The 269,281-nt window shown below is 41.5% G+C and overlaps 30 protein-coding genes and 1 long non-coding RNA gene across 54 annotated transcripts; 16 read left to right on the forward strand and 15 right to left on the reverse strand.

The window, feature by feature from the left end:
• Positions 1 to 10,429: 10,429 nt before the first annotated feature.
• Positions 10,430 to 12,657, forward strand: mettl5 (methyltransferase 5, N6-adenosine). Its single transcript, XM_086220698.1, has 7 exons — positions 10,430 to 10,703; positions 10,778 to 10,892; positions 10,978 to 11,162; positions 11,837 to 11,919; positions 12,040 to 12,091; positions 12,160 to 12,209; positions 12,551 to 12,657. Exons 1-7 carry the CDS (start codon positions 10,604 to 10,606, stop codon positions 12,590 to 12,592), a joined length of 627 nt encoding a protein of 208 aa, XP_086076824.1. The 5' UTR covers positions 10,430 to 10,603; the 3' UTR covers positions 12,593 to 12,657.
• Positions 12,270 to 28,647, reverse strand: ssb (small RNA binding exonuclease protection factor La). Of its 2 annotated transcripts, XM_086220696.1 has the most exons (12): positions 28,486 to 28,647; positions 27,392 to 27,470; positions 27,203 to 27,306; positions 25,147 to 25,321; positions 16,358 to 16,465; positions 16,172 to 16,275; positions 15,426 to 15,497; positions 15,287 to 15,329; positions 15,072 to 15,212; positions 14,792 to 14,978; positions 14,582 to 14,707; positions 12,273 to 12,753 (listed from the first exon to the last, which is right to left on the reverse strand). In XM_086220696.1, the coding sequence occupies exons 2-12, from the start codon at positions 27,449 to 27,451 to the stop codon at positions 12,674 to 12,676; spliced, it is 1,200 nt and encodes a 399-aa protein (XP_086076822.1). In that variant the 5' UTR covers positions 27,452 to 27,470; positions 28,486 to 28,647; the 3' UTR covers positions 12,273 to 12,673. The 2 variants fall into 2 exon arrangements, with proteins under 2 accessions (XP_086076823.1, XP_086076822.1); XM_086220697.1 differs by lacking the exons at positions 27,203 to 27,306; positions 27,392 to 27,470; positions 28,486 to 28,647 and adding an exon at positions 26,653 to 26,870 and having other exon boundaries at positions 12,270 to 12,753.
• Positions 28,648 to 29,992: 1,345 nt separating this feature from the next.
• klhl23 (kelch-like family member 23) lies at positions 29,993 to 34,454 on the reverse strand. Of its 2 annotated transcripts, XM_086221304.1 has the most exons (4): positions 34,045 to 34,454; positions 32,713 to 33,936; positions 31,513 to 31,665; positions 29,993 to 31,434 (listed from the first exon to the last, which is right to left on the reverse strand). In XM_086221304.1, the coding sequence occupies exons 2-4, from the start codon at positions 33,929 to 33,931 to the stop codon at positions 31,124 to 31,126; spliced, it is 1,683 nt and encodes a 560-aa protein (XP_086077430.1). In that variant the 5' UTR covers positions 33,932 to 33,936; positions 34,045 to 34,454; the 3' UTR covers positions 29,993 to 31,123. The 2 variants fall into 2 exon arrangements, with proteins under 2 accessions (XP_086077430.1, XP_086077429.1); XM_086221303.1 differs by having other exon boundaries at positions 32,713 to 34,454.
• Positions 34,455 to 35,901: 1,447 nt separating this feature from the next.
• On the reverse strand, positions 35,902 to 45,123 carry phgdh (phosphoglycerate dehydrogenase). The gene is made up of 12 exons (XM_086221305.1): positions 44,876 to 45,123; positions 43,527 to 43,678; positions 43,385 to 43,450; positions 43,239 to 43,293; positions 42,946 to 43,044; positions 42,734 to 42,866; positions 42,110 to 42,258; positions 41,173 to 41,325; positions 38,086 to 38,227; positions 37,500 to 37,627; positions 37,196 to 37,418; positions 35,902 to 36,312 (listed from the first exon to the last, which is right to left on the reverse strand). The coding sequence occupies exons 1-12, from the start codon at positions 45,014 to 45,016 to the stop codon at positions 36,158 to 36,160; spliced, it is 1,596 nt and encodes a 531-aa protein (XP_086077431.1). The 5' UTR covers positions 45,017 to 45,123; the 3' UTR covers positions 35,902 to 36,157.
• A 1,333-nt stretch (positions 45,124 to 46,456) lies between these two features.
• On the forward strand, positions 46,457 to 51,440 carry cfap210 (cilia and flagella associated protein 210). The gene is made up of 9 exons (XM_086220707.1): positions 46,457 to 46,616; positions 47,326 to 47,534; positions 47,614 to 47,787; positions 48,353 to 48,558; positions 49,338 to 49,494; positions 49,566 to 49,705; positions 49,779 to 49,971; positions 50,050 to 50,214; positions 50,297 to 51,440. The coding sequence occupies exons 1-9, from the start codon at positions 46,568 to 46,570 to the stop codon at positions 50,648 to 50,650; spliced, it is 1,647 nt and encodes a 548-aa protein (XP_086076833.1). The 5' UTR covers positions 46,457 to 46,567; the 3' UTR covers positions 50,651 to 51,440.
• Positions 51,441 to 51,639: 199 nt separating this feature from the next.
• On the reverse strand, positions 51,640 to 59,106 carry ppig (peptidylprolyl isomerase G (cyclophilin G)). Of its 2 annotated transcripts, none has more exons than XM_086220705.1 (13): positions 58,451 to 58,534; positions 58,251 to 58,334; positions 57,190 to 57,264; positions 56,997 to 57,104; positions 56,792 to 56,836; positions 56,615 to 56,702; positions 56,477 to 56,506; positions 56,238 to 56,377; positions 55,953 to 56,121; positions 55,687 to 55,872; positions 55,492 to 55,579; positions 55,265 to 55,404; positions 51,640 to 53,441 (listed from the first exon to the last, which is right to left on the reverse strand). In XM_086220705.1, the coding sequence occupies exons 2-13, from the start codon at positions 58,309 to 58,311 to the stop codon at positions 52,469 to 52,471; spliced, it is 2,103 nt and encodes a 700-aa protein (XP_086076831.1). In that variant the 5' UTR covers positions 58,312 to 58,334; positions 58,451 to 58,534; the 3' UTR covers positions 51,640 to 52,468. The 2 variants fall into 2 exon arrangements, with proteins under 2 accessions (XP_086076831.1, XP_086076830.1); XM_086220704.1 differs by lacking the exon at positions 58,451 to 58,534 and adding an exon at positions 58,947 to 59,106 and having other exon boundaries at positions 51,641 to 53,441.
• On the forward strand, positions 58,575 to 68,232 carry fastkd1 (FAST kinase domains 1). Of its 4 annotated transcripts, none has more exons than XM_086220699.1 (16): positions 58,575 to 58,634; positions 59,259 to 59,381; positions 59,718 to 60,145; positions 60,227 to 60,295; positions 61,089 to 61,214; positions 61,312 to 61,710; positions 61,797 to 61,907; positions 62,931 to 63,062; positions 63,141 to 63,627; positions 64,741 to 64,855; positions 64,927 to 65,055; positions 65,133 to 65,264; positions 65,369 to 65,482; positions 66,256 to 66,400; positions 66,486 to 66,600; positions 66,709 to 68,230. In XM_086220699.1, exons 3-16 carry the CDS (start codon positions 59,811 to 59,813, stop codon positions 66,802 to 66,804), a joined length of 2,505 nt encoding a protein of 834 aa, XP_086076825.1. In that variant the 5' UTR covers positions 58,575 to 58,634; positions 59,259 to 59,381; positions 59,718 to 59,810; the 3' UTR covers positions 66,805 to 68,230. The 4 variants fall into 4 exon arrangements, with proteins under 4 accessions (XP_086076825.1, XP_086076827.1, XP_086076826.1 ...); XM_086220701.1 differs by lacking the exon at positions 58,575 to 58,634 and adding an exon at positions 58,763 to 58,781; XM_086220700.1 differs by lacking the exon at positions 58,575 to 58,634 and adding an exon at positions 58,799 to 58,954.
• klhl41a (kelch-like family member 41a) lies at positions 67,134 to 71,058 on the reverse strand. Of its 2 annotated transcripts, none has more exons than XR_015118755.1 (6): positions 69,716 to 71,058; positions 69,471 to 69,628; positions 69,284 to 69,391; positions 68,905 to 69,196; positions 67,925 to 68,071; positions 67,134 to 67,668 (listed from the first exon to the last, which is right to left on the reverse strand). XR_015118755.1 is itself a non-coding variant. In XM_086220706.1 (6 exons), the coding sequence occupies exons 1-6, from the start codon at positions 70,799 to 70,801 to the stop codon at positions 67,557 to 67,559; spliced, it is 1,797 nt and encodes a 598-aa protein (XP_086076832.1). In that variant the 5' UTR covers positions 70,802 to 71,058; the 3' UTR covers positions 67,134 to 67,556. The 2 variants fall into 2 exon arrangements, 1 of the variants encoding a protein (XP_086076832.1); XM_086220706.1 differs by having other exon boundaries at positions 69,011 to 69,196.
• Positions 71,059 to 71,149: 91 nt separating this feature from the next.
• On the reverse strand, positions 71,150 to 75,667 carry bbs5 (Bardet-Biedl syndrome 5). Its single transcript, XM_086221306.1, has 12 exons — positions 75,520 to 75,667; positions 75,145 to 75,227; positions 74,999 to 75,064; positions 74,625 to 74,674; positions 74,202 to 74,329; positions 73,978 to 74,113; positions 73,752 to 73,847; positions 73,267 to 73,329; positions 73,036 to 73,170; positions 72,366 to 72,449; positions 72,111 to 72,134; positions 71,150 to 72,001 (listed from the first exon to the last, which is right to left on the reverse strand). The coding sequence occupies exons 1-12, from the start codon at positions 75,579 to 75,581 to the stop codon at positions 71,900 to 71,902; spliced, it is 1,029 nt and encodes a 342-aa protein (XP_086077432.1). The 5' UTR covers positions 75,582 to 75,667; the 3' UTR covers positions 71,150 to 71,899.
• A 4,989-nt stretch (positions 75,668 to 80,656) lies between these two features.
• Positions 80,657 to 96,236, forward strand: sf3b1 (splicing factor 3b, subunit 1). 3 transcript variants are annotated; one of them, XM_086220708.1, is made up of 24 exons: positions 80,657 to 80,761; positions 81,323 to 81,495; positions 81,719 to 81,820; positions 83,288 to 83,402; positions 85,762 to 85,841; positions 85,949 to 86,134; positions 87,410 to 87,872; positions 88,015 to 88,136; positions 88,225 to 88,422; positions 88,516 to 88,617; positions 89,190 to 89,369; positions 89,447 to 89,533; positions 89,921 to 90,191; positions 90,439 to 90,584; positions 91,155 to 91,301; positions 91,615 to 91,740; positions 92,389 to 92,610; positions 92,696 to 92,878; positions 92,973 to 93,084; positions 93,229 to 93,349; positions 94,079 to 94,210; positions 94,332 to 94,604; positions 94,779 to 94,995; positions 95,662 to 96,236. In XM_086220708.1, the coding sequence occupies exons 1-24, from the start codon at positions 80,734 to 80,736 to the stop codon at positions 95,818 to 95,820; spliced, it is 3,945 nt and encodes a 1,314-aa protein (XP_086076834.1). In that variant the 5' UTR covers positions 80,657 to 80,733; the 3' UTR covers positions 95,821 to 96,236. The 3 variants fall into 3 exon arrangements, with proteins under 3 accessions (XP_086076834.1, XP_086076835.1, XP_086076836.1); XM_086220709.1 differs by lacking the exons at positions 80,657 to 80,761; positions 81,323 to 81,495 and having other exon boundaries at positions 81,779 to 81,820; positions 83,288 to 85,429; positions 95,662 to 96,235; XM_086220710.1 differs by lacking the exons at positions 80,657 to 80,761; positions 81,323 to 81,495; positions 81,719 to 81,820 and adding an exon at positions 85,375 to 85,429 and having other exon boundaries at positions 83,388 to 83,402; positions 95,662 to 96,235.
• A 3,826-nt stretch (positions 96,237 to 100,062) lies between these two features.
• On the forward strand, positions 100,063 to 132,538 carry ankrd44 (ankyrin repeat domain 44). 5 transcript variants are annotated; one of them, XM_086220716.1, is made up of 28 exons: positions 100,063 to 100,549; positions 109,973 to 110,056; positions 111,277 to 111,355; positions 112,503 to 112,573; positions 114,116 to 114,316; positions 114,727 to 114,814; positions 115,562 to 115,704; positions 115,808 to 116,020; positions 116,709 to 116,787; positions 116,863 to 116,977; positions 117,064 to 117,146; positions 119,918 to 120,026; positions 120,274 to 120,342; positions 122,168 to 122,308; positions 122,630 to 122,695; positions 123,736 to 123,847; positions 124,201 to 124,272; positions 124,571 to 124,772; positions 124,920 to 125,007; positions 125,103 to 125,220; positions 125,347 to 125,569; positions 125,892 to 125,979; positions 126,324 to 126,407; positions 126,527 to 126,672; positions 126,930 to 127,012; positions 127,219 to 127,301; positions 127,387 to 127,478; positions 128,507 to 132,538. In XM_086220716.1, exons 1-28 carry the CDS (start codon positions 100,523 to 100,525, stop codon positions 128,764 to 128,766), a joined length of 3,219 nt encoding a protein of 1,072 aa, XP_086076842.1. In that variant the 5' UTR covers positions 100,063 to 100,522; the 3' UTR covers positions 128,767 to 132,538. The 5 variants fall into 5 exon arrangements, with proteins under 5 accessions (XP_086076842.1, XP_086076843.1, XP_086076846.1 ...); XM_086220717.1 differs by having other exon boundaries at positions 119,963 to 120,026; positions 128,507 to 132,537; XM_086220720.1 differs by having other exon boundaries at positions 128,604 to 128,779.
• A 74-nt stretch (positions 132,539 to 132,612) lies between these two features.
• Positions 132,613 to 159,932, reverse strand: pikfyve (phosphoinositide kinase, FYVE finger containing). Of its 5 annotated transcripts, none has more exons than XM_086220712.1 (43): positions 159,850 to 159,932; positions 156,323 to 156,522; positions 154,845 to 155,012; positions 153,108 to 153,217; positions 152,827 to 152,998; positions 152,205 to 152,412; positions 151,009 to 151,035; positions 150,701 to 150,790; positions 149,446 to 149,602; positions 149,151 to 149,308; positions 148,537 to 148,648; positions 148,170 to 148,317; positions 147,881 to 148,045; positions 147,656 to 147,718; positions 147,430 to 147,559; positions 145,571 to 145,751; positions 145,375 to 145,449; positions 144,900 to 145,007; positions 144,675 to 144,815; positions 143,838 to 143,964; positions 142,899 to 143,758; positions 142,411 to 142,815; positions 142,029 to 142,129; positions 141,876 to 141,947; positions 141,601 to 141,772; positions 141,039 to 141,217; positions 140,700 to 140,813; positions 140,419 to 140,527; positions 140,193 to 140,347; positions 140,019 to 140,115; positions 139,646 to 139,703; positions 139,436 to 139,561; positions 139,233 to 139,353; positions 138,092 to 138,187; positions 137,916 to 137,996; positions 137,625 to 137,719; positions 137,454 to 137,513; positions 137,172 to 137,348; positions 136,757 to 136,860; positions 136,538 to 136,666; positions 134,135 to 134,396; positions 133,975 to 134,049; positions 132,613 to 133,105 (listed from the first exon to the last, which is right to left on the reverse strand). In XM_086220712.1, the coding sequence occupies exons 2-43, from the start codon at positions 156,504 to 156,506 to the stop codon at positions 132,990 to 132,992; spliced, it is 6,288 nt and encodes a 2,095-aa protein (XP_086076838.1). In that variant the 5' UTR covers positions 156,507 to 156,522; positions 159,850 to 159,932; the 3' UTR covers positions 132,613 to 132,989. The 5 variants fall into 5 exon arrangements, with proteins under 5 accessions (XP_086076838.1, XP_086076839.1, XP_086076837.1 ...); XM_086220713.1 differs by lacking the exon at positions 159,850 to 159,932 and adding an exon at positions 158,183 to 158,339 and having other exon boundaries at positions 142,899 to 143,755; XM_086220711.1 differs by lacking the exon at positions 159,850 to 159,932 and adding an exon at positions 158,183 to 158,339.
• On the forward strand, positions 159,487 to 164,979 carry sgo2 (shugoshin 2). The gene is made up of 9 exons (XM_086220721.1): positions 159,487 to 159,649; positions 160,006 to 160,131; positions 160,277 to 160,452; positions 160,543 to 160,617; positions 161,095 to 161,168; positions 161,270 to 161,418; positions 161,539 to 163,548; positions 164,437 to 164,551; positions 164,634 to 164,979. The coding sequence occupies exons 2-9, from the start codon at positions 160,053 to 160,055 to the stop codon at positions 164,743 to 164,745; spliced, it is 2,790 nt and encodes a 929-aa protein (XP_086076847.1). The 5' UTR covers positions 159,487 to 159,649; positions 160,006 to 160,052; the 3' UTR covers positions 164,746 to 164,979.
• Positions 164,950 to 168,802, forward strand: c9h2orf80 (chromosome 9 C2orf80 homolog). 2 transcript variants are annotated; one of them, XM_086220722.1, is made up of 9 exons: positions 164,950 to 165,097; positions 165,383 to 165,465; positions 165,548 to 165,629; positions 165,772 to 165,854; positions 166,680 to 166,770; positions 167,186 to 167,263; positions 167,387 to 167,474; positions 168,294 to 168,403; positions 168,570 to 168,802. In XM_086220722.1, exons 2-9 carry the CDS (start codon positions 165,425 to 165,427, stop codon positions 168,636 to 168,638), a joined length of 642 nt encoding a protein of 213 aa, XP_086076848.1. In that variant the 5' UTR covers positions 164,950 to 165,097; positions 165,383 to 165,424; the 3' UTR covers positions 168,639 to 168,802. The 2 variants fall into 2 exon arrangements, with proteins under 2 accessions (XP_086076848.1, XP_086076849.1); XM_086220723.1 differs by having other exon boundaries at positions 165,074 to 165,097; positions 165,400 to 165,465.
• Positions 168,803 to 170,528: 1,726 nt separating this feature from the next.
• LOC147252408 (gamma-crystallin M2-like) lies at positions 170,529 to 171,908 on the forward strand. Its single transcript, XM_086220729.1, has 3 exons — positions 170,529 to 170,620; positions 170,909 to 171,151; positions 171,305 to 171,908. Exons 1-3 carry the CDS (start codon positions 170,609 to 170,611, stop codon positions 171,578 to 171,580), a joined length of 531 nt encoding a protein of 176 aa, XP_086076855.1. The 5' UTR covers positions 170,529 to 170,608; the 3' UTR covers positions 171,581 to 171,908.
• Positions 171,909 to 172,761: 853 nt separating this feature from the next.
• LOC147252409 (gamma-crystallin M2-like) lies at positions 172,762 to 173,934 on the forward strand. Its single transcript, XM_086220730.1, has 2 exons — positions 172,762 to 173,022; positions 173,548 to 173,934. Exons 1-2 carry the CDS (start codon positions 172,762 to 172,764, stop codon positions 173,818 to 173,820), a joined length of 534 nt encoding a protein of 177 aa, XP_086076856.1. The 3' UTR covers positions 173,821 to 173,934.
• A 1,319-nt stretch (positions 173,935 to 175,253) lies between these two features.
• Positions 175,254 to 178,055, forward strand: LOC147252410 (gamma-crystallin M2-like). Of its 3 annotated transcripts, none has more exons than XM_086220725.1 (3): positions 175,254 to 175,262; positions 176,081 to 176,323; positions 177,741 to 178,055. In XM_086220725.1, exons 1-3 carry the CDS (start codon positions 175,254 to 175,256, stop codon positions 178,011 to 178,013), a joined length of 525 nt encoding a protein of 174 aa, XP_086076851.1. In that variant the 3' UTR covers positions 178,014 to 178,055. The 3 variants fall into 3 exon arrangements, with proteins under 3 accessions (XP_086076851.1, XP_086076852.1, XP_086076850.1); XM_086220726.1 differs by having other exon boundaries at positions 177,744 to 178,055; XM_086220724.1 differs by lacking the exon at positions 175,254 to 175,262 and having other exon boundaries at positions 176,011 to 176,323.
• Positions 178,056 to 178,771: 716 nt separating this feature from the next.
• LOC147252411 (gamma-crystallin M2-like) lies at positions 178,772 to 179,678 on the forward strand. The gene is made up of 3 exons (XM_086220727.1): positions 178,772 to 178,803; positions 178,922 to 179,164; positions 179,342 to 179,678. The coding sequence occupies exons 1-3, from the start codon at positions 178,795 to 178,797 to the stop codon at positions 179,615 to 179,617; spliced, it is 528 nt and encodes a 175-aa protein (XP_086076853.1). The 5' UTR covers positions 178,772 to 178,794; the 3' UTR covers positions 179,618 to 179,678.
• Positions 179,679 to 181,414: 1,736 nt separating this feature from the next.
• On the forward strand, positions 181,415 to 182,275 carry LOC147252412 (gamma-crystallin M2). Of its 2 annotated transcripts, none has more exons than XM_086220732.1 (3): positions 181,415 to 181,435; positions 181,612 to 181,854; positions 182,003 to 182,275. In XM_086220732.1, exons 1-3 carry the CDS (start codon positions 181,427 to 181,429, stop codon positions 182,273 to 182,275), a joined length of 525 nt encoding a protein of 174 aa, XP_086076858.1. In that variant the 5' UTR covers positions 181,415 to 181,426. The 2 variants fall into 2 exon arrangements, with proteins under 2 accessions (XP_086076858.1, XP_086076857.1); XM_086220731.1 differs by having other exon boundaries at positions 181,427 to 181,435; positions 181,612 to 181,861; positions 182,010 to 182,275.
• A 1,354-nt stretch (positions 182,276 to 183,629) lies between these two features.
• LOC147252413 (gamma-crystallin M1) lies at positions 183,630 to 184,965 on the forward strand. Its single transcript, XM_086220728.1, has 3 exons — positions 183,630 to 184,230; positions 184,354 to 184,605; positions 184,690 to 184,965. Exons 1-3 carry the CDS (start codon positions 184,222 to 184,224, stop codon positions 184,963 to 184,965), a joined length of 537 nt encoding a protein of 178 aa, XP_086076854.1. The 5' UTR covers positions 183,630 to 184,221.
• Positions 184,966 to 186,732: 1,767 nt separating this feature from the next.
• Positions 186,733 to 187,564, reverse strand: LOC147252414 (gamma-crystallin M3-like). 2 transcript variants are annotated; one of them, XM_086220734.1, is made up of 3 exons: positions 187,516 to 187,564; positions 187,160 to 187,399; positions 186,733 to 187,045 (listed from the first exon to the last, which is right to left on the reverse strand). In XM_086220734.1, exons 1-3 carry the CDS (start codon positions 187,528 to 187,530, stop codon positions 186,767 to 186,769), a joined length of 534 nt encoding a protein of 177 aa, XP_086076860.1. In that variant the 5' UTR covers positions 187,531 to 187,564; the 3' UTR covers positions 186,733 to 186,766. The 2 variants fall into 2 exon arrangements, with proteins under 2 accessions (XP_086076860.1, XP_086076859.1); XM_086220733.1 differs by lacking the exon at positions 187,516 to 187,564 and having other exon boundaries at positions 187,160 to 187,417.
• Positions 187,565 to 193,184: 5,620 nt separating this feature from the next.
• On the reverse strand, positions 193,185 to 195,274 carry LOC147252415 (gamma-crystallin M3-like). The gene is made up of 3 exons (XM_086220735.1): positions 195,251 to 195,274; positions 194,803 to 195,045; positions 193,185 to 193,647 (listed from the first exon to the last, which is right to left on the reverse strand). Exons 1-3 carry the CDS (start codon positions 195,260 to 195,262, stop codon positions 193,372 to 193,374), a joined length of 531 nt encoding a protein of 176 aa, XP_086076861.1. The 5' UTR covers positions 195,263 to 195,274; the 3' UTR covers positions 193,185 to 193,371.
• A 1,623-nt stretch (positions 195,275 to 196,897) lies between these two features.
• Positions 196,898 to 197,637, reverse strand: LOC147252416 (gamma-crystallin M3-like). The gene is made up of 3 exons (XM_086220736.1): positions 197,608 to 197,637; positions 197,271 to 197,513; positions 196,898 to 197,189 (listed from the first exon to the last, which is right to left on the reverse strand). Exons 1-3 carry the CDS (start codon positions 197,635 to 197,637, stop codon positions 196,914 to 196,916), a joined length of 549 nt encoding a protein of 182 aa, XP_086076862.1. The 3' UTR covers positions 196,898 to 196,913.
• A 3,206-nt stretch (positions 197,638 to 200,843) lies between these two features.
• Positions 200,844 to 201,560, reverse strand: LOC147252417 (gamma-crystallin M3-like). The gene is made up of 3 exons (XM_086220737.1): positions 201,528 to 201,560; positions 201,206 to 201,448; positions 200,844 to 201,119 (listed from the first exon to the last, which is right to left on the reverse strand). The coding sequence occupies exons 1-3, from the start codon at positions 201,558 to 201,560 to the stop codon at positions 200,844 to 200,846; spliced, it is 552 nt and encodes a 183-aa protein (XP_086076863.1).
• Positions 201,561 to 208,005: 6,445 nt separating this feature from the next.
• On the reverse strand, positions 208,006 to 208,767 carry LOC147252418 (gamma-crystallin M3-like). Its single transcript, XM_086220740.1, has 3 exons — positions 208,720 to 208,767; positions 208,367 to 208,609; positions 208,006 to 208,278 (listed from the first exon to the last, which is right to left on the reverse strand). Exons 1-3 carry the CDS (start codon positions 208,732 to 208,734, stop codon positions 208,006 to 208,008), a joined length of 531 nt encoding a protein of 176 aa, XP_086076866.1. The 5' UTR covers positions 208,735 to 208,767.
• An 8,284-nt stretch (positions 208,768 to 217,051) lies between these two features.
• Positions 217,052 to 218,095, forward strand: LOC147252419 (uncharacterized). Its single transcript, XR_015118756.1, has 3 exons — positions 217,052 to 217,109; positions 217,466 to 217,499; positions 218,012 to 218,095. It is a non-coding gene; the product is annotated as an uncharacterized LOC147252419 (long non-coding RNA).
• Positions 218,096 to 218,506: 411 nt separating this feature from the next.
• On the reverse strand, positions 218,507 to 220,927 carry LOC147252420 (gamma-crystallin M3-like). 2 transcript variants are annotated; one of them, XM_086220738.1, is made up of 3 exons: positions 220,877 to 220,927; positions 218,864 to 219,106; positions 218,507 to 218,782 (listed from the first exon to the last, which is right to left on the reverse strand). In XM_086220738.1, the coding sequence occupies exons 1-3, from the start codon at positions 220,898 to 220,900 to the stop codon at positions 218,507 to 218,509; spliced, it is 543 nt and encodes a 180-aa protein (XP_086076864.1). In that variant the 5' UTR covers positions 220,901 to 220,927. The 2 variants fall into 2 exon arrangements, with proteins under 2 accessions (XP_086076864.1, XP_086076865.1); XM_086220739.1 differs by lacking the exon at positions 220,877 to 220,927 and adding an exon at positions 219,207 to 219,224.
• A 4,875-nt stretch (positions 220,928 to 225,802) lies between these two features.
• Positions 225,803 to 226,595, reverse strand: LOC147252421 (gamma-crystallin M3-like). The gene is made up of 3 exons (XM_086220741.1): positions 226,570 to 226,595; positions 226,212 to 226,460; positions 225,803 to 226,125 (listed from the first exon to the last, which is right to left on the reverse strand). The coding sequence occupies exons 1-3, from the start codon at positions 226,576 to 226,578 to the stop codon at positions 225,844 to 225,846; spliced, it is 540 nt and encodes a 179-aa protein (XP_086076867.1). The 5' UTR covers positions 226,579 to 226,595; the 3' UTR covers positions 225,803 to 225,843.
• A 3,051-nt stretch (positions 226,596 to 229,646) lies between these two features.
• On the reverse strand, positions 229,647 to 230,748 carry LOC147252422 (gamma-crystallin M3-like). The gene is made up of 3 exons (XM_086220744.1): positions 230,723 to 230,748; positions 230,313 to 230,552; positions 229,647 to 229,968 (listed from the first exon to the last, which is right to left on the reverse strand). The coding sequence occupies exons 1-3, from the start codon at positions 230,729 to 230,731 to the stop codon at positions 229,693 to 229,695; spliced, it is 525 nt and encodes a 174-aa protein (XP_086076870.1). The 5' UTR covers positions 230,732 to 230,748; the 3' UTR covers positions 229,647 to 229,692.
• A 1,945-nt stretch (positions 230,749 to 232,693) lies between these two features.
• On the forward strand, positions 232,694 to 234,582 carry LOC147252423 (gamma-crystallin M2-like). The gene is made up of 3 exons (XM_086220743.1): positions 232,694 to 232,714; positions 232,890 to 233,132; positions 233,596 to 234,582. Exons 1-3 carry the CDS (start codon positions 232,706 to 232,708, stop codon positions 233,869 to 233,871), a joined length of 528 nt encoding a protein of 175 aa, XP_086076869.1. The 5' UTR covers positions 232,694 to 232,705; the 3' UTR covers positions 233,872 to 234,582.
• Positions 234,583 to 237,105: 2,523 nt separating this feature from the next.
• On the forward strand, positions 237,106 to 238,986 carry LOC147252424 (gamma-crystallin B-like). The gene is made up of 3 exons (XM_086220742.1): positions 237,106 to 237,176; positions 237,694 to 237,936; positions 238,680 to 238,986. Exons 1-3 carry the CDS (start codon positions 237,159 to 237,161, stop codon positions 238,950 to 238,952), a joined length of 534 nt encoding a protein of 177 aa, XP_086076868.1. The 5' UTR covers positions 237,106 to 237,158; the 3' UTR covers positions 238,953 to 238,986.
• Positions 238,987 to 269,281: the final 30,295 nt, after the last annotated feature.

Here is a 269,281-nt window from a genome sequence, read left to right on the forward strand (position 1 = left end):
ACGCTGCTTGCAGCTTTAATTGTTTCTTTCTTCTCCCGCCACTTTGAGGCTTAATTTGACCCCCTGAACATGCATGAAATTCGCTGAAATTTTGCACACACGTCCGGTCTGGCGAAAAATTTTATATTTTAAAAAAAATTTTCGCAAAAACTCAATAGCGCCACCTAGGGAGCCAAAAAACTCGCAAAAAATTTGGAGCGCTATAACTGCTTGTACGAATGTCCCACAGACACGGGACCAACACCGTTGCACTCGTCTCATCAAGACAAAAATTTCATACGCTCTGACCTCTCGCCTATCTACAACACAATGTCCACAAATTGGACAAAACTGTCAAAAAGAGGACTTTTGCTCCTCCCCGAACAAAATCTATCTCCTCCTAAACCGTAAATGGCACAGCTTCCAGACTTTCACACATTACTCTCCCAACACTGCTCTTCAAAAATCTTTAAAGGCTAATATACTACGCGCTCGGTTTGGATTTTATAAGCCGTCAAAGTCGGGGAGACACGTTTCACGCTCACAATGGAAGTCAATGGGGTGCCCGTGTCCTCTCATGGTACAAACTCTCGAACAAATGCTTCTCACGTCTAAACTACAACTCTCACAGCTTCACAAAACACACCAGTCGATTCCTCAGAAAAATCTCTACAAAAATATGGAATTATATTCCACTTCCAAGCTACAAATGCAGAGTTATTTGCTTTTCACACACTAAAAATGTTCATTTTTGTGCTGCTCTCCACTCAGGCACAGATGGCAGAGATTTGTTTACTGTAGTCATGGAAACCAAAATTGGAGCTTCTCTGCCCTCATGTACATACTCTCAAACAAACACTTGTAGCTTCTAAACTAAAACACTCACACCTTCAGAAAACACACCATTGAATTCCTGACAAAAAACTCTACGCACTGATGTCTTTACTTTCAACTTTTGACCAACATATGCTGAGTTATGACTGTGTTTCACAGTTAAACTGCCAAATCCTCCTCTGCTCTCCACTCTGACACAGACGGCAGAGAGCGAGCAGAGAAGGGAGGGGCTCTTAAATGGCCGGCTCTCAGCTCTGCAGTCACACTGTGCAGCGCACTGAGGCTCGTATCTCCTAAACTACAAGGCCTAGGGATTTGCCGATTACACCGTTGGATTGGGGCCGGTGTCAAGGACGCGGCCGTAGGCCGCGCGGGGGCTCAGGCCCTAACAACGCTGCTTGCAGCTTTAATTAGGGCCTGAGCCAGAAGGTACTTCTGGCGAAGACCCTATTATGTTTGCTCGGCAGAGCAACACATTAGCAGCACTAAAAACACTAAAAACACACACTAAACAGTGTCCCAGGCCCCCCCAACACCCATGAGGCAACTGGGTCAGACGGCCCGGAGCCAGTTTTCACATACACACCCATTCAAAACCTGGTATTATACTGTTCTTGCTCTCAATGAGTGCGCGCTATATGCGCATAATGCGCATAACGCGCATAATCTAATTTGACCCCCTGAACATGCATGAAATTCGCTGAAATTTGGCACAATGGTTCGGTATGTCTCAACATTCACTAATCAAAAACAAAAACGCCACTAAAGTCTATAGCGCCACCTAGGGAGCCACACAAAAAAAAGATAATTTTTTTTAATTTCGCGCGCTATAACTCCTCACACAAAACTCCCACAGACATGGGACCAACACCGTTGGACTCGTCTCATCAAGACGAACAATTCTTACACTCTGACCCCTCACCTATCTCCAACAGAATGTCCACAAATTGGACAAAACTGTCAAAATCAGGACTTTTTTTACTCCCCGAAAAAAATCTATCTCCTCCTAAACCGTAAATGCCAGGGCTTCCAAACTTTCACACATTACTCTCCCAACTGTGCTCTTCAAAAATCTTTAAAGGCTAATATACTACGCGCTCGGTTTGGATTTTATAAGCCCTCAAAGTGGGGGAGACACGTTTTACGCTTACAATGGAAGTCAATGGGGAGGCCGTGTCCTCTCATGGTACATACTCTCGAACAAATGCTTCTCACGTCTATACCATACATCGCACAGCTTTTAAAAACATATCACTGTATTCCTGACAAAAATCCCTACAAAAATATGGTATTTTGTGTTACTTTCCACCAACGTAGGCCGAGTTATTCAGCTTTTACACACTACATTTCTCTTAATCCTCCACTCTCTCCACTCTAGCACAGATCAAAGAAAGTGCAGCGGGGGAGGGGTTCTTAATGAGCCAGCTGGCAGCTCTGCTCTCAGCTCTGACAGAGATGGCAGAGATTTGTTTACTGTAGTCATGGAAACCACAATTGGCACTTCTCTGCCCTCATGTACATACTCTCAAACAAACACTTGTCGCTTCTAAATTAAAACACTCACACCTTCAGAAAACACACCATTGAATTCCTGAGAAAAAACTCTACGAACTGATGTCTTTACATTACACTTTTGACCAACATATGCAGAGTTATGACTGTGTTTGTCAGTAAAACTGCCAAATCCTCCTCTGCTCTCCACTCTGACAGAGATGGCAGAGAGCGAGCAGAGAAGGGAGGGGCTCTTAAAGGGCCGGCTCTCAGCTCTGCACTCACACTGTGCAGCGCACTGAGGCTCGTATCTCCTAAACTACAAGGCCTAGGGATTTGCCGATTACACCGTTGGATTCGGGCCAGTGTCAAGGACGCGGCCGTAGGCCGCGTGGGGGCTCAGGCCCTAACAACGCTGCTTGCAGCTTTAATTCTTTCTTTCTTCTCCCGCCACTTTGACGCTTAATTTGACCCCCTGAACATGCATGAAATTCGCTGAATTTTTGCACGCAGGTCCGGTCTGGCGAAAAATTTTATATTTAAAAAAAAAATTTCGCAAAAACTCAATAGCGCCACCTAGGGAGCAAAAAAACCAATTCCAAAAAATTGGACCACTATAACTTCTTGCACGAATGTCCCACGGACATGGGACCAACACTGTTGGAATCGTCTCATTAAGACAAACAATTCATACACTCTGACCTCTCACCTATCTACAACAGAATGTCCACAAATTGGACAAAACTGTCAAAATGAGGACTTTTGCTCCTCCCCGAACAAAATCTATCTCCTCCTAAACCGTAAATGGCACCGCTTCCAGACTTTCACACACTACTCTCCCAACACTGCTCTTCAAAAATCTTTAAAGGCTAATATACTACGCGCTCGGTTCCCATTTTATAAGCCGTCAAAGTCGGGGAGACACGTTTCACGCTTACAATGGAAGTCAATGGGGTGGCCGTGTCCTCTCATGGTACAAACTCTCGAACAAACGCTTCTCACGTCTAAACTAAAACTCTCACAGCTTCACAAAACATACCAGTCGATTCCTCAGAAAAATCTCTACAAAAATATGGCATTATATTCCACTTCCAAGCAACATATGCAGAGTTATTTGCTTTTCACACACTAAAAATGTACACTTTTCAGCTGCTCTCCACTCTAGCACAGATGGCAGAGATTTGTTTACTGTAGTCATGGAAACCACAATTGGAGGGTCTCTGCCCTCATGTACATACTCTCAAACAAACACTTGTAGCTTCTAAACTAAAACACTCACACCTTCAGAAAACACACCATTGAATTCCTGACAAAAAACTCTACGCACTGATGTCTTTACTTTCAACTTTTGACCCACATATGCTGAGTTATGACTGGTTTTCACAGTAAAACTGCCAAATCCTCCTCTGCTCTCAGCTCTGACACAGATGGCAGAGAGCGAGCAGAGAAGGGAGGGGCTCTTAAAGGGCCGGCTCTCAGCTCTGCACTCGCACTGTGCAGCGAACTGAGGCTCGTATCTCCTAAACTACAAGGCCTAGGGATTTGCCGATTACACCGTTGGATTCGGGCCGGCGATCCGGCCGCGGTTAGGCGGGGGCTCAGGCCCTAACAACGCTGCTTGCAGCTTTAATTAGGGCCTGAGCCAGAAGGTACTTCTGGGCGAAGACCCTATTATGTTTCGAAGTCAGAGAGACACGAAGTCAGCGCTAAAAGCATTAAAAACACACACTTAGGAGGATCACAGGCCTCTAAAAACATCACAGGGGGGTCCGGGGGGGGAGAGGGGGGTGAGGTCCCCCATTGAAACCAATGGTGGCAAAAATTATATCTGAAATTGCTGCGTTTTTTGGGGTATTATTAGGGCCTGAGCCAGTCCCTGGCGAAGACCCTATTATGTTTTGAAGTCACACTCGCCACTTCAAAAGTAAATTTGACCCCCTAAACATGCATGAAAACTCACCAAATTTGGTAAGCACATCGGGTGCGGCAAAAAATTCGATAATTAAAAAAAAAAGAGGCGCTCTACTCAATAGCGCCACCTACATACACAAAAAACCACGCCACAGACTGTAGGAATGTCCTACAGACATGAGACAAACACCATTGAACTCGTCTCATCAAGACGGATAAATCATCCACTCACACCCCTGACCTAACTGTAACAGGATGTCCACAATTTGGACACGAATGTCTAATTTTGGACAATTTTGCGCCCCGAACAAAATCTATCTCCTCCTAAACCGTAAATGCCAGGGCTTCCAAACTTTCACACATTACTCTCCCAACTGTGCTCTTCAAAAATCTTTAAAGGCTAATATACTACGCGCTCGGTTTGGATTTTATGAGCCGTCAAAGTGGGGGAGACACTTTTCGCCTTACAATGGAAGTCTATGGGGAGAGCGTGTCCTCTCAGGGTACATACTCTCAAACAAATGCTTCTCACATCTACACCATACATTCCACAGCTTTTAAAAACACACCACTGTATTCCTGACAAAAATCCCTACAAAAATATGGTATTTTGTGTGACTTTTGACCAACGTATGCCGACTTATTCACCTTTTACACACTTCATTAGGGCCTGAGCCAGAAGGTACTTCTGGCGAAGACCCTATTATGTTTGCTCGGCAGAGCAACACATTAGCAGCACTAAAAACACTAAAAACACACACTAAACAGTGTCCCAGGCCCCCCCAACACCCATGAGGCAACTGGGCCAGACGGCCCGGAGCCAGTTTTCACATACACACCCATTCAAAACCTGGTATTATACTGTTCTTGCTCTCAATGAGTGCGCGCTATATGCGCATAATGCGCATAACGCGCATAATTAGGGCCTGAGCCAGTCCCTGGCGAAGACCCTATTATGTTTCGAAGTCACACTCGCCACTTCAAAAGTAAATTTGACCCCCTAAACATGCATGAAAACTCACCAAATTTGGTAAGCACATCGGGTGCGGCGAAAAATTCGATAATTAAAAAAAAAAGAGGCGCTCTACTCAATAGCGCCACCTACATACACAAAAAACCACGCCACAGACTGTAGGAATGTCCTACAGACATGGGACAAACACCATTGAACTCGTCTCATCAAGACGGATAAATCATACACTCACACCCCTGACCTAACTGTAACAGGATGTCCACAATTTGGACACGAATGTCTAATTTTGGACAATTTTGCGCCCCGAACAAAATCTATCTCCTCCTAAACCGTAAATGCCAGGGCTTCCAAACTTTCACACATTACTCTCCCAACTGTGCTGATTGAAAGTTGTTCAAGGTTAATATACTACGCGCTTGGTTTGGATTTTATGAGCCGTCAAAGTGGGGGAGACACTTTTCGCCTTACAATGGAAGTCTATGGGGAGAGCGTGTCCTCTCAGGGTACATACTCTCGAACAAATGCTTCTCACGTCTATACCATACATCGCACAGCTTTTAAAAACACACCACTGTATTCCTGACAAAAATCCCTACAAAAATATGGTATTTTGTGTGACTTTTGACCAACGTATGCCGACTTATTCAGCTTTTACACACTACATTTCTCTGAATCCTCCACTCTCTCCACTCCAGCACAGATCAGACACAGTGCAGCGGGGGAGGGGTTCTTAAAGGGCCAGCTGGCAGCTCTGCTCTCAGCTCTGCTCTCCACTCTGACACAGATGGCAGAGAGCGAGCAGAGAAGGGAGGGGCTCTTAAATGGCCGGCTCTCAGCTCTGCTCTCACACTGTGCAGCGCACTGAGGCTCGTATCTCCTAAACTACAAGGCCTAGGGATTTGCCGATTACACCGTTGGATTCGGGCCGGTGTCAAGGACGCGGCCATAGGCCGCGCGGGGGCTCAGGCCCTAACAACGCTGCTTGCAGCTTTAATTAGGGCCTGAGCCAGAAGGTACTTCTGGGCGAAGACCCTATTATGTTTCGAAGTCAGAGAGACACGAAGTCAGCGCTAAAAGCAGTAAAAAAACACACTTAGGAGCATCACAGGCCTCTAAAAACATCACAGGGGGGTCCGGGGGGGGACAGGGGGGTGAGGTCCCCCATTGAAACCTATGGTGGCAAAAATTTTATCTGAAATTGTAAAATTTCTTGACTTATTATTGTTTCTTTCTTCTCCCGCCACTTTGAGGCTTAATTTGACCCCCTGAACATGCATGAAATTCGCTGAAATTTTGCACACACGTCCGGTCTGGCGAAAAATTTTATATTTAAAAAAAAAATTTCGCAAAAACTCAATAGCGCCACCTAGGGAGCCAAAAAACTCGCAAAAAATTTGGAGCGCTATAACTGCTTGTACGAATGTCCCACAGACATGGGACCAACACCGTTGCACTCGTCTCATCAAGACGAAAATTTCATACGCTCTGACCTCTCACCTATCTACAACACAATGTCCACAAATTGGACAAAACTGTCAAAATGAGGACTTTTGCTCCTCCCCGAACAAAATCTATCTCCTCCTAAACCGTAAATGGCACCGCTTCCAGACTTTCACACATTACTCTCCCAACACTGCTCTTCAAAAATCTTTAAAGGCTAATATACTACGCGTTCGGTTTGGATTTTATAAGCCGTCAAAGTTGGGGAGACACGTTTCACGCTTACAATGGAAGTCAATGGGGTGGCCGTGTCCTCTCATGGTACAAACTCTCGAACAAATGCTTCTCACGTCTAAACTAAAACTCTCACAGCTTCACAAAACACACCACTGGATTCCTCAGAAAAATCTCTACAAAAATATGGTATTATATTCCACTTCCAAGCAACATATGCAGAGTTATTTGATTTTCACACACTAAAAATGTACACTTTTCGGCTGCTCTCCACTCCTGCACAGATGGCAGAGATTTGTTTACTGTAGTCATGGAAACCACAATTGGAGGGTCTCTGCCCTCATGTACATACTCTCAAACAAACACTTGTAGCTTCTAAACTAAAAGACTCACACCTTCAAAAAACACACCATTGAATTCCTGACAAAAAACTCTACGCACTGATGTCTTTACATTCCACTTTTGACCAACATATGCTGAGTTATGACTGTGTTTCACAGTTAAACTGCCAAATCCTCCTCTGCTCTCAGCTCTGACAGAGATGGCAGAGAGCGAGCAGAGAAGGGAGGGGCTCTAAAATGGCCGGCTCTCAGCTCTGCAGTCACGCTGTGCAGCACACTGAGGCTCGTATCTCCTAAACTACAAGGCCTAGGGATTTGCCGATTGCACCGTTGGATTGGGGCCGGCGATCCGGCCGCGGTTAGGCGGGGGCTCAGGCCCTAACAACGCTGCTTGCAGCTTTAATATTCTTTCTTTCTTCTCCCGCCACTTTGACGCTTAATTTGACCCCCTGAACATGCATGAAATTCGCTGAATTTTTGCACGCAGGTCCGGTCTGGCGAAAAATTTTATATTTAAAAAAAAAATTTCGCAAAAACTCAATAGCGCCACCTAGGGAGCAAAAAAACCAATTCCAAGAAATTGGACCACTATAACTTCTTGCACGAATGTCCCACGGACATGGGACCAACACTGTTGGAATCGTCTCATTAAGACGAACAATTCATACACTCTGACCTCTCACCTATCTACAACAGAATGTCCACAAATTGGACAAAACTGTCAAAATGAGGACTTTTGCTCCTCCCCGAACAAAATCTATCTCCTCCTAAACCGTAAATGGCACCGCTTCCAGACTTTCACACACTACTCTCCCAACACTGCTCTTCAAAAATCTTTAAAGGCTAATATACTACGCGCTCGGTTCCCATTTTATAAGCCGTCAAAGTCGGGGAGACACGTTTCACGCTTACAATGGAAGTCAATGGGGAGGCCGTGTCCTCTCATGGTACAAACTCTCGAACAAACGCTTCTCACGTCTAAACTAAAACTCTCACAGCTTCACAAAACATACCAGTCGATTCCTCAGAAAAATCTCTACAAAAATATGGCATTATATTCCACTTCCAAGCAACATATGCAGAGTTATTTGCTTTTCACACACTAAAAATGTACACTTTTCAGCTGCTCTCCACTCTAGCACAGATGGCAGAGATTTGTTTACTGTAGTCATGGAAACCACAATTGGAGGGTCTCTGCCCTCATGTACATACTCTCAAACAAACACTTGTAGCTTCTAAACTAAAACACTCACACCTTCAGAAAACACAACATTGAATTCCTGAGAAAAAACTCTACGAACTGATGTCTTTACATTACACTTTTGACCAACATATGCAGAGTTATGACTGTGTTTGTCAGTAAAACTGCCAAATCCTCCTCTGCTCTCCACTCTGACACAGATGGCAGAGAGCGAGCAGAGAAGGGAGGGGCTCTTAAATGGCCAGCTCTCAACTCTGCACTCGCACTGTGCAGCGAACTGAGGCTCGTATCTCCTAAACTACAAGGCCTAGGGATTTGCCGATTACACCGTTGGATTGGGGCCGGCGATCCGGCCGCGGTTAGGCGGGGGCTCAGGCCCTAACAACGCTGCTTGCAGCTTTAATTATTATTATAATTATACATATATAATATTATATATATATATAATTAGGGCCTGAGCCAGAAGGTACTTCTGGGCGAAGACCCTATTATGTTTCGAAGTCAGAGAGACACGAAGTCAGCGCTAAAAGCAGTAAAAACACACACTTAGGAACATCACAGGCCTCTAAAAACATCACAGGGGGGTCCGGGGGGGGAGAGGGGGGTGAGGTCTCCCATTGAAACCTATGGTGGCAAAAATTATATCTGAAATTGCTGCGTTTTTTGGGGTATTATTCTTTCTTTCTTCTCCCGCCACTTTGACGCTTAATTTGACCCCCTGAACATGCATGAAATTCGCTGAATTTTTGCACACACGTCCGGTCCGGCGAAAAATTTTATATTTAAAAAAAAAATTTCGCAAAAACTCAATAGCGCCACCTAGGGAGGCAAAAAACTCGAAAAAAATTTGGAGCGCTATAACTTCTTGTACGAATGTCCGACAAACACGGGACCAACACCGTTGCACTCGTCTCATCAAGACGAAAATTTCATACGCTCTGACCTCTCACCTATCTACAACACAATGTCCACAAATTGGACAAAACTGTCAAAATGAAGACTTTTGCTCCTCCCCGAACAAAATCTATCTCCTCCTAAACCGTAAATGGCATCGCTTCCAGACTTTCACACATTACTCTCCCAACACTGCTCTTCAAAAATCTTTAAAGGCTAATATACTACGCGCTCGGTTCCCATTTTATAAGCCCTCAAAGTCGGGGAGACACGTTTTACGTTACAATGGAAGTCAATGGGGTGGCCGTGTCCTCTCATGGTACATACTCTCAAACAAATGCTTCTCACGTCTACACTGAAACTCTCACGGCTTCACAAAACACACCACTGGATTCCTCAGAAAAATCCCTACAAAAATATGGGGTTACATTGCACTTTGAAGCAACATATGCAGAGTTATTTGACTTTCACACACTGAAAATGTTGATTTTTCAGCTGCTCTCCGCTCTAGCACAGATGGCAGAGATTTGTTTACTGTAGTCATGGAAACCACAATTGGAGCTTCTCTGCCCTCATGTACATACTCTCAAACAAATACTTGTAGCTTCTAAACTAAAACACTCACACCTTCAGAAAACACACCATTGAATTCCTGAGAAAAAACTCTACGCACTGATGTCTTTACTTTCAACTTTTGACCCACATATGCTGAGTTATGACTGGTTTTCACAGTAAAACTGCCAAATCCTCCTCTGCTCTCCACTCTGACACAGATGGCAGAGAGCGAGCAGAGAAGGGAGGGGCTCTTAAAGGGCCGGCTCTCAACTCTGCAGTCACGCTGTGCAGCGAACTGAGGCTCGTATCTCCTCAACTACAAGGCCTAGGGATTTGCCGATTACACCGTTGGATTCGGGCCGGCGATCCGGCCGCGGTTAGGCGGGGGCTCAGGCCCTAACAACGCTGCTTGCAGCTTTAATTGTAATTATAATTATAATACTTTTTTATCATTCTTTTATTCATCAAAATGTCTATCATTAAATCACAGTTTGATTGTGCCAATTTATAAGTTGCCAATTTTGTATTCGTTTTTGGAAACAGGAAAGGAAAGTTCATGGATCAGAGTCATGTTGGAGGGAGGAACTACGCCGACCCGAGCCCGGTCCTCGTCGGATTGTTTTGGTAGATGTACCATTGCGGAAGTCGTGCTTAACTATGCATCTCGATTGCGTGTAACGTGAGAACAGCCTTTTAAAGGACGCTGCAGGGCGGTTTTAGCAACATATTTCGACTTAACGGTCATAAGAAATGAAACTCAAAGAATTAGAGAGTTGCCTACAACAAGTGGACGCATTTGAAGAGCCGAAAATTCTTCTGGAGCAATATCCCACCAGTCCACACATTGCTGGTGAGACGTCAACACGGGAGCATTGGAGAGTTTGCGAAAACTTTACACTCATACACTTTGTCGTATTTCCGCAGCTTGTATGCTTTACACAATCCAGAACACATTTGATGACATCGAGGGGAAACTAGTGGCAGATCTGGGATGCGGCTGCGGAGTCCTCAGCATCGGGGCGGCGATGCTCGATGCTGGGTGAGAGCAGCTACCGTCGTTCATACAGTGTTTTCATGGTGACTGAAGTTGTTTTATTAATCATTCGCTTCTGCTTCCTCTTCAGTCTGTGTGTCGGGTTCGACATTGACGACGACGCGCTGGAGATATTCAGGAGAAACGCGGAGGAGTTCGATGTTTCGAACCTTGATCTGGTCCAGTGTGACATGAGTTCGCTGCAGACTGAGGCTTATGCGAACAAATTTGACACCGTAATCATGAACCCACCTTTTGGAACAAAACACAACCAAGGTAAATACGTAGTCAAGAGTCTTCTTTGGGTGCTTTCTCAAAATTTTATAAGATTTTGAAAAGAAAGGTAAACATATCACAAATATGCGGAAAGACGGTGCAAGTTGCATCAACCGTTTCTTACAACTCAGTCAACCCATGCTGTCTGACTCCCCCATGTAAAGATATCGTTTAACAAAGATGCCCATGTTCACCAGAGATTCCCCTTGTGATAGGTTCGTGTTGGACAGCTGCAGAATTTGACCTAAAAAAGTGACCCCTCACTGCAAATGTGGCGTTTCCAGGATGCGCGATTTTGATTTTCTTCCAATATTTACAGATGTCAGAATTATCCCTAACAATACTGGTGTGTAATCTTTTGGGACATTTGGGGGAACCACACAGCAGAGACCTGCTCACTGGACTAATGGCTGCATTATAATACATTCCCATTTTAATTTGCCTCAGTTGCTTGACTGAAGCAAGGAATTCATCTTAGGTGAAGAGCAGCAAGACAGTCTAAACTTCCTGAAATACCTGGGTTATAAATCCATGCACTTATGACTTCAGTGTTTGAAAGAAGTGTACGCAGCATTAGAAAGACGCGTAGTTACATCAGCTACTTTTGATGAGCGAACTGCTGTAGAGCTCCGTTGTTTCACTGTAAATTTTTAACTTTAATTTTCCTCAAAAAGGTATGGACATGAAATTCCTGAGGGCAGCTTTAACCATGGCAGAGACAGCTGTGTATTCACTTCATAAAACATCAACCAGAGAGGTAAATTCACTTCAGGATCCAAACCAAATACCACCAGATGTCTTTCAAGTGTTGCTTTCATCTTGAGCTCAGATCCATGTTCCACCAAGAAACAACTAAAAATTCTCAACCCCGTTACAGCACATACAGAAAAAAGCGAATGACTGGGGAGTGAAGATGGAAGTGATAGCAGGTAAATATGCAGTACATCATATCGACCACTAAAATACTTTAAAAACTGATTTAATACTCTCTTCACAGAACTGAGGTATGACTTGCCTGCGTCTTTTAAGTTCCACAAAAAGAAATCGGTAAGTTGATGAACACCAGGCTCAGCTAACACGCTGTGAATCAACAGTCAAACTGAACTGATTTTTTTTATGAAGGATTTATTTGCTATTCACATATGCAAACTTAAAAATAGCAAAGCAGATGTTCTCATGAGTTAAAATAAGAAATCTACGAGGAAAAACAAAGTATGATGTCAGACAGATTCAAGATGTCACACAGGTCTTACAAAACCAACTAAAATTTTCTAGCAAAATTAAATTATCTTCAAAACAGATTGTTGTATTGGATAAAATCAAAACCTAAAGAAGACGAGAGAAAGTTGAACATTTGCCTTTTGAAGCTTTGCACTTTTGCTCTCTAGGTGGACATCCAGGTGGACTTCCTACGATTCTCCAGGGCCTGAAGCTCATGTGGAATGAATTTATGTTGCATTTACATGATTTATAATAAATGTTTTCACGAAAGAAATATTCAGACCTCGTCACTAAGATCCATTTTCAGTTTTGGCAACTTTTGCTGCAGGACCGTCAGCGTCGTCTCGTTCTCTCTTGGGGGCTACAGGTGCTGAAGGAAATAAAAGATATCGTGGTTATTGTCACCAAACCTCTAAGGTCTCATTTCCACAAAGACTTGCCTACCACCTGTAATTCCCCTTTATGCCCTCTCGTGCTGATTGCAAGGAAAAAGGAAAGCAGAATTTGAATGGGGCTTAATGTATCGATACTCTCTGGGGACAAAAAATATTGATAGATATATAGATATAGATATAGATATAGATAGATAGAGATAGAGATAGACAGAGATAGATAGAGATAGACAGAGATAGAGATAGATAGAGATAGACAGATATATAGATAGATATATAGATATATATATCTATATATAGATATAGATATATATATCTCGCAGAATCAATAAAATTGCTCAGCCCTAATCATCCCTGCTTTTGACCATACTCAGAATTGGGGGGCGCAACCTTGGTAGCCGAAAAAAAGTTTCACTGAAGTTGAAACTTTGGCCAGTAATCATCATACCCACACAAATCTTAATATTTATCAATATAAAAGTGAGCGGAGGTTATGATCCGATTCCTCTAATGTGCGCTGGCTTCTCCGCTGGATTGATAAATGACAGCCATTGTGTGTATTCTTTAAAACTCATGTATGATCACTTATGATAAGGAATTTTTTCTTATATCCTCTTTTCGAACTTCCTTGGGCCTCACCCTCATAATTACCGCATAAGGATAAAAGCTGATCTGACCCCGGGCCTTGACCTGAGGCTGGGGTGAACCTGTGGCGTCTTCCATAAGTTCAATGTTAGAATACTACTGACAGTACAGATGACACTTAGGACACCAGCGTTATCCTGATGCGTAGCTGTGTTTAGACTCCACCAAGGTCACATTGTGCTGGATGCTCCTACCAGGTGTTAGGTGTTCGGTGCAGTGCCCAACATTACTAGTGTGACTGTTTACAAGGGGTTGAACTCAGATGTTCGACTCAACCTCATCTCACAGCAAACCTTGTACGTCTGTTATGGACGTACATTTAAGTGTCCGGTGTGAGCAGTCTCTGAGTCCCCAGCCTGTTTCTTATATTGGATGAATTCCTTCATCTGGCAGGCGATACAGGAGCCTGCGCTCAGCCACCAGGGTCGGGTACACCTTCTTTCCAGAGGCTCTAACACTGCTGAACAAAAACTCGTCTCCTCTCTAGCACTGAACTTTACATTTACACTTCTGTACTGCTGACCTGTTTACATTTAGTCCTGTAATGTTTCATCAATGCCCTTGAACTGTTATCACACAAACTGCTGTGCGCACGTGAGTGAGTGAGTATATATACTTCTCATCTGCCACTGTGGACATACAGTATCATCAGGAAAACCTGTATTTATACAACTTTATCTCGACTGTCTCCATAACTGCACAGACTACTGCACTCAACCTGCACTTTGCTATTCATGCTTCTTTTGCACTTCCGGTTGGATGTCAACTGCATGTCATAGGCTCTGTACCTGAACTCTGCGAGGTTAATCTAATCTGGTCTAATCTAAAATTCCTCTACAGCTTACATGTACTTATACATGTATATACACTGACTTTTAATCAGTCTGAAGGGACTGCCCTATACAATTTGTGTACAACATAGACATCCTCTTCATCATATAATTTACGTGCTGTGGACTGACACTTTTTTCTCTCTCATCTCATGAAATCAGCATTCGTTAACTCACTATGATTCCTAGATTCTTGCTGGACTTGTAGCACGCAGTGGAGGAATACTGGGTATGAGGACGAGCCTGAAGTGCTAACGTCACAACAAAGCAGGAAAACGGGAGCTCTTTGGTGTGCCTGAATGATTACAGATCTCCGAGAGACTGAACTCACCATCCTCATGTTCGTCGTCACTATCAAACTTCGTCTTTTTGCCCTGATACTGGGTTCTGCCTTGATCTCTGCCACCTCTTCCCCTTCGGCCTCCTCTTCCTCGGCCTCCTGATCTTCCTCTACCACCTTTTAAGGAAATGTAGAAAACAAAAATGACTTTTTCTTAGGAGAGGTTTATCATTTGATCCTTAGAACAGCAGCCGTGTTTACCTCGGCCTTTGGATCTGTTGTAAGACTCCTGTTGAGCTTCAATGATCTTCTTTAGCATCTCTTTCTCCTCGTCTCCCTCCAGCAGCTGCCACGTGACACTGTTCTCCTTGATTTTAAGGTCCCCATCATTTGCAGCTTTAGCTTTTTCAAAAGCCTCCTTCGCATTGCCATCAAAGAGGAGGGTGCCCTTCATCGGGTTAAGAAAGCGGAAAAAAACAAACTGTAACCTAAAGACGCCTCTCTATGAGTAGGATGTGAGAGCGCTGTGGAGTTCACGTACCTCTTTGGCTCCCCTCGTGAAATCCACCCACTTGATCTTTCCGTGTCCAGAGAACAATTCATGAAAATCTTCTCTTGAAACATCCTCAAGTTCTCCAGAGAACTTCAGTAAGCAGCCCGTCTGTTCATCCAGGAGCAGACCCTGCAGCACAAACCCACCGTTAGCGTGTTCTGGTATCCTGTCCTTCCAGGAGAACAGAACTCGTGGCGACGTACCATTTCTTTCTCTTCAGCATGTTTCTGCTGCTGCTCTTTGTCCCTGAACGACATTTTCAGGGGGAGATGAGGGTGAGACGAGCGTCATTTTAAGCAGCAAAACCACTTTAGGACACAGTTGCTTTCGTTGTGTACTCACTGTCGTGCTTTTGCTTTTGTGTCGGCTTTGAACTGTTTTCGCTCCTCAGCCTTCTTGGCGTGGTAGTCTTCTCTGACAGCAGGAAAAGAAAAAAAAAAAACACATGATGGTTAACTTAATATCTTAACATCTGAGAATGAATTTCTGAGAAGATCACCAAAATAAAATGGATTAAAAAAGGAGTATACGTCAAAGACTTGAGGCAAAATCTTTCAAGTCATCTTGGTTTGAAATTTGTTTGCATGTATTTTAGCATCATTACAATAATTTTTTAGGGGGATTGAAGATGACAGCTGCTGTCAGCTATAAAAAAGGGGCAAATTGAATCGAAGATTCCATCCAGAATAATAATAAAAAAAAGAATACACACAGAATTACCTTCAACCCACCGTAACACAACCCCCTTTGTGTGATTATTCTATTGAAGAAAGCTCAACAAACTCTTACAGCAGGTTATGAACTAGTGCGATGACAGGAAGATGCTACTTAACGTTGCTGTGCTGCTTGGCAAAGTTTACTTCTCCAATTTCTAAGAAAAGCTGGTTATTGTTGCTTTTTGTTAAAAAAAAACAAAAAAACGTTAATCTAAAAATGTCTCAAATGTCTGGAAAAGATGTCTTCCTCACGTCCTCCCCCTAACAAGTTAGTTTTTACCAATCCATTTTCTCATTTTAATGTGAGTTACTCAATGTCATGTTTAATCCTACACTGTAAATCAGTCTCGTACATGACGTGACACAACATACCTTGATAACACCAGCATTTCATTGTCTTTGTATGATTTGATGTCAGAACGTTCTAGGAACTGCTTGGAGGATTCTTCCGTGTCAAAGCAGATAAACACAGATCCCTGTAAAGACGGAGAGAAGCCGTAAATCACAGCACACCGCCGAGAATTCGACTGGCATTTCTACCAGCAGCAGTGAATATACCTTGAACTGCTTTTGTAGGTTCTTCCTCATCTGAATGTTTTCAATGGCTCCTTTCCCTGTCAGCCAGTCCTGGATCTCGTCAAGGGTGGTTTCCAGGGGGAACCCTTTCTGGAGGAGGGAGGAGGAAAAAAAAATGTAACCTGACTCATCAGGAGAAAATAGTAAGGTGTCAAACATAATCTGTATACCTGAAACACAGGTACACAGGTACATCATGAAGGCATACAGAGTTATGGTATTGACATGGAAATATTTGGAGAAAACCTACAAAACTGTTGAGATTTTAAAAATCTAATTTAAAACAAAATCAATTATTAATTAAAGCTGCAAGCAGCGTTGTTAGGGCCTGAGCCCCCGCGCGGCCTACGGCCGCGTCCTTGACACCGGCCCCAATCCAACGGTGTAATCGGCAAATCCCTAGGCCTTGTAGTTTAGGAGATACGAGCCTCAGTGCGCTGCACAGTGTGACTGCAGAGCTGAGAGCCGGCCATTTAAGAGCCCCTCCCTTCTCTGCTCGCTCTCTGCCGTCTGTGTCAGAGTGGAGAGCAGAGGAGGATTTGGCAGTTTAACTGTGAAACACAGTCATAACTCAGCATATGTTGGTCAAAAGTTGAAAGTAAAGACATCAGTGCGTAGAGTTTTTTGTCAGGAATTCAATGGTGTGTTTTCTGAAGGTGTGAGTGTTTTAGTTTAGAAGCTACAAGTGTTTGTTTGAGAGTATGTACATGAGGGCAGAGAAGCTCCAATTTTGGTTTCCATGACTACAGTAAACAAATCTCTGCCATCTGTGCCTGAGTGGAGAGCAGCACAAAAATGAACATTTTTAGTGTGTGAAAAGCAAATAACTCTGCATTTGTAGCTTGGAAGTGGAATATAATTCCATATTTTTGTAGAGATTTTTCTGAGGAATCGACTGGTGTGTTTTGTGAAGCTGTGAGAGTTGTAGTTTAGACGTGAGAAGCATTTGTTCGAGAGTTTGTACCATGAGAGGACACGGGCACCCCATTGACTTCCATTGTGAGCGTGAAACGTGTCTCCCCGACTTTGACGGCTTATAAAATCCAAACCGAGCGCGTAGTATATTAGCCTTTAAAGATTTTTGAAGAGCAGTGTTGGGAGAGTAATGTGTGAAAGTCTGGAAGCTGTGCCATTTACGGTTTAGGAGGAGATAGATTTTGTTCGGGGAGGAGCAAAAGTCCTCTTTTTGACAGTTTTGTCCAATTTGTGGACATTGTGTTGTAGATAGGCGAGAGGTCAGAGCGTATGAAATTTTTGTCTTGATGAGACGAGTGCAACGGTGTTGGTCCCGTGTCTGTGGGACATTCGTACAAGCAGTTATAGCGCTCCAAATTTTTTGCGAGTTTTTTGGCTCCCTAGGTGGCGCTATTGAGTTTTTGCGAAAATTTTTTTTAAAATATAAAATTTTTCGCCAGACCGGACGTGTGTGCAAAATTTCAGCGAATTTCATGCATGTTCAGGGGGTCAAATTAAGCCTCAAAGTGGCGGGAGAAGAAAGAAACAATTAAAGCTGCAAGCAGCGTTGTTAGGGCCTGAGCCCCCACGCGGCCTACGGCCGCGTCCTTGACACTGGCCCGAATCCAACGGTGTAATCGGCAAATCCCTAGGCCTTGTAGTTTAGGAGATACGAGCCTCAGTGCGCTGCACAGTGTGAGTGCAGAGCTGAGAGCCGGCCCTTTAAGAGCCCCTCCCTTCTCTGCTCGCTCTCTGCCATCTCTGTCAGAGTGGAGAGCAGAGGAGGATTTGGCAGTTTTACTGACAAACACAGTCATAACTCTGCATATGTTGGTCAAAAGTGTAATGTAAAGACATCAGTTCGTAGAGTTTTTTCTCAGGAATTCAATGGTGTGTTTTCTGAAGGTGTGAGTGTTTTAATTTAGAAGCGACAAGTGTTTGTTTGAGAGTATGTACATGAGGGCAGAGAAGTGCCAATTGTGGTTTCCATGACTACAGTAAACAAATCTCTGCCATCTCTGTCAGAGCTGAGAGCAGAGCTGCCAGCTGGCTCATTAAGAACCCCTCCCCCGCTGCACTTTCTTTGATCTGTGCTAGAGTGGAGAGAGTGGAGGATTAAGAGAAATGTAGTGTGTAAAAGCTGAATAACTCGGCCTACGTTGGTGGAAAGTAACACAAAATACCATATTTTTGTAGGGATTTTTGTCAGGAATACAGTGATATGTTTTTAAAAGCTGTGCGATGTATGGTATAGACGTGAGAAGCATTTGTTCGAGAGTATGTACCATGAGAGGACACGGCCTCCCCATTGACTTCCATTGTAAGCGTAAAACGTGTCTCCCCCACTTTGAGGGCTTATAAAATCCAAACCGAGCGCGTAGTATATTAGCCTTTAAAGATTTTTGAAGAGCACAGTTGGGAGAGTAATGTGTGAAAGTTTGGAAGCCCTGGCATTTACGGTTTAGGAGGAGATAGATTTTTTTCGGGGAGTAAAAAAAGTCCTGATTTTGACAGTTTTGTCCAATTTGTGGACATTCTGTTGGAGATAGGTGAGGGGTCAGAGTGTAAGAATTGTTCGTCTTGATGAGACGAGTCCAACGGTGTTGGTCCCATGTCTGTGGGAGTTTTGTGTGAGGAGTTATAGCGCGCGAAATTAAAAAAAATTATCTTTTTTTTGTGTGGCTCCCTAGGTGGCGCTATAGACTTTAGTGGCGTTTTTGTTTTTGATTAGTGAATGTTGAGACATACCGAACCATTGTGCCAAATTTCAGCGAATTTCATGCATGTTCAGGGGGTCAAATTAGATTATGCGCGTTATGCGCATTATGCGCATATAGCGCGCACTCATTGAGAGCAAGAACAGTATAATACCAGGTTTTGAATGGGTGTGTATGTGAAAACTGGCTCCGGGCCGTCTGACCCAGTTGCCTCATGGGTGTTGGGGGGGCCTGGGACACTGTTTAGTGTGTGTTTTTAGTGTTTTTAGTGCTGCTAATGTGTTGCTCTGCCGAGCAAACATAATAGGGTCTTCGCCAGAAGTACCTTCTGGCTCAGGCCCTAATTAAAGCTGCAAGCAGCGTTGTTAGGGCCTGAGCCCCCGCGCGGCCTACGGCCGCGTCCTTGACACCGGCCCCAATCCAACGGTGTAATCGGCAAATCCCTAGGCCTTGTAGTTTAGGAGATACGAGCCTCAGTTCGCTGCACAGCGTGACTGCAGAGCTGAGAGCCGGCCATTTAAGAGCCCCTCCCTTCTCTGCTCGCTCTCTGCTGTCTGTGTCAGAGTGGAGAGCAGAGGAGGATTTGGCAGTTTAACTGTGAAACACAGTCATAACTCTGCATATATGGGTCAAAAGTGGAATGTAAAGACATCAGTGCGTAGAGTTTTTTCTCAGGAATTCAATGGTGTGCTTTTTGAATGTGTGAGTGTTTTAATTTAGAAGCGACAAGTGTTTGTTTGAGAGTATGTACATGAGGGCAGAGAAGCTCCAATTCTGGTTTCCATGACTGCAGTAAACAAATCTCTGCCATGTCTGTCAGAGCTGAGAGCAGAGCTGAGAGCAGAGCTGCCAGCTGGCTCATTAAAAACCCCTCCCCCGCTGCACTTTCTTTGATCTGTGCTAGAGTGGAGAGAGTGGAGGATTAAGAGAAATGTAGTGTGTAAAAGCTGAATAACTCGGCCTACGTTGGTCAAAAGTAACACAAAATACCATATTTTTGTAGGGATTTTTGTCAGGAATACAGTGATATGTTTTTAAAAGCTGTGCGATGTATGGTATAGACGTGAGAAGCATTTGTTTGAGAGTATGTACCCTGAGAGGACACGCTCCCCCCATAGACTTCCATTGTAAGCGTGAAACGTGTCTCCCCCACTTTGAGAGCTTATAAAATCCAAACCGAGCGCGTAGTATATTATTCTTACTGAACTTTTAATCAGCACAGTTGGGAGAGTAATGTGTGAAAGTTTGGAAGCCCTGGCATTTACGGTTTAGGAGGAGATAGATTTTGTTCGGGGAGTAAAAAAAGTCCTGATTTTGACAGTTTTGTCCAATTTGTGGACATTCTGTTGGAGATAGGTGAGGGGTCAGAGTGTAAGAATTGTTCGTCTTGATGAGACGAGTCCAACGGTGTTGGTCCCATGTCTGTGGGAGTTTTGTGTGAGGAGTTATAGCGCGCGAAATTAAAAAAAATTATCTTTTTTTTGTGTGGCTCCCTAGGTGGCGCTATAGACTTTAGTGGCGTTTTTGTTTTTGATTAGTGAATGTTGAGACATACCGAACGATTGTGCCAAATTTCAGCGAATTTCATGCATGTTCAGGGGGTCAAATTAGATTATGCGCGTTATGCGCATTATGCGCATATAGCGCGCACTCATTGAGAGCAAGAACAGTATAATACCAGGTTTTGAATGGGTGTGTATGTGAAAACTGGCTCCGGGCCGTCTGGCCCAGTTGCCTCATGGGTGTTGGGGGGGCCTGGGACACTGTTTAGTGTGTGTTTTTAGTGTTTTTAGTGCTGCTAATGTGTTGCTCTGCCGAGCAAACATAATAGGGTCTTCGCCAGAAGTACCTTCTGGCTCAGGCCCTAATTAAAGCTGCAAGCAGCGTTGTTAGGGCCTGAGCCCCCGCGCGGCCTACGGCCGCGTCCTTGACACCGGCCCCAATCCAACGGTGTAATCGGCAAATCCCTAGGCCTTGTAGTTTAGGAGATACGAGCCTCAGTTCGCTGCACAGCGTGACTGCAGAGCTGAGAGCCGGCCCTTTAAGAACCCCTCCCTTCTCTGCTCGCTCTCTGCCATCTGTGTCAGAGTGGAGAGCAGAGGAGGATTTGGCAGTTTTACTGTGAAACACAGTCATAACTCTGCATATGTTGGTCAAAAGTGTAATGTAAAGACGTCAGTTCGTAGAGTTTTTTCTCAGGAATTCAATGGTGTGTTTTCTGAAGGTGTGAGTGTTTTAATTTAGAAGCGACAAGTGTTTGTTTGAGAGTATGTACATGAGGGCAGAGAAGTGCCAATTGTGGTTTCCATGACTACAGTAAACAAATCTCTGCCATGTCTGTCAGAGCTGAGAGCAGAGCTGAGAGCAGAGCTGCCAGCTGGCCCATTAAGAACCCCTCCCCCGCTGCACTTTCTTTGATCTGTGCTAGAGTGGAGAGAGTGGAGGATTAAGAGAAATGTAGTGTGTAAAAGCTGAATAACTCGGCCTACGTTGGTGGAAAGTAACACAAAATACCATATTTTTGTAGGGATTTTTGTCAGGAATACAGTGATATGTTTTTAAAAGCTGTGCGATGTATGGTATAGACGTGAGAAGCATTTGTTCGAGAGTATGTACCATGAGAGGACACGGCCTCCCCATTGACTTCCATTGTAAGCGTAAAACGTGTCTCCCCCACTTTGAGGGCTTATAAAATCCAAACCGAGCGCGTAGTATATTAGCCTTTAAAGATTTTTGAAGAGCACAGTTGGGAGAGTAATGTGTGAAAGTTTGGAAGCCCTGGCATTTACGGTTTAGGAGGAGATAGATTTTGTTCGGGGAGTAAAAAAAGTCCTGATTTTGACAGTTTTGTCCAATTTGTGGACATTCTGTTGGAGATAGGTGAGGGGTCAGAGTGTAAGAATTGTTCGTGTTGATGAGACGAGTCCAACGGTGTTGGTCCCATGTCTGTGGGAGTTTTGTGTGAGGAGTTATAGCGCGCGAAATTAAAAAAAATTATCTTTTTTTTGTGTGGCTCCCTAGGTGGCGCTATAGACTTTAGTGGCGTTTTTGTTTTTGATTAGTGAATGTTGAGACATACCGAACGATTGTGCCAAATTTCAGCGAATTTCATGCATGTTCAGGGGGTCAAATTAGATTATGCGCGTTATGCGCATTATGCGCATATAGCGCGCACTCATTGAGAGCAAGAACAGTATAATACCAGGTTTTGAATGGGTGTGTATGTGAAAACTGGCTCCGGGCCGTCTGACCCAGTTGCCTCATGGGTGTTGGGGGGGCCTGGGACACTGTTTAGTGTGTGTTTTTAGTGTTTTTAGTGCTGCTAATGTGTTGCTCTGCCGAGCAAACATAATAGGGTCTTCGCCAGAAGTACCTTCTGGCTCAGGCCCTAATTAAAGCTGCAAGCAGCGTTGTTAGGGCCTGAGCCCCCGCGCGGCCTACGGCCGCGTCCTTGACACCGGCCCCAATCCAACGGTGTAATCGGCAAATCCCTAGGCCTTGTAGTTGAGGAGATATGAGCCTCAGTGCGCTGCACAGTGTGAGTGCAGAGCTGAGAGCCGGCCCTTTAAGAGCCCCTCCCTTCTCTGCTCGCTCTCTGCCATCTCTGTCAGAGCTGAGAGCAGAGCTGAGAGCAGAGCTGCCAGCTGTTCCTTTAAGAACCCCTCCCCCGCTGCACTGTGTCTGATCTGTGCTGGAGTGGAGAGAGTGGAGGATTAAGAGAAATATAGTGTGTAAAAGCTGAATAAGTCGTCATACGTTGGTCAAAAGTCACACAAAATACCATATTTTTGTAGGGATTTTTGTCAGGAATACAGTGTTGTGTTTTTAAAAGCTGTGGAATGTATGGTGTAGATGTGAGAAGCATTTGTTTGAGAGTATGTACCCTGAGAGGACACGCTCTCCCCATATACTTCCATTGTAAGGCGAAAAGTGTCTCCCCCACTTTGACGGCTCATAAAATCCAAACCGAGCGCGTAGTATATTAGCCTTTAAAGATTTTTGAAGAGCACAGTTGGGAGAGTAATGTGTGAAAGTTTGGAAGCCCTGGCATTTACGGTTCAGGAGGAGATAGATTTTGTTCGGGGCGCAAAATTGTCCAAAATTAGACATTCGTGTCCAAATTGTGGACATCCTGTTACAGTTAGGTCAGGGGTGTGAGTGTATGATTTATCCGTCTTGATGAGACGAGTTCAATGGTGTTTGTCCCATGTCTGAAGGACATTCCTACAGTCTGTGGCGTGGTTTTTTGTGTATGTAGGTGGCGCTATTGAGTAGAGCGCCTCTTTTTTTTTTAATTATCGAATTTTTCGCCGCACCTGATGTGCTTACCAAATTTGGTGAGTTTTCATGCATGTTTAGGGGGTCAAATTTACTTTTGAAGTGGCGAGTGTGACTTCGAAACATAATAGGGTCTTCGCCAGGGACTGGCTCAGGCCCTAATTAAAGCTGCAAGCAGCGTTGTTAGGGCCTGAGCCCCCGCGCGGCCTACGGCCGCGTCCTTGACACCGGCCCCAATCCAACGGTGTAATCGGCAAATCCCTAGGCCTTGTAGTTTAGGAGATACGAGCCTCAGTTCGCTGCACAGCGTGACTGCAGAGCTGAGAGCCGGCCATTTAAGAGCCCCTCCCTTCTCTGCTCGCTCTCTGCTGTCTGTGTCAGAGTGGAGAGCAGAGGAGGATTTGGCAGTTTAACTGTGAAACACAGTCATAACTCTGCATATATGGGTCAAAAGTGGAATGTAAAGACATCAGTGCGTAGAGTTTTTTCTCAGGAATTCAATGGTGTGCTTTTTGAATGTGTGAGTGTTTTAATTTAGAAGCGACAAGTGTTTGTTTGAGAGTATGTACATGAGGGCAGAGAAGCTCCAATTCTGGTTTCCATGACTGCAGTAAACAAATCTCTGCCATGTCTGTCAGAGCTGAGAGCAGAGCTGAGAGCAGAGCTGCCAGCTGGCTCATTAAAAACCCCTCCCCCGCTGCACTTTCTTTGATCTGTGCTAGAGTGGAGAGAGTGGAGGATTAAGAGAAATGTAGTGTGTAAAAGCTGAATAACTCGGCCTACGTTGGTCAAAAGTAACACAAAATACCATATTTTTGTAGGGATTTTTGTCAGGAATACAGTGATATGTTTTTAAAAGCTGTGCGATGTATGGTATAGACGTGAGAAGCATTTGTTTGAGAGTATGTACCCTGAGAGGACACGCTCCCCCCATAGACTTCCATTGTAAGCGTGAAACGTGTCTCCCCCACTTTGAGAGCTTATAAAATCCAAACCGAGCGCGTAGTATATTATTCTTACTGAACTTTTAATCAGCACAGTTGGGAGAGTAATGTGTGAAAGTTTGGAAGCCCTGGCATTTACGGTTTAGGAGGAGATAGATTTTGTTCGGGGAGTAAAAAAAGTCCTGATTTTGACAGTTTTGTCCAATTTGTGGACATTCTGTTGGAGATAGGTGAGGGGTCAGAGTGTAAGAATTGTTCGTCTTGATGAGACGAGTCCAACGGTGTTGGTCCCATGTCTGTGGGAGTTTTGTGTGAGGAGTTATAGCGCGCGAAATTAAAAAAAATTATCTTTTTTTTGTGTGGCTCCCTAGGTGGCGCTATAGACTTTAGTGGCGTTTTTGTTTTTGATTAGTGAATGTTGAGACATACCGAACGATTGTGCCAAATTTCAGCGAATTTCATGCATGTTCAGGGGGTCAAATTAGATTATGCGCGTTATGCGCATTATGCGCATATAGCGCGCACTCATTGAGAGCAAGAACAGTATAATACCAGGTTTTGAATGGGTGTGTATGTGAAAACTGGCTCCGGGCCGTCTGGCCCAGTTGCCTCATGGGTGTTGGGGGGGCCTGGGACACTGTTTAGTGTGTGTTTTTAGTGTTTTTAGTGCTGCTAATGTGTTGCTCTGCCGAGCAAACATAATAGGGTCTTCGCCAGAAGTACCTTCTGGCTCAGGCCCTAATTACTGCCACCTAAGGGCCTCCCAGGTTCTTCTACATGTTTGGTGGCAGTCTGCAATATGGCCACTAGATGGCACTAAATACCACACTAGTGCTGTAATGATTCAATTCCACATTAAGAGTTTTTAAAAACTTACAATGTACACAGATTTGTGTTTGACAGCATCTTTGTATTCCTCATTGAGTTCCGGCAAAGGTTTGTTTGGAGACCGTCTGATTTTGGTTTTGTCTTCACTGATTTCCAAGAGGCCTGTCTTTGATTTCTGGAGTGCTGAAACAATGACGCTGCTCTCTGAGGTTAGGGACTTCAGTCTGCCAAAACACACACACACACACACACAGCTATAAGGGAGAGTAATGTCCACTGGTACAGAACTCGGACATTTACACAGTAAAACCTCCATTCTGAACTCGTTTACAAAGACGCCGTATGTAATTTAAAAACTTCCTTTTTCCCCTCCGATATTTACTCAGACTGAGTCAACTGAGAGCAACAATGTCTTCACCAGCAACGACCTGATCACAGCAACACCTCAAACCCACCCATCCATCCATCTTCAACCACTTATCCTGTTAAGGGTCACGGGGGGGGGGGGGGGGGGGCTATCCCAGCTGACTCCAGGTGAGAGGCGGGGTTCACCCCGGACAGGTCACCAGTCCATCTCAGGACCAACACATAGAGACAAACAACCATTCACACTCACAGTCACACCTACGGTCAATTTAGAGTATCAATCAGCCTCGTCCCCTCTTGATGTCTTTGGACTGTGGGAGGAAGCTGGAGTACCATAGAGAACCCACACAGGAACGGAGAGAACATGGAGACTCCACACAGAAAGATCCTGTGCTGGAGCCAGGACTTGAACCTGGAACCTTCTTGCTGTGAGGCGACAGTGCTGACCACTGCACCACCGTGCAGCCCGACACCTTCAACAATGAACAACCTGCAACACTTAACCACAGTCTGATGCCACTGGAGTTTTAAAGTTAAAGGCCTTGCTCAAGGGCACCTCGAGGTGATAATGAGATGATGTAATCAGGATCTCAACGCTGTAATTTGACTGCAGGGTCAACTTTGGGGGTATTTTAGAAATCGAGAGCCCAGAAGGAACAAAATTATGTTACACTGCATCTTCAAGCAATTAGGCTTGATGAGCTCAAGACTGCTGACTCATGGTGACTTAAGACAACAATGTTCAAAATAAGCTCATCTGGCTGCTTTGATTTTGCTGACATATCAATATACTCAAGTCTACTCTTTAATAAAGCTTCTTATGAGCAAAAGTTTGATTTTTATATAAACAGGTTTTAATGTTATAGCTCAATGAGAGCGACTGGTAATAAGTGCTGACTGGCACAGTGAGGGTGAGTGTGCATTACCACAACTGATCCTCATTCTTCCTCATTTGCCTCTCACTTGAGCTTTGGTGGACATTGCTGCTTTTAGCAGATTTGCCACAGCTCATCCATCCAAAGTAGTTTTGGGGTAACACGACATTTTGTTGATGACCAGAACAAAACGTAAAACGTAGAAATATTTACACACACACTCCGAAGTTATAGCGAGAACAGCAGAGGGTTGCTAAGCACAATAATAGCAGTGTGACTGCATTTTAACTTCACTATTATCTACAGACACAGACCTGTTATTATTAGTGACTGATTCACATGCCTGCCTGAACATGCAAGAGACAGCTGCAACCTGTAGAGGGCAGTAAAACACAGGATCCCACTGGATATAAACTGGAAAGAAAGAAACAGGATAATTTTTTCTAAAGCTATCAAAAAAGAGAAATAGTGGCCTGAATCAGAACAACAACAACACAGGAGAGGGTTTCAGCCACACTACCAGTAACTTACTGGTCCTAAAAATACTAATATTTTCTATTAATCTTGATTAAATAAAATACTTAGGTAATCAATCATATTGTTCATTTCCAAATAATTTGTTTCAGCAAGAGAGAATTTGTTAATCTCCATCCAATAAGGTAAAAAACAACAACAATGTGATATTGTCAAAAAACAGAAATTAAAATAAACAAATCTATTTTGGAAGTGTTTCTTCTTTCACTTGTTTTAACAACAAATTAAAAATTGTAAAGTTCAAAATAGAAGATACCTACCGATAAGCAGAAATAAATGAATTGATAAACGTATAATATGTGAAATAAGAATAGGTTTTGTTTTGCTGACCTGTTAAATTTAAGCATCGTCTCCAAAGTCACCCAACCATCATCAAGCTGCAGTTGTTCTTTGAGAAACTTGTCCCTGAGAAGATTGTGATCCCCGAAGTAGTACTAGAGGCAAGAACCGCAGACTTGTTCAGGTGGAATATAACACATCATTACAAATTAAATTTAGTTTTATGAACATGTGAGATACCTCTACTTGACGCGCCACTTTCATCTCAACTGGAGACATTTCCTCTTTAATGTCTGCCATGACTGTTCTCTGTACAACACTGTAACACACAGAAGAGAATAAAAATCCATCACAATTGCTGGATGAGACACATTGCACATCCAAGTAACCATTACAAATATCTATTAAAATGCTCTAAACGTGACAAGTAAACATACACATGGCCCACTACTGAGAGTCTTACAGTCTTAAAGTTGTACACACATGAAAAAATAAAATGATCCGCGCTTGAACAATCTGGTTGTGGCTCAGCTTCAGGATCTTGCAGCCATCTACAAATATCTATTGAAGGTTTAAAAACTGCACATACTGGAGTGTGTGGAGTTTTCTGCAACTCCAACAGTACAATACACACATTTTTACAATTTTCCACTAAAGTTAACACTGGAGCCAGATACGGTGAGGGTTCGTCCATTAATTCCTGCTTCGGGTGATTTAGCGAGTGAACCTGTTCTTTCTGCATCCTACGCCGGCTGTGAATCCCCCGAAGCTAACAATAATTACTGCAGCTCCTGAGAACTGAGTCTAGCTAACACCAATTACTTTCTGATCATCGCAGCCAAATAATTGATATATTTCATGTTAAGAGTCGAGTCTAATATTTTGAATAGTTAACACACTACATTAAAACTATCACCAACACTGACACAAAATACAAAAATAAGCATAAAATTTGCATGACCGGTGCTCAGTCTTTATGGACGATGTCATGTAGCTTCAGCTAACATGCTAGCACACTTGCTAGCTTACATGTCGCAGTTGTACACCGGCCACTGCATGTTTGTACACTAAAATAGCAACTGACACAGCTTTGAACGTTTAATCGTTTAAACAATAATTATTTTTTCTGAATAATATTAGAAAATAATCCTTTAAATTACTGCTGCACAAGATGTTTAATTGACCAGTTTTCTGCGTAACCCCATTCTACCAAGAGCATATTGCTCCAACAAGCTAAATGAGCACGTTGTTTCTTTTACAAACGAATTAGATTTCTGGGGAGCGTAAAAAACTAAATGAGGGTATTTTACACAACATTGCGGAATTATACTTACGATACGCTGAATCACCACCTCCAGCAAGTTTAGCCGTTCAAACCAAAAACCACACTTTCTTTCTGCACATGTGGTACTGCGTGCTACGGATATTATCGAAGACCAAAAGAGACCAAATGCGCTGCGCCTCTGATGTGGTCTTAAAGCTATAGTGAGAATCCTGCAGGGGCGGTTTCGTAAGGTGCCAACAAGGGCCAGTATGGAGGCGTATAACGCCAACGTCTGTCTATCGTAATTTACATAAGAATTTTTACAATTTCTGCAAAAGGAAAAAAGAGATTTGTGCTTTTTTTTTATTCTACAACTTTTGTGAGAATATTAAGTTCTCTTTACTTCAATAAAAGTAGACTTATCAAGATAAAATAGTACTCTGGTAAAAGTAAAAGTCTCAATTCAAAATCCTACTTAATTGAAAGTACAGAAGTGTCAGGTAATAAGTTTACAAAAGGATAAAAGCAAAAGTACACGTTCTACTTTATGTTTGCGTATTACAGTGCTTGGGAGTATTCAATTCTTGAACCACTGACCTCTCCAGGCCCTGTAAAAGTGTTCTTCAGTCCAGTTGAACTACTCTGTCTTCTTGAAGCTGACAGGCTACAGTTTTGAAAGTACATATTCTTCTTCTGTTTTTGTTGATTTTTTTCGATGCAAAGTTTTTTTTTCTTCAAAGTAAGTAATACCTGATGGGTTTAGATACATCTAGTCAAAGTATACATTTTGCATTAAAATTTAGTGAAGTAGGAGTACAAAGCCCTCTCAAATAAAAATGCTTGGTATTGTAATTAAGTATTTTACAGTACAGATACTTAACTCCAGTATCATACTTAAGTACCTAAGTACTGTATTGAAGAACAGTATTGTACAAAACTGAACTTAGATACATTACTTGAGTGTATATAATTATTTACCCATCTCTGCTAGAAACCAAAATAACAGGATGTTTATAACCTCAAGGGTCAATGGAAGTGGAAAGATTTAGATATTACAGTTAGGCGCTCTTGGAAGAGTTCTGGTAACGGTGCTGACGGCGACCATGAGCCCTTATCATCACGTGATTTAAGTACATCATCATTTAGTCAGTAAATCTCTTTCCGTTGCATCTATCATAACCCAAACTTTTCCACTTTCTCAGAGCATCAAAACGTTTTCACGATACATAGATGATTATTATGTTTGTATTTATATATACGCATATCTATATATAATTTTCATTGGTTCCACTTTTTATGCACACTGAAAATGTGCATAAATAAAGCTAGCTGGAAATGTACATACTGTCCCTTTAACACTGAGGCCTGACCCTCCTGTGGCCCCCCAACTGTGCTCCCTCCCACCCACCATGCAGACCATCAAGTCTACAGGAATAATGGCCTTGATCGGTGACAAACAAAGGAGCTGAAAGGGCAACCTGGTGCAACACCCACCCCCAGCGATATTTATTTATTTTATTTTATTTTTGCATCTTTTGATTACATTTTGTTCATTATTATGGGTTTGCATTCTTCCAGACTCTAGGCAGCTGTCTGATAGTTACTGAGAAGTAAATGAAGCATTTGTTACAAGATGTAAACTGAATGGAATTGATGCATGAAATATACTTCTGGAGTATGATACATTATCATTTTACCTTTCTTATAGATAGTAGCCGGTGTATTTTCTCAAACTTGGTTATTTGCTTTCCACCAGCATCATCCGACCCTATGCATTACTTGTTCTGTGGATTTACTTTACTGTGTCTTGTAAAAGGGCTTCAGCTGTGGCTGCTGCGCAGGTTTGATATTTCTACTATTTCACTGAGCTGCACCTTTACTGTCACTCTTTCACTGAAACTTGGACTTTCTTCACACACCACAGGGCATAAACCAAAGCAAATTTGCACAAACAACTGGGGAGTGTTTGTGTAGATGGTGAGATAATAACCACATCATAAATTTGCTATTGTCTTAACATGAAAATCGTCATTACTGATGTGCTTACAGCACAACACGATTGCAACATTATTATTACCCATACTTCTTGTTTCCTCTGGATGTTTTGAGACCTACCACCCAAAGTTCTTTCAGGACCTGTACCCAACAAACACTCCCGATTTGGCCTCTTAAAACCAGTTCAAATGAAGTTCAAACAAAAGCAAAACAACAACAACAACAAAAAACCCTCTACCTTACAAGTGTGACATACTGTGAAAAATAAATAGTCACTGGTTTTGATTGAAATGAAATGAAATCTCCTAGATACCTTTTTTAAAAAAAACAACGATTGATTAGGTCATAAATTATGTATTGATTTTTTTAATGAACAAGCAGCCTGCAGGCACAGCTGTACCCGATCAAAAAGCTAGTGTGTACCAGCACTTCAACGATAGTGTGTTTTCATGCAGATTTAAATCAAGTCTTTGTCAAATATGAATTTAATCAAACAGAAATGTTAAAATACTACTTATAAAACTATAAATGCGAACTAAAAAGCCGCTGAGTTTTTGGTGGTATGCTTGTTCTTAATTACATTTACAGTGTCAAATGTGTAACTCTCTGAAGGTATTAATCCTGTGCAAAACAAAGGTTATCTTGTGTATCACACACCTCCACTATTACAGTAATTAATTTGATTTATTTGGCACAGAAAGACCATAACAGTCTTACACACTATAAACACAAACACATCCGTGTGATCTGGTTGGGCTGGGAAGAGTCCCCACAATCTCCCATGTGTCCAGTTCAGGGTCGTATTTCTCAATGCTCTGCAGGTAAGTCCCTTTGGAGTAGGAGTACCCCCCCGTTACATAAATACAACCATTTATTACGGCAGCCCCGCACTCCATCCTCCTCTCTTTCATCCCAGATATTGATCTCCATTCGTCTCTCTCTGGATCGTAGCAGTCTGCTATAGTGGTCTGTCCACCCACCAAATAAAGCTTGTTATTCAAAGACACAGAACACAGGCCGAACTCTGGAAACAAGAGGATTGCAAATTAGAAAACTGTTTTCAACGCATTTATGTTCCACTCCTTTCTTCTGTCTCTCATACCTGGATGAGGGCTTATTGTAATGATACTCCACTCATTAACATCCGGCCTGTAAACTTGGATTTTCTCATAGGTGGAGCTTCCTCTGTACCCGTAATGACCTCCAGTGACATAGATTTTATCTCCTGTCACACAGGCAGTGGCACTTCCTACACCTTCAGAGAAAACACAGGTAGTTAGTGTTTGCAAATTGCTTCATATGCCACAAAAAATAGAAATATATATCTATATCGATATATCTATATCTATAGATATATAGATATATACAGAGAGAGAGAGAGAGAGAAAGAGAGAGAAAGAGAGAGAGAGATTGTCCCTGCTTTCTAATAAAGGACTTTTTTTTATACCTACATCAGTGCCTCCTTTTTGACTTCAATAATTTTGAAAATGACAGTCATCCATCTTTCATCGTACTCCATATGCAGTTACATCAAATTTAGTTTCCCCAATAAAAAGCATGACCACATCAAGTCTGCAGGCAACGTGAACAAAAGTGAAGGTCGGTTTGATTTTGACGGAACAACAAATGTGTTAATAGCTACAGCAGATAGGTTAAAGTTATTAGCTTCTATTGTATGAGCAGGGATCAAGAATTTAACCACAGCATTGTGTCTTATAAGATTTACACAATTTGACAACTGATAAGAAAAAAATATCCAACTACAGAGCTCAGACCACCACAGCATTTTGGTGAAAGATAAGCGGAGGACGAATGACCTAAAACAAACCAGTTTTAATAAATTCAAATTTACACGATGTTAAACATCCCGCGACTTGTTCAGCGCGTACCCTGCCTGTTGCCCAATGTCAGCCGGGATAGGCTCAAGCCCCCCGTGACCCTTAACAGTTAAGTGGTATAGGAAATGGATGAATGTTAAACAGCTTTGCCCCAAAACGTAATGACTTCTGTCCTCTTTTCTGCCTGCTTACAGACACACAGACAGAACCAACTGCACCTTAGCTTAGAGCTTCTGGAAAACTCACACATGCAATACACAGCTTGACAAAATGACAATGAAGGAATTAATACTATCAGTTGTTTTCAATAAAATAGTGATATTTGGTGCCAGTGTATTGATAACATATTGCAAGACGCCCATGTCAAGTAATGAGGGGATGGAGGTGTGGAGGTGACAGGTGCATCATCATCATCGTCGTCACTCTGACATACTAATAAAGATCAAATCACTTCATTTGCATACCTTGAATCATTTTGGCCACTGGGTACCATTTCTTTTTCAATGGATCATAATATTCCGTCTCTTGCTCTGGTGCTCCTCCTCTGTAGCCTCCAATAGCATAAATGCAACCATTCAGAGCGACAGAGCAGTGGTAGTAGCGAGCTGTGATCATGGGGAGACCCTCGGTCCACTCATCATAGTCACAGTTGTAAATAAACACTGTGTCAAGAGCCTCAACAGTGTGAGTCTTGTAGCCTCCAGTCACATAGATATTAGCCCCGAGCAGACTGACACTGTAGCTCTCTCGTTCATGGTCAGGCATGTCTTTTCCCTGCACCCATGTGTCACTTAGAGGATCCCAGATGTGGACTTCACACAGAGGGTGCCAGTAGTATCCTCCAATGATGCACATGCCGGAAGACATCTTTCCACTTGTAGATATTTCCTTGCTGATGGGCCTTGAAGCCTGAACGATTATAGATTTAAATCTTCCGTCCATTCTCTGCAAACACTCTCTGTGCACATCCAATGTGGCCTTGAAATAAATCTCATCTAGGTCAAGGTGGATGGATTGCAGTAGGTCTGCAGCGTGATCGACACGATTCTCCAGGTCATGGGTCACCCATCTCACCACAGCATCTATCAACACTTCATCTCTCTGCACATCAAGGTTCTGAGCCATCAGAAAAGTCCTCATCTTATCAAGATCCAGCTCCAGGAACTCCTCTTGCTCAGTCACCTCTGAGAACCTGCTCAGAATTAGTCTCCGGGCCTCTCGCTCCAGACCAGGACACAGGTGCCGCTGAGCAAAGGCATGCATACCCAGGCAATTGTCCACATCCAGGAGGCGTATGAGGAACTGCTCGCAGGCTTGTTTGACAGAGATAAACTGCAGCAGGTCTGCAGCCTCCAGCAGGCTCTGCACGTTGCTCTCAGTGATGCTCACTTGAGCTGTGTACACAAAGTTGACCAGGGCAGCCAGAATCCCACAGTCCACCCCTGCCAGTGTGATGAGTCTGTTGGACCTCTCTCTCATGTCAGCTGTGAACATGACTTTGAAATAGGAGCTCCTGGCTGCCAGCAGCGCCTTGTGACAGTGAAAGACCTGACCTGACTCACCACATTGCAGGGAGACATCAGTGAAGAGGTCGCTGATGTAGAAATGCCTCAGAGCATCCAAGAGCTGGGCAGGATGCTCTCCATCACAGAACTCGTAGGTGTAGATCTGGTGATGTGACATGGTATCTGCATGGAAAACAGCCTGTCAGTGATGACACGACTCCACCTATAGGGTTAAATCCACTCGTTTCCCGCCCCTTGTGAGGTGCAAAGCTTTAAAATCTCCGCTCTCACCTTCTCTCCATGAATTACCCTCCAACAATGACACTCTGCTTCGTCTTCTCCACAGCACACCAGGCTCAATTTAGCGCGCTAGTACACTCACAGCTGCGCTTCTGTCCTATTTTGGTATTTGTGTGTATGAGGCGCCGCACAACGGCCATCCCCCTCCTCCCATACGCCACGCTCCCGTCTCCCCCAGCAGGTCCTTGAGAAAAACACTCATCGGGATCGCCCAGCACCGCTATTTTCTCCCAGAGCCTAAATATAACCTCCATCCAGTCCCGTGACCGTGCTGCGCTCGTTGAGGCGCATTAAGGTCCCCACCGAGCGAGGAGACATCCCCAGTGGAATACAAATCTAATTCAAATGACCATCGCCTTCAGTCCAGCCCAAAGAAGCTTTTCACCGCTCATGTTGTCCCTCATTCTTGTTGTTGCCATGGTATTTTGAACCCATTTCCAGTGTGGCTGAGGCTTTACCTAATCCTAACAGGGATTACAGCAGTGCACAAGATTCACTCCGCACAAGATACGAGATTCTATGCATGAGAGCCACAAATCAGAAATTTTACTGTGATTTATTAGAAATTTGAGAGTTCAAGATATCAGATCTGACTACAAGATATCAGAGATTTGACTGCATGTTTTCATAATTTCAGAAATACGACAGCATGTGCGCGAGATAGAGATCTGATTTCAAGATAGAGATTTGACCGTCTGCTGACAAGAAATCAGAATTCTGACTGCATGTATGCACGAAATCAGAGATTTGGCTGTTTTTTTTTTTGCCTAAATCAACTCGTTGTGATGTTTTGTCTCAAGGTTTTTTCTTATCTGAAAAACTTGAAAAATGACTTAGGTGATTAAAAATATTTTGCCTTATGTGGGCAAGATACCAGAGATTTGACGATGTATGCAAGAAATCAGATTTTTCTGCAAAATATTCCATACACCTATATTTACATACATACATATGAGTATGTAATATTTAATTCTCTGATATTTTACAGACAAATCTTATATATATATATATACACACACACACACAGTAAGTATGTATGTATGTATATATGTGCTACCACTCAAAAGTTTGGACACACCTTCTCAAACAGTATTTTTTTATTTTTACTACTTTCTATAATGGGGATGCACAGTGGTGCAGTGGTCAGCACTGTCGCCTCCCAGCAAGAAGGTTCCAGGTTCAAGCCCCGGCTCCAGCACGGGATCTTTCTGTGTGAGTCTGCATGTTCTCCTGTTCCTGTGTGGGTTCTCTCTGGTACTCCAGCTTCCTCCCACAGTCCAAAGACATCAAGAGGGGACGAGGCTGATTGATACTCTAAATTGACCATAGGTGTGGCTGTGAGTTTGAATGGTTGTCTGTCTCTATGTGTTGGCCCTGTGATGGACTGGTGACCCGTCCAGGGTGAACCCCGCCTCATGCCTGAAGGCTGCTGGGATAGAGGCTCCAGCCCCCTGTGACCCTTAACAGGATAAGCAGTAGAAAATGGATGGATGGAACTTTACCAATCAGCAGTTGACATCAAATTACCAAATTATGCATGCACACTTTGGTTTTCCCACTTCCTCCCTCACACCAAAAACATGCATGTCAGGTTAACTGGAAACTCTTGTCTGTCTTTATACGTGAGCCCTGTGATGGACTGGCAGCCTGTCCGGGGTGTGCCCCTTATCTTGCCTGACAGCTGGCTCCAGCCCACCCATTAACCTCAAAAGGATGAGAGGCTGATGATGGATGGACAGATGGATGTGTGCACAATTTAAATTATTAATGCTCATGGTATTGTATGGCTCTTGGTGTCCAACCCAAGTGTGATGTAATAACTCAAACAACAAACCTGACAAATGGTCTCAGAATACTGTTGTATGTTTATTTTACATATCCATTTATAATGGCCAAAGCTCAAAAAACTGAGGAACACGTGACATAGAAAATTTTAGCTTTACTCCTACAGCGCATGTAAACATCTTAACATTGGAATGTTGTCAAAAACTAAGTGTTAAACTCTTGAACTTCTTTACAAGTTAGTTGTAAGGCAAAGCGGGATCAATTAACCTATCGCCAACATTTCAGATATTGAATGTTGTCCCAGCACTGCTATCTTCCTTTAAGCAGTGAACTGTGCTGCTGCTTTAACCATCGGCTTCAGGACACCGAGGTCCGGCAGGGGGGACGACACCCCAACGCAGTACCACAGATCTCCAGTTCGGTCCGCAGGAGCACTGAATGATTCAATTTCCACTCCCTTTGAGGCCAGCAGTCCTAGAAGGAGACAAAAATAATCAATAAACACACAAGTCAATTAGTTTTCACTGCATTGTCCTATTAAACAGTGTTTTCTGTGTATCCAACACTTGATTTATCTTATTCATCCATGTCGTTGTCCTCAGCTGCTGTTGAAAAGCTGTTATATGTATACATGAATGAACTGCAACCAAATGGAGAACAGAGGTAAACCTCCAGAGACACTTGAAGTCTGTGAAACAATGATCCAAGATCTTCTCTCCTCTGTGCTGCCACATCATCATGTCACTTTGTACAAAACATGAGTTGATGCTTTGTAATTTCTTTCCACAAGACAACAAGCAAACGATTTTAAGAAGCTCATTTTCTGAATGTAGCTCAGAATTGACAGTCGGATGGATATGGAGTAACTGAAACCCTTTAATGTGTCAGGCCACATGTGTTTTTCTGGCTAAAATAACTGAAAGATTTTATATTAAAAAAAAAGGTCTTAAATTTGTATCTGTATAAAAATGTAAACTTTTAATTCCACTAGGATTAACAATTGTTTGTCTTGATTGTAAGTTCATTTTTAATACTTTTATATAGTTAGGATAGGTAAGGAGTTGGGCACAGGTCACCTTTTAATGTTTAGTGTTTTTTGTCTGAGAATGTGATTGTAACTGCTGCCATAGCAATGCAATTACCTGCTAAAGATCAATTAAGTATCCATTTATGTATCTTAACTGCATTTCTTGCCTTTTTTTCCTGAGCAAAAAGATGATTTGTATAATTTAAAGTGGCATGAATAATATGGTCGTAGAATAATATTCCCCAGAAACCTGGAGAGCTGCCCTCCATCTTGAGCGTGTCATAAGTGAAATGACTTGTCTGGATTTTTTTCTTATTTCCGTCCGCTCACCAGCCACTGAAGACAGGAGCTGAGGACTTGCAGAGGCCTTGAAGAAGAGCAGATTCCCAGTGAGAGACACGGGCTGTCTGAACACACAGTCGCTCAGCTCCAGCAGGACCGGAACGCCACCTTGAACTGAACCGCTAGCTTTGTAGCTGCAGCCATCAGCCTTGACCTCCACTTTACACACACCGCTGGCAGCACCGTCTGACACGCAGTGGCTTTGGTTTACCTGAGGAGTTGGTTGACACGCATGAGGAGATAACTGAGCTCATTACTATGTGGGATGTGTCAAATTAAGTGGACATTTTACCATGATTCCAGACTCCTTGGCGAGGCTCAATACGTTGATGAGGTTTGGGCAACATCCAGATTCACTGTTGAACAGTCCGACCAGAACAGCAGCCGTCATGTAACCAGTGGAGGACTTCATGATGTCGCCTGGTTTGAGGAAAAAAAACAAGAAAAGTGAGTTGCCAACTCTAGAAAATTCTAATAACAACAACTATTGTGACTAAACAGCCATCCATTCATTTTCTGCTGTTTATTTGTTAAGGGTCACAGGGGGGTGGAGCCTATCCCAGCAGCCTTCGGGCGAGAGGGGGGGTTCACCCTGGACAGGTCACCAGTCCATCACAGGGCCAACACATAGAGACAGACAACCATTAACACTCAGTCACACCTACAGTCAATTTAGAGTATCAATCAGCCTCGTCCCCTCTTGATGTCTTTGGACTGTGGGAGGAAGCTAGAGTACCAGAGAGAACCCATGCAGGCACAGGGGCTGTGAGGCGACAGCGCTCACCACTGCACCACCTGGCCGCCTGTGACTAAACAGATCCATTCAACTAGAGTGGTAGTTTCACATCCTACCAGCAGAGGGTAGTATCACTTCTTACCTTGAGTTGTGATTTGCACATGGCTCAGTGGTTTATTGGAGCCGCTGCTGCATGACTTCAGCACAGCACCGACAGCTTCTCCCAGTTTAATCAACTGATGAGACTCCTGGGAGAAAGTGCTGGCCAAAACTTGAGCATTGACCTACACACACACACACACACACACACACACACACACACACACACACACAATGTGATATTTGTTGTTCAATTCATCCCTACTCATGTCAAAAAAAGAATATATTTTAGCTGTTGTAAACTGTAAAATGTTGTATTTCAGTAGCCCACATAACAAATTAAAGATTTACTTAAGATGACAGATATTAACATTTCATCATACACATTAAAAAAAAAAAAAAAAATCTTTGCGCAATTCCATTTTCATGACTCATTAAAGTTCAGTGTTGACCTTGATGTTATTTGAGTGACCGGTCTTTGCAATTTTGGGAAAAGAGAGAGAGTTGTGAAAGTGGTACAGAGAAGCAACTCCGTCTTGAAACTCTTTCCCAACAACAGGTTTTCAATGATGTCCACAACAGGGGAGTCACCAGGGTGAGTAACAGGAATCTCAAGAGTCGAGTGGGACCTGGTGTGAATGAGCGGCTGTTGAGAAAGCTGCAAACTGCATTCATCGCTTCCTGAACCGGCACTATTTGAACGGCTACTCCGCCAGTGTGAGGTGAACTTACGAGACTCATTCCGCACGATCATTAAAATTTAGAAGATTAAGAAATCACCGAATACCAATCAGATGCTTTGGTTTTGTTCCCTTATCTTCAGTGCACCTTCTTGTTAGGAAGGGCACATAATTCTTGCTTCCAATGTTGAAAAATAATATTCAGCTGTTATTATCCAGCCTACGACTGCAATTTGAATTTGCACGATAATAAGTGATAATTCGTTTATTTAGAAAATAAATCCAATTGTTTATGGTGCTACTTGTAGGTTGTTCTACAAGCCGAGCTGCTGCTAATGGAAATTCAACACTTTCATTATAATCAAATGAATCTGGCTATCGTAAATGTGAGAGCAACGTCGAAGTGCCGAGTACGCAGAGAAAAAAACAAAAGGAAAGCTCATCTTTAGTTAAGCCTGTACGGTTTTCTAGATGCATTGCAGATGTAGTCGGTTGTTAAACTCCTTAATATACTTGTCCCAGGGTCAGACTGCTGTGCTTAAGACTCACTTTAGCCAAAGTGTCAACGTTACACTGTGGGTTAATTTTGAACATGTCACCATTTTTCCCAGAAAAAAATATTTCTGTAGGTGCAACTGACATGAAATTTTCACCAGATGTTGATAACAACCCATGCAACGCACAACAAAGTTGTGTTAAAAAAAAAAAAATGGAAGGACACTGGGAAAAAGTATTGAACACACAAAGAAATGGAGGCACGATAAGCCAAGCCATCAGCTGAGATCTATTAGTGATTAGAAAGCAATCCTGCCCCTTGTTAATGTAGTAACAGCTGGTTCAGTTCCAACTGACTGTGACACAAGAAACATCTCATGATGGGTAAAAGCAGAGAGCTCTCTTTTGTAACCTTACTGTTCAAAACATACTGATGGCATTGGTTACAGGAGGATTTCTAAACTTGTGACTGTTCCAGTGAGCACTCCTGGGGCCTTAATCCATAAGTGGAAACAACAATACTTCATCATAAACTGCTCCTCGCAAGATGTCTGACAGAGGCGTTAAAAGAATGATCAGAAGAGTTTACCAAGAGACAACGACCATTTGTGGGTAGCTTCAGCAAGAAGGTAGAATTGTTTCAAAGGAAACAATAAGTAACGCATTCAACAGCCAGGGCCTGTTTGCATGCTCACCATGCAAGACTTCTTTACTGAAGAAAAATCATGTTGAAGCTTGTTTAAAGTTTGGTGTGTGACACTTAGACAAGCCTGTGGAATACTGGGAGAATATAGTCTGGTCAGATGAGACCAAAATTGAACTCTGAATGAGATAAAACACCATGTTTGTTGGTCAAATGGCACTGCACATCACTCCAAAAACACCCTACCAACAGTGAAATTTGGAGGTGGGAACATCATAATGTGGGGCTGTTTTTCAGCATACAGAGCTGGCAAACTTCATATAATTGAAGGAAGGATGAATGGGACAATGTACCAAGACATTCTTGATTAAAAACCTGCTGCCATCTACCTGGGTGACGATGAAATGAGGGTGGACATTTCAGCAAGAATGACTCCAAACACACACCCAAGGAAACTTGGTTTCAGAGAAGGAAAAATAAAGCTGCTGGAATGGCCCGGGCAATCGCCTGACTTGAATCCGACAGAAAATCTATGGAAAGAACTAAAGATCAGAGTTCATAGAAGAGGCCCACAGAACCTTCAAGATTTGAAGACTTTTGTGGAAGCATGGGTCAAAATCACACCTGAGCATTGCAGCAACTAGTTTCTCCATATGGAGGGACCTTGAAGCTGCTATTAGTATTCAATAAATTGTGTGTTCAATACATTTTTCATCATTGCATTTTTAATGCATAATTTATAGACATCTAAGGTTTGATTCCTTTGCATGGGTTGTTACTGACACCTGGTTAAAACTTCAGTAGCACCTTTAGAGATACAGTATGTTTACTGAGAAAAATGGTGACCTGTTCAATACTTATTTTACCCACTGTATGTAATTCATAAGTGCTGTTATCGCACACGTTTGTTTTTAGAATTTTATGCTGCAATTATCTTTACTAAAAAAAAGACCCTCAAGAAATTTTACTCATGAAGATTAAACGAGCTGTCTGTGGGAATACTGAGCTTGTGAATAAGGTCTTTGGGGCTTCTGCTGAGTAATGATGGACAAAAACTAGGCAGACGTTACTTAGCGTGGCGAAACTCTATACAGTTCCTATGTGGGAAATGGATGAGGAAATACATTAAAAATTGGGAAATACTTTAGAAACGCTTGCTCTTCACTGCGCTGTCCCCTGTTTGACCTTGCTGTTTTACTCCACCTCCAAAGTGTCTCAGCTTTATGACGTTGCAAAACTCCAGACATTTTGGTATTGCACAAATGGGGCTGAAAAGCGATTTGTTAAACGAGGAAAGTCGATGAGAACGTACAGCTCCGACCAGGTTGTTGCCCTTCACCATGTCTACGATCTGCAGAGCAATGTCCTCCCCGCATCGCGCCTGAGCCTCCTTGGTGCTGGCTCCCAGGTGGGGACAGCTGATGACGTTAGGGTGGTTGACTAATGAGCGGTCCTGAGGGGGCTCCTGCACTCCAATAAAAAAAAAATAAAAAAGAAAAAGGTTAGTACCATTCGCATTTGAACCAACAATAAACCAGTGCGACCAGCTGATGCATTCAATTGAAATCTGTCTTGCCGAACCAGAGGGACGGCTTATGTCTAACTGAGGCGGTGCTGGCCTGACAGACAACAGCATCCCCATTAATTTTCAAATGCGATTATAAACGGAATTTAACTATAAAACAAATACTTTGATACAGATGTCATCATGACACACAAGACTTGTCATCAAGAGAACAGAAGGGAATATATATTTTGTAGAAATCCTGTACGTTAGCATAACCATGGATTCCCCTCCAACCAAAAACATTGGATTTTGGATGACTGGTGAAAATAAGCTAAGAAAGGACTACGAGATTAGCGTGTTTATTTCAGCAAGATTGTCTCAACAAATAAGTGATTTTTGAAGTGTCAATTGTTGAACAGTCGGAAGTGCAGAAGAGCTAACGTTATGCTAAAAAAGAACGATGCCACGGATGATGGCTTAAACGTCACGACAGCCAACATTTTGCTACAGTACGACCTCTGTAGCCTCATTTTGCCTCTTGTCAGAAACCACACATTTTTAAAAAGGCACAAATGCTTCAGAGTTATGGCATTTATGTTGTAGAAGAAGATAATAAAATACCTTCGGCTTGTGTTAACCGCAGACTTTATTTCCAGAATTTAACTAAAAATTCACATTTTTATTCCCGGGTTTTGGGACTCATTCCTGTGGCTGTGACATCTGTATGTTCTGATAAACTTGCCTCTACGAAGACATCAAGACCTGCTCCTCCACACTGACCAGACTCCAAAGCTCTGAGGAGAGCAGCTTCATCGATGATGCCTCCACGTGCGCAGTTCACCACCTTCACTCCTTTCTTGCATTTAGCAAATGTCTCATCATTTAGCAGGCCTACAGAGGACAGGAAATAAAGGCATTCCATAACAAAAGTGCCATTCACGACAGCTACACATGCTAATAACAGCTAATTGACCCGGTGTAGTATCTTGGGTTTATGTACAGTGTTTGATCACTACAGTAAAAGCAGCATGGAGGACAGAGACGGACTTTCTGATGCCTTTTTTTTTTAAGCTGCAGTTCATTTTTTTTCCAAACTCCCTGCCAGAGTGCCGCTGCTTGAACACAGAATTTCTGGCGAGGATGACAAAGTCACAGAAATCACAAGAGGAGATGACCAGCTCTTTCCTCCATGTATGTTTTTGATAGTGGAGCTCCAACCACACGTCATGTGCGCATTCGTCATTCTGAATGTGTGTTCCATCAGTAAATACCCGTTTCTGCTGCAGGGTCATTTCACCCAGGAGTGAATGCTGACTAAAGAAGGTGTAAACGGGCGTTGGTGGGTCTTTTGGCCCTTAACACTCACCAACAGTAGAGGGCATGAGGGGAGTGTGGACAGTAATGTAGTCACACTGGGGCCACAGCTGCTCCAGAGACATCTGCTCCACTCCCCAGCTGGCTGACACCTGGGGTGGGGTGATTGGATCATAGCCAATCGTCTGATAAGGAAAAGGGATCTTCAGTAAATATCACACCTCATCGGGAAGAAACGCACAGTCTGGTCATGTGATCACCCACCTTCATGCCAAATGACTGCATTCTTTGCGCCACTTCTTTCCCTATTCTCCCAAGTCCAACTATTCCCAGCACTTTGCCGTACAGCTCTGCACCCATGAACTGCAACATTAGACACCAATCACAATGAACTCGCCAGAAAAAACAACAAACCCAGAATCCAGAACCGCTCAGATCCTAGAGTCACATCTGATTACTGATGACGGACGCAACAATGGATCCCTCCATGCAGCAGTAAACGCTTTGTGTGCCGAGACCAAACACAGTCAGAGGACTGGCTGGAAATCTCTGCTCACCTTCTTGCGATCCCAGTTCCCAGCTTTCATCGACATCACAGCTTGAGGCACGTTTCTGATAGCAGTCACATGACAGTAGTTCAGACACATTTGACTGCACAGTGGCAAATAGAAAGAGTTCAAAAAGAAGAAGGGTATGGCTTTACCTTGAGAGGCTCATCAGGAGGGCACATGTCAGCTCTGCGGCACTGATGGTGTTTCCGCTCGGTGTGCTGGATCAAACGCTGGACAGTTATTATGTTGTCACTAGAAGAGTAAATCAAGACTGTGGTGAGCCTGCACACTCACTTCATGACTATAATGCCCTTTCTGGTGGCGGCGTCAACATCCACGTTGTCCACACCGGTCCCGGCTCTCCCGATGATTTTAAGGTTGCTGGCAGCATTGATGACATCAGCCGTCACCTTGGTAGCAGATCGAACCACCAGCCCGTCGTAGACCTAAGATGGACGACAAAATCAAATAAATTCTTCAAGGGTGTTTTGGATCCGTTTCATCCTTGCGGGGCAAAAACATTTTCGGCTCATACCATCATGGGCCAATCTTAAATCCTGACATTTTTAATGAGTTCAGAAAAAATGTGCTAAAATTCATCTTCCTGCAACAGATATTGTGGCTGTTTTTATTCAGTGGTGAAAATGCCAGTTTTCTCTTCGCTGTATGAAAGCCACATTTGAAGAGTTCGGCCTACCCGCACAATTTGTGACATCACAAACCGCTTGCAAGCCACACACGGTCCAATATTCATTATGACGTGGAAACATCTGGAGCACACGTACTGAGAGAGCCTGTATTCAGTAGTTCAACTTTAATTTGCAAAAAATAAATAAACAAAATAAAATACAACTGCATAACATTTTGAACCCCTTAATGCATGCCAGGAGATGGACTTTAATTGTGCCGACAGCTGCCAAACCTGAACTCAGAGAAAAGCTGATTGTTATACCTCTCCCATGGGATCCATTGATGGCATTTCTTTTACCCACAGATTAAATTGAAAAGATGAAGGTATCTAAATACCTGTAAATGATTTAATAATTATTCACTAAGGGAGAGATGTATAAAAAACATCTGAAACCAACCGTGCATATTTGTAATTTGGAGTTTATTCGTGTTAGTCTCCATTTGTCTCTGTATTTTTAAGTTCATCCGCGTAACAGTAGCAGAAAACTGTTGACTAACTTTGTTTGCTTGACAGATGTCTAATCAGGCGAGTTCACTTCGGACAAATACTCGTGTCGTATGCAAGTCATTTTGAATGAGAGCTGCTCAAATCTCCGGGGTCAGCAGCGGCCCCGCAGTCAGGAGAAAGTGATGGTGTGAGTTGCATCAGCTCGTCAGAGGGCGGTGCTACCGTCTCAAGTAAATCTCACACCTCAACCTGCCAATGTGTCAAATTCAATAGGAAAAGCTGGATTCACTTAATACCTCCATTCACCTTGCACCATCTTTCATTCCAACACGAGCTGCTACTTTGCGGTTTTAGCTTTGATCCGAAACATCTGCAGCTGGTAGAGGTGATGCAGGCTGCAACCGCTCAACTTTTTTTTCTTTTTAACGTGCACAAGACAAACAAATCCCCGTGTTTCGTAGAAAAGTGATACTTGCGGGGAGCTGTTATGCAACAAAAACCTCACCTTAATCTCTGCTATGAGTTCATCTTTCTTCATGTTGTGCTTCTCGGTGACCCGGATGCCGTGTTCCTCCAGGATGGTCCTGCAGCGGGGGTCCACGCTCTCGCTGATCAGCACCGTCTTGATGGAGATGATCGAGGCCATTTTAGCTCCTGAGCGTTGGGGGACTTGTGTCGGGTGGTTGCAAGCGGCTTCGCTGAAATGATGGTTACGGGAAGTTGTTAACTCGATCGGCTGGTTTTGAATGGTTATCCAGGATTTAAGACAGCCCCCTTTTAAAGTAAATCCCGCCCCCTTGATCGCGTCCTGTACCCTGCAGAGAAACTGGAGTCCGCCCTGAAAACTCGTTTGGTTTCATCCGTCAGCAGGTCAAGCATCCACACAATCAAAGTCCCAACCAATGCAATAAAATAAACATACACACATCATTTGCTGTCAAAAATAAAAACGTCTGCCGAGTCCAAGAGTTAGAGTTTAATTGTTCCGAACGATCGGTGAATTATAATTGATATATTTAATCTAAAAAGTAAAATAGCGTTTAAGTGTTGCCCGCTGGAGTAAAAATAGAAAATTGAGTTCGGAGCCCTGAAATGGTCACAGAGCCTTGTATTTTACTTACGTATTTATTTATCATTTATCCATATTTATTTTGGGCATGGAGGCAAAAATATTATTTTGATGTCACGAGATTAAACGTGACACGACCCACTTCCACGGAAGGAGCTGTTGGTAGAGGTGTTTTCTTGAAATGACGCAAGGACTATTTTAATTGCCTCACCTCCCTCGTACGAGAGCAGGGTTATCGGCCTTAATTCAGCAGACACTCTCCATCAGCTGACTCCTCGGGCTGCACATGACCTCGATTTCACTAATTTGACCACGTTTGTTATGCTTTGTTTTTATGTTTCTGTGCTTTTGAACTGGAGACAAAGTTGTTGTTTTTTTTTAACCCTTAACTGAAAACATATACGAACGTGAAGTTGTTCTACTACATAATAACGACTTTTGTCATGTCCCAGGTTTATCAACGCGCTGTCATGTTTTACAAAGTAGTGAACCAGGTTACATCCTGATATTATGTTGGAAAGATTTCATATTTCACAGATCTGTCCCTGAGTCGGGTTTTGTGTTTACCATGCTGCAACAACAACAATAAAATGAGTATGGAAACGCATGCTGTCCTCAATCGTATCTTGTAGAATATCTGGTTAGAACACACGTAAACCACATATGATAAAAAAGTTGAATCAGCTTAATTAAATGAGAATAAACTTACTAAAATCCAGTAATCATAATTAAAAGAACAGCTTTTATGATTTTTTTTTTTGCAAACAATTATTTTTTGTTTAATTTTCAGTGGAGTTCAGTAAAACAAATCTACCTCAACCTGCATATAAACAGCAAAATATTATTAAATTCAAACAATTTTCAGAGGAAAATTAAATGTGTCAGATAGTACAATAATGGTCAAGTGTGCGTGTTTGTGTGTCACAGATCGATAGAGCGATAGACATTTTGGCGCCATCTGTCGTCAGTGAGCGGGACGGCATCATGTTCTTCGGCTGTTGCTAGGATACACCACAACAAATGAAGACTGATTGAGTTGAGGAGACTTGACTACCAGGGTTGGAGAAAGATAAAGGTTTCATTGTGCAGTGTTTTATTTGGAAGAATCAGAACTAGAAACTACACCAGATGTCCTCGGTGGTTCAGTACGGCCGCCGGAGAGGCTCCAGTAAAAGTGGTGAGCGCTATTAATCCAGGTTTATCGATCTCAGGTTCGTTGAGGCTCATAGGAGTGTGTGTGCGTGTGAGTGTGTGTGTGAGTGTGTGTGTGAGTAGTACATGAACATCTAGCCACTTTCAAGACATAACTGTCACTATTTTATTGAAAAACAGTATTTTCTATGTTCATCTAAAATTATATATATTTATATACATTCCATACAATAATAATTATATATGTGCACACATACATTTGGTATATGTATGTATGTATGTATGTGGTATATATGTGTGTACATTATATATATGCATATACATATATATGTATACATATATAGAATAGAGTAGCCTTTATTGTCATTGTATAGCATACGATGAAATTGGATTGCAACTCCCTTAGGTGCAATTTTTCAAAAGACAAGTACATTTCAATAAATGAAAAGGCTCTGGGCATAAAAAAAACGAGATAAAATAGAAATATCTAAGAAGAATATGTACGTATGTGTGTGTATAAATATATACATATATTTGTGTGTACGTTTTCGTATTTAAATATATGTATATATGTGTACATACACACACACACACACACACACACACACATATATATATATATAGTCATATTCCAAAAATGACTTCATTACACAAACCACAAACTGAGCTCCATTCCTGATTCCTAATGAGCTTAAAGTTGATCTTTGTGGCTTCCTTCCCTCCCGCGTTTGAAGCGTCTCCGGCCGAGGAAGCCAGCGGGATGATTGAGCCACCAGACCTGAGACAAGTGACTGTGTTAACAAGGTCCGACTGGCTGAGGATTCAGGATGAACTGAACCAGGTGAACAGAGACCAGGAGAGCCAGAGAGAGGCCATGAAACAGAGAGAGGCGCTGCACCTGCAATCAAAAGATGTAGTCAAACAGTGGTCCAACACCATCGCTGTGAGTTCCCCGCAGAAGGTTGCACCATCACAACACACTACAAAGACACTAAAACCATGGATGTTCATATTTGTTCAAGGGTCAAAGACAGAAGAAGCTGGAGGCAAAGAAAATCCGGGAGCAGGTAGAGGAGGAGAGGAGGAAACTGACCGATTTAGAGGAGAAAAAATACAAGGAGGAAAAGCGTAGAGACGTCATTGAGAAAGCCAAGACTCAGCTGTATTACCAAACTGACCGAGTCAAAGGGTTACACGTGAGTATGACTGGAAACAGGAAACCAGTGGTTCTCCTGTGGCGGAAATGCTTTTGCGTTGATGCTCGCTTTTTTGCAAGGGATTTATTTTCTTTGTCAGATTTTCATTTTAAACAGGATAGAAATCATGTGTTTGAACCATTAAAAAGTTTCTGAAAATATTACAATAATATAATCCAATCAATTTAGCTGATCATTCATTTAAAAAAATCCCTCTTAAAGGGGTCAGTTTGGTTCACTAACCATCGCTTCTGGTTTCCTTTATCCAAAAAAAAAAAAAAAAAAATTGTTCCGACTACATTTAATATGGTTTTCTTAATGATGCAGAACCCAGAGTGAGAAGTCCAGCTCGATGTTCTCAAATGAGGCGCTGAAAGTCTTCAAAATGAAGCAGCATGTTGAGACAAAACATCAGACTCTAGCTGGATTTCATTGCAACTCTTCAAATTAGATGGGAATGATACAATTCGGGATGCTTTCCTTTGAACTGACCCATTTCAAATAGGAAAACCTGGGTCTTGAAGTAGAAAACGTCGGGACTGATTGATTTCGGCCGCTTTGACAGAGTGCACTCCTGCTGACGGAAGTGTTGAAGGAGAGAGAGGTGCAGATTCAGCTGAAGAAAAGAATAAAGAATGCCTTGAAAGATATGGACAAAGAAGACATTGAGGTGATGAAGACCAGGGAGGACGAAGCTTTGAGACGAGAACAGGAGAGGGTTTGCCAGAAGACGCATGAGAGACGGGATGTCGCTGAGGCCCTGAAGAACCAGTAGGTTTCCCATCACATCAGACGGAAATACGCTCACTTGTTGTCTTCTCCAGAGCCAAAGAGGCAGATAGATCCCCTCTCCTCTGTGCGTAGGGGAGCTGAGACCCACACAGACTAGCGAGTGAGATGAGCACAATGAATGGAAGTGGATGAGAGGAACATATTAGAAAATATATAAATACACTTTTCTCCATAATGGTCTTTGATTGCTCTTACATAACTAGGGTTGCGCATAACAAATGTAACAAACTAATATCGTCGCTGCCTTCAAAGAATCTCAAATAAAGTCTTTTTTTTTCAAGTTTTTCAGAAAACACAAAAAACTGGAGACAAAACATCATAAGGAGCTGTTTTAGGCAAAATTTTCAAAAAAAGAATTGTCAAAAAGACTTAGGCAATATTTTAAGAAAGTGACGATGTGAAAATAAGATATTTCAATTTTAATAAAAGCTTCCTTTTTGGATAAAAACGTGACTGTGATTTAATGCAGCACCGCATTGTAACTGACTGATTATTACTTCTGGTCAAACTAAGATATTGAACTTTATCCTTTGACTGAGGTGCGCTAACATTTTCCACCCACTACCATTCATTATGCTAAGCTAACAAGAGGTCTCCGTTGGTCTCAACTTGTTACTGCTCAGAGGAGGAGGCTCTCAATCTGGTTGTTGGACTCTGGGGAGGGCAGCAAACAAATATGTTTACCCAAAACTTAGCATGTTCCATTAAGCAATGCTGGTGCTTAAATGAAGCCTTATTCAAGTGCAACTGTTTCGCAGGATCAAAGAGAATCAGCTGTCGATGGAGAGAGAGAAGCTACTTGTCAAGGAGGAGGGAGAGAAAATCCAGCAACTTCAGGAGCTCCACCTGGTGGAGCAAAGACTGGAGGAGGAAGCTCAAGCAAAGCAGAAGAGAAACCTCATGCAAACTCACCTGGTGGGTCCAAGAAGCATGAGATATCAGTTTGTCTTATTTTATGATAATTGTTTGTTAATGAATATTCACAGGAACATCTCACTGATAGAGAAACAATGAAGGCAACAGAGGCACAAAAACAGGAACTGGAAGACGAACAAAGAAAACTCTTTCTCTCCGCAAAGCGAAAAATGATGAAGTTAAGGAAAGACAAAGAAAAAGAGTTGTTTAGGTAAGAATCAGCTCATGGTATCAGTGGGTTCAGCTCCAGCTTAGCAATAACAACTGGGAATTCTTGTGTTCAGAGAAGCGCAGATGTGCAGGGAGAACATCATGATGAAACTCACAGCCACTCAGCAAGAGCAGACGGAACGCGAGGAGCAGAGAATCGCTAAGGCTGTGGCTGAGCAGGATGCAAGACAAGCACAACAGCAGAGGGAAGAGGAGGAGAAGAGGGCAGCCATGTTGAAGTCCATTGCTGAACATAGAGAACGCATGGTATGCCATTCATGTTGGTTTGCTGTGGAGTTGGTGACATAATCCTTTGCCATGGTAACAAAATACGTGTTCCATCAGAGACAAGAGAAGGAGCAGAGGGACAAGATGAACCAAGTCAAGGAGCGAGACATGCTTCTGGCGAAGAGAGAGGCCGACCAAATATTTACAGAGAAACAACAACTGAAGGCTCAGAAAATGAGAGAAGATGCAAAGAAATTACAAGACTTCAATAGCAAACAAATGGTGATGTTTATACTGTCAAATGATCAAGTTTGAGTGAGCAGGTATTTTCTGACAGAAATCGACGACTATTTTTAACTTGCAGGATGAGAAACGCGCCAGGCAACATCAGCTGGTAAGACTGGAACACGAGTTTGAAGCAAAGAACACAGAAGCCATCGCCGAAGAGGAACAACAGTTTCAGCAGTATTCAAAGCGGATCTTCAGAGCAGCAGCAGAAGCTCAGAGAAATGTCTTTCCAATTTGCAAAGCCGCAAAAGAAGGGATAGGAGGGGGTCTTGGTCCTAGCTTTGGTGGAGTGAGGCCTAGTTACCTTGTTCAGGACCAAAGTGGAGCTCAGATGCCGAAATACATCACGGATACCACACGGGAAATTAAAAAGCTCCACGAGACTGTAGATATTCAAGAAGCCAAGAGAAGGCTTGGTTTTACATGGTGATTCATCACTCCCCTCTCACGAATTCATGAAAAAATTAGCTGAATAATTTGACTTCAATACTGATACTTTGGTGGTTCCCTCTGAAGGGAAGCGTGAACTGGAATTTCAGACAGGTTTCAATGAATCAACCCCCAAATTTTTGGGGGCTTCATAATGTTTCCCACCTGTGGGCCCTGGCAAAGTATTGTAAGTGGGGCCCTACACAATTTCCAAAATATTATAATTTTTGTGGGGGTTGGAAATGTAATCACATAAAAATATTCTGAATAATGTTTTAAGTGTTAAAACTCAGTGACGTTTAAAAAGATATAAAAATGATTAACTATTATTTTCATTATTTTGTTTTGTTTTGAGGACATTTTGTTATCATAGGACCACTTTGCAACAGGACCGTATTACGCTTGACTTATGTTTGATGCTGATGGCTGAAACTGGAGGGTGAGGATGGACAGCCAGCTGGCAACAGGGAGAACTCAAAGGAAAGAGAGACGGGAGACGGCTGGTGAATCAACAGTTGCGGAGGTGGGCCGTGAGAACTTTGAGACTTAAAAGGGAGTTGGAAAAGCCTGGGAACCACTGGTTTGCACAACGTCACAAAAAGACAAACAGCACGGATCATTCAGTATTTGGTGGTTTGACTGTTTTAAAATGCATTATTTTGCCACAAAATGGTTCCTCCAAAATCTCTGATATAAAGTGTAACTTGAATTTTTGTCACGCATGCAGGGCTCTGTAGGAACTCTTCTCTGGAGGCAATGTGAAGACAGCCAAAAATAAAAAGCTCCCATCCAGGAACCAATCGCCACGTTACTGAACCCATCACTAGGAAACTGAATTTACTGTAATAATCTCTCTATTGCTGTTTAATGCCGATCGGTTTGCCTAAAAAAATTGTAAGATTCACAGAATATTTAAGCAATTATTCAAATAACCAGTTCTTTCTACAATGCAGCTCCTAAAACAAACTTGCACAGAACACAATTGATACAAATTGTTTTTATGTTGTACTTGACAGCCTTACAATGACATTTTTCCCCATTCGAAACCAAACCAGAGGCATCATCTAAGACAACAAACAGGATTACAAAAACAGGTTAGAGGTGTTAGGACAATTTAAAAGAAATGGATTTTCATATTCAATCAACGGGGATAACCATGCAAGGACTTGGGTTTAACATCAAAAAACATCAGGGGAATTCCTCAAACTGAAAAAATGTCGCTCATGGCCAAATCTAACAGTGTTACATAAGATGAAAAACAACAGACTTGTGTTTTACATTAGTCTGAATTTTAAACAAGGATATTGTAAATCCAGAATTAAAAAAAATTACCAAAAAAAGAACAACAACAAAACAACACTTCAGACCTTTGCTGGTCATATAGAATTAAAAGCACACCGAACCGTTGTACTTTATTTCTTGTGACAAAGGCCAAAGTGGCCATACAGATTCAGTTCTCCGTCATGGTGACTCATCTCAATACCGTTCTCAAGCAGAAAATTCACAATTCATCCGGTTGTTGTTGCATGGTTTTATCAGAAGCAGACAGTCCTCTTACTGCTCTGCCTCTGTGGTCTTTTCCACTGTTGCACCTGTACTAAAATTCACCATGGTCTCATAGGAAGGCCAGACGATATGATCTTTGTGGTTTGGGGTGAACTGTGGAGCTCCTTATTTTGCAGCAAGCGAGGAATGCGAATATGCCCCGTGCTAGATGGAAGGTTGGAGCTGCATACTAAAATTGTACAAGATATAAAAAAGGGAAATTTAAACAGCAAAAAACAAAAAAACAAACAAACCCATTTTTGATATCACAGGGTTATTCGCCGTCAGAGCTTGAACTAGAGCTGGATTTATTCTTCTTGCTGTTGTTTCTGTCTTTGCCCTTTGTGGTATCTGGTCTTGGTCTAGCCGGGCTTCTTCTGTCTTTGGACCTGGACTTTGCCCGTCTCCGCTTGGTATCTGGGCTCTTGTGCCGCTTCCTCTTATCATCATCACTCTCAGAGCTGGAGCTGGAGCTGCTGCTGCTGCTACGCCTCCTCCTCTGGTTGACCGGTTCTCTGTCTTTCCTTTGGGAGGACCGATCTTTGCTGTGGTCCCTTCTTCTGCTCCTGCTCCTGCTCCTTGAGCGTCTGCTCCGGTGAGAGTCTCTGGTCTTACTTCTGTCTGGACTACTTTTCCCACGCTCCCTACTCCTGGAGGTTCTTCGTCTTTTATCCTCCTTTTCACTGTCATGCTGTCTTTGCTGACTCCTGCTGCGTTCCCTGGCTCGCTCTCTATCTTTTGATGTAGCTCGTCCACTCTTGTCCCTGCTTCTGCTGCTTGATCTGTTCCTATACTTGGAAGAAGTTCTTTCCTTGCTTTGAGACTTTGTCCCCTCACCATTCCTTCCTTTAGTATCCTCTTTCTGCTTTTTATCAGATTCATGACTCTTATTTTTATCTTTATGGTTATTCGATTCTGACTCCTTTTCTTTCTTATTTCGCTCTTTGCTTCTCGAACGATCTCTCTTTTCATCACTTTTGTGCTTGTGGCCCTTGTCACGACTTTTTGATCTTCTACCCTTTTCGCGGCTCTTACTGCGGCTCTTTGATTTGGCCCTTTTCTTCTCCTTTTGTTTGCTATGCTTCCCGTCCTTCTCTTCAGTGTCTTCTTCCTTGCTTTTGGATCTATGCGATCGGCTTTTCTTATCTTTTTTACCCTCATCGGTGTGTTCGTGCTTTGTGCTAGAGGTCCGTCGCTCTCTTCGCGGAGCTTTAGGTACCTCTTCTTTGCCCTCGTTCATGTCACCTCTGTTCGAAAAAAACAGAAAGATACATCTCACCACGGGAACATCAGCGGTTACCAAGCATATTCACGATGCTACCGGCAGTAACAGTCATATAACAAAAGCTTCAACGTTTTCAGTTACTTGCTTCTAAAATGCATCATAAGCCTGAATGACTTCAAACCAGAGACAGTATCCGTGACCGAACCCTATGAGCAAGTGTCTTCTACTTCACCTCCATGGATCAGTGTAATGTACCCCTGGTTTTCTGATTCTGAGGATGATGCATTGTTGCAATGTCTCAACTGGTCCGAGACCACGTCAGCTGGAACACAGCAGGGCAGTCACAGAACATTCTATATTTGAATTAGGACTGGCCGATACGGACTAAAAAATTAAATCTGATTTGTGAAGTTACATTCACATTAAAAGCTGCACCGTTTTCTTACATTAACAAGGAATTCTCTCATTACTGAATCTGGAGAAAAATACACAGCGATGACATTTTTCTTGCTTTAAATAATGCCACAACTTACAGGGCTACATGGCATGAACATGCATGCGGGTAAATGACTCCACCACAGTCAGCTGCTTTTTTAGAGGGAGTTTGTCAGTTATAGCGGCCTTGTTCCCCTCGCAAGGAGTGGCATTTCTCCCACTCGACTGGATGCCTCTGTTTTCGATGCTGAAATAAGTTTGTTGTGCTGCTGCCTTTTGTTGCAATGGGCTTCAGACAAACGTTGCAGCGTGAAGTCACTTGTTCAACGTCTGTCGCTGCAAACCCAAACCAATTCCAAACTACTGATGATACTACTACCTTTCGTAGAAACAAACTTCTCGCTCTCAAGAGTAAGAGCAAAAAGAGTAAAAACTCAAGTTTTTTGTTTTTAAAAATTGTCCACCACAAAAAGCTCGAATTAATCGCTAAAATCAATACATCGCCGAGGCCTAATTTGAATATATAAAATAAATCAATATTCTAGTACAAGCCTTTAAGCGTGAATATATTTGTCTAATTCTTAAAATGAAATAAAAACAAAAAATGTACATCGCAAGTCCTCACAAAACTTTGAGCCCCTTTCAAGCTTAACACCTGCAGCTGCTCACCCAGGATTAGAGTTCTGTTCTTGTGCCACAAGGCTGCCAGTTGGTGGCAGTGATGCACCCTTAAACTGGTTTGCTAGCAGACTGCCATTTAACCTTATAGAATTAAAAGCCACGTGTTAAAATGGCTGCAACTGGCAGCATGGAAGACGCAAACCTGGAGATACACCAGGTCGACCCCACTGTTTTAGCCAGTTACCAGAGACAAATGGAGACGCCTTGAGGAACAACCTTTGCTTGAACAAGCTGTAGTTGTTCTTTAGTGTCGGCTAGTATTGAACATGTTGCCGTGCCTCCAATTATTAAGACAGAAAAATTTGGCAAGATCAGGGAAGACAGCAGTGGTGGAGACAGCTGATAAGTAACGTGAGTTGAGGATTCAGGAGGTCAGACTTTTCATCGTGTTATCATTTGCCATTCCACGCATTTACCATTTTTCAAGGAAATGCAAAAATAAAGAAATTAAAGTCAAAGACCCCACACACATCTATTCAAATTGTCACCCCCTGATTTCAATAACTTGCCAAATGACTCAACAAAACTAAATAAACATGACGGATCACGTCGCCTCAACACTGAGTTGATCTCCTCTAGCATCACTGTCCGACCACCCATTTTCCCTCCCTGGAGGAGCGACAGGTACATCTAAGCCAGGGGTAGAATAAAGTCTCTCCCCAGCCCACAAAACTATCAACGAAGCATGCTGACAAGAAACAATGGCCCACGCTCACGTGAGTATCTTACCTGTCACCCTTGATCCAGCGCTCTCCTGTGACTGCCCTCATCCGCTGACGCTGCATCTCCTGACGCCAGTGTGGAGGAGTTTCACTGCGTCGAAAACGATCCCTGGATCTTGATCGAGAGCGGGACGGAGTTCTGTATCTCTAAATGGAAGGAATAACAAACAGTGAACATATCACTGGCCATGCAACCTCATCGTATTTACTCTCTTTTTCCAGCAGAGCACTTACCCTTGGACCCCTCCCTTTGATCTTCCTGCCTGATCGTGTCATTACCAGTCGTCTGTGATACGTTGACTGGGAATTGTATGCTAAGCCACTAATGGAGGAACAACGGCAAGTTTGAAAGCAAGAAAAAATTGACAAGTGAGTGCAACAAAGAAGAGTTAAGAATGTTGGGATATCTGTTTAAGGAAGGAGACCAACCTCTCTCTTGGCCTTTCTTCTTTACTTCGCTGATCCTTCTCCAGCTCCTCCTTTGGCCTCTGGACCGCCTGTGGGCTTCTCCTCATGAGAAATCGATTCTCGGGGATGGGTGGTATCTCTTCAGGACGTACAGTAGATGTGACCAACTCTTCTTGTTCCTTCTCTTCAGCACTTTCAGCCTCTGATCTGTGAAAACATTGAAACTCAGAATAAAACACACGCCAACTGCTGTGTCCGCTGAATAAAATGTACAGAAAAATAAATACCTTTTCTTTTCTTTCTTCTTCTGTTTCTTCTTCTGTTTTTTCTCCTTCTTTTTCTGCTTTTTCGATTCTTTTTCAGATTCAGAAGAAGACTCTGAGGAGCTCTCAGATGGGCTGGAGCTTCTGCTGGAACTGGAGGAGGCCCGCTCCTTCTTTTTGTCATTTTTCTTTGCTGCACACATTGAAGAATATGTTCTGAGCTTCGCTTTTTAAAATCCAAAACTACTCAACTACCCAGGCGACAGAATTTAAATTATTTTGAAAATAATTAATTTACTTAAAACAAACCTTTAGATTTAGGGACGAGCTCGCCACAGTTCATGACTTTCACCTCCGCATACGGTCTACTGTTATGATCCGTTTTCTGGTTCTCCATGGTTTGAACAACCTCTTGACCAGAAATCACATGACCAAAAACCACATGGACACTGAAAAACAAAACAGTAGCCATGGTATCATGTTAAGCGTTACAGTATGTTGTGTTATGTTCACAAACAGGATTTCAGATGCTATCAGACAGCACTTACCCATCTAGATGTGGTGAGGGTTTTGTCGTTCTTAAGTGTGGCAAAAGGTGTTCCGAGAAAGACAAGAAGAAACAGTTCAGGTTTAAGGAACTATTTATACATTGGATCAACTATTTATAGTAACTGATGGATGTTTACATGAAAAACTGTGATCCGTTTGTGTCTTTGCCCCTGTTGGCCATAGAGAGCAGGTACTCCTTATTGTGTTTAATAGCGAAGCTTTCATCTAGGAGGAAAGGAGAAGATTGTACTGCCATCTTGAAGCCACTATCAGTTTGGAAAACAACTGACAGCTCGTACAGGGGTCCTCTTTACCTTCAAAGAAGCCTCCATAGATCGATTCGCCTCCTCTTCCATTACCTAAATAAAAATGATATAACAAAACATTAGCAAAGCAGCAGCTACAGGAGAGATGTTATACAATTCTAGTGATGGAAAAACACAGTTTGGCTGCCTTTACTGAAGCTTGCATCATTTGAATGTCAGTTGCATCTAATAAATATGGATCGACTAAACTCACCTTCACTGAAGTCTCCGCCTTGAATCATAAAGTCTTTCACAATTCGATGGAACAGACATCCTTTGTAATGGAGAGGTTTCTGAGTTCCTTTACCAATGCCCTTCTCCCCTGGAGGAAAAGACTGTACCTATCAACATTTGGTTGAGCAAAGACGTTTCAGGACATTTTCCTCAGGAGAACATTCATTCCTTACCTGTGCAAAGGCATCTGAAGTTTTCACAAGTTTTGGGACAGATGTCGGAAAACAATTCAACTACAACTCTGCCAACTGTGAGAAGAGAGAGATGTGATGAATGATCAAGTTCTTTTCATTGTGATGAGACACCACACTTCGGGGTAGATGTGCTAACAAATTAGCATCCATATTCGGCGTAATTCTGTCACTACATCCACTTCTCTATGCACCCAGTTCTCTCCTCTCAGAGTCAATGACTTTTTTAAAATCTTGGTTTCATTGTGAGGCATAAATCAACAAAATATCATGTTCATTTCCGTGCATGTAACAAAATGATGTTTGCAAACAAGTAGCTGAACAAGACTACAGAGGTTGCCACAAACATCCTGCCAAAAACAGAGTAAGTGCAAAGCTAGTTGGCGTGACAATCAAGTCGCGCTTCCACGGTGTAGTTCATATCCTATGTAAGCCCTCTAACTGTGACAGCGTCTGTGGTATGGTAGAACAATGAGAGAGACGGGACTGGATTTCTGCTCTTTTAGTGGCAGCTCTCTGTGGTACATGTGAAAGACAGTCTATCATGGACGGACGAACTGTGTGTGGCAGGTACAGCATTTCTACATTCAAGGGAAATAAGGCACCCCCCCCACACACACATATATATACAGGATGGAGGTGAATATCAAAACAGAGTGAATATTTTGGTGAAATGCAGGAGGTGAATTAATGTGTCTTTCAATCTCTTTTAATTTGTTAATTTCACAATACACTATTCAATTTTCAAAATTCCAATTCAGTTTTGGTCAAGGGGCTTATTTCATTATAACCTCTATATCTGTATCAAAGGGGGGCTACTGACCATTAGAGGCATGCTTTAGCATCACAACTCATTTTAACAGCATAACAATCCTCAGCCATTTCGCTGAATCGTCCCTCAGATGAGTTTTCAGGAGCAGTAAATTCAGAGCTGCTGTTAACAAAATACGATTTACTGCCCGCTTCTATATGAGAGCCTTGATTTCATAAGACATGCCCGATGTCAACAAGCAGACAGTGTTTACCCTTCTATCTTAACTTACCAAGCACATTGCCTATTCCAATGTCAAGGAAGCATCGAGAGCGTTGAACCTTGATCCCCATGGTCACTTGTATTAATCAAATACCTGAGGACAAATGGAGATAACACAATTACCCACATGCTAGTTAGCCCTCACTGCTCATTACCTACTTAGTGCATTTGCTAGGTTAATTTATTGATGCGACCGTATGAGTCATGCACCTCCACAAGTGAAACATGCAATTCTCCAAGTTTTTCAAGGTCTTCTTGCGCACATCACCGCTGAGCACTGATACAGAATAAACGTTAATGATGCTACTACGGTATATTTGGTTGACATAGCAATGCAACTGTGGTTTTATGAAGAGTCAACTGAAGTCAACTTGCGCTCGTTTGTTTATTACTGGTAAGCTAACATTAACTAGTCGGCGCATTTTGAGCCTTCGTTCGTTCTATAGTCAGCGTGCGTACGGAAATAGAGAATTTAAATTTCACGCCTATTCCCGCACAAGTACTCTCACCATTCTCTCGTGCGGTGTTAATTTTTACAAAGGTCACCCATAACTAACTGTACAGCGTTTTGTCTGTTAGGCCTATTGTTAGCGTTAGCCTGCTTTAGCCAACATGGATTCGTGGACATAGTTAGCTCTAATGTTTCGACAAGTTACCAGTTTAAGCAAATTTGAAAGACGAATATAACGTCATTAACCCGCATCACCTGGAAAAGCAAGTATATCACTCCATACAGCGAGTAGTTCCCTCAAACGACATGTATGAAGTTTCATTCAGAGTCCTGCAGCTCGCTGATTTCTGAAGATGGCGCGGTGGGGACGTCAATGCATGTTGAGAATCGTGTGCCAGTTCTTTACGACATCCTGAGTGCTTTTCGACACATCGTCGGCTCCCGTAGTTTGATCTGCGATTATGTCATAGGGAAATCCTAAACAGATGGAAGCGTACAATTGCCTGTAGATATAATTGGAAAATATAACTATATTCACTCAATACATTTCTACTCTGTGCCCCATAGGATAAGAACTAATTATACACAATCAGACGTTTTTCTGCCGCCACTGCCTGAAAGACAAAACCCGGGGCTCAAATAGTAGTTACATCACTGGCTGTGTGAGTGAAGCGTTCTAGCACAGGCTAGGTGAGTTTGACTTTCCTTTCCAGCATTTTTAATAACTCTCTTTTATATCTCTTGATATATCTCGTTTAAATCCGTGTAACCCGGCCAGTTATCGCCAAATATATTGCTAAAATGTATGGAATGTAATGAGTTTGGAGTTGTCTGTTATTTTAGGGTGTTATTTGTACGTCCATGTGCATGACGTTACCCTGTTACTAAACAAACTTAAACTTAAGAATAGGGAACAGTTTGCTTGGGGTTGTTGTCTTTGTGTATTAACTGTAGCGTGTGGAACTGTGACTATGTGAGTTTATTCTATATGTGTTTATTCTTCATTTTAAACATTCTCCCTTCCAGACTGTAGCTTGGTGGTGTGATATTTACACATCAGTTTGAGATCGAGTTGGACACCATTTTGATTCATTGAACCCTAATTTGAGATCTGAGGTGATGCTTTGGCTCCGGGGTGTGAGCTCCTGCCCTTGGAGATCCCTACATAGGATTACAGTGTATCAAGACCAGGTCCTGGGGCAGCTGCAACTTTGCTCTGTTGAGGAACATGTGTTTGATGTGGTGGACAAGAACGAGGCCAGGCTCAATGTGAACCATGTCAGCTTGGCTGTAAAGAAACTTTTGCAGTTTCGGAATGAAAAACTCGATGAACACAGGAATTTTAAACCCATCACTCATCAACCACAGTTCCTGACCCTCCGGATTCTAGCGGAGAACCAAATACAGCAAATGAATGATGAAATGTTGATGGAGACACTGTACTATTTCCTCAGGTATATTGAACGACCATCAGTTTGAAGATGTTGTATTTGATGTAGAAACTAGCAACGACATCACTCTGTGTTATCTTCTAGGCTGAAAGTGCATCCGCATGACTCCCTCATCCAACAGTTGGTTTTAGAGGGTTGGCTAAGACTTGACAGGTAATGTTTGTTTGATCTGGACTATTTATGAAATCTTTAGAAGTAAAGTTCACCCAAAATTGAACATTCAGTCATTATCTACTCACATTCCAATGGAAGGTCAGGTGAAGTCACTGCTAGAGTTAAACAGGAAATTGTGTTGCAATTGACCTTCCATTGGGGTGGCACGGTGGTGCAGTGGTCAGCACTGTGGCCTCTCAGCAAGAAGGTTCCAGGTTCGAGCCCCGGCTCGAGCACGGGATCTTTCTGTGTGGAGTCTGCATGTTCTCTCTGTTCCTGCGTGGGTTCTCTCTGGTACTCCAGCTTCCTCCCACAGTCCAAAGACATCAAGAGGGGACGAGGCTGATGGATACTCTAAATTGACCGTAGGTGTGACTGTGATTGTGAGTTGGTCCTGTGATGGACTGGTGACCTGTCCAGGGTGAACCCCGCCTCTCGCCTGAACCCACCTGAACCCTTAACAGGATAAGCAGTGGCATGGTTTGAGATCCAGTAGATGATCCAGTTTGAAGTGGATGGATGGATGGATGGATGGACCTTCCATTGGAGTTTGAATGAGTAGTTAATGACTGAGCATTCAGTTTTGGGTGGACTATCCCTTTCAGAATGCATATTAGGATTTCCCAGAGACCAAAGGTGGTATCTTCACATTGTTATACTTCAAGAGTCCATATAGATTGAAATGACATGAGCATAAAATAGAAACTGATTAAAACTGGTGTTTGATTTCCTGTTGACAGATTGACTGAATGTTTCAAAACTAATGATTTTTTACAAATGTTTATTTTCACAGGCTTTCATTGGACTCCCTTTCCAAGTTTGCCATCTGTCTGAGGGATCAAAACCTTCAATGCAGTCCTCTGATGGGCCACATCACCAATATAGTCGATCAAAAATTGTCATCTATTAACAGTGCCAGGTCGGTCCTGAGACATATGTATCTTGAGAGTGTAACTAGGTCACGGATATTTAACTCAGCCCGGTTGTTTTTTGTGGTGTTTTTTTCTGCCCCCCAGGATTCTATCTTCATTAATGGTTTGCGTGTCATTTCTGGTGTCTCCACGGCTTCGAGATGCTCTCATTAGCAAGGCGGACCATCTCTTGGACAGTGAGGTTCCCTGCAAATACAAGGATGCTCAAAGGATTATGCAGTTTTTGTACAATACAAGGCACAACCACTGGCCTCTGTGGCAGAAGTGCAGCCAAATCCTGCAGAGGAACATTCCACAAATGGATGCAAGGATACTCAGGCTCAACATGGAAATATGGCACCGCCTGAATTTGATGAACTTTGACCTCAATCTGGCTGCCAAACAAAGGCTGACAGAATTGATAGATTCCAGCACCGACCCTGTCTCCTTCACTAACTTGTTCATCTCTCTAGCTCCTTTGACAAGCCCAGAAATCAGAGAGGGGTTTGTATTAGTAGAAGTGGAATTGTGAAATCGAAACACTTGAAAGCGCTGGCTGAGTCTCACAGGTGTGCTGTCGTTCTTCTCAGGTTGGAGAACACAGCCTTGGTGATGGCTGATGAGATCAATGCTTTCCAGGCGGTGGTCATAATTGAGACACTTGTGAAGATTCAGAGCAAAAACCTGATGTTGAAAAACAAGTAAGTTCAAATCTGTTGCTTCTGGATCTGTGAAACGATTGCCTCAGATTCGTTCAGGGCTGTTCTGAATGTACTGTATGAATACATTCAGAAAGTTTCTGGATGCTCTATCATTCTGTCACCCTCCACCACCTCTGTCCTCCCTGGTTCGTCCTCTCCGGGTTCAATCTCAGGTCACAACAGGAGACATTGTGTAGCTGTCGTCCAGAACGTCAGTCTTTTAGGAGAACTTGTGTTTCTCTGGACACTATTGATGCAGGTGGCTGCTTTCATGTTGACTGACTAGAAAACAAAACATGTTCAGCCAAGCAGGTAAAAAAAGGAGAAAAAAAAACAGCGTTGTGAGTAAGTTATTATCAGAATCTGTATAAATGAAGCCTCAGTTTGATGATTTTCAGGTGGGGTCTGAGCCGGGAATTAATGCGGTTATGGTGGGACGGATTGGCTTTCATAATGCCCCACACGTCACTGCTGGACGGTGCTTCCTTGTTCATCCACTGCTGAAAAATGTGCAGTGTTGGTGGTATTTCCTTGACTAAATAACCGTAATAAAGCTTCTTTTAATCACTTGTATATTATATTGATTCATTTGCCAGATGGTTCTGGCCAAAATTATGTAAAGAATTAAGCATCATCTCCAGTAGATGTAGAAGAGAGGAAGCGCCTCAACACCTTAAGCCGTCGATTCACCTCAAGGACTGCAGGTGGACTCACTTCAACCATTGATGGTTGATGGTTTTTTTGGGAACTACACCAGGTGTTTAAATGTGATCTCTCCTGCGTGATCACATTCACGTAACTGAATAAGTGAGCAGCGAATGGGGGTTTGGTGTGCGGAACAAGAACGTCTCTTTCTCTCTCTCTCTCTCTCCCTCTTTCTCTCTCTCTCTCTCTCTCTCTCTCTCTCTCTCTCTCTCGTTTAAACGACCTGCACATGATGTGTCTAACTGAACGTACAATACATGTGGTACATGATTATAGTAGTAAGTTAGACTTATATCCATCTCTACTCCTGTTTTCCAGAATTGCATCAGTAATCCAAAAGAACCTTCATTTCTACAAAACCAAATCGGTGTTCAGAATCACTAAAGCTCTTTTGCAGTTGCATGATCACAACCCCGAACTCTTCGCTGAGCTAAGAAACACTGTGGTCAAGTAAGAGTTTGTGTGAGTAAATCAGTAATTTTTCAACCATGTTGTCAAATAAGGACTGATAAAATCTTCATGTTGCAGACTTTTACAGGACAATATCTGCCCCTATGAAGTGGCCATGCTGATCAGTACTCTAGCCAAGATGCCTTACCCGAAACCAGAGTATGACGTGATCCAGCATGTAGATGCAGTAGTGACCCAGTGCAATCTCAGGGATCTCAGGACCATTTCTGGGGCCATCACCAAGTGGATTTCCATGGATCCCTCTCAGTACTACAACCCAGACACCAAGTATGTCAGCCTGCTCCAAACCGTGAATCGCTGCAGCCATGAGAGGCTTCAAAAAGCTGACCGACTCGAGTTGGTTCTGGCAGAGTTGAAGAGAATTTCGGGGGAGTGGTTGAACAAAATGCTGCGTGAAGAGATTATGGTCACCCTGAAGAGGATGATGGACCAGATAAACTGGACAAATGTGCCAAATTTGGCCTTATTCCTCTCCAAGATAAAGTACCTCTGCCCTCCTCTGATGGAACGTATCGCCAGTGTGGCTATTAAAGACATGGACAAGGTGCTTAAAGGAGCAGTGTGTAGGATTTAGTGAAATCTAGCAGTGAATGAAAGGGCAAAACGCAACCCGCTCAATTTCAGAACTTTTAGGCGAGAGTTTACTGTAGCCTTCAGGTGCAAGTTACTGCATCATAGCTCATGAAATCGAAGAACACGCCTGGCAAAAATTCATCCATTATTTGCAAAAGTAAAATGCAGATATTTGTGTGGAAAAAAACTTGCAAACAAAGATTCAATTTTCTCTGAAATGTACTCAAACTATAACTATAAAAGGTAGGCAGTGGAAGTACATTTCAACTGTTTCAATGCATTTAAACTACCAACAAGCCTGATTTGAAGATAAAGAGTTGCAATTACGGGCTGCACGGTGGTGCAGTGGTCAGCACTGTCACCTCACAGCAAGGAGGTTCCAGGTTTGAGTCCCGGCTCAGGCACAGGATCTTTCTGTGTGGAGTCTGCATGTTCTCCTGTTCCTGCATGGGTTCTCTCTGGTACTCCAGCTTCCTCCCACAGTCCAAAGACATCAAAGGGGGACGAGGCTGATTGATACTCTAAATTGACCGTAGGTGTGACTGTGAGTGTGAATGGTTGTTCGTCTGTGTGTGTTGGCCCTGTGATGGACTGGTGAACCTGTCCAGGGTGAACCCCGCCTCTCGCCCGTAGATGCTGGGATAGGCTCCACCCCCGCGACCCTTGCTAGTAAGGACTAAGCGGAAGATGACGATGGATGGAGTTGAAATTACAGATATTTCTGTTAAAATGTCAGAAAAATAGATGCTGGAGAAAAGAGAAGATACCTGGAAACTCATAGTTTTTTTTAAAAAGGCACTTTAATTTTATCCAACTTATGAATAGAAAATATCATCGCTAATACTAGCCATCACATGCTAATAAGATGGACTTTGCCCCTGCCCCTGTTCTTGACAGTGAAACAACCCCTTTTAATCTCTACTTAGTGCCCTGGAATGCAACCACTCATAAAATCATAGTGAGAAATTGTATCTTCCATTTCTGCTAGTAGCTCCCTGTAAACGGCCCCTGACAAAGATGTCACAACATTTGAAGCAAGCACTAATTTCTGTATTAACCATACTTTTTCTTTTCTATTTTGAAGATTCACTACACACTGACAACTTTCATCCTGGCTCCATTCAGTTCCATGAATTATGTACCGGAAAGAGCAGATGAGTTCTATGATGTTTGCATTTGGCACATCACTCCGCATTTCCGTAAGTGAATAGTCCTGGTTTTTAACTTTGTCTTTCAGAATTTACGCTTAGACCTCTCTGTGTATTTGCAGGCTCCTTGGAACCAGACAAGCTGGTGTCGCTGGTGCACACCCTGGGGATGGCTGGAATTTTTCCTGAGGAACTTATCAAAGAAGTCTTCAGCATAGATTTTCTCAGAAAGTTCGATTCCTATATGGAAAGTATGTCTGCACATTTTTCAGAATAAGTGTTTACACGGTTGTTCCAGAAAACTAATATAGCTGTTGCAACTCTGCAGTACTACCGCATAAGCTCGCTTTGCGGGCCCGGCTGCTCCTAATGCAGCTCAACCGCATCGTGTGTTTGGAGTGTCCTCAAATCCAGGTCCCATGGTTTCACAAGCACTTCTGCCAGAAGTTGCAAAAAAGGGGTAAAGACAAAGTGGTTTCATTTTGGGTTTTAAATTAAATTCTGCTCAAATTCTGAACGACATGGAGTTTAATTCCAATTGTTTTTGTTTTTTATGTTTTTCAGGGTATGATTCCGTCAGTAATTTGCGACAGCAATTCCAGGAATTGCTGGGAGAAGTCCTGGGCGGCGAAAACTATATCCGAGCAGCAGTCGTAACTCCATATTATTATACCATCGGTAAGTGGTGTTGGCTTATAGTGGTAACCTTTCGTCATTTCTTAAAATAGGTTGTCATCGTACTTCATCTTTATCAAGTTCTTGCATTTTTATCATCTGAGTAAATAAAGAGACCCCCTGTAATACGAGGATGACTCAAAAAGCTCAGCTTGTGTAAAGTGGGGGGAAATATGTCATTTTGCTTTAAGGACATAAAAAAGCTAACATTCACTGTCATACAGACATAAAATAAAAGAATGGGATCTCACCAGGTAACAAAGCAGGAAAAAACAGCCCTCACACAGTTAGAATAGAGGGAAAAAGATTTCAAACAGCTTGTGGTTTCAATTTTGTCACAACTCAAACTGAGCCATTTGAAGTCGGGCCAAAGCCTAAAATCTAGAACAGCATGTAGACAGCAAAAGTCAGCTGAACTACTACTACCTAGAGCCGTCCGAGTTTCAGTTTGTGCAAGTCAACACTAAAAAAAAAAGAATCTTCTGCACTAAAGAAAGATTTTACTTTGGCAAGCAAATGTAAAAAAAAAAAAAAAAAAAAAAGCTCTTGCATTGCTACACAGATGTGACCTTAAACCTCACGATTTCCTCCTCGGCCGATGCTAGAGTCCTCCATCAACCTTGGTAAATTTGGCTTCATACAGTAGTTCTTTCATAATCCTGTTGCGCTGCCACTGAACACCACCTCCCTGTAGGAGGATCGATTTGGCTGTAACAGTTTCTGTTTTTTGTTGTTTTTTTTGTTTTTTTTTTGGGTGGGGTGGGGTTTCACCTCAGGCTTTGTATGCATACTGGACAAGAACCGCCAGCCGTTGCCCTACAACAAACCAAACACATTAAAAGTCTCAGATGGACCAATGTTCCAGGGGGGGATGAGCTTGATTGAAGACATAAGGAATGAGCTTCCTCCTGGAGCGCAGTGGTAGGAACGCACTTTCAACAAAGAGGCTCTACAACATAAATGTATAGAAATATGTTGAAACCCTGGTTTTCTCTTGTCACACCAGTGTTGCTGTGGACTTCGTTAGTCGAAAACACTTCTGCAGAGACTCAAAGCACATGACAGGCCGAGCGGCGATGAAGAAACGACACCTTGAAATTCTGGGGTTTCGTGTTGTTCAGGTGAGAGAAACCTTTTGACGAGATTTTGGTTTTGTTTTGGAGTACAAATTGTGTTACATGTCAAAAGTAACTAAGATCATGGGCGCCTTTTTTCATCTTTTTAAATAGATCCCTCACTTTGAATGGAACTCAAAGGAACTTTCTACACCAGAGGCCCAGAGGGAATATCTAAGAAAGAATATACTCAGAGAGCTTTCTCCCTGAAGGCCTTATTAAATGAAAATGGAAGCAATATTAGTTTCCACACAAAGCTGAGCCTGATTTTAAAGAATGTCATGTTGCGAACAGTCAGTCGGTCAAGTGTCCATTACTGTTAATCATGAAGCCACAAGTTGACAAATCTACCTCCTACTGTTCTTTTCAATAAAAAGTTAAGTTGCTTTTTTTTTGTTCATTGTTTCTGTTTCATGCATTTCATCTCATAATCATTGTTGTTTAATGTGATTGAACTCATCTTGATGTAAGTAACATATTTTTTTGATGTACACGTATCGTAGTCTGTTTTAAATGAGACAATAATTGTGCCACAGAAGAAATCAACCTCATGTGACTTTTTTCCCTGAATCTGATTTTCAGGGACAAAATACGAGGAGAATATAATACGAGGTCATGCACAGGGCTTTAGGGTTATGACATTGCACGTCATGAGTAACTGACTGCTTCAGAACAAACACAGTGAGACCCAGTAAGTCTATGGGGAATAATATTTTAATGCTAAAGTGAAGAATACAAATTAAAAATGGCAACTGAATGAAAAAGGAACATTTAAAAAAAAAAACTATTCAAGTCGGTTACAATGACACACACTTAAAGAGGAAATATGGTGTCGGTTATAAGTCAATGACAAGTAAAATATATTTTAGATCTATTTGACAATACATGATCCATCAGCAGATCAATCAACATGTACATGTTATTCTGGTCTACAGCCGTGAGCTGAAGGTCCTTGACTGCTGTTACAATTTGGGCATTTTAGTTGTGTTCAGACGCATGGATGCACAGGAGGCTCCAGCAGCATAGCGCATCTCTCGGATCATCCCTGTCCACTGTTTCTTGTCCTCTTCATACCTGACACAAGTGAAAACATGTTTTTATGTAACATAGTTGAAAGTGATGTCATATACCACCATACATATATATGTGTGTGTACCTATTTTTTCAGTCACCTTAGATGCCATTTTTTAAAATCCATATTTTGTGTAATACCGACAAATTTATCTGTCAGCGATAAGCCTGTATGAACTTTTGTTCATTTATATGTAACATATTCATGATAGATTTAAATATATATAACGCAGGAAGGTCAAATAAAATCAGCACTTACAGCCAAATATCAATGACTTCGACAGGTGCACACTCTTTGTCCTCGTTCTCCACCATGGCGAAGCCTGCTACAGCGTACAACAACCCACCACAACTGACCAGGTTGACTGAACTCCTCTCCTGGGGAAACTCAGTGAATGGTGACCACCTGCAAAGGATTACCAGCATGATTGTGATCCTGATTTATTCTAGTTGTCTGATCACTAACACCAAAACCAAAGCAATCGCTGCAAACACTGATGTAATGTTTTGGTTTCCACCATTAGGGTCAGGACCCCACAAGAGGTTGTTTGATAATTAAAGGTACAGTTTGTGATTTTCAACAAGCTAACGGCTGTCCGTCTTGTCTTACAACTCTGCCATGCCACACGAAACGTCAGTTCAGCATTACAATACAGGACTGCACTGTGTCTGACACACGTTACATTTTAAGGAATAGATGCTCAGTGCCTCTTCATGCTGATGATGTTGGTTGAGCATAAAAATGTGGCAGTCTCAATACAAACAAAAAGGTACCTCGGAATGGCTTCAACAAAACGGCTTCGATGGACACAGGCCCTTTATGTAGCATTGTAAGGGGGGCGTTCAGACCAGCAGTCTCATGGAAGAAACTCATTTCAGCTCTGACGATCTCATTCTTTCAGTAACTAACCAAAGTTTGTGACTGTCAGTGATGGACTTTCAATCAAATGACAAATGGATAGTTTCTAATCAGCTTATGCTAAAGAAATTAGAATTTATTACAGTCATAGTGGACACCCCAATTTTCTGGTCTGTCCTGCCCCCTATTGATTTAGAGTGTACTAGCTTGTTGAGATTGCCTAAAATTGTAACTTTATCGATGCACCTTGCATATATTTTCATACTTTTAAGGTTTCATGTAAGATAATAGTTACTTTCACCTCACTGTGATTAAATAATCCTTCTATTGCATAAATGTAGGTTTTGTTACAATTTAAACAACAAAAATATAGACCTCACCTGCAAAACACAAAACCATATCCAGTCCAACTCGCTATTGCATAACTTGGAGTGGTCTGGAGGTGGTGGAGTGGCCTGTACAAATTGTAAAAACAATTGCACATACTTGTTGGTTGAAAAGTCGTAGGCCTCGCAGGTACCGGTGAGGCCGTCCTCATTAATTCCCCCAGCAACAATAATCTTCCCCTTGTGGATGACGGCCCCAAACATCGATCTTGGGGTCTTCATGGAAGCCACTTCCTTCCACTCAGCCCTCTTGTGGTTGTAGGCATACATCTTATTGGTGGTTTTACTTGAAGTGCACAAAAAAAAAAAGTCCAGCAGGGGTTAATGTAACAGGGAAAGCATGTTCTGGCTTAACTCTGAATGGCTGACTTACTTGTCCTCCGTTTTGCCTCCAATGCAATACACCAGCCCGTTCTCAGAGACCACGCTGTGACCGTGGATTTTCAAGGGCAACTTTTTAGTTTCAGTCCACCTCATTTTTCTGAAAGGGCAGATGAGTGTTTAAAACTGAATGTAAGCTTTCAATAAAGATCCAGCCACGTCTGATGTGCTAAACTCACTCAGTGTCGTAGCACAGAACAGTGTCATGAGACTCATTGGACTCCAAATCTTTTCCTGCTACAGCAAAGATTAGATTGTCAAACTCCCCCATAGCAAACAAACACCTGGGAGAGGGCATGGGAGGCAGCGCGATCCACTCAGCAGCAAGACTGTCCAGCTGAAAGACATTGAGTTAAGATTCTCTCAAAATAGGTGAAGGGGTTTTGTATGTGTGTGTGTGTGTGTGTGTGTCTTTTTCCTTTACCTGGTAGAAGTAACACTGCAGTGGGTTTTCTCTGTCGTCATCATCGACAAACAGTCCTCCCAGTACATATAGTTCATTCTTCTTTGACACCAGACTCACGTGGTTTCGGGGGATCTGCTCAGTCATTGCAGCAAGGAAACATTCATTTTCCTGACCATCGTAGGCCACGGCTGCCGTGTCATTGATCATCACCACCATGTCTTTGGCATACATGCCATATCTGCGGGTATCATTCAAATAGCCGGGTAACTTCCCTTCCTCTCCCTCCTCATTCTCTTGTCCCTTTTTCTTCTCGGGCAGCTTCCCTGCAAAGGCGTCTCTGATGGCTTTGAGTTTTTTGAGAATCTCGGGATCAGCCTTAATAAGATCATCCTTTTCCACCTTTTCCTTGAAGTACTTTTCTGGGAGTAAACGGAAACGAACTAAGTCAAAGGCTTCTACTAAGGTTTTCACACGTTTCTCCTTGTCTTTCCGGATCCACTTCATGAGGATCTCAAACACGACTTCTTCCTTTTCTACATTCAATGCATCTGCTCCGATAATAGCAAAGAGTTCATGTGAAGCCAACTCTAAGAAATCCTCGTCCTTGATCACGGTCTCAAAACGATCTGCGATGTAATCACGAGCTGCTATTGCCAGTCTGGGACAGTTCAGCATCAGTCCCAGTCTGTAGATGGCCAGGCAGTTTTTCTTTGAAAGCTTTTTCTGAAGAAAATTCACACAAACCGTGAACACCGAGGGGATCTGGAAGCGGTTAGCAACAGTCATAATGTCCTGCACATTGCTGTCGTTGATATCAATCTCTGCTGAGTACATGTAATTCACGATCGCCTCCATAACACCGGGCTCCAGGTTCTCCAGAACAACCTCCTTTTTGTCTGTTTCCTTGCCGTCCTCTGAGAAGTAGAGCTCCCGAAAATAAGGACTACATGCTGCCAGGATGAGACGGTGGCAGGGGATGCTTCTGTCTCCAACTTTAAGGATACAGTCAATCAACTTATTCTCATTCAGAAGCTCTTTCAGTCCATCCTGGAGCAAAGTGCTCTGAAACAGACGAAGATCCTCCCTCAAGCTTTGGGTGTCCATTCTTGTACAACAGGAAATGGATGGAAGTGCAGCAGAGCAGAACTGACTGTCTGAGCCGGTGAAGACCGAGAACTATAGGCAGTCAGGTCTGAGGCCACATCAATATAACTGAGCCCCTCTAAATATAGCCAACCACCCCATCCATGAAGAATTCAGGTTGGCCAAATAAGAGTAGTGACACAGCTGTCATAGAGTAAAAACAACTGAACCTTGTCACCGTGGTGATCAGCAACAGCATTGTTGGACAACATCACAGAAATAACCTGTGATCTTTACGTGAACTCAAGCCTGTGACTGAAGTTTTATTACAAAAATTGACAAAGCAGCAGCAGCACACCTGTTGGAAGTTGTGTTCCACTTTGTGCTCACATCTATTGTTGGCGATCACAGTCATCACATTTTTTTTAAAGGGACATTTAAATGTACAGTGAGTCACAAATCACTGACAGATTCGACCACTTCTCATCAGTGTGATTCAGTATCTGTGAGTGAGTAATTACTCATTCGGTAGACAGGGTCATTGAACAGCTGCAGTAACAGGAGGGGACACTTTGTCTAGGCTGAAAATACAACTGACCTGAGGTATTTTAACAATGTTTGAAGAGGACAATGTCTTCCTCTTACAGGAAAAAACAAAAATTCTCTTTAATATACAGTAAAAGCAATGACAATACACAAGTACTTTTTGAGATCTATTTAAATATATTCATCCAATTTATACATTACAAACTGCAATAGATTTCACGTGCCATTCACGATAAAATACAAGTCAACATGTCACAGTCTATTGCGTTGTCTACAAACACAAGGGTTGTTAGTTCAATACCCTGCTCTGCCTCTCGCTTTGCTGAGTCTGGTATGTTTCCTGATCACTGCACTAGCAACCCCTCTGGTGGGTCTCGGTGCCTGCCCGGATGGGTGGGGAGCTGAGAGGAACAGCGTAATCCTCGAATGCTCTACATCCTTCTGGCGAAACTCCTTGCCGGAAGGTGAAAAGATGCAGCGGACCACTCCACGTGCGATGGAGGAAACAATCTATTATCGTATTACTATGACAGTGTCGTAACAATATCAACATGGACGACGTTTTGTCTTATTTCAGCCCATGACTTCCCACAGTCCTTGAAGAGTGAAGCCCTCCTTCAGCTTCTCAATGGCAAGCCCCAGCTCCTCAGAAAACATCGGTTCACGGTCTTGTTGCTTTTTAAAACAGTAAACAAAATAAATATTTTGGGAGATCAGAGAGGACAGCATACTATTAAACATATTTAACAATTATCACGGGGGATTCAATTTGTTGAGAATTTACCTTGTTGCCATCAGCAAAGTAGGCCTGTGAGTAAGAAACACATAATAGATTCAATATATTCAATAAAAAAAGCCACAACATTCTGGGTGTAATTGTTGACGGACAGGCATTGGGCAATATAATCGTCAGCACTAGGCAACATTATTTCATGTTTGTTCTTCAAGTTGAGGGCCATTAGCTAGCAGCTATTCTGAGAGTCTGAAATTGAGACCGGTGACTCCCTGAGGAGTGACGAGTGTGGGCACGGTCACTCACAGTGAAGGCATCGGTCTGCTCATCGGGCTCTATTTCCACGTCATCTGGGGCCTGATCCACCGTCAGCTCTTCCAGCGGCTGTGGCTGCAATTATTATTCGGAAAAAAACAGCACTATGACAACTGAGCAGTGGAGTAGTGAACATATTTATGGTAACAGAGACAAAATCCCTGTTATTTACATTTTTTCAGTGATTTATTCATAGACATCTGAAGTACAGGATATTCAAAATTGGAATTGGAAATGACTATGGTCTCCCTACAAACACAAAAGCCCCTGATTTATTAACCCTAAACTTTATTTCCTCCACATGAGCTCAGATATGTTGGCGTATATCAGATACAGGAAATCCATTCCTCTTCTCTGTTCCTAAACAGTACAAAATAATGTTAATAATGTACATAAGGAAATGCTGACCTGCACGGTAACAAGGCAGTAGTTTGGACTGTCAAAGTACATGATTATACAAAAATCTACAGTTTCATTCTCGGTGTTGATGTTTGACATGTTGATGTTGATGTTTGACATCACATCCAAACAGCGGTTTTATATACACACACGCATACATATATGTGTGTGTGTGTGTGTGTATGTATATATATATATATATATATATATATATATATATATATACACATACACACACACACACACACACATACACACTTACCTTTTCTTCCATTTCAAAGTCCACTCCAAAGATGGGGTTGGCAGAGTAAACCTTGTGCAATGAGTTAATTTCTTTCAGTGCATCTTGAAGTTTATCCACCGGGTCAATCTTAAAGCCTAGCACATAGCCTCCACTCTGAAACCAAAGACCACCCATCAACACCATAGAAAACGTGGTAAAACTGTCATCATCAGGGTCGGTTAAAAGGGACTCCAAGTGCTGAGAGGTTACCTGACGGGAACTTTCGATCACCAAAGCCAAGCCAAACTTGGAGTCTCGTATTCTGATTGACCACTTTGGGGGAAAAAAGAGACAGACGTAACCACATATGTATCATTCTTAACTGGAGTAGACATAATACATGAATGTAAAAGAGAACTACGAGCATGACAAGTCCTGAATGTCACCTATCAAAGTGTGTATTGATGATACTGCTAAAAAGAGTGAGGATGTGCAGTGCTCCAATCTAAAGGTGGCATTTCTGCTTTGAATGGTGTGTGTGTGCAATGAATTTTGAGATTCTTATAGGGACGGTGTCTCATAAAAAGTAGTACGTGAGCACCCTATAGTGGTTTTATATTATTATGAACTCAAGGATGGAATTAAAATTACAAGCCCACATAATAAAGACAAATCATTTCAGTCAGCAAGATGACAGTCAGGCGTGGAGCGATAAGTGGATAGGTAGGTAATGTTCTTTCGCGTGTCATACATACAATCTGGAGGTAAGGAATGCTGACGTTGAAGCTCTCATTCATATTTGCATGCCAGACAATCCGGACATTGGTGATAAAGAAGGTTCCGAGGTTTCCCTAAATAATCATACAATTATCAAATTACCAATAATCAAATTTAAAGAGTACACTCCATCTATTCCCATGTAGCAAAAGAGGAAAATAATAACAGAAATAAATAATGACAAAAATTGAACAGACACAGTACCTGATCACTGGATAAATTCCAGACTCCGTTGATCTTATCATACACTTGCTCGCGGGGTAACAGTCGCAGCTGCTTATTTTGAATAAGGGCAGCTCGTAATTTCAGGTCTCTGTACATTTTTGAGGTTTCATAAGCCCTGTAAGAAAATACATGTTCAAATATTCAGCCCTGTTTTAATTGAACATATTATAGTGCTAGGCATTCCCTTGCTTTGGGGGTTTTACCTGTGTACAGCAATGACAGATGTGAAGAGCCGGGGACTTCCAGGAACCACATTTGTGAAAATAAACTCAAATCTTGTGTTGTTGGATTTTGTCAAGATGTAGAGGGCTTCAGTTTGGCCTCTCAGTTTCTGGAGAGGAGCATTAAATCAACCAATGAACACATATTTGTCTTTATTGTGTACATGATTGTTTTTTGCCTTAAATTTTAACATGACAAAACAATACTGTCATATTGACATAAATTGATTTTTTTTTTATACATACAACTCATTACATTTGACACAAACATGGAGAGAAGACCCGAGAGTAAACAGATATTGTGTGTGAGAAATAGATTTATTGTAGATAAATACTGTTGAGTTGAAATGATAATATAAGAATACAATAAGCAAGAGTCATGGAATAATACAAACATTTACTTACTGAGTTTGCTGTCCTTGTTGTGATGTTGATGATGGAGTTGTAACCCACAGCTGAAAAATAACTACAGTTTTAAATTTCGGTAGACCATTTTTAAGGTGGTTTATCTTGACTATCGTAATTATGAAATTATGCTTGCAATATTGCAATATGTAATGCCAATACACAAAATAAATCATATCATGAAACTACTTTCTCAATTGTCAAAATGCACACAAATCACCGATAATTTTCAAATATGTATTTCCCTTTAACTAACCTAGAACTTTATCATTGATAGAGCCATATTTGCATCATAGGGGGAGTGCTGTTTCAAATAATTAATGCATTTTTTGTGGTTATATAATTGCAAACAGACTTAGTTATTTTGTACTCACACAAATTGACTCTTGGCAGGGCCAAGGAATGCCAAATGATTCTCAGGTTTGTCACCAAGAGTCGTCCTACAGAATAATGGAATTATTAAGTTTTTTGACAATGTGAAAAGTTACACACACAAATAGTTTGACCTCCAGACAGCGACCTCGATCTCCGTTGTTTCCCTTCGTGTCCTCTATAGAGTCCAAGCAATCTATCAGGACCTCTCCTGGGCGAGTTTTCATCTGCCTGAGAGCAAAAGAGATTGGTACTGTATGTAATTATTGGTCATTTTAGCGATTGTTGTGAGATAGTGAACGCTGTTAATCTTCTTTGCACGAACAAACACATACACTTTATCATACCGTCAAATCATGTGAAAAACACCGCACTTACAATACTGTTATTCTCGTAGGTGTATATGTTTCTTTACTGTAATTCACCAGTGATTAGCTAATTAGCGTGGGGTAGATTTAGCAAGCGTAGCTAAGCTAAGCTAACTATGCACGAATTACTACACTATTTCATGTGGTTAACTTACTGTGCTGTTATATCGAATCTGACATCTCTGTCCTCCCAGAGAGCATCTAAAACCGATGCCATGGTTGTCCCTGTCTCACGGGTTCGTGGTTAACACGGGTACTAGCTAAATGTATAGCTGCAGATAGGCTTATCTCCCTTCTCTAGAATCATAATCATCACCATGGTAACAGACGGAGGCCAAGGGGGGACAAAAACAAAACTTTCTCATGATTTTTAGGAGCGTTGTCTTGTTTCTTGACACTATACCGCCGCTGTAAAATGTGTGGCAAGAAATTGGGGATGGTTCCAAAAAAAAAGGAAGAAAAAAGAAAGAACAGACATTGTGTCCAATGTTTCTTGTACCAATCACAAATAACGTCACAAAGGCAATCCAATATGTATGTATGTGTTTGTGTGTGTTTATATATATATATATATATATATATATATATATATATATATATATATATATATAGTGTGTGTTTGCAGTTTATTGTTCCAGACCTTCCCTTAGCTCTCTCTCTCTCTCTCTCTCTCTCTCTCTCTCTCTCTATATATATATATATATATATATATATAATATAATATAATATAACCCATATAATATAACCCAGGGCCAAAAATGTCTTATTATATGATGTAAAATTATTTATTTTAATTTAATTCATTAAATCTAACTACTTACTTAAGATCTTACTGTATAGGTTCAATATTTATAATATATATTTTAATATATATCCTAATGCCCTCACAACAGTCACAAATGGTCACATTCCTCCTCTCTTTGTCGATGATGTCACTCGCACCGACTGCCAAGCCACAGTGAATTTGAGCACTGATGATCAGCGTCTCCCAACGTCTCGCGAGATTTAGGGGAGACCTGACAAAAATCCAGAAATATGTGACGTGTGGAGGGTGTTTGAATCCAGGAGCAGAGAGCAGAGCAAGTTTTAGGTGACATTTATCGGTAATACAGGAAATAGTGAAACAACAACAATAGTGAATTGAGCTGGAATGACCAGCTTTTGAATTTTTTCAGTCAATTCTGGAACTGGCCATTTCTGCAAAGCATGGTTATAACTAGTAATGTAGCCTGGTAATAGCAAAATATTGAAACACAAAGTCAAACCATCAAGATTGATCAGAGAGAAAATGAAATACACCCTAGACAAAGGTAATCTAGCATATAATAGTAATAGGTACACACATGCACCATCGTGGAGGTGGGACTCTGTGGCTCCCTGTCCACATGTCGTCGCACAAACAAACAAACAAAATAGTAGCCAGTAGTTATTAATAATTCCTGGCAACATCTAGTGGAATGAGTGGCACTTGCCTCCAATGGGCAGGCCACATACATAATGCAGGATATGTTACTGTAAACATTGCCATCTGCTGGATGACTGTAATACTGACAAATATTTAGTCAACTAAATGTAATGGAAATTTTTATTTTTCTTGAAGTAAAACATCTATTCATAATATTGTAGTGTATTTATGTTAATTATTTGATTTTAATCATTCTGCATTGTACTTCCATCCATCCATTTTCTTCCACTTATCCTGTTAAGGGTCGTGGGGGGTGGTGCCTATCCCAGCAGCTTTTGGGCGAGAGGCGGGGTTCACCCTGGACGGGTCCCCAGTCCATCACAGGGCCAACACATATAGACAAACAACCATTCACACTCACAGCCACACCTACAGTCAATTTAGAGTATCAATCAGCCTTGTCCCCCCTTGATGTCTTTGGACTGTGGGAGGAAGCCGGAGTACCAGAGAGAACCCACACAGGAACAGGGAGAACATGGAGACTCCACACAGAAAGATCCTGTGCTGGAGCCGGGGCTCGAACCAAACCCAGAACCTTCTAGCTGTGAGTCCACAGTGCTGACCACTGCACCACTGTGCTGCCCTTTCTGTGAGATGACAGTGCTAATTGTACTTCATTTAATACAATAACCAAATACAGTACATATATGAAGCTAACAGTGCAAAATTTAGCATGATATTGCAGATTAATTTAAAAATCTAAACAACATGACATGATATATTTCAAATTCCTCTGATTCCTCTGTCAGTGACTGGGCCATTCAGGGTTCATACACATTTTTTATTGAATTTCCTTGAGATTTTCACACCTGTGAGGCTGAAGATGAAGTTTCTGATGGGTCAGTTTACACATGAAAAATAAACAGATGAATCGGTATCTTGACTTATGAGCCTTGATTAAATCTAAATAAGATTTTTGTTGTGCTTTGTGGTTCAATACAACTCAAAAATATATTACAGGAAATCAATATTAACCCACAAAAAATGTTTTTGTCAGAGCGTCATATACTCCAATATGCAGGTAGTGTGGAAGGAAATGTCCAAAATTTTTCCAGGTTATTGTTAATTTATATTTTGTTAACAGGCTTTAATAAATTGAACATCTGACAATGGACAACATGGGCTGGGAAAGAATTCACATGGTCAATTTGTTGTCTTCCTCTGACACCAAGGATTTGCTTAGCGCCTTTGATGTGCATCTCATAAATAATCTGGTCTCTGCTAGCCAGCACATATGCTAAATTAGCCTTCACCTGGATATGAGTCCTAATTGATAAACAAATTTGAATTTGTATAACTGAATAATGCAACAGAAATTTGTATGTTATGTGCTTTCAAGTTGGTTTGCATTTAACAAATTTAGATACAGGCGGTGCAGTGGTTAGCACTGTGGCCTCACAGCAAGAAGGTTCCATGTTCGAGTCCCAGCTTGGATATTTCTGTGTGGAGTCTGCATGTTCTCCCTGTACCTGCGTGGGTTTTCTGGCTTCTTCCCACCGTCTGAAGACATGCAATTGGAGATTAGGCTGATTGATACGCTAAATTGACTGTAGGTGTGAATGGTTGTTTGTCTCTATGTTGGCCCTGTGATGGACTGGTAACCTGTCCAGGGTGAACCCTGCCTCTTGCCCGTTGCCACTGGGATAGGCTCCAGCCCCCCCCGCGACCCTTAACAGGAATAAGCGGAAGACAATGGATGGATGTTTAGATACAATTATTTCTTTGGTTAGGGGTTGCCAAATGATTGTGTGAAAATAATAGGAACAGGAAACTTTTTTTTTTTTTTAACATTCTACAGCCTGTAACACTGATCCAATATGTCTTGCCAATAATTTTATTGGGAGTGCACTTTACATTATCCCCTGAAAGGCTACAAACATCTTTCTATTCTTGCTAATGTGTTTGTGTGTGTGTGTGTGTGAGTGTGTGCGTGTGTGATTGTCTGACTTGCGACAGAGCAGAGTCTCACCAGCTGCATCAAATCCTGCAATCAACTCAGCATACTTCATCACCACCTTCCACACTGCCAGATCTTAGCCACTGTTTAGAGCAGGGGTGGGCAACCATGTGCCATGGAGGGCCGTGTGTATGCAGGTTTTCCTTCCAACCAAACACTTTAACAGGTGATTCCACTGATTAACACTCTTCTGTTGCTGAAGGTGTGTTAATCACTGGAATCACCTGTTAGAATGTTTGGTTGGAAGGAAAACCTTCATACACACGGCCCTCCATGGCACATGGTTGCCCACCCCTGGTTTAGACAGTACCATCCAATGTTACGAAACATGACTTTTTTTAAAATCATAATTTCTGTCTGCCTTTCACCTTTTAAATCAGAATTGTGTTCTCCTCTGCTTCCCTTTTATGGACTTTTTCTGCTTCCCCTTCCCTGCTTTCCCCCAAAACCCACTGCAGTGACTGGAAATATTTTTTTCAATTTCAATCAACAGCATCCATGACACATTTACTCATAAGTTTTGCTTGAGTGACAAAGGGTGCCTCTGTAGGTGTTTCCCTCCACCTCCACACAATAAGTCAATGTGTGGTCATTAAAGTGTCCTTGAATTAAACTGTTTTTTGAGTCTCATCTCCGATTGTCAGCTCATCTGTTTCTGCACCTGGGTTGCTCCACTGAGTGGCAATGTACAGTATGAAAATAAAAATGTGTTTGCACTTGAAAACTACAGAAACTATACATTATGAACTTGAGAAACAATTAAATTTGATATAAAGCCTCTACAATTATGAGGCTAGTTTTATTTTACATGTTACCAGGACCAGTTATTTAAGTAATATGACTGTATTTCATTTAAGTGTTTTTGTCTTAGGCCTAAGTACCACCCTGGTCTCATGCCGTTCCTGTCTCTGTGCACAAAATGTGATCTATCGTTTCTTGTTCGGGATGCAAATACCTTTTATTTTTCATGTCACTCATCACAACTTTCAAAGTAATGAATTTCAGATGAGGATGAAATGTGGAACTTGTGAGCACAGGAAATTTAATGATACAGTTCACATAAAATGGCTGGATATTATTTAATCACAAGATATGCTCCTTAAATAACTCCTTAAGAAAGAAAACAACAAATGTGATGTACAGCATAATTTTTAAAATTATATTTGATATTACTTTTAATATGCAACGTGTCTTTATATTTACACCTTCCGGTAGACTAAATTGAAGCATACGGTGGACTGAATTTAACCTCTAGCATCTTTCCTCCCTGGCTTTGGCTGCAGTGTCAGTCAGCCTCTGCATATTTATATTCCTTATATTTGTTGAAGAAAGAGAGTCAGGAAAGGGAGTCAGGAGATTTTCTTCTTGAATGATGTGTTCAGCTCTTTACTATTCTTTTATTGTACATACATTTTTCCTTTATTTATTTTTACACAAAACTGAACCTTTTGGTAGGCCAGTTTTGTGTCACAGGGCCCCACTTTGGGCAGTCCTGCATTAGAGGATCAAATCAGGCACCAAGGTATTTAAGCTAAAAAACACAAGTTTCTGCCAAACAGGGATCTAACCTGACAGCTTCAGTAAATTTGTTGCTTTACTTATTCAAATAACTGTCAAAATATTTTCATTTATACATTGTAAAAAAAATAAAAAATTGTAAGACTTGACTAAAAATTTGGAGAACATTGCTTTTCTTAGTTTTGTTGCCTTTGTCTTTTTATTTTTATTTAATGCCATTAGAATGCCTCTTTGTGAGTGCATAATGCTACATTTCTCATTTCGTTATTTTGCTTTTTATAACTCTAAATAATTTTGAAATGTTGTTGTTTTTTTTTTGTTTTTTAATAGCAAGAAGAAAAAAAGGGTTGTCGTTTGTGAGCTGCCGTGCAGAAGCGGATATGTGGATTTAGAGACTTCCGGTTTCAGACGCGAACAACCACCACCAAAATGGCGAAGATCGCCAAAACACACGAAGGTGAAGTATTTATTTTAAACAATTAATTACCATCGTTTGTATATTACTTTTACTACTGTCATATGGAGGTAAATGTAGTGTCAATAATGTGGTATTTGTAGCACCCATAAGCAAAGGGATTTACCGTTTACAGTTGATCCGCGGCAGGCCAAGATGCAACGCAACGCGGACGCTTTAGATAATGGCGCTGGTTGCACTCTCGTTAGCCTGAGGTAGCTAGCCAACAGTTACCGTCACTGTGCAGTGCACAAGTGCTTGACTGATGATAAACATATTCTTTCGCTTTCTATATAATTAAAGTTCTCGTAACATTTTTAGCAGGTGCTTTGTTATATAGCCGTCGATAATTTTCGTCACATTCGCTTTCACTTCGATGCTAACATGCGTGTCGTGGCTAACAACGCAGTGATAATAATAGGTAGCTTTCACCTGAAACTGCACTCAGACGTATATGGTCTGTTTAAGCAAATTGAATAAGTTTTCTATCCCCTGTTTTATCGTGAAAGTGTAATTTTTGGGTAAGTGTTACTTATTGTGTTGATTTATCTAAATGCCCCGTAGATATTGAGGCCCAGATCCTGGAGATCCAGGGTATGAAGGCGTCCCTGGTGGAGGAAGGAGACCAGGGAGTGGGCCTGGACTCAACTGGCTTTTATGACCAAGAGATCTACGGAGGCAGCGACAGTCGCTTTGCGGGATATGTCACTTCCATCGCTGCCAACGAACAGGAAGATGTAAGTAGTTTCCAGCACAGTGCAGATATACATACATGTTTATTTTACCAATTTACTCTCCAGGTGGTTGCTGATGACTGATCCTCATTATTTAGTTTTATCATGCTCTAAACTCTTTATTTTTGGGAGATTGACTTCTCCCCTTTTTGTATCACAATTGTGCCAGTTGAGTCCTGCCACTTTGGCAATCTCTGACAGAACACCCATTTCTTTCTTTTTTTAGGATGATGAAGATGACACATCCACAAGTTTGTTGGGGCAAAAGAAGCCGGGATACCATGCGCCAGTGGCAATACTCAATGCCATTCCTCAATCGGATGAGCAAGTATGTTCTGAGTTGTTGGGCTTATTTTATTTTGCTGAGACATTCTACTAGTGTACTACTGGCAGAAGAAAACATGGTTTGTGTTAGAGATGCCCAAATCTCCACTTTTTCAGCTTCAATCCATTTGGGATGTAAATCTCAAGACACCAACACTGATTCCAATACTTATTTCTTGATTGTTATCAATACTGTTCCTCCAATCGGTGATTATATTTTTAACACAATATTGTCAGGCAGTGAAAAATATTGTTACCAAAGCTTGATATATACTCAAGTGCATTGAATTGAATGCATTCCAAATAGGGGTGTAACGCTTAATCGACTACATCAATTTTTATTCCTATGATCCAACTACATCGATTGGTGCTTGGCAGGTTGGCCTACCGGATGACATATATCAATTTAAAATTTAATCAATCGATACTAGGAAATAACACACTAGATTTAAGCACAGCAGAATTTGTATAAATATGTTTTTTAATACTTTTAATGGGAGACATGAACTGTTACTTGATTTGGTCTGCCTGTCGTTGAAGTCATCACCACGCAGCAGCGCATATTTCAGAACAACAAAACATAGCATTGCAGATGACAGAGGAGAAGCCAGCGACTGAGAAGTTATCAAACCACAATTGTGGTCAGTGTTGCGATGGTGGAGCTGTACAAAATAAGTCGCTTGCTGTTTGTCGGATATGTAAAAGTAAAAGTAGCAGGCAAACCTATTGTTAAATCAACCTAATGAGATGTTGGTTGCACTTAAAACTTAATTAAATATTGTACAATTTTTATGTTGTAAATTAAAAGCAGAAGTAGCACGTAAACCTACTGTTGAATCTTTGGCTCCACTGTACTTTAATTAAAAATGTATTTAATATTGAAAGTGAGAGCAGAAAAGGTAAACCTCTTGTTCATTCAACCTGAAGTGTCAGTTGCACTTCAGTCAAATAAAATGTGGATGCAGCTGCCATTAATTCTTATTTACTTGTTTTTTTATATCTGTAATTAATCTATGCCTGATTCCCTCACAAGAAACAACAGGAATCTGGGAAACTTCACCTGCACTGTTCAGTATCCAGGTTTTTATTTTATCGTGACGGAATAATTTCGGATCGCGTCCTTGAATCGTATCATGATACGAATCAAATCGTTGTTAAAACGAATCGTTACACCCCTAATTCCAAAGCAATTTAATTTAACTATGTATAGAACGGTAATGTATCTCAACCAATGGTAGACTCATTGACCACTACAGTATGTGGAGCAGCACGATCATTCTCATATCCAATCTGTGAATAATGTCACTGTCGCCGCCCTATTTGGATATTCCTGAACCAATATCTCCTCTCTAGATCGTGTGGTTTCTGACTGAAGTAGTACATAAAGTGGAGTTAACGTTAACCGTCGCATGTTTTGGAGCTTTTTGTCTTTGAAGCCTATTTTCATTTGCCACATTTCTTGGTTTTGCAGTATGACCCATTTGCAGAGCATCGTCCACAGAAGATTGCAGAGCGGGAGGATGAGTACAAAGCTCGGCGGATGCAGATGATCATCTCACCAGAGCGTCTCGACCCCTTTGCAGATGGTAAATTTTGTCCCTTTTTTTCTCGTTATTACATGCTCCCCCATCCCCCCTTTTCTGGTTCACTTTGTTATGACACCCATGACTACCTATGGTTTCTGCTGTTCAACCCTTCGACCACAATGCAGTTGCTTGCTTCCCAGACTTGATGCCTTTCCTGTGGTCAATCCTCTTGTGGTGCCAGTACATTTAGCGCTGTCTGCTCTCTTTTCCTCACATGAGCTACATTTGAAAGAATTAACAGCTCTGCAACAAACATCATTTTGGATTGTCTTGAGTATTTTGGTTTGGAGGAATTGTTTTATGACAAGATTGATATTCAAATGTATCAGTTTTCCCCAGTGTTAACAATAAAATGCAGTCAAATCCATTTTTGGATTACCATGGTTTTCAATAGGAGAGGTGGTTAGGTGTGGTTCCCCTAACAAACATGGGATGCAGATGGGTTGTGTGTGTGAGTCGAAGGGTTAACAATCCCATGTGACTGTAAAATTACAACGGGAAAGTGCAGTATCCTCTTCTCATTTAGCAAATGAGGGTTAGTTATTGTGTAACTGACCTGGCAAGGCACTGTGCTCACAACCAGTAACTACCTCATGCTTACAGACACAGAGCTTTAGATCCAAAGGCAGGAAGATGAGTGAAATATGCTGGTTTGTGTCAACACAATCTGCCTACGGTCATTGGCTTCATGCGAGAAAATAAAAGTCCTGAAATCAGTCAATAAATCAGGTCTCATTTATCCACACAATTTCTCTCGGCCTGTAGTTGAAGCACCTTGTGGTAGTTTACAACCGCTGTTGGTTTGTTAGGCTGAATAGGACTATTGGTCTCATTGTAGGACCATGCATGGCAAATGCTCTCCCAGTTTATGTTGCCGACCATCAATTTGCCATTTTCTATAATTGTTTTAAGATGATAATGCTATATGGGATTGTAAGCAACATACATACATTTAATGTGTAAATAAAACCATTATTTTATGTACAAGCCCACTAGCTTTAATTTTTTTTTTAGTATCCACTTCCCCTGACGACATGAAATTCAAATGGCCTGAATGTGTCAGGGTTGGTAAGGCTTATTAAAAAGCCTGCATGTAGAGAGAACTCTTTGTTCAAAGTTGTTGTGTAAATATATTTTTATTTTACAACTCTCTCTGTAAAATAGAAATATGTTATCAAGAAAATTGTTTACCACAATACCACAGGCCCATACTAACTGTCCTTAATTTCTCTCCTACAGCAGTACTGCTTTGCCAGTCCTGTACTGCACTCTGTTAAGGGTGCAGCAACTCATCCTGTGTAGGTTATGGGGAACACAGAGAACTGTTCACTTGTCAGTTTTTGGTCAGGGTCCACTCGCTGCTTGTTTCACTGCGTGGGGCCTGTGAGGGGAATCAGATGCAGCCCAGCAACAGCAAACCTCACCCCCCTTTTTAATTTCATTTCTGTGGCCAATTCTAGAAACTTAGATAAGTAATACCATTATTGCACCAAAAATCTGACTGTGTAGCCTTGGCTGATTTTGCTTGCTAGCTTGGAAAAAGAAGTCAAGATCCCACTTTCTGATGACTGAATATCAATTAGCATTGACAAGTCAAAATTCAGTCTCTGCCATGTAGAATTTCTGACAGATGGCCCTCATTTTATTTTTTGCCTCATTTTTATATTAAAAGCAAAGGTAGATTACTTCTCTGCTGTGGTAATGTCATTCTAGCTTCAAAATCTTGACTTCATTTTTTTTCCTCCAATATTACAAATAATTTTGGAATCTGGACCACAAAGTCTTTAATAGATTATTCTAGTTTGTGGTTTTGCCCCAAGAAGATAATGTATTCTGTTTTTTTATTATTATTATTCCTTTTTTTTTTTTTTTTTTGAGTGCCGTAAGTCTATGCAACACAGGTGGTATACTGTTGTGTGTGAGTTCAAACCCTTTTCCAAAGTGTTACTAATGGTAAAGAGAAATTTTCTAGGCTTCTTTTCTGCCGGTTGAAGTCTGACTGCAGAAGGACCCTTGGCACTGAAAGTGTACGTATTCTGAAGAGCACAGCCCAGGACCCCTGCATCAGTGATGGCTATAACTTCTTTATCCACTTAAAGAAAGCACCACAACCTCAGCTCTTCCATGTATCTGCTTGTTTTTCCATATGATGCTATGTCTTTGTAAGAGAGACAAATGTATATTTCAATGTAATTCAGTAGGACATTGTTTTTAAGAAAACAGGAACATTGTAAGTTAATCTGTTGGTAAAGAAAGTCAGGGTTAGCCGGCTGTGTTTGTGCTTGGTTTTATTGACAGCATGAGTCCCAGAGTGTGTACTGATGAGTGTCTTTTGTTCTGTTGGTGCTCTTTCGCGCAGGGGGCAAAACGCCGGACCCCAAGCTGCAGGTCAGGTCATATGTGGACGTCATGTTGGAGCAAAACCTGTCCAAAGAGGAGGTAAGAACTGTCTTTCTAGATGGCGTTCAGTTAGGCTCTTTTATGATAAGAATCCTGCTATTTGTATTGTTCTTTACTGACATTTTGTTTTGTTTTTTTGCGTGCAGAGAGAAATTCGTCAGCAGCTGGCAGAGAAGGCCAAGGCGGGGGAGCTGAAAGCAGTCAACGGGTCTGCTGCGACCCAAGCTGTCGCAAAACGGAAGCGTCGCTGGGACCAAACAGCTGATCAAACCCCCTCCAATGCTACACCCAAAAAGATGTCCAGCTGGGACCAGGCTGATGCCACTGCTGAGGTAAGTTACCCAGGTTTGAGCTTCCTACTGCTTGCTTTTCCCTCTAGTTAGGTTGATCATAAGATGAACCCTTTCCATGTACTTGGTATAATGTAACTAATCCCATTCATGGTTCCCGCGCAGTCTTAAAAAGTCTTAAAAGTCTAAAATTCAACAATCTGAAATTTAAGGTCCTTAAAAACTCATACATTTTGGTAGTAGGTCTGAAAAATGAGGCACCAAGTCTTAAATTGACATTACGTTAGATCTACTGTGTTTAAAAAAAAGTTCCCTCAGTAGTGTCTGACAATGAAATCAGTTTGACCACATAAACAAAAAATTATTCAAAGTGGAGCCAATAAAATGAGAAATCCCAACGCTGCTTATCACATTCATGTGGTCCAAGTTCTGTGTTGCACAGAAAGTCGAGCAGGTTACATGTGGTGGATGCACACAGTGAGTCTGATCAGGTATCTAAAATGGGCAAGTGCCGATTCAATGCTCTATGGCTGGACGAAAAAGAATTTAAATGCTGGCTGAAACGAGTTACTGGAAATCCGCACGAAGCCCAATGCACTTAGTGCAAAAAAATGTTCAACTGGGAACATTAGGGATAAAGGCTCTGGAGTCGCACGCAAAGTCCGGTAAACATGAGACACGAGTAAGAAGGCTGCATTGAGCCAGATATCTTACATCGTCTCCAGTGGACCCAGCACCTGCTGCTATGCCTCGACCTCCTCCAGTGACCCAGGTCTTTGCTACCACTGCCCAGGTTCCCGGTACTTCAATACAACATATGTCACTGATGTGCACACAAATTCTTAACACACTAATTTTTCACTTTTTAAAATTTATTATTATTGTTATTTTTTTTTATTTTTCAATTCACTCCCCTACTCCAATTGCATTCTCTGTAGGGAAGGAGTGTGGTAGTGTTCATTTTTCAATGCCAAAAGAAATGGTGAAATTGAGAATTCTGTATCTGTCTTTTTTCGAATTGGTCGGTGCTGCCATGCATCATTGGAGATTCTTTTTTTTCATGTATAGATCTACTTGGTTCAGCACCACATGAAGCATTTTGTGTGTTGGGAAGCACATCCCACCATTCCATTGATGACCAAAAGCTATCATATGGTGTCGCAAATAGGTCTAAAATTTTTATTCAAAAAGTCTTTAAAAAGGTCTTAAAAGGTCTTAAATTTGACTTGTTGAAACTTGTAGGAACCCTGCTATTATACAATTGGATGTGCTTTTAATGCTGCAGTTGTTTGTGTCATATTTTCTTTGTTTTTGTAGACTCCAGGACACACTCCTGCACACACACCTTCTAACAGCCGGTGGGATGAAACCCCTGGTCGGCCTAAAGGCAGTGAGACCCCAGGGGCCACACCCAGCACCCGAATGTGGGACCCGACCCCCAGCCACACACCTGCTGGTGCTGCCACCCCTGGCAGGGATACACCTGGTCATGCCACACCTGGCCACGGTGGAGCCACAGGAAGTGTGCGTAAGAACCGCTGGGACGAAACCCCCAAGACAGAACGAGAGACCCCTGGACACGGGAGTGGCTGGGCTGAAACCCCACGCACAGACAGAGGGGATGAGTCGGTGGGTGAGACACCAACCCCAGGGGCCAGTAAGAGAAAGTCTCGTTGGGATGAGACCCCTGCTAGTCAGATGGGATCTTCAACACCATTGCTGACACCTGGAAAGACCCCCATAGGAACCCCTGCCATGAACATGGCTACTCCAACACCAGGTAGATGATTCTTTTGTGTTTTGTAGTGTTCATGTCCAACTTGGTGCGGTTTGTCTGTGGTTTAAAGGAAGTTAATGGCTATTATGAGTGCTCAAGCCTGTTGAATAAGGGAGTTACAAGTCTGTGCTATTGCTTTCTCCAGGTCACCTGATGAGCATGACTCCAGAGCAACTGCAGGCGTGGAGGTGGGAGAGGGAGATTGATGAGAGGAACCGACCACTCACAGATGAGGAGCTTGATGCCATGTTTCCAGAGGGGTACAAGGTCTGAGCCCCTTTCTATTTTTTTTGTCATTCTGACACAACAAAACCATGAATAGGTAGTACTTACAGTTAATTTTTCCTCTCTGTAGGTCTTGCCTCCACCAGCTGGTTATGTGCCAATTCGCACCCCGGCCCGAAAGCTGTCAGCTACACCCACCCCTATTGGAGGTATGACAGGTTTCCACATGCAGGCAGAGGACCGCACCACAAAACAGATGAATGACCAGCCCTCAGGGAACCTCCCCTTCCTCAAACCTGATGACATCCAGTATTTTGACAAACTGCTGGTGAGCTCTTAAAACACACACAACACATAAAACACTACATGATGTTTGTTCCATCTGTGGTAAAACAAGTCTGACAGACTCTCTTCATGTCAGGTTGAGGTTGATGAGTCTACGTTGAGCCCTGAAGAACAAAAAGAAAGAAAGATAATGAAATTGCTGCTGAAGATTAAAAATGGAACACCACCCATGAGAAAGGTAGGTTGTTGTTAATTACTTTCTTAAAAGCCTTTTACGGTATCCTGAATCATCTTCAAACCTACTTTGCTGACATCAGCTCCCACTTTCCTAAACTCTGCATGTATTCATGTTAGTTTCCACTCATAATCTGATGAGAAAACTTGTAATGGCATGAAGTACAAGTTGCAAGATCAACACCCAGCACTAAGCCTGTGTGTGGCTGCAGTGTGAATATTTGCTTGCTAAATAATCTCCTGAGAGATACTGCTGCTGTTAGTAGAGGTCAAAGTGTTGACAACCATGCTCTGCTTTCAACAGCAGACAGAAATTGTCAACTGTTTACATTTAGAAAACTGTCTGTTTTGACAGAAAATTGTATTAGAGGAGGATCAGAACGCTCAGTTTACCACTAACAAACCTCACTTGAGCTAAAAATATAAAACAAAACATTCCAAAAATCTGGGGCTACTTTGTGCAGAGTGACACAGTGCATGTATGGGGGTTATTTCACGTCACTTGTTTAAAATATTAATTGCAGTGGGAGTAAAGGATGACACCCACTGTCTGATCCTCTTTCCCTCCTGTCCTAGGCGGCTCTGCGTCAGATCACAGATAAAGCTCGTGAGTTTGGAGCAGGCCCCCTGTTCAACCAGATTCTGCCGCTGCTCATGTCTCCAACCCTGGAGGACCAAGAGCGCCATCTGCTGGTGAAAGTCATTGACCGCATTCTCTATAAACTGGATGACCTGGTTAGACCATACGTACACAAGGTAAGCTCTTGTGAAAGATGTCTATATTTCAGTGGATTGAGCCTGAGACCCCAGCTGATCACTTTTTGTGTGTCCAGATCCTTGTGGTGATCGAGCCCCTTCTGATTGATGAGGACTACTATGCCAGAGTTGAAGGCAGAGAGATTATTTCCAACTTGGCAAAGGTAATGTGGAAAACCCCCCCTCCCCCCACTTAATCAGCAGCTCTTGCGAACCTTTCTCGCCTGTTCGATCAGTCCATGGTCAGATCAGGGCTAGTAGTTCGCTAGATTGACACCAACATGAGAGCTAGCAGACCTGACTGTCACGCCTTGTCTGTTCTCACCCTGCACCCGTTGGTTACAATCGGATGCTCCATTAACAGAATTTAGACTAGGTGTTGGGCTGTTAAAGGACATAAGCAATACAGTAGATGTCATTAAAAATCAATGTGCATGAACTACCAGTGCAAGGTTTTTGTAACAAATTCACTTTTGGTGCATGTTTTTTGCCACTGAAAGCAATAAACCATTGACATCACATATTTTAAAACTTCTGTCCTTCTGTCTTAGGCTGCTGGTTTGGCCACAATGATCTCTACTATGCGACCTGATATCGACAACATGGATGAGTATGTCAGAAACACCACAGCCAGAGCCTTTGCTGTGGTGGCCTCAGCCCTTGGCATTCCCTCTCTTTTACCATTCCTCAAAGCTGTCTGTAAAAGCAAGAAGTCCTGGCAAGCCCGACACACTGGCATTAAGATCGTCCAGCAGATCGCCATTCTCATGGGCTGTGCCATTCTGCCCCACCTCCGAAGCTTGGTCGAGATTATTGAACATGGTCAGTTGTGGTCACGTTTATGTGTTTGCAAGTTGTTGTAATATAAAAATTAACACTTTATTAAATCTTCGGGTACCAAACGTGCACAATATCTTAGCTTTTGGTTACATGTGCAGAACCATTTCTGCTGTAATTTCTTATTTTTGTTTTTGTTATTATTGTTGTTAAATTGGACTGATATTGAGATGTATACTTTAAGCTCATAATCATTGACTAACTGCATGTCTGCTTGACTCTGGAACTGCAGGTCTGGTGGATGAGCAGCAGAAGGTGAGAACCATCAGTGCCCTGGCTATTGCTGCTCTGGCTGAAGCTGCCACACCGTATGGTATTGAATCCTTTGACTCAGTGCTCAAGCCCCTCTGGAAGGGTATCAGACAGCACAGAGGAAAGGTAAGAATACCTTTAATTTGATTGAATTACTTTACCACAAAACCAGTTTATTCAAACCTGTGTTAAGTTTAAATAAAGATTTGGTGGGGGAAAAAAACTTGCTTTTCCAGGTCCTTTTGTCATCTTCCTCAGGCTGATGATGAAGGTCCTGTGCATTAATCCTTAAGCTCTTACAGTGTTTCAGTCAGCAAATGTATCTTTACTTGAAAATAAAAGAATAAACAAATGTTACAGCCTCAAATTGAGACCAGCCCTTAGTCAAAAGATGCAGCCAAACCTGGCCAACAAAAGGAACTAATGATTTTGATGCAGCTTTCATGAAGTCAAAGTTTCTGAACAGTAGAATACACAGTATTTGCAAGATCAACACCCAGCACTGAGCCTGCATGTGGCTCCAGTGTGAATATTTGCTTGCTATATCGTCTCCTTCCAGGGGCTGCTGTCATCAGTAGAGGTCACATCAGACCAATAATAACTCTACTGGAAGCATCAGACAAGACACACATAGCTGAAGTGAACAAATAAAAACTGAAAAGCCAAGGTTGAAATCATTTTCTTATGCCTCTCCAGGGTTTGGCTGCCTTCCTCAAAGCCATCGGCTACCTGATCCCTCTGATGGATGCTGAGTATGCAAACTACTACACCAGAGAGGTGATGTTGATCCTCATCAGAGAGTTCCAGTCCCCTGATGAGGAGATGAAAAAGATTGTTCTTAAGGTAAGTAAGGGTTCTGGTTCCTTCCCATCAACAGAAGCTCCTAAGATGTTCAGAAATTGTATTTAATGTTTAGTCAGTGTGACTCATTCTTGCTCGTTCAGCTGTTCCATGGTTGACACAGGGCTAGTAGTCTGCTTGATGAACTTCCAGCATGAGAGCTTGATGAGCTTACATTTGTGTCCCCTCTGTTCTTGCTCTGCACTGCACCTGTTAGACACATTTACAAAGTGAACCTGATCCCTCCCCTCAAGCTCTTGTCATAGGTGTTCATCTCTGACCTGTACCCCTTTGTTGTGTTTCACTTGTTCTGTAGGTGGTCAAGCAGTGCTGTGGCACTGATGGTGTGGAAGCTAACTACATTAAGACTGAGATCCTGCCCCCCTTCTTCAAGCACTTTTGGCAGCACAGGATGGCCCTGGATAGACGCAACTACAGACAGGTTGGCACATACACACTCGCACTCAAGCACTATGTCACACATACACACATGCACATTCTGGACTGCAAGAGTCGCTTATATCAGGTCAGTATAATCATCTGTGAAAACTTACATTTGGAATCAGAAGATGATGTTGAACCACCACTGTCAAAACAAAGTAAGAATGCTTGAATATGAATAGAAATAGTCACTTTAACACACCACCTCTTGATATTTGCATTCTCAGTAATCAGTCACATCATTTACCCAGTGATTACTTCCAGTATTGTTAAGGAAGGAACTGTTGTACAACCCTAGGAGGACTAGACAGTGTAACATGAGGGATGGGACTTAATTGATACCAAAGCCATTATCTTTTCCGTTATCAGTCTGACCCTTTATTGATTCCTGATCCTTAACTTTTTGTTTCCAAAAAAGGTAGGCCTGCAGAGGTTTTCAGCATCCCCACCACCGCTTTTTAATCATCTGGGAAGACTATGTAGAAATGGAACAGAAAAAAGTCTGTGAATGAGAGCTAGCTGAAGCAACAGTCTGCCATTTCTAAAACTGATTTTAAATGAAAGAACATTAGCCCAGCATTTGTTTGGTATGCGTTCTTCAAAGTAAGTTTAAGACCACATGGTGTTTTGTTCCCCCCTCTGCATACAGTTGGTGGACACCACGGTAGAGTTGGCTAACAAGGTTGGAGCAGCAGAAATAATTTCTCGCATTGTGGATGACCTGAAAGATGAGGCAGAACAGTACAGAAAGATGGTCATGGAGACCATTGAGAAAATCATGGGCAACCTGGGAGCAGCTGACATTGACCACAAGTTGGAGGAGCAACTAATTGACGGAATCCTGTACGCCTTCCAGGAACAAACCACAGAGGTGAGAGGAATGGTGCTGATAACCCAGTACACTGAGAGAATATTCTTTAACAGAATGCCAGTAATTTCCTGAATCCTCTCTCCAGGACTCTGTGATGCTGAATGGTTTTGGTACTGTGGTTAATGCCCTCGGGAAGCGTGTGAAGCCCTACTTGCCGCAGATCTGTGGTACAGTGCTGTGGCGTCTCAACAACAAGTCGGCCAAAGTGCGTCAACAGGCTGCTGACCTGATCTCCCGTACAGCTGTGGTCATGAAGACTTGCCAGGAGGTGCGTGAGAGATACACACACACACGGGCACACACACACACACGTCATGTAACGAAGAAAGCTAATGACATGGTGCTCTTTACCTTCACTGCAGGAGAAGCTGATGGGTCACTTGGGTGTGGTGCTGTATGAGTATCTGGGAGAAGAGTACCCTGAGGTGCTGGGCAGTATCTTGGGAGCCCTGAAGGCCATCGTTAATGTTATTGGTATGTGCCGTCACATGCTCAACATTTATTGTCTGCTTTTACAGTCAGACTTTTGCCTTTGAGTATCAGGAAGCCTCTTTTTCATGCTGGCCTGTTCAAGTTGCTGGAGTTTTGGGTGAAAATGTCTTCTCATTGTTTCTGTAGGAATGCACAAGATGACTCCACCGATCAAAGATCTGCTTCCTCGTTTGACTCCTATTTTGAAGAACAGACACGAGAAAGTGCAGGAGAATTGTATCGACTTAGTTGGCAGGATTGCTGACAGGTTTGAAAAAATCCCTCAAGTTAAAGGTGTACTGAGCCTTGTTGCATGGTTTCAGCGCGATTCATTTTTGTCTCAAATCGTAGGCGTCTCCCCTTGATCCACTAGCTGCCTGCCCCCAAATACACTATGAAAAAGTCTGGTCTCTGGAGACAACACAGGGCTCACAAATGGCAAACACTGAGTGCACAGGATTTGCACATAAACATAACAAACCACGTTGCGTCCGATAAGTGACAAAATGCATACATTGGGGAATAAGCAAAGTCAAGTGAGTAGGGTAGTGGCTATGGCACTTGCAAGCCATTTTTCAATGTAATAGTTTATTCCTAGCTTACTCTATTGGTCCTAGCTAGCACGAGCATCGATTCTAGGAAGGACAACGTCTACAAGAAGTGTCGCTTTTGCATAAGCTCATCAAATAATTTTCAATAAATCAGCTGTAACTCGTAACTTTAATATTGTGAAGATATTGTATAAAGACTCAGAATATAAATTTACACACCAAATAGTTGGAGTTTTGTCACTCATCTTAACAATGTAGTGCAGCACTTTCCATGTTGATGTGTGTCCATGACATTTATAGAAACGGGGGGCGAGCTTGCTCTGTTTGGTATTTACAACGAACATCAACAGAAGTGACGTCATGCAATGCTTAGTGCACCTCTAAATGGATCTAGTAGTGTCTCCACAACACCTTATCTGATCTTACTGTGTATTCTTTCTTTTCAGGGGTGCTGAATATGTGTCAGCCAGAGAGTGGATGAGGATTTGCTTTGAACTGCTGGAGCTGCTCAAGGCTCACAAGAAGGCCATCCGCAGAGCTACTGTCAACACCTTCGGTTACATCGCTAAGGCCATTGGGTGAGAGATTAGAGATCTTCAGCTGTCATCGTAATTTCACATGATGAAATACTCAGTGTGGGCTCAGACGTTCCTTGCTTGTAGATAAAACTTGTAAATATCACCCTCTCTCCCCCCACAGGCCCCATGATGTCTTGGCTACTCTGCTCAATAACCTTAAGGTCCAAGAGCGTCAGAACCGTGTCTGTACTACTGTCGCCATTGCTATTGTTGCTGAGACATGTTCACCCTTCACTGTCCTGCCGGCTCTCATGAACGAGTACCGTGTGCCCGAGCTCAACGTGCAGAACGGTGTGCTCAAGTCCCTGTCCTTCCTTTTTGAGTACATTGGAGAGATGGGCAAAGATTACATCTACGCTGTCACGCCACTGCTGGAGGACGCACTTATGGACAGGTAAGTTGATGCTTTACCCGCTAATCTTTGGTACCTAATTTAAGGAACAGGACTGATTTCGGTGTCTTAATTAAAAGCTGTGAAAATTTGATAAGCATGTCCTTTGTTGTAACATTCTTTGTGTAGGCTCAGTATCTGATTTGTCGTGACCCATGAACTTCTGTCATCCTGCAGAGACCTGGTCCACAGACAGACAGCTAGCGCAGTGGTCCAACACATGTCTCTAGGCGTCTACGGTTTTGGTTGTGAAGACTCCCTCAACCATTTGCTCAACTACGTTTGGCCCAATGTGTTTGAAACGTCACCTCATGTGATCCAGGCTGTGATGGGTGCGCTGGAGGGGCTGAGGGTTGCTATCGGGCCGTGCCGCATGCTTCAGTACTGCTTACAGGTGAGGCCAAACAGGATCTCAGTTTTACAAATTAATCATTGGAACACAGCTGTTTAATCCCCCTGTTTAAACCTATTTCCTGTAAATTATCTGTTCAAGAGCGGCTTTATAGATGTATTTGAACACCTTAATAATACAAAGTATGTTGATCAAAGAAGGGAAGTATCAAAGAAGGAAAGAAGTATCAAAAACACCCTTGTTGGCTTAAGGATTTATGTTTTTCATCTGTACAGGCTTATTTATAGTTCTGCACTAGTGTGGTTGTTTCTTGTTGCAAGTATATTAGAGGTACTACATGGTGCCAGTGCTGCTAGGGTACTGTAATGAGCTTCTCTGTATACTTCAAAATACTGTACAAATTTATGAAATGGATAATGGGACATTTTTGAGTGAAAAACAGTCGGTGTTGTCTTGTGGGGAAAAAAATAAACAGAGAAAAAAATCTTGTTCAAATGGTCTTTAACTGTACAAGTATTTCTTTGCTAATTATAAGCACTTATCAGCCTGCATATACATCAGTAATGTATTTACATTAAGCCAATATTGACAGACAAGCTGTTTTGTCAGCCTGATATGAGCTAGCCCTCAAAAAAAAATCAGAAAACATGTTTGTTACAAAGGTGTAACCTTGCTATTCATAATAATCTTTGTTGTTATTGTCTGCAGGGTTTGTTCCACCCAGCCAGAAAGGTGAGAGATGTCTACTGGAAGATTTACAACTCCATCTATATTGGCTCCCAAGACGCCCTCATTGCCCACTACCCACAGGTCTACAATGACGAGAAGAACATGTATGTCCGTTATGAGCTGGAATATGTCTTGTAAATACAAGTTGATGTGCCCATTTTTCCTCCCTACTCGTATCTACCTTGGTTAGGAATTGAGTCAGTTTTTATTCAGCAGCCTTTGTTGGTTCTTCCTCTGAATAAAATGATCCACTACAGGTGGACTTCAGCCTCTGCCGGATGCTGCAGATGGACCCTGTACCGAAAACGGGCATAAAATTAGGAGAAATCAAGCGAGGGCCATTGTTAGTCTGTATGCACCCACGCCCCCTCCATGTTCCCTGTCAGGAATGAGGAAGTCAGTGGAGCCTTGATTGAGGAATGCAGGGCAAGTGTCGAGATGTTTTACATAATTGGATATTTTTGTTTGTATTGATAGGCTCCTGTCATACACCCATGACTCATTTCACACCTATTCTGTTCATTTTAGATTGTTTTATTTAACCAAATAAAATGTTTGTGTATAAAGGCCTTCTGTTTATTTGAACACAATCATACTGATGTGAATGTCCGAGCTCTGAATTTTGGTGTTGCCTATCATTTTTGGGTAAGATGAGGAATAAACACAAACACCAGTACTCTTCACGCAAATTTAAATTACACAGAAAATTTTGGGGCTCTTCAGTTCTAGTGTGTTACAAATGCAAGTAAAACATCAAGCTCAAGCTGCTTTTCATTTTGCAAATGGATTTAAAAACTTTTGCTGTCAGTGAATAAGAGGATGAATGTTGAATGGAGTTCAAAGAAGCTCAAACAACGCTTTTCAACAGTGTTCGCCTTTTATCCTGGAGTCAGCAGTAGATGCCACATAACAGTGGTCTGATCTGAAAGCTGAGTTGAACCTGAAGATTGGCTTGAGCTGCAACACAGCACTGTCTGAGTTTCTGGAGAAGAGGGTTAGATGTAAGTCTCGACGCAAAATCAATTTGAATCGCCTGAGAATTGTTAGAAAATTGTTAATTGCTCCTAATTACCTCGTGAAGTCACCAAGACAAGAAATACCGTAGAAACATTCATGGTCTGATTTGATTCTCAGACGCTTGACATATGTGAAGTTTTTCAAAACAATAGCGCCAACATGCTTGAAAAGCCTGTGAATGCAGCTTGTGAGAGCGTACAAATTTGAGTTCAAGTTTAGGAACCGTGATAACGTTATCAATGTGCAAACCTTCAAGATTTCTTGGAAACAGAAAATGAACATGGTATCAAAATCCAGTTAGACGTGCTCTTCGCATTGCAGATTACTGATACAGAATGAGATCAAAGTGATTTCCTGAATCAGGCGTTCTTTTAGCAATTTAACATGGACTCGAGGAACTGGACTGGAATTTGACATTCTGACAATGGCCTAGAATACTCTTCACTTGTTCTTTTTCACTTGTTAATTACTTATTCTTGTAATCTTGCATATCTTTCCATCAAAACTTAAAAAAAAAAAACATAATTTTTGGGGATATCCTGCAGGAATATTCACTTTCCTGTTTTTCCAAACTGGGACGCATTGCACTGTTAAAAACAGTTCAGACATCCCCATCTAGCCGTCGATATTCTTGGGGAATAGTTGGGGCCTGATGTAACAAGGAGTGTGTTCAAGCTGCCGAGACACAACAACCAGATAAAGCAGGAGGAGAATGGGGGACGGCTGCAAGCGTGGAGGTCTGGGTGGCCTTATTTAGCATGAGCTCATCCCTCACATCATCTGGGTGAACTGAGTCTGACACGCTGGAGGCAACTACAAGTAGTAATGCAGCTTTCCAAATCCCTGGGTCCTTTAATGCAGAGTTCTTGACTCTTTCGGGGCTGGATGAAGAATGATGATGGGATTACGATGAGATCCTCCTTTACTTCATCTGATGCACTCTTTTAACGTCCCCTTAACTGTGTTGTTTGGGTTAAGGTCGTATCGCTGATGAGTGAGCTGAGAATTCAGAAAGCACAGGGATACAAACTCCTGCACACATGCATGAACGCTCATACCCATATAATGGAAAAACCTTCCCCCCACGCTTCTCTTCCCTTCAGTTCGCCACGGCTGCAGCCAGACCCAGGCGCTCTGACCCAGATTCCCCCAGCAGACGCCATCAGGCTCTGGGGCTGCTAATCTGAGGAGGAAGGCAGGAAGTCTTGTTTGTGTGTGTGTGTGTGTGTGTGTGTGTGTGTGTGTGTGTGTGTGTGTGTGTGTGTGTGTGTGTGCATGAGGCTGCGGTAAGAGGGATATTCCTTGAAAACCAGAGACAAATTTGGGCCTGGATTTATATAGCTAGCTGGGACTACTACTACAGGCCCTCTTGTAATGTTGGGTTAAATAAAGATTAGTATATATTGCAGTGGTTATTTGCCTTGAGGCTAATTTGTTGAAAGTTCCAGATATCTCCTGTTCCCGCGTAACCTCTGGTATGCATTTTCATGAGCATCCATGAAAAATGTATATCTGTGCCACTGCCGCTTACTTAAAGTGATACTTCACCCAAAACGTCTGTTTAGCTTTTCAATAGATTGTCCTGATCTCACAAAGACGTTTTAACCACAACATCACTTCTTTCTGAATCCAGAATGCTAGGTAGAGCCGGCCAGGTACACTTAGCTTGAAGCTAAAGACTACAAATATTAGCTACATACACTTTTTAAGTAAAGTATTGCTGTAAATAAGTAACTATCAAAGTCTGAGATGATGGGCTTAGACAAACCTTGGAATGAGTCGTTGCCCCCCCCCCCAAGCTTCCATACTTCTATACCTGTGTGTTTTTATGCAATATTTTTAACCTTTGACATTGTAAGAATGTTTGCCTATGAGGACAGTCTAAATATCATGATTCTCAGTGGTTGTAAATGCATGTTTTTTTTGTGTGTGCGCTCACATGTGAACACACAGTATGTTATGTCTCTGAATGAAATGAAGAAATTGAAATGTTTGCCTGAAAACGGTTATAAAAATGATGGCACTTACACACTGCATAACTGTACCAGGGTCACTCACTGTGGCTGACCATTCCAAAAAAATCCAGTGTAATGGATAATAAATGTAGAACAACACACTTGCAAGGAAAATGCATAAAAAGCCAGATGTATTGTGAAATGTGTGACTTGCCATTAAAAGCATAGTCTGCATTTAGATGTGGAGAAAGGGAACAAAATCAGAACATACATATAACTGCAACCTGATTTTGCTCTGTGTATAAAACACAGTGATAACTTCGTATGCCAGTGTGCTGGTGAAGGTTAATGTGATATCTCAGGAATGCTTTGAGAGAGTTCCTTCAAACATCCAATGGAAATCAAGGATGGACTGAAATAACTGTGTTGGTCAAAGGTCAAGGTGACTGTGACCTCAAATGTATGCAATATCTGTCCCTTTTTTGTTTATGCCACATCTCAGGGACCTCTTGAGAGAATTTCTTCAGATTTGCCTCAAACCTCCACAGGAATTTAAGGGATTAACTGAAAAAACTTGGGTGGTCAAAGGTCAATGGGACAGGCACATTTTATTGCAGTATTTATAGTTCTTTTTGTAGCAGTAGAATCCATCCATCCATCCATCCATCCATTTTCTTCCGCTTATTCCTGTTAAGGGTCACAGGGGGGCTGGAGCCTATCCCAGCGGCTATGGGTGAGAGGCGGGGTTCACCCTGGACAAGCTGCCAGTACATCGCAGGGCCAACATAGAGACAGACAACCATTCACACACTCACAGCCACACATACGGCCAATCAGCCTGGTCTCCAATTGCATGTCTTTGGATGGTGGGAAGAAGCCGGAGTCCGTGGAGAGAACCCACGCAGGCACAGGGAGAACATGCAAACTCAACACAGAAAGATCCTGCGCCTGAGCTGGGACTGGAACCCTGGAACCCTCTTCCTGTGAGGCCACAGTGCTAACCACTGCACCACTGTGCCGCCCTTAGCAGTAGAATGTTGGGGTAAAAGTGAATGAACCTTGGACTGATTGTACTGAAGGTAAATAATTTGAGACTAAAATGATTAGCCCACATGGATAAGATGTCTTAGAGGAGCACACCATTGATAGGAAGGGGTGCTGTAAAACAAGTCAGACACGATATGAGTCTTGAATTATTTTTTGAAGGAACCGAACAATTAAAACAGCAACGAAAGCTCTCTCTGTGCCTTCATCTCTAAATCATGAGTTTGAGTGCCTTTACTGCGTCTTGTTTTGTCAGTGGGATGATGATGATGATGATGATGATGATGATTTTGGTCACGTCTATCCAGTGGATGGCAGCAGCGAGGGGGTGATGGTGGGTGGGGGTGCTTGTTGTTGATGCTGAGGAAGTAACGCTTCTGCTGCACTTCTGCATCTGAGAGGAGGAGAGACGGCCAGCCAGTAACTTCCTGTGCGAGCACAGAGCTCTCTTCAGCTGACTTCAGCCTGGCTGCCTCTCCGGGAGGCTTGCAGCTCTGCACACCGGGGAGGAGCAAGGTTTATGGGTCGGAGAGACGCCTGCGACCTCCGTGCAGCAGCAGCAGCGACAGCGGCAGACATAAATGTGGATTATTCACACCGGTGGGTCCAGCCGTTCCTTCTTGCGGCCGCGGATAGCGTCAGAAGAGCGGCGCTGCTGGCCCCGGCGCTCGCCCCGGCCTTCACCATCATCCCAGTCTGCCGGAGAAGTCGTGCCGCTACATAGTCACCTGAAGTCCCGCGGGAAGAGCGGGTAGGGGGAGCCGGGCTTGGTCGCAGCATCGCCCTGTGGTGCTGCGGTGTCGGAGGGAGTGAATGATCCAGAGATGGCTGTTCTCAAACTGGCCGACCAGGTAGAGCTGCTAGCTGCTAGCTTAGCCTCACTCCAAATATACTCTCATTCACTCGCATCGTGTATGCAGCAGAAATGTCTTTTGTAACATTCCGTAACCTAAATTACAATTCATAACCTCTAGGCTATGGGCTCATGAAACCGTGTAAACCCAGAAATATGAATCTCCAGAATTTTAAATTAATTGTTCATTAATAGCTTAAAATTTGACGTTCCGTTAAAATTAGGACAGCGGACTTATCACTTCCGCTCTGGGTTCCTTCCGCGAGCATCCCTAGTGCACCAATAATTTTACCAATGATGAAATATGTCCTCAATTTCATCCCACTGAGGTAGAAAATGGTGAAAGTCATTCAAGTGCAAACCAGATAAATCAATGTTCCCGTTAGAATCAGCGGAGACCTTCAGTGTGTGAGCGGTTGGGGTCCGTTTAGGAAGCTCAGCTGGTGCTTTTCATTGTACCAGCTCATCCTCTTTAGCTGTTTCACCCTTGCATGTAATCTCAGTTAAGAACTAACCTCAGAGAAAGTTAAGTTCCTGACGTTACAGTGCTGAGAAGGTAGAAGCCGTAACCATTGCATATCTGCTGGCGAAGATGCCTAGTTGAAAGCTCCAGAACTGGTGCTGAGAGGTTTGAAGAGGACTTTTCAAGGCCAGGAATGAACTTTTAAGGTCAAAAAGATAATAAACTGCTGTGTAATTCTTTAAATTGTTTGTTGGGATAAAGCTTTGATAGATCTGGGAATCTTTTTTTCTGTATTTTACGCCCATTTTGAGACCATCCAGGTGAATCTGGATGAAGTGAGACAGAAAGTCTACTCTGTTTTGTAGTGGTAGAAATCCCTGATCTGACGCAGCATCGTATCAGATATCTGTCATTACTCTGGGAGGAGGGGAGGGAGGGAAGTGTGTGTGTGTGTGTGTGCGTGTGTGTGTGTTGTATTTTTTATGTAGCCTAGTACTGTGGGACTTCCTGTTATTTTCAGACAACATGCTGATGATGGCTGATAACAGGATGCCTCTGCTCAGCAGACAGCTCACAGGCTTGTACAGAGATTTTCTCCTTTTTTCCTCGCTGTCGTTATCATGTGCTTATCAAGAGTGGGTCACATGAGAGAGATATTTCTCAAACCCGATGAGCAGTTTGTGCTTTTGCTTTTTTACAAGTCAGGTAAGTGAGTGTTTGTAATGAGATCCAGAGGTCAAGGTTTAAGTCAATATATGATGCCGTTTGTCTGTTTGTCTCCTGCATTTGCATGTTTCCCATCAGTTTGTTTTGTTGTTAATCAGCAGAAACAAAGTCTCTGCTCCACAGATTATTGAGGAAGCACAGGAAATTGTTGACATGCGACTTCCCGCCCTGTGAGTTCTCATTCAAGTTTGCCTTTTGAGAGAGAATGTGTCAGTTTTCCTGTACTTTACAATCTAACTTCTAATACAGAGTTCCTCTATGGCTTCCTGTGTGAAAGCTGACAGTCTCTATGTAGCTTTAAAGCGCTCGGAGAGGGAGATGGAGGCAGCAATAAGCACAGAAGTGCATTTATCACGTCACTGGAACCAGGGCACCAGAAGTGTTTGCTTGACCCTGAGGGGAGGGAGACGAGCCAGTTGGGCCACCACCTCAGGCGTTAGAGAAAATGTGCATTTTCTCCTGTGAAGTGAGTGAACTATGGGGATGTGGCATATATGCTCTGCAGGTCATCCTGCCAGTGTTTACAGCCTGTTTATGTAATAAATACAGTAGTAATCTGATGGAGGAAGTTGGGGTTGGATAAGAGTGAGAGACAGGAAGATGGAGGAGGAAGTACATATGTTTGCTTAGATCAACAGGGTCGTGAATCTGTCCTTTAGAGACCAGCATTGTCTTGGCTAGATTATTTTCAGCAGACTGACGAGAGTTGGTCATTGGTTTCTCTGAGGCCTTGGTGACAATGGTAGGTTGATAACAAGGCTGAAGATGTACTGGCTCTTAAGCACGCGATTTTGACGTGTAGACAGCCAGTTCACGCTCAAGTATGTGAGCGTGCTTGCTCACATACTTGCCTCAGGAACGTTGTGTGTTACTGGAGGAATCTGCTCAAGGGCACACTGACTTAGAACTTATGGATTTTAATAATTGCAAAACCTTAAAGAAAGATGACAGAAGGGGAGGATTCTAAATATGGAGAACCATTTAAAATGGCGGACAACTAAATGTAAAGAACTTGATGTATTTTGTGGAAAATTGTTCTCAGTGGACTGGCGATTAATGAAATTGCTCAGCAAGTTCAGACTCTCGCTGACCGGAGACAAACTTTGCTTTCTGCACCTCTGCCACAAAACTTTTCTAGCCTTTTCCTGCATTTGCCACCATAAATGACGTAGCAGTCAACTTGTTTCCATTGAGTTTTCAACTTCAAAAATGAACCGTATTTCCCACTGGCTGTTCTCACAGGTATATTTGTCACTGTGTTGCAGCAGTGACGTGATATACAGATTGAGACAATTGCAGATTGGTTTGTTAACTTCTCTATGTAACTTCACTTTTGATGTGACTGATCTGAGCCCTGACCCTGTCACATCTCCACTGCCTTGACACTCCCCCTACCTTTCATGTGAGTACTGCATCTTGGGCATGTCTAGTGTTTATATATGAGTGTCGTAAATGTGTAGTAAAAAGCATGTGTATCTGTTGTCTAAGGCAAAAGCGAGCATTCATTAGTGCAACAACTCCTTATATTTGAAATCCTACAGGAGCTGCAGGGTTATCAGTCGAGCCCGATGACAACAAGATCAATTTTCAGCTTGCAATTTACATTTCCACCACCTACTCCCCGGGACATCATGCATCTAGTAGCTCCAGCAATGTATCTTTCTATAAGTTGCTGTCTAAACATGCAATAGTCCAGCATCTTATTAAAATTTTTGGCCGAGCAGAGCTAAAATAATTCATGTGGCATCCCCCAAGCACATAGCTTCTCTTTCTTAGATGATAATAACACAGAAAATTTCCAATAAGGCATTAGAGGCTGTCAGAGCACAGAAGATCAGAATCTGAAATGACTGACTGTTGTATTTGGACTGTGGTAAATGTGGCATTTTAATTCTTTTAAAGCTCAGTGCAGCTTTTAATACAGTTGATCATTGCATTCTGTCAAATGAAGAGGTTGTTTGACCTCCTTGATGGCATCTTCCTCTGTCAGGAGCGGGAGCTTCTCCTCCTTCTTGGAGTAACTGAAGGTTCCTTGCCAGAGGTTTACTTTGCTAAGTGAAGGCTTTGTGTTTTGCAGCACTTTGTCTTTCTTCGCTGTTACTCTGATGACACAAATGTATATTTTTGGTTGAATCGGGGAGAGTCCAACCACCAAGTCCCTTAATAACGATCTCCAGTTTCATGACAACCAGACAGATCGGGTTGTTTTTGACTCTCCAACATCATAGGGAGGACAGCTAGCTCTTGCTACTCAGTCCACCCTCTGTCTTCATGATCTGAAGACTGGTAACATTGCAGGTGTCTCCTCGAGGTTTGGGTTGGCATGAAGACTTTTAGGATGATGAAAACATTTGCAGTTACCATTTGATGTAGAGAGTTGATCCAAAACAAAATGCGTCACAAAATCTGAATGTTGATTTAGCCTTCACAGTGCCAACTAACAAAAATCATAAGGCAAGGAGAGGATATTCTCCTCTTGGACAAAGGATGTCCAAGCCTTTCTCTTCACAGGTTTTTGCTTGCCGACCTGGTTGGCTTAAAAAAATATGTTGCATATAAACTTTATTACCAAACCCCCCAAAATCAGCAAGGTCTCACTGATCCTGCTAGCTTTAGCGGGTTTTGTATCAGAGAAGCCAGTGAGCAAATATGATGAGAGAGTAATGAAAAGAAAGAGTACAGACACCAGGGTATTACTTGGAATGTTAACGTAGTATTGGTAAAAAAAAACAAACAAAAAAGAAATAGATGAGTAAACACATTTTATTGTAAATTTGCAGCATAGACCACAACCGAGAGATGAACTGTTAGCTTCGCTACATCAAGCTACTAGCAACAATTTACCAGCACAGTCACTTGGCTTTCTGTCAGAATAATGATAATAAAAAAAGGTTTGCTGCTTTTATTTTGAAGGCAGGATCTTGATGGAGAGGAATCAATTACTCACCCTGATCTCTAATAGCTGAATAAATAAACATTTGGCATGGGGGAGTGAATGGAATGATGACCAGACCAGGGTGCATTTCTCTTTCCATTGAATTATTTTGATGGTAACAAAGATAAACCACATTTACATTATTAGTATCATGAGAGGAGCTCGCACATCCACTCTGGTGATTGGGTGCAGGACACCTGGGAAGAGCATCAAACTTTCTAGCTCAGATTTTTATGCCGTGAGAAAACGCTGATAATATGGCAGGGTGTTATGGAGTGTTGACTAAATTGAGTTATTGTCAGACCATTGCCATCCATGTAAACACATCCATTGATGATAATTCAGATATGTTAGAGGTAAGACAAGATTTTTTCTTTTCTGATGCCATTGATAGAGTTTTTTTGTTAGGTTGTAAAATGGTAATAGCAGCCACAGTAATCCAGAATTTCCTAGATTGTAGTGTTGGTATGAGTTTGAGGTTCTTCCCGTTCATACCTCCAAGGACAACACACACTTTCTATCTCACTTATTCCCTAAATCTCCTTCCCTCTCATGTGCTAGCTCCAGATCCCCCACATCCCTGTGGTGATCACAGACAGCACCGTGACTGGGGATGCATGCCAGCTCAGTGTGTGTTTGAATGTGTAGGCTCACAGTTTGTGTGTGTGTGTGTGTTTGTGTGTGTGTGTGTGTGTGTGTGTGTGTGTGTGTGTGTGAGGAGCACTTACAAAGAAAGGCAAAGCTAAAGAGGCCATATGCTGCCAAGTGTTGGCTGCTTCCTTTAAGGCACAGCCCACCCTTTTTTTTTCTGGTTGGCATCTGGCTCACTAGCCTCTACCGAAAATGTGTTGTGCCTCTTCGTCTCTCTCTTATCGCTCTGCTCAAGTAAACACTGATTAAACCTAAATCACGATTGATGGCTAAGACCAGCTTTGAATTTGAAGGAAATTGTTCTGGCTGGCTGATCACCCAGAGGAAGATGGTTGCTTTCTTAGACAATTTCAGTTTCTTCCTCTGTTTCCCCTTAATTTTCCTAGCCGCATAATTTCTGTTTGGTTTGGTTTGCCTTGTTGGGGGATGTGAAAATATTGCCAGGTACAACAATCAATAGAGGAATGTAGGATGTGTTTGAATCAATGACCCATGTTCTTACTGTTTATCAGGTTGAGTTTGAACTACAGGGACAAGGTCAAATTGTGGCGGACAGATTCTCTAAACGTCCAAAAACTGACTCTGTCAACCACTGGGCCATGAAATAAATTTGAAACTGGACTTAAGCAGAACATTAGTCTCAAAATAGAATGGAAATTCTTTGTTTAAGCAATGTAAAGTGAATACAAAAAATTAAAATAAAATATTAGTAAATTGAAAAGTTTCTAAAATGAAAAAAACGACATGTTGTGTACCCCACAACCAAGCGCTAACACCTTCCGAGCAGAAGTGCCATCATGTTGTATTAGTATTTCCTCGCCAAAACCACATATGAACATTTTGACCAAGAGATGCTGTTCCATGTATTAATGTTAGCCTTGGAGGATTTGGACAGAGCTACACGAGCTGTTGGTCCTCCTGCCTTCAGTCTTAATGGTAAGCTAAGCTAATCACTTCCTCCATTGCTAATAAACTGGAATGGTGGTAAAACATAGATGCATTTTTGAGGCCTAATCAATAATTAAAATGAGAAAAATGTTGTTTTGCACAGAAAAACGCTTGTGTGTTACCGCAAGTTTTCTTTAAGTTCTTGTCAGAAAGCTACTAGCTAAGCTAAGCTGAATATTAAACTGTATCCAGTTTGGAAAACTCAAATGTTGCCCATTTATTTAAAAAAAAATCATTTTTAGACACTACCAGGGTATAAATTTACCCTTCAGAACCTTCACAGACAAAAAGTGGCAGTGATGTAAGGACACACTCTCTCTCTCTCTCTCTCTCTCTCTCTCTCTCTCTCTCTCTCTCTCTCTCTCTCTCTCTGCGTGTGTGTGGTTAGGCTGATGCAAAGTGGAAAATCCTCCGTGCACAAACATGGTCCTGCTCATTGTAGCCATGCTGCACTTAATACTGAGTTATTTACCTTTTACACAACAACTGCTGCGACATGGCAGCGCTGCACGATCCGTGCACGATCCGTCAGTTGCATCTGTGACTCAATGGGACCCTCGGATGTATCATGAGTTTAATATGAGCAGTGAAACTCGAGAGTGAGAGCAAGCAAAACACAGACACTCGGATCTCTTTATTTTGTCATTTTATATTTTGAGTGTTGCAACGTGTGTTGGCTGGGGAAAAAAAGGTTCCCGTCCTGCGCAGCTTGAATTTGTGTTTCAATTTGATTACATGCTGCTGGATTTGATTGTATTTAAGGGTACAAACAGTGAGACTGAGTAAACACGCACACTGAGATGCTGCGAACTAAGAAGAAGTTATTTTAGACTGACGATTTTAGAAGCAGTCTTATCAGTTCCTTCAACACTGTAACTGAAGAAGAGTTCCTGACTTAGAAACCTCCTCTGCTGCTGTATTTGGAGTTTGTGCAGCTTGGATTTATTATATTCAGTAAAAAGAAGGTTTTTCAAAGAGTTTTTTTTATTAATTTAGATCTACAAAAGGAATTTTCTTAAATTACCACTTTGCTGTATGAAATATGAAAATATGAAATGATGCAAGTGCCCTACATTCTCGGGAACGTTTGCAATGAAATTATTCAAAGAAGAATATACAGTAACTGATATTTTCAGTTGTGATTGTGAAATTTTAGGCAACAAGGCAGGCTGGGATGAAACGTTTATCTCCTGACTGCAATTATTTGGTGCTGTTTTGTTCTATATTATGATTTTTGATACGAGGCTACAAATTGAATCAAAGTCTGAATCAGTTCAGAGGACTTTTTCTCCAAATTATCATTAGTGTTTAGGACAGTTTAACCCCTAGGATGGGAGGTTATTTATTCATTATTTTATTAATTAATTGTTATTATGTTATGTTTTATATGTGTATATACATACATACATTTATATATACATATATGTGTGTGTGTGTGTGTGTGTGTGTGTGTGTGTGTGTGTGTGTGTGTGTGTGTGTGTGTATATATATATATATATATATATATATATACACACACACACACACACACACACACACACACACACACACACACACACACACACAATATATCTCAAATTGCATTCTAAGGAAGACAAAGGTCTGATTAGGAAGTGTTTTTTGTTCAAAGCAGAAGTGAAATGCTCCTCTTGTTCATGAAAAGGAGATACTGGCAACAGGAAGTGAGACAGGAAGTGAAGTGAGTGACGCTTGCTTCAGTTTGATTTTGTTCATCTGTAAAGCTTTTCAGCAGAGGCTCTAACTCTGATTGCTACTGTTTCTATCTTAAAAGGACCAGTCTGCAGGACTGTGTAGCATCAGGTGCTGTTTCAGATTGAATCCAACTCATCGGGGCCCTGTGTGGCATGTGACATGGAGGTAGTGAGAGTCGCTGCAGTCACTGCAGTCAGTTGGAGCGTCTACAATGAACACACAACGTGTGCATTTTCTTTCCTCATCTTGTGACTATGCAGCTGTCTAGGTTTTTAAAATGACAGAATCTCCATAGCTCTGTTTGTGCTCCGGGGCAGGCAGAACAAACAGAACCAGTGCAGCTCTTTAAAAACCTGCCCGTGCCACTGTCATAAAGCATGTAAATGAGCCAAAGGGAGACTCTAGAAAAATGGAGGGTTCATTTTGGAGGACCTGCTCCTTCCATAGATACAAAGTAGAGCTTTCAAAACTTTGATTATTCTCTTTAAAAAAGCAGATGGTTTTGAACGTGTTTGAGTATCAATTGTGATGCATTGCACTTCCATCACAGAGGCTTGTCCATTGTTATTTACAGTAACTGTCTACATAGTGCGAGGGTTAGGACTTGGACTTCTTTTATAGGTGTACAGAACGTATTTTATAAATACACAAACTACAAGAAAAAATGCCATATGCGTCATGAAACTTCATTTAAACCAGACGCTTGTGTATGTGTATATTTTCCTCAAAAACATCAGTCACAGTCCTTCAGGATCATGCCAACATTCATTGACGGGGCGATTCCCTTTTTAATCTCTGTAAACCTGAATCTCTGTCACTGTTTTGCTGATATTTGAAGCATCTTTGATGTTGACTGACGTGAGCTTGAAGCTTACGCCAACTTCCACCCGTCTGCTAACTGATCCTTGTCTGGACCCCTGGCAGCTGCCCGTCTCAGAGGATTGTGCTCAACATGTGTACATACGGAGGTCTAACCAGCAGGTTGCTGCTGCACGCCGGCAGCCCTCATGGTGACCAAAGAATGTTGCCCTGCAAGCATTGTTTGACTCAAACATCTGCGAGTGCAGAACTGATCCCCACCGATAACTGCATGTGTGGGACCGGTATTTACCACGTATCTGTCATGCAGGAAGGAAAATAAAGGCTTCTGAGAGACAACCTCTACACCTTGACCTTCACTGAACCATTTTTCTGCATAGATATTTTATTTTACGATCAATGTCTACAACACTTTGTATGAAACGAGATGACGTGTACGTCGTGTACAGTGTTGACAATCACAGAGTAACTAACAACACTTAGTTCTTTGTGTTAAGTACATTGTTCAGTCACAATAGTACTGCGGTTCTGTTTAAATTGTTTATTGCAAAACTAACCACCTATGATACATCAGGGTATGTGTAGCTTAAGCAGAAAATACAAACAGGAAGTAAATATTTTATACTGCGTTTTGGTAAGTTTTAAAAAGGCATTTGGTATAAACAGATACAGATTTTTTTTTCAGGGTGATACCAATTATTAGTAAGTCAAGGAGACTGATACATTACTGAGCATAAACAAACAACAACCCAATATCTAAGCTAAAGACGCACGTACAATTAACAACATGGTGAGACAAGATGGCAACAGGTGAACTCTGCAGTAAAAATACCAGTATGTAGTGCCAGTGTATTGCAATAGGAAGTATTCTGACATGTTTTAGTATCAATTATTTGTGCTCTCTGTAGTCCTGTATGAGCAGAGTGTGGCTGTTAGTAAAGAAGTTATTTGTATTCATCATATGGAGGGTGGTGGCATTTAAGTAGCTCTCTGCTTTAGTGTACACAGCAGCTGTAGGTCACAGAGCTGCTTCTGCATGCTCAGCACTTGTGTTCTGTACTGGTGGTTCTTCTCTTGTGTAGAATCCACAAAATATTCTGCATAACAACGTCTCTGGCCGCAAGTTTTCAAAGTGTGTTTCTGTCGTCTCTCCCCCCTCCCCCCAGCCTCCTCTCATCCAGGCGATCTTCAACAGAGACCCTGAGGAGATCCGTATGCTCATATACAAGTCTGAAGACATCAACGCTCTGGTGAGGGCACACAGGCACACACGCACACACACGCACACACACTGGTCTGTGGTACATGGCTGGTGAAGGGGAAACCTTCCAAACCCATTCTGCTTCATAAATTTCTTTTGAGTGAGCCAGTTTTTAGGCTCTGAAATTTAATAGTAAAAACAATTCATGGTTCTTAGAAAGATTTTTCACTTCCAGGAAGAAGTTTGCATTGGGTTCATTTTTCATTTTGTTTACCATTTCAAAATTGTTAATCTTTTAATGGATTCCAGATTGTACAAATCATATTTGGAAAAACTATGTGTGGAAGCACGTTGCACTCACTGTAGCTTCAATGAAGTGCCTCTACACTAACACTAGTCATTTTTGATTGATTTTTGATTGGATGCTAATTTAGTACAAAGATCTTTTACCAACAACTTGTTTTGTGTAAAACCTGGCCTTGTGGCCCCCATCTTCTCCTCTTACTTCCTGTATTTTCGAGCCACCATGTGCAGCAGTGAGGTCAAAGTTTTAACGTGTGTTCAGTGACATCAGCTCATGTAGCTCTAGAGAACATGCATCCGTGTTGAGGCAGCGGGGTATTCAGAGGATGGCTGCCTGTTCGAGGATTCCCACGTCACCATCATTGTCCATTTCAGATGTGTTTTTGTTGGATGTGTGAGGTCGATGATCATCAGGATGCTGTGTGTGTTTGTGTGCGTGTTTGTGTGTGTGTGAGCTCACTGAGGAGAACAATAGATGTGTTGATACTGATGGTGCTGTCACCGGGCTCAGCTCATCATTGCTGCACTGATATCACAGCCTCCTTGTCCTCTGTTCTGAGCTTGTAGACATGCTCATGATTCTACTCCTCATCCTGCGGCAGACGTAGGAATCATAAATAGTTTCATTTCATTGACACTGTCACAATAAAAGTCATGTCATGTTTTCAAACATTTTTAATGTGAATAGCAGTAGGAACTGTTTGGTCGCATTCGAACTAAATTAAGAGGGGATTTTCCTGTGAATTCTTCAGTTAATATTCATGAAGTGTCTCTTTACTCTGAAATCTTAAAATGCTAAAACAGTGTAGAGGAATTATAGCACTTAAAAGGTTTCCATCACTAAGTGTTGCAAACTGTTCTTTGCGAATATCAAATATATCTGTCTACCTTTTAGACGTGCACCCAGATCGCTCCTCTTATTAGATATGCCTAAACTTAAACTGAACTTAATTTACCCCCCCTCAGGATGCAGAGAAGCGCACGTCGCTCCACGCAGCAGCCTTCCTTGGCGATGCCGAGATCACTGAGCTCCTCATCCTCTCTGGTAAAATAGTTTCCTTTCCATCTTGTGTTGATGTATGTTTGTTTATTTACTTATTTATTGAAGCTTTTGAGTGTCTTTTTAACTTTTTTTTTTTGGAAAAAGCCTGAAAACATTTATATATTTTATTGTTAATTTTATCATAATGTAGAGTATATAGAATGCTTGCAAGTCCTGGAAATATCCCACGTGTAACTGACTGTTACTTGGCACTATTTCATATATTTCTTATTGTCAGTAAATCCCTTGAAAAGATAGCTTTGTTCAGTAAGGTTCTAAGTATTTAGTTCATTTTTTTTGTAATTTTATATTCATCAGGAAGGTCATGCATGTCCATCCAGGATTAGAAAATGGATAATTATACATTTTAGGACATAATTGATACAAAATTAGTTTTTATAACTGACAGCAATTTGCTTATTTGACTGTCTTTTTTGCGGCTCGGTCCGAGGTTTTAGACAGAGTGCAGCAAATTGGGGGTCAGTTTGGGCCTGGCAATATTCCTGGAAATCCAAGCTGTCAGTGTGCCGGCTCGGTGAGAGGTGGGCGGAGGTGTCGATGATGATGGAAACTCGTAAACATGATGCTCGCCAGTTCTCCTGCATCAAACACCTCCAAGAATGTCAGCCAATTGCTGTTTTGAAACTTACAGAATGTCACAGGGCTAAATATTCTTCCGACACATGTTGTACACTGTTTACGCGCAACTTTGTGCTGCACGTCACGTCACATGTTTACGCCCACGCAAGTGGTGGCTTTTTTGAAAAGAGTTAAGTTAAAACTGTGCATTCATGTGTATGTGTGTGTGCGTGCGTGCGTGTGTGCATGCGTGTGTGCGTGTGTGGATGAAGCTAACTCAAAGCTAACTAAGCTAACTCTGGTTCTGGTCTTCTTTCTGGATTGATTACAACTGTAAAATATTAGACATTTCATTTTGACAAAAAAGTTAAAAAAAAACCCATCTCAAATCTTGGATTGTGTTCTTTACTTGACTGTAAACGGGTGTATAATTAATTGACTTCAAAGTAGTCGGACCAGTTTTCCAGTGATGAAAATGGACATTCTCCATTTCTTTCACTCAATTTGGCGTTTCCAGTGACCCTCCGGTGTGGGAGGTACCATATTAATCTCTCCTCTTTCTTCTCTGCAGGAGCTCGGGTCAACGCCAAAGATAACATGTGGCTCACTCCTCTCCATCGCGCCGTGGCATCGGGGAGTGAGGTGAGCACACTCTCTTAACGACTGGGGTATTAGACAAAGGATTTAAATGCATGAGTCTGAGACATTCTGGATAAAGAAGAAAAAGCAGCAAAACCAGGAAGATGTAGGCAAAGGTGAGGTCCAGGGGAAAGCCAAACAGGAGGAAGAAGGCTGGAATGCTTTGGTATAAAAACACAAGAACAGGACAAAGAATAGGCAAAGCCGGTGAGGGCGGGGCAGGTAATGACACCGGCTGGATCACTGGTGTTTGACCTTGATTGATCATGAGGTCACGGAAAGATGTGATGGACAATTCAACAGGCTTGCTAAGAGCATCCAACTGCACTGGCACGCACACTTGATGGTGTCATGTGCTCTTCTTTGCCTTGTGCTGGTGTTCTTTTCATGATGATTTTGGACAATCTGGTGACAAATCTTTAACAAGGCAGGGACAGAGATAAAGCAGGAATATAGGCCTCCTGGGTCATTTCACTCGGGAAGTTAAAATAAATGATAACTGAGAAGGCAAGGGGGACATGAACCTCACGCACACACACACACACACACACACACACACACACACACACACACACACACACACACACACACAAATATCAACACACACCCACTGAGCCCAACTCTTTTTTCAAAACCCCCAGCAGGAGCGATCATCACTGGTTCACTCACTGTGTCGCAGGTGCTGACGACTTTAGCCCGCCCTCAGGTCTTCACCAGACACATCTGCATCGTCATTGGTTGCCTTCTCACATACTGTTCTCAGACAGGGCAGGACAACTTGAGCTGCACGTGGAGAATCTGGGTCAAAGCAATTAAACAGCCGCATCACTCATCAGCCTCCAAACAGGGAAATTAACATGGCTGAAATGCATGTAGCTCGATGCCAGTTTTAATTGACGCGTGGAGTGTTTCCAATGTGTCTGCAGTTTGACTCTTCAAAGAACTGTTAACATAAATGCAAGATCGGGTGTTTTGTAAAATGATGAAACTTATTTAAAATCGGACGTGTACAAGGGACAAAAACGTCTCTTTGCATCTGGCTCGGCCGTCTTGGACGTCCTCTCTTGTGCAATGCTATGTGGGTCCATCTGGTCTAGTCAAGTAGCGTGCATGCACAGGTGTGTGACGACCAGCTTCCCAGCCATATTAAAAAATGATCTGGGTTTAATTGCTTTGTTGCTAGGGATGTACACATATCTCTACGTGCACTAAATACAAATACTGGTCCTCTTTGTGATATATCAGTATGATTTTGTCTCTTCCTTGTTCTTCATCAGTGTTTTTCAGGACAAGATATGAATACCAGTTAAACGTATTTTTATATGTCAGTAAAATTTGGCAGCTGGCATTTATGTTAATAAATTTAATAAGTTATATGCCAAAAATCTATCCGTAATTGACACTTACTTGCTGTTAGAATTGGTTGTAAATTCAACTTAGCTTTTAACAGTCGTGATGGGGTTCTCTAACCCGCTGATTTATTGAGTTGTGTTCAGTGAGCTCTGTATCTCCACACATATTCACAAACTTTCTGGTTTTCCTCAGGATGCGGTGCGGGTTTTGATTCGCCACTCGGCTGATGTGAATGCACGGGACAAGAATTGGCAGACGCCGCTGCACGTCGCTGCTGCCAATAATGCTCTGCGATGTGCTGAGGTCATCATCCCACTGCTGAGTAGTGTCAATGTGTCGGACCGCGGTGGGCGTTCTGCCCTGCACCATGCTGCCCTCAATGGCCACACTGAGGTACTGCAGAAACTTACTGCTTTGTCCTGTTCTCTGTTCAGTCTTCAAGATTACTGCGGTAGCTCAGCAGTAGCCTAGCTGTGATAATGTAACCATCCTTTGTGCCGTTTTCATGAAAGCTCTGGTAAAGGAAGCAGGTGTGTGAGTGCAGCTCTATCTTGGGGTTGTCAAGTGGGCTGCGCGGTTTGATTCACAACTCACAAATACTGAGTCTAAAATTAACATGCGAGGCGAAGGATCGCTGCAGCTGAATGGACGCTTTCTCGGTTTCTGTGTACAGCAACCCACAAGTCAGGAGATGAGATACATTTACAGTGTGGTTATTTTAAGACCATGACACACAAACACTTATAGTCACACGTATTGTGGCCTCTATCTCTCATAGTGTCCATTATTTCTGTCTGTGTCAGATGGTCAACCTTCTCCTGGCTAAAGGGGCCAACATCAACGCTTTTGATAAGAAGGATGGCCGGGCGCTGCACTGGGCCGCATTCATGGGTAAGAGACAGGTTGTTCTGAACGTATTGCTCGCCACGTCTGTAATTTCTGGAGGAAGAGCTGGACTGATGATGAGTCACCTAGTACCAATTCAACAGCTGTGTTCGAAAAACAACAAATACCGACAATATGCCAGCTGATGATTACACAATACACCCGTTTATTGACAACAACAGAATATGACATGTACTATGTACTTTAAAAATGAGCACTAATGTGTTTGCGCTCACACAAGCTTTGGGGTAGAACCATGGGTGAGATGATATGATCTGATCTGAACATTTTCCTGGGGGCCAATCAGCAGTAGATTCAGTAACACTTGTGGTTATAAGTTTAATTGTACCAAAAGTGTACTGACTGATTGGGCCCGGAGCATCCAAGCTAGAGGTGTGCAAGTGCCTGCGAATTTTAGTTAATGGATTGTGTTTCAGGAGCTGTGCCGATTTTTAGAGCCGGGGAGCTGTAAACTGAGTTAACTTAAATCATTTTAAAGGTTGTTGCCAGCAGCCAATATTCTGCTTGCAAAGCTGTGAACAAAAAACAAATTTTCATGTAGCATGTTGAAAATTCACAGACCAAAAGACAGGATGATAAATAATTGTCATTTACAATGTTTTGTAAATGTGTGTACACTAATGCGTGTGTAGTACCAATTCAATCTCTCAATTTAAGATTCTTCCTCAGTAACTAATGGTGGAATCCTCTTATTGTCTGTTTGATTTGGCTCCTCTGGTGCGCCCCTTACAGGTCATTTGGATGTTGTGTGTCTGCTGGTGAGTCAGGGAGCGGAGATAAGCTGTAAGGACAAGCGAGGGTACACTCCCCTTCACACAGCGGCCTCCAGCGGACAAATAGCAGTGGTCAAACACTTGCTCAACCTGGCTGTGGAGGTTAGCATTTAACCCCCAACCCTCACTGTGTTCTTGTTCACCAACCCAACAGACGTGAACACAGTTGGTCATAATGGTCCGTATTTGTTCTGTGTGGTGACAGATTGATGAGTCCAATGCATTTGGAAACACGGCGCTCCACGTGGCCTGTTTTAATGGTCGGGACGCCGTTGTTAGTGAGCTGATCGACTATGGTGCCAATGTCATCCAGCCCAACAATAAAGGCTTCACCCCGCTGCACTTTGCTGCTGCCTCCACCCAAGGAGCGCTGTGTTTGGAGTTTCTGGTCAACAACGGTGCTGATGTCAACGTACAGGTACACTAAAGTACAAATCGTCTGATTGTCGAGAGAGCATGGATGGACGGAAGGATGTTAGGATCTTCCTCTTCTTTCTTTTCTGACTTGTACACTTGAGAATGTGGGCTGAGGTGTCTTGTAGAGCTTTAAGGTTTCTAATTTTTCCAATTCAGTCTAAATTACCATAGGGCTGGGGTGTTTAGAAATCCACCTAACTTCAAAGAAGGTGCTCTGTCATGGTTAAGACAAAATTTACTTGCAAAAAATAGAAAAAGGCATGATTTGCATGGCTACATTGTGCTTAAATGCTTAAAACGTAGGCAGCACTTGTTCATGTTAAAATGGAAATGGGGAGCGACCTACACCTCGCGACGCATTAGCTGTCTACATATTGGAGGGTTAAATTTGTGAAATTTAATGTAAGAGCCTTTGTCAGAATACAGGCTTTGCTATTTACAATTGGCATGTAATTTCTCCCATTTGCTGCTTGACGTATTATGTGTGTGTGAATGGATTTTCAGTTTGCACTTCGAGCACTGTTGTGATTAAAGGTTTGGATGAACTAAAGGAGGAGCTTCAGATTTTAAGATGTGCTCCAACTTTCTTTGAGCATAACTGAGTTCATAAACCTACATCCTCCACAAGTGTGCTTGTACAGTTTGTATCCTTTTTCCCTCAAAACCTGGAATCCGTGGTTGGATTTCAGAGTCGTGACGGGAAGAGTCCTCTTCACATTACAGCGGTTCATGGACGATTCACTCGCTCCCAGACTCTCATCCAGAATGGTGAGCCTCCGTTGTGCCTGCCTCTTTTCTTACACTTACCCTGGTTCCTCTTGATAAGTTGTTGTTTCATTTCAGGCGGGGAGATCGACAGTGTGGACAAGGACGGCAACACTCCTCTCCACATCGCTGCTCGCTATGGCCATGAACTCCTCATCAACACGCTCATCACCAGCGGAGCAGACTGCACAAGGTTTGGTTTTACCTGCTGAGAAATTAACATTAGACAATGAGAATGTATAATTAAAAACATACTGCACCTGTCTGTCACCTCCATAGGCGAGGAGTCCATGGCATGTTCCCTCTCCACCTGGCGGCCTTAAACGCTCACTCTGACTGCTGCCGGAAGCTGTTGTCCTCAGGTATATTAGCTATCCTCTCCTGAACCAGCCCCAAATACAGCACTGTATTAGGGAGCTGAGACCATCAGAGATATGCTGATTGCTTGTTAGCTTGGCATAAAGAACGGTGGTTGATGGTAAGTGTTAGAAACTCAGTCAAAGTCATCAAAGACCTTTTTTTCACAAATTTCCTGCATTAATGTAACAAGGTTTGTCCATGAATAATTCCACATTACAACATGTTTAATTTTAGAATCAGATACATTGCTGGAACTACTTTCCTGACTGGCTGCAGGAATTTGGCAGCACCTCTAAAGCCTCACTGTAGCTTTGGCCAACAAAGCAAAACATTTGTTGACTAGAAGAGCAGCTGCTGCAACTAATCATGGCCGACTTTTTTAGAGAGGATGAGGAGGATTACTTCTGAACAAACTAATATCCTGACCTTTATTTATTTGAGAGAGTTTGCTAACGTTTCCCATCCACTACCATTTATTACGCTAAGCTAATTAGCGGTCAGCTGATCTCTGTGGGTCTCAGCTCCTTAATGCATCAGTGATGAGAGAGGGATTTCTATCTTCTCTTTGTCTGGTTCTGGAGACAATGAATGAAAAATAAGCAAATACCGAAAAAAGTTGACGTGATTCTTTAATAAAAGAACCATTTTGATTCAGTGTATCAAAAGGTAATTGAAACCTACAAATAAGGTCATAAATATCTGCTGTAACTATCACGCCATGAATGCCCCGTCGCAACTCATGCAAGAGGAAAGGATGCAAGGATGAGTATTAAATCAGCTCAGATCTTCAGCCAGTTAGAGAACATAAAAAACTGTATCAGGACCGGATTCTTTGGAGTGCTGATTCAGAATCTGTTTTGTCTGAACATCGTCTGGTAGTGCAATTTTTCTAGGAAGTTTAGAGTGTTTTTCTTGCTCCCAGTGGTGAATTCTTTCTCAAGCACACTTATTCAGTCTGGGCCAAATTCAAGTCACAATGTTCCAGAAGCAGACAAGGCCTCTCTGAGTCTAATGACTCTGATAGGAGCGCTTTCCCCTCTGGACAATTGTGTATTCTCTTGAATTCACCTCGTAAAGAATATACACTGGAAGTAAGTTTCTTGGTTGCTTTTATTCAGTAAAACTATTTAATTGTATGCACTCATTCCATTTAGACAGAGAGAGGATTTTCCAGTCCAGAATGAAAGTGTAGAAATTAAAGACTAAGGTAAAGACTAACTTCTCACTCTGGATGACAGTTTTCCAAGGCCCAAGCTGAGCAGGGTGAAACTATTTGTTGAACAACAAAGAAGTTGTTTGGATGTGCTTGAGCTAGTAGCAGCTGCAGCGTTGTAGCGGGTCAGGACTGCTTTTTGAGAAATCACTGGCTAAATCAGGAGTGTTTTAGTCTGTATCTGAAGGACTCTGAAAATGAAGCGAATTTGAACAGGAGTGTAAAGAGCCACATAGAAAGACAATATCAGTGTTTTTCTCTTTCGTTTTCTACTTTGCTCTGTGGATACGTTCATCTGTCTGGAAGACCCACAAAAACCGCATCCAACCTCTGTAGAAACAACAGCTACATTTGACCTAAACAAATTCAGCTCGTGTGTGGTGTTTGCTTTTTTGTCCGTTAAAACACATGGGTCCAGGATAGAAAAAAAAAAAGTCATCATAGAGTGTGTCCATCCATTCTTTAGGGATGTTCTCCAACTGAGGAATTTGTTGTGACCACCCAGACGTGCACCAGCTGCACACGCACTGGAGAGTGCATTCATTAGTGAGTGAATGTACACAGTCTATTCTGAATGTGATCTAAACCCACAAGTATGTCAGTCACCAGAGAAGCTGCTGGGATTCCTGCCAGCAGGCTGCTCTTAAGACTTTTTATCCGCACACCTTTCAAATTATTGACAGAATCACTGCAGGAGTGGGGCAGCAACTATAGTCGATCGCAAAAGATTCATTTGGGCTTTGGGCAACTGTGCATGAAAATATGATATTGATATTTGGGATGAAAGCCTTTCAGATACTCTACCAGACTACATTGCTGGGTTGTGTAGACTTCACACCTAGAGGTAGGATCTGAGAACTGGGTGCCGATAACTGAAGTTATTCATCTGACTTCATTCAAGGATTCCGTACCATACCTTGCACTGGATCATGGCCTTGCTGCACCCTTTTTTTTATCACCGACATGTCGCAGCTGTGGTCCCTTTTACAGAGACTTTTCTGTGATTAGCCCAGAGGATTATTTAATTCTATATCCCTGCTGGTGTAAAAGGAGAGGAGAGACTCCAAGCACCAGGATCATCTGTCTCAAGACCAACCTTCTTCTTCAGCTACAGAACACCACCACATATTTGAATAATCCCAATATCACTAAGCTCTAGAATTATACTCTGAAAGTCAAATTGTATGAAGTGGCACACCTGCAGTTCTTGCAGGGGAAGTTCCTTGAATGCTTCCTGAAAAACAGGGTGACGTCTTAATGACTACGTTGTCGTCGACATGATGGATGTTTAGCCTGACCTGCTTGCTGCACCCTCTCTCACCTCCCAGTGCTGAGCTCTCCTACTGTTTAATGTCTCGAGACCTGATGGCATGTGCGCAGGTCTAGGTCATGTAACATGTTTGTGTCTTCCTGTTTATGCATGGCCAGCATCCTCCTCTGTTTCCTCTCACCTGTTGCACTAACACCTGTCTTTCTCTCCCCCTCCCTCTCTCTCTCTGTGGTGGCTGCTGCTGTGTGTTGTCTGGCCTTCATCGTGTCTCCCTGCGCTGCCCTCGTCAGGTCGGAGGTTTAGCATAATGTGTAACGACTCGGTCCTATCTGCAGGCTTCCAGATAGACACTCCCGACACTCTTGGGAGGACCTGCCTGCACGCTGCTGCTGCTGGAGGGTGAGCTCCAACATCTCGCTAAAAAAACAGCTGTTCAGTCCAATTTTTTGTTTATAAATTCAAGTTGTCTGCTCTTAAAGTTTATTTTTGAGAGTTCATCCACTATAATGGCAAAAAGAAAAAAATCACAAAAGATAGAGTGAGCATCATTTGTTGGTTTTATTTATTTTACCAGGTTACAAATGATATTTGATCACTTGGCTTGAACCCAGCATGAGAATATTTCTTTTCTGCTTATTGTGAGCAGTAATGTAGAGTGTGTCAAGTTGCTTCTGAGCAGCGGTGGAGATCACAACAGGAGGGACAACTGTGGGAGGTAAGACAAGTGTTTATAATAGTCTTACAGAAAATGAATCTGAAAAATACTCTAGCAGTTTTTAGAATCCAACAGTCAATGAAACCTTCTACCAAGCAACAAGTACTACCAATGGGCCTCATGCAAGAACATCTGTGTGTTCCAGCAACATTTTATCAAAATCATAGTATGGCCTGGTGCAGCATCCAAATCATAGGAGGTGCAACAATTCTCAAAGGCCAATTGTGTGTTAAAATACCATTCCAGATGAAGTGTTGTGGTGGTGCTGCAGAGATATCCCAGCATGCAAATGGTTTTCTACAGGCATAAGGAAAAATCTTCAGATTCATTTGAGTACTACTGTCAGTTCAATATCTTTCCAGTTGAGTTTTGGAATGATGCCACAAGAATGATGATGTCCGCTAACACTGTGATTCAAGTTTCACTTCACTTCACACATTCAGACCTAACACTTGTCATGTTTACTGCGGAATGAAATCATGTTGCGTCTAGATCTTCAAATGCAGTGTTCAAAGTAGAAAATATATCAGGCGCCAGTGGAGCTGCTGCCATGCAGGGCGCCGCCATGTTGCCAGGAACTCAGTTGTTAAGCGATGCAGAAGGAGCTATAGAGCAACATTGTGGTACTTGTATTGGGTTGGGTGCCATGATTTTAGTCTGGATTCCTGTGTGAATCGGTGTCCTCTTTAACTTCTGTGAGTCAAGCCTTCATTGACACGCTGGCGTGTCGGACTGAAGTTGATTTTTGTTGCATTTTTACAGCGTGCAACATTGTTAAACAGGTATGACGAGATATGAACAATAATCCGCAGAAGACTCTTAGTCACTGCAATTTTCTAAAATAACCTAAAAGAAAAGAATAGATTCTGATTAGCGCACAACACCCTCTTCTTTGTTCTGCAGCTTGCTGTGAAAGACACTGATGTGCTTTGAAGTTTGGCCATTTAATGACTATGTTATTGGCAGAAGGGTTACCGGGGTAACAGTTTCTGTTTTTACTCACCAAAGTACCTTGGTAGAGTACAGATATATGTTAAATCATTCAGTGCCAAGTATGAGTAAGTGGGTAAAGTATAGAGTCAATGTGGTGTCATCTAAATACAGGAATGCAAAGCTGGCCATGGAGGAATTTTCATGGGGATGTCCTTGAACAGAGGCATGACTTTGATCGGAGTGCTGTGTGGTGAAACAGTACACTGGTATCTCCGAATCTTGACCATCAACAGTCATTTTAATTTGGCACCTGATCCCTCATCATCTAAATCTCTAAAAATGATTGATGATGTCATGTGCACCTTCTGTACTTAAAAAGTGCACCTGCTGAGTTTCTCTACGTGACACGGGAGTACTGTTCATCTGTTTCCTGTCAGCAGAACACTGATCCACTCCTAATTTTTTTTATCAGCCAATAGGGATACATAAATCCTCACCTATTTTAATTTGATTTAATTTAAACATATAACTATGAATAAAGGCGATGGGGGTACTCCCTGTCAATATTTGATCACTTGCTGTACATTTGCTGGACATTTTTGTCAATACAGAGAAATTAAAATTCTAAAAAAGTACAGATGGGGAGTGCTGATACCATTATTGGTTCAAATATTATCGGTGTAGTCTAAACAGTACATCTTATGTGTTGGATTGACTGCTATTGATCTAAAGCTGATATGTGGCTTCAGCAGTTTTTAGCAAGCAAAGCTGCAGTGTTCATTTTCTCTTAATGTCTCCATCCCTTCACTGCATGTTGTTCACGTCCATTTTTGGTGTTGTTTTTGTATAAATGTAGGATCAGTTTGACTGACTCTCCCCATCCCTCCCATAGGACCCCCCTGCACTATGCAGCTGCCAGCCGCCACTATCAGTGTCTGGAGACTCTGGTAGCATGTGGCACCGCCATCAACGCCACTGATCAGTGGGGGCGATCTGCCCTGCATTACGCTGCTGCCTCAGATCTGGACAGAAGGTGAGGGACACACATGTAGGTGGGGGGGAGACAGAAATGAAAGGATGTGGAGGACTCTTCCTCTGTACACTGTTTCCCTGCTGTTGTACTGGAAAGCTGGGAAGCTGTTACTGGTCCTACATTTAGAAACCTGGCGGTACACACCTCTCTGTTTCCAAGGTAACAGGAGATGAAAAGGATGCAGCACATAGCCCAGCATACATTAGTTATCCACTTAGTCAGCATTAGTAGCTAAAACTATATGAAAGAGGCTGCTGATTGAGTGTGTACAGTGTGTGTATGGTGATCCTGTTTTATCCCCCCCACACCACTCACACACAGGCGTCGTGTTGCTCTGGAGCCTGAGAGTGAAGGAGTTCAGGCAGAGAGAGAGAAGGAGGCAGCATTGTGAGACCACCACACACACACACACACACAAGCACAGAATATCACAAGATTAGCTCATTGTTTTTACTGAAATAAATGGTAAATGGACTCAATTTTATATAGCGCTTTTCTACCTTAGCGGTACTCAAAGCGCTTTACAGTGTCATGTCATTCACCCATTCACACACTGATGGTGGAGCTACCATGCAAGGCGCCAACCTACTCATCAGGAGCAATTATGGGTTCAGTGTCTTGCTCAAGGACACTTTGACATGGTCACCGGGGTCGGGGATCGAACCAGCGACCCTTTGGTTGCTAGACGGCCACTCCACCCCTGAGCCATGCCGCCCACAATAATACGCTTCATTATTTTAAAGACATGAACCTCATCAGATTTTATTAAGTTTCAGAATAACAAAGCTAATGCATCAATTCAGAAAAGGTAAAAAAACATACAAACAAAAGTCATGCAATTTTGAAGTGCGCTATAAGTTATTACATTAAATCTCACTGGCGGGTTGTGAGTTCTTGACTCTAATTTTGCCATACAATCAATACTGCACAAATTAAAATATGTAATGACACTTTATGATATGCGAAAAGCCTGCACAAAATATTTCAGAGAAGTTGCAGGTATGTGTGTGGGATGTCAAAAAGAAATTTTTGCCCTCGATCACACAACTTAAATGCTCCGGTAGATGGTGAGAGACCAAGAGACGAGACTGCATAGTCAAAAATAAAGTTGTGGTGATCAGAAAATCGATAAACATGCTAATAATATGTCACAAAATGATGCACAAGGGGAATTCAGAATAGTTCTGCAGCGATAACAAACCAACTTACCGATGTAGCATGTGTGTGCAGGTAGAGAGGAGGGTGCTAAGACACAGACACACACACACACACACACACACACACACACACACAGGCACACGCACGAACACAAACACACATGTATACAGTCAGATCTACAGTGTTATTTACCCTGAAATCATATTAAGCCCCACCCCCACAGGTCTTGGTCATGGCTGTGTAATTTCATTCGCTGTCTTGTCTTCCAGATGTTTAGAGTTCCTGCTTCAGAGCGGAGCGACGGCCTCGCTGAAAGACAAACAGGGTTACAGTCCTGTCCATTATGCTGCAGCCTACGGACACAGGCACTGCCTGGAGCTGGTCAGCACACACGGACACACACACACACACACACACACACACACACACAGACACAGACACACACACACACACACACACACACACACACATACTCACACACGCACGCACTGAGGTATTTGAGATCCTCAGGCCACATGGAGGAAATTGTTATATTGTTGGGTAGTGACTGCAGGCATTTTCTCCATCTGCTGCCTGATCATATTTCCACTGCCCATCACGCAACGACATTCCAGCTCTCTGGTGTCTTGACCTCAAATTTGTCCCAAAAATTTCTAAACAAAACTACAAAAAGAGTCAGGTCAAATCCAGGAAAAGTAGTGCTTCATGTTGGTTTGTGTTATTGTGTCTTGCAGCTGCTGGACCGAGACGACAGTCACCAAGATGACCCTGAATCTCCGAAAGCCAGGAGCCCCCTGCACCTTGCTGTGAGACACAAACGTACACACTCACATGCAGATATAGCCAAAAATATACAATAAAAACACATTCGATAATAAAATAGCACATTTCTAAAAATATAAGATGAAAACAAGAAATCCTCCAGGGTGTGATGGTAACACAACAACAAGGAAACAAGATAAAAAGTTGTTCAGTTTTGAGATGAATCCAAATGTGGGACCTCAACTTTATTAACCTGAGCTTTTCTTTAACTGCTGGTATTTTATGTTTGTATGCTGATGCAGTGGAGTGTGTGATGGCTGATGAGTGCATGTGTTCCTGCAGGCGTACCATGGCCACGCTCAGGCCCTGGAGGTGCTGCTGCAGGGTGAGAGGGAAGTGGACCAGGGAGATGAGGCAGGCAGGACCCCGCTGGCCCTGGCTGCCCTGCGGGGCCACACTGAGTGTGTTCACACCCTCCTCAGCCAAGGGGCATCACCGCGTACCACTGACACTCAATATGGGCGAACCCCAGTACACCTGGCAGGTGGGTTCAGGTTTAGGTTCAGTTTTGTTCTTGCTTTTCTGTTTGCAGGTGACATCATTCATAGTCACTCAATCTCACTTCTGTGCTAGTTGTCTTACTTCCTGCTACATCTCATTGAACTGAGGCATCTGATTTCTGTCCCTCCAGTGATGAACGGTCACACTACTTGTGTGCACCTCCTGCTAGATGAATCCGACAGTGCAGACCTAGTAGACGCCGCTGACTCTCAGGGACAGTGAGTGACTTCTTGGTTCTGTCTTGCTCTTGTCAATGTTTTTTTTCTGATGCTTGTCCTTCCTGATCTGTCTGTTTCTCCTGAATGATGTGCAGGACTCCTCTGATGCTTGCTGTGGCAGGAGGTCACGTTGATGCCGTGTCATTGCTGCTGCAGAGGGAGGTCACTGTCAATGTTGCCGATAACCATGGCCTGACTGCGCTGCACCTTGGGGTGAGCCTCAGTTTTTTTAGTTTGTTTGAGATGAAAGCCTTTTAGTCCGCCTTCACTGACAGTAGATAGTTTACTTATTCAGTTTCTATATTTGAAGGTGTAGCGGATGTGTTGTCTCTCTTCCAGCTGCTGTGCGGTCAAGAGGAGTGTATTCAGTGTCTGTTAGAGCAGGAAGCTTCAGTCCTGCTCGGTGACTCGCGGGGTCGCACCGCCATCCACCTGGCTGCAGCTCGAGGCCACGCCTCCTGGCTGAGTGAGCTGCTGAGCATCGCCTGCTCCGAGCCCCCATCCCTGCCCCCCCTCAGAGACCACAGCGGGTACACACCGCTGCACTGGGCCTGCTACTACGGTCAGTTTCAGGGTTGTTACTATGAATCATGTTTCTTCTGTCTGTCAACAGAATTAAGCAAAAACAGTCTGATATTTCGCCACAGAACAGGAAAATGCTGTAACCAGTTTCCAAATGAACACATTTGATGAGAGTCTCGGCCTGAAGACAACAAACTGAAATTAAGTCATAGCACTACCTAGTGGTCACAGGAAGTAAGCCTGATGTAACTACAATTTGTAGTTCACCATTTGTTGCTCTCTTTTAATGTACTGTGTATATACTTGGTGTGTGTGTGTGTGTGTGTGTGTGTGTGTGTGTGTGTGTGTGTGTGTGCGTGTAGGTCATGAGGGGTGTGTGGAGGTGTTACTGGAGCAGAAAGGTTGCCGCTGTATCGACGGGAATCCATTCACCCCACTGCACTGTGCTGTGTAAGTTCCATTAACTGTTGATGAGATTAACAGGACATTCTGGTCCTAATCGATCATTTTGACTGAAATACACAGAAAAAAAGTTCTCCTCTTTTCAAGGTAAATTCATTCGTTTAAGTTCTTAAAGCCACAAATGACATTTTGTTTGTTTTGTTTGATTAATTAGTACGACTAAAAACAGCAAATTCTTACATTTAAGAAGCAGGACCCAGCATTTGTTTCTGGTTTGTTTTAACTTATTGAAACATTGAATTGACTGGCTAACGTTTCCTGGTTGAACAAAAATTAACAAATGTTAATAGATGAAGAGAAATAGCAAAATGAAACATTATGTTGGTTGACAGGGTGAATGATCATGAGCCTTGTGCATCTCTCCTGCTGGAGGCGATGGGATCAGACATCACTGGCTGCAAGGATGCTAAGGACAGGTGAGACCTGTGTGTGTGTGTGTGTGTGTGTGTGTGTGTGTGTGTGTGTGTGTGTATGTGTGTAGGTTTGACACAGCAACTCTTTAACTCCTCTGCTGTGTTGTCTATCCCTCCTGCAGGACTCCTCTCCACGCTGCGGCCTTCTCGGGTCACGCCGACTGTGTCCAGCTGCTTCTTTCCCACGATGCACCTGTGGATGCTGTTGACCAATCGGGTTGCACTGCTCTGATGATGGCAGCTGAGAAGGGAAGGGTCGGGGTCCTCGGTGCGTCATTTGTTCACTCTATTCTGTTTTTGTGGGATCCGTTCACAACCCATGACTATTGATTGATCTGTGTTTGTTTATCAGCTGGAAGTGGCTCAGAAAATGCTCCAAAAACAGAAATGTGCCAACAATTCAATATTAGTACCTAAAGATTAAAAAAAAGAAAGATGCAAAGCTACACATAAAAATCTCAACAGTTCTGATAATAGTATCATCTGTCGTCATGGTGATGGCTATGAGTCTGTTTCCTGCTCTAGAGATGCTGTTGACCAGCGCCGCTGTCAACCTCCATCTGACTGACAAAGATGGCAACACCGCCCTGCACCTGGCCTGCAAAAATGTAAGTGTCCTCTAGGGGACGCACCACATCCTGAGAGTCTGCTTAGAGGGACGCAGTGCTCGAGCAGAGTTGTTGAAAGGGTTCAAAGCGGGGTATGTCACTGATGTATGACATAACTGCTGTACAGTATGTCATACGTCATGTATCCCACTATGGGATGAGGTCTTTAACCGGGCTACCAGTAACCTGCTGTCTTATTCTCTCAGGGGAAGGAAGACTGTGTCTTGTTGATCCTTGAGAAGCTGCCTGACTCCACTCACATCAACGCCACAAATGCAGCGTTGCAAACGTGAGCAAATAACATCCGTTCCCGGCTAATAGAAAAACCGGTCGAAGACATGAGTGTGATGGTAGAACGTCTCTGTCTCTGGCAGTCCTCTCCACCTGGCGGCTCGAAGCGGACTGAAGCAGGCGGTGCAGGAGCTGCTGACCCGGGGAGCCAACATCCAGACGGTGGATGAGAATGGTACGGTGAAACTGGTCCAGGGAGACGTCTGCTCTACCCAGGCTCTGTCTGCATGTTCTGGCTCGACCAGCGTAAATGTTCCAGCATGAACTCCACTGATCGGTGGTTAGAAGGATTTCGCGAGTGTGCTTCAGTTGACAGGGTTCCCACTGGCCATGGAGGAACTGGGCAAGAATATTCCTCTGAACCAGGGTTTATGGTTGTTGGGAGGGTGAACTTAACTTTGTCAAGTTATAAAGTCGTTACCTGCACTTTGTGGTAAGATGCAGCATGTGAAGGAACGAACACAAATGTTGTGTATGTTTGTATACTGTATTTGTTTTCTTGGTTGACCTGGCAAATGTGAAACATCATGAATTCCATCTAGAGAACCTTAGATCATAGTGAATCATAGCTATCCTAAAACCACCTCTACTTATAAAATGGTCCTGAAGAATTGGAATTCCATCGAGCCGGCAGTGGAAACCCTGATGGAAACTGAATACAAGCTGCTTGTTTGTTTGTTGGTTTGTTTGTTTGTTTGTTTGCCTGCAAATGTTTCATTACAGAAGTCGTCAGCGTTTTTCTGAATGTATTTACACTCACTGGTAACTTCATTAAATCCACCCGAACCTTTGCAACAGGAGCCGGTGCAGCAGCCCTGCTGGTGGTAGTTTGGACTGGACTGGTGCTGCTAATGATTTGGTTCCTTGTTTGACCTCAGTAATGAACAGAATAATTAGCTTCCTGTCAATGACACCTGAGTCACAAGAAGCTTTGTGAGAGCGGACTTCCTGAAGTGTCCAGTGAGTGTAGTTCAGCTGTTGTTCCTGTGTGCTGTGTACCCCCCCCCCCCCCTTGGTTTACTGCGTCAGCTGGCTGAACACTAATGGAATGCTGCTCCATCCTTCCTTTGTCTCCTGCTTTGCCTTCCCTGCTTCCTCCTTGTCCACGTCTTGCTCCTCCTCTTGTCTCTGTCCCCTTCCTTCCTTCCGTCCTTCCGTCCTTCCTTCTCTCTCTCTCTCTACGTCTCTGTCTCTCTACCTCAGGTCTGACTCCCGCTCTGGCTTGTGCTCCTAGCAGAGAGGTGGCTGATTGTCTGGCTCTCATTCTGGCTACCATGATGCCTTTCTGCTCCCCTTGCAGCTCCGGGGCTCCCTCTCCAGGCTCCCTGCTGAGGCAGCTACCCCACAAGGTGGGTAAAGGCCCGAGTACTGGCCCTCGTGGGCCACGTAGCCCCAGGAACCCATCTGGACCCTCCAGTGAGGGAACCACAGAGAACGACTCAGAGGACTCGGAGACCTTTTGACCCCAGTGACGTGACTCTCTACTCTCCTACCTCCAAGTGTGCACCTGCCAGGACTGATGTGTGTCTGGAGGCAGCAGGGTAGAGACTCCACGGTGACCCAGGGTGGGTGCTTGCCTGCATCCTTTGCTCGTCATGTACAGAATTTGCTCCGCCGGCACCAGCCTGGAGACCCACAGCGCTTTCTCTTCACCCCCCCCCCCCAAAAAAAAAACAAAAAAAAACAATGGCTGGAGCAGCCACGGTGCCCTGGACTAGCGACACAGCTGGATACGTCACTCTACAAAACAGTGCTTGAGGAAGAATTCGACCTGGGCCATACATGGCCGGGGTCCACATGCTTGTGTAAACTTCCACCACGGTCTGTTGTTTTCAACTCACGGGTGCTTCAATCCAAACTGACCTCGGTATGTAGTCTCTGCACGGCAAAGCAACTCGCCTCTGAGACTCAAGTCTGTCTTAAAAAAAAGAAAAAAAAAGAAAGCCATTTTTAACTGTTTGTACAAAATGAAGTCAAGATTTTAATCTTTTTTAGTATTATTTTTGTTATTGTCGTTTTGGCTTGGTGTACCAAATATAGCACATTAATGATTAACACGTTGTGGAAACCCTGTCTCCTAGAAGTTAATATTCTACTGCTCACAACACGAGTACATCTGCTGATAGGGAGACGTTTATGAGCAGCAACAACTGAGAGCACTTAAGATTGTGGCTAATATTCAGCAAAACTGTGCGTTCTGTGACTGTAAACTTAACAATTTTAGTGGAAGAGTTTAATTGGATCACTTGATTATGGGCTTCACTCAAATATATGGCAGTGACATCATATTTTCTGGCATCCATCCACCTTGGCTAGCTGCTGCGACTCTTCAGCTCACACTCAAGTGTGTGTTTTATATGAAGTTAGCTCGTTTGTTCCAGGATGAGTGAATGAAAATAACCAGGAATATTTCAAAGTCGATCTTTGTAAGCCTATTTTTATCTGTTAACACAGGATCAGAGCTTGCAAAGTGTATCTTTATTTAGCCGCTCCTGGTTCTACCTTCAAGCACTATGAGTGGTATCATTGCTATGTGTGGCCCTGTTCCACTGCCTGTGTTCACCAGAGCCCTGAATTATTTGGAGCGTGTGCAGGATTTGGGACACTGGGTGTCACATGGAACAGGTGGTACTGGATGATGTAATCGGAGGCGAAACGGGACCAAACCTTGTGCTATGCTATCTAATGTCTCTGATGACCAGGTTTTTAGGGAGTTGAGCTCCCATTAGTCCTTGTATCATGCGACTCCACCACAGCTGACAGACCGGACCAACCGGGTTGTGTGGTTGAAGCTGCGTGCTACAAGGCTGGAGAGGGGGATCACTGGTCACATGGGAGGTTCACATCCCTGACAGGTTTACTAGCACAAATTTGTCCTGCCAGCAGGACATTCAGGGTGTTTGACCACAAAAGATGAGCCTGGTCACAGAAGCAGGTGCTCAGGAAAGTTTCTTGATACGACTTACAGAACGAAGTAAACGCAGGATAATTGACTTCTAGGAGACAGAGTTGGTACATGAACTGGTACGAAGAGCTCGCTGTTTCCTGTTCACACAACACCTGAAGCACAAATTTAGATTTTGCTGTTTACTTTTTCAACTTTAGCTGGAGGACAGATTGAAGGATGAAGGGTGTGGCCCTCGAGGCGCCCCCTGCACTGCTGTTGGTCCCCGCGTACGTGTGCACACTTTTGCAACCATGGTGGCCAATGGTGACTTTTACTGTCAATGAACTTTGTCCCAGCCGGGCAGCTCAAAATTTCTAATCATACAAGCCCAGATTTGTTCATCTGAACTCCTCAGTTCATTGTGGTATTTATGGTCTTTTTACACGATGGTACAAATACTGCCAGCACTTAAATGTAAAATAACACAGGGCCTTGACCACTTCCTGCCCCCCCCACCTTTGACCTCTCTGTGTATCTACCTACCAGCCATGTGCCATTCTCTGAGATGTGTGCAGTGCCTTGATGTCTACTTTTCTTTTATAACGTTTCCCATGTGAGATAAAAACATTCTTATCAATTGAAGGAGCAGCTCACCTTAATCACTGTCTTCTTTTTTCCAACCCTAATGAGCCATTTTTGAAAAATCTGCCTCAGACTTCAGACTTAACCCCCCCCCCCCCCACACACACACACGCGCGCGCACACACAGTCACCATCAATACCCTAATAAAACTTAAAGAATGAATTTTTCAGAAAAGAGTCCCTGATGGCACGATCAGAAGCTACTGACTGGACTGCAAATTGATCTGGTTTTAGTCTCAGCTTTAAAACGGTTGTGGACAATAGCGGTTCTGTAGAGTTTGACCCTGTGATGCTCTTCAGCTGATCCTGTTGTGTGATTGAAAGAATTCATGTCATCAAATTCCTGTCGTAGAAAGTAGTTCTGCTGAAGAAACGGGGGTATTGTGATACATATTTTTTTTTTATATTTGATTTTTACACAAATCTTAATTCCTCCCTTTGCTTTTTTTTGGGAGAGAAAAGCTGCATGATTGAACCCAAACGGCGAGAAGCGATGAGAAACCAAACGTTCCTTTGTACTTCCTGTAAAGTGAGTTGTTCCGGGGGTTCATCTGCATGATCAGACCACCCCGTTGTTGCCCTCCTGACAGGCTGCCAATATTTTAGTTATTATTAATGTAAACAGGCTTGATGAAAAGACCAAAACCAACAAAGTGTGTGTGGGGTGGCAGATCTCCTAAAAATAAAGCGTCCATGTTCATCATCATGTAGCAGCATTGATGTAGAAGATCTTTGTTGGTTTGGATCTTTTCAATTTTTTGCCAGTAAGAAAAATAACATCCGATTGTGTTTGTTTTGTGTGTGTGTGTGTGTGTGTGTGTTTGCGTGTGCGAGTTATCTGTGGTACTGATAGGAAATGGAACTGCTTTTGTATATAATGTTAAAAGAAAAAAGGCCTTGTATTAGACAAAACAAACATTTGGATGACAGACTTTCTGAAAGTGATGAACTCAAGTGGTCGCTTTCTGATAAGCACACACACACACATGCACGCACACACACACACGAGTTTCAGCAGTCGTGACAATCACTGGCGTTGTGTGTCTGATGATTTTCATACCAGTTCCTGATGCAGTACGACAACGTTGAGGGCTGTTTGTCAGCTACATCTTGTTTTATATCAATTGTACAATTATAAAAATCTGCTCAAAGTTGTTGTGCAGATTCATTTATTTCATTAGTAAATAATTACAGGTGTGTTTGATGGCAGTGATGACATCCGTCATGAGGTTCTTGTTTCACTCCTTTTTTTATTCTAAAGTTACGTGTTTATCTGATTTGACTGATTACCAGTTACTATCAGACAAGTGATTACTAGTGGTGTTTCCTAATGAATACAACTAGAAAGGTCATCCCATGGCTACTTTTTAAAATTTAGTTATTTCTTTTTAGAATGGATTATTTAAAAAAAAGAGATATATAAATTTGATGTACTGATTTTACAACCATGCAGCCTCAGTGAACTTCCCTGATAATGGAAATATGTTGTTTTTTTAATCGTGAATTAAAATATTTTTTGGATTAAAATAAAAGATATTAGAAGAGAAAAGAGGAATCCCAACTTTCCAGAAACCAGCAGGAAATCTTGCTGCTCCTTGTTTCCTCACCAAGTGTCTGCACATAAACTAGAAGCACATTTGGGGGAATTTACTTTTGTTTCTCAGTCACTTTTAGTGTGTGATATATAAACTCTAGTTTGAGAGGGTTTCCCCCCCCCCACTCTTCATTTCTTCCAGTGAACACACACACACACACACACACACACACACACACACACACACGATGACTATGATTTTAGCATCCATGTCAATAATATTTTAATAGTTACATTATCTCTGTACATTTACAAACTTTAAATTACATTAATATCAAACTAGAATCACAAGATAAGTTGCAGGTCCTCTTGAAACAGTTGGACTTGTGGCACTAATAAAACGATAATCAATCCTAATGAAATTTTCCCTCAGAGATGATAAAAAAAACAAATTAATGCCTCAGAGTAACACTGTTCTGTGGAATGATGGTGTGCTGTGTTCTGGTTGGTCTCTCGTCTGCCGGTAACAACGTCCATAGGCCTCAGGAAGTTTGGAGAGCAACACCTCTGATCTTTGTGCAAAGAGTCTCGGGTGTGTTTCTGCACTTGGACCTGCAGCTGACTCAGCAGTTGATGCCCAGGCCTGTCCAGTGGTCAGGAACCATGAGGAAGTACTTGTCCATAGCCTCACAGAAGCGGGCGCGGTACAGTTCTGGAGAAACAACCGTGGGCATCTTACCTGAGGACACACAATAACATGTTAGAGGCAGGAAACTCTCACCTGCTTCAGTACAACTGAACACACACACACACACACACACACACACACACACACACACACACACACACACACGCACGCACACACACACACACGCCCACCCTCTTAATCTGCTGAGTTTTGATTCACAATTTATCTGATGGTTCTGGAGAGAGAAAGGCTAAAAACCTCTGTTTCAGTGTTGCCAGACTAGAGTGGTGTAATGCTGAAGTAAACGAGACCGCTGTCTGTGAATCGACCGCATTTGTAATTGGTCTTGGACCTAAAGTCCTTGAGATTCTATGTGGCAAGCACAGCTGAAGCAAAATGCTAAATTGCCTGTGCATTATTTGGTGCGACATAAACACGCCGGCTTTAAATGCAACCAATAACTTGACTAGTTACTTTTGAACAGCATGTAAGATAATCCATCCATCATTTGATTTGGTAACACAAACCATAGAGATTTCATACGCAAACAAACTTTGAAAAAAGAAGTACCAGCAAATACTGCATGGGCACCCTTACCAAGCTTTTAGCTCCCATCAAGTTTTACTGGATTACTGAGCAAACGGCTGGATAAAGAAGGTGGGGATGAAGCACTGGAACGTTTGTAAACTCATATTTTTGGACAGTTTTTCTGTTGTCAGCCATCAGTCACCATTAGCGTCAAGCTAAATGTGCATGGCTGACTCATTGCATTCCGGAGTCACAAATAAGTGATGCAGGAGGGAAAAAGACATCTTTTTTTGAATACTTGGAAGGCAAAATATGCTTTTTGGGATGAAGTACCAGAGAGCAAAGGTTTACAGACGTGCCTGGCTATGAGCACACGGTGGATAAGGACCTACCTTGACCTCCCAGGATTCCAGTGGATTTGACGACCATCTCCAGCCTCTTGTCCCATGTAAACGTCCTGATATAATCTGGAGAAAGAAACAGGAAAAAATTTGTTCAACATCAGAATCAGGATCCAAACATTCATGTACGTCAAAGTAAGCCTCCGCCCACCTATAATCCCGACCACCAGCTGATTCGTAGCATCGTCTCGTCCCACCAGTAGGGAGTAGTCGATTATGAGGTGGCTGGACAGGAAGTAGGCGTCGCTGTGTATGGCGGCTCGCAGGATGGACTTGCAGTGGGAGCGAATGTAAAGGGGGTTATCGTGGATCAGTTTCAAGAGGTTCTCGTCCAGCAGAACCACCTCACAGCTCTCCTTCCCGGAGTCTGTCTTCACGTTACGGTTTCTCAGAGAACCCTTCAGGTCAAACACCTGCAGAGGAAACGACAGGGAACCTTCACACAGGACGAATCACAACGAGAGAAGAACCTGAAGACATCTAATACTCTACTTTCCTGATGAGACTCCTGTCAACCAGTATACTGGAGTATACCAAAATACAGGTTACACACCTCTAACCCCCTGGCAAGACTCCTACAAAAGTTAGGTTAGGTTACCAGGAAATGGACTGGCTGCTAGTGAGACGTCATCAGACGAAGCAGACACTCAAATATTTTGTGAAGCTGATAAACAAAACTATGATGCAGCCAGCGGGGACACACAGGCAAGAAGAGACGGCTGCTGTGGGCTCGTCCATTCAGGCTGGAATGAAGCCGAATGAATGAATGGTGCAGTGAGTCTCGAGAGTGTAGCCATTCCCATAAGGTTGCTATGCAACAAGAGCACACGACCCCTCACAATCCCACAGCGAGTCAACACTGAGTCTCCAGTCTTGGTCCAGATATCAAACATTCGAGAGCTTCAGAGGTGTTGGAAGGAAGAGGGAGGCGGTGGTTGATGATTTACCAACAGACACTGAACGAGCATCTCATCTACATCAAGACCTGATTTAAAATAATTCATTACACTCTTAAAGATTTCACTGAATGCAATCTTAAATGAAGGCCCTTAATTAAGTACTGTTTGAACCAGTGCACAGGCATTACATGACAGGGTTAGGGGTTTAGTGCTCGTTGTATTAGTACCAGTACCGTAGCGCACCTGAGGCCATGTGTATGTTTGCACACTCATGGTGAACATGCGGCTCCTTTCAGAGGCGGCCCTCCCTATTAGCCACCTAAGCCTCTGCTTAGGTCTCTGCGGCTGCTAGGGGGCCCCCAAAAACTCCTGCAGCATATTCTGAATTTACTATAATCTGGCAACCCAGGTATCTACGATGAACCACAAAGTGAACTTGTCATCACGGGGCAGCATCGCAGCAAACATCTCCAAACCTTCTCTCCTTGGTGACGAAGGCTTTGCTCCGTGTTGATTGGACAGGAGTCAGGAGAGCCCGAGAGGGAGAGAGAGCGCACTTATTCAAGACAACGGACGAGTTCATTCAAGTCTGTGAGACATCAATTAATCACTCGGAGTTGAGCAGAGCAGCTGCATGCAGATGACATCATTATCACAGTGTAACCGTAACTGACAGGAAGGAAGTCTTTAAAAATGATCTATATTTTCCTAAATTGGAGATCAAGTCCCAGGGTGCCATTAAGAGGCTCCAGCAGCACTACAACCAGTGGGAACAGGGACTGAGGTGATGGTACTCAGTCAGAAATAAAGGAACCCTTGTGGATAAAATTGAGAAGTGCCAGGTCTGAGTAAAGGTGAGTTCTGGCCCATGTCCTGCTCTGGTTTAAACACTGCAAAAACTCTACATCATAAGTATAATTGATTGAATAAATGATCTAAGAAGAACAAATTCAACCTTCTTTAATGTGATGGATTTTTTGAGCTCATCTTAACAGGAACACTGGTCTAATTTTGAGTTCAATATTACACCACAAGGGGCAGGACGGTGGTGCAGTGGTCAGCACTGTCGTAGCAAGAAGGTTCTGGGTTCAAGCCCCAGCTCAGGCACAGGATCTTTCTGTGTGAGTCTCCATGTTCTCCCTGTTCCTGTGTGGGTTCTCTCTGGTACTCCAGCTTCCTCCCACAGTCCAAAGACATCAATTTGGGGACGAGGCTGATTGATACTCTAAATTGACCGTAGGTGTGACTGAGAGTGTGAATGGTTGTCTGTCTCTATGTGTTGGCCCTGTGATGGACTGGTGACCTGTCCAGGGTGAACCCCGCCTCTCGCCTGAAGACTGCTGAGATAGGCTCCAGCCCCCCATGACCCTTAACAGGATAAGTGGTAGAAAATGGATGGATGGATGGGGCTACACCACAAAGAAAGTTAAGATACAAGAAAAAGAAAGAATGAATTTGAGGAGAAAATGACTTAATACTGCTGCAGAAAGAAATACTTTACTTGTAAATTTCCCCACTGTGGGACGATTAAAGGTTTATGTTTAAGGTTTATCTTATCTTGTAAATTCAAATTTCTTGAAATAAATGTGCTGCCTCTTTCTCTGACATTCCAGGCTGTTCAGTGTTGACACCCGGGGGATCTGAGCTGGACGTACCTGAGCCATCTTACGGCCATAAAAAAGGTTCTCCATCACGAGCAGGTCCAGTTTCTTCTCCGTGTTGTTCTGGGAGTTCTTGTAACCGATCCGGTACACACCCAGGATCTTTGCCAATGCTGTTGGCCTCTGTAGTAAAAATGAATACTTTTACATGAACTTCAGCAGTAAACCTGAAGTAGAACCTGTTTTCGGAAATGCTCGATGTACACTGCATACTTTCTGCTGCACAGCTCCGGTGATGTAGGTGAAGTAGTGAGGAGCGAAGTCCAGAAAGGACTGGACCTCCAGTCTGGGCATCTGCTTCAGGATAAAGCGATCATCTGAGAACACATAGAGAAAGGAAGAGTCCATGAAGTATCCTGCTTAAGGAGATTATTTTTAAAAATATCTATCTTTATTCTATTATTGTTGTATAGTTATGCCTCCTTTCATAGACTTGTGTTTTCAATGAGTTCCGGAAACAGACTCAAACGAGAGATCTTGGTATGAAACTCCTGAGGGACATTATTTTTACACAGTATGTGTGTGTGTGTGTGTGTGTGTGTGTTCCTTCCATGAAACCTCTGGTAACTAACACTCATCACCCCCTACCACTGAAACTGATGGTGACGTGTCAGGTGATGGCTACAACCTTCTGTTGCGTAGAACACCGCCCCGGACTTGCCCCCCCGCGCCTGCCAGTTGACACAGTGGGACAGAGAGCGGATGAAGTCCTCCTCCGTGCTCTCCATGATTTCCTCACGCATCTTCTGAAACTCGTCAGCGTAGTAGATCCGACAGTAGAACTTGGCGTTGGCATCAGAGAATTCTATTCAGTCACATTAACAAGAATGAATGGATTTATGAACCAAGTATACATTAGATTGAAGCCATGAGACCATGTTAAAGACTGAGGGGGAAATAAGACACTCACGGAGCTCAATGTGTGGATTCTGGGTCTGTTTCTTCTGTTTATCTGCCAAGTCTGCATCTTCTGTGGAAAATGTCAACAAACATGAAAGGTTTTAGCTCAAAAACACCGGTGCTAAGCCCTCAGGTAATGTGGAAAGGGCCGTTGTACTTAATGGGGGGTCTGAACACTTACTGAGGGGGTCCACATCCTGGCTGCCGCGGTTCAGCTGGGAAGAAGCCGACTCACTGGGCCTGGCTGGGCTGCCCTTCGCCCGACTCTCTCCGGCACTGCAGAGACATAGGAAACAGACATATTTCATTGTTGAACTCAAACTACCTGGACTAACTGGAGTGTTCTTGATTGTTTTTTTTTCCTTCTTTGCAGTTAAAAACAATGATCTAAAAATGATCTAATGGAACAAATCTGAAACAAGTATGTGTATGATTTTCAGCCGCTGTCTCTTTTCCTGGATTTCCTGCATACCTGACCAGCTGAGGAGTCTCCTCCCCTCCTGTGTTTGACGACTTGGACAAATCATCCAGTGCTGTTTTATACTCCTTACAGCTGGGACACACACACACACACACACACATTGGTAAGAGGGAGATTTAAAACCCAGAAGTGCTGAGGGGGGAGAGTGCTAGAAGCCACATGGTCACCTGAGGGCGAAGGCGATGATGGAGCTTGGCTCCTTCTCACACACGGCGATGGGCACCCGCTCGTGTTCGTACATCAGGTAATGTTTGTCAGGGTCGCTGCAACACAGTCAAATTGTCAGTTGGTGTGTGTGTAAGCATAGAGGTGGTGATGTCTGGAGAGTTCCAGTCACGTGAAACTTGGCTTTTGGTGAATTCTTGGAGAAATTTTGCCCCTTGTAGGGATTTTGAGGAAAACAACAGCTGTTGTCCTTAATTGGTTTGAAGTTATTGTGTCGCTGTTTCGTCTTTGCGACACACGCATGTGTTCAAACTATGATCCACATAAAGAGTATCTTTGAAACAGAGAAACTGGAGCTGCTGAAACAAATGATGAGGAATTTACAGTTTTATGCCTTCTGCAGAAAATCTCTTCATGTGGAAATAAAATGTCACCATTTCAACATTTTAACCAACATTGGATAGGTGTGTTACATGAAGCCATTATATAACCCTAACCCTAAACTCTAACTTGTCAAATCACTATAACTGTAGACTAAATATTCGGAGCACCCCTGAGTTCACCTTTGCTATAAATACAAAGAAGAACATGAAACTAAATTCTAAATATGTGGGACACCTGTGGTTGTACAGCTGGGATTCCTTGTGTTTTCACAACACATCTAATTGCCCTGAATTTCACCCTACCGCTCATCAAGATGCTTCCTCTATATCAGTTCATATAAAAAGTTTGAAGGCCTTTAAAAACATTACCTTTTTTGGAGGGGGGGGGGGGGCGGGGGGGCTAAATGGACCCTAAGTAGTGGAGCAGGACGTTTAACAGCATTTTCAATGCATGTTCTGACAGCTTGATATATTTTAAATCACTTTTTGGGAGAGAACTAAATACTGAGAAACTTCTGGGGCCCTGACAAGCTGCCATGTGGAGCTTGGTGCCAATAGGCACAATAATTTGGGGCTGTCTACAACCACAATGTACATTCAGACTGTGTCAAATTCTTGATGTCAAAACAGAGAACAGATGGTTGGTGTGTTGCAATTTGTTGAGTAGCATTTCACTGTTCCTATTGTTCTGCATTGTTGATTTGTTGAGATCAGAATTATAGTTCCTGTTAAAGTTCCATAGGAAAGCAGCACTACTTACAAGGGGAAGGGGATGGGGTTGTAGCTGTTGCCAGGCAAGAAGTTGGCCAGGATGGCCTTCATGGTGGACTTCTCCTTCACCTGACTGTCAGTGGAGCCCAGCAAGTGTGCATCAAATACATCTGATGAGGAGAGCACATACATCAGAACGGAGACAAACAATCAATAGCTTGTGTGCATGTGTGCGCGCGCGTATGTGTCTACCCTCTGGGATGCTGACAGAGTCCGCCTCAGTGGAGGAGGGACCGGGGATGACTGGTTCAGCTCCAGGTTCTGGGGAAGGTAGCATGGAGGAGGATGCTGAGGGGAGTGTGTTGAGGTGGCGGTCCTCTGTAAATGACAACACACCATCAAATCTACATCCCCCAGTAACAAGAAACCGAATGGATTTCATTCCAAGGGAAGTGGACTCACCTTTCTCACCGTTCTGGACCACAGGAGAGGGGTTACGGGGGGAGGAGTCAAGGGTGCTCTATCAGAACAAAACCTGGTATTACTGTACCATCCACAAGCAGCAGACCTGCAGTTTTGTTTGTGTTGTGGCATTTGAAGTGTTCAGATACGTATTTTGCCTTTAAAAGGCCACTTGGTGTAACTTCTAGTCATATGAAAGTATTTTGAATAAAAGGAATTTGCTGTCAAACAAAAATTCCCTTTTATCAACTAGATCATCAAGGACAAATGGAGAACACTGAGGACTCAGACAGAAGGGAACTGAACTCTTTCTGATTAAACTGTTGGTAGAAACCAAATTTCTTCTCTACATGGCGTTGCAGAGGCCACTGACCTTGCTGTCATCAGTGGCGGGCTGCCGGTGCCTTCCAGGGCTGGGAGGGACAGATAGACGCTTCCTGCCTTTCTCCTGTTGGAACAAGTCTTGCAGCCTAGGGGGACCAGCGAGTGAAACGCCTGGTTATGGTGGCTCATTTCAACTAATGATGACATAAGCAGTGAATCTGACCTGCCATTCCACGACTGTAACATCTCACACAGACTCTGTTTTTTGACCACGAGAGACTCCAGGACTGCCTGGAGCTGCTGAGGAGATTCCAGACCGCAAGCCTGCAGTCGCACCTGAAGCTTTTCAATCCAGCTCCGCAACTCCACCTCTTCCATCTAAGCATAGAAACAACCCTTGAAATGCCAGTGCACCCAGGCATAAGACAAAGCGATGGGAAGACACCTACATCCTTCTGAGCGAAGAGGTCCTCCATCTTCTCCTCTCGAGTCTTACTGAAGGTGTCGGTCTTCAGAGAGGTGAGGCGGTCATCGATAGCCAAGTACACCTGCGAGACTCTGATGGAGAGAACATGCACACTGAACCAAAAGCCACCCTTGTTGACATATGTGTGAATGTGTCTTTTACCATTACTGTACCGGGATCTCCTTGTAAGTATTTTATTGTCATATGTCTGATATGTATAACTAAATGCCAGCTAGGAAGCCTGGACTCTTTATTTTTATTTACTTTTGGGAGAAGTCTTTCAAGTCCTGCTGTAGGTTGCTTTTAGAGGGACCCAGGTTCCTGATGAAGATTTTTGGACGAGGAAGACAAATCTCCAACAACCTTACTGAGGTGTAGCTGAAGGGGAGAAAAATGAGCCTAATTCAGTAGAATGTTGAAACATTCAGGGCATTTTATATATAAAAAACAGAGTCAATCAAGGTCAAATGATGTATCTGATTACACGAACCACCCACATGACTGATCTTTGCTTAATTTATATTCATTTTAGGGTCTAAAACTACATTTCCTCCAGTTCAGCAGCACGTAAAGGAAAGAAAGACAGAGTGGGAGCTGCCCAACCTGAAGGAGGCCACCATCTGGTTATATGAGAAGTACTGGTGATAGTCTTTGTGGATGGAGTGTCCGCAGGGCTCGGCGTTTGCCCTCCTGGTGTACTGGTGGCCATAGAAGCGCAGCTCCAGGTACTTGGCGAAAGACATGGACCACGAATCATTGGACAGAGGCACCACCGGTGTCACCTAAAAATGGGTAATGTTTTATTTGAGAAGCAGCTCATGCGTTAAAGTGGTTTTCCATAGATGCATAGAGTTGGTAGACGGAAATTTAAAAAGGAAGTTCATTTTAAATTTCTATTACAATGTGGCATGTAGAGGGAAAACAAGAAATGAGAGCATGATAGGAAATGACTTATACCAAAATCCCCCATCAAAACTTGAGCCTTGGGAAGATGTTGCATATGACTACTTGACAATTTCAGACAAGGAAAACATCTTGCACAGCTGGTTGTGTTACAGCAGCACAAAAGAAAAAAAAAGTATAGGATTAAAAAGACCTTTTTAAGAACTCTAAACTTTTATGACATCATAAAACTGGTCCCAGTCCATTACTCATAATAACTGACCTGCTTACAGATGCGGCACCAAGAATAGTTGAGAATAGTGTGCTGATAACCAGGCACAGGGGAGTCCAGCTCCTTCAACACGATCTGCACGCAGCCGCTGCCATGCACAAACCGACGGATATGGTGCACCATGGGGGTCTCACAAAACATGCTGGGACATTGGTAAGACGGCCTAGAAGAGACACCAAACAAACTCATTTGTAAATCTAACTCTATTAGATATTCTAACTTCCCACATATATTTGCTGCATGCACACACACGACTGTAGTCTCACCTAAAACAGTATCTCTCCAAGAACACACCAAGAGAAAGGTCATTTTTGCCGTAGAACTCCATTGTGACAATCCTGTTGAAAACAAAGTCAGTCACCACAACTATATCGAAAGACAGATGAGTTTTTTTGTGTTGTTCATATAGAGGAGTTTACCAGGGGCTGACGCAAGGGTTGGGGGCATTGCTGGACTGAGCTGATGAACTGCTGAAGAGCACACACAGTCTCTGATGATTGATAGGTGTCAGACAGTCCAGCTGAGGGCAAAAAAAACAGCAGACACGACACATGAAAAGTTCTGTTTAAGTGGAGCCCCTTGAGTTCACACACAAATACAGTGTGGCCAAAGAGCTTAGATCAGGCTGACTGACACAGGCGCTGACTTCATTATTTAATGTTCAAGCTTCATTCTTGAGACGTACATGGAGTGAGAAAATCTTTATCTATACTATCAACAGTCTATCTAGTATACAAGCCCAAAAAGGCTGCTTCAGCCCGTTTATAACTTATTTGATAGACACAACCAAACACTTCTCACCTTTGGGGTTAAACTCATATCATTCTGTTTGTTTGGCTTCTCCTCTTCACTGTCTGCCTTCACTGGCCCCTTGACAGGAGGGTCTTCTGTCCTGCTCTGGCTGCTAACAGGACCTGCTGTACTGGCAGTGCTGAAGGGGTCACCTGTTTCCCTCTGGCGAATACGCCCTCCCATTGCTCTATAGTCTGCCAGCATCTTAGCAAGGTCCTGGCTGTTGTTCAGCTGCTCCACAATGCGGGTACTGGTGAGGCTGTGGCAGGGGAGGACATCAATGGGCCTTGGTGGTGGGCCGCCGTTGGTCTGAGTGCTGACCAGGGAGGAGGGTGTGGAGTCTTTAAGGAGCTGCCGCTTTCTGCGCCTGTCCAGCTCTTTAAAATCCTTGTTAAGAAGGGGGGACAAGTAGACCTATAGGACGGGGAAGGCACATGTTGAAATTAATACAAAAATCTAATAAGACAGATAAAAAGCCAGATAAAAATGCTAGCTACCTGTTCGGGGAAGTAATCCCTGCTGGGGCAGTGCATCCCAGCAGCAGTGAGAAGGAATGGCTCTTTGAATGTAATGAAGGGAGAAATGCATAGAATAATGTCCTTCAGTTCCTGCTTGAACACAGCCGAAATGGACTTGAAGCGGTCATCAGAAGAAGTCACCTGCTCTGCCACAAACAGGCCGGTATCATCCTGAAGAGGGTCTCTGAACAACCTGGGAGTGGGCGTTTCTGAGCCCTCCTCATCCTCTTCCTCCTTCAGTATGGTTCCCTCTTCACCCGTCTCCCCATCAGAAGTCCTCAAGATGGTTGAGGCCATCTCTGGGTCTTCTTCCAAGAGGAATGGTGGAGATACTGACAGCGAAGGAGCAGGAGGGCTGGAGAATGGCGAGGAGGTAACAGCCTCTGGGTTTCCAACCTCCTCTCCTTGAACAGAGCAGGTTGGTGATTTTGTGTTCAGTTTGACCTGCACACTGTCTCCCTCTCCGTTTTTGGATGAAGACTCAGAGGAAAGCCTGTCATCATCAGATTGTCCTCCTGGTACAGATTCTTCTTCTGCACTTTTGTTCCGGCTGTCTTCATTTGTCTCACTAATGTGCATCTCTTCATCCGTCCCTTCCATGGTTGAGGCACCCTCCAGCAGGCAGGGGAAGGAGGTGCTCTGAGCCAAGCTGGGCGGCATGGCGAACTCATCCATGAGGAAAGAGATTTCCAGCTGTGAGTGGTAGGCCACGCACACCATCAGCATGATGATCTCCTTCACCCTGGCAAGCTCATACTCTGAAGCACCACGCAGCTTGACGGAACATCCAAGGTGTGGGGCGCAACCCTCAAAGAACATCAGGGTCTTGAAATCATCTTCTGGGACAGAAGAAACATTGACAGCAACAGGATGTGGATATGAAACAGCATCTTTACAGAAAGGAGGTATGGTGCTTACTGTTAGCCAGTGTGAAAGGCTGCATGTAGAACTTGTGGCAGGTCCCAAGGCGAGGTTTCGTGAGGAGCTGATCCATGGACATTACCAGGTCACCCTGGGTCATCTGACTCACCCTGTCTAAGACTTGCTACATGGACAAAGAAGGAATGCCCACATTACTATGTAATGCTCAAAGACAAATTTATTGACCAAACAAACAACAACTTGCTATCTGTTTATTAACAAGGACAGAGCACATTTAAGTCCCGCCCACAGCACAGGGGGTCATAGTTCACAGTTGTATCTCTTAAGAACTAGAAATGGCTAAAAGCTGCTGTATAGTGAGTTGAACTAGCAAAAACTATTTCTGTTTTTATAAGCTGAATAAATTAACCTTTCAAGAGAAAAAACCAGTAGATAAAAGCATTACACTGAGGCATCAACAGGCCTAATGTAAAAACTGTAATTTTGAAACAAAGTAAATCGACTTAATTCGTAGGTCCAATATCACTAATAAGTCAAACTCCTACATAAGCTGGCTAACGTACAGCTAACACTGCCTAAACTGAGGCTCCCCCACTATTCATGAGTGTAAATGAAGGCCAACATTGTGAAGTGTTTTGCCATGAAGTCCTAAAATTGCAATATCAATACGGTCAGTTAGGCTTTCTAACTACTAATGACCATAATAAGCCATGGATTAAGTGAAATCTGCTCTCATCTGGTACAGTTGTTTTTATCTTGAAGTACTCAGGCTTTCAGTCCCCGGTTGCATACGACAGCTTTGATTTTTGTCCCTTTTGATAGACCTGGATTTAGAATGTGATGCCTTGAGCTCTATCTCTGTGCTATACTGACCGGTTTGACATTGATGACCAGAGTGATGCCGTGTTCCAACAGCATGTCTTGAGCAATACGAGACACCGTTTTTTCCACTAATACCAGGTTTGGACGCACATCCACTATGCGCTGAACATAGTTCTTCAAAAACTCCCGTTCCTAAAATGCAGACAAAAATGATTGATCTCAAAAATATAATCCAACAGCAAAGCAGTTTTAACTGAACAGCTGAGATTTACTGACCTGCAACACAATGGGGTCGATGCAAGTGAACTTGGTTTCCTCCCTGTAAAGATACTCTATGGAACACTTCAGCAGCAGGATCTTTGGGTTCTTGATATAAGAGTTCATCTGATAAAAGACGTACAAACACATCAAATATGGGTCCAGTATATCATTCATTATGGTTGAGAACGTGCAAATGATCATGAATGCAATAAAAGTCGGCAGCATTTTGACTCATTTCAAGTTTCTAAGGCTTGGTTACAGTCAGTTGCAGTTACAGCTGTGACACCTAACAATAATCAATTGATGCAGCTACACCAGGCATGCTCAAAGTAGGGCCCAAGGGCCAAATATGTCAGCATCTCCATAAAATCATCTCTATTTATGCTGCAAGGCATGCACAATATGTGTAACGAACCCAGCGTATTTCAGGCAATAGCTTTACAGGACAGCCGGAGGTTTAACTGGACATACTGTATAAATGACAGCATACCTTCTTGTGAGCGATGTTCTTGGTGCATATAAAGCCATTTACCACCGCTGAATCAAATTTCCTCCCTCCAGGAATCTGAGTCACAAATGGAAACTCAGTTATACATCTACACCTTTAATTCTGCTGATGTAAGATTTCCTTTTCACAATCAAATGAGAGTACAGCTTGACTGATTTGATTTCAAGTGCTTCTTGACCTTCTTGATGTGAACCAGCTGACGGATGTCCATGTCATCATCACAGTTACGAACATCAGGCCTCACTGTCTGGACCACCTGACGAACAACGGGGACGATGATATCCCGCCAGGACAGTGACAGAGACTCACTGTACAGCAGCTGCTGCAGCAGCGCCATCATATGGCTGTGGTTGGCAGAGCTGAGCAAAGAGGATGAGATGCAGGTAGCCTTGTTCTGAATAAATCTACCGTTAGTTGCTCTTAAGCGACAAAATACTGGCATAATACACAGACACACTTCAGTTTCAAGAGCTTCAGGCATTTCACATTCTCAACAAGGAAAAGAATTGATGGTTTCAAGAGATGATCTGCTGATCCTCCTCTATATCAGTATTCATTATTATTATTATATCAATAAAATATCTTTGTATTATGGATGGTTACAGGCTATATCAAAGAAAACCGGCTTTCACAGAGTGATGGACATTTTCTATCGGTTCTCCTCATATTTTCTTGACTCAAAGGTCAAGTTAAAAATAACCAACAGCATTACTTTGGATAAATCTGTCTGTGGTGGGAGTGTTGTTATACATAGTATGGGTAGAATCTGGAAGCAAATTAAGACACATATCGGTACTATCTCGCTCTCCTTCCTTCTTCCAATAGCTGGGAATCCCTCCTTTTAACCATCCCAACTCGATAATAGTTTCTTCCAATGGAGACAGCTGGGTATTTGCAAAATTGGTGACTTCTACCTCAGTGGCAACTTTGTTTCTTTTGCTCAGCTGCAGGGAACATAGAATCTCCCTGGGAGTAATTTTCTCAGGTTTCTAAAAATCAGAAACTATATACATTCCCACCTGCCCTCTTTTGAGAGAGCTCCCCCCCCAGTTTTACACAGACGCTCTCTCCAAAATACAGGCTCTGACAGGAAGGTGTCGTACTTTTACGACTTACTATCTATCAATCCTCCTTCCATGATACCAATTAGAACTGCATGGGAGGATGAACTGGGGATACAGATCCCTAACGAGACTTAGGAAGAGAGCCTTAAAGAGGTTAATGTTTGCTCTATTAATTCGATGCATTGTCTATTACTCAAAATCAAAAATTCAAAAGATGTTTCCACCATCACAGTGGGACAAATGCAAAATAACAGAGGCAAATCTCCTTCATAACTTTGACCTCTGCTCAAAGATAGAGACATCATGGACAAATATTTTTAAGATACTCTCTAATATTCTACATATCCCCCTTAAAACCTGACCCCATCTTAATTGTACTGGGAGTTTCAGATTCCATATCTACATTAAAGAGAGCACAAAAACAACGTATTTCTTATGGTCTGATCACAGCCAAAAAACTCATCTTGACTTTTAAGTTGTGGCTCAGTGAAAAGACTAACACCCTCCACCTTGAAAAAATAAGGTTCACTCTGAGGAGCAGTGAGTCACAAGGTTTGCTTGCCTTTCGTATGTTACCTAAGAAATAACCAATAGTAGACACTTCCTGTGTTAATGACTATTCACCGTTGCTTTAAACTCCATAGCAACTTCTACCATACTATACTATGCTGAGATGGAGGGAGGGAGGGAGGAAAGGGGGTGAAGGGATGCACTAAGGGTGTGTCTTCTTTTGTGTTTACTTTGTGTTTATTCATGTAAGATATTATTTTTGTAATTTGTTCTCCCTAATGAAAATGTAAACTGTGATTTCTTGTCCTACATTATGTAATCCTTTTGTCAATAAAACACACTTGACAAAAAAACAAAAACAAAACAAAACAAAATAACAGCAACAACAACAGCAACAACAGCAACTACAGCTGAAATCCCAACTGAAAGAAATAGCTGACAGACTGGATCCATTTCCACTCACAGAAGCCTCTCCATGGCCTTCTTCTCTCCGTTCTCTTCTCGGAGCTGGTCTAGAGAGCTGTGGTGCCAACCCAGTGGGGTAAACAGCATCTCTTTGGCCTTCTCCTCCACACGACGGTTGAACAGAGACTCTATGGGAACACCATACAAAGGTGAAGGGATAAGCTATTATGTAGTTCAGTATGTTGTAGGGTTAAATCAATAAGGAATGAAGTGAGAGTTCCTACCCTTGATGAAGGCATCGCTGATGACAATGTTCTGTCCTCCGTCCTCAGACACAAGAAACTCAGCTAGAAGAGGACAGAAGATGTGAGCACCAGATGCAGGAACAGATATGATGTTTGTAAAAGATTATTATGACTGATTCTTTTCTTTAAACACTAACCAATTTGATTTTACTTTGACATTCGGTTTACACAGAGAAAACGCCACGTGCGCTAATGAATACATACCCTTCTGCTCGGCGGCAGTAGGCACATGTGGATACTTTGACTGTTTCTTGATGTGGAAGTTCACATTGTTCTGCTCCATGTTGAGGTTGATGGAGGCAGCTGAGTCGCTGTCCACCACAGACTGGAAACTGCTGACAGACGTCCTCTTACTGGGGCTGTCAGAATCTGGACAGAGAGTTAGATCAATGAGCTGTGGTTGCCATTTAATGTCACATAACTGAAGAAACGCAAAAGAGCGATAATGGATGCCACCAAGGTACAGCTATAGAATAGGACATGCAACACTTACTTGGCATGGTGTCATCGGCCTCATCTGCGTGCTGCTCTGTGTCACTGTCATCAAATTTGATGTCCTTGAACCAGGACGGCTCTGAATGTCCCTCCACAGAATTGACACTATCGCTGTCTGGAGAGGGCGTTTCTGAAAACTCTGTACTCTAGAGAGCAGACGGAGACGCCACTATCAGCACACATCACTTTACTTCAACAATCAATTGTTGAGGCTGCAAGTCATACATCTTCTTGTATTGTGAAAACATTCTGTTGCATCAATCAATATCTGCACGTGACATGTGGTAACAAATAAACTTGAACCACATTACTGCATAATGTTTATTTAACAGGTCTCTGCCCCTGACAGTGCAGTGTACAGTCACCTGGAGGGGTCGATAGAGAGCGTATTCATCTCTGAACAGCTGATCGTGGTGAGTGACACAGTCTAGCCAGCGGCCATCCACTAAAGCTTGACCAATGGCAATAGCCTGGGCCCTGCAACACACACATCACAAATCACAAAATAAAGAACTTCTTTCAAAGTATAAGTAATTGGGATATGAATGAGCAACCACCAAGTAGCTACCAACATTCTTAAATCCCCATTTGAAAATGACAAACTTTACAACAGAAACAACCACATTTACAGCACGATATACAAACCTTTTTATATAAATTTTTTACAATATGTCAACTAGGGCTTTGAAGAGTGAATATAGTCATTTTTCACAATTTTATGACATTTTCAAGACCGTAAATAACTGTCTGAATAATCAATAATGATTATAACAATCATTTGCTGCAGCTGTTTGCTGATGGTACCAATAGATCTGCCATAACATTCTCTGAAATTCAGCTGACATTCATGGGTTACTTATGATTCCATTCTATTATGATATGTTGCAATTCTAGGGGCTTCTATGTAAAAAATAATACTGTAGGAAAAAAAATGTTACATTTTACTGCATTAACTTTGTCCAGTCAGATGCTACTGTACCTGGTGGAGATTCTGCCATTCCTCAGCAGCCAGTTCACAAGCTCCTTTCCCACAATGCAGTTAGGGTAGGTCCTCAGCCAGTACCTGTGGTCCTGGAACTCCATCCCTGTGCTGTTGTGGCATATTTTCTTCCATAAGTCCTTCAACTGAGATGAATCCTGCAAGATTGGTATGCCAGAATTTAAAAATCAGTAATGGTTTGTGGGTTTATGTTTGCTCTTATTGTAGGATTGGGAAACAGCAGAGGACATAAAGAGTAAAGATGAAAAAAGCTGGAAATGAGTTAAGCAGCTACCAGTATGTTCTTCCTGTCCTCCTCACTGTGGTCTAGCTTTGAGCCACTCTTGGTGCCAGACAAGGCTCGGCTGGTCGGTGGGCTAACTGAACTGTCATAGGAAGGCACCATGGAGGAACCGGAGCGGTCCAGTGACAGGTTGGTTACACTGGCTGACCTGTTCAAGACAAAAACACTTGTATATTACATCACATCACACAGCTGGATGGATTTCGTTCTGCAAGCACAAGCAGGCAGAATAAAGTTACTCTTTCCAAAGTGAATCCAAATGTGGCGAGTGTCAGCAGCTGAATGGATTTTAGCTTCAAAATGACAGGCTTTTTATAAGTCAAGAGCTAACAGTCATTATCTTGATAGGGGGAGTGACCTAATTTAATTTGAAGCAGTTCCCTGCTAACGCTAGCAAGCTTCACAACAAATAATGTATGCTATATGTGGCTACAATTTAATGATTTGATTGAATGATTTGTACACTTCAGTATTCATGAAGGAAAAAACATGTTCCAACTTTATAGCAGGTGTTCTTTCTGCCAGCTGTGTTCTTTATGCCAAGCAGTACCCCCCCATAAGTTTTTATGTGAAAATGCTAAATTCAGGGTGGCACGGTGGTGCAGTGGTTAGCACTGTCACCTCTCAGCAAGAAGGTTCCAGGTTCGAGCCCCGGCTCAAGCACGTGGAGTCTGCATGTTCTCTCTGTGCCTGGCCGGGTTCCCCCTCTGGGAACTCCAGCTTCCTCCCACAGTCCAAAGACATCAAGAGGGGATGAGGCTGATTGATACTCTAAACCGTAGGTGTGGCTGTGAGTGTGAATGGTTGTCTATACGTGCTGGCCCTGCAATGGACTGGCGACTTGTCCAGGGTGAACCCTGCCTCTCGCTCGAAGGCAACAATCCTTAACAGGCTAAGTGGTAGAAGATGGATGGATGGATGGATGGAAATGGATGGTAAACTAGGCTGAAGAAGGCAAACAATGTGTAAACGCCCTTAGCCTTTACTAAAATTTGCATTTGTGTCAATAATCATCTATTTATCATTCAAATTGGCTAGGATTTCAGATACTTTCTTTTCTCTAAGAAAACAAAAAACTACAGACAAAAAAATGATGATAATTATTAAAATTTTTGAATTATAAATTTAAAATACAACTCACTATTTTTTTCAAGATGGTGGCTGCACCACCTTCCTGCACTCTGCAGGCTCCCTATAAAGAGGAAAGAGTTCACTTGCTCCAAGGAACGAAGGGAGGGTCACTGACCTCTTCCTGGTAGGGGATTTTCCTAAATCTTCTTGTAGTGTTGTCAGTCTGGATGAAAGGCCACTGCTCTGAGGCTCCTGGTGAATCATACTATTTACACACACACACACACACACACACACACACACACACACACACACACACACACACACACACACACACACAGCTTATGATCTTTATAGTTCCTTAAGGTCATTTAAACAACTCATCAATGAATTTGAGCATGCTTACAGTGCTAGAGAGCATTAGTCCATACAGACAGACAGCTACAGCAGAGAAAAATAAATCAAACAAACAGCGAGACTCACGTTTTTCTCATCCCAATAGGAGTTTTTCTATGCCAAGAGAGAGAGGAAAGACAATTTTTTTGGGGCAGGTTGACAGAGAAAAAAAAGCAGGGAGCACACCAACTCAAAAAGCACTTACATTGCAAACATTGTGTTGACAGCAAAACAAGCACTGTGAGAAATGAATGCCTCATTGATCAAGATGTCCTCAGCATCCATTGAAAAAATGTCTGTTCTGTGCATGGCTAATCAATTATTTAAATTCGTCAATCAAGAGTTTATGAAAAGATAATATCATAAGGTGATCTTAAAAGTGGTACTTAACCCCCCAAAAATGTATTGTATTTGCCTTTCATGAACTCACAAGTAGGTGTTTTGAGCTCACAGACGCATTCCTTCTTTGGGACTCCATAATGCAAAGAGCCAGCCATGTATATTTAGCTTGAAGCTAATAGTGGCTGTCAGTTTAATGTCTGTTTAGAAAGTCTCAAGCATATCCTCTGGTATCATCCACATCCTCTTTGTGGAGTCATATGCTCCACAAGTCATATGCTCCACAAACGCTTTGACTTCAGCTAAAAACAAACTATAACCCTCCCCGTTCAGTGCTCGTTCATGGTAGCTGGCACATTCAGTTGAACCAACCTACCGCTCGTTTGCAGTCGTGCTACACCAAATCAAACATTTTTTGGGTAGAGTATCCCTTTAACATTAGAATGATAACATAAATGTCACTATGGAGTAGTCAGGCTATGGTTATACTTATTGGTTATGTATTCCACTTGCCTAACTGTGGTTTCTGATTCATAAGTCAACCATGCACAGGTGACAGTACATACAAAGCATATATAGATGTAGTACTTGGCAAAAAAAGGGACGGGGGAAAAGACTAGGAGAGTGTTTCCATCTTGAGCAAAACCCTTGCATCTATACAACAATGTGAAGTCAAGATTTTGGTTGTAAGTAAGCGGAAAGCTTTGGCATTAAGGGTGTGAAAATGAGGAGGAATGACACATAAAACCAGAGCTGAGACAGAAGGCCCCATTAGAAGAGTCTCCTTTATAATTACATGTACGCAAAAGATCATTTGAAATTAAGAAACATGATACAAACACATTCAGCCAGGATATACATTAGTTAAACTTGATTCTTTCTGGGCAAAAAATGAAATCAATGAAATTCAACATAGATTTGGTGATATGAGAATGTGTCTTCACCTTTGCCAGGTCAGATCTTCCTCCAGGAAGATGTTCCTGCTGGCCTTCCGCCCACCCACAGGTGTCCGTGGCTCACTGGGTTCCAACACACACACCGAGCAGGAAGAATCAGATAAGGCGCTCAGGTCCTCTCCTATGGAGCCCGATTCAGCTGAGTGAGCATAGCTTAGCGCTATCTTACGACAGTATGTACAGGCCCGTAGGTCTCCTGGGTGCAGTTAAAAAGGAGACAAGAAGAAATGGTGAGAGAAAGAAAAGAGGTATTTTTGTGATTGTAAACTACTGTGCCTCTTATGTATTAAGAGGTCTCTAAAACATTTCCATGTACTTAAGAGAGGGTAGTTTTTTTATGTCCTGAATTAAGGTCACGCTGAGCTCAGTGCAAGACACCAGTTCTTAATGTTTGTTTGTCATTGTGTATAACCATGGCCAATTAAATTAATGTAAAGTGCCACCATGTCATTAATATATGTTGCATATTTGCGATTGGACAAATATATATTTTCAAGTTACTATGCTTATAATTTTTCCACAAATAAATTCTCAGATCCAAAAGGCACTTCATTTTCTCTTCTCCATCCTCCACTATAAGACTATATGATAACACATTTATGCCACCAACCTGTGTAGCCCATGAATTTTCCAGGGATTTCCTGGTTGCAGCAGCGGCTGCAGAAGATCTGCCCGCACAGCCTGCAGTGGTGGCGCCGACGAAAGGTGGTAAACTTCTCATTACAGTCGTAACACTCCTTACACTGACTGTCTGGCATCCAGTACTGCTTCAGATCGCTGTCCTAAAGACACATAGTACAATTCTTTGATTGACAAAGTAGCGCTGCATCATTTCAGCTTGTGGTAACGACCGAAAGCATGAACATAACATAATGATACTCAATTTAATACCTGGCTCCTTCCTTCCATGATTTCTTTCAATCTCTTCAGTGCTGTGCGAAGTTGCACTGCTGTACGAGGGTCGTGATTATTTAGAGGTGTATCCAGTTTCCTGTTTCCATCTAAAAAGGTATGCATATACAAACACACACACACACACACACACACACACACACACACACACACACACACACACGAAACAGCTTAAGTTGCTAAATCCCTCCTACTACATCGTCAAATACACTATTTTATCAAAGCCAAATGGTCTGATCATAGTGCATTCAAACATGATGGCTACATGACAAACAATGGACAATGCACTTCAACACCTTATTAATAACTTCATTTGAACGGTTGCAAGTGTGGATTAAAAACACATGATGCGATCAATAATTAACAAAGAAAAAAGAAGAAAACTCAGCAAGAACAAAAACATGTTGAATTTAAATGTTAGCTCTCAAATAATTCATGACAAACACAATCTCAAGTATTAGTACGGAGTGAGAAACAACAGGGCCAACCAGAAAGCACTTCGTTGAAAATGCAAAAAAAAAAACAATAAACCACACACGCGCGCGCGCGCACACACACACACACACACTCTCTCTCTCTCTCTCTCTCTCTCGCATGCACTCAGATACACCAAATAATTGGTATAAGAGCCAGTCTGTCATACTCAATTGTTATGTTCAAGCTAAAAAAGCATCTTTAGTAAACCTCAGAGTGAACAAGACCCTCACCTGGCCAATCCACTGCAATCAGAAAAGACATGAGAACGGATGTTATAGCCTCTCAGACAACACGCATTTTTCTTTTGGACAGCATGCATCTTTCTGGTATCACGTCATATTTTTAATTCCCAAATAAAAACTCAAGTTGCTTTGATGTCGGAATGACAAGATGGATTTCAGCAAACTCAAACTGTCTTATCCTCTTTGTAAAATGATCTTAGCCAACTAACCCTTATATAAAAAAAAAAATCCATGACAGAAGGCGGTCCACTCCTGACATTTACTCAACGGAGTATTTCAATTAATATTTTTTTATATTGAGAGGAAGAGGTCTAGCACAGCTACCTCTAGCACATCCACTCACATGTAAAAATTCATCTTCAAACAAATACATGGTGAAAGTACTCGAATCTGTGTCTAGATTTGTCTCTTATGTCAAAGGAATCTATAAAAAAAAGCAAGTTTATAACAATTCAAGAGCTTCTGCAAACCTAGGCAAGAGTTAGAAATACCCATGAGGCTTTTCTTCCTGCCTGAGAGACTACATTTGGGACTAAAAAAAATCCAGTAATATTAAAGAACAAATTTTTGCATTAGAACGTTTCATGAACAAAGCCCATTACTCACTGTTATCAGTAGCCTTACAAACAAACAACTAAACGGATTTCAAACAGATAAAGCAATCAGCAACTGAGTGAATCAAAGGACAGAATATATACAGGGTTCATAAAGTCATTCTTATAGCCTCTGCGTCTATATGGATGTGTTTCATCCTTCAATCTGATCGTCTTATCTAAGCCTGTACAACTGAAGAAAAACGCCACGTTCTATGCATTACAGATGAATTATTTATCTAGCTACACATAAAGATACTTTAGACCTGTAAACATTTGGAGATCATGCCTTACCACAGTAGCTGAAAATGTTGTTGAAGTCTGAAAAACTCCAGACACATTTCCTCCAGGAATCTATCTGATGAAGCACACAAATAGCAACATCTTTACTCTTGTGGTTTTACCAGAGGCAGTGGAAGTACGCCGAATGTGCTCAGGATGCTGTTTCTGTTGCATCCTGGAACCGTAGATGGAGAGTGAAGGACTGGAGGACCAGCTCCTCCTCTCTGACTGGGGGGATGGGGGTGGCACATCTGGCTTCTCTGAAGCTGTGGTGGGGGGCCGGCCCTCCTCTACATAAGCAGAGAGAAGAGCAGGCAAGAAAGTTAAGTGTTTTGTTGGAACTGGAAAAAGGAAAACCTTCACAAATGATACTTAACAATGTGATGTTTTGTCTTCTATTTTGCTTCACTTAATTCCTAAAGAGAATCCATGGAGATTATAGTATCTTAAGTTCCAATATCATTTAGGAATGTAAGAAATGAGAACAGAAACACAGATAAGTGGAGTTATATTGAGTCCACATTGAATATACTGTATATTCCAAACCTCCAGCCTATCAGATGCAAACTAACTTTGCGTAAATTACAAAGTAAACAAGGAGGAGATAGAAACACACTGAAAAAACAAACATCATCTCGCCCTTTAACAGGCTTTCCATATTATGAAAAAATAACAAAATTTTAATGTTCTAGCTTATTTCACTCATTTTTAATGAATTCTAGTTTTACTAAATGTTGACCCTGTTTCCAAAAAACACATTTACTCCAATTCTCCATGTATGTATAAATGTATGTATAAATGTATATATATATATATAAACTATATACAAAACTAAAATTAGGTCTTAATATGTGAAAAACCGCATAGCTTTTAATGCTGAGAAAAAGTTTCAAGTAATCAAATGATGTTCTTACAATTGCAACAAGAATTTAGAGAACTGTGAACCCTGTTAACCACCCCAATGATCAACTCCTCTGAAAAGGTCCAAATATTAGTTTAGTCACTTAGTTAATTAGTTTTTTTGATTGACTAAATAAAAAATGATACACTGAAAAACCTGCCAATAACAACAACCAATTATGTTATTATATTATCAGTTAGCAACCTATGCTGCCAGAGTAAAGGGAGCAGTGTTGTGCAGAAAAAGTTGAAACTACAGGCTGGGGAGTCATGTGACTTATGACTTCCTGGCTCTGGTCCAGGGAAGCAATATCCATCACATGACTTCCCAAGACCGTGTCTAATTGCCAAACATTCTGATCGCTGCTACACAAGGTTTCCACACACCACACACACTGACACACTGTTATGTTTGAGTGTTCGTCATATTTAGATGTATTCTTTGTTTAGAGAGGGCCTAAAACAATCATTTTGCAAACAGTTTTTAAATGAGTATTTTTTTTCTCTTACAAGGTTACTATCGCATGGCCATTTGACTTAATTTAATTCAGTTCCATACACAATGTTTGGGGTTTTCATTTTCCACTAAAGTTGAAGAAATTTGATCAACAAGATTGAAGTGAACGTCTAACCAGACAGTAGGTCTATGATAAGGCTATGCTTAGAACTTCATCTGGTGCACTGGACATGTATCACTGACCTTTGTTGTTAAAACGGAACAGGTTGACGAATGAGCTGTATGCTGAGCGGAGTGGAGGCTCATCCTGCTCTGGAGTGAGGGGTTTGAAGTGGGTCAGGTGCGAGGGGCTCACAGGTGAGATGACAGGCGGCTCAACGCTCCAGTCCATTGAGGATGAAGACGGGGACTTGTCATCAGCAGCCATGGCACTGCTACTCCTTCTAAAGAGGCAACAGCAAATTTCAAAGGTCCCTTCCATGCATGAAAATTACACAAAATAAAACAATCACATGATTTAATACAAATCTAAATTTCAAAAAGCAAAATATGATATTTCAAAAGCATAATGGGAGCAATTGATGATGAAGTTTAATAACAATGGGCCTTCTCGTGAAATGTTCTAAGACACAAACTTTGCCTTACACACTGGGCTTTTTAGCCCTCAGTTTAATCTTACAGACTGACGAACTGGTGGTTATTTGTAACTCCTTGGTACTGACATATGTGTACCTCTGTCAGTCATCCACACTTGCAAATAAAAATGTTAGAAGAGGTACACGAGAAATGGCTCAGGAGGTTGATTTAAAATTAGCACACAAAACTTTAACTTTAACAGCCAGTGCCAGGGACAAAGTTTCAAAAGTAGGAGATACAAATAATCATCAGGCTTTGGTTTCTGTCTGTAAGACTATAAAATCCAATTGAGCAGTTAAGTCGTTCTGATTTTTGAAATTCAAAAAATATTTAAGACCACTTTCAAAAAGCACTTTCAAGAACATAACCATCTCTCTGGTCCCTTTAATACGGTTCTATACAAATATATTGTCAAATATCCTCTTCATCAACTTAGCTGTATGTCGACTACACTAAAATATAAAAAAAATATCACCTACAGAAAACGTGTGGTTAACAGTGATTTCATACCTGCTTCAATGTAAAACAATGACAAATGACATGTATTTTAGGTTCACAAACTGAACCTGACACTATACTGGTAACCTATACAAGCTATATGATACTGTTATAGCAATGAGGAAGGAAGTGTGAATGTTAAACCTGTTGAGCTTTGCGGATATCAGCCAGATTCTGCTGATAGTTGTGAGACAGCTGTAAAAAATTATGTTTTTGTCTATAAAATCCATTTATCAGTAAAGAACATTCACATTTTAAAATCACTTACATCGTCATCACCTTCTGAACTGTCTGACTGGTGGGCTCTAAGTCCTACGAAGAACGCGTCGGCTGAGAGGCAACAGCCAGCTTATAAAACCACTTCAGTACCCGTATCACAAAAATTGATACATTTCTTAATAAGCTAAGAGTGTAAGAGAATGTGCGATCCGCGTAAAGCTAGACATACTCTTTTGAAGAAGGTTTCAAAATGTCCTGCCATTGAGGTCATGTGTCGAGGGTACAACAGAAGTAGCAGCATCACATTCCCCACCTCATCATGTGATAATAACAGGCCGCTCATGGCTGACTGGGTGTCCTCGCTGCTTGACAGCTCGAAACAAAAACCTCTATATTGTCGCAATTAAAAAGACTTATGCTACCAAAATTCGCTAGCGTGACACGTTATTACTTGGTGCTATATCACGTAGCACTACATGACAGCGAAAATTGACCATGCAAATGCTGATATTCATTAATAAATATTACTTTATTATCCAGGTTAAAGCGGCAACTATGTTCGAGAAAACATAAGAAGCCTGTTGTTAGCTAACGTTAGCCAAATAACTTGCGGATAGGTACAGAATCGCTGTTTAGCTGATATTAGCTTTCTATGCTAACTAGCCGGCTGGCTGTAATAACCTCGTTCGTAGAACAGCTGACCAGCAAATTACGGCTGAACCACTGCCACAGGAAAAAAACGCAACCTACCCATTTACTTATGGATTCTACATCACTGGTCGAAGTGGTAAACCAAGTCAAACATCCGTAGAACACCTGCAGTAAGCCAACTCTACACAGACCGCTTCGAAAAGCGAGAGAGACAGTTGGACGTCAAGACATCAACAGCTGATCCAAACCCAGAAATATCGATTGATGTTCTCGGCACCTGAGCCGCACTGCTATTACGCATGCGCGACTGTGAAGGCCTTTAGGTTCACTACAGGCGCAGTGAAGGAAATTTCTCTGCTTCGAGTTCAAATAAGCACATTTCCTCCTGGGGTTCTCAAATAGTTTTATGTTTGTTTTTTTTTTTGTCGGCCTGTGTGAATTATTCTTGTCTTTCTTGCTTTTAATGTATATCCGGCTCCATATTTACATTGTAAAACATGAACAACCTGTCACTACTGTCTACTAATGAGAGGGTTTGAATTTATGAAGGCTTACAGGACAATGTGTAGATGAAGTACTGCTGAGATCTGTAGTGGCGGTGTGGGAAGGTAATTGGGTGAACGATTTAATGAATATTTGAGGTTTGGAGTATTTAAATGAAAAGGTAATAATTTGTGAATAAGACACAAAAATGCTGTATAATTTATAATTAACAATGAAAAATTGTCAGCAGTTAAGACAAACATTGTTTTAGCTTGAAAATTCCACATTTTTTGACCCTTAACAGGAATAAGCGGAAGACGACGGATGGCAAATAATTTTGATCAATTAATTACAAAATGTGTAATTAATTGGATTTTTTTTTACTTGCTTGCACGGTCTGAAAAAAATGATTATTTGTGATGCACACATGAGGATAATATATTGTCAATAAAAAATAAAGAAAGAGATGAAAAGACTCCACATATAGCACTAAGTAACTAAGGAAGATTCAGATACACAAACAAAATACTAAGAGTTCTTTTAACTTCATCCCATTACATTTAAAATGGAGGAACCTTCTTATTCAGTGCATTGTCCTTAACCAAACTCATCTTTGCTTAACAAAGGTTCTCACGTGGTTCAGTTTCATGTGAAAAAACATGAACATTTTGACAGCCACATTAGTATTTTCTGTTTTACTAATTTACTTCAAAATTGATCATAATCTCAAATAGCATTTTCAATGTTTGCCTTTGACTCTACTGTGAATAGATCTTTATACTCTCACTTCAGTCACACTGTGAAACTAAACTAACTCAGTTTTCAGCACGAGGTGAAAGACACGCCTTTTGAGGTGAGCCTGAGCAGACACCGTCAGGGGAGAAAAAGCCCTTTATTAGACCGTCTCTGATTGGCCCCTGAACACTTCCGCGTTAGCGCGGCGGACTTCTTGATATGTTTAAAATGGGATCAGCACCGTTATGACGATCGTTTTTACACGGCAACGACTAAGATCATTTGAGTTATTCATGCGAGTTATCAGGAAAATCTGTTTACAGGAGACGAGGCCTATCTCTGCGTAGCGTAAGTTACCTCCAGTGCTACATCGAGCTAAGTTATTTCAAATGTTCTATCAAGACAGCGAACACTACTGACCAACGGACCAACGTTTAAGCGACATAAACGAGCCACTTCGTATGAGGCCTTTAGATATCCAAGTTAGTTACAATTACTACGCCAGTATTGGTCGAAGTACGAGAGAAAAATATTTAGAAATAACTTGCCTGGTTAAAACTACTGCTTTTGTCTTTTGTCTCTGGCTAATTAACAGAACCAACAGACGGACTATCCATTGGAGCCGACTTAGTTTCCATGCTGCCAGTGTCTATGATGTAATAGCTAATTTATAAAAACCATCTAACACATGTGTTTTCTTCCAGATTATTGAGGTCATCAAAGTAAAGCGACCCATCCCGTTTTACTGGTCATGTTACCAATGAGAACCATGGCGCCTTCACGCGCTTCCAACCATGCTGCAGCAGCAAAGATCAAACATAAGATGCTCAGTGAGTTTGACATTTATATGAACACTTTACAACATATTTCCTTGCCTTTCATATTACATTATACTTAAAGCTCTCAGACCATTGCAGAAGGATTATAAAATCTGAAACCTGTCTCCTAATGCATTCTTCTTCATGAACACGACAGACACATCCTCCTTCTTCAAGGTCTCCCTGAAGACTAACAACAAGGCCCTGGCTCTTGCCCTGGAGGCCCAGAAGGAGAGGAGCAGGCAGCTGGAGAGAGAGGTCGTGTACCTGCAGAAACAGGTGGAGGCCCTTTGCTTCGACCTGGCCACCAAGAAATACAAACACAGGAAACTGGTGGGTTTTTTTGCGCAAGACAAATGTTTTAATTATTGGTTGTAATTCTCAGACCATCAGAATCTCACTATCCATCTTTTTCTCTGATAGCTCCTCATCTTGAAAGAGCTTCACAGCAACACTCTTCATCATTTAGACATGGCCGCTGACATAATCTCTGACAGTGTAAGGATGCAGTATGTTTCATATCCACCCCAGTGATTCATGAGTACTGTGAGAAGAACTCTGAAACTCATTTAAACACATGGGATTTAAAGCACTTTACACCTTAGAGGAAGTTAGAATGAAAACCAAACCATTTGAACGTTGCTCATATTTTTGCAGTTGCTTTTTAAATTCCTTTTATCTTATAATTCTTACCTTATGTAGTTTTTTTTAAGCGTGTAAGCTTTTAAACAGAGTGTGTTTGGTCGACTTTCAGCAACTTGGCATCGTCTTACACGTCTTGTGCTGTACAAATGTAGACGCTGATTTAATGTGCACTAACGCTGACATTTTAAACACTTGTTCAAGATGTGGGTGGGTGTAAGGTATGAGAGCAGAGCATTATTTTTTGCTATCTAACCAGTTTCTTTAGTGTGTATAATTTGGACAGAAGATTAAAGTATGCTTTGATATAAATCCATAGTTTAACTCTCACAGGATCTACCAAAAGTATCTGAGGACTGCAAGACCTCCACCGCTGACAACAATGTCAATGGTCTCCCTATTGAAAGGTTTGCCTGAAGGTTCTCTCAGATTACTTGTATCATTATTTTGTTTGTTTGTTTTAGGCATGTGGGAATCATTTCTTATATTTCTTTTACTCCCAATCCAGTCCTCCAGAAGAAGTGCCTCCTCACCTAGAAATAACAAAGGAACTTGTGTGTCCCCCACAAAAACGAACAGAGGAACAGCTTGAAACAGAAATGCCTGCAGTTGTTTCCAGTATCCAGAGCAAACCTAAAAACTCAACTATTTGCGGCGGTAGGGGTGATAAATGGATTTGTTGTTGTTGTTGTTGTTGTTGTTGTCGTCATCACGTCATTTGCAGCTGTGTCTTATTCACAGGGTATAGTCATGTGTATGTTTTCCACCAATTCGTAGGTAACACTGATGATTCCAGCCAGCGTATTCAGGGTCTACCGTCAGGAATGCCGCGTCCGTCCATTAGCTTAAGGGATGAAGTCGAGAGGCTTTCGATGATCTTCTCTCAGTCTGGCTATGGCAGTCAGTCAGTCCCAGGTCTTCAAAAAAGTCGAGCCTCTTCACTTGTGGGGACCAGTGAAGAGTCCAAGTCATCTAATGATGTTAACCCTCCTAGAGATGCAGTCCTGGAAACTCAGCCAGAACACATAAGTGGACAAGAGAAAACTGTGCTTCTCAATACCACAATGGAGATGACTCAAAGTAGTGCTGGTGAAATTATCACGGTGGAGACCAAAGCCAGAAAAACGGGCTGCAAAATGAAAAGCAAGAAGAAACGGGAACAAACAAACAAGGTGGATGTCGCTGAAAACCCAAAAGTGTGTAACACTGCAGGTTCTGTGGTGAGCAAGCAACAGAGTGCAGCCACCAACTGTCTGCAACTGATGGATAACAAGGCAAGAGATCCTGAAGTTCCTGATCGTTGGTTCCCTAAAACAGAGTGTGGGAGTGGCTTTACCTCGCACATCCCCAAACTGAGTAAGACCAGAGTAGCTAACCATCAAAAAATACTGAAACATACCCAGTCAAAGATGGCAGCCACTGACATCATCTCACCGGTTGTGGATGACTGTTTCACGGATCTTGAAGTTCAGCTCTTCAAAGTAAAAGAAAATGTGAATTTACCTCTAGAGAATGATCTCGCGGAGGAGGCGACACCCAAGATCACATACAGGAGATCTGGGACCAAAAGACGGAAGGTGACTTTAGGCAGCAGGAAAACATTCGTCATCTCCCCCACTCCTGAAAGTGAGAACACCCAGTCAAAACTGGTCCAAAACGAAGTGGGAGAAGATGTTGTGGCATCCGAAGAACAAGAAATAACCAAGGATTTGTTTTACGCAAGCAAATTCCAACAATCTGGCTCAGAACGTTACAGTGAATCACAGCCTGCAGACTTGGCCGTAGTGGTGGCTGCAAATACCGGAGCAAGTCAGATATCAAGATGCAGGAAGACTTTTGACATCCCTGCTGTGAACACAGAATCAACAGAAATGTTTGCAGTGGAGCAGGACTTTATTTCAACACTTTCAGACTCCAACCCTGAGGCAGAACCATTAGAAGTCATGGCTGCGATTGTTGCTAGGCAACACTCCGCATCAAATACACGCATGAGAAGAGATGGTGATTTTGTCGAGAAAACGCCACCGAGCTCCTGTAAGCGTCCTCGGGGGGCGATTCTGGATGTAGGAAGCCTGCAGGAGGATTCAAGTAGCAACAATGACCAGGATGAAGTGCTGCCACTGGAGGAAGTTACTGCTGCAGAGTTCCAGAAAACTAAAAAAGCCAGGAGAGACGCAACAGGGCGAGTCAGCAAAAAGAAAGCTGCGCCAAGGGAGGACTGTCGCTCAAGTCACAAGAAAAAGAAGTATAAATGCAGCCGTGGCAACAAAGGATTTGAGCCTGGGGATACAGAACCTGATCAACCGCACCTGAGTGATGCCTCGCCTCTTCGTGACGGTGCAGGCATGGATGATCTAGATGAACAGTTACACCTTTTACAAGGAGTGGCCTCCAAATCTGTTGTTGAGGAGGATGACATTTTTGAAAATTCACCCGAATTACGTTCCATCAAGTCAAAGCTAAATCCTAAACTGAATCATCAGACGTCCAAACTGCTTATACCAGCAGAAACTAGCAGTCCAAGAAAAACGTTTTTTGTCGATAGGCGGAAAACCAGAGACATTTCACTTAACAAAATGTGGAAAGTGTCGGCTCATGTCAGTGTTGAAGCAGCTCATCAGGATCTGGGAGACCTGCTCATGGATGAGGTGCCACCATGGCTGCCTGTAGATATGTCTCCTGCAGACGCCCAGGTGGGCTCTTTAATCTGTACTCCCAAAAGGGTGACATCAAGGTGTTCTGGAATGAATGATGAGACTGCATCGACCACGTCAGAAGCTTCTCCAGGTACAGTACCTGATTTACTGGTTGTCTTTCACGTGAAATCAAACAGTCAATCAAAGACGGACGACCAGTCAGCTGAGTGCAAATAAAGTCGTTACCTCTATCACAGACGTTACTTTGTCACCCATGAGTTGCATTGAACTGCATTTAGCTTTGTTTTACATTGGCAGAGGTCTGCATTCTTCACAGCATTGTCTAGAAATCTTCACGTTATGATGTCAGTCACTCGTAACATTACATCATGCTATTGATTTCGTCGTAGCATCAGAGAATGAAGTGTCAAGTGGTTTCACTTTTCTCCAGATACGGTATATTTAAGGTCAATACTGTGTGTAACAAGGTTTATTTTTTTACCTTTTGCAAGTTTTCAACTCTTGCATATGAAAAGCTTTAGCTCTTTTAAAGAGATCCGGCATCATTCATAAATGCGCTTACGAGTAAATTTGTTCTTTAACTCAGCAGATTTTGGTAATGTCTTGCCTGACGTGTTGTGCACATTCACATCTTGGCAAGCCTGAGTGATGGACTGCAACAAAAAAATCCTCTATATTGGCGCGTATGAAGAGTTCATGAACAAGTCCCACGACTTGTACTTTTCTTTTTTCAACCTTTTCCACCTATCTAAATATTCAGCTTTTTTTAAGACTTCTATATGAATATCTAAAATCCTGGTTGATAAGCAGTGCTAGATATCTGAAAGGGGGAACACATAACTGACAGGAACCTTGCCTGGCTTTGTTTTTCAGTTTATGTAACAGAGAAAAACAGATGTATAGCCAACTTGTTTTGTCAATTTTTATCATTTTATTCTGCAAAAGAAGCCCGAAGAATTATTTAAAAAAAAAAAGGAAAAAAAAAAGATTTGGTTTGCTTTTTGTTGCTGTTTTGCAGCAGGAAGAATCTTGTCGTCACTGACCAACACCATTCAAAACCCAGCTCGAGAGAACCGGGGGAGGACCAGGAGACAACATGGTGTTGTCAGCTACAAGGAGCCGTCCCTCAACAGGTGAGGATTGGCAGCATGGCTTCCTTAATCACACAGACAAACAAAAACGTCTTACCTGTCATCCTGCATTTGTTCCCAACAGCAAAATAAGGCGTGGGGATAAATTCACCGACAGCATGTTTTTAAGCTCTCCGGTGTTCAAGGACAGCAAGAAGAAGCAGAAGAAGATGAGGAGACCCCTTGTGGTGGAATGATTGTTTTTTTTGTTTTTGTTTTTAGTTGTGTGCTTCCTCCCCTCCCCCAAGCTTTAATAAACACATTTTAATCACTTTTTTTGATAAAAGCATATTCGCTACAGTGCGTAGATGCCTCTGCAATAAGCAGGATGTGTTGTAACCACTACGCTGTGATAACCACTCTCCTGTCTGTGCTCAGATAGGTTGACAGCAGCCTCATAATAAATAATTCAGTTCGGTCTGTTCACCTGAGACGTCTGCTCCACTCCACTGTCACAGGGTTCAGTCTCTATCTACTGGGGATGTGTAGGATTTAGTATTACCCTGTTCAGAAACTGCATTTGCTGCGACACTTGTGCAGGATTGTGTGGTGAGTACAGATCCCAAGGCTTTTTGTTTCGTGTCTTTCCGTTACTGCACAGAAAATTGAATGGATTTAGCTTTTATTGCATTTCTTGTAATTTACTCAGCGTTTACGTCTCAAAATGTGTATTTCAAGTAATATTAGACAGCTGTATTTATGTATGCTGGTTTCTACATTACACTGCATCCTCACCATTAAATTAACCCTTTATTTGATTAGGTTGGTTATTTTTACAGTCTTTCTACTTGGTTCTGATTAAATACGAAATAAAACAAACTATGAAATACACAGGTTTGTTTCCGTGGCAGTAAATAAAAGGAATCCACTGAGGAAATGGAGGCAAGACAGCTGAAAAGAAATGTTGAGGCTCTCCTGTAAGTCGATACTAAAAGCTGAATTTGCTAAAGACACGGCGTGAAGTTTAAAAATGACAACTTACACTTCCTCTGCTATCAGTGGCGACTACATTGGGCTGAAACTCAGAGAGAAGTCATTTGATCCCAAGGGGAAGGGGACCTACACACTGCTGGATGATCTGGTAAAAACGCACAAATTAATGCCTCAAATACCAGTGGTTCAGTCAGTTACTGAGAAACATCTTTTTTTTTTCTTTTCTTTTAAATGGACATATTCAGTAGATCAGCAACAGGTGTTCTCTGCATGTCGTGTGCATGTTACAGGCTCACTATGATCTTGCCATCAGTGTTGCTCTTTGGTGGTTGGACAAAGATGAGGGACGGGACGCCCTTGACAGAGACATCATGTAAGCTAGTGTAGTGCAGATCTTAAGTTAGCATTCTCTTGGATCTTTACCGTTTAGCATCAGAACTCTGACCTGGTGTTGCGGGTTCCTCTTTACTATACATGAAAAGCTTTGAACAAATCAGAAGAATATATCATACTGTCAAACTGACATGTTGCTCAGGGACAATCCAACAATTGTTCTTGATAATGATTTATTGAACTTTATTTTGGAAAATGAAAATAATCTTCTGCAGTCCCTAACTTTGGAGGGCTATCCAGACTTGCTGTCAGCTCACAATGTAGGACTGTACAGTCTTAAATTGTAACAAACATATGAAATGACAAGATTAACTATGACTGTTTCCCACCACACAGCCCTCACCCTGGGTCAGTAACCCAGTACTTTTCTCATGAGAGTTTCAGCGTGTTTAGAATCCTTACACCAGTATGACAAAGCATCACTGATGTGAAATAATGTCATTTGAATCATTAGAAATATATCTTTTAATAATTTTTTCCCCTAATTTTCAGATAAAAAGGGAAAAAATGTATTTATTTTTACAAAAATAATTAAACTGAGATTTCATTTAATTCATTTTAATTCCAACATTTGAATTAATGATTGATATTTTGAGGCATCATATGACTGAAGGTGATTGTATATCTTGGGTTTAAATGTCTGTAAAAAGCATGTGGATACAACTTCAGCCAAAATAGCTCGTGATATGAGAGATGCATCATTTCAAACGGGTCGGCATCTTACTGAAAGTGAACTAGGAGTCCAGAATATAAAGTGTTTGAAATCCTCTAGTGCTCTAAATGAACTTGCTCCTGTTTGCCACAGTGGAACCACAAACGTCTCTGGGGGCACCGTGTACCCTGATCGCTTAGAGCGAGAGGCCATGATCTTGTCATCCTTTGCTGGGATGATAATGGTAAGAGTTCTTTATACTTGGAACAAAATGCTTGCCAAATAGTGTCCGATGGAGCATTTATCAGAGCCACAGCAAACCTGAGGTTAGAGGTGGTGCTTGTTTGTCTGACTAGAACGCATTTAAACACAGATCAGGTTTCAGTTTGAGAGGACGGATGCTGAGCAGATTGAATTAAACATGTTGAACAAGAGCGAGTATACAGCTAAAAAAAGCGGACATGTAATACCTCTCTTTAAGCAGACTTGGTTGAAGAGTACAGAACAGGCCAAGGTAATTTAAAGTCTTGGTTTACTTTCTCGTGTAAAACCCCGAACACCTCTGGAGGTTAACCTGCAGCAGCGATCACAATGTGCTCAAATGTGTCATGCTTTTGAATTGACTAGCTTCTAACTTTTACACCTTTTTCCTGCTTTAGAACAGCCTGCCAGTGGAGGAAATCTTGGCTCTTTATAGGTGTAAACCAGCAGCCTCTTACCCACACCGGGAATCGAAGGTATAAACGTGTGACATTCTCGATGTGACACAGTGTTGTAGAGAGGTCTTTGTTGCTTTTGTGTAGTCTTCCTTGTTGAATTTTGATGACGGAATGGATACTTGTTTGTTTATTAACTCACAGGGCTCAATCGTCTGTCCCTTCACGCTCTCCTACCATCCATTTGCAATGCTGGGCTCTTACAAGGCTGTGCACCACTCCAGGAAACACAGTAACTCTATACAGTATTCGTTTATGCAGTACCTGCCAACCTTTCTTGGGCTATGAATATGTCAATGTCCCCAATAAAGAGGAGTGTCCTATACTTCCCACTGCGTACTAAAATCTGTGCATGTGAAACTATTAAAAAAAAGACAAGAAATTTGCAGCAAATAAACAGTATATTTTACAATACAATATTCAAAGAAATTATAAAACAATATTTTGTTTAAAATAAAGACCCGTGTGATATACTTGCCTTTTATTAGAAATATCTGGTAGTGATTTGGGGTATTTATGTTGCATGAAAAAGAAGCTGTGGGGGGAGGGGGGCACTTGATTTTTTATTTTGATTTTTCACTGAAACATTAATATTAAAAATGAAGAAACAAGAAATGGCGTGTCCTTCACTGTCCATCTAGTCCTAATATCTGGTACTGATTTGGAATCCCTGTAGTTCGTGACGTAGAATCAATTGATTAAGAAAAAAAGCTGAATTTTGCTGTATATGAAAAACGCATTGTTGCAACGAAGTTTTAGTGTAAAATATTCATGATTAAGAAATGAAAAAAGAGGTCCGTCCTATACTTCTAATCTATTATCAATATCTGGTATCAACTTTGAGCCCCAAGGTCACATGACCAGGAAGCGCATGAGAAAAATGACGAATTTTGCAATCTATGAAAAATGTGTTTTGCGCTGACATATTTACATAAAAATAAATAAACAAAAGTGTGTGTTATACCTCCAGTTTCAACTCATAGTGGAATCCCCGGCGCCAGGTTGGGAACCACAGATGCGTCTTGAAGGTTGACGATATTTTATCTTGTAGATGACAAGTTGAAAAGATGGTTGTCAGACAAGGTGAAGTTTCGGGCAACACCTGGACGAGTTTCAGAGCAATCTTCATCGTCGTCCTCCTCTTCTCACTCCTTCCTCAGTGTACGTAACAACCGTCTCCATCTCTGTCTTGACACTCCGTCTACGTTAAATCGTACGAGGACAAAGAAACGGCTTTAAACGAGCGTGGCCCGAGAGATGGCCTCTACTGCCACCCTGTGGATCTACACAGACATAATCTTTACTCCCCCTCTGCTCTTCTTCTCAGACCAGCAGTGATGGGCCTGAAGACAGAACTGAACATTATGAGGGTTCCCAGGAGTCTCTGCAGGACTGACATCCCTCTTCAGCATTTAGTTTTCTCTCTCTTCACGGTTGTTGAACTCTGTCTCAACATCTTTTCTTTGTTTTATCATTTTCATTCTCTGCTTTTGATGGTTTTTATTCTCCTGATTTACTGTTGTTTGTGTTTGGCTTCTTAAATGTGCATGATAAATAAAATCACACTGTCTTTAATCCTTGTTCTCATTTTTTGTTTCCCTCCATCCAGTGTTCGAAGCACAAAGTGTCCTCCTTTCTCCAAACGGTGATTTAGTTTTACATCACCCAGGTGACACACTCAAGGCAAATATATGTGTATTGCACAGTTAACAGCAGGAGCAACTCAAAGTGCTTTATACAGGGAAGAAAGAAATTCAAGATGTAATAATGGCAAACAACAACAAAAAGATCAGGGAATAACAGCAGTAAAACAAGCTGCATTAGATTAGTTTAGTCTTTATTTTCTGCAAGGGGCAATTTGGTTTGCAGCAGTAAATGCAATCAACATGATCCACAGCCATCTTTGACATCTTTGGCATTGAGAGAAAAACTAGAAAATAGACTGAACATGGCGTTGGCAAAGTATTTATGGTCTTTAGTCATCTGGCAGCCTATAGAAGCAGCAGAGGATGAAGATGACGCTTTACTAATCTACTGAGTGAGAGCACCATTTTAACTTAGCTGTACTGAAAGCACTTTACACCCACGCTGCTGATGGTGGAGGCGCAGAGGAACAACTGGAGGTTCTGTATCATGCTCAAGGACATTCGACCGAGTCCCTGGGGGAATCAAACCAGCAACACTTTTGTTACTAGACAGCCACTCTACCTCTGAGCCATGCCACAGTAATAACACATAACATGGTGTCCATACAGAGGTACTCTCTGTATTGTTCTCAGTGTTGAAGTTCTGTTGGATAATTAGGTTTACTGATCTCTGTATGAGGTGGCACGGTGGTGCAGTGGTCAGCACTGTCGCCTCACAGGAAGAAGGTTCCAGATTCAAGTCCCGGCTCGAGGGTCTCTCTGTGTGGAGTCTGCATGTTCTCCCTGTTCCTGTGTGGGTTCTCTCTGGTACTCCAGCTTCCTCCCTCAGTCCAAAGACATCAAGAGGGGACGAGGCTGATGGATACTCTAAATTGACCGTAGGTGTGACTGTGAGTGTGAATGGTTGTCTGTCTCTATGTGTTGGCCCTGCAATTGGCCCATCTCACCCGAAGGCAGCTGGGATAGGCTCCACCCCCCTGCCACCCTTCACAGGAAAAGGGGTAGAAAATAGATGGATGGACGGATCGCTGTACTTTTAACGAAAGATAAGCATTTGACAAAAATGACACTCTCCTGCGAACTTGTGATTCAAAATGAAAACACATCCAACCTGTGGAGAAACCTGCACAAAAACAAAAAATGAATATCTAAATATTGAGGAGTAAACTTTATTCAGCTTTCCAACATTCGCACCGCAGTCGGAAATTAAGAATTTTTGCCCTTCTTTTTTTTAAACGACTGACACATCATATTTGTTTTAATAAAGAAAAGCATTAAAGCACTGTCGAGGCATGCCACTGATATTGGTTCAAATGTGAACGGTAACCAACTCTAATGATAATATCCCACAGTTTCAACAAATGGCTGAAGGCCGTGTTGATGTTGTGATGACTTCTAACATTCTGTGTGGAAAGATTAATCCACTTGATGACGGATTAGAGGATAAACGTCTATCTGATGTCCATATCAATAAAGAGGGCACTGTGGGTCAGCAATTTGCCTGGTAGGACTTTTGCAGTGATGATTCAGGGATTTTTGCTCTATGCCCAGGATCAAGACTCTTGGCAGCAATGCCAGCATGTTTAATCCCCGCTCATTGAAAAAACAGCTAAACTGGGATAGGCTAACCCTTTGATTGAGGTTTATATAGCGGGGCAGCAGTCCTGCTTTGTGAGACCACCATTTTCTGTAGGTGACTGGCTCCAGCACTCTTTCCAGGATGAGTAGTAAGGTAAGAGTGTTATCGTGTATCTGGTGTGGCGGCAAGTGCGGGCAAAACCTGAACCGGACAGGATATATTGTCCCGGCTACGGGATGATGCCATGGAATGTTTAAAGTATAAGACAACAGCAGCAATCACTGGCTTTATGTTGGACAAAGTTTATGTGATCTGGATGACCCAGCTGACTGAAGCTACATTATCTGAATTACAGAAGATGAGAAGCTAGCTATGCTCTCTCTCTCTCTCTCTCTCTCTCTCTGTGTCTCTCTCACTCTCTCTTTCTTTTCCTGGATCCAGATCATATTTTATGAGGACAGGAACTTCCAGGGCCGCTCCTATGAGTGTGACACAGACTGCCCTGACATGCACCCCCACTTCAGCCGCTGCAACTCCATCAAGGTGGAGAGTGGCTGCTGGGTCCTGTATGAAAAGCCCAACTACACCGGCTACCAGTATGTTCTGACCCGTGGGGAATACCCAGACTACCAGCGCTGGATGGGCTACAATGACACCATCCGCTCCTGCCGTACATTCTCCTATGTGAGTAAACATGTTCCCATCTCGTAAACCTTTTTCCTAACATACCAGACTAGGATGAACAGGTTTACAGCTGGAATGTTCACCATGGTATAAGCTAGGAGGGCATCCTGGTTCTGTTGTGATGTTCCTCTGTGCTTCACTGTGCTGCTCCAGACCAGCGAGGGCCCCTACCGCATCCGCATCTATGAGCGGCCCAATTTCCAGGGTCAGATGATGGAGTTCAGCGAGGACTGTGAGTCAGTGCAGGATCATTTCCGCAGTCGCGACATCTACTCTTGCAACGTGATGGAAGGCTACTGGACCCTCTATGAGCACCCCAACTACCGCGGCCGCCAGTACTTCATGAGGCCTGGAGAGTACCGCAAGTTTAGTGACTGGGGGGCCACCTGTGCCACCACCGGGTCCTTCCGCAGGATCACAGATTTTTAATCACTCAATTAATGGAAAAACACCCCTTTTGCTCCTTTATCAAACCTTATTTGTGAAAATATTAGTGGAATAATGTCTCCTACGATGAAAGAAGGAGCGGGATGTTTCATTTGGCAATGTTAAGATAGAGAAGATCTAAATGATATGATTTTAACTAACTTAATAAACTGATATATTGTAAACTATTTTTCTTGTGTTTGTGAATAAATATTTTGGTATTGACTGATTTCACAGGCTCGTTGAAAGGCATTATTGGCCCAAAAAACAAACAACAAAACCCCCCCAAAAATTCAGACATATCATCATCTTATAATGTAACTGTTATTTTGATATCATCATCAAATAAAAAATTTCAACTTCAATGACAACGTTTATCAGCTTCAGTTAATAAATGGATCCCACACTAATACACACACTTTCATGACTCAAAAAGGTACAAATACTGCAGTTTCCAGTTAACTATTTTCCTAGAATTAAAAAAAAACCTTTTAAAAACATTTTTCACACAAATATCGGCTTAATGCATTGAGCAGAATTGCAGCTCATTTACACATGACATCATCAAGATAAAATTCAATCAAACAGATGTGCTAATGATGAAAATGGTACTAATAAAAACAATACACTACTTTCATGTCGTGCCTTTCAAAAAACCCAAGGACTCCTCTTTTTACTCTTGGTGCTTCTGCTTAAGTAACGAATGTCTAATCTAATACTTACTAAACACGATTTTAACAGAAAATTCAAAATGTTACCAAGATTCTAATCACACACACACACACACACACACACACACACACACACACACACACACACACACACACACACACACACACACGTATATATGCTCTTTCCTTTCCTGTACACTGGCTGTATGAATAAATCCCTTAAATTTTAAACAAACAAATGGGAAAAGAGCTCAGCCTTGACTGTTCCAGCGCCTCCATGCTATGGCTGCTGCTGGAAGCTGCACAGTGAGTAGGAAGGGTCTCTGCTGACACTAGGCCTCATTTGAATAACAGCACACACTCCCACAGTTATATAAAGATGAACTGTACCTGCGCTCAGGAACACAGGAAGCCGTTAGAACAGCCACAATGGCGAAGGTTGGTGTCAAATTTGACATTATGAATGAATTTCCAACTGAATCATGAAAACGGGAGCCTCAGTTGACGGGTCACATGATTTTTCTTCCTCAGATCATCTTCTATGAGGAGAAGAACTTTGGAGGTCATCACTATGAGTGCATGAGCGACTGCGCTGACCTGCACGCCATGTTTGACCACTGCAGGTCCATCCGCGTGGAGAGCGGCATGTTTATGGTGTATGACCGCACAGGCTACAAGGGACACCAGTACTTCATGAGAAGGGGAGAGTACTCTGACTACATGGGTATGACAGGCATGAATGACTGTGTCAGGTCCTGCCGCGTGATCCCCGTGGTAAGACCCTCTGTTCCAACTGAAGCTTTTCTTTTCAATCTAAATTATGTTGGACACATTAGTTAATCCCTTAAATGCAATCTCTGAATTTCCTCCAGACTCTAATATAAGAAAATAATTGTCAAATCTATTCAGAATCAATAAGGGGTGAAACAGCAGTCGGCCCCAGGTGTCTTTGGCCTTCCTTCACATGAATAAGCCCAAAATGGTAAAAAAAAGAGAAAAAAAGAGAAATGTATAATTTTTTGAAAATGAAATGAAGCAGTTCAGGGGATCAATTGTATACTCATCTATCATGAATTATAACGCTGTGTGTAATATTGTAGCTATATATAGAAAAACACCACTTTAATTTTAGGAATAGCACCCGCATCTTTAATATCACTTGTGGCTATTAGTTTCCTTTCCCTCAGCAAAGTTTTAGTTGAATTTTGCAATACTTACATAAAAAAACCTTATTTTTGAACTTGTAAAGTAAAAATCTAAATGACTTAATAGTACAATTGACCTCACTGCCCTCTTTAGCACTGTGGAGCCTTCAGGTTGAGGCTGCATGAGCACTTCGACATGGAAGGTGAAATGATGGAGCTGGTGGACGACTGCCCGAACCTCATGGATCGCTTCCGCATCTCCAACTTCAACTCCTGCATCGTGATGGATGGTTATTGGCTGATCTACGAGCAGCCGAACTACAGGGGGCGTCACTACTACCTGAAGCCTGGCCAGTACAGAAGCTTCAGAGGCTGGAACAGCACCAACTCAAGGATCGGCTCCATCCGGCGTCTCGTGGATCTCTAAAGGCAGAAGAAGAGTTTTCTTTTAAATGTCTTCTCCTCACCTTGTTTCACACTAAATAAAACGGCGTCAGTGCTTAAGTGTATTCAGTTTTGTTCTTCCTCTCTGTGTTTAGAGGGCTGGATGAGGTGTGAGGGTCTGATGGCCTGACTATCCTTAGACCCTTGAGTAAAATTCTGCAAGCACCTACCTTTACCAGACTTAGTTGTCATCTTTTAAAATGCATCTTTCTGTTCATCCCTCTTTATTTCTCTACCACATGTAACAATAAAAAGAATAATAAGAATACTTTATTTGCCAATTTCCCCACTGAGGGACGAATAAATGTTTATCTTATCTTAATCCCACACGGGGGAAATTTAAATAGTTAAATGTGAATCATATTTTATAACATTATATATATATATATATATGTATATATATATGTGTGTATATATATATATATATATATATATATATATATATATATATATATATATATATATATATTTAGAAGTAAGAAGAAGAAAAAATGATCTCCATTTGTGGGCAAGTTACTAGCTTCATTAAATTTAAAAGATTTTATCGGCAGAAGTAACGTACCTGTATTTCATTCATTTGTAAGGTCAAGAATGAACTTTAAACCTCAGTTTAAAGCTCTTGATGAAAATGGCTCTCTATATCTCTTAGAAAAGTACAGATCGGACCATTCACAACTGTAAGACCAGCAGGGGCTGGATAAGATCATATGATATGATCAAAAGCTAAGCAGACCTTATGTTGTGATGGTTTGGGTACATTTTTCTCCATCACTGTATGCGTATGTATGTATGTGCCCGTATGTGTCCACCAGAGGGCAGTAAGAGAGTAAAATTACAGAACGAGTGCATGTTGACAAAGAGACACAAATACTATGGAGAACTAGTCTGCTAAAGGTGAGTTTAAGTGCAGTAATCTGTATTAATACAACGTTTATTTATCATATTAAACAGTTATAGAAGTATATCAGCAGATGAGCTGTTGTTCCTATCATAGTAATTGCACCATTGATCAGGTGCATGGATGTAATATTGAACAAGACAAGTGTTGTGACACTAAAACAGAATTCATACCCAGTTTAACTTGAAGTAGTGAAAGACAAAGCATCCCTCCCAAGAACTCCTGGGAAGCTTTGCTGAGAATATAAACTAGCAGGTCCTCAAATAAGGACAACACCCATTCAACAAAGACAAAAAGAGGAGCTTGTTTCAACTAAAAACATCAAATAATACCTGCCAAAACCTCAGAAACCACCTAACAACCTGTCAACATCTTGTACTATACCACCCATGCACACTAGCACCCAAGATTCCTGACTGTTACGTGATGAATGACACTTGCAGAGTCTGCATTTCACATTCACTATATATGGAACAGGTGGGAGTCTTCAAAGAGCTGGATCACACAGAACAGCCAACATGGGGAAGGTAAACACCACTAGCGCTCTCCGCACACACTCCCAGCGGCTTCATCTTCAGTCTTACTGTAACATGTTCTTATTTTGAGATAGAAAGAATAAAGAAGTGCATGTCGATTATATTATTTCAAGAATGATTTTACTGTACTTGATCGAGTTTTCAGGTGTTTTGGTTATTCGTTCAAATTTTTACCACCTACAGTTTTGCAGAAATAGCTATACTTTCTACTCACATTTAAAAACGTGCTTGTGACTTTGGTTTCAATCTTTTTTTAAAATTTTAAATCATTGTGTGCCCGCACAACACAACACATAGAAAGACAATAGCTGGATGTGTCCATCGATGGTCATCCACATTTGAATCCTCCTGTTAAAGTCTTGGTTATACCTGAAATGTGCTGATCATTATCATGTGGGTTTTGTTCTTGAAACTGAAAACTGATTTAATTATCAGAACAAAGGTTAGTTTCATTACTTAGTGAATATTCATTTTATTCTAAATATGTTATTTTGATTATATATTTTATTATATAATATTAGATCATATCATAAGCTTCAGTTAGCATAGCACAAACAGAAAATGGAAGCAATGTGCTACTTTTTATTTTTCAGATCTCTAAAAATTTTTTTTTCCAGTTTTACATACATTTCAAGCTTGAGACTTTTTTTTTCATGTTAAAAACTACAAATACTTCTTAAAGAAAATACATCCCCATCCCTTCAAACCACAGTGTCTGCACCATGAGTGTACTGCTGCCACTCCAGGGGTCTTTAGTACAATCATTAATCATGATCTCTAAACACAGCTATTGTGATTTCCATGTCCAGATTATCTTTTATGAGGAAAAGAACTTCTCCGGCTGCCATTTTGAGAGCAGCAGTGACTGTGTGGACTTGACGTGCCACCTCCGCCGCTGCAGCTCCGTCAGGGTGGAGAATGGTTGCTTCATGATCTATGAAAATCCCAACTACAACGGCAACCAGTACTGTCTGAAGAAGGGAGAGTACCCTGACTACCATCACTGGAAGGGTGTCCGTGACTCCATCAGCTCCTGCCGAATCATCCCACTGGTGAGCTGCTGATGTTTCCGGGCTAAAGCCAGCTTGTATGTCACACAGTACATTACTTTAATGATATAATTACATCATTAAATTAAATGAATAATCAAATTATATACATGTATACAGGTATTTGTCCAGAAAAGTTTTAGTGTAAGAAGTCTTGAACTGAAAGATAAATATTGTGACAAAGTTGTTTTTTAATAAGACACATTTCAAATCTGTGTTTTTGTCAGAGATTTAAAGGGGAACTTTATTGATTGTTCGCTGGTAGCCAGTTGCCCCAGTGGATTACATGAGAGCCTGATGTGGGTCAGGGTTATTTCCATCACTTATTTAGATAATTTAGAGAAAATGAGGTCCAGGTTTTTACACGCTCACACGCTCACACACACACACACACACACACACACACACACACACACACACACACACACACACACACACACACACAAAAGTTCCCCTATAATGTCAAATGTTGGTTTGAATGTTTTGACAAATAAATTTTGGGGAAACAATAAATGCTTGTAATTTTTATCCGAAAGATCCCAGATAATATGAAATATAAAGCGCACTAAATATCTGAATTATCAAAAAAAAACTGTTTTCAAGTGCTTCAAACCTTACTTATTTATTCTATATCCTGTAATATTGGATAATTCATACACTGCCAGCGAAAGGTTTTAGAGTACCCACAATGTTTCATGTTTTACTAAAATTCCAACAGCTAAAGTCCACTGAACAAGCTTCATTAGTACAAAGCTCAGGGGTGAACCCCCACAGTTAAAAAACAAACAGCAATTGATGTAAATTCAGTGTCACAAAATGGGAATTTTCAGGGATCGAAAGTGTTAACAAGTTATGTTTCTGTTCTTTCTGATGAAAGTAAATGAATGCAACAAGATGATTTACATGTTTTCTGACTGAAAAATAGCAGTTTTAACAGACTGCTTCTCAGTATCATTTGGACAATATTTTCCTGCAGGAGGTGGAATATCACATTGTCAAGGCCAGAATAAACACCATTAACTGTAGAAAACAGGCTGATGATACAAAAACTACTTTCTTCCAGATAAACTGAAAGAAAGTGAAGGTTAAGGACAGTTCTCTCACTGAGAATCAGCAGCTTCATGATTGCCAGTTCGCAACCTCAAGCAGCCTCACAGTTTTGACTGATGAAGAGGCTTTGAGTGGAAGGTTTATTGCAGTTTATGAGGTTGAATTGCTGGGAGAAAAAAGCTGATTCAATTGATCAGTGAGGTAAAGAGGCTTGTCCGGACCCTGATGACACATTTAAAACTACAGATTAAAAACTGCAAACATGGAGCTGCTCTAAAACTTTGACCGAGAGTGTAAATTGTATATGACAGAGCTGAAGTTTAAATGATTACAAAGAAGAGTAACTGTTCCCCTTCCTGCTCCTCGTCAGGAGCCTGGCTTGTTCAACATGCGGCTGTATGAACGGATAGAGTTTGGAGGTCAGATGATGGATCTAATGGATGACTGTCCCTGCGTCATGGAACGCTTCCACCTGAAAAACATCTTCTCCTGCAATGTAACCGATGGCAACTGGCTCTTCTATGAGGATCCAAATTACCAGGGCAGGATGTACCTGATCACACCAGGAGTTTACAAAAGGTTCAGCGAGTGGGGGGGCAGGAACGCCAAGGTCGGCTCCATCAGACGCATCATGGACTATTGATCTACCGGAAGGGTTAGGAGCAACAAGCTACAACAAGACTACCTGAAGTTCAGTGTCAGAGACGTCAGAGATGCCCTGGACAAGGAACAACTGATTTTATACTTATTTTTATTTATACTTCAAAGATAAAATATTAGTCTCAATCCGAATGGTATGTTTTTCTGATGTTAGGATTACGGACACCAAAAATTGGACTTGAAATTTTTGAAGCTACTCTTGATCAAGCACACCCCATCGTAATAAAGGACTTGCAAAATTGAGTGGTCATATGAATACTGTAACCAATAGGACAAAGGTCACACATGGCATCTAGTTTACTGCTGCAACCTTTATATGTGATGTTATGAGCCAGAGATTTACACTTCATATCAAGTAACAGATCTTATTCTCCCTTTGTTGTTCTTGAAATATCTCTTCAGCTAATCCATTGTACATATATTTTGATGTGTTGTCTCTTAAATATCAGTTTAATCTGCATATTTGCTGATGCCATGCAGCTCACCCCCTTGCAGTCTATTGTACAGTGGGATTTTCGGGGGTAAATTGTGATGAACATGGAGGAAAGAACAATAATAAAGAGTCATCTATACATAAACAGATTGACCCAGCCACATACACCCCCCCACCCCCCGATCCATCATCTCTGTGAGAGGTATATTTGAATGACAATACTTTATGCTGCGCAATCACACAGCTGCCCTTTCTGTCTTTTTTTATAAAGCACACCAGCTTGGCTCAGAGACAGCGTTGACCAGTAATACTGCCGGACACCAACACAACCATGGGAAAGGTAAAGAAAATTAACTGTTCTTTTCTTGTTTCTCTGCTTTGCAAGACATCTGCTGCAAATGCAAACTCTCTCTCTCTCTCTCTCTCTCTCTCTCTCTCTCTCTGTGCGGTGATTGCAGATCATATTCTACGAGGACAGAAACTTCCAAGGGCGCTCTCACGAGTGCAGCAGCGACTGTGCTGACCTTCACTCCTACTTCAACAGATGCAACTCCATTAAGGTGGAGAGTGGCTGTTTCATGGTCTATGAGAAGCCCAACTTCATGGGCAACCAGTACTACCTGAGGAGAGGAGAGTACTCTGATAACCAGCGTTCCATTGGTATCAGTGACTGTGTCAGGTCCTGCCGCATGATTCCCCAGGTAAGACTTTTTTGTACAGGATATACAAAAGGAATAACTTTTTTTGTATTAATCAGTATATAAATAGTCAAGTGACAATTCATTCCATTTTATTGGATACCAGTGAGGTATGTTACCCTACAGGGGAGAATAACCATTTTCCCCCTACACACACACACACACACACACACACAACAGCATCGAGGCTCCTATAGGGTGAGGCTCTACCAGTGTTCGGACATGTCTGGCCAGATGCATGAGCTGGTGGACGACTGTCCAAATGTCCAGGACCGCCTCAGCATGTCCGACTTCAACTCCTGCAATGTGATGGATGGCCACTGGCTTCTGTATGATCAGCCCAACTACAAGGGTAGAGTGTACTACCTGAGGCCTGGAGAGTACAGGAGGTACAGTGACTGGGGAGGCGTCAGCCCGAGAGTCGGTTCCCTCCGAAGAATCACTGACTTCAACTGAAGCCCAGCCTCTTTTCAATGCATCTTTCCTCATGTTTTACTGTCTGTCATCCCAATAAACTAACTGCTTAATAAAACATGAATGTTATACTGAATATAACGGTTATCTGCTCTGATTTCATGGCTCACAATTCAATTTTAGGTCACAAAAGTTAGTACTGAGCACCATACATATTTAAAAAAAAAATCCCCTTATGATTTAATCTTTCAGTAAATGTATCTTGGCAGTGGTGGAGTATCATCTATAGCTTCTGGGAAGCTTTTGCTTTAATCTCCACCATGCCAGAACATACAAATATCAGAATTGGCCACTCCCTGTTTGGTCCCCCTGGTGGGATTAACTGGTTTCAGTAGGATTAGCTGGTCTCCCTAGTCATACTTTGAAATGCACCATAGAGAGTTCAGAAGAAGAAACTGGAGAGTGAGGGACAAGACACAGAGATTTTTAAGTGAGCTGATTGTGAAAAATACAATATGTTCTGGACAAACCCAAAGTCTCCCTTAGAATGGGAACTAAATAGTAAAGAAGTCATCGTGGATCTATTTTTTTTTTTTTTGCGGAATTATTGGAAAAAGTATCAAAACAGTAATTCTCAACACATATCTGTGATAGAATAAAACCACTTAAAACTCAGACTTTACGCAAATCAAAAATAAAATTAAAATGTAACTCAAATAGATCAAATGACTTGAGATAAGGAATGTAAAATTGCGACTAGCTTGTAGCTGCATACCTTCATCTTAAAATACACCTATAAATAGTAGACGTAATGTAATGTAATGTAATTTGTGATGTAGCTCATCTTGATTGGGTACATTGGTTACCACAATTTGTTACCTCTGAGAATAAAGTTTCAATAAAGGTATGTTTAAGGAGGTTTTCTTCATAGTACGGTAGCTGTAGTCCTGATATCATCTTATTAAATATCATTAATATCATTTATGACAGAATAATATTTCCATATTAATGGTGCCTGTGGATAAGAGTTGAAATATATGACAAACTACCAATTCTCTAACTCTTATAATTAAGGGTATTACTATCAAAACGATCAATTTCATGTATGTGTATCATGTATGCATTGTCATTGTGTATGGATCCAACAACGGTGATGTTCAGAGAAAAATTACATAGAAATTTTTTTTTAATTATTATTTTTCAATTCATGGACAAAAAAGAATCCAGACAAAGTTCTATTCTACTCAAAATGTAAAAGGGAAGGCTTCCAACATTCATATATGGCTGGGATAAGTGAAGGGATTTGTAGTCCATAAGTGAACACCACACCGGAAAAAAATGGAGTTGTTAGAAAATGGAATAAAAATTGACATATTAGTAGGGTACAGAAAGTATAACAATGTTATACACCGTGCAAATCATGATTAAAATCTTAATGTCCAGCGCAGCGTGGATCCCCAGCCCAGTCTCCACTTACTTATTTGCATAGAGTGAGGTTGCTCAGGTAGAGCAGGAGGGAGAGTGAATGGCTTCCTGCTCTGTTACGCAACATATTTAATGCAAAAGGGCTGTTCCATATTGTTCTGCTGCCATTGTCCACTGGATGTGTGGATACCATACTAGTCTTTTCCTTTGTCCATCCATGTCAAAACACCAAACCAGTTAATTAGTTATCCCTTTTTTCAAATACAAATCTATATTTCTGACCCAATGTTGTTGTCCAACAAAAAGGTAAACATGTGCCAGTAGCCTTCAATTATAACTATGAGACAATTTGAATAACAATACTTTGTTTGTCAAGAGGTAGTATAAAAAGCCCTGAAAACATGGGGAATCTCTCCAACAGAGACCATGGGCAAGGTAGGTGCTGTTTTTTTTACTCTGCTGCGATTAAATCCCATTTGCGACAACGCGTTGTTAAATTGTGTGTTTTTATGTTGAACACACAGCTAAATTGTATGAAATCTGCTGACAAATCTGTAATTAGGCAGAGTTCACCTACAGCTCCAGACACTTCAACTATAATTTTCCACCAGATTATCTTTTACGAAGACAAGAACTTCCAAGGTCGGAGCTATGAGTGCAGCAATGACTGCACAGACCTTCACTCGTACTTCAGCCGCTGCAACTCCATTCGGGTGGAGAGCGGCTGCTTCATGATCTATGAACGGCCCAACTTCATGGGCCACCAGTACTTCATGAGGAGGGGAGAGTACCCGGACTACCAGAGATGGATGGGCTTCAGTAGCTGTATCCGCTCATGCCGGATGATTCCAATGGTAAGTGGTGATGAAAATTCTGCACAGGAACAATTTCTTGTGTTAGAGTCTGGCTAACGAAGGATTCTGCATTTGGAGCAGTGTTTTCAGTGGCTGTTCTTAATCTAATTAGATGTCCTCACACTACGTTGTCCCCTCTCCCCCACAGTATCGAGGCTCGTACAGATTGCGTATCTATGAGAAACCAGATTTCAGTGGCCACATGATGGAGTTCATGGATGACTGTCCCTGTGTGTCTGACCGTTTCCATCACCGCCATGTCTACTCTAGTAATGTTATGAACGGCTACTGGATCTTCTACGAGTACCCTAACTTCCGAGGAAGACAGTACTTTCTGAGACCCGGGGAGTACAGGAGGTACCGTGACTGGTGCGCCACCTGTGCCATCGTTGGCTCCTTCAGAAGGGTCACTGAATTTTAGCCATCAAGCGAAACTTTGCTGTAAATACCAACCACTTTGTTTATTAAAGGCGTTGAATTTTTAACCTCCTTTGTGATTGTGTTCTCATTGTTTGAATACTGTACATGTGTATAAACAAAAGAGTAAAAAGTCACATTCTTTGTATGTATTCCATCACCACAGGAGTAAACAACCTCACCAGTATCAACAGAATATATCTGTACGAAAATAAAGTACCCATCAAATGGGCAACACCTGTAACATGACTTGTTTTGACTCCCTTATTTTTATCGCTCTAATCAGTATCAATCATTTCAAATTAAAGCATCTCCATGTTTTTTTTACAGGCTTTCTGGCATACTGTTCTGCAATTACATATTTGATTAGTGATTAAAACTGCTTCTCAAGCCATCAAAACTGATACCGTTTGCACCGTCCCACATCACGAATCTAAAAATATAACTATTTCAAACGTTCAATCAGTCATTAGCTTCTCCCTCAGAAGCCATTTAATTAACCTAGACGGCACAATGATAACCGCTCACAACAGGTGAAAGAATACGACGACAAAGGGAGTGAGCAAGCACAGAGGAAGAATAATACCTGGCCAACAGCTTGTATCTGTAAGACCTGAAGCGATGTTCACATCATTTTAGGGATTTTTTTGTTGTTGTTGATTAAAAATAGAATAAGAAAACCTTTCAAGACATGTAGGAATAAGGGCAGTTATATTACATAGAAGGCAAAGGCTGACATTTTGTTTTTTTTTCAAATTTTGAAGGTTTAAATGGATTGAGTCAGTTCTATGGCGTTTTTCACAAAATCCGTCCTAAAAGTTATGTAAAAATTTTCCCAGCTTTTCTCCTGGCGTTTTTCTTTTTAGTTCTAAATGGGCTCAATTAAATACTTTGTCCTTGTAGAAATATTTTTCTAATCACTTCAGCTGCCCCCCCCCCCCCCAGTTGTCATTTGTTGAATTATTTCATATAAAGTTAATAAATCGGTTAAAAGATGTACCTGGATACCTGGATGTATGTGAAGAAAATGCTATTTCAGGGTTTCAGGAAGCTCGACATGTAGCATCTGTGATAAATTCTCAATGCTACTTAAGTGAAACGTTTTATATTAACAATAAGATCACTATCCATAAATTGTATTCACTGCACAGAGATTAAATAAGCAGCAAAGAAATCTTTTATGGACAAGTATATTCAAATGTACCAACACTCAGGCTTAGACTCTATGAAGTTGATCAAAGAACTACAGTATGACAGCAATGTTTGTCATGAATTGCTTCCCTATTTAGATATTCTGAAGTCATTTTCATCATTTGCATGTATGAAATAAACATGCAGTTCTGTTGCCATGCACTTTTTAATTTACAGGCAATTTATGTAATAACCTATTTGACACCTCATGCTCCTCCTGTCATGCCTGACCACTAGTACACGAGGCAATTACATCATCAGCGTCAGAGTATATGCTAACCAAACTTAATGAAATCTTTATACTGGACTACATGACAATGCAACTGTCTAAACAGTTGGGGGGGGGGGGGGTGTTATGAAACACACAAAGCATAAAGCATACCTATATATATTTAATTCTTTATAATGAATGAATATTTCTAAATTTGAAGTTTCGTACTCGTCTGTGGGCGACATGGCATGATGCCACGCTCTTTCCATCAGCGACGAGCCGTCGTATGTGGAGAACCTTCTGACTGAGAACTGAACACACACAAAGCTTATGCAGAGAGACAATGCAGATGACTCCTGCCAGAAATGTATGGATGGAGAACCATTGTTACACATTTATAGGCCCAGTTCAGCAAAAGTCATACTGCTGATTCATCAGCTTCGTACATTTGAATAACAACACATCATGGCCCCTAGGATTTTGTATAAAAAGGCCGTAGAATCATGAGTTGGCAGAGCAAGTTGATCCATCCAACCTAAACTACCATCATGGGCAAGGTAATGGGATATTTACTCATGTTACATATGTTGTAAGCCTAATAATTAATTATAGCTTTTCTACAGCAAAATCAACTGTAAAAGCATTGATGTAAACATCTTCCCCCCTGTTTTCCGTTTTAGATCATCTTCTACGAGGACAGGAACCTCCAGGGCCGCTCTTATGAGTGCATGAGCGACTGCCCTGAGCTGACCTCCTACCTGAGCAGGTGCCAGTCCTGCAGGGTGGAGAGCGGCTGCTTCATGATCTATGAGCGCCCCAACTTCATGGGCCTGCAGTTCTTCCTGAGGAGGGGCGAGTACCATGACATGCAGCGCCTGATGAGCATAGGAATGATGTTTGACTCAATCAGATCCTGTAGAATTATCCCAAGTGTAAGAGATCTCGTCTAACCCTCACGGCACGACTTCATTTATTCAGGCTGCATGCTGTAACTTTTGTCTTGACCTGAATTACAGCACAGAGGCCCATTCAGGATGAGGATCTACGAGAGGGAGAACTTCAGCGGCCAGATGAACGAGCTGCTGGATGATTGCGAGAACATCATGGACCGCTTCCGCATGAACGACTGCATGTCCTGCCAGGTGATGGACGGCCAGTGGCTGATGTACGAGCAGCCCCACTTCAGAGGCAGGATGATGTACCTGAGGCCTGGAGAGTACAGGAGCTTCAGGGAGATGGGAATGAGCGGAATGAGGATCATGAGCATGAGGCGTATCACTGACATGTGCTAGATTTCTGTATTTGACTTCAGTAAATAAAAATGATGTGAATTCATAATCCTTTTTGTTCATGCGGTTTTAATCGTCATATAATATGTTTATCAAAAAGTTATAAGCAAGAACCCGACTCTGACTTATATCAATACAGAGGATGTGAAAGTAATAATAATTTCCACATTTTCTTAAAAGTTAAAACTACTTTGTTTCTACATCAAAATACGTTCACATACTTATGACAGACAATCCTTTGAACTGGAACAGTGTCTTATTATCGACACTCAGCCATCATTCCTTGTAATGACTTTTTATGAATTCATGGATATCAAATTTGAAGTAAGAACAATTTGTTTACAACAAGGAAATATGTACAGTCGTGTAAAAATGTATATGAGCAAACCATAAAAATGTAGCCAAGCAGAAACCTAAATCTGAAATGGTTACACGATGCAGAGAGCAGGTCAAACACCAATGCTCACCTCTAAACGGCCAACGTGATTTTCTCGCTCGGCACCACATGTTGTTTTTAGCACGTGTTGCACCAATCTGTGAACCCGCGGGTGTCTTTGTCTTAAAACAAGGTGGGGTCAGGCGCATTGTTGTCACATTCCTACCTTAATGCATCATAAAGGGCTTGCGTTCTCTGTTTAGCCGTGTGCTGACAAAAATTTGAGGGGTTGAACGACCACTTTCACTCAATTTAAACAGTACACCTACAAATACTTTTTAAACCTCACCTACACACCAGCACCTAGACCCCTTTCCTATTTGTTAATCGATACGCCATTTTTTTTCATTAACAGTGAGAGGAATGTTGAGAGACATAAAAGAGGCAGAACATGTAACTGTGAGTATAACTTTTGTTTCTGTTCAACATGTCCTCCCTGCAACAAATTTTCACTTTTACCCAAGTATACTTTTAAGCAAAACACAATTGGCACATTTATCTTCTTTCACTTAAAACATCTTAGCATGTAAAGCAAAATATCAAACAACAAACAAACAAGCGATAAACTGTCTTTTTCTCCATGACAGGAGTAGCATTCATGTGCTAAGAGAGACCATGTGGAGGACTTTTCTAATTCACTGTTTTTGATAATAAATAATCATCAAACTATTCAGCGGCATCTTCTAAATCAATTCATGAGTCTGCTTTAATGAAAGTAAAGTAAGTAAACCTGATGTAGAGAAAATTCCATCAGACTTTCAAAGTAAATGGCACCTAAACAGCTGAACTGTTCAATTTGTGAAGTCCTTCATTGTTTATGTAGGTAATTTAGTGCATGTGATTCGTAAAATGTTTGAAACAAATTGTGTAGTGACGATGAAATAATGTGGCTTTGCTCATCTCAAATTCAACTTTTTTTTTAATTGATCTCTTTCATGAATTTTTTTTGCAAGATTTTTTATCTTATTCCCACGTTTGGATGGCCAAAAACCTTTAGGTTTTTAACCCTAACTGTCCTTTTGTTTTCCACTTGGACATTTATTTTATGAGTTAATGTTGTTTTATTTGTTGTATGCATCCTTTTTTCTTTTTACTGACAGTTTGTATATTTTTTTCTTATGATGATTAAACTTAACTAAAGTCCAACCAACCCGACCAGCTAGAGTGCCTCAAAAACTGCATATAGCTTTTTTTTAGTTGATGAATTTCCCATGTATGTGAAATAATTACCTTATTATTGTTTTTTTGCTTGTTTGTTTTTTTTTTGCTTCAAGTAGCAGCCTTTCATATAAGACAAAAAACAGAGGAATTTGTTTAAAAGAGAATCACTGGATTTTATTTAAAATCTTGCTTTTGTACACTGGTGCTCTAATAACAGGAATCCATGATACGCCTCATGCTCATGAACCTCATGCCGCTCGTGCCCAGGTCCCTGAAGCTCCTGTACTCTCCGGGCCTCAGGTACACCATCCTGCCTCTGTAGTGGGGTTGCTCGTACATCAGCCAGTGGCCGTCCATCACGTTGCAGGACATGCACTCATTCATACGGTAGCGGTCCATCATGTTGTCACAGTCATCCATCAGCTCGTTCATCTGGCCGCCAAAGTTCTCCCTCTCATAGATCCTCATCCTGAACTGGCCTCTGTGCTGTAAATTGAAACAATTCAATAAAGATTAGTCGCTGAAATCTTCTTTTCATCAGTAAATAGAATGTCATTAAATAAATGCTTTAAATTTAAACAAAACAGAGATTTGTATTACCATGGGGATCATGCGGCATGACCTGATGCAGTCACTCATTCCCATACGCTGGTAGTCAGAGTACTCTCCCCTCCTAACAAAGAACTGGTTTCCCATGTAGTTGGTGCGGTCGTAGACCATGAAGCAGCCGCTCTCCACCCTGCAGGAGTGGCACCTGCTCAGGTAGGAGGACAGCTCAGCGCAGTCGCTGCTGGTCTCATAGGAACGACCTTGGAAGTTCCTGTCCTCATAGAAGATGATCTGAAAACAGGAAATCATAACCATGAATGTACAGCGCAACACAGATTGTAAAAGCACACATTAAAAAGAAAAATCAAGGCAGCCTAAAAATGTTCCAAGAGAAAAATCGTACACACCTTGCCCATGGTCATGGCTACAGGTAGATGTGTTTTAGCTCAAAATGACTGCCCAGTTTTCTCAATGTCGGGGTCGGCTGCTTTTATACCTGACCTCGCACCCAAAGTATACATGACCCCATTGTTGAAACTCCTGACAGAGCAACATGGAGCAGAGGCCCCCGTGCACAGTTCAATTCAAAGAGACCTTTAACATCGTGATTTGCGGTGGTTGCATTTGTGAGAAGAGGCCCCACTCTGTATTGTCTCTGCAGCTGAATAACAGAGAACATGTTTTCCACAAGCAAACCTTTCCACAAACAGCATAATGAATATATGACATAAAAACTCATCTGTTAATGGCTAAAATGATGAACCAAAAGTTTTATTTCCTATAAAAATGGAAATCGATCAATCTAAAATTATCTGCTTGGAACAAGTCAGGATTGATGGTGGTGAACACATACACCGATTACTGAAACAGATTAAAGTAAGTTGACAGTAAGAGCCTAAAATTGAGCTTATCAGGGATTGCTGATGGTACGGAAGAATGTACACCTTTAGATTCATTAAACAGAGACCAATATTGTTTACACTTATTCGATATATGTGAGATATAAAGATAAGAAAATAAATCTGGTTTTATATCTTAAAATCGGAGGTCGTCTCTTCATCGATAGAATAATTGTACTTCATGAAAACCACAGTGATGTATTTTTAAGAATTTTGTGTCTATTTTAATTGTTGGACTTGCTTGTGATTGCTGACAGTGAATCTCATTGACTTCAATACAACACACCATACAAAGCTCGAGGTCTTGTTACAAGCTGTGACAGCATGTGGCTGGTATTGTTTTCACCTTATGTGTGTGAGTGTGTGTGTGTGTGTGTGTGTGTGTGCGCGCGTGTGCGTGCGTGTGTGTGTGTGTGTGTGTGTGTGTGTGTGTGATCATGGCAAAATGGGGTCCTGGAGACCCCTGGTGTAGCATTAATTACCACAGAAGCAGTTTTTAGTAAAAATATCAGTGAGCAGATTTGTTGTGTCACGCTTTGAGGTGTGAATTCGAGAGTTTAAAAATGGGTAAGTGGGACCAATGAGTATTTGGCTGATGCGATCACATGATGGTCTTTCGTTTCTGTTTTTGACTCGAATGTGGTATTGATTGTTACTGTTTTATTCATTTGAATAATCATACAACAGTCAACTTTATACAGCCTGCTCGTGTTTGGAATCGGTAAAAAGAATTAAAATGTACCAAAGATACAACAACATTTGTCTTTAAGAGATTAAAAAAAAAATCACAGTTAATTAGAAATCAAAAGGTTGAAAAAAAAGTTCAATTTTTCTAACCCTGCCATACAATTTATCATATATTCAGTTAAAAAGGTTTACAGCACCTCTACACTTAAGTCAGTCCAATGGGTACAAAATTGAATTTAAACAGATGATATTTGATGGCAAACTCATTTCATAGCATTTATAAAGTCAATTATTCATTGATATTTCATCTGCCACTGGCATTTGATACTGAAGGTACTGGCTATTCATCCATTATCAGTGATAGACTACAACACGGCTCCATCTGCCAAGACCAGCTGTTGGTACTGGGACACAAATGAACCAGATTTCACTGGTTCAAACCCTACACACCCATGAATGTATTTTAAAATATCAATTTAACATGGTGTCTTGGTTGTTTGTTGCTGTCAACTAAAGAATCAATCGACCCAGTAGTGTAAACTGATGGCTGTATCACATAAAGGCCAACATATCATAGTCCGACCTCATGGGGTGAGTGACTGAGGGGAGCTAATAAAGGTCACAAGTGAAGTTTCAAGTTGTTGATTTAATTAAAAGCAAGAGTTATGCATACTATTTATGATTTACCTTACTGTTATTCTTCGTGTTATTTCTGTTTGGACTTTGGCAACTGTTGTTTTAAATGTTCTTTATACATAAATGTATTTAAGTGGTTTAAATAAAGGTAAATTGATGTGATTTGATGTGATTTGATATGATGTGATGTGATTTGATTTGATGTGATGTGATTTGATGTGATATGATGTGATTTGATGTGATGTGATTTGATGTGATGTGATTTGGTGTGATGTGATGTGATTTGATGTGATGTGATTTGATGTGATCTGATGTGATGTGATTTGATGTGATCTGATTTGATGTGATGTGATTTGATGTGATGTGATTTGATGTGATGTGATGTGATTTGATGTGATCTGATTTGATGTGATTTGATGTGATGTGATCTGATGTGATTTGATGTGATCTGATTTGATGTCATATGATGTGATTTGATGTGATGTGATTTGATGTGATTTGATGTGATGTGATTTGATGTGATATGATGTGATTTGATGTGATGTGATCTGATGTGATGTGATTTGATGTGATCTGATTTGATATGATGTGATTTGATGTGATGTGATGTGATGTGATTTGATGTGATGTGATTTGATCTGATTTGATGTGATTTGATGTGATGTGATTTGATGTGATATGATTTGATGTGATTTGATGTGATGTGATTTGATGTGATGAGATTTGATGTGATGTGATTTGATATGATGTGATTGGATGTGATATGATTTGATGTGATGTGATTTGATGTGATGTGATTTGATGTGATATGATTTGATGTGATGTGATTTGATGTGAATTGATGTGATGTGATTTGATGTGATGTGATTTGATGTGATTTGATTTGATGTGATTTGATGTTATTTGATGTGATATGATTGGATGTGATTTGATGTGATGTGATTTGATATGATGTGATTTGATGTGATGTGATTTGATGTGATTTGATGTTATTTGATGTGATATGATTGGATGTGATTTGATGTGATGTAATTGGATGTGATTTGATGTGATGTGATTTGATGTGATGTGATTTGATATGATGTGATTTGATTTGATGTGATTTGATGTTATTTGATGTGATTTGATGTGATGTGATTTGATATGATGTGATTTGATGTGATGTGATTTGATATGATGTGATTTGATTTGATGAGATTTGATGTGATGTGATTTGATATGATGTGATTGGATGTGATATGATTTGATGTGATGTGATTTGATGTGATATGATTTGATGTGATGTGATTTGATGTGAATTGATGTGATGTGATTTGATGTGATGTGATTTGATGTGATGTGATTTGATTTGATGTGATTTGATGTTATTTGATGTGATTTGATTGGATGTGATTTGATGTGATGTAATTGGATGTGATTTGATGTGATGTGATCTGATATGATGTGATTTGATTTGATGTGATTTGATGTTATTTGATGTGATGTGATGTGATTTGATATGATGTGATTTGATTTGATGTGATTTGATATGATGTGATTTGATTTGATGAGATTTGATGTGATGTGATTTGATATGATGTGATTGGATGTGATGTGATTTGATATGATGTGATTTGATGTGATGTGATTGGATATGATGTGATTTGGTTTGATGTGATTTGATGTGATGTGATTTGATGTGATGTGACTTGATGTGATATGATTTGATGTGATTTGATGTGATGTGATTTGATGTGATGAGATTTGATGTGATGTGATTTGATATGATGTGATTGGATGTGATATGATTTGATGTGATGTGATTTGATGTGATGTGATTTGATGTGATATGATTTGATGTGATGTGATTTGATGTGAATTGATGTGATGTGATTTGATGTGATGTGATTTGATGTGATGTGATTTGATTTGATGTGATTTGATGTTATTTGATGTGATATGATTGGATGTGATTTGATGTGATGTGATTTGATATGATGTGATTTGATGTGATGTGATTTGATTTGATGTGATTTGATGTTATTTGATGTGATATGATTGGATGTGATTTGATGTGATGTAATTGGATGTGATTTGATGTGATGTGATTTGATGTGATGTGATTTGATGTGATGTGATTTGATATGATGTGATTTGATTTGATGTGATTTGATGTTATTTGATGTGATTTGATGTGATGTGATTTGATATGATGTGATTTGATGTGATGTGATTTGATATGATGTGATTTGATTTGATGAGATTTGATGTGATGTGATTTGATATGATGTGATTGGATGTGATATGATTTGATGTGATGTGATTTGATGTGATATGATTTGATGTGATGTGATTTGATGTGAATTGATGTGATGTGATTTGATGTGATTTGATTTGATGTGATTTGATGTTATTTGATGTGATATGATTGGATGTGATTTGATGTGATGTAATTGGATGTGATTTGATGTGATGTGATCTGATATGATGTGATTTGATTTGATGTGATTTGATGTTATTTGATGTGATGTGATGTGATTTGATATGATTTGATTTGATTTGATGTGATTTGATATGATGTGATTTGATGAGATTTGATGTGATGTGATTTGATATGATGTGATTGGATGTGATATGATTTGATGTGATGTGATTTGATGTGATGTGATTTGATGTGATGTGACTTGATGTGATGTGATTTGATAGTATGAAGGGCAGCGTGAAAGTGGCTTGGTCAACCCTAAATCCTGTTATTATCTTGTTCACAGAAAATAGCATTCTGTGCTAATATCCCATTTCCCTTTGTGCTTCTTGCAGACTGGATAGCTTGGCTATACTGAATAAAATAAACAAAAAACAAGCAGAGATAGAAGTAAAGTGGTGTATTAAATAAAATTTCATCATTAGTGCAAATGCATAAATGAAGCTTTGTGTAACATTACTCAGCTTGTGTGATTCAGAGCTCCATATTCCATAGCAAGAAGAGTATTTTAAGATCATCTCTGATGATTGAATAATTATTATATTATATAATTATATATATAATTATTATATATATAATCATTGTAAGTAGAAATATCTACTTGTATTTGAATGCAGATGCCAAATAAGGCTAGAAAATTGTTTTTTGCTGAACATTATAACAATACAGTAAATTTAACCTTTGACCTTGTCATATATTACCCTATGAGACCTTTGTGTAAAACTGTGTCACAATCAACATATGATTTTTAAAAAAAATTATGGCTAAAAATGCTCCATGAAGTCACAATGACCTTGACCACTGACTCCCAAATGCTCATCAGTTCTCTCCTGAATCCAAGTGGATTTTTGTGTTAAATCCGAAGAAATGGTTCTGAGATATCACCTTCACGAGAATGATGAGCCAGAAACCTAATGCTCCTTTTTTGTTTGTCTGTGTTCCTGAATATTGCTTCTCCGCAGCACAGTTTCAAACCATACGGTCTTCATTCCCCCAAATCTGTCTGATGTTGTGATATAACCTGCCATTCAACAAATCAATGCTTTGACTAAATACCTCGTGACATAAAATACTGTCATAACGAATGACAGCTCTGATTCACCTCAGTTACTGAGGTTTGATCATTTGAATATTCTGCATGTTCCATATCTTTAATCATTTTATACTCAATTATTACTGCTACACTTTCACGTGTTTAAACCTTTATTCTTAAAACTGGCAATAATAGTAGTGTAATCACATTATTTTCATCAGCTCCATGTAGAAAAAGAATAAAGACCATTTCCTACAGTCTCACCCGATAAATTATGAATATCATGCATATTTAATTAGTGAGTGAATGCTGTATAACAAATCAAAAAGCATGTAAAATTATAACATTTATGATGCTTTTTCCCTTGGACATACTGTATATGAACCAATCAATGAGCAACAACAAATGATCGCCGTCTCTATTATGCATTCAGATTGCACAGATTCAAACACAAATTCATTGAATCAAAATAACAAAAAAAAAGTGTATGCCCTTTTGAATATGAAAAATCTTTTATTTCTGTAGTGAGATTTTTTTTTAATTTTTTTTAACAGGTGTCAGAGATGCGTCGCACAGAGCTGAATCTGGTTTCATTGTATCCCATGTCCCTGAAGCTCCTGTACTCTCCAGGGCTCAGGTACACCATCCTGCCTCTGTAGTGGGGCTGCTCGTACATCAGCCAGTGGCCGTCCATCACGTTGCAGGACTGGCAGTCGGACATGTGGTAATGGTCCTGGATGTTGTCACAGTCGTCCGACAGCTCGTTCATTTGACCGCCGAAATTCTCCATCTCATAGAGTCTTATTCTGTAGGAGCCTTTGTGCTGTAAAGACAACATTGCGATACATTTGTGATGGCCTCCGTTATTATAAAATAAGCCATCATTAGCTTTATGGCCCAGGGCTGCGCAAACTGCTGTACCACAACCAAAAATACTAATCTTCAATGCATTTATGTGAACACATCTGAGATGCTGATGTAGACCAACTCAAATCCAAAAATAGAATTAGATACGGAAACAAGACAATGCACTTTCAACGGGAGGGGTAGCTGTTCCAACAACCTGAAATTTCCTGTTTAAGATGCAGAAATATATTTGCACTTTTTAAAAAAAAACAAATTGTTGTCTTTAATTTAAAAGAAAAACAAATTTTAAATGATAATAAAAAAGTATGTGAAAATACTGTACTGCATTTTCATGTCATTGAATCATTGCGTGTATAGTTTGACTGGTTGAAGTTGTATTCAGCTGCACGTTTACAAATGTGATATTTCATGAAATTTTTGGTTGTTATAACAAAAAACACTGCAGACTAAGCAAGTGCTTGCTACCATCTCTGATTTGCTCAAAAATAATCTACATTTTTTGCTATTTGATAGGACTGTCTTGTGAGTGAGAAAAATGAAGCATTTAATAGCAGAAGCCCAGAATGGGTGTAAATATTTTGACTGAATGCCATTTTCAAAAAAAAATTCAATTAAAATCCTATGCAAGGCTTTTATAGTAAAGGTTTGATTATATGATGAAGTTCTAGTCGTGATACGATTTCTTCTGTTAGTTAGAAAAGGGTAAATCTTTTCCTTTCGTAAAAAGTCTATGAAAATGTGACCAACAATAAGAGTACTTGGTTCATTTTGAATTAGAATTAACAAATACTTAACTTTTACATTTGCCAAATCAATTTTACGCTTTTCAAAAAGAAAAATTGGATTTAACAAAAAAGAAAATAGAAAAAAAACTTAACAGATTGTTATTGATTTATAAGTGACATAAAACTGGAAAATAAACAAGTACAAAATCTTAACAGGCCAGTTATCCCTTCTTTTTATTCTCTATAGAGTGCAGTGACAAGTTTTAAGGAAGAAATTTGTACCTTTTATATTGTCCAAAATTAAATCTAAGATGTTTCCATCTTTGATTTTAAACCAGTGGTGTGAAATGTGTTTCTATATTCCTTAGTGTCACGAGAGGCCATACCATGGGGATCATACGACAGGATCTAATGCAGTCACCGAAACCCATCATACGCTGGTAGTCGGAATACTCTCCCCTCCTCAGGAAATACTGCTGGCCCATGTAGTTGGGACGGTCGTAGATCATGAAGCAGCCACTCTCCACCTTACAGGAATGACACCTGCTTAGGTGGGAGGACATGTCCGCACAGTCGCTGCTGGACTCATAAGAACGTCCCTTGAAGTTCTTGTCCTCGTAGAAAATGATCTGGAAACAAATTAAGCAGCCTTAATTGCAAAATCCTTTTGGTACGGTACCAAAAATAATACACCTGTGTAGGCTTACGACTTTAAAAAATGAACAATCATGCTAGGTAAGAGATTCTTAAAAAAATATCCAAATAAAAAACAAAACAAATCTCCACAAATATAATAAAAGCATCTTCAATAAATGTCCAACAATCAATTCCTACCTTGCCGTGCATGGTGGCTGATACACTGAGTGATGCTATAGCAGTCCTATCCCACATTTAAGCCTATTTTATACTGAACGTGACATCCAAACAATTGACAGCACAATTGTATGGAAGTCATGAGTCAGCAGCATGCAAGGTTAGTCCCTGTGTTTATGAGTGCTGATGAGAAAGAGTCATTATGTATCCTCACACGCGCTATCATTCTAGATTATGTGGCGTCATCTTTCATTTCCCCTCCCCAAAACTTCATGTTATATAATCAAAGTCATTTCATTACCACAAACATAATCGAAAAGTGCTTGAGTTATATCATGAGGGCATTGACGGTTTCAGGTTCATCTTGTGTATCCGCTTGTGTTTTATCTATTACAATATTGTACTGGGATATTACAATGTTGTTGTTTTTTACAGAACATCAAAATAATGCAGCTGTTTATATATTTAAAATATCGCATGGGACTCCAAATGATGAGAAGTTCTATACAAGCTTTTTTTTTTTTTTTTTTACATTTGTTTGTAGTTCATTAAGTCTTTACAACCCATCGTGTATTGCTTTACATATGCGGTATAACAATTTCCCCTGGATCCATAAAAAAGAACGCCGCTTTAGCTAGCACTGGAAACACATGTATCTCTATATGCTGCGTGATACTGGTATTGTATTTATTGTATTTCATACAATGTTTGTTTTATATCAGGTTTCTACTGGTAGAAAGGAAATAAAAGTTTTAAACAGAGGATAATTCAGTCTACAACTCTAATAATAATAATCTGAGGTTGTATGACATCATTTATAAGCCAAGGCGAATCTGCAGGGCTTCACAGGGAGAACGTCATGTCTTTTGTTAACAGAAGTTTAAATGATCTTAAAAGATGAAAGTGTAATCAAAACAGGGTTTGACCTCAGTGAAAGACACCTACTGGTAAAACACGGGTTTAAGTCCTGAAGGCTCACTGAAGTCAGGTGTTCGCAGTTACAGCCTCGGGTAAAGTCAAAACATGGTGGCGTGTGAGCATGATTTAACACTTCATGTCATGTATTCATAAAATGAACTTATGCTACTCAACACGAGATTAACGTGCATTAAGAAAATCAGCGGTTACAAAGTGTACTCCATACCAAAAATGACTCCCAGATTTAAGTTTCCCTCATTCACCAAATGAAACTTGATGACTTTGTGAACTTTTGATGTATCCGGGATTCAATTCTGAGTTGTGGTTTGAGTCAGTAGATAGAGATACTGGCCAAAGTAAGAAACCGTTTCAGAGTTAAAACCTGTTCAGTTAGATCAGATTAGATTTTCTCTTCCTGCATGTATGTGTGCAACAAAGTTTTCAATCCAGCATTTGTTTTTTGGTTGTTCTTTGAGTGTTTTATGTTGATCTATTGGATTCTTCAGTACCTGGATGTATTGTAAATGTCATGACTTTTAAGCTGAAGTTAAAAGGACAATATAAATAAAATGATTGAATAAATTAGATATTTTGTTGTATTTGTTTGGGCACCTTGTGGATAACACTACCACTTCCACTTTGTTAACCTCTTCGTCCTACAAATGTATTGCAGAAAAAAAACACCTATCTTGTAAAGGACAGACAAATGCCACAGGTTCAATTTCAAAATCTTACTGTCATTTTTTTAATTTCAAAATGAAAATGTCTAGCAAGAGTCCATGATACGTCTCATGCTCATGAAGCTTGTGCCACTAATGCCCATGTCCCTGAAGCTCCTGTGCTCTCCGGGCCTCACGTACAGCATCCTTCCGCGGAAGTGGGGCTGCTCGTACATCAGCCAGTGGCCGTCCATCACCTGGCAGGACATGCAGTCAGACATACGCAAGCGGTCCATGATGTTCTCACAGTCCTCAGTAAGCTCATTCATCTGACCACTGAAGTTCTCCTTCTCAAAGATCCTCATTCTGAACTGGCCTCTGTGCTGTTTGGATGGAATTAAAAGACTGTTACTACATTTGGAGAGGTAACAACACAGCTGATGATTTTTTTCTTTTTAGCCTACCGTGGGGATCATACGGCAAGACCTGATACCAGTGCTCATTCCCATCATGCTCATGCAGTCCGCGTACTCGCCCCTCCTCATGAAACACTGGTGTCCCATGAAGTTGGGACGCTCATAGACCATGAAGCAGCCGCTCTCCACCCTGCAGGACTGGCACCTGCTCAGGTAGGAGGTCAGCTCAGGGCAGTCGCTCATGCACTCATAAGAGCGGCCCTGGAAGTTCTTGTCCTCATACAAGATGATCTGAAAAACAATAGATGCATATTTTAATCAAATATGTCATTTTTAAATTATATTCTTTTGTTTTATTTGTGAATTCGCAATATTTGATGCTTACCTTGCCCATGCTCATGTCAGTGGTTGTCATACTTGTAGGAGAGCTGCTACTGCTGCACTGCTGACCTGTTTGATTTAACCCTTGCTTTTATATCTGACCAAACCCTACAGTGTCGGTGGGCCCCCTTTGTGTAAACCCCTGACCCAGCAACATGAGTGCTGTAAAGGCCTGTGTTACTCTGTTATAGTCACATGACTGTGCCCTTGAAGACTTTGGAATTTTTTCTCCTTTTGTCCAGGGAGTCAAAAGCCCTTTTCACCCTCAATGAAATAGGGTTGTTAAGTCTGTTTTGATACATTAGCTGTGATAAGCTGGAGTAACTGAACTGCTTACTGTGTATTACTAGATGGTATATTTCACTGTGTACTGTAATTTACAACTGGATTTGAAGCATGGAGAATTTATGTGTGTAATGTGAATTTGATATGAAAGGACGTCACATTAACAAGAGTTAATAAAGGAAAAAGAATTGAACATACAGTATATTATTTATCATTTCAGATCATTCAATGGTACAACAGCATGAACAGACTTGGATATATCATTTTATTACTTTAGAACCCATCACAGGTGAAGCCAAAGTATCTCAATCCCCCCCAGTGGCTGGCTGCTAAATAGGCATTAAATGTTGTCATCGCCATGTTAACAGACCTCAGACTGCACTTGTAAATGAGAATTTATCCTTAACTGCTTGCCTGTGTAATTAAAAGTTAAAAAAGACCTGGGCCAAAGTAAAAAGTATGCATGAAATACATTTTTCTGAAACATGTTTCCTGTTGTTCAAGGTAAATATTATCAGATGTACAACAAAAACATTAATGTCAAAGTGTTTGTCTAATTTGGTTAAATTAACAGCAGCTCTTAGCAGAATATCAGAGAGCATAGCAGTACAAAGAACTATTGAACACTGAGGGGAGATGAAATGCTGAGTTTCACAATTGAGTCTAGTGGGACCTTGATACTCTGAACACATGTGACATCCGCTTATCCTGGTAAGGGTCGCCAGTCCATCACAGGGCCAACACATATAGACAGACAACCATTCACACTTAGTCATACCTATGGTCAATTTAGAGTAGCAGTCATAAACATAATGCAGTTATAGGAAAATATTAGTGAAAATACTCTTTATTATAAATAATAATAACTACATAAGAAACAAGGGTTTGTCTTTCAATATCAATAGGTATTCAAGGAGAGTTCAAAAGAAGATCCTGATGGAGCATGTTTGAATTGCTCAGGTAAATTGCGCTGTGGACAAGGAACCAAACCAGCAATTTCGCATCTCCTTTAGTCTTTAATGGTGTCTTTAATCTTTGCAGCCAACTGGTACATGGACAGCCGTAATAAGATGTTCTGGGTTCAAGCGATGAAGAGCTTTAAACGTAATCAATCCTAGAACAAATGGGCAGCTGATATAAACTCATTTTGATCGTAATGGATTTTACTAGGTGATAACATACATATTATTAGTGCTGAATTTATTTGTATAAAATGGTCAGTGGGAGCATTTGCATGACGGTAAAAATAAAGCTGGGCCAAGTATTGAGCCCTGTGGGACTCCACTGTTCACAGTAGATTGAGAAGAGACCTACACATCAAGAGAAGCAAAAAACTTAATTGCCACAAAGTTGTAGGAAGAAATATTCTGCTTCCATAGAGTTAGGGAGGAACCGTCCAACTGGAAAGACATCTGTGTAAGCCTGAGTGTACTTGGCCCCACTAGTATCAAGACACATCATTACTTAGTTAAAAGAGAGGCATCTAGACATTGTGAAATTGAAAGTGCACTGCAGGGGCTTAATATGGTAGCACAACATTGGCGGAGACATAGAGACTTTGGTAAAATAACAACAACAACAAAAAAACTGTACAGATTTTTTGGTTAATGGAAAGACCAGTTTAACTCCCCCCCTGCCACTGAAGCCAATGCTGTGGCTACCAAGCCCCTGGGACCATGTTCAGGTACATCTGTGGTAAGCATCATGGCATCCTACGGCATCATTGCCTCCTCCCTCCCTCCCTTCCTTCCTTGTTCTTTTCTAAAATCTCCACTTCTGCCAGAGCATTGAGCACTACTAGGATGGTCATGGATTTTGTACTCCTCTGTTTGCTCAGTGGGGCATCCTTAACACCATCACAACAGATAATGTACTCAAGTTTGTCTCAGCCAAGTTTGCCGCCGTTGTGGAGAAAAGGGGAATTTTCTGAACACTAGAGGGCGCTGAGATCTCTGCTGATCAGTAAGTTCCAACTGGGCACCTGCCTGAGCCAGTGGAACCTCAGCGGGAAGCAGGAGCATGCATGCCTTGAGTCCGGGTCAGGCCAGGCTAGCTCAAACACTATATAACAGACGTTGATTTTCAAATTTTTGTTCAGGACATAGCCTGTCACATGGCAGAATAAGCTATGTAGTGACTTGCAGTCCCTGGTTCAGGATGTTATTTTGTTTTGTTCAACTTTCATGTTTGTGGTTCTGTTAATTCTTTTGGGAGGGGGCTCATGGTGTATGTGTTACAGAGGTCCGTTGTTAGGGCTGTGCGTTAAGTTGTGAGGAGAAGCAGGTTACATTGTCACAGTTGTTGTGTTGGCCCTGTGATGGACTGGTGACCTGTCCAGGGTGAACCCCGCCTCACACCCAAAGGCTGCTGGGATAGGCTCCACCCCCCCCCCCCCCCCACAACCCTTAACAGTATAAATGTTAGAAAATGGATGGATGGATACATGGATGGACAGGGCAACTAAGTTTGGTGAAGTCTTTCACCTCACAGGGGAATTACATATACTGGTATGATCTTTGTGGCTTCTTTTTCAAATCCATAAGAAAAGTGCCAAATTAGATTTACTGGCACTGCATTTACCTTTATGGTAGGTGGCCACCCAATCCCCAATATTTGAAACTCATGTCAGATTCATTAACCCTTGAAAGCCCTTGTTAGCCATTTTTCAATAGTCTTGATTTTGTTTAAAAATCTTAAACAAAAAATGTTGTTTTTTTTTAGTTTGAAATGAAATGTGTAATTTGATTTGATACCGCCAGTGTGATTTCCTAAGTAAAACATTTTAAGATTACTGCACATTGCAGCCTACTAATGAAAATAACAATGTTGAGAATTTCCCATTTGCATACATGGACATACATTAATAATGTTGCATAATGATTAGATTAGGAGAGACCCAACAATCAGAATTGTACTGGAAGTATTCTATTTATTGGCACATTCAGTCAGCATCAGCTAGCAAGAGTCCATGATACGCCTCATGCTCATGAACCGAGAGCCGCTCATGCCCATCTCCCTGAAGCTCCTGTACTCTCCGGGCCTCACATACATCATCCTGCCTCTGAAGTGGGGTTGCTCGTACATCAGCCAGTGGCCGTCCATCACCTGGCAGGACATGCAGTCAGACATGCGGTAACGATCCATGATGTTGTCACAGTCCTCCATCAGCTCGCTCATCTGACCACCAAAGTTCTCCCTCTCGTAGATCCTCATCCTGAACTGGCCTCTGTGCTGTAATGTTAAAAGAAAAGCAAAACCAGTTTATACTATGACTCATAAAAATGCTGGATGTACACAATAAAACGTGATAGACTTACCATGGGGATCATACGGCAAGACCTGATACAGTCTCTCATTCCCATCATGCTCATGTGGTCAGCGTACTCGCCCCTCCTCATGAAATACTGGTTTCCCATGAAGTTTGGACGCTCGTACACCATGAAGCAGCCGCTCTCCACCCGGCAAGAGTGGCACCTGCTCAGGTAGGAGGACATGTCAGAGCAGTCGCTCATGCACTCATAGGAGCGGCCCTGGAAGTTCCTGTCCTCGTAGAAGATGATCTGGAAACAGACATTGTAATGTTAAAAAAAGCTGCTGTAGATAGAATTTCTTGCTTTCAGAAAAAAGATTTTCAGTCACCTTCCCCCTCATGTTTATGCCGGTGTTGCTCATGCTGGATGCAAATGTGTTGCTCCTGTGCTGCCTTGCTTCCTACCTGGTTTAACCCTTTCCTTTTATACCTGACCAAACAGTGCCCCCCTAAACAAACCCCTTATTCAGCAACTTACCATTGAGGTCTATAAAATGCTGAGGTTATGTCCACATTTTCAGGCAATGGGTACCTCACAGTCTTTAAAAAGGCCCTTTCTCTCATTACAGAGAGCATTTTCAATAGTGTTGTATGAATAGGTTGACCCATGTGATGGTTAAGAACTGTGTGTTTGAGCTGTATCGTGCATACTTGTTCCACATTTGTAGACATGATTTAGATAATTTGAATGTATTTCAGACATTCATGCTTCAGAACTTGTGAGCACATGTTTAGAGGTTATATGTTTCTGTTTGATTAGATTAGATCTGACAGACTTTTACAAATCTAGGGGGAAATTCTTGATACAAGGCTGATACAGATTATTTGACAGACTGAAATAAAAATCCTTTTAAAAAGTAAAATGAACTGAAGTTGTCAACATTATCTTTATACATGACACAGTGAATTGAGATCGGACTTCACAAATGAATCGTGGTGTTCATAAACTCACACACCGTCCAAACTATTTTGCCATCGAACAGACAAAAGTAGATTCAAATAAAAAAGTATTTGTGAAGCTAATAAGAGACGCATGGGAAGAGACCGGTAGCAACCAGAGAGCATGGAATGTTCAAGTATCTAACGTGATGTTACAAAAAACCGTCTACATTGTACAGAATACCCTTCGAACAGTTTCTCTAAATGCCAAGTATTTTGGATAAAGTGGGATTAAAAACAAGAAATCAGCTACCAAACAGCTGGACAGTAACCATATTGGATGTCACATATTTCAATGTGAATTCTTAATAAGGATGCGGGTGAGTGAACCTCAATTACTTGCGGTTGTAATGGAACTCGGAATCCTGACAGGAAGTCAGTCAGTTCTGTTGCTAGCTTGCTGTTATCAGCTGAGCTAGAACCACTTCAACTCTTGTTTTAATTGTGTGCTGTAAATGAAAATTTCCTCACCTCTCTACTAATGTCTCTATTTATTTTTTTTCGTGAGTAATTCATACTCTGGGAAAACATTATTCATTCCCATCCTTAATTTCAGGTATCATGTTTGAAAACGTTAATGGAAATGGAACACCCCCCCCCCCGCCCATCTTTCTTTTTCAGATAAAACAGTTTAGCTTTATATTCACAGATAAGCGGTATAGAAAATGGATGGATGGACGGATTTATGGTCTAATAATTAAAATATTAATATTAGTGACCTGATAAGTGAAAGAACAGAGTAAAAACACAGCAAAGCACAGCTTTAGCCCCCGTAGGCGGGGATGACTAACAATATGCTCTTTTTCCTACATTTGGGTTGTCAGGATTTGAATGTCTTGGTTCTGTTTCCTGTTTATTTTTGTGGATTCTGTTGGTGCGTCTCTCCATGTCCTGTCAAGCTTCCCACCTTTCTGATTGTTTGCCCCTCCCTCATGTGTTTCTCCTGTGTTTCATTTGCTCCCCTGTCTGTTTCAGTGTCTTTCCTTTGTTCTCTGCCAGATTGTCTCTTCCTTGTGTGAGCTTTCCAGTGGTTTTCCTCGTGTGTGATTCTTGTGTATTTCGACCTGTCTTTGTGTTTTTGAGCAGTGAGTTTTGCCCGCTGATTCTGTTACCTCTGCCAGTCCTGACTGCCTTCTTGTTTACCGAACACTTTTTGTATGAAAGACTTTGAGCCCTGGATCTTGTTTTGGTCTGCATCTGAGAGTCCACCATTGTGCATGACATTATCCATATAGCCATGTGCATTTTTTATGGTCTATTCCATTTGTAAGCTCAAGGTTGGATTGAGCTTTGGACCTAAATTCAGATTCGAGGGTGAGATGAAGCAGTTAAATAATTTCTTGTGAACTTGTGGCAGCAGTGACACAGAAGGAGAGCCTGGGCAGAGAGGGTGAAATATATATATATATATATATATATATATATATATATATATATATATATATATATATATATATATATAAATTTAGCAGGCCATGAGGAGTATTAGTTACAAAACTGTCCATCAAACACATCAACGCATGAGAGAATTTGTGCAAAGTCTCACTCACTTGTTGCCTTCTCAAAAAAAAAGTCCACCGACAATGAAATATAGGATTTCAAACATATATGACTCCTGCAATATGTCAAGGGTTTGGTTTTGATTCTCCTTCCCTCCCTAGAATTATACTTAATTTCCTCTCTTGCCTCTCCTTCAGCGCTTTATCAGCCATAGTCAAATATTGGGTACGCATACACACCTGAACTTTCTCGAACAATTCTGCAGTACTCAGACCAGTCCTTTCTCTAAAAATAGGGCATTTCCCGTCTCTGGGCACACAAACCAACGGCTTGATTACTGGAGCACTATGGTCAGATGGGCAGTGGAGTCAGTTGCAGTACTAGGATCAGGTGTTGCCTCTTGTTCTCGCTGTAATCAATTTTTCAGCTGGCAACAGGGCCACCAAGTTTTTAAGCAAGTTCAATTCCTCCATGATTGAAGACCAGAGCAGGAGAGTAACAGGCATGCTACTTGCTGCTCTGATGCTTACTGTATCAGCTGCTGTTCTGCCTACTGTATGCCATACGCACACTACCCCATAAAATTGCCCACACATTCAAATGTAAACACTTTGATTAAAATGAAAAAACTGGTTTATAAAAAAAACAAAGAACAAACGTCTCAGCTTTTACAGAGGATGTGCTGGCAAGAGGGCACCAGAGCTACGAAAGCAGAACCTGAGAAATTGTGCCCAAGGAGATATAAGCTCAGACGAATGCATTAATCACACTGTGTGACGCACATTCAATATCGGAATTAAGACAGAGACGTGGTTCAAAAAGGAAAGTCAGTTTAATTGATTATTGGTTACTGGAAGAATGTGCTGAGAGAAACAGGTCATAGAGGCAGGGTGAATTCTTCCAGTCTTCATGACAGGTAGGGCAAGTTTCATTATGATGATTTATTTAAAGAACAATAATTCTTTTAGAAAAATACTTCAAGTAAGCAATTTCTGAAATTAACAGAAGGGAAAGGGAAGTGGGCCAATGCAGGCAGCAGGTAAACAGCGTCCTCAAGGGTATGTTCCAGGGGTGAAATCATTTACCTCATGTACTCATGGCAAACAGAAGGTCACTGTAAATGCTGCATCTGGTGTATCCCAGTGCTCTTAAAACTACAGTCCATGACGGGAACCAAAGTATGTGCCTAGTCTTTGTAGCAACCTGGCTACCAGCCCAGCTAAAGAAAAAGGGAGGGATAACAAATTAGTCAAAATAACAAAACCACTTGGTCCACTCTAAAATGCTCTATAGCCTTAACTGGGGGAAAGAGTACTGTAGACAATATAATGATAAAGAGGTAGGGCTAAGGTAAACTAAAGAAAAACTCTAAACTACAGGAATGCAGCTGCTAACAATCCTAACATAACACAGTAATGCATATTCAATCAAGAGTGGACAGATCCACACTGCTCACAAGGGGAACATCCCACCCCTCTCAACTGATCGGACACCAGAACAGCCTGGCAGACCAGAGGGCATTCTACAGCAAACAGGAGGGCTGGAGTCACTGACAGGCCTGTATGGCATACAGGCAGAAGAAAAGAGGGTGGCCATGATGCCACAGGTGTTTTAAATAGCCTGTGATGATGGTGCGTTCATGGTCAGCCTTGAGTTGACCCAAACACCAGTACTATGATAAGTGAATGCTCTGACAGAGTTCATTGGGAGATGAAGGAAGCTGGCCAGGTGTCCCCTGACTCAAATGCTCTCCAGTGAAAAGCAGACAGTTCTTCCTGCGAGAGGCCCTAAGAAGGACCTAGGCTGATAGTGTGTATAATATATTTTTTACAATAATAACAATGCAATAACAATAACTAGTACTAGATGGTTGAGAGAGGTGGCACAGTGGTGCAGTGGTCAGCACTGCAGCCTCACAGCAAGAAAGTTCAGGGTTTAAGCCCCAGCTCGGACACAGGATATTTCTGTGTGAGTCTCCATGTTCTCTCTGTTCCTGTGTGGGTTCTCTCTGGTACTCCAGCTTTCTCCCACAGTCCAAAGACATCAAGAGGGGACGAGGCTGATTGATACTCTAAATTGACTGTAGTTGTGGCTGTGAGTGTGAATGGTTGTCTGTCTATATGTGTTGGCCCTGCGATGGACTGGTGACCTGTCCAGGGTGAACCCGGCCTCTCACCTGAAGGCTGCTGGGATAGGCTCCAGCCCCCCCCCCCCCCCCCCGCAACCTTAACAGGATAAGCGGAAGAAAATGGATGGATGGATGGATGGTTGAGAGAGAAAAGCGAAAGCATGGAAAGAAGTACCATAAAAACATATACATACTTATTCATTTTACATATTTATACCTGTATATCTATATATCTATATGTGTATATATGTGTGTGTGTATATATATATATATATACACACACACACACACACACACACATATATATACACACACACACACACACACACGTATATATATATATATATATATATATATATATATATATATGTAGGAGATCACGTATCAGAAAAGAGGAGAAACAAAAGGAGACAGAGACCAGAGGGCCTGTGTGCCAGTTAGGGTGTCTTACAGATGTCAAGTTCGTGTTAAGAGAGGCAATGACAGGGTTTTTGGACTTTACAGGGTGATCGTTTAAACGTGTGCTCCTCTTCGAACATTTGGTGGAGGAAAGCAAGCTGCTCTGACAGAAGAGAGAGATGTCTTGGTGAGGCGATATGATATGGGACCTGACTTTGGTGCCACTGACAGCATGTCTGCCTGCGAGTTGATCAAGAGGAACAGTGAGGAAGGGCGTAACTTTTCAATGTGGAGAGACACGACAGAAGGACAGATGACAAGCATTGATTCGGTAAATAATATAAAGTGGGAGGCTGGAGGACAGAAAAGAGGCTACACCAGAGGCATAATGTGTGAATGCACCTGGCTCAGTCACATCACTGAACTACAATAAAATTCAATCTTTGAGTCCTTCCCATTTTAGGACCCCCTGCATGAACAGGAGTTTACTTACCCACATTTTGAGTTTTTTCTTGAAATCAAAATCAGTCAGATGACTCTTCCTCCTCTGATTTACTTTGACTTTTTAAACTTAATCTCAAAGTGCGTGATCAGCAAAAAAAGGCTACTTTATTCTCACCATTTTGTCCTTTTTTTCAACAATTTGACTTTTTCCTTGACGTGAAAAATGCATAAAAAAACTTCCCCCTCTCATTTTATTTCCTCTTCCCTGGCCCTAATATGCCATTGTATTTGGTTGCATCATTGTGCTTCCAAATACTTGACATGAATATTTGAATATTTAGTTTGGACCAGAAAGAAAAGAATCCATGTGTTGCACAACTGAGTTGGCTTCACTATTATAACTCTGCTGGGTCATTTGTGTCTTCACGTCAGAAAGAAGATGCAAACTAACACATGCTGTGTTTTTAACAACTCAAGCCCACTGAAAGAATTTTGATTTTTACTTTTCAAACGTACCTTGAGTGCTTGGACTTGAGTTTTTTTTCTAAGCCATCTTTGGTCATTATGCCGTTGTGTTGTTGTATTATTTTGTTTGAACTATTTGGCCTGATGGTTGTGCTATAGAAAAAGGTCACGGGGTCAACACAAGCATTCAGATACAACATGTTTGTGAACTGCTGATAGCACTGCAGTGAAGGTCAGGGGGTCTATTCTCACGAAAACACACTGTCATTGTTCCTGCCTCATCTCACCACAGTCTCTGTAGGGTACTATAACATTGAAAGGTCAAAACCTTTAACCCTCAACAGCTATTCTTCATAAATGCTTTGAAGAGGTTGTTGTATTTTTTTATGATGACCACATATACCAATATTTGCTATTCATGGATTTCAACATACTCAAGTTTTGGGCATAACATTTTTTTTTTTTGGTTCTAGAAAAACACTTTCCTTCCACTTCATAGCTTATAAATGAATGAAATTAATTTTAAAAAAATGTATGGAATCTAAAAATAGTGTTGACTCTTGTCACTAAATTGTCACTAAAACATGATGATGATCTTATCTAAAAACACGCCTGTCATAATCATCATGCCATCTTTTTTTCTGCATTTTAAGGGGTTAATAGATTACTATAATATAGGAATTTGTGACTACACACCTTTATTTTTTGATCAGATAGAATTTATAGTTTCTCGAGGTACTAATGGGCAAACATGCATCCTCTGAGTCATTCTATGTCGTAATAATTGTCAGCAGTGTTTTCTATGTATTAATTATATTTATACTTCACATGTTGAGAAATCACTAACCACCAAATGACACAACTGGAAAAAAAAATTTTGTCAAAAAGTTTTATTTACTTTTGTGTTGTTTAAGCATTTTATATAACTGGGTTTACATGTCCATGATACGCCTCATGCTCATGAACCGAGAGCCGCTCATTCCCATCTCCCTGAAGCTCCTGTACTCTCCGGGCCTCAGGTACATCATCCTGCCTCTGTAGTGGGGCTGCTCGTACATCAGCCAGTGGCCGTCCATCACGTTGCAGGACATGCAGTCAGACATGCGGTAACGATCCATGATGTTCTCGCAGTCCTCCATCAGCTCATTCATCTGACCTCCGAAGTTCTCCCTTTCGTAGATTCTAATCCTGAACTGGCCTCTGTGCTGTAATAAGCAATCAAATACAAATGTTGTTTTATACACATTGTTATTTTTTATCTATTTAAAAGGATTAGAAGAATAAATATCTTACCATGGGGATCATGCGGCAAGACCTAATGCAGTCTCTCATTCCCATCATGCTCATGTAGTCAGCGTACTCGCCCCTCCTCAAGAGGTACTGATTACCCATGTAGTTGGGACGGTCGTAGACCATGAAGCAGCCGCTCTCCACCCTGCAGGAGTGGCACCTGCTCAGGTAGGAGGACATGTCAGAGCAGTCGCTCATGCACTCATAGGAGCGGCCCTGGAAGTTCCTGTCCTCGTAGAAGATGATCTGGAAAGTTCAGAAATCCCAAAGGTTGATTAGGCTAAATAATAATAATCCATCAATATGGTTTCAAATCGTTAATCAATGGCAAATAGTTGTGAGGTGAGTGTGCTTACCCTGCCCATGGTCATGGTGGTTGTGCGAGTTCTTCAGAGAACTGTGTTGCTGCTAGACTGATGACCATCCTGTTTTAACTGTTACTTTTATACCTGACCAAACCCAAAGAATCTGTGGCTCCCATTGTGTAAACCCCTGACCCAGCAACATGGTATAGAGGCCTATAGAGTGCTGAGGGGCATTTGTCACATTTCCATGTGACTGGATCCCCTAGAAGACTTTAGAATGGATTTTTCCATAGAGAAGTCCAAATAATGAGCATTTTTTTTTAAAGTTACAATACAGAGTAGCAGACAATAGTCCATTTTACACATTTCAAAGAGAATCCCTTTGTGTGGGAACAATGGTCTGACATGTCTGTATAAAATTCACATCTGTACAAACAAAACATGTTTATCCAGCTGTTTGTAGATACATGTATGTATGGTTGTATAATAAAAATAACTGGCAAGCATCAACAAGTGTACGGCGGTTGATTGAATCATGTAAAGGTGTCCTAACATTTTTTGGACCTCAGTAGAACCAAAAAATGTAGGTCTATGGGATTTCATTTTATTTCTGTTAATGCTGTTTTATGTACTTTTAATGTAAGTGTGTGCGTGTGTTTGTGTGTGTGTGTGTGTGTGTGTGCTTTTTCAGAAATAAAGCTTTTCGACAGAAATTGATAAGCACATATCCTCTCACTTCATGAACTTGAAATTGATGAACTCGAAATTGACATTGATATATCTGCGAAGTTTCAGTCATACTGTACCATTTCCACACCCATCTTTAAATACTCAGGCAAATATTTATGGAAATACATATAAAATACACAAGACATTAAAAAAATCAAGTCTGAGGGGAAGGTGCTGCCATGAGGTGCCATGGTAAATATAGTTTTCAGTAGTATGGTTTGACTGTGTGGAGTTTGATAATATGATGTTAGGTAACACTTTTTGAAAATCATAATTTTACAGCTACAGTTTGATCCACCGTAACTAAATGAAATCATGGATATCATTAAATATTCATAAAGACCTCCTGTGGGTCATAACAGAATTTGCAATTCTTCAGTAAGACGCGGTACCTGATGACCGATCGGAAATTCAGAAACCACTTTTTAAAACTCAGTTTACACCAGAATGAAAACTCTATAGCCTTTGAATTAGATTTCTTATTTATATTCAGGCTCTTTATTCATCTATTTATTTTACAGATTTAAATACTCCTATAATTTACAAATAAAGAAATAGATTATGTGAATTTAATCAGCTCATTAAATATCAAAAAGTCAAATTTCATTGTGTTTGCTGGAAGGGGCAAGAGATACTCTAGGAATCACACGAGGATTTCAGCACATGGAAAATACGAAAAGATGAGATACTAAATCAGGAAAATCCTTTTATGTTAACTAGTCTCTGAAGTCACTGGAGATAATTATTGACTGATTAAAATTTGATCAAATTGTCTTGTTCATGTTTTTCCATGATGTGTTCCTACTGGATTAGCACCTGGATTTGCAAAGGCTCAGATCAGGTAATTATAATATACAATTATACGATGACACCTCCATGAAAAGATCATGGGAGAATCCATGTGGCAGTACAGGAGAACAAGATGAACTTCTCATGGTCCGCCACCAAGCATCATGACATATGATGTTAAAGTATTAATGTGAAACTGTACAGACTGGCCTCTATGAGCTTTGGTGGAGTGCATAGACCTGGAGGGATCTCCAGAGTCTGATCCTGAGGAGGAAACTCATTTCAGCTGCTCATGCAGTCTCAGTCTTTTGGTCACCTACCAAAGCTTGTGACCCTCAGTGAGGGTGAGAATATAAATTGACTGGTAAACTTAAAACTTTGCCTTCTGACTCAATTACCTGAACACCACAACGTGTTTATGCATGCCTGCATTATTGCTGATGTCACTCCAGTCCACCTGTCTAACTCACATTCCATTTTACCCTTAACTGCATACAAAACCCCAAAACAGGGCAGCAACTCACTCCCAACCTGGGAGAAGCAACCCCCTGTTTTCTGGCAGAAAACAATTGCCCAAGACTTTGAGGTGGCTGACTCCCATCCCAACCACTTCACACTGACGATGCACCTGGAGTTGCTGAAGGTCACAGCCTGACAAGCCCAGCAAAACAGCATCATCGGCGCATAGCAGCGAATCAGTCTTGAAGTCTCTAAGCTGTAAAGTTTCTTCCTTGTGCCCATGAATATCACAAACAGAATTTTGCCAAGGGACAAACCTGGTAAAGCTCATTAGGAACATGGTTGATTTAATGCTGGGAATAAGAGCACAGACTGGACGACACATAGCAATGTCTTTGAAGTCTCTCGGCAAATCTCATTCATTCTTCATGCCTTGAAAACGGGGATTTTCTAAACTACTTAGGTAACTTCAAAGTTATGGGCAGGGATATGGTATTATTCTCAGTGAGGAAATGAAGAGTATGTAGTATGCCTTATCAGTGACGTTTTTTTTTTTTTGCGCACTGAATCAAAATCTGTCTCTGTATTTGTGGGGTTCCACCTTGTGGCCAGATCACGCTGTTACAGAGTGAGTTAAGAAAAACAGTGTAAAACACAGACAAAAAGGAAACAACCTCAAACCAAGAATATTAATCAAAAACCTGATGAAATGGTGACGGAATGGAGAGAGTCTGGCACAGTGGGGCAGGGCATGCTGGTAGGCAGAATTTGGCTTGGCAGAACTAGGCAGGGGAAAACTGGCAGGGTGAAGCAGGGCTTAACGTGTCAACAGAGCTTAGAAGATTGAAGGTGATCTTGAGCAGCTTCCAGTTAGAGCATGAGTGGAGTGGATGTGAGAGACAAGACAGTATTAAAAGATTCAAAAAGGTACGAAGACTATACAAAGCAGAATATGAATAATGGCACAACTGACTCAACCCTGGGATTAAGGCTAATACACAAATAGGGAATGTAAGTCTGCCAGCTATGCTTAAGAAGAAGGCCTAACAGTCCACACTGATGAGAGTTCTGAATAAGGAACCGGTCCAGAAGATGGCTATATGGTATCCAACTGTGTTTCTCCAAACCATAAACTTTCCTAGTTATAAGATAACAGACCTTGAAGAAGTCCAAGTAAGTGATGTAATCATCAGTGGTCCTTGGTGGTGGAAGTGGATGTTTGGGGGCAAGGGTGTGGAGCTAGGTTAAATTTGTTTGACCTTGATTTAATCCAGTAAATGTAAATGATAGATGTTATTGACAGTCTCAACCTCAAAATGGCCAGACAATTCTTGGATTCCACTTTAAGTTGGAACAAAGACCAAAGCTATGACCTTGGAGGATGAGTGGAGAAGGTAACAAGGGCTTGCTTCAAGGTACTGTGACAGTGGCACATGAAAGATTAAAAAGAGGGGATGGATATCCAAGGGAGCAGAGAAAATGGGCAAGGAGTTATGGGCATTCTCCACTCAGGAGTGTTGACTGTTCAAAGTGGATGGCTCAGTAGTGGACTACGGCTGCCATTTCCTTATTGGCTTACTTGGGTTGCCAGTAAGACCGGGAATGGTAACGAGAGACATTGGCTGTTACTGCTGGGGCTGGACAACATGCCTTCAAACCTTTGAGATGAACTATGACCTTCTGACACAATGTCTGATTGGAGTCCATGCAGATAGAAAACACCAACCACTAAAAGGTCCGTTGTCTCACCAGCTAAAAGTTTAGACAGGGCAAGAAAAAGTGCTTTATAATGGTGAATGACTAAAAATGACTGTTTATTGAGAAGGAATTGAGAGGCCAGTAATAAAAAGAGCAGACTGCAGCTGGGACTGTTACAGACTTGATATTGTACAGGCAGAGCTAAATGACCAGGAGTCAGTGTCCATGTTGAAGCAAGTGGATGGTGTGATGGGTCTGGGCTACCACCTGATTTCTCACCCACAAATTGTAAAAGCAGGCTTGGCATTGTGGGAACCTTTACAGCAGGTACAAGATAAGAGAAATAACCGGCCTGCTGGTGAGAATTTGAGGGAGATTAATTTTATTATTAGCTAAAGGTTGTTGGGATAGTACTGCACAAACACCAATGTCTGAGTTTTCCATCCACACAAAACATTGCCAAGCAGAATCTGGCTGGACAAAGTGTGGCGCTGAGGCAAAGCTGTTGTTCTGCTTGGGTCTGAGAAAAAATATAAGAATATTGTCAAGGCACACAACAAGAAACTGGTTGATCACGTCATGGAAGATGTCACTCACCAAAGCCTACAAAACTGCAGAGGCATTAGTCAGACCAGATGGCATAACAAGATACTCAAAATGGACCAAGGGTATGTGAAATGCAGTTTCCCTTCATCACCTTCTCACATATATAGTAGACAAGGTGGTACAAATGGTGTAGCTTTGAAAGACACATAAGCATGAACCCTAAAGTCAAGGCAAGACTTCAAAGTTCCATGCTTAAACATGGTGTTTGTTCTTGCCAGTCCATGTTTAGGATAGATGTGCAATAATCAAACATCACTCTGGTTTAGATCTAGCCGGTCCTTCCACCTAATCCTGTCCAGGGCATCATCCAGGCACTCCAAGAAGCCTGGGTAACCTAAACTGCCTTGAGGAAAACAGGCACAAAAGAAAGTCAGAGACTAGTCACAAGGAGGCAGGGACCATCAGTCAACGAGCTGCCATCAGATGCTCATTGGCCAGATACCGTCCCAAATCTGGCTCCAGGAGGGTGCCTCAGTTCCGGTACCCCTGCTCCAGGTGAGTTTGCATTCACAACATGATTTATCCTCAGGGTTATGTGAATTGTTCTTTGTCTGGACTCTCACCAGAACCATTTTACCATTGGAGACATTGGCAAGGATGATTGCACCCAACGTGGCTCCCAAAATCAGATATATGTTTATGAAGTGCTCTTGCCACTTTCTCTGCTCTCTTTGAACAGTTGATTCACATATTCAAGCCGGAAATACACAGATAATAATCTTTAACTTTTGCTTCCTTTTTGGCTCGATGCTAGAAGTGGCAGACCCCATAACTGGGAAGGTTGCTGAGTGACTGGCTGAATGGGCAAGTGAAAATTTGCCTGCCCAGCATTTAGAGTGGAGTCTTCTCCTCTGTCCACCAGGGTTCATCCAGCACACTAGAAGAGTCGCTCTATCACATTATTTCACTTCAAAGTGGCACCCAAGTGTGGGAAATATATTTTCTTCATCCGCTGACTTTTATATCTGGAGGAATGTAGCAGCTAAAACACAATGTAATTATTTGGATTCCAGTGGAGGATTGGCTGTTTGCTCATCTTCCCGTGTGGTGGATACCTTACATGACTTTAACTGTCACTATCGGTGAAGACAGAAAGGTAGGGTAGCTGTTTCCAGTGTGAGGACGAGAGACCTGTTGTCTCTTGTAGGTAGCAAGGTTGAGCATTAGTTGTAAGAGAGCTGGCTGCCGCTTCCTGGTTGGGAACAGTATGTCTGGTTTACTGCCCTATGCTGCAAAGATGCTCTGTACATATCTTGCACGGCACCTCCAACTCAAACCCAAGCAGGCCCAAGTCCCCAGTCTAGTGCCATTGTAAAAGCTGGACCAGTCTGCTTTCTCTCAACTCATTCTGATATTCCATCCATCCATCCATGGAGGGGGGGGGGGGGGGGGGGGCTGGAGCCTTTCCCAGCAGCCTTCGGACGAGAGGCGGGGTTCACCCTGGACAGGTCACCAGTCCATCACAGGGCCAACACATAGACAGACAACCATTCACACTCACAGTCACACCTACAGTCAATTTAGAGTATCAATCAGCCTCATCCCCTCTTGATGTCTTTGGACTGTGGGAGGAAGCTGGAGTACCAGAGAGAACCCACACAGGAACAGGGAGAACATGCAGACTCCACACAGGCTCAAACTCAGAACCTTTTGCTGTGAGGCTACAGTGCTAACCACTGCACCACTCATTCTGATATTGTTTTGCATTAATATTGTAATTTTTTTCTTCAATTTACTTTTTATTGATTTTCTTTAACATAACAAAGCAACATAAGACAAAAACAGAGGGGGAGTTTGTGCTTTGAATAAAGACATCAATCGAAAAAAGAAAAAAGGCATCGTCACATAAAAAAGTAAATTATATTAAGTATAGTAAGGCTTCTCACAAGTAAGATGACCATATCTTATTAAATGATTGACCTTTTCTTTACCTATACAAAATCAGGTCTTATAGTTAACACATAGCTGAGCCATTTTGACCAGTTCTCTTCGAAAACATCAAATTGGTTCCTTAGTTTGAATGTAATTCTCTCCATGACATATATATTATATATTATATCAATCCACTCATTTATTGTTGATTTGTCTTTCGTGAGCCATTTTTTGGTCATTGCTTTTTTACATCCCACTAGTAACACTCTCAAAAGGTATTTATCCCGCTTTGTGAATTCAAGATCATCCAAATTACACAGATACATGACTTTAAAATTCAACACCATTTTCTTTTTGAAAACAACTTTCAGGACCTCAAGAACCTCACTCCAAAAAGGGGCAACAGAGGGACAGCTCCAAAAAATGTGGAAGTGATTTGCTGAGGTATTCCCACAGGACCTCCAGCAGGCAGTCTGATTTGAATAGTTGGTCTTTTGCGCTGGAGAGCGAAAGAAACGAGTCACATTTTTCCAGCTGAATTCTCTCCAGGTGGGAGAGCTTGTCACTGTCCACTGCTGTCTGCAAGTCCAGTCCCACTCCTCTGGTGAGACTGTGACGCCTCCCTCTGTCTCCCACCTCGCCTTAATATCCAAAGTATGATCATTTTTAAGATTTCGGCCAGTTACAGTGCAGTCGCCTCACTCCTCTTGGAGAAATATTCTTATGACTGAAATTTAAAACACAAATCAAACATCTGAAAATATGAGTGAAATACTAATACTATACTACACTAACAACTATATCTAAAACATCTCTACTTTCACCAAGTTATGTTTTTTTCTGTTTTCATACTCTTAACTGATATCACTGAAGCACTACAGACAACATAATGAATATATAATATCCAGCAATACACACTGTGGACACAACTGTAAAAAATAATCCATGTGACAACTTTTGTACACTATGGCAGTTCTCCCATTAATCTCTGGATTGAGGCTTCCATCCTTGTTCGCCCCAGCCACCTGTTCAAATGTCATTGAACCCTGAATTACACCTGATGGGCAGGCCGGCGTCTGACCAGCCGGGTGAATGTTACTACAATAATATGAGGTAATATTTTAAAACACTTTAAGCACTGTTAAGACTGGTCTCACACGAAAGGACTTTAATGTTGTGTAAAGATTAAACCATTGCCCCTTAAAATATACGTACAAATTATTACCTATAATGTTTAATATAATTATTAATTAAAGCCAACACTGAGATAGGCATTTAAAAAAAAAAATCAAATTAAATCAATTTTTCATGTCCACCTTTTTCTGCACTTTATTATGAATTAATTCCAGATGTACCAGCAGAATTGAATGAATGAATTAATGTAACATTTTGCATCATGAAAAGAGGTAGCTGAATCTCTGTTGCATCTTTATTTTTACTGGCAAATATAAAGGACTGGATTTGTAGACAAGAAAATCCTTAATATGACAAAAAAAAAAAAACAACCAAAAAACCAGCACATACTTCTCGCAGCATTCTGGTCATTCAGTGTGTTATGGTCCCATAAGGACCACGTCTACTTTAGTTATGGTCTTCAAATTTTGTAGTTTTTAGTTTGTATTACTGACTGTTAAATTTTGCCGTTGTGTAGATGTGTTTCTTGTTTTACACTACTGTGTTTCTAGCTTGTTTCTACATGCATGTTTGTTCGCTCCAGGCAGTTGCTGTCTTATTTTGTAAACCCTTCCCTCCTGTCTGTGTGCTTTTCACCTCCTGTCTTTGTCTGTTTCCCACCCTTTTTGAGTGCTTCCCCTAGGTCTCTTTGGTTATCAGTCCTCGTAAGTCACCTCATACTTCTTCCTGCATGTCTTTTTTGTTCTCTCACCTTTTTCCTGATGCATTATTAGTTTAGTATGTATTTTAGTGTGTTTGTCAGAGTCAATCTTGTCACGTCTCAACGTGCCACCTAGCTCGTTCCATGTTGTTGTTTGTTAAAGACTCCTTTGTGTATGCCTGAATTCAGGTATAGTTTATTTTGGTTTAACAAAGTTTTTTTTGAGTGCTACACATTCTTTTTCATCTCCGCTCCCTGCAATTGGGTTCTACCATCATCACTATCACACAAAATAGTGAGTAAAAAGGAAAGGGGGTAGTCTTCAAATTTGAGCGTATTCTTAAAGTATATAATGATCTGTGTGCCTTGATGGTCAAATTGTTTATTTTCCCACAGTGCATTGCTTTAAATGTGAAGGAAGGGCCTGTGCATCCAATGCTAAGAAAGTAGGAAGGTAAGGAAATAAGACGGGAGGCAATTTGACATCTTTCTATAGAGATTTTCATCTGATCTTATCATGGCTGCCATGGTGCTAATTTGACTATTTTAATGGTTCCTTAGTCATTTTTGTCCTCGCTTGAGTTTCCGGTCTGTCTACTCCAGATGTTGCTCACCAGTCCAGTTGTTTGTATGCTCTGTTTTTGCAATTTGTTTGATCTTTTGGTTCTTGGATGCTTTTTAAATTTTAACCTCCATTGACTGTCATTGATGCACTAATTGCTCGCTGAGTAAGTTTAAGTTTTTGTTCTCCCAAGACCCTGTGTTTTTAATCATTTTTGGATTGCTCCTTCCTGTTTCCTGTCTCAACAGATGTGCATTATCCATGGGGCTGATCTCAGAAATGGTAAATTCCAACTCACACTGCGGAAGTATACCATTGGCAATGTAAAGCAAAAGCTCATGATTCATGTGCATGTGGCACCTGCAGAGAGCTCAACTTAATGATAACAAGAGGTTGATGAAGTTGAGATGTTATAGAGTAGGTTGTTCCCATTGGAGGACCCATCAAAAAAGACACAAATGCTCAAATGTCACAGCTCAACCAACCACCTCATGTCAATATACAGTAGCATATTGAGACACTGCCACACGATGTAATGAGAAAATGCACAGAATTTGGGGAAACATCTCATGACTCTGCTTCCACTGTGTGTTTGATATTCATCCAGAAGTCAGATCACCATGGGAGAGCAGGAATTGGTCCTCATGCTCCCTGTGCACTGTACAGCTGGCTGATAAAGTTAAAATTCAGAAGGAATGTATTTCACCAGCTTTAATTCATTTAGGTTTCCTGCTATTGCTCTTGATTCTCCTGTCAAAAGCCCAGGCCCTTACAAAGTACAACTGTGTCCACAGCAGTTCCTGTCCAGGACTGAAGCTGTGACTGCAGACATGGTGACTGCTGGTTGCTGTTGTGATGGGGGCTGTGGCAGGGGCCATACAGGAGGCATATTCAAATAATGTGAAAAATGTTGATGGTTTCTATCCTGTACACAAACAGGACAAACATAGATAATACAAAACAATTAGTGCACCTTCTTGCATGGAGAATACTTCCAGAAGACATGAATCTGGTTAAATGAAACCAAAACTCTGCCCGATGTACTTTCTTTAAATAAGTGACTTGTGCAGTTGTTTGTGTCTACTCTAGCCTGAACTGTTGTCAGTGTTTAATATCATGGTTTCTTTATGTTGTAGTCATGTGTCCACTGAACAAGAATGTATTAAATTACAAAAAAACTATCAATGAAATTGTGCAAATGGACTGACATACTGTGTACTGGTAAAAATTAATTACTACAACACCACAATTTAGAAAGTTAAATCATTTATTTGAGTGAAAATGTATAATTAGCACATATCAGTGATACGCCTCATACTCATGAACCTAGAGCCGCTCATGCCCATCTCCCTAAAGCTTCTGTGCTCTCCAGGCCTCACGTACAGCATCCTGCCTCTGTAGTGGGGCTGCTCGAACATCAGCCAGTGGCCGTCCATCACCTGGCAGGACATGCAGTCATTCATTCCATAGCGGTCCATGATGTTCTCGCAGTCGTCCATCAGCTCGCTCATCTGACCGCTAAAGTTCTCCCTCTCGAAGATCCTCATCCTGAACTGGCCTCGGTGCTGGTTAAAAGAATTCAAAAATAATTAAAAAATAAACATATTTACTGAGTGAAAAACATAATTTTTGTGTTTCCAACCTACCGTGGGGATCATACGGCAAGACCTGATACCACTACTCATTCCCATCATGCTCATGTTGTCAGCGTACTCGCCCCTCCTCATGAAAGTTTGGTTTCCCATGAAGTTGGGACGGTCGTAGACCACGAAACAGCCGCTCTCCACCCTGCAGGACTGGCACCTGCTCAGGTAGGAGGACATGTCAGAGCAGTCGCTCATGCACTCATAGGAGCGGCCCTGGAAGTTCCTGTCCTCGTAGAAGATGATCTAGAAAGTTCAAATGTTTTACAATGATTTAATGAGCAACATTGCGCCATTCGATTTTTATATCCATATTAATTGACTTTAGAAGCTGACTATTTCCTACCTTGCCCATGTTTATTGCAGTGGTATCCCAGATCTCTCAGAGAACGGTTTTTGAACTGATACAGCCTGTCTGAACATGTTACATTTATACCTGTCCAGAGACAAAGACAGTGTGCCCCCTCCATTGTATAAATTCCTGACCAAGCAACCTACTTCAAATGCCTATAGAGTTTTGAGTTGCTTACCCATATACCAACGGGTTCACAACCTCAAAACAGAATTTTCCTTTAAAAAGAATAGAGCATACCTTTGACAGGAAAATGGCTTAGCAGTTTAATTGGTTCTACACTAGTATTTCCTGTACAAAATATACATTGTTGCTTAAAACTGCACTTTTTCTCTTCTTTTCACTCAAAATAATAGGAGAGGAGATGCATTAGCATAGCATCATATTCAGTTAAATAGATCAACACACAATAAATTGAAAACGATTGTATTCTCATGTACTAACATTGTACATAACTGTCTGTTACCATATTGATCACGTCCAGTGATTGTTTGTGCTGGAAGCTGATATAGTATTTTGTGATTACTGTCACTCTTCTTACAAAAAAATAAGCATTTCAAGGGGAAAATTAAGTAAAGCTAGGGACCGAGTTCAATCTCAAGTCAGGATGCTAGAAATTCCACAAAGTGGCTTCTATAAGCCCAAGGTCGGACCAGCCTTGGTTACAGACTGTGACCTGGGAGTAATCAGCAGGTTGGGTAATCTTATGGGATAAAGATATTTAATTATTAAAATTGATCAGAGGAATTATATAAAAATTTACCCCTGAACTGTGTAATGAAATTAAAAATACAAAAGTTATTGTGGGATGTTGTAAAGATGTTTATATCTGCTGGTAAATTGGACATTTTAACATGGAGGTCTTTGGTGACTGACTTGCTCCCAGAGTCGCTCCTGGAGCCGGACACGTGTCACCACCTAAGGATCAGCAGTTTTTCAGCACTTCCACACTGGCTGCAGTTGATTTTATGGAAGCAGAGGCAAGAATCAAGTTAGAGTGTATGCTTTTTTAAACTGAGAGAGTTTGGATGAATAAGGATTCATCGGTGTGCCTAAGGTTTGAAGGAGTGTGGAGTCTGAATCCCAGACAGCAAACTCTGGGCAAGATCTTCTGACTACCTTAACCTTAACCAAATAAGGTCACAGCCAGTGTAAGCAATAATCAGATTAAAGCAGTTGGATCTTAATCACATTATTGAAGTGCGTTGTAAATATGTATAAACTTTAACCAGTCTATGAAGCAGTGTTTTGTGTAATCGGCTAGAGAGTACTCCAAATTTACCAGCTGCAGCATAACATAAATGGTTTCAGGTTAAAGGCGGCACGGTGGTGCAGTGGTCAGCACTGTCGCCTCACTGCAAGAACGTTCCGGGTTCGAGTCCCGGCTTGGGCACAGGATCTTTCTGTGTGGAGTCTGCATGTTCTCCCTGTTCCTGTGTGGGTTCTCTCTGGTACTCCAGCTTCCTCCCACAGTCCAAAGACATCAAGAGGGAATGAGGCTGATTGATACTCTAAACTGAGTGACCCTTAACAGGATATGTGGCTGACAATGGATGGATGAATGGATGGATGCTTTCAGGTTAAATCTACCACTATAATTACAATATATATCACAATATTACCTTTCTCAATATAAGGTCAGCAGTCAGATTATTGCTGTAAACACGACCAATGAGTATGGTTTTCATGTGTTTTGTACTGCTGAGGAACAGCTGGGGTAATGAGTGACTGGCAGCACCTGGAGGTTATCCGTTTGGGATTAGGCTCTAATGATGGCATGCATGAGAGTTTTGGAGAGTAATGAGGTCTTGGTACTGAACAGTGGAGTGGAGCTGGTGAGTCATTGGTTACGACTCCCTATTTCCCAAACTGCATTGATTATTTAGATTTTTGCTCAGTACTGTAATAATAGAATAGGAATGTGCAAACAGTATGAGGTTATTAAATCAGTGATACATTTTGGATCAAGGTTATTTATGATCTTCAAGGAAGACAAGCAGTAAAGGTAAAAAAGATTAAGAAGGTTAACACAGGGGTAATGTGGTAAGTCACAAGTAGACATTTGGAAGAATCAAGAATCCTTTGAGATATTGTTTGAGAGATATGTACCACTACTGGTACTGGTCAATGGTCCACTGGTCCACTTGGACTTGGACCTCTCATGATAGACAGAGAGGGCATACCTTCTCCAAAGTGAACTCAATGAAACCCATGGGGGGGGGGCTGGAGCCTATCCCAGCAGCATTCAGGTGAGAGGCGGGGTTCACCCTGGATGGTTCACCAATTCATCGCAGGGCCAACACATAGTGACAGACCACCATTCACTCTCACAGCCACACCTACGGTCAATTTAGAGTATCAATCAGCCTCGTCCCCTCTTGATGTCTTTGGACTGTGGGAGGAAGCTGGAGTACCAGAGAGAACCCATGGAGGAACTCGGCCTGGCCTCGAACCCGGAACCTTCTTGCTGTGAGGTGACAGTGCCGCAGCACTGCCGTTTTGCGAAAATGTTGTTTGCAAAATTGTAATTGTTTTTTTTCTTGGCCCATGCTGCACATCTCCACAGTGTTTGGTAGAAGTCTGCCTTGTGGACTTAGATGTTACATTTCATTGATTTTCAAGTTGGTAAATAAGGGTTTAGGAGATACACAGTTTGTTTATATTTGACCTTAGATAATCAAATGGGTTTGACTGATTGAAAAGGGTTACTCATTAATTGGCGTGAACAATAAAGTCGAGACATTTCAGAATATTTACATCAGTCCCAGTACGTCATTGTTTGATCCTTAACTCTTAGGCCCTCCAAAATGTGAATAAAACTAAAACTTAAGTGGGATATAAAGATGGGATTGATAAAGGAAGGGAAGGAAATATCGTTATTTCTACTAGATATGATGCAACTCTGACCTTATTTACATTATTTATGTAAAGATGTGCCCAAATTGAGAGCAAACGGCCATGGAGTTTGAAAAAGTACATTTTTCATATTACACAATTATGTGCAACAGTGCCACCTATTGACTGATTGGCACCTAATTTGGTACAGATGTTCAGTAAGTAATCTGTCACCTCTGAAATACTTTGCATGTTAATCGGGAAAGTCACTTTTGTTGTTTTACTGTTATCAAAATTCTTAAGACGACATCTTACCATGCGTGGCTAAAGATCATGTCTGCATGTTGCGTGCACATTGGACATCCCCTAAGAGTTTAAGAAAAGTTGTTTCACATTTCTTACAATTTTGCGGATAACATTTTTAAGTGGGTACGGCAACGGCCTACATAACCAGACAGCTTACATCAGGAATTAAGTGGATGTAAGATTTTGGGTTGTTCAACATTCATTGTGGGAGTTATGTATTTACCTAGATAGTAATGCCACCAAGTGGGGGAAACCTGAAATTTCTGGGTGCTGTCATAGATGGGCTCTTTTATTTTATAAATGGATTCATTTTTATAGAACTCCTTTGTACCTTAACATTATTCAAAGCTTTAGAACATTAGCTCATTCACCCATTCACGCACACACACACACGCACACGCACACGCACACACACACACACACACACACACACACACACACACACACACACACACACACACACACACACACACACACACACACAGTGGAGACTGCTGTGCAAGGTGCCAGCCTACTCATGAGGAGTAGTCAGGGGTTCTGTATCTTGCTCAAGAGCACTTTTACGCAATCACCATAAAGTGAAGAACCAGTGACCCTTCAGTTGCTAGACGGCCACTCTACCTCTGAACCATGCCGCACTGATGACCCACTCTGCAACTCTACTGCAAATTTTATTGCGTATTAGTAGATTTTGTTTTGGACATTTCACAGTAGCCTGCATAAGCGCCACCTAGTGGCTGAGATGTGTAATTTTGTTGTCAGTGTCGGAGGGGTTGGTACAGATTAGACTTATTAATTGGATTTATCAACATTTGGATATGATTTACCTTCAGTTTGGCTGTCTCATAGTGACAGCGACACCAGCTTTGTTCCAAAGGCTCAGTGTGAGCATGCAAAATAAGAATCCAAAAGTTTGGTGGACATAGGACTTTGTGTTACCAAGACACTATTAATTAGTCGATCTTGTTTGAAAATGTAGGTTTTTGTGATTTTGCAAAAATGTGTCATCCACAAATGGGTAATAACAAACAAATAATACTTTTATACTGAGTTTAAAAAAACTGTATGTTGAGCTTCAATGTGCAAAACCCTGACTCAGCCTACTGAGCGGTCTGGTGGTTGAAGGGTTATTATCCGGTGGAAATGCATGTAGGCATTTACTGGATACATGCAGCACAGTGCTGTGACATAAAGAAGATACAGAGACAGCCTTTTCTGTAGCGAATCACTCACTAGATGATAAAATACTAATTATTGGTCACAATAGATGACAAAGCACATTGAGTGTACATCATTTCCTGTTACGGGGTGATGTCGTACGAAATCTTAATGCACGTGTGTAATTATGTAGAAGTTTTTATAAAGCTTGACAAGGAGAAGATATCTTATCTGAAAAAGTATTCGGTTTCCACAACAATTTCCTTCATGTCATTGAAGAAACTGGACTCACTGGTGTAAGCAAAACTAAAACCCGCCTCTTTAATCTGGCTTTTAATTGAATTTTATTCCACTTATTTGTTGACTGTTTATAAACTTAAGAAAGTTTAACTAGTTTTTGCATCACATTCTGATTATTATTTATCTTTCTATTTATTACGATGTAATTTTATGACGGTTAATATTCATTTATTTATCTTTTTACCTTTTGCTCTTACCTGTTCATTTACTCATCTCATTCATTTAACATCCTATTTAATGCAATATTTATTTATTCTTTCTATTCTATTGTCAGGTAATTACACATTTTTTTTAGTTTCAGTTGCGCATATTTTTTTGGGTGTGGCATCTAAATGGATTTTTTTGTTTGTGCCCTGAACAAGTGTTTATATTTCTAAGCATGAGATGAGATATGAATCATTAATCGCCTTTATTCAACTTTCTGTCTTTGTGTTACACAACAATGTCTGGCTGCTGTAGTATGACTTCATTATCAACTAGTACTATTGAGGCCATTTGTTGCATTTGTGATGCCAACTCAAACGTGACATTGAAACATTCAAAGATTAAATACTGTTCCATCACTCCATCTGCTCTCATAACATGGTGACACATGAATTCTCTATGAACGTGATTCCACTATCAATAGAACTATAGCATAAAATGACTAAGACCTAAAAATATCTCGAAAAAGCCGAAAAAATATATCTTATGACGTTGTGTAAGTAACGTCCTTCAGTAAAAACTGAGGTTTTTCTGAAAAACTTGACCTAATTGTCAACATCCCCTAAAACCTTTACTCTCAGCCTCTGCAGGAAAACAGAAACAAGAATTTTTTTTTTTAAAAGTGTGCCTTTTTTTCTTGATTCTGAAAATAAACTTATATCTCTGTCTAGTATTTAATCTGGAGTCAGAAAATTTCTGGCCTCAACAAGGACTGTCTGTGAAAATCATCCATTAAAAGCATCAGATCTGCTACTGAAACTTTAATAGTGGAAAAACCAAAACATGACAATGCAATACACGTCTATTTTGTGTACATTTTTTTTAACCTTTATTTTACCAGGTAGTCACTTGAGATCAGGTGATCTCTTTTCCGAGCGAGACCTGGCCAAAATGGCAACATCTAAAACAAGCAAAATAACACAAAATCAGACAAGAACAAACAAAGCAACGTGGTACAGAGACAAAACGAACAGTGAAACAAGGCCAAAAGTTGATAAAAGTCGAAGCAAGGAGGCAGGGGGAGGCTGGGCTTTACAAAGGGTCACTGAGGAACTGAGGAGAGAAGGTCAGGTTCATGGAAATGTGAATACATTATCCAGCAAAACAATTACATTGTCCCATTTCTGTCTTTGAAATGTCCAAAGTCTGTGTTTTAAAATCAGATATGGTGGTGAGAGCTTGCAGTTTGAGATTTTTTTTTAAGTCCATTCCAGGCAACCGGAGCAGAAATTCAATTGCATTCTTCAGCTATTGTTAATTAATACAATTCGAAAACGAATACCCATTGATATATTTTACTCACAGCTTGAATTGTTTTAATAACACTTAGGGACGGCGTTGAGAAGAACTGGTCCTCCTACACAAACTCTGCTTCGCTCTGAATGCAGTGGCAGAGGACAGCATTACTCTGTTTGATGAAGTGTCAAGGAGAAACTGGCAAGAAATTAAATAAAATAACAACATTATGGATTATCTGTAACAAGATTGTTTATGGTTCTACTAGTGGACATGTTTGAATATATCCCTGTCCTAAAGGTGAGCTTCCTTGTTCTATATTAGAACAATTAAACAAGTTGTTCAGTTGTATTGGAGAAACTGCAGGATACATGTAAAAACAAATACTTAAAATTACTACATGAGTCATATGGCTTTGAGGGCAGAATTTCAAATAGTAGCGTTACTTTTGCATTATGATCATTTATGCAGTTTTCTCTCTAATTTTGTGGTTGAAGCTTAGAAAGTCAACATGAATGATGAATTGGAAAATTAGTTGTAGATATGAACCATTTATTAATATGAATCGATTACAATTTCAAGTGTGAGCCATCTAACAGGATTCCATGATGCGTCTGATGGATCCGATCCTCATGTCCATTGGTCCTGTTCCCATGTCTCTCATGCTCCTGTACTCTCCGGGCCTCAGGTAGAGCATCCTGCCTCTGTAGTGGGGCTGCTCGTACATCAGCCAGTGGCCGTCCATCACGTGAGCAGACTGGCAGTCAGACATGCGGTAACGATCCTGGATGGAGTCGCAGTCGTCCATCAGCTCATTCATTTGACCTCCAAAGTTCTCCCTCTCATAGATCCTCATCCTGAATGGACCTCTGTGCTGTAAAATGGTAAATAAACAGACTATTTTATGATCAGGAGCCATGTTGGAGATATATATGATAATGGATCTTTAAATGTTCCTACCATGGGGATCATGCGGCAAGAACGGATGCAATCACTCATGCTCATTCCCATCAGACGCTGGTTGTCGGGGTACTCTCCTCTCCTGACCAGCATCTGGTGGCCCATGAAGTTTGGACGTTCATACACCATGAAGCAGCCGCTCTCCACCCTGCAGGAGTTGCAGCGGCTCAAGTAGGAGGTCAGCTCAGCGCAGTCGCTGCTGGTCTCATAGGAGCGACCCTGGAAGTTCCTGTCCTCGTAGAAGATGATCTTAAAAATGAAAGATAAAACATTTTAAAACCATTTCTCTATGTTAACAATATGATTTGGCATATATATTTATATCAGCCTAAATGATAACATTAAAATGCTCTCTTACTCTGCCCATCTTGGTGTCCAATCCAATCCCTGATTGCACTGGTACTTTGCCCACACTGGGTCTCTTTTATACCCAACATGATAGCTAAATGATCTATGGAGCCATTGTTTGAACGTCTTACTCAGCAGCTAGCATACAGGGCTATAATGTTTGTTAAATCAGTCTGTAAATGGTCATTATTCCAGACTGTATGCACCTGGGGCAGAGCCAAAAGAGGCATTCGTATGGGGTACAGATGGATGACAGCTGCAAAGGTATCAGCTGGGACTCTTTGTATTGTCAGTGTTTTGTCTGTGGTAACAAACCCTTTGTTGTATTCACGCTCATCACTCCATCACCTGGGTCCATAATTCATCATAGAAATCACATTTTTGACTGTATGATTATGTATCATATTCAATATCAAAATTTGAGGTAATAAAAACTCAGGTTCATTTGTTGAATTAGAAGGTAAAATAAAGATCTGCAGTATCAGCTTTGTCGGATGAACATGTTGTGTCACTAACTTTGTATGAGTTTTACGTGCTACAGGATGATTAAATTGTTATGAAATTATAAAAAATGTATTTGGATTATTTAAAAACACCATTATATTCCTTTTGTTCTTGAATATGTAAAAAAAAAAAAAATTCTTGTGGGTGTTGCCCTCCTTCAGCCATGAAAAACACATTTTTATGACACAATGTAATAAGATTACATCTGTAAATATCTACGCATTTCCCCTCCAAATTTTCCCTCCCACTGGAGGAGGGTCTTTGCAGCAATTTTATCCAATTAGAGTCCTCAAATATAAAACCAAAACGTTGTTTCTTTACCGCCACTATTATAATGTCTCATGGAAGACGAGTGCAAAGGGAGAAGGAGAGGTATAATTTTGTCCACATTCATTGGTGGAAACAGTACACACAGCAGGCAGCATAAAACCAGCTGGTTTAGAAGTGTGAAAAATGAGTTGGCGGACTGTTAGTGGATGTTTATTTCTTCGGTGTGATAGCGAAGTGGGTGAATAAAGAGATTACTACAATGAAAATCAATATTTTGTAGGACACACAAACATACTATACATTATAGGTAAGCAAACTGTAGGAATTATGCATTTATTCACTGCATTGTGATGTCAATTTGGCAGAGACGCCAAGGGAAAATGGCAAGGGCTCTGATGTAATACCCATTGTTTTAATGAAATATTGCTTCCAATGTATTGATTATGCATTACAAGAGAAATACCACAATATATCATAGTATCAGTTTCTTATCTCAACCCTGCTTATGACCAAAAACTGTTTTCAGAACAATGATATAAAACTGGAAATTTACTTTGAAATAATCTTCTTTTCCCACAACATTGCAGGTTTTGTCCATCTTTTTCCCGTATTGATGTATTACACATATTATTTATTGATGGATTGGATTTGGATTGCATTGAGCAAAAACAAGAAAAATTGTTAAAAGAATCAAATAACAGAACAAATCCAAATCCTTAAAAAGGGTCATGCATAGGATTAAAAAACAAGTTCAATCTAAAATCTGACTACTTATCCAATAATATAGTAAGGGTATGTAATAATACCAATAATAGGTAAATACAATAAAAAAACAGTTACGTAATAATGATAAAAAAATGTTAAAATAAAACAAACCAAATGAATAATTATGGATTGCAGGGAGATATTTATGTGCATGGTATAATTAGTTGACTGTGTGGGTGTACATATCAGACATCCTGGTGTGTTTGTCTGAGTGCTGCGTACTACTGTAATACTTATTCTTGGATTACAAATGAAATTAACAAATATTTTGATATTAAGTCACTGAAAAGTTATTCTTTTTTTCTTTATTATTAACTCACACCACTCCCTATGCACACATGCACACGCACAACACACACACACACACACACACACACACACACACACACACACACACACACGCATGCACGCACATCCATATTTTTCCACCTAACAAAGTAAAATGAAAATTAAAAAGTTGAACCATGCCACCAATTACAAACAGATGCATAGAACAGCTAATTACAATTCATTTCATATCTCCATTGTGAGCGTCTACATTTGCACAATGAAGCATGAAAAAGATCAGCAGCAAACGTGGATCCATCCTGTATTATGTCATGAGGCAAAAAGTAGTCCAATGAAAATGTAACTGCAGCACACCCTTATGAATATAAAGTTTAAAAAAAACAACAACAACAATGGTTCAATCATCTTTGGACTTTGGTGCCCCTTTAATCTATTTTCTTGGATCTCCAGATGACCCCAATAACAACACGTGTCTCAACTGGTGTTTTAAGCTCCCTCGAATGGTCACACTGGTTTTACTAATCTAGAGGATTTTAAAGGTTGTACATGGTGGGGTTTCTCTCAAGGAAACCTTAATCTTAGGCACCTGCTCACACATCCTCACCTTCTTCCTTTACTTTGCTAAGTTGCTAATGGTATTCTTACGTTATTTTATCCAAGATACACTCATAAATTCAGTCAAGGAAACCTAATAATACTATTTGATATGTTTTGGCTGTCTAAGACATTTGGACCATGCTGTATGTCTTCATCACATCTTTAACCGAATCCCACATATCTACAGTAGGCGGTTCTACATGATGGCCACACTTCCGACTGTAACTGGTGTAATGTTCTCATATTTTCATTCATGCCCTCTGTTGGAGCCCCCCTGGTGATGGCTCACACTCTAGAAACACTTGATTGCTGTGTGACAGTTTATTACAGCGGCTGCATTACGTCTCCACACATTTTTTCTACATATGGATACTCTTTATCTTTCTGGAGTCTGTTTCTATACGGCTCACTCTGGATTCCCGAAGGAGACGTGTGAAGATTCGGTATTGAGGTGTCCATTTTTGGTTTTTGTGCAATAATTATAGAAACTAGGACTTGATTTAAACCAGTTACACAATTAGCTTTATGACAAATGTGTGATTTAGCTGCTGGAAAGACTTCTTTAACATTTGCAAAATGAAAGCCACTGAAGTAGATTTAAACCTAACAGATACTCTACTTCTTCTCCTGTGAAACAAGATAAAAAGATGACAGGCTGGCATTTGACTTCTCTTTCATTTTATTTGAAATTCAATTATGGTTCTCATCTTCAACAGGAATCCATTATACGCCTGATGGAGCTGAGCCTCATGCCGCTGTATCCCAGAACTCTCATGCTCCTGTACTCTCCGGGGCTCAGGTACACCATCCTGCCTCTGTAATGGGGCTGCTCGTACATCAGCCAGTGGCCGTCCATCACGTTGCAGGACTGGCAGTCGGACATGCGGTAACGATCCATCATGTTGTCACAGTCGTCCAAAAGCTCATGGCTCTGGCCTTGGAAGTTCTCCCTCTCGTAGATCCTCACCCTGTACGATCCTCTGTGCTGTTGGTGAATACGCACAGAAAATTGATCAGAATGGAAACATTATACACCATTACACCAGAGAGGTCGAATCACATCACAAGTTCTGTTGATACAGTGATGCAGATACATTAATATAGGTGATAAAGTGATGTAAAAATTACATTTTTGAAACATTTTTTGTAATGTGGTATGTACAGAAAAAATTAAATATATTTAAAAAAACGGCCAAAACAGCACAAAACTCTATTAATTGAACATCACTCCTGAGAAATTAAAATAACTATTTTCATTCATCGATAAATTTATATACAATTTAGACCAAATGCTGCACAAATTCTCTTTTGTCATAGATAATTGCATACCTGAGGGATTAAACGGCAGGATCTGATGGAGTCACTCATGCCAAAAGACATATAGTCAGCGTACTCGCCCCTCCTGAGGAAATACTGGTTCCCCATGTAGTTGGGACGATCGTAGACCATGAAGCAGCCGCTCTCCACCCGGCAGGACGCACACCTGCTCAGGTAGGAGGTCATGTCAGAGCAGTCGCTCATGCACTCATAGGAGCGGCCCTGGAAGTTCCTGTCCTCGTAGAAGATGATCTGGAAACGAAAAGCATCAACAAATTACATGAACTGATCAATTTACATTCATCTCGTCTAAACTGTTTTATGTCAGTTTAATTTTTGCCATATTTTCCTTTATGCTGTGAGTCAGCTGTATTTCCCCTGAACTGAAAAGTGCTTATTTTTCTGTTGTCCGCTCTACATACCTTGCCCATGTTTGATGATCTGTCTTTGTGGGAATCTGTCCAACAATCTGTGGCTGCCAGTCGGCTTTTATACTTTATACGCGCTGTAACAGGGTTTTGTTATTCAAATTATCTGGAAGCTGATGAATAAGCAGCTCTGCGATCTCTGTTAATTTCATTTGTGCCATCATGATCCAGAACAAAGGGTGGGGAAATGGATGGAAGACACAAGTCAGGAGAGGAGGGAGAACTGGGCTGCAGGTTTTAAATATCTCAGAATAAACGAAGACTTGGAAAGTTATTTGACTTTTGTCTGATTCCGTGGGACTGGTTATCCTGTAATTGAACATGTCTCTTCTGTTCAAATCATGGATGCCTGTAGAATTGAATTTACTCATTTCATGTCTGCAGGTGTCTTTTCTTCACCAACATTTCAACATTTTCTTGCAGTCACATTAAAATCAACAGTACAGCGGTGGTCATGCTTTATGTGTATCAGTTATCATGTTTTCTGAGTATTACTTACACATTTGCAACAATTTACCAAGGTGGGGGGAAAAAAATTAGTTACTTTTGGGTTTATGTTTGTATATTCATTATTTCACTACATATTTTCTTTATTTGCTGGGGTTCCTGGTTGTGTGCTACTAAAAAAATGAATAAAATAAACCAGCAAAAGTGGATTCAGGGCCTATCTGTAGGACAGGGCAACAAGATTACACTAGAGGGCACTCGGACTCAGCCAAACCCAAAGTAAAAAAAGAAAGAAAGAAAGAAAAAAAAGAGCCATTTTTCGCTATGTCAAATGAATCTTCTCTTAAATGCAATGGATTCTTACTCCGCCCATGCGACAGCTCTCCATCAAGTTTGTTGAAATTGAGTTGCTCAACTTGAGAGTAACCCTCCTGACAGTCGGACAAATACTTCTGAAAAACAAGACCTCCTTGGGTTAGGGTTAAATAATAACACACGACTTACTTGATATTTCAGTGGTTCAAATTCCAGAACAAATATTTAACAAACCAGGAAAAAGTGTTTCCAATGGAACTGCATCAGACAGCTCTCAAGAGTCCTTCAACAAATATTGAACAAGATTTGGAAATCTCTCCTCGAAAGAAGTCTCCTCTCCACATGCATTCTGCTGCACCACCATCCACTAACTTCAGTCAGCATTCGAGCAATGACCCTTAAGGTTCTCAAACAATACTTGCATAAGTCAAAATAACTTCATAATATTCATGAATTGTGGCTGCATCCCAGTTATGGTACAGGCCATCATTACTGCAGTGAGTTCATCTCTGAGGAGGGGGCACTGCAGCTCCAGGCATTAAAACATGTGCATCTTTGGAAAAGTCACAGTACAGAGAGAGAATTTTCTGACGTCTCAAGAACCTGACAAATATGTTGTCCGCAATGTGTCAGGATGTGTGAGTTGGTAAATGAAGCAGTGCTTTTAAACGTGTCTCTCATTTGAACCAATGGTAACACACCATGCAAGTTGCTGGCCAAACCAGGTCCTTGCTGCAGGGCACGTGGAAGGGAGGAGCTGGTGACTGAACAAGCAAACTTGAAGGCAAAATTTGTTTAATGCACAACTGCTGTTCACAGACATGGAAGAGGGCCCTGAGGTATTAGAATTAACATGCTGCTGAATTGTTGTTTGCCCACATGATGATGATTCTGGTTGTGCAAACATCAGATGGAAAATCTAAATATTGGAAAGTTATTTCTTTCTCTAAAATTCAAACTGCTGACACAGCTGATAGAGAAACTTATGCTTCTGTCAGGACAGAACCACACAGTTATCTTTCACATTAGAGTTTTGACAATGCTTTGATACAAGGCCATCAAATGTGGACAAAGAGAAATCAAACTTGACCATTTTGCTGATATGCAAATCAGGTAATTTAGATGATAATAGCTTCCCTTCGTCTGCACATTCTGCAGTTCGATATAAACCACAACACAACTGCAGCTGGGTGGCAGGCAACATTATCAGTAAAGATGGGGAAGGTAAAGAGCACTTTTTAAAAAGATTTGCTAGATCATAATGGGAAATGAATGAAAACTGTTTTTTTTCTCCAAATCTTTTGGCAGTTTGTGATCTAGCTTGGCATGAAGGGACGGCATTTCTTGTATCGTTGCCAAAGTTAGGTGCCAGGACTCATCTTTGTTTCCTTCCATCCAGATTATGTTCTTTGAAGATGCGAATTACGAGGGCCGAACCTATGAGTGCAGTGGTGACTGCCTTGACCTGAGCTCTTACTTCAACCGCTGCAACTCAATCAAAGTGGAGAGCGGCTGCTGGGTGTTATACGAGCATCCCAACTACACTGGTTACCAGTATATCCTGAGCCCTGGGGAGTACCCAGACCACTTCACCTGGATGGGATTTAATGATAGCATTAAATCATGTCGCTCTATCAAGAATGTAAGCTTTTAGAAAGTATAGTCAGCTAGAAAAAAACAATTACTGTGTGATTTTGTTATGACACCAGTTCCAGTGTGGTGTAATAAATGTGCACTAGATTTCATGTCAGATAGTGGCATGAAATTTGGCATGAAATTCTGTGACTTAGGGGACATAACAAGAATTTTCTTGAACATTTCTGGGTTAATTTTGTGCAGGAGGTTTTCCAACTCCAGTGAAATGCCAGCGAGTGCTCCAACCAAGCAGTAATCTGTCAAAAGCCAACAGACAAAAAGGAGAGATAAAAGGCTCATGATTTGGCAGGAGGATGCATTATATCCATGCACATCCTTTATTGAAGGATACTAGGAAAACAGCCAAGAAGCACATTTGTAGATGTGACCTTAATAACGAACAGACAGGTTGATAAATTGCCATACTCTATACTAATGTAAGTTTTTTGTCATTATCTGGCTCTTTTAAGGTGTATGGAAAGTCCTGGAAGATCAGATTCTACGATAAGCAGGATTTCAGCGGTCAGGCTGCAGAGTGTGTTGAAGATTGTCCGTCAGTTTATGAGGCCTTCAAGTTTGGGGAGTTCCACTCTTGTATGGTGATGGATGGTGCATGGGTCCTGTACGAGCAGCCCAACTACCATGGACGCCAGTACTTCCTGGAACGTGGCAAGTACCACAATTATACAGACTGGGGCGCCACCTCTCCGGCAGTGGGATCGTTCCGCATGATCACAAATTTCTAGAATAGCAATGACAACCATGCAGGGTTCAACAACCCTTAAAAAATCCTGATGTGACTGAGGCTGAATCCCAAATCATTCACTCATCCACCACTCCCTACTCTATCTAGGTAGTTCTATATAGAGGCAAGCTGATGAATGCTTTTAGACACTATTTGGGTCATTTTATCTGCACTCTTAATGACATAGTTACGGTAGCACAATTAAAATATCCCTGTTTCAGAATGGTTCGCGTAATGGACATTTTGAAAGTTTGAAATATAACACCATCCATAATCAATGCAATTTTGTGAAAAATGCATTGACTGTATCTTCCCAAATAAATAAAGAAATGCAAATTGACTGTTGGTGCTTGTATGGTGATGCTTCATTAAAATCATGGATTGAAAAAGTGGAGAGCCTTCACATACGTCCATCAAGATATGTTGACAGACAAGCACATGGAAAGGGATCTCAGCCAAATTTGATGTAAAAAAAATCCAAAATGGAATGGGTTCTCCCTTGAAAGGCATTCTAACACATACACACTGCTCACATAATCTCATTGGTGGTGTAGCAAAAATAAAAGCTGAGTCAAATCTTAATTGGTAGAGTTACAACGTGTGCACTATTATTCAAGATGCATTGTGGGATGTTTTGAGTTCATTATATAGACTATAATAAACTGAAGTAATCAATCAATCTATCAATTAATCAGTCAAGGTACTTTTTCCTCCTAGATTTCACAAGAGAGATAACAGAAGGTATACTGGAAAGGAATCTTGAGTATTAAGTATTAATTTGAGTGAGTTGAGTTGTGAGGAGGGTATTAGACAGCAGAAACTGAAACTTGATTTTACAGTCTTATGTGATAAAAGTTCTAAATCCCTCAAACATATCTCAGCTGTCTTGCGTTCTCGAATAAATAAAGTGTATTTTTCTCACCTCAATACATTCTCTATTTTCTCTTTTGTTTGTTTTCTCATGTCTTGGACACCATTTACAACTAAAATGAAAATGTGTTATCTATCAGTACATGTCTAAATAAGCTGAGATCAGACCTGCCTAGTTGAATCTAGATGTTAGATGGTCCAGGTGGTCTTTCTCTCACAATAGTGAGATCTTAGCTGGAAGTAAACACAAAGCATACAACGTGCTGGCATTTACACATTTACTTTTGACAATACAACCGAGCTGTAGAAGGATTTCAAAATGGAAAACTGACTTACTGAGAGACATCAGGAAACAAGATCATAATCGGGTTTATGGGGTGAAAGTTATGTCTTAGTAAGTCAGGACAGTTCCTACTGAAAAAAGTCAATTGATGAAGTCTGTTTACAAAAACAACAACAACAACAACAACAAAAAACCCAAGGTGGCTGCAAAGGGAATGCAAAATAAAACATCTAAGGCCATAATGCTAACTGAGAGCTGATACTCCTCCTCAGAATCATAATCAGGTTTTCCTCTGAACGACAGGGATGCAAGAAGCCATTTACTGAAGCAATAAGTGGAATATAAAACAACGATACACCAGTAGCCCAGGAAAGTCAAATGTTATCACTCTATGCAGATGATGTTGTTGTTTACACTACCTCTCCTGAAGCCTTAATCCCAGTGCTAATGAAATTAATAAATCCGTATTAATTAAATGTGAGTTAATCTGTACTGTTACACAATTAACATCATCTTTTATTGCCAAAGGGATGGCAATAATTGAAAGAAGAGTGTAAGTGAATCAACACAGAGAAGAGAGAAACATGATCATTGATATGGACAAAATGTAGAAATGGTTGTGGTTCTTAAAACATCTAATCTACTGTGGTCACCAGTTCCTGCTGGAGAAAGGGCATCCCAACTCTGAAAACATTTATCAGACAGCAAAGTCCAACTGCATGGAGTGTACCATATAAGCCTCAGTAGCAGTTGCACAAAATAGAATTTTCTTGGATCAGTGAATAATTTGTTGAATTTCTGTAATTTTCATCTCAAAATAGTGTATGTTTTTTTCTGTATGTTATATGTTATGACGATATATGATTCAAACTTATTACCAGCATACTGGTGTGCCACTCCTGTTTTGGAGTCATATCCCAATTTTTAGTGGTTGAAATACGTATGTATGACTTCTTCAAATGCCAAACACGATGCCTCATCATGATTCTATACAGGCTTTGTTCTTTACAAGACTTTGTTCCCCCTATGAACAAATCCATCCATCCATCCATCCATCCATCCATCCATCCATCCATTTTCTACCTCTTATCCTGTTAGGGGTTCTGGGGAGGCTGGAGCCTATCCCAGCCTTTGGACATGAGCTAGGGTTCACCCTGGACAAGTCGCCAGTCCATCACAGGGCCAACACATAGAGACAGACAACCACTGACACTCACAGCCACACCTACGGTCAATTTAGAGTATCAATCAGCCTCGTCCCCTCTTGATGTCTTTGGACTGTTGGAGGAAGCTGGAGTACCAGAGAGAACCCACACAGGAACAGGGAGAACATGCAGACTCCACACAGAAAGATCCTGTGCCCGAGCCGGGACTTGAACCCGGAACCTTCTTGCTGTGAGGCGACAGCGCTAACCACTGCACGACCATGCTGCCCCACAATGCACAAATTCTCCCTCTAATTCAAAGGATGAGTCTTGCAACACCCTCATGCATAGTTAGTGTTAGGCTGACAACTGATGGAACAGACTTTGTCAGCAGACCTGTAAGGTGTCACAACCTACCAGTGATGCATGCTAGAAGAGGACCAATGTACCTCTCAAAATGGCAGTTGAACAAAAACAACCATCTGGCAAATTTCCCCATCATGTGCGTGCATGTAGCACTATTTGACTTTGATGTTAGTTTTTGGAGAAGGGTAAAGTTCATTTGGTGACAGAAAACAAGAGTGGCACGCAACCACTGTGAGGGGTTATCAAAAATGCGAGCAATCTATTTTTAACCATCATTAGAATAGCAGGCAATAATATGAGGTGGTATCTGGCAGTGGAACATGAGTGTCATCCTGTTTATAATTTCCAGAAGCAGGCAGAACAGCAGCAGCATACCAAGAATCGACGTACCAATCTACAAATGGCACTAGAACAAGAGTCGCTCGCAATGGCAGGATCAGCTATTGTGCAGATATACAACAAATGCTGAGGCAATTAAAATCACAATGATGCCCTTGGCAGTGCATATCAGTGAGCCCACTACTACTGTGTATATATAAATCTGGTCCAGGTCTGTTGAGAATATTGTGCATGTGAATTGTGTGATAAATTAACTATTACCAAAAGTCGGAGTGAGGCCCAAACATGGACCGTGTTGGAAAGGTAGGCAAAAAGACAAGCCGATAATACCTGTACAGTGTACTATCTAATTTGTTAAACATTTATTTTACATTCAGCTAATGTCTAAATATACAATTTCAAGGCTAAGTACTCAGAATTACAAAATCTATGAAAATTAGCAGTAGCTGTAAATTCTTATGTTTTCTGCTCTGCATTGGACCTGTGTTCAGTTGCATTTTCCATATTACTGCTGGCAACTTTCATCAAATGCATGTTAGAAAAATGTTGCACATGACTAAAACTAATCTAAACAGATATTACATTTCAGGTGAAAATGAAAATCAGGTTGGCATTAAAGTCTAACGTTGGTCTAACATCAGACTCTAAGGACTTCAAACCAACAACAATAGAAAATCTCTGCTAAAAGAATATTTTGGCTGGTTAATACCTCAAACCCATAAAATATCAATGCCATCACTATTCTGATTGATGCTGTTGTTAGATTTGGATTTTGAATGCACATGTGATATCCTCCATCCTTCAATTTTTGTTTCTACAGATAATCTTTTATGAAGACAGGAACTTTCAAGGTCAGTATTATGAGTGCAACAGTGACTGTCCTGAGCTGAACACTCACTTCAGCCATTGCAACTCTGTTCGTGTGGAGAGCGGGGCCTGGGTTCTCTACGAGAGACCCAACTACCTGGGCTACCAGTACATCCTGACCAGGGGCGAGTACCCTGACTACCAGCGCTGGATGGGCTACAATGACAGCATCAGGTCCTGTCGCTTTATTCGAAATGTAAGTTCAGAAGCTTTTTATAAATGTGTATTTAATATTGCTGATAAGGAAAGTGACTCAAAGAAGTGGAAATGTCATGTTAACCTGATTTTTCCTCAAACTAAAGCGCTTTTGTTCCTTTTTATTAGAAACTTAGCCAATAAACTCTACCTCTATCTTTGTTCTTCCTTGTCCTGGAGAGACCTTTGCATGATCAGGCACAGAACACTGAATATTCAGTGAGAGGAAGGACACTGCCCAGGGATGGCTTACTGCTGAATTCTGTGGTGTCTTGTCACTAGAATTTTGCAAACGAAAAAAATCCCCTTGGGCATATTAACATTATGCTAATTAGGTTTCCTTAGGCAACATTAGCAGATAATGTGCTTGGTTAGCAGACTAACATTTGTGATATTGTGGGGAGTAGGTCAACACCAGTTCCCTCACGAAGGTGGGATACTTTAATGCCCCCAAGTGTTGTCTTAAAGTCTGAGATGACCATGCCACTGGAGTAAAAGCAGTTTAATGGATACTTGTTTGATATTCTGTGACTGTACAGGCAATTTCACACATGTTATTGTGCTCAAGACAGTGCTGTATGTTCAAAACGTATTAGAAATGTAGGGAGATTACAAACTTTCAATTTTCAGGACCCTCGGAGTTGTTGCCTAAATTTATGTACCAACTGCTCTCCGAATCAAACAGCCTTGTATTTCACCATTGGTGAAGAGATTAAAAGCGATGGTCTGATCTTTGTTTTGCAGACCTCTGGCGTGTTCAGAATTCGTGTCTTTGAGCGTCCCGACTTCAATGGTCAGATGCTGGAGTGCACTGAAGATGTGACCCAGCTGGCCGAGCGCTGGCACCTCTGGGAGGTCCACTCCGCGCGTGTGTTGGACGGCGCCTGGGTCTTCTACGAGCTCCCCAACTACAGAGGACGTCAGTACCTACTGGAGAAGGGAGACTATCGCCGCTTCACTGAATGGGCAGCCATGAATGCCACTGTGGGGTCTTTCCGCCGTGTCTATGAGTATTAGATCATCACTCCCTTCAATATGCATTATGCATTAATAAAACATTTTGCTTAATGACAATGTAATCCAGTTGTATTCTTTCCACTCTTAGCAAATTAGAAATTTCATAAAAAAAAACAAATCACTTCATTGTTTATAATATTACTGTGAGGAAGTCTGAGCTGATGAAAATAAAAAGCAGAAACCAAACTTGCAACTCTGGAATTGACAGAATTTATAGAAGATACTGTATATTTTAAATGATATGTACTGACACTGCATCTTTTGTTGAAAATATTATTTTCATAGTGCATTTTTTTGTGTTTTATGATCAATCACATGGTGATAAGGCAAAAATGTGACAAAAATCTCTGACAAAAGACTTTCACTAGATTCTCAGAAATGATCAAAACGGTACAGTTTTTCTGCAGTATCAGGGTCAATAAGATCAAGAGAACAGTTGCTGTAATAGAGCATGATTTGCTTTTAATATTTGTGTGCTTACGGAGAGGCGCAAATGTGCTGATATTTAAGAGGACAAACACAAACAGAGAAAACAACATATTAAGGAAGCAACGTTACCAATTTTACGAAAGAAAGGAAGTGCGCTAGAATTACACACAGCACAATCAAATACAGAAACACCTAAAAACACTTCTATTCAGGAAAAACATGCAAGGTGAAAAACAAACACATCACATGACGATAAGGGGAGGGACTCGAAATATTCATGTTTTTTTTTTGCTGAACTTGTCTTTCTGCTTCTAAAATCCAATTCTCTCATCTGGTGTCTTATCTCTGTCTTGGTTCATAAACTTCTGCCCCTGTTTGTTTAATTTGATTGAGCTGTTTTATTTAATGTGCTTATGTTTCCTTTGTTTGCATTTATCTTCTTAAATTGCAGTATATTCCCATCTGTGCCAATTACTGACTTGAACTGACTTTTGCAATCAATCTGTGGATATCCCTTTTAGCATCCATCCATTTTCTACTGCTTATCTTGTTGGTAGGGGGAGGGGGAGCCTATCCCAGCTGCAATTGGGCAAGAGATGGGATACGCCCTGGACATGTCGCAGGGCCAAATAACCTCATTCCCTCGAGCATGACTTTGGAATGTGGGAGGAAGCCGGAGTAACCGGAGAGAACCCGCGCAGGCACAGGGTCAACATGCAATGTCCAAACAGAAAGACCCAGCTCTCAAGCCGGTACTCGAACCAGGAACCTTCTTGTTGTGAGGCAACAGTGCTCACCACTGCACCACCGTGCTGCCTCATCCCTTTGACCATTTCATCTGTTAATAAAGTATATTCAGGGTTAGATGTGGCACAACACGATCAGGGACCAAGTTGCAGCTTCTGTATTTGTAAATCCGGCATTCACATTTTTTTCTTCCGATAAAACTGATAAATCTCAAAAATAAAAAAAAACCTGTTTAAAACCTCTCCTTCTGTCTTACATCACAAATTTGTTTTGTCTTTTGATTTCACACACAACAGATCTTACTGAAGAGCCCATATGACCCCCTTACACTGTTATTGCACTATTAATTTACTGAAATATCTCCTCACAGTAGATTGATTATTTAATAATGTATTCATTTTTTTTTTCTATCATGACAGTTCTTTTAGGTAGTCCCCTGTGAATTCTATAATTGTCTACCTTCTGAAATTAACTGTCTAAGTCATGTATTGACAAATATTTTCTTTTTTGCCTAAAACAGCTCCATGTGATGTTTTTTTGTGTTTTCCGATAAACTTAAAAAAAAATGACTCAGGCGATTATTTTAAGAAGGCGACGAAATATCACTGGTCTCTTTTCTTAACTTCCGAGTCGAGTCACATCGCTTCAGTATTCCGAGGATATGGATTTGCAAAGTAATGATGGTGACTAATCCAATCATTACTACCAACTGGTTGTGACCATTCTTGTTTTGATGATGGCGATGGAGACGTTTGTTGAAATGAATACACATTAAGCCACTTACTGATTCCATTGCACTGACTGGGCTCTTAAATACAACATGACATACAAAGATGTCTGTAAACAAAGACTGAACAAAAGTAAAATACCACTGAAGCATGTACCGATAAAATAAAACTAATCTAGCTCTAATGTCTCACATAATGAGTTAATAGTTACTGTGCACTGACGCTGTAAAATAACCTAAATTTTGTGTTGTGGGCCTGGCGTGATCTTGTTGTTTATTGCACTGCCAAACCCAAACAAACAACGCATTCTCTGTGACTTGATATTGATAATCAAGGTATTAATCGCATTAAGGGTAAGTTTCATTTCAAGCTTGCGGTGGTCGCTGCCTGGTCACCGTGCTACTGCGTATCCCACACTGGTGTTGTTGAACAGTAGTGCAAACACTCATATGAAATGAATAATACCAAAAGGGGGTGGGGTGGGGGGTTGGGGGTGGGTTTGGGTTGGGTGGGGTGGGGTTGGTACAGAGCTCAGCTAAACCTGGGGACAAAGAGGTGCAGCTTGCTGATGACTCAGGGGGATTTGCCAATAAGAGCCTGGAGCATGCCAGCTGTGGTTAGTGCTGATGCTCAGCTCACTGGAACAACACTGTGACCCCTGACAACACAAAGGGAGCCCAGCCAGCATGTTCGCCCAGCTGGGGTTATTCAACTCTAAAGCCCCTTTGTTTACTGCAGCACCCCTCCTACTCACCCATCTCTTTCAGAGGGTGATGGGAGGGAGAGAGAGAGAGAGAGCGACTGTTTTTACACAGGGAGTGACACGTCACATCGAACCAATGTGTACCCTCTTGTGGATGATAGTCGGAGCTGCAGCTTATTCTGACACACGCAAGACATGCAGCTGTTTTTCATGGTTTGGGCTTAGAATTGTGGGGAATTTCAATGACACAATATTTTGTAGTCCTCCACTATTCCAGTGTGACGGTTGGGTACTTCATACATTTAAACTAAATTCTGTTCGGTACATGTGATTGGTTCCTTACCTTGTCAGTAGTAACAAAAATCAAAACCAGCTGCAGTGGGGGTCTTTCACAATTCACTCTCATTTACTCACATTAGATGTGTCATTGTGCACAACTTCATAAAACACATTACAGACATTTGCCTGCACGAACCTTTAAAATCAAACCATATTTTTGCCCCTTTTTTCCTTACCCTGACTGCGATGGGCTTGGAAATGTTGAAGGGTTGACCGCCATCTCTCACTCGAGTATGTTAAATCAATTCTTTGTCGTATCAGTGTAAATTCAGTTTGTATTGAAAGTATGGAGTTTGGTGCCCCGCCCTTATTAGTACCCCTGTGCCCAAAATAACCCAAATAAACAAATGTTTAGAAATCAGATCTCTGACTCAGATGCAGGCCTTATCACCATCATCAACGTGCAGCCTCCTTAATGCATTTATGCATCCCTGCAGCCAGCATCCAAAACCCTGCTGGAGAGCTTTCTAAAAGGAGTCAGGGATATGATGTCATCGCTTTTGCAAATGAGTGTAATACAGTTGTGGAAGGACCAGTGAAAACCACACACAATTGACTGGGATAAATGGAATCAACATCACATAAAACATTGTATTATCAGCAATATTTCCTCATATCCGATCACATGAAATAGAGCAAAGCGGTAAACAAGTCAATATCAATAACACCATGAGGCATAATTTTGTCACTATGAATAATGTCTTTCTACTAATTGCTACTGCAACTCAGGACGAACATACTGGAATATTGACATGCTGATTGGATGACAAATACAGAGCTCCACAGTTTTTCCAATGCCAATGATCTGTCAGTTTCTGTTGTTACAGACAGTTTATGTTTAGGTCAAGACTAACATTTAAAAGTCTGGAGTCTTTTGTTTGTTCCTTGAAACCATTTTAATATCCAGATTTTATAGATTCACCCCTGTAGCCAAAACATTGTTTTCCACTCTAAAAGATCCCAAAATCTCTCTTAATTCTTTGGAGTTTGAATAAACTTTTGTCCTTGTAATTGCAGGAGATTTTGTTCGCTAAACTTTTCTGCTGCGGGACATCCCCCCCCCCCCCCCCCCCCAAGCTCCATGGTTCTGTCTTATCTTTGGTGGATGTAAGCAGCTGTGAGGAACTTAATCCTGGGAGAAGAATGCAGTTTCTAGCTGAAACCATTACCTTGTATGGCAGCAACAAGGGCAAGAGGGAGATGTGGTCGCTGTGGTAAAGAGGATTTCGACAGAAATATAGAGGTGAGGTGGACAGACAGGCTGAAACAAAGTCAAATATATTAAACAAAAGTGGGTTAAAAATGGCAGGGAGACATTTTAAATGCGAAAAAAACAAGGTTGTACAGAGTTCGTGTGCATGTGTGACGTACTCTGTTTTTTCCCCCCTTTTTTTAACTATAGAGGGAAATAAATTGATGGCTGCATTGGTGTTGGCAAATAAGATTTATGCCTTCGTATTCAGAGAAATACAATATACTTTTACAATAAAAGAGAGAACAATAGTTGACCCCGACCCACAGTAAATATTGTTGACAGCATATTAGTTATGACACTACTGCAAATGAGTTGCATTCCAGTCTTTCATATTTCATCTTTTAAAATCTGAAAAAAACAAGTTATTTTTATCCGTCTGATTATATTCTGTTTTGTTTCTTACACAGTTGTATCGCTGGATCAGTAAATTCATGGGTGGATGCATAAATATTGTTCCCTGCATACTTTATTGATTATGTCGCTGTTGTAGGTCAATACTCACTGTGCGATACATCAAAATGTATAGATTGTCTTTATTGATTAGTTAGATTGCGCTTCTGGAATGAACCCACATATGTCACCAGTGTAAGGAAGTGTCATAAATAAATGTAAATGTATCTCTGTGACAGATAGACGCAAGAGGCAACAGCCAGTATTTGCCTGTCGATTGAACAGCCTTAAAAAAAATCCGGACTAAAATAGTAAAAGAATGTGGTCGTCACGTTGGGTCTTAAAGGTAGAATAACCTGTGTGTTGCACCGTGGTATGAAGCAGCTAAAATTGTTCTCTGATTATGATTGTTACAATTAATAACCACAGGATAACCTGCATTCTTCTCACTGCAAAAATTTGGAAATAAACCGAGAAAGAAGCATCACACACAGCGTTAAAACATTTCAGGACGCGTGTTCGAGCCTCTGTGTGTGCGTAGACGTAACGCAGTCGGACGAGATACATTTGCTTTCGGTCTCTTGTCACCCTCGTGTCCACCAAGGAGACCCACTGCTGAGAGGTCGTGTCCCTGTTTTGTGGCTCTCTGCCTGTGTGGCCTTCAGTCAGCCAATATTCTCACAGTCTTCTTCACACACTTTCCACCCACACACACACTTTTGTTCACACTCCTCCAGCATGCACCTGGCAAATATGCATTTTGGCGCTGACCACCAAACTGATTCCAAACTGAGCTTATGAGTGTTGTCTTCCTCCATGTTTTATTAATATTGTCTGACAAATATTTCAGTCTTTTGAATATGCTTCATTTTCTGACAAATTTCAGCCACTTCACATGTGAAAGAGTTTACAGAGCACCACTAGATGGCAGTATTGCACACAGAATCTTACTCATACCTTCCTTGTAAAACCTGAAAAAGCTCTTCAAGCTCGCACGTTGATCTTACATTTCACCATATAACTTTAACAATACTAAAAGTGGATTTTTGGTTTTGTTTGAATTCAAATGCACAAATGAATTAAAGGTCTTTATGTTGTTGCCATTGTTATACATACAACATACGACAGACAAGGGTCAGAGTGAAGTCTAAAACAGCAGATGACATGCGGCTCAGCAGGAAAACGATGATTCACACTACTGTCACCGTACAGCCAATATGGATCTTTCTTCACCCGTGTCTGTCTTCTTCACTCTCTCTTCTGCTCTCATCTGTGCATACACGCCTCTGTGCTTAAGGCTGACAAAGGAGTCCGATGTGACGTCAAACTGAGGAGAGGGAACAAGAAACAGAATTGCCATGGAAACCTATCCCCTTTAATTTATCTATGATCTATGAGCTATGGTGGATCTGAGAACATGAAGGCAGCGAATTGAGATGTTCTGGTTTAGACGCAGCGATGTATTCAGCTGTTTTCAGATAAATGGACTGTCACTATTAGACTCAAGATATCACTAACATTTTAGGACATATTTGTAGTCCTTAAAGGTGGGAAGCCATCTTTGACTTCCATTAGGGGTCACTCAAGTTTTTTGCTAAAATTGAATTGACTAAAAACACTGTGTCTTTCATATTTCAAATGCTAGTTAAAAAAGGTCATTACTACCTGTCTCACGGAGCGCTGCTATCTTGCAGTTTGAGTTACGTTGCTGAATCTGAACAAACAGTCCCACACAGCATATTTTTCACTTACTGCCAATCCTGGTAACATTTGAATTTCTACTCCATACGTCCCTGATGACATCATCATCAAATTAGTAAGGAATTATTTCTGTTATCCTGATGTGTGTGGTCCTTCTTTGTTACATTCTCTCTCTCCCTCTCTCTCTCATACACACACACACACACACACACGCAAGGACAAACACTTTTATTAGAAGGATTATTTTGTTACATATATCAAGGGTCTTAAAATGGAGGATGGTGGGCAGATTGTAAAACCAATGTGAGGCACATACTCTTACAAGAAACTTGAGGGTTTTACAGCTAAATGAGATGCAGTGACCTTATTTGTGTGATGATAATATATACCACCCCGCTGGTATTAAAACCACAGAAGAAAAGCTTTGATGAGTGACTGACTGAGTCTCATTAGCTAGTTTGAGCAGAGAAAAGCCGCTTGAGGCCTGAAGAGCTTAATGATGTAGTTGATGATGGGACTCCAGCGGAGCACCAGGATATGTTTATTTGGGTGGATTTGGGCCAGCGTTCCAATTGAGAAATAGAAATTTCAACCAGAATTAGAAAAACAATAAACATAAGCACCAGGGAAGTTTTAAAGTTAACTCCTTCCTAGATAGCAGGCCAATCTAGGCCAGTAATCACACCAGATGATCTGTATAAAAACCAGAAATGGTCCAGGTGTGAAAGTAGCATACCAATAATTTGGAAGTTGGAGTTGAAAGCTTTATATGTCTCCATATACAATGTAAGAGATCGAAGCGAAGTAAAATCTGGTCAACTGGACGTAAGTTTATCTTGAAGACGTTTCACCTCTCATCCGAGAGGCTTCTTCAGTTCTAGTGAAGAGTGTGGAAACTCCAGCTTATAAACCTATGTGGGAGTGGTCAGTGCTATTGTGGTGGAAACGACCCTCCCGAGACTCACCTGGCCTCCCAAAACGACAGTCGTTGAGCGGTGTCAGGGAGTTTCAGGGGTGGTCAGGGGAGTTTCACCGACCACTCAGGTGCTAATTGGCTGTGCTGGCAGCAGCCGTTCCACATGGGTCTTTCAGCTGAACTCTTTGAGGAAGCTTTGAAAGGACTTGGTTGTAAATAGGTGAAAGGAAATGTCGCAGTCCACCTCTTCTGTTCAAAGATGGTTTCTCTATCCTGACGTGGATGGCTTCTTTAACTCCTCTTTCAAACCATCTGTCCTCTCTGTCGAGGATTTGGACATGGTCGTCCTGGAAGGAGTGGCTTTCCTCCTTGAGGTGGAGGAAAACCGCTGAGTCCTGTCCTCCAGAGTTGGCTCTTCTATGTTGGGCCATGCGCTTGTTGAGGGGCTGTTTGGTTTCCCCTATGTAGAGATCCGTGCAGGCCTCACTGCATCTGACAGCGTATACCAGATTGCTTTTCTGGCTGTGAGGGGTGGGATCTTTGGGGTGAACCAGTCTTTGTCTCAGAGTGTTGTCTGGTTTAACAGACACAGGGATGCGGTGCTTGTTATAGATTCTCCTTAATTTCTCAGAAACCCCTGCCACATAGGGGATCGCTATGTTTTTTCTCCTGCCTTCTTCATCTTCCCTCCTCCTGGAGCTCTCCTCCTTTCTGGACCTGGAAGAGGATTTTACAAAGGTCCAGTCTGGGAAGCCACAAGTTTTAAGTGCTCTTTTCAGATGCTGCTGTTCTTTTTTCCGGCCTTGGACGCTGGTGGGGATGGTCTCCGCTCGGTGTTGCAGCGTCCTGATGACACCTAACTTGTGCTCCAGAGGATGGTGAGAGTCAAAAAGCAAGTATTGGTGAGTGTGGGTGGGTTTCCTGTACACATCCACCCTCAGGCTCCTGTCCTCTTGAACGTAGACGTCGCAGTCCAAAAAGGGCAGATGGTTGTCTTTCACATCCTCTGTGGTGAACTTGATGTTGTTGTCTACCGAGTTGATGTGTGCTGTAAACGGTTGTACCTCCTGAACCTTGATCTTCACCCAGGTGTCATCAACGTATCGGAACCAGTGGGTGGGGGAGGGTCCACTGAAGGAAGTCAGGGCCCTCTGTTCCACCTCTTCCATGTATAGGTTGGCCACGATAGGAGATACGGGAGAACCCATGGCACAGCCGTGTTTTTGCCTGAAAAACTTCCCTCTGTACTGGAAGTAAGTTGTGTTCAGGCAAAGGTCCAGAAGTTGGCAGATTTGGTCCGGATTGAGGTTGGTGCTGTTGCTGAGGGTGTTGTCCAGCTGTAGGCGTTTCCTCACTGTTTCCACAGCCTCCACGGTAGGGACGCAGGTGAACAAGGAGGTCACATCGTAGGACACCATGGTCTCATCTGGGTCCAGCTTGAGTTCTCTAACCTTGTTCACGAAGTCCATGGAATTCTGGACGTGGTGGGGGGTTTTCCCTACCAAGGGGGCTAAGATGGTGGCGACGTGTTTGGCGATGTTGTACGTCACAGAGTTTATGCTGCTGACAATGGGTCGGAGCGGGGCACCTTCCTTGTGGATTTTGGGGAGGCCGTAAATCCGTGGAACTGCGTCTCCGGGGTACAGGCGGTGATACTCCAAGCGGTTGATGATTTCCCCCTTTTGCAGCTTCTGTAGGTGTTCCACAACTTTCTTCTTATAGCTGCTGGTGGGGTCGCGTTTTAAGGTCTCATATGTGTGAATGTCACTGAGAAGAGAACTGATCTTGTCCTGGGAGTCAGTTGTGTCAAGGACCACCGTGCATCTTCCTTTGTCAGCCGGAAGGATGGTGATGTTCTCATCTTTGCTCAGTGCATGCAGGGCCTTCCTTTCCTGGACCGAGAGGTTGGCAGAGGGGACCTTCGCTTCGGAGAGGGCCGCTGTGACCTTGAGTCGTAGTTCGTCTGCTTCTGTGGTGGAGAGGTTGTTCTTCTTGATGGCGGATTCTGTGGCAGTGATGAGGTCCACCGTCAGGAGATGTTTTGGGGTGACAGCAAAGTTCATTCCTTTTGCAAGGACGCGTTTCTCAGGACTGGTGAGCTCCCTGTTGGATAAGTTCCTTATCCACCTGTCCTGTGAGTCCGCTGGGGTTGGGCCTTCTGCTTCTCGTTCCCGGTCGAGGCGAGACTGGAGGCGAGCGAATTTCCTTTTCTGCCTCTCCTTGCTCTTCTGATGTTGAGATAGTTGGGCTGTCCCAACGAAGGAGGTGACCTTGTCCAAGATGGCGGGTGGCAAAAATGGCGATAACTCTTGATTAAGGTGATCTAGCTTGCTCTTTAGTCCCTCGATGGTGAAATGGACCTGTCTCACTCTCTCGTTGAGAAGCTGATATAGGCAAATGTAAGAGTAATATACAATGTAAGAGTTTGCTTTTTCAAGCCAAAAAGAAGGAAGTTTGAGAAACAGACAAAACAATCGGTGATAATCTGCTGCAGCGTCTTCTGGTCATTAGCTAATTTATGGTGTGCAGGACATCTTCAATCACGGGGTTAAATATGAGCTATCAGAGAGTGGACAGTTACACGGGGTGGAGCAGGATGGGCTTCTGGTCAGTGGCAAACATGGCCAGAAGAATCAGTCGGCTGGAAAACCGTTTGACGGAGTAATGTATCTAAATTTGGCTTCAGTAGCCGGAGCAAGTAAGCGCAAGTCACAGTAGCTCATGCACAACATGCTATGAGGCTCCTTTACATTACTGTAAAACTGAAGACCAAGTATTTCAGAAACAGCTAAAATGACACGAACAAAAAAAAAACAATGACGCTAACATTAACTTAATGAGCTATGGATAGTAAAACCTACCAGCTTATATTACTCTAGCTCCCAAAATCAATTGTTGCCAGGTAGACATCACAGCAACCAGTCTTAAGGTGCTGCAGGGACGACGTTGTCCCTCACGCCAACCCAGAGACTGAGAGAGCATGATTTATTGAAGGGTGAATGCAGTCATCAGAGGAACAAAGCTAACGCTACACTATGAATGAACTACACCACAGACACGCAACTTCAGCGTCACAACAACCAGATTTGATTTTCTGCTTTTGGTGAGATCACATTTGTAGTATGGTTTCATGCTCGAGAGCACCTGCTATTTTTAAGACAAATAAATCATTACAATTTCCCTTCTGCAGTATTTACTGATGTCTTTTATTTTGTGGAACAAAATTTGCAAACATCCAATGCTAGTAAGTTTTATTGACATTGTCTTGGAGATGTTATCCATTGGTTGAGGCCACAATCATAAAAATAAAGAAGAATGGAATCAGATGAGATCTCAAAATTTAGTTTAATTATGCATTTATGATGCTGCCTAATTTCCTCTTCACAGACCTTTTCAGTGTGTAACAACCAGACATTTTCCAGTGTAAGAACAAACCCTACGTTGAGGGTGATGGTCTCCTTAAGTGAGGATTTTGCCTGATTTCATGTTTGCATAATGCTGATTTTTACCTGACCCACATGCAGTCTGAGCCTTGATTTATTAAAGCCATTGCTTTGTGTTTGCAGCAAAGCTGTAAGGCCCAGACCTGCTCAAGTAAAAACCCCACAGATGGCTTTAATTGTACAGCCGCTCGATGATACATGCTTTCCAAACACTGGTTTATGACGGAGGAGGACTGCAATCCATCCAACACACTAGTTCCTAAGCCATGCACACGCACGCACGCACGCACACACATACACACACGCACGCACTGAGACCCAGGCTAGTGCTGCATGTCGCTGGTCTCGGAGTGTTTACAGTGCCGTATGAGGGGGGATCCTGGGAGGCAGCTATTTTTAGCTCTGGTTTCATCATTCCTCTCGCTCTGCTCTGCATGCAGCTGCAGCCTGGTGCTGCATTCTAATGAAGAGATGAGCGGATGGCAGTAAAACACCTTTGTTTGCTGCACTCTAAAACAACTCCCACAGTTCTGCAGTAAAAACAAAAATGGTTTAAAACGCTGATCAATCTCTACAGAATCCAAGTTTTCACAGCTATTTAACCAATGTGATTTTTGTTTACGGGACTCTTCAGTAGACTGAGACACATTTCTAATTTATATTCAGAGCTGGAGAACATGCTCACGAGTTGACCTGTGAACTTAGTACAGTAAAATAATAGCCTTGGTGAAAATGGTGGTCAGGACTGGTAACAGTGCAAAAATATTGATGAAACCTGCCACGTCCCATTATACTAGGAGCCTCTCCCCACCCAAACACCTCAACACTTCAAATATTGTATAATCGCTCCCTTGGTACCAGGAGTACAAACACATATCTTTGCCATAACAACAGATGTGTTAAATCACTACCAACACCAAGGTCAGTGTTGTTAATTCTGTGTACCAATCAATATATTTTTGTATGAGCAACAAATCAAATTACTCTCTGTATTGTGGAAGGTTTCAGTCGTAATGACAAACACAAGGAATCATCACTTGACCTTACGGGCTCCCTTTTATGGAATGCCATTTAACTCATTGTTTGTCTTTTCCATTCAACAATTTCCTGGTTTTGGTCTCACTTCTCTCAACAAACCCTTGTCCAGTTTATGATTTATTGGAAACTAAATTAATATGGTAACAATTCAGTGGGGGTAAAACGCTTTCAAATGAATGACAAAGTTGGTCAAGTCTACTGAATACAAGATCTCGGTACGATTAATTGAAGCAGCTTCTATATTTTTCATAGAGAAACAGAGGGTCTTCATTTCACAGCTGCTGGTGTTGCATCACGAACATATGATTCCACTTATTCCAGATATATTTATTAGTTTTACTTCTGCCTCTTAGTCAAGAGAATCTTAAGCAAACTGTGTAAGGGATGCAAAACAGGACATGTGCTTTAGGTGTGTGTCCATCAACTGTTTGGCGTGAATAAAATTGGCTAGGAGATGGTGTTAGGCAATGTTACACATGGCTGTGGCAAACAGACAAAGAAGAGCCATCTACCATGATCATCTGTCAGCCAAACATTGGGAAAATCGCATATTTAAACCTCTTCATTCTCCATAGAACATAAGGCTTGGTCCTCCAAACTTGGAGGGCCAAGTAAACATGTGGAGAGGCCTTGGTCCTCCCTTCAGTTGCACAAGTTCTAATGGTTCTGAAGTACAAGCTAATAACTGACATGTTGCTGCTGTCTGGAGTCAAAAGCAGACAACATTGATGGAAACAGGTGATGTCACATTACATCAAAGTTTTTTCAAAAGGGGGTTGCCATGTCCTGTTTTGTGCGTTTCGAAACGACTTCCAGCAAACGAGCGTTAAAAACTTAACTGTGAAATTGGGGACATTTTTTTTTTCAAATGTTTCTGTTAAATACACCTTTACTCATGTGATACTTCAAGATCTTCATCAGAATACAATGATGTAAACTCAACTTGATTAACAGTGGAAGAGCAACAGAAATGACCAGACGTTATCGTATTTGCTTCTATCGCTTCTCAAATGACCCAATTACCCCCTCGCAGCCTTGTCATGTCAGTGCAAGTATCATGGTTGTTGCAACTTCAAAGAGGGAATAAAGTAGAACTACCACAAAGGCCACAAAGAGAACAGACACACAAGAACCACTCTTACATAAAATTCCACATGTTAGAAAAAAATGTTCCTTGGTGGAAATATAGCGTAGCCTCGGTGGTTGTGGCTGCAGCCTAGAAGCTGGGATTCAAGATTTTAGATCGTATAACTCACAGTTATATGTTATAAGACTAAAACTGTAACAATTGACAGAAGCAGACAGCAAATGGCAACAAGTAACAGACAAGTCAATGTTTGTGAATGAAATAAGTAAGAAATGTGAAAAGATTATTAACAGCAAGAAAGGAGACTAATAAAGATCTACAGCAGTCGAAAAAAAATCTAGTTCCCTACAATGATTCAGTTCATGTTCATATACCATCTAAAACAGATTGCTGCAGGTGGGTGATTGAAATACTATTTCTATGGAGTCAATGCTGGGTGAAACATGGCCTGGCATCACACCACCCAATTATCCCTATACAACACCTATAGTGAAGGTGTTGCTCGATGTTGAACGTTTTCAACATGCATGAATATGCAAGAAAAAATAACTCTTTTGTCCCATGAGTTTCTCATTGCTTTTATATGTTTTTTGATCGCGTGAATAATTCACTTCCTTTTTGGTTTGAGCCCATCTGAAAACAGTTTAGTTTGTATCACCAGCGCAAACTATGCAGAGGGACAGGAACCACCAGACATCATAGCAATAATAACATCATTAATCATCTTCAAGATGGATCAGAGCACAACAGTGTCTGGTGGTTTCTAACGCAGCGCTGCCGTCATGTGCTTGTCCTCTGCTTCACAGGTGGTGTCTGGAGGTGCTGGTTGTGGGTGGTTCCCTGCTGCTCCCTCCACATCATCTTCTGACTCCCTGCTGCTGGGACAAATGTTGTTAAGATACACATCTCACATTCGACAGGTCCAAACACAGAAACCTGCACCCAGATGATACAAATCCTCAGATGGAAGGCGAATGACAGTGAGGATTTATTTGCTCAGTGTCAAACAGTTCAATTGCGCCTCCCATTGCAAATTACAGCCTCCTAAAAACCAATAACTAAACCAATAAAATAAGTCATCACCCCTGTAGAAAGCCCTTTCACAGCAGCCATGTTTATATGTCATTGCAGGGTAAACACAGGTGTATTTAATCCATGTTGCTTGAAATAAAGGAAACATATTGGCAAGTAAGAATAAATTGTTCCACATTGCTTTCGTGGCAGGGGCGGCATGGCTCGGAGGTAGAGTGGCCGCCTAGCAACCAAAGGGTCGCTGGTTCGATCCCACTTCCCACGGTGACCATGTCGAAGTATCCTTGAGCAAGATACTGAGTCTGTAATTGCTCCTGACAGACTGGCGATCCATCCAGGGTGAACCCCGCCTCTCTCCCAATGTCAGCTGGGAGAGCCCCCCCCCGCCCCCCAACCCTCAGTGGATATGAGGTATAGAAAATGGATGGATGGATGGATGGATGGATGCCTTTGGTGGCAGATGTGATGATTGTGATTAAATGTTTCAATCAGCTTTGCACATTACCTAAGTACTACATAGAGTTGACAGTATAAACTACTGCATCAAGCCTGCTTTCATCACAATTCTTTGGGTTAATGTTTTCATTTATAAGGTGATTCCTGATTAACATGGGGTGAGATCTTTTTTTGTTTGATTCCAACAACTGTGGAATATCCACATAAAACACAACTGCTGCAGAGAACGCAAAAGTTGTCCTCATTGTCCATGGTCTGGCAAAGAAAAACGATCATAAATGTATTATATCTCGTTACAGGCTCCAGACGCTCCTGTGTGGATACAAGACGTTAATGAAGGTATATGATTTATTTATTATATCAATTCCACTGGTGCCAAGTTGACACGACTAATTACATGTGGTCAGAGTTGGAATAGCGGGAATAAGAGAGAAAATTCATGGATTGATCTTATCACAATACATATGGTGTTACAAACAACAACATGAACCTGTCAGGGGCTTAAGTTGCTAACTTGAGCGATTGCTGTTGTTGGTCAAAACGTTAGCTGACTTGTCCAGCAGAAAAGAGACCATCTCAACATGGCTTTTCAGCCCATTTTAGTAATTCAGCTTTGACCAGCATAGAAATGCTGAGCCAATATTGACCCTCATCTTGCTCCTTTGTTGGTCTGACAGTATTTGAGATGGATCAGGGAATGTTATGTCCTTTATGTTTGGCAACTGCTACGGCAACTCCTTAGCTCCTGTGGTAGATGACAAGACAAAGACGACCCGTGATATCGTGTTTATGCTACTGGCTCAGAGAAGCTGCACAGCTTGTCAGCCAACTCGCTGGAATGTAAATATTATCAACATTTGGGACCTGATAACATTTTTCAAATACTTATTTCACCACTGCAAATCAAGCGTCAGCGTTAGTTCTGTCAGGCCGTGGTCGTCAAGCGCTATTGGCTTTCCCGTCCGTCAATCAAACTGATTACTCAGCCGATCTGCAGCTGCTCCGCATCAGCTGATCAAATCCCTCGCTTCTGATTGGCTCCTCTCAAACTTTAAATGTCACCCGGCCTCAACTACCGCACTGCTAGCTTCTGGTTTATGCTGCTCTGTCTGCTCCTGCTTCTCCAACTTCTCCAACTCGCAACTTGCTACCCTCCACCTTGTCGTGTATACATGGCATAGATCGTTCCATGTCATGTTGCTTGCTCTGTTCACGGGGGTATGTTTGCTCTTCCAGTCTTAGACTGGGAGAAACTTCCCTTGCGCTGCTGGTCCCCTGTTTCATGGGGCTCACGAAAAATATCAGGGGACTCCTCTGAAAAGAGCCATACCGCCAATTTGTACTATAATAAACAAATTAAGCTCATTATCATCTCTGTGTTTCTTGACGTGAATGGACCTGACAGAACTCTTTTTTCGAATAAATTTGGACTTGATTCTACACGTTTCTGAAAGTTTTGCAGATGTGATGTTTTTGACCAATTGTTCTCGTTTTCTGAAAATTGTTGTCTTTAGCTTCTGAAAAACTGATGGGCAAATCGCTCTCTAACTTGCTCAATCTCCTCATCCTTTTCAATCGCCATAAATTCTGCCAGTTCTAGAGGCTGCCACACTTTGGTTGCTATGATACAGAAAATCAACAGAAGTATAAATGTCAGCAGGAAGAGTTTTTCCTCCTTTTTGTTTAGGATGAAATGAAGATAGAACCAAAGATGGGGAGAAGACAGTGAGTTTCTGTGGGTTCAAAAGATGTCTTCGGTACAGTCGTATAGTTCCGGTGCTTCTCCGTTGATGTCATTCACCGCTTATACATGTAGAGTGTGACCCCGTTGCTCTTTACCCCTCCTGCATTGTCATTGGACAGCTGGATAATAAGAGACAGTGATGTGCACTGGGTTTTGACCAAAGTCAAGCTTTTCTCAACTTTCTATAACCCAAAAAGATGGAGGTTACTCAGCACAGAAGAGATGCTCAGAGGCTTTTGGTGCGTTGGCTCGCTGGTGTTTGGTGCGTGTAAAAATTGAGGCTTCCATTGAAAACACTTTGATAGACGTAACCCATTAACGGCAAACACAAACCAATCAAAGAGTCTTCCCTTGCAACATCCCAAAGAAATCCTGAGGTGATTTACCAGGCATGGATACTTTTAGCTGAGATCAGAATAATAAGACGAGCCTGAGCAATTACATAAGTGCTGCGTGGCAGGAGGAGCTCTTAGTCTTTGGCACTTTAGTGTTTGGACCAGGGGTCACCAACATTTCTAGTTTAACCTTGATTTATTCAATGGAAGCTGCCTGTCTGATCTGTTGGATCCACTGGATCTTTCAAGGTCTGTTATCATGATATAGTCAGTGATGTAATGTAAGAATCAAATGTAGAAATAGATCTGGATATAGAATCACTGAGACATGCTGTAGACACTGGAAGGTGGACCCAAGACATAACTGCTATTCCTCTTCTTCTGAATACACACACACACACACACACACACACACACACACACACAAATACAGAATGTGTTGCATAAATCAGCTGCATGAAATAAAATAACATGATTCTCTATAATAACCAAGTTTTTTTAGATGGCTTTTTGTCTCCCTGGCAATGAGAAAATTGGACTACTGGGACAGAGACGACGGACAATCCTCAGGAAATGAGATTTGAACTAAAGGACCTCGGCTGTCTTTTCTGTTCTTCCGGTGTTGTTTGTGTATATTTTGAGAACTCAGCTCGCTGTCTTGTTTTCTTTGAAGCAGTTCATAATGAGGTTCCCAAAGAGGGGTCTATTGATAGACTTTGCAAAGTGGAAAACAGACATATCTGGGATGAAGTAGTTTAGTGTTTTCATTTCTTCAACCTTTCATTTCAGGCCCTCCAGCTCCCTCGTGTTTTTACGTAACTGCAGGCATCTGCACGTCTTTTACACGTCACCAGATATGTATTACATGGTAGTTACAACTTCTATTCTTGGAAGAATAAACTGAAACTTGCTCCAAAGCAGCTCAGTGTGGTTTGTTTAGAGAGCACGGTTGCGTCATGGTTATTGTAATTCCAGTGAGAGTGCACCGTGCTTTTCACCAAGGAAGCACTGAAAGAGGCAGATAGAAGGCAGATCCTAGGTCAGCAGTCAAATCTGAGAAGAAGCAGAATGTCTTTCAAACATGATGGAGAATTTCCATCTTGTGAGAGGAGATGTTTCAAATCTGCAAAATGAGTCTGTATCATAAAATCACTCTCAAATATCAGAGCATCAAGTTGCTATGGGGGGGTCAGAAAGAATAATAGTGACTTCAAAACTTCTTTGTAACCGTTTTATTCTCATGAAACTACATAATATATATAGTATCGGATACAGACGAGGTAAAGGTGAAGAATAGCGACGCACTCAAACACACACACAAATATGTGGTATCACCAAATTGTAGTTTTAACTACGCTTACTGCAGCAACATTGGGGTTTCAGTTCAGATTCGCTGATGTTGGGTCTCTTACGTACCTACATAAATCTGTTTCTTACTGAGATCAGCAAAAAATAAATGAAATAAAATTGTTGGAGGAAAATGGATCCCATCAAAAATTGGTGGAGATGTGTGTCAACGTCTAAATCTGGAGTGAGGTAGATGAGTGATATTCAGTATCAACTGAATCTACTTGATCAAACCTGCCACCCACGTATGCATTGTGACCAAATTATGATGATAATCAATGATCCTAGTGGACACGCCTCAGATTAGGAAAATATTCAAAATGAATTTTCATCAACCTGAAGACTCCATAAACTCCACCTGAGAGATTAAAAACAACCTATCTCAAGCAATATTGAAGCCTTCTTTGGAACGTTAAATCTTTTGTCTTCTCTTTAAATTGACATTTCATCAAGGTTTTTAGGTTTCAGTGAAAAAAGTTAACAAGCCCACAGATGTTGTTTTTAAGATTGCATATCAGACCTAATGAAATGCTCTGAAACAGTAGAGCCTAGCCAGCAGGGACGGATGCAGTAATTTAATCACTTGTATTTTTTTCTCCCCGGCAGCTGGGATAGGTGGCACAAATGGAGCATTTTAATTAAAAACTGCTGAGACACAGCGATCTTGGAAGAAGACTTGGCAGCCGGCGACATCTCTTCCCATTCCTATGGTGTCAGTTGTGGAAAACAATAACAGCAACCCAATTATTACCTTTGCAGGGAGCCGCAATTCTCAACAAGCTCCGAACTCCCACCACGTGCTTCTGTTTTGAGTCTATTTCAGTCCCTTTTTGGGTTGTAAATAGGTTTTTTTATCAAGAAAAAAAAGTCTCCACTTTAACTTTCACTTCAACCTCCGATAGGCTGAACTCTTTTATAATCGCAGACATACGCTGGCTGTCATGGAGGAGATTTAACATGTTATCAAATGCTAAGTCATTGATTATCATTGAACTACAAGATTTTTGCCGGTTGGAAGATTGGTGGTGTCTTTTTATGGGTTAGGATGCTTTAATGCGTTGTAAAACCTGCTGAGGATGGACCACAGATCCATTATGACTAAACTTTCACTCCCATTGAAAGTGCTGTTTTGCACTGTTCACCTATTTTATCCATATTTTGCAGGTTTTGAAAAACAGAAAACCATAAAGATTGTGGAAGTTAGAAATGGAACATACGTGCGTCATGTCAAGATGTATCCATCTGCTAAGCATCGCTAATTTATTCATCATTCACTCACAGCTTTTTACTGATAGAGGCTGTGTATCCATGTAGCTGGTGGTACATTCAACATTTTGATGCATCTGTGAACCTTTATTCATAAGGATAATAATTAAGTAGAGAATCTTTCAAAATTCTCAAAAAAACTAACAATGAAAAAAATATACATGAACATCTGGAGAGATCCTTAGCGTCTTCCCTGAATTTGTTTGCGTCCCCATCATTGACAGCTGTGGGGGCTGACTTTTTGTGGCTGTTGACTGCACTCCATCCATCCATCCATCCTAATCCCAATCCCAATGACACAGTGTATTAAATTTGGTTCAAACGTCCATTAGCGTGAGGATAGATGTCTCTTGAACGCCTCCAGGAAATGGCTTCATTCTTCAAATACTTTGCTGATGACAACTTGGTAAATGTTCAACAGAAATTTTTAAAATGTTGCTACTCAGAATTGGGTAAAAATAGTAAAACAACGTGGGAAATAATGACAGATTCTTGTGTTGGGGTTGGAGGTCTTACCTTTACGGGAAATGTTTCCCTCCTGATTATTGTGTGTCCCCCCCCCCCCAGGCCCCAGGATTTAAGCCGTGTAAGCCAGTTCATTAAAACAGTCTAGTAGGCACACATTGCAGAGGCATACAACCACAATGCCGTATTCATGTTTTGACACAAAGGTTCAAAAGTCAGGCAAATGTGTGTGGCACAGTTAATGCACACGCCTTTGGACTCTTATTAGCTTGTAAGATCATACTTTTGGCAAAAGGGTATAGGAGGATTCAAATTCCTATTTAGATGGAAAAATTAAGGGCTAAAAATAAATCTTGTAACAAAAGTGAATTGTTTAATTTGGGACATGAACCAAGACAATTAGGAATTTTCAACAAAAGCCACAGCTGGATTAATATTTGCATCACAGCACAAACTGCGTCCTTTCCTTTGTTCTATCAATTAGTGTTTGATTGTGTCATCTTGTTGTTGATTTTTTTTATCTTCATCATCATCACCCATTAAAGATACTAAAGATTATTGTGTGTGTGTGTGTGTGTGTGTATGTTCTTGTACTTGCTACATATTGAGGACTAGAATACATATTTAAACGACAGAGTGAGGACATTTTTTGGAAAGTGAGGACATTTTAGCCGGTCCTCACATCTTCAAAGGGCTGTTTGTAGGTCAAGACTTGGTTTTAGGGTTGAGGTTAGAATTAGGTTCTGGTTGGGTTTAGGGTCGAGGTTAGGGTCAAGCAGTCAATTGAGATGGTTAAGTTTAGGGTGAGGGGCTAGGGAATGTATTACATCAATGAAAGTCCTCACAAAGATATAAGTACAAGGGTGTGCGTGTGTGTGCGTGTGTGTGACGAATAAACACTTCATGTTATCCTCACACTTTGGTGGATGTGGAATTGCCTTTGTCAGGGTAATTTGATTTAACTAAGTGCACCCTCTTGTAGTACGCTCATGCTACACTTATATCCTGCATTTTCCATCTCCTGCTCACTTCAGCACTTCAGAATTCTGTGGCTGATGAATAGAAACAAGTGCTTCCTTCTTTGGGGTTCAACTTTAAATAGTGAAGCAATGTGGCTAGAAATGAGAAGTTATCTGCAAAGCAATACCAAAACATACAGTCAATATGTATATTGATGGAATAAAAGGGCAGTCTTTGTGGGTTCTGGCTAGACTAGCTGAAGGTCCCGAGGGTTTGATTGGGGGAAATTATGAGCGAAGTACTTTTAAAATCCTGGACATCAAATATATGATGGACATGAGGGCTGCACGGCAGCCTCCATTAGCTCTGATTACCATCTGTGCACTCATCTTGCTCTCAAATAATCTCATGAGTAAATGAAGCTTCAAGGCAGAATGTTTGAAAGGAACGTTGTCATTAAATTACATGTATTCCTCAGGAAATAATTTCAGTCCTTCTTGAGCTCTTTCTGATTTATGCGTATGTGTGTCACCACACCTCCTCTCAGGAGAGGAACTATTGCGGACATCACTTTCAGCCCAGGGTGCAGTGCACTGTACATTGCTTTATCTCTCTTCCCCCTGGTGTAAATCTAGTGGTGGTCAGTAATTGAGTAGATATTCGATTACTGACACAGATTTGACCATTTCTGTTGTGTAGGGTCTCAACAGACACCCTGCAGCTGTCTGTTAAATGCTGATGTTTACTTGGATGTTGTGACATCAGGTGACAACATTCAAGCCTAGCATCTAATTCCATCCATCCATTTTTCTACCGCTTATACTGTTAAGAGTCACGGGGGGGCTGGAGCCTATCCCAGCAGCTTTCAGGCGAGAGGCGGGGTTCACCAATTCATCGCAGGGCCAACACATAGAGACAGACAACCATTCACACTCACAGTCACACCTACAGTCAATTTAGAGTATCAATCAGCCTCGTCCCCTCTTGATGTCTTTGGACTGTGGGAGGAAGCTGGAGTACCAGAGAGAACCCACACAGGAACAGGGAGAACATGCAGACTCCACACAGAGAGATCCCGTGCTGGAGCCACAACTCGAACACGGAACCTTCTTGGTGTGAGGCGACAGTGCTGACCACTGCACCACCGTGTCGCTCAGCATCTAATTCCATCATCATTTTGATGTAGAAGGTTATGTAGAGCTTAAACACTTTTTATTGTCCATATGTTGTTCGGTTTATATCTTGCCACATCTAACACCATTTGAAAATTCAATAGTCCATCCATTGTCTTCCGCTTATTCCTACATTGAGGGTCGCGGGGGGGGGGGGGGGGGGCTGGAGCCTATCCCAGCAGCCTTCAGGTGAGAGGCGGGGTTCACCCTGAACAGGTCGCCAGTCCATCACAGGACCAACACACAGAGACAGACAACCATTCACACCTACGGTCAATTTAGAGTCTCCAATCAGCCTCGTCCCCAATTGCATGTCTTTGGACTGTGGGAAGAAGCTGGAGTACCAGAGAGAACCCACGCAGGCACAGGGAGAACATGGAGACTCACACAGAAAGATCCTGTGCTGGAGCCGGGACTTGAACCCAGAACCTCCATGCTGTGAGGCGACAGTGCTGACCACTGCACCACCGTGCAGCCCAAATTCAATAGTTCAATAGTAATTATAATACAGTTTTTATCCTTGGTGACAATGAAGGCCTTTTTTCGGACATTGATCACTTTAAACTGTCCTTGATTTCCGGAGTAAAAAGAATAGTTTTTATGTCCCATGTTTAACTGCTGGACAAGACATTTCTCCTGCGTCTCAAAAGACCTTTTTCAAACTTTTCGTGTTCTGGCGGCTTTGAAGTTCCTCATTATACCTGTGTGCACCAAATACTGGACTAGGATCAGCTTCTGAAATATTTGTGATGTCTCAAGTCCTGCATGTAGGACCGCCTCTTTAAATCAGATTTTCTCTGACCACAGAGAACATTTACACGGCCCCCTGCCAGTGTAACAACAGTCTCCCATCGTCAACCTCATCGTACTTCTCGGTGAGGCTCAAACATTCAACCATGAGAACAAGAAGAAAAACACTTTGACTGAAGACAGACTTCAAGATTTTGAGTTTCACTCACTTAAATCTAGCAGTGAGAAACTGATATGCACTTGAATTACTGATTGACATGGAAACTTTCACAATAGTAAGCACAGACATTCAGCATTGTGTCCACCTCTGTGTAAATCTATAATGTGGCACATCAGCAAGAAGCGCCAGTGCTTCTGTTTATTTCTGTTCAGGGGTTTATTTGTCAAGCTTTCCTTCTGTAATTTGTTATCTAGACTTCCACAGATGAGCTGGTAAACTGAAGCATGCTAATCACATTAGCGTTTGGGAGATGGAGAACAGTACATCAGCGTGTCTACTCCCAGCTGGAATGAACACGAGCAGCAGCGGAAATGGAGGAAAATGATCCAGCATGATTTTGTAAGGCTTGGGCCATACTAATCGAATGACCATTCAGCTGGGGAATCACTAATTTGCTAGTTGCTCATCCAGCCCTGGCTTTTTCCTCTCATGTCACAGCTTATTCACTTCTCTAAAGTTTGGATCAACATCAGTCTTCTTTTCTCTTTTTCCTGATGTTTAAACAATTTGATTCATCATGTGAAATATATATTTTTTAAGAATAAAACCCACTTTTACTTAGTTGTTTTCTGGATTCAAAAAATGACAATAATAGTAAAATATTGAAAAAAGGATTATTCATATTTTTTTTTATTTAGCTTTTTACCTGTTTTCTTCCTTTCAGTACATCACAAATACATCCCACAAAGTTGTCCTTGTCATTGCTCCACCCCCTCTGGCTCACTGGGGAGCACATGCCTCATCCGTCACATGTAGCGTCATCGGTTGCATCTTTCAGGAGGATGTAGATCATGTGATTATCACCCCCCCCCCCCCCCACCATACCCCTCTCACAAACTGCTAATACAGGACTACCAATGGCTGATACCCTGGAGGCAACACAATATTATCTTTACTGTAAATTCCATTGAGATGTTATTAAATGTATCTTGCTTCACGTGTTCACAGCTCCTGCTCCTTTGTGATCCTTTTCAGGTGAGAACTTATTACTTACTCAGGGAAAGGTACGTGTCAGGAGCCCTGAAATACTGCTCCCCTGACGATTCTGCACCAGTTTCCTGAATTGATTTAAGAATTTACAGCAGCTTGGATTGTGGCCGAAAGTCAGAGCTTGCGAAAACGACAACAAAAACATGTCAGCTGAGGGAACTACTATTGCTTTTTCTTGTGTCTCATTTTGTGTATCCTCTGTTTGTGAGTCTGCACAAAAATGGAAACAGAAAACCTTGACGTGTTGCATGATGTTTACACCATCATGACTAATTATGGTGTATTATGAATACTAATATCCAGATCTATATTTTGTCTGTGATATTTTTGTGTGTGTCTGCTATGATTATATGCATGATATGTGGATTTCTGTACATTACACTGGGGATGAGCATTTGGAGAAATGGCAAATGGCTGCTTTGAATGTCAGCTTGTTGTGAACACAAAGGTCTTTGTGACATTTCCATTCTGGAGCCATGACATCTCTGCCACCCTGCAGTCTGCTACTGCCTTTGTTACAGTCGGCCCAGCTGTCCACTCTCTGCTAATGCCATAGATGAAGCGCAAACCTTTGCTGTTGACCGCTCGCATCTGCTCATCTCACTTCATTTTCACATTGAAGGAAACCTGCCGCTCCTGCAGTCACACTTTCAGAGAGGGTGAGATGGAGAAAGACTCGGATGCTACGTTTCATCATGTCTTGATCAGCAACAGTTTTTGTGCCTCGCTGTTCACTGGTCTTGTTCAGAAGAGATCACATTTGTGAGAAGGACGGTCATAGGAGCAGTTTCTGCAGCGTCACCTTGAGCTCAACTTGAAATCCTGTCTGTTTCCAGGTTATCAAATAGCAACACTTTAATTGCCATGGTCACACTGACATAATTATTACTCTCTTGGGGCTCTATGAGGTGCAGCTTTGTCACTCAAACTCAATATAAAGCCATTCACTTCACCAGGAGAGACTAAGGGCAACACTTGACCAAAGCATTTTAATGGCAAAAATAATTGTGTTTTAATCCTAAAAAGAACTAATTATGTTAGCAGAAACTATTTTTGTCAAGAAAGTGCAGTTGCAGGCTTGATTCTTTTTTGCTAATAGGAATCCACCTCTCATCTCCTGCTGAAAATCCAATTTCCCTCCTAACGCAGACTTTTTTTTTGCTATATATTGACGTCACAAAGCTGAGTGGATACAACAAAGATGTTATTTGTAATTTGAGATGAGAACATGTTGGCTGCACATCCCAACATGATGTGACATGATTCCATACCGATCAGTAGTAGTCCATGGTATTCTAAGAATGCTTCAAATAAAAGCAATATGGAGGGCTCTCTCAAGTACACGGAAAAATTATGTGCATTTATTTCTATGTCCTCAAGCATCTTATTTTTCTCACATTTTACCCGTGCATTTGTTTACATCAGTTTTAGCAAGCATTTCTTCATTGCGTGAGCGGTGTAAATATCCATCAGCTGTGCTCAGCTCTTACGTAGGAATGACACACCCAGACCTTCACCCAGGGCAAAACGGAGGGCAAGAAGAAGACGCCTACAGTGCAAAAATCTGCTTTGACAATTGTAAGGAGCAAACCAGCCAAACCTTTGATACACTGCTGTGGACATTAGAGGATGGTGGATGTCCCCATGATGTCTTCTCCAGCACAGCACCCCTCAAGGGACTAATTCATTTGTAACATTTGACACGTTGTCAGGAAATAAATCCCTGGATAAATAAAGAAAGATATCAAGCTGGACAGCCAGATTAGCTCAGTAAAGACTTCACCTTTCTTGAGTGCTTGATACTGTAGGTATTGCAGATGCAGCAGCATCCCTGGAGGTCTTATGCATTTGAATATTTTAAATCCAATTTATGCATTTTCTTTTGTAATAAATATTAAATAATTGAACCTTTGAATAATTCAGAGGTTGCTGGGGAGCTGAGGTCAGCAGGGGTATGGTGACTGTAATAAATGTAGTGGAACCTTCACACATACTAGGATGTACGTATCTGGGCAATCACTCGCACAGGCACTCAGTCTGCATGATTTGTGAAAAAACTGAGACGGTTCAGAGGTAAAGTTCTGATCCTCCAAGATAACAAAATGAAATTACAAATATAAACATGCATTTTTTGACTACGGCAAGATTGGATTTTTTATTATTAAGCGTGTCACCAGAATATTCTTGATGCAACACAAGCCTTAGCGGCAGCCTGAGAGTTGCAGCACGACTCATTATTGCAGGAGGCAACAAGGCTGACCACTTATCTCCGCCTCTACTAAAAAAAACAACCATGCTCAACAGTCAATGCAGTGCAAGCTGAACACCTCTGCTTTACAAATCGACACGTCAAATCTCCTTTCTTTTTATTGTTTATCATTATCTTTCACCTGTGATTTAAGCAACACAGGAAACAATCACAATGGGTCACCACGTTTGTCGTGGGCATAGAAAGGTTTTTGTCATCCTCATTGACCTCGTATCAAATTTGCCGAATGGAAGTAAACTGGTAGCTTTTATTTTTAAACTGGTTGCTTTACTTGCAGGATTTTTGCCCAACAGTAAAAATCACTTCAATTAGGGGCCGCTTACCCAAGAATTTACTTTTTCCTAAGTCTGCACAAATCATTTTGACAATCCGACTCTAATTTTCACTCATACTAATGAATGAAATGCTGCAGACTTGTAAAAAAGGGCGGCGCTGCAACATCAGCAGGCTAAGGTGGTCATGATGAAAATACTGGACTTGATCAGCTAGTACAGATACTTGAACAAATTGCCCTTGATGCCAGTTCTGATGGTCTGCTCTGCTTCGCTCCTATCATTTCACTGAATGCGCTGTAACACCAGTGTTGGGTTCCCATCTGCTCCTATTTCTAGCTCATGTAGCCTACATCTTATACATTTAGCATGTATGAGCGTTTCATCTTTTCTGTCTGACCTCTACATAAATTCGTGAAAAATCTGGATCATGCTATAGAATTAATGTTTGTGCTCGATGACCTGAGCTTCAGCTGAAGTCCGACCCACAGTATGTGCTCAAGCAGTCATGACGGCGGAACACCGCCCGTGTTTTCTCATTGACAATCAGCATGTGAGAAGTGAAGTGGCGCAGTGACATCAGAGAGGGATTTAGCTCGTAAGATCAAAGCCATCCTTGATATTAGTGTCCTTCACCTCCTCCTGTGTTTTCCTGCTCCCACATCTACCCACACTAGTCGACCATCTGGGAGGATTTCGAGAGGCCGTATGCTTCAGATCAAGACATAATGAGTACATGAAATCACATTGTTTCACCTGCTCGTGTATGTGAAACACACACGCTCCTCTAGTCAGTCTTTTCCGTAACAAGCTGTCTTTACTGAAGTCGAATATTTATTTCTTATTCCCTCATATGCAGTATCTTACTGTAAATTTTACCGGGTGTGGTGATATATATTTAATTTTATCTGCAAATAGAAATTTCAGAAATATGTTTTTTACTGTCACTGCATGTGTTTGCACTGTAGTCGCAAAACCATCATGTTTGCTAACTTAACTTAACTTAACTTAACTAACTTAACTCAAACATTTCTTAAAAACTCTAAAACACATTGAAATGTTCTCCTCCCGTGTTTTTGCGAATAATTTTCAGGATTTCATCTAAATGTTTTTCTTTTATGACGTGCTGAATTCTGTCTCCTTGTTCAGTGTCACGCTGTGATAGCTGAGGGCGACATGATCATTTAAATATTGTCATGTGAGGGCAAAAACAGAACAAAGAATATGACTGAAATGCATAAAAGCAGTTTTAATCTGTCACTTTTGACCCTTTTGACACTTTTATTCATCATAATCTGATCCCTGGATCGTCCCTTTGAGGCCTTTTTCCTGGCAGTTTGATAGTGTGTGTATGATGCCACTATCAGTTGTTATGAGGCCTTTGGATCGGAGAAGACTATAAATTACATACTTTTGGAGTCATGTGCAGTATTCTATGCAGTATTTGTGCTGCTGAGCCAACTGTTGGTAATGTTTAAAGATTGATCATGAGTACCAAGTCCTGTTCTTGTCTGCGGATTTATAAATGATCTACTTATTGAACCAAGTATACCTGATGAAGCGGCCAGTGATTATAGTTCTCCCTGGAGTTATTTTTGACTTGTACATTTATCTTCTCACTATAACGGCAGGAAATATCTCAGTGTCTGTGCGGATGCTGCTCAACTATTTCACCGACCGTTCTTCTAAACAAAATCTATGTTGGTGTATGGTGCTTAGTTGGAAGCCAGGGTTCTGAGTGTCCAGTCTTAGATGACAGAAGAGGTTCTGGATCGCTGTGATGCTGCCTCTATGTCATGATCAAAGCAGGAAGAGATCAAAGATGACAGGACAAACCTGAATTTAGGCAAGCCACTAAAATAGATGAGAAGCACAATGTGTGAAATCAAAGGTAGAGATTATCTGAAATATTTCATGACATCACGCAACTCCATGCCCAGCCACTCAGACAACAAGCACTACAGGGGGTCAAGGGGTGGGAGGTGTAGTGGTAAGATCAGCAGTAAGCCAGATATCAAAGATCTAGAGAGCTCTAGACTAGAGAGACGGATCTAGATGTAGAAAGAGGTCAGAGACCCCTAGATCAAAGTGAGAAGACAGATTTGTCTGTGAGGTTTTGTGACATCACGGACACGATCCATGGCCCCTTGAACAACAGGCATCAAAAACAGATCCAAACAATGAGATTTAGCTTGAATGTTACCAAGCACTCCAAAGTTACAATTTTCACTTTTTCACTTCTCAAAATATAAGAGCCAAGAGCCTAGAGAGTAGCATGAAAAACCAATGGCTCTGTTTTGCGGTCTAATCTAGGAATTTCATTCCGAAATAGTGTGAGTCAGGGTGTGAGGGGATGTGGTCCAGACCAGTCAACTCACAGAACAAACTAAGTCATTCACTAACCACAGTTTGTGACCAGAGGTTATGTAAATAACCAGCTTTCATCCTCAGCTTATGCTAAATCAGTTAGCATGGCTTAGTTTCTTCCGATAAGATGGAATACTCCAACTCTCTGGATGTATGCTGCCACCTGATGATGTGACGCATGAAAGCGCAAGCTTGTTGAGATCAGCTCCTGACTGTACATTTAATATTAGAAGTGGACAGACATCTAAATGGTTGACAACCACCTCTGTGTGGACTGTGTGGCAGTGACATACTCCAGTTGAGCAGCACTAATGTTGACAATACATCCCTAGCAACACTAGTCGATTCTTAGTTGTTCGTCAACGGTTGCCATGTGACACCCAACCTTATGCGTAAAGTTTGACATTACCTTCCCTAAATGTCCCCATGCTGGATTCTTCTTTTTTTAGATATAAAAATATGCACATTAGATGCAGTAAAAGTTGATATTTAGGCTCACGTGCATAGAAATAAAATTGTATATGGACAAGATAAGGAGTTGCAGTGTTTTTGATGGACACATTTTTTAAAATCTCCCTCTTCTCTCTTTCACACATGTATACAGACACATTTACACTCTCTCGTATACACACAAACATACACACACTTCTCTCTCTCGCGGATACACAAACATATACTCTGTCTGTCTGTCTGTCTGTCTCTCTGTCTGTCTGTCTCTCTCTCTCTCTCTAAGAAGCTGAATCCCTCTCGCTCCCTGTGCCCAGTAGGATTTAGTTCTGTCTTCTAAAGAGTTCCCATTATCATGATTGATCTAATCTTTGGGTTCTGCCATTACGGTGAACATCTGTTCTCTGCTGCTTTGTTTGACCTCTTTTCTGTTGCGACTACTCATTAGCTGTAGTTAATGGATACATTTACCTAGTTTTGCTCAACATTTCTTATCTGAAATCTAAATAGAGCACCACCACTTAAAGGTCTCATGAAATTGTAATATTTTCTCATAATTTTTTTTTCATGTATTGAATGTTCATTTATCTCTTGCTTAATAAAAAAAAAGAAATACAGGCTTATGTAAAGGAAATGTTCTTACAAAATTCCTGTCTTTTCCTGTATAGATATTCAAATGAAAGCTCCTTCCATGAATGAAGGGCTTGTAGAAGTTTATTGTGTTGTGAAAATTCTTTCTCGGATTTTTGACATTCCTCACATGGTCCCCCATCTATGATGGAATACAGCTCCAAAATACCTTCCTCACAGACTTACACTGTGATAGAAACAGCTGATAAACAATGGCCACTGTCTGCAGCATCCAACAACCTTCGAAAAATGACTGGTTTCACACCACCATTATGTGATCCATCTTCTCTGATACTAACAGGAAGATCTCAGAAGAGCCGATTAAATAATCTATTCATAGGGGATCTAAACAGAACTGAGCAGTTAGCATTTTAGTTCTATTTGGAGAAGCTGTTGCATTAACGCTCTGAAAACAGGAAGTCAAAACTGGGTAAGCAAATGTCACATCCTTCCAAAGGTGAAGACCGTCAATAAAGTGATTCTCAGTCGGTCCCTGTTCCCTTGGGATGTACGTGTTAGAAGAGGAGGAGGAGGTAAGTAGCTTCATCACAGGATGACAGGGGTTGTAACTCTATTTTAAAAGTGAATGTTCAATTGGGAATTTGTGAATGTCATAAAACATCTACAAATGTAGGTTGTGTTGTTACATGACTGGAAGTATGTTTTAGCACATTATAATTAATTACATTGGAACATATTGTACTTTATCAATTTGAGCTCAGGGGAGCTCAAATTGATAAAGTCATCCTAATGATTTTTTTCCTCTGAGAACGTCCGGGCTGCTCAATATTGTAGATATGAATTGTTTCATGCGCTGGCTGTGATGTAACA

Source organism: Aulostomus chinensis, chromosome 12, assembly GCF_037954235.1.
Source record: "Aulostomus chinensis isolate RoL2024-O1b breed Wild chromosome 12, RoL_Achi_v1.0, whole genome shotgun sequence".
NCBI classification, from domain to species: domain Eukaryota; kingdom Metazoa; phylum Chordata; class Actinopteri; order Syngnathiformes; family Aulostomidae; genus Aulostomus; species Aulostomus chinensis.

Coding starts and splice junctions, on each gene's coding strand:
- LOC147252421 (XM_086220741.1), bottom strand. Junction 226,126..226,211: donor CTTGCCGCATGATCCCCATG/GTAGGAACATTT, acceptor ACCATTTTACAG/CACAGAGGTCCATTCAGGAT.
- klhl23 (XM_086221304.1), bottom strand. CDS start 33,931: ATGTCACATCACCAGATCTACACCTACGAGTTCTGTGATGGAGAGCAT. Junction 31,666..32,712: donor AGTGGCCAAAATGATTCAAG/GTATGCAAATGA, acceptor TTTTCTCTGAAG/GTGTAGGAAGTGCCACTGCC. Junction 31,435..31,512: donor TACAATAAGCCCTCATCCAG/GTATGAGAGACA, acceptor TCTTGTTTCCAG/AGTTCGGCCTGTGTTCTGTG.
- LOC147252413 (XM_086220728.1), top strand. Junction 184,606..184,689: donor CCTGTAGAATTATCCCAAGT/GTAAGAGATCTC, acceptor CCTGAATTACAG/CACAGAGGCCCATTCAGGAT.
- bbs5 (XM_086221306.1), bottom strand. CDS start 75,581: ATGGCATCGGTTTTAGATGCTCTCTGGGAGGACAGAGATGTCAGATTC. Junction 74,330..74,624: donor CAACAAGGACAGCAAACTCA/GTAAGTAAATGT, acceptor GCTCCTCTCCAG/AAACTGAGAGGCCAAACTGA. Junction 72,450..73,035: donor ACTTTGAAATGGAAGAAAAG/GTAAGTGTGTAT, acceptor TAATAATTGCAG/CCACAGCCGCTGGAAGAGCT.
- LOC147252412 (XM_086220732.1), top strand. Junction 181,855..182,002: donor CATGCCGGATGATTCCAATG/GTAAGTGGTGAT, acceptor TCTCCCCCACAG/TATCGAGGCTCGTACAGATT.
- LOC147252415 (XM_086220735.1), bottom strand. Junction 193,648..194,802: donor CCTGTCGTATGATCCCCATG/GTATGGCCTCTC, acceptor TTGTCTTTACAG/CACAAAGGCTCCTACAGAAT.
- cfap210 (XM_086220707.1), top strand. CDS start 46,568: ATGTCCTCGGTGGTTCAGTACGGCCGCCGGAGAGGCTCCAGTAAAAGT. Junction 47,788..48,352: donor ACCGAGTCAAAGGGTTACAC/GTGAGTATGACT, acceptor CCGCTTTGACAG/AGTGCACTCCTGCTGACGGA. Junction 49,495..49,565: donor ACCTCATGCAAACTCACCTG/GTGGGTCCAAGA, acceptor GAATATTCACAG/GAACATCTCACTGATAGAGA.
- LOC147252424 (XM_086220742.1), top strand. Junction 237,937..238,679: donor CCTGTCGCTTTATTCGAAAT/GTAAGTTCAGAA, acceptor TTTGTTTTGCAG/ACCTCTGGCGTGTTCAGAAT.
- LOC147252408 (XM_086220729.1), top strand. Junction 171,152..171,304: donor CCTGCCGTACATTCTCCTAT/GTGAGTAAACAT, acceptor GTGCTGCTCCAG/ACCAGCGAGGGCCCCTACCG.
- ppig (XM_086220705.1), bottom strand. CDS start 58,311: ATGGGGATCAAGGTTCAACGCTCTCGATGCTTCCTTGACATTGGAATA. Junction 56,703..56,791: donor CTATGGAGGCTTCTTTGAAG/GTAAAGAGGACC, acceptor CTTTCCTCCTAG/ATGAAAGCTTCGCTATTAAA. Junction 55,873..55,952: donor AAGAAGAAAGAAAAGAAAAG/GTATTTATTTTT, acceptor ATGTTTTCACAG/ATCAGAGGCTGAAAGTGCTG.
- LOC147252422 (XM_086220744.1), bottom strand. Junction 229,969..230,312: donor CCTGCCGTTTAATCCCTCAG/GTATGCAATTAT, acceptor ATTCACCAACAG/CACAGAGGATCGTACAGGGT.
- fastkd1 (XM_086220699.1), top strand. CDS start 59,811: ATGCTTTGGCTCCGGGGTGTGAGCTCCTGCCCTTGGAGATCCCTACAT. Junction 61,908..62,930: donor AACCTGATGTTGAAAAACAA/GTAAGTTCAAAT, acceptor CCTGTTTTCCAG/AATTGCATCAGTAATCCAAA. Junction 63,063..63,140: donor CTAAGAAACACTGTGGTCAA/GTAAGAGTTTGT, acceptor TTCATGTTGCAG/ACTTTTACAGGACAATATCT.
- klhl41a (XM_086220706.1), bottom strand. CDS start 70,801: ATGGACACCCAAAGCTTGAGGGAGGATCTTCGTCTGTTTCAGAGCACT. Junction 69,629..69,715: donor TGCAGTGTTACTTCTACCAG/GTAAAGGAAAAA, acceptor AATGTCTTTCAG/CTGGACAGTCTTGCTGCTGA. Junction 67,669..67,924: donor GAAGTCATTGATATTTGGCT/GTAAGTGCTGAT, acceptor CACTTGTGTCAG/GTATGAAGAGGACAAGAAAC.
- c9h2orf80 (XM_086220722.1), top strand. CDS start 165,425: ATGGAGGCAAGACAGCTGAAAAGAAATGTTGAGGCTCTCCT. Junction 166,771..167,185: donor CCTTTGCTGGGATGATAATG/GTAAGAGTTCTT, acceptor TTCCTGCTTTAG/AACAGCCTGCCAGTGGAGGA. Junction 168,404..168,569: donor CTTCTCACTCCTTCCTCAGT/GTACGTAACAAC, acceptor TCTTCTTCTCAG/ACCAGCAGTGATGGGCCTGA.
- phgdh (XM_086221305.1), bottom strand. CDS start 45,016: ATGGCCTCGATCATCTCCATCAAGACGGTGCTGATCAGCGAGAGCGTG. Junction 43,294..43,384: donor CTCCTGATGAGCCTCTCAAG/GTAAAGCCATAC, acceptor GACTGCTATCAG/AAACGTGCCTCAAGCTGTGA. Junction 42,867..42,945: donor TGCAGTCATTTGGCATGAAG/GTGGGTGATCAC, acceptor TTTCCTTATCAG/ACGATTGGCTATGATCCAAT.
- LOC147252423 (XM_086220743.1), top strand. Junction 233,133..233,595: donor CATGTCGCTCTATCAAGAAT/GTAAGCTTTTAG, acceptor GGCTCTTTTAAG/GTGTATGGAAAGTCCTGGAA.
- ankrd44 (XM_086220716.1), top strand. CDS start 100,523: ATGGCTGTTCTCAAACTGGCCGACCAG. Junction 115,705..115,807: donor TGCTCAACCTGGCTGTGGAG/GTTAGCATTTAA, acceptor GTGTGGTGACAG/ATTGATGAGTCCAATGCATT. Junction 127,302..127,386: donor ACAAATGCAGCGTTGCAAAC/GTGAGCAAATAA, acceptor TGTCTCTGGCAG/TCCTCTCCACCTGGCGGCTC.
- LOC147252409 (XM_086220730.1), top strand. CDS start 172,762: ATGATTTTTCTTCCTCAGATCATCTTCTATGAGGAGAAGAACTTTGGA. Junction 173,023..173,547: donor CCTGCCGCGTGATCCCCGTG/GTAAGACCCTCT, acceptor TGCCCTCTTTAG/CACTGTGGAGCCTTCAGGTT.
- sf3b1 (XM_086220708.1), top strand. CDS start 80,734: ATGGCGAAGATCGCCAAAACACACGAAG. Junction 93,085..93,228: donor GGCCATCGTTAATGTTATTG/GTATGTGCCGTC, acceptor TTGTTTCTGTAG/GAATGCACAAGATGACTCCA. Junction 93,350..94,078: donor GTTGGCAGGATTGCTGACAG/GTTTGAAAAAAT, acceptor CTTTCTTTTCAG/GGGTGCTGAATATGTGTCAG.
- LOC147252411 (XM_086220727.1), top strand. Junction 179,165..179,341: donor CCTGCCGCATGATTCCCCAG/GTAAGACTTTTT, acceptor CACACACAACAG/CATCGAGGCTCCTATAGGGT.
- LOC147252416 (XM_086220736.1), bottom strand. CDS start 197,637: ATGACAACCACTGACATGAGCATGGGCAAG. Junction 197,514..197,607: donor CTGACATGAGCATGGGCAAG/GTAAGCATCAAA, acceptor ATTGTTTTTCAG/ATCATCTTGTATGAGGACAA. Junction 197,190..197,270: donor CTTGCCGTATGATCCCCACG/GTAGGCTAAAAA, acceptor CCATCCAAACAG/CACAGAGGCCAGTTCAGAAT.
- sgo2 (XM_086220721.1), top strand. CDS start 160,053: ATGTTACCAATGAGAACCATGGCGCCTTCACGCGCTTCCAACCATGCT. Junction 160,618..161,094: donor CTGACATAATCTCTGACAGT/GTAAGGATGCAG, acceptor TAACTCTCACAG/GATCTACCAAAAGTATCTGA. Junction 161,419..161,538: donor AAACTCAACTATTTGCGGCG/GTAGGGGTGATA, acceptor ACCAATTCGTAG/GTAACACTGATGATTCCAGC.
- LOC147252417 (XM_086220737.1), bottom strand. CDS start 201,560: ATGAGCAACACCGGCATAAACATGAGGGGGAAG. Junction 201,449..201,527: donor GCATAAACATGAGGGGGAAG/GTGACTGAAAAT, acceptor GTCTGTTTCCAG/ATCATCTTCTACGAGGACAG. Junction 201,120..201,205: donor CTTGCCGTATGATCCCCATG/GTAAGTCTATCA, acceptor TTAACATTACAG/CACAGAGGCCAGTTCAGGAT.
- LOC147252414 (XM_086220733.1), bottom strand. CDS start 187,417: ATGATTTCCTGTTTTCAGATCATCTTCTATGAGGACAGGAACTTCCAA. Junction 187,046..187,159: donor CATGCCGCATGATCCCCATG/GTAATACAAATC, acceptor TTCAATTTACAG/CACAGAGGCCAGTTCAGGAT.
- LOC147252418 (XM_086220740.1), bottom strand. Junction 208,279..208,366: donor CTTGCCGCATGATCCCCATG/GTAAGATATTTA, acceptor TGCTTATTACAG/CACAGAGGCCAGTTCAGGAT.
- pikfyve (XM_086220712.1), bottom strand. CDS start 156,506: ATGGCTGCTGATGACAAGTCCCCGTCTTCATCCTCAATGGACTGGAGC. Junction 142,130..142,410: donor ATATGAGTTTAACCCCAAAG/GTGAGAAGTGTT, acceptor TTTTGCCCTCAG/CTGGACTGTCTGACACCTAT. Junction 141,773..141,875: donor TTGGAGAGATACTGTTTTAG/GTGAGACTACAG, acceptor TGTCTCTTCTAG/GCCGTCTTACCAATGTCCCA.
- LOC147252410 (XM_086220724.1), top strand. CDS start 176,042: ATGATCTCTAAACACAGCTATTGTGATTTCCATGTCCAGATTATCTTT. Junction 176,324..177,740: donor CCTGCCGAATCATCCCACTG/GTGAGCTGCTGA, acceptor GCTCCTCGTCAG/GAGCCTGGCTTGTTCAACAT.
- ssb (XM_086220696.1), bottom strand. CDS start 27,451: ATGGCAGACATTAAAGAGGAAATGTCTCCAGTTGAGATGAAAGTGGCG. Junction 14,708..14,791: donor CAACAGATCCAAAGGCCGAG/GTAAACACGGCT, acceptor TTTCCTTAAAAG/GTGGTAGAGGAAGATCAGGA. Junction 12,754..14,581: donor TGACGACGAACATGAGGATG/GTGAGTTCAGTC, acceptor TATTTCCTTCAG/CACCTGTAGCCCCCAAGAGA.
- LOC147252420 (XM_086220738.1), bottom strand. CDS start 220,900: ATGAAAACCATACTCATTGGTCGT. Junction 219,107..220,876: donor AAACCATACTCATTGGTCGT/GTTTACAGCAAT, acceptor TGAACTTTCTAG/ATCATCTTCTACGAGGACAG. Junction 218,783..218,863: donor CTTGCCGTATGATCCCCACG/GTAGGTTGGAAA, acceptor TCTTTTAACCAG/CACCGAGGCCAGTTCAGGAT.
- mettl5 (XM_086220698.1), top strand. CDS start 10,604: ATGAAACTCAAAGAATTAGAGAGTTGCCTACAACAAGTGGACGCATTT. Junction 11,163..11,836: donor TGGAACAAAACACAACCAAG/GTAAATACGTAG, acceptor TTCCTCAAAAAG/GTATGGACATGAAATTCCTG. Junction 11,920..12,039: donor ATAAAACATCAACCAGAGAG/GTAAATTCACTT, acceptor ACCCCGTTACAG/CACATACAGAAAAAAGCGAA.